The sequence below is a fragment of the Lutjanus erythropterus genome, chromosome 17 (genome assembly GCF_056507025.1).
Source record: "Lutjanus erythropterus isolate fLutEry1 chromosome 17, fLutEry1.hap2, whole genome shotgun sequence".
NCBI classification, from domain to species: Eukaryota; Metazoa; Chordata; class Actinopteri; order Lutjaniformes; family Lutjanidae; genus Lutjanus; species Lutjanus erythropterus.
This window is the reverse complement of record NC_139333.1, coordinates 19046973-19282483: the sequence shown is the minus strand read 5'-3', so window position 1 is coordinate 19282483 and position 235511 is coordinate 19046973. Positions and strand designations below refer to the sequence as shown.

General features: G+C 38.8%; 5 protein-coding genes across 16 annotated transcripts; 4 read left to right on the top strand and 1 right to left on the bottom strand.

Moving 5' to 3' along the window:
- The first annotated feature begins 3837 nt into the window (after positions 1-3837).
- On the top strand, positions 3838-8263 carry ppifb (peptidylprolyl isomerase Fb). Its single transcript, XM_084740830.1, has 6 exons — positions 3838-4098; positions 4301-4331; positions 5426-5514; positions 5608-5704; positions 6536-6611; positions 7695-8263. The coding sequence occupies exons 1-6, from the start codon at positions 3946-3948 to the stop codon at positions 7828-7830; spliced, it is 582 nt and encodes a 193-aa protein (XP_084596956.1). The 5' UTR covers positions 3838-3945; the 3' UTR covers positions 7831-8263.
- Positions 8264-11887: 3624 nt separating this feature from the next.
- Positions 11888-33919, bottom strand: LOC146312108 (zinc finger CCHC domain-containing protein 24-like). Its single transcript, XM_084740882.1, has 4 exons — positions 33006-33919; positions 29601-29801; positions 13627-13791; positions 11888-13064 (listed from the first exon to the last, which is right to left on the bottom strand). Exons 1-4 carry the CDS (start codon positions 33216-33218, stop codon positions 12951-12953), a joined length of 693 nt encoding a protein of 230 aa, XP_084597008.1. The 5' UTR covers positions 33219-33919; the 3' UTR covers positions 11888-12950.
- A 6349-nt stretch (positions 33920-40268) lies between these two features.
- Positions 40269-47400, top strand: anxa11b (annexin A11b). Its single transcript, XM_084740277.1, has 14 exons — positions 40269-40658; positions 41478-41515; positions 41686-41823; positions 41922-42009; positions 42089-42183; positions 42637-42750; positions 42999-43089; positions 44694-44773; positions 44901-44957; positions 45062-45155; positions 45315-45410; positions 46043-46101; positions 46702-46824; positions 46929-47400. The coding sequence occupies exons 1-14, from the start codon at positions 40277-40279 to the stop codon at positions 46986-46988; spliced, it is 1515 nt and encodes a 504-aa protein (XP_084596403.1). The 5' UTR covers positions 40269-40276; the 3' UTR covers positions 46989-47400.
- Positions 47401-54657: 7257 nt separating this feature from the next.
- Positions 54658-102488, top strand: LOC146312106 (disks large homolog 5-like). Of its 2 annotated transcripts, XM_084740255.1 has the most exons (34): positions 54658-55392; positions 64030-64098; positions 66280-66448; positions 66787-66930; positions 70543-70726; positions 73580-73836; positions 74179-74491; positions 76731-76961; positions 79572-79756; positions 79887-80012; positions 80230-80362; positions 81165-81289; positions 81964-82139; positions 82297-82400; positions 82903-82995; positions 83242-84186; positions 84285-84408; positions 84787-84931; positions 85803-85924; positions 88389-88469; positions 88565-88724; positions 88993-89061; positions 90464-90626; positions 90712-90845; positions 91507-91671; positions 91980-92163; positions 92505-92653; positions 92955-93125; positions 93470-93666; positions 94575-94718; positions 94924-95051; positions 96379-96488; positions 99720-99829; positions 101399-102488. In XM_084740255.1, exons 1-34 carry the CDS (start codon positions 55095-55097, stop codon positions 101500-101502), a joined length of 6012 nt encoding a protein of 2003 aa, XP_084596381.1. In that variant the 5' UTR covers positions 54658-55094; the 3' UTR covers positions 101503-102488. The 2 variants fall into 2 exon arrangements, with proteins under 2 accessions (XP_084596381.1, XP_084596383.1); XM_084740257.1 differs by lacking the exon at positions 88993-89061.
- A 1121-nt stretch (positions 102489-103609) lies between these two features.
- LOC146312105 (calcium-activated potassium channel subunit alpha-1a-like) lies at positions 103610-222616 on the top strand. 11 transcript variants are annotated; one of them, XM_084740710.1, is made up of 33 exons: positions 103610-104521; positions 121849-121992; positions 153928-153989; positions 161614-161707; positions 162370-162481; positions 169042-169117; positions 170026-170101; positions 170672-170842; positions 173319-173410; positions 178119-178229; positions 178375-178480; positions 178582-178664; positions 179952-180021; positions 180134-180289; positions 180535-180644; positions 181970-182038; positions 182530-182616; positions 184106-184182; positions 187141-187314; positions 191564-191596; positions 193917-194252; positions 196670-196763; positions 204127-204250; positions 204622-204846; positions 206533-206725; positions 209172-209285; positions 209505-209597; positions 210592-210722; positions 212595-212789; positions 213576-213694; positions 213802-214023; positions 218278-218306; positions 220358-222616. In XM_084740710.1, the coding sequence occupies exons 1-33, from the start codon at positions 104288-104290 to the stop codon at positions 220507-220509; spliced, it is 4164 nt and encodes a 1387-aa protein (XP_084596836.1). In that variant the 5' UTR covers positions 103610-104287; the 3' UTR covers positions 220510-222616. The 11 variants fall into 11 exon arrangements, with proteins under 11 accessions (XP_084596836.1, XP_084596837.1, XP_084596838.1 ...); XM_084740711.1 differs by lacking the exon at positions 193917-194252 and having other exon boundaries at positions 103628-104521; XM_084740712.1 differs by lacking the exons at positions 191564-191596; positions 193917-194252; positions 209505-209597 and having other exon boundaries at positions 103630-104521.
- Positions 222617-235511: the final 12895 nt, after the last annotated feature.

The following is a 235511-nucleotide window of genomic DNA, read 5'->3' as shown; positions in this document are numbered from 1 at the left end:
TTTCTTTTGTTGTATTTTCGCTCCATCATGCACCATAAACTTTCAAGGGGAGACAGGTTTCAATGGCAGCATATGTTGCTCCAAAAATTAATGGAGCCTTCACAGATATAACAGTTAGCTATGCCATGGGCACTACCACACTCCCATACCTTCACAGGTGCAGGCTTGGGGAGTTAGTGCTGATAATATGTTGCAGGTATCAAATTCAGTACAGTTTTATGTATATTTATAAAAATATAGAAAGTCTGAACATTAAATATCTTGTCCGTGTAATGTATTCAATTGAATACAAGTCAAAAAATATTTGCTAATCTTTGCATTCTGTTTTTATTTATGTTTAACACAATGCCTCAACATATTTTGGAACTGGAGTCGTAATTAAAACCAAACCTGCAGCATCAACACTTGAACAAACATCAGCATGATTAAAAACTACCTAAAATGACAGAAACCATCTTTGGAAAAAATGTATTTGATTGTTTTAGTTTGGCCCATGTCCCATCTGCTAACATGGAGGGGGTGGGGTTTATGACTTATACCGCAGCCAGCCACCAGGGGGCGAGCGAGATGATTTGGCTTCACTTTTGGGGAGCTCTCGTGTTTCCATTTCTATATGTGTCAATGGTGCAGACCTTTTGCCACGTTTGTTTTCAATTTCACTTTTTGAGAAGAGTGCTGTTCAGTATGCAAATGTATTATTTTTTAAGAAATGCTATTGTTCTGTAAATATCATTGTGAATATTTTTGTATCATCTTGATAATGTTTGTCCTTTTTGATCATTAGTCGTCCAACCCTAACCAACGTATGCTCCCAGATTCCCATCTAACCACTGACTTTGTTTGTAACCAGCATACAACAGCTGTCTCGCCTCCTCATTTGTGTGGGGAAGCCAGTCCAAATGTCTCATAAGCTATTTTCCTGCAGGTCATCGTGCTTTCTAGTCACTTTTCCTCCCAGAGTGCACTCTGTCTCTGGTGGCCCCCCACCCTTCCCTGCGTCAGCTCGAGGGGATTGTGTAGCATCATGTCGGTTTTCTCAGTCTGACGCGATGTTTTTTTTCTCTCACGCTCCGATGTATCTGATTGAAAATGATCAATGTTGTCTGTTCATGAGTTTATGTTAACATTTTTATCAGTGATACTGAAGAGTAACGGTTTTAAAAAGGTGTGGTATCAGCTGGCTTTCAGTGTAATTAGTGAGCTATGTGAATATCATAATTGTTGTCAATACACAGTGGTATTTTAAAGATATATCACAACCATATTTTAAAGAAATTCATGATATTGTTTATATTTTTGTTATAGAAAATGTGGCTTTTTTAAAAGCACGAGACCATATACATTTTTATCCCCTTTTTGTTTTTGTTTTGTTTTTTTGGTAAATTATTTTGTACTGGTTTTCCTATTAATCTGTAAGGCTAGAAATCCAATTTCTTTCAACTGTAGCATCTTGCTGATTTAACCACCCTGGTTTTATGTATTTTAAACGTCATATTATTTGTTCCAGTTCGGCACACTGACATGTTGTTTCATATTTATGTCACAAAGAGACATACACTGCCACATTTTCATTTTTTTACTATCTGAATTGAAACTTTTCATCACTTCCGTGGAAGTCGTTATCATTTCATATTCGGTGTATAAGGCAGCACCCCAAATCTGTAGTTGCACAATCACAATAAAGGGCCATTTCTGTGGGGGAAGTTGTTTAAAAAAAAGTAAAAAATAATAAAAAAAAAATAAGTAAAAATACAGAGTAAGGGCACGTTCATCATTCTGGCCTGGAGAAGATGTTGAGGGCAAGGCTAGATCAAACGTCCCGAGGATGCCTGTATATATGTAAATGAATATAGAGACATGTGAACAGAAATGTATTCATTTTCCCTGGGAATGTGCATTGTTTCTTCAGAATAATAAAAAGCTTGCAACCCCTCTACTGGAAGTGGCTGAATATGGAAAATGAAACTTGTTAGTTAGTGTCTGTGGGTATCTCTCAGCATTTTGTTCCCCCCGCTGTAATATACTTTCACCTCTTTTTGTTAGGGGAACTGGGACAGCTATGTTTTACATGTAATATTTAGCCTAAGTGTTCTAGTCCGTCACCTGCATACTCTGAGGTGCTAAAGCTAAAAAAAAAAAGGAAAAAAAAAGTCCAAGGTTACAAAGAGAATCGTTTGGAGGGGTGGGAGGAAGGCGGTGGGAGGGGACGGGTCCAGAAGATTGTAACCGAATCCATAGTTTGTACAATTTTTGATATCATGAGCAGTTGGAAAAATGATACAATCTAAGGTGATTCATGCAATGTGGCCATTGTCTCTATTGTGTACATTGTATGTACAATCATTTCATATTCTAAACTGGTCAGAAAATAAAGGAACTAATTGTGATTTTTAGTCTTGCAGAACTGTATGTAGTTAGATGATGTGACAACCTAATATTTATCTAATAAATATGTATTCAGATGATACCTGTATGTCGCTGTGGTCTTGTCTTTTGTGCACTTGACGGTTAGGCCTGTCTAACTCCCACAGGCTGTTTATCCAAGCAGAAACTGTAGATTATGGGTATCAAATTTTGATATATGCATAGCTTAAGGTCAGCTTACATGAAAATGATATGAACTCACAATAATTAACACAACAGAATAAAGGAGACATATTTTTTAAACCTGCTCATAGGAATAAGGACAAATTTCCCAGCGAAATGCAATCTATCAAAAAGATGAAATAAAAGAAGAAATTAAAAAGAAAAGTGGTTTGAAAATACTAGAAAATGCATTTGTTTTGTGTGTCTCAGACTTTTATGGGACTCAGTGGAGAACAACTACTTTAAGTGCTCTAATTACATTTTTCACATAATGCACATACACATAAAGTTCAACAAACTTCTTTAAAGTTATCACCTGTTATCACTGTTATCACCCCAAGTGTCCAAGTCTAAGCTATATACAAGTTATACATTTTTAGATGCAACCAAGTGAGATAAAGACACTAAGACTTAATTTGCATGTTGCACAACACAGAAAAATACTGTATCTTAAATTAACTAACTGCTCAAGTTAGAGTACAATATTGAAAGTCACATTTAATTAAAATATTAAAAGTAAAATTACTCATATTGCAGAGAATCAACCCCTGTGACTGAGGTATCATAATAAATTATATTATTACTAATGCTTCTATGTCTGAGCATTCATTTACACTTCTGGCTTCTTGAGGAGGAGCCAGGAACTACTTTATATACAGTTATGAAGTTCAGGTTGAAAATCACTATTTGGTGGAACTGTTAACACCTCATAGACATCTGAAGCATCATTACAACTACACCATAAAGGTTGGGAAAAATGTTAATTTAAATAATACAGTATGCTGGTATTCTTCAATAATAAGCAAATAAAGATGTCAAACAAATGTAGCTGAGTAACAAGTGCTATATTTTGTGAGACTAAGTTTTAATTATATTGTATTTTATTTTACTTATTTATTCTGTTTTAATTAACAATGTCATAAGGTACTGGTACTGATTTTTTTAACAGATTTTTTTCTTTACTTTATTAAGCACATAATAAATGCAAGCAAACAAGGCATATTTTCAAGTCTTATTCTTCAGTAAGTCAGTACCAGGTTGAGCAACACCAAAACCAAATAAAAATAAAAATGACAAAAATAAATAAATAAATAAAATATAAGCCAATAAAGACAGACTCAAACTAAAATAAAAAAAAAAACTTAAGTACATAAAAACGCTCTTATTTCAAAATATGTAGTCACAGTCGACTTGTTATCACGTTTAATCTCGCGAGATTTAACTGTAACCGCTGCTCAGGATGAATGTACTTCCGGTTGTCTAAGAAAAACTTCCTCGTCTCTCACATGTAAGCGTGACTTTTGCCGACTGCCGCTGCTGACCTGTGGGAGCTGAACTGAGCCACGTTAGTCCGTAAAAATGTTGCTGTTATCAAACAGAATAAAACTGTGTTCTCTCGCGTTCACCGCCGCTCGCATGTACAGCAGCGGACCCGCAGCCGCCAACAACAACCCGGTAGTTTACTTTGACATTGCTGCAGACAACCAGCCGCTCGGCAGGGTTACCTTTGAGGTGAGCGGAGAAAAAACACCTCGCACATGGACTCAACTTTCGATTTGGTCGTGTTTGTTTGTTTTAGAAATAATGAGCAAGCAGCAGCTGCTGTGCACTTTAAATCCTCCCTGTGAGCTGATGGTTTGTTGAGTCTCAGTTTTGCAGAGAACAACTTGTTCACAGTTGACCCTGAGGCATTTTGTTTTTCTTTCTGTTGCAGCTCAACGCAGAAGTTGTGCCAAAAACTGCAGGTAAACCAGGGCCTCTTTATTTCACAGTATTTCATGTGTAGTACTTCTAAGTTAATTTGCAGATTACATTTTTTCATACCCAACCTTTTTAGTAAACCATGCATCTCTAAATTTGGTGATCGAATGGGATTTTTCTGATGAGCTGAAGGATTAAGTTTTCTTTCACTGGTTCAGAATATTATCCTTCTTCTTAAGATTAATAATAAATGTAAAACCCTGCTGGATTTGCTGGCAAATGCATTGTTATGAAACAGAAAACAGGTCTGACTTTAAGTTAGTACAAACATATGATGATCTATTACAGTAGATATGATGCACTGCTGTAGATTAAACTGGCCAGCAGTATATAAAGCTCAACTGTAAACATCTTTAGTAGAAAAATGCAACATACACAATAAAGTAAATTTAGCTGATAACACTTAAATACTTTTACTTTAGTAAGATTTTGAATGCACAAGTATTTTCGCTGTATGGTATTATTACTTTTATTTAAACAATCTGAATACTTCTACCACCGTTGTAAGGACTTTCATATAAATCGTAATATCAGTACCATAAAAGTAACAAACAGATGCAAGTTAGAACCAGAACTTAATCGTATCAGACCTCAGGAAGCGTAAGATGAGATTAAGTAGCTACTTAATACAGGAGCTCAGAGATGATTGTAGCCCGGCTGTGATCAAATAAAGAGCCTCTAAATGGTTTTAGGATTTATTAGACTGATTTGTTGATTTAATTGAAAGGCTGTCACTGTTATTGCTCTGCAGTTATTTAGTTCTGCAGAAAGGGGTCTTAACACAAAAGCTCTTTTGCAAATTCTCTTCCTATACCAGACATGTTAAAAAGACAAGTGCCACATTTCAGTACTCTACAGTCTTCCTCTCTGTGTCAGAGGATGTCCAGCACTATAAGGGTGTAAGAAATGGCTAAGACTCAAGTGTTGATGGTTTTCAAGTCAGTGGGAGTCGATCATACATTTGGGCTTCCTATTTTTGCTGGAATCTCCTCGTGTTCCTGCATAATATTTCAGGAAACAAACCACTGACTTCTATGGATTGTCATAGTGAGAATATGACACGAAATCTTTCTCGTAGAGAACTTCAGAGCGCTGTGCACAGGGGAACACGGCTTTGGTTACAAGGGATCAACTTTCCACAGGGTGATCCCTCAGTTCATGTGCCAGGTACAGTAGGCTTTCTCTCTTTGTTTTGCGTCTCTTTTGTTGTCGAGCGTCTGCTGTTGCAGTCTGAGTACAGTCATGTAAATATGTTTTCAGGGTGGAGATTTCACCAACCACAATGGAACTGGAGGGAAGTCGATCTATGGATGGAAGTTTCCCGATGAGAACTTCAAGCTGAAGCACACTGGACCTGGTAATCATCCCGCTCTGTTTGTACATGACTGTGAATGAAGGAGTGTAGTCTACTTTTTAAATGGTTTCCTTTCCTTTTCATTCTGAGGAATGGCATTTATATTCCAGATGGGGGAAAGTAGATCAAGTCATAGGAATATTTAGAATAAATGTCCAATTTTCTTTCAAATATTCAACTTAACTCTGTTTGTATTCCATCCATTCAAATTGGAAACTCAGATTTTCCTGGGACTTGCAGTTTACTTGCATCACAACAGAGTATAATGAGATTTGACAGCGCAGTGGGACACACAGGACAGTGTGACTCTGCACAGGACAGTGCAAATGCTTCAAACATGACGTTTGGGCTGCAGTATTCATGGCTCACATATTAAGCTGGTGTTCATCAGGCAGTCATCTCTACAGTAAAATATTGGAAACTAGGGCTGCAAATAACAATTAATTTCATTGTCGATTAATCTTTTGATTATGTTCTCAATTAATTGATTAGTGGTTTGGTTCTGATAAACAGAAAATTATCCTCATATAAGGAATAGGAACATATTAAATATCTTTGCACTTAAGTGTTGAGAAACCTATACATGTCCTGGCTACTGTCTGTGCTCTGTTACATCTTTTGCAGTAACTCAACATTTAATTAAAATAAACATAAAACATACTGTTCTTCATCATAGTCTGTCTTACTCATTTTCACCACTTGGTGGCAGCATTGTTCACAGAGTGTGTGTCTGTGTCAGTGTGCATCTTCACAGCAGATATGTTGATTTATCATAGGTGGAAAAGCACAAGTGTTACTAATAACATTAATTCAGTTTTAATTGTTGTCTCATAGGTATCTTGTCTATGGCGAATGCTGGACCCAACACGAACGGATCCCAGTTCTTCATCTGCACCGCTAAAACAGAATGGTATGTGCAAACACTATACATTTCACCACCACTGTTGGCCTTATTTAAAGTCTGAGACTTTAAGACATCTGTACAGAGCTCTGATAATTTTCTGGAAAAGCAAAGACCCTGTTTTTTGACAGATGTAAAGAGCTCACATTTTCAAGGGGGTTAAAAGTTTCCTACAAATGTAAAAGCATCAGTACATTTGCCTTTAAACCCCAGAAGAATTCAAGAATGTTCACTGAAAATGCTCTTTAAAAATATGCTAAGAAACATAGTTACGTTACAAGAACAAACAACGTTAATGTGACAGTTGGTCATGATTTTGGCAACTTATGTGAGAAAAATTGCTGAATTTATTTGTGGAAAAGTCACGACCTGATTGGTCCTCGCCCAAGAATTTAGCCTAAATTCAATGAGAGCTAACTGCAAACTTAAAAACAGTCGGTAAAATGTTAGTTTGATGAGTCCAAAACAAAATGGAAAAAGACAGTAGCTTTTGTAGAGTAGTATATATTTTTGGTTGAGCATTGTCTCCTATTTACATCTTCTAATCACAGTGCAGGATGCCACTTAGAGCAACTTACTCAGGATCCAAACATAAGAGCGCTCAAATTCGGCACCAGAGCTTTTACAGTCCAGGCAAGACGTTGTGGTGGGTCAGAGGCTTCGCTCTTACCTCAGCTGCACAAAAAGTAGCTTTTAATAAATTCACACTCTCTTAAAATTGTAATCTGATCCAGAGATTCCACCCAGCTCAATAACTTCAATCTTAAAATGCTGCTACCTTTGGAAGGCTTTTGTTATTTTCACTTTTTTTTTTTTTGAACAGTGGTGTCCAGTTGTTGTTGAAATGCTGTTGCAGAATTTTTTTTCGCCCTGCAGGGAATAAAATTCTTGGTGAAAGCTGTGGATTCTTGTAATGTTTTGGCACGAACGGCGGGGGGGGGGGGATATGAACAATGGCCTAAAATAGCAGAATCATTGCAGAAATGTTGGTATCACCCAACAAAAACCCTCGAGTTAGACCCAGCCGGGTGCATCATGCATTGCCTCACTGTCCGGGGGCAGAGATAATAAACCTCCTCTTTCTCCATTTAGGCTGGATGGCAGGCATGTTGTCTTTGGCAGCGTGAAGGAGGGACTGGACGTGGTCAAGAAAGTGGAGTCTTTCGGTTCACGGTCTGGGCGAACCTCCAAGAGGATCACTATCACAGACTGTGGAGAGCTCAAGTAGACTCCATGAGAGCGGAGGCCACGGTCGTCGTCGTCTCATCTCCTGCTGTAATTTCAATGTGAGGGTCTGAGTGAAAGAGGCTCTTTATTCAGTCATGGCACAGAGTGCTACCTCTCTTTGCTCACAATTCACTATCTCAAGATTCACACTGAGTTTTTCTGCCTATACTTTAAAGTTGTGTTAGTCTTTCTTCAGGTAGCAACTAATGCACTTAATCATGTCGTGCTTGGGGATGCAACAATTAACCAGTTTCACGGTATACCATGGTATGAAAATTTGCATTTTTCATACCATGTACATTTGCTTATCTGCAATATTGAATTCTAATATATTAGTTACCTAACCCTCTTCCAGGTACTTCCATTAATAATGGTCTCTTATCTGTTAGTACACAATATTTTGTTATAATAAAGCATTTGTTGAATGAAAAAAATCCTTGTTATCATTCCTTTAAGGGTTGTTGTAACTAAAATAGTTGTGTGATACTTTGTACAGTGATACCGTGAAACTGTTATCTGAGATGAATATCGTACCACGAAAATCTCATGTTGCAACCCTAATATAAAATGTGAAGTTGTATTATAGAAGACATCGGGATCACGGGTTCTATTGTATTTGAAAGGGTTATTAATTCATTAATATACATTGAAACTGGTATGGAAAAGGGGCATTTATTTCCAAAAAATAAAAATCATGTATTCATAAATATTTGAGCTCGTTCTTTCCATCTGTTTTTATCCTGCATGAATTTTGATGTCAGTATTACAAAAATCCTTAAAAAGTGCAAAAACTGATTTGGCCACTTGGGGGCAGCACAAAAAAGTCATGAACACTGGACCTACCACTTTTAAAGTTGCAATCTCTTTAAGATCTTCATGAAATTAAATGTGTTAAGTCACTATCACTGGATGAGGTAACATGGCAGTGATTGAGCCCATTACCCACTTTTAAAAGTATTGCATTATTCATGTTTCTGCAGTATTATGAACAGAATTATGATGTGTCTATGGCGACATTTCCCAGAAAAGTTACTGCTAATGTACATAAATGCAATCAGAATGCTAAATCATGCCATTTCCTACTGCTTCACATTAAAATAACTTAACCAGTGAAACACAAGTTGATTTTTATTATGAAGCAGTCACATAAAATTCAGTGTTTGTCAGTGAGCTTAGCTCTTACTGCTAGCAGTCATCAAAAATGCATTTGCAAATCAAGACGGATGAATGAAGGTCCAGTACTGACTCTCTGCTCAGATTTCAGTAGAGCTCCCTGAAAGTCAAAGAGTTCAATCATCAGTCGACAGATTCTTCTAGTTGAGCAGTCATTTTTTTTCCCTTTGTCAGTCAGTGTCCATTACAGTCACATGATAAAACAAAAGCTTCCAAAAATTCACATTTCAACTAAGAATTATGAATAAGGGGAAACATAAATGTTTTTTGTGCTTGTTTTTGCCACCGACAGGCTCAGATTGTTTATCCAAGTGTCTGACAACATCATAGAGCCTTTTATCATCATCATCTTCAATCAAACTGGACAGAAACAAAAATCAAAATTGTCTTGGCTTGTCTTTCCAGTGTTCCAACAATCTCCAGCTCTGGTTGGGTTGAAATAAATCCTCAATAAACAGTGTGAAGGAGTGTGGAAGGTGCAGGGCAGGTGATGGCGGAGACCGAGGAGAGACACTCAGCTGGCCATAGGAGGACACAAACTTTTACTCTCTCTGACTGTGAAAATCTGATATTTTCATGTCAAACATGACAAAGAAAGGCATTAAAACATGAGTCAAACTGGTCTGATATTGGAATTTAGTTTGGCGCACTAAACTGAACAATCAAAGAACAAATCTTTGTAAAAGACAGCCCTAGATTTTGGTCGCTACCAGCTCCTGAGGCGAATATCTGGATCTTTAACTCCAGTATGTTCACCAGCTAGTTGCTAGATGTGTCTGTCTGCTGTTTGGCGCTGAGCTGGTAGAGTACAGTGGGGTTTTAGCTGCCTGCTGTGGCTCAAAATGATGCTATGAGAGGTTGTGATCCAGACCGATAAATAATGAGTTGAAACTCACTATAAAACTGAGAAGAGCTCCAGATTCATGTGATGTAACTTCATCATTACACATAGTATAAAAATATTGATTGTAGCTGCTTGAAGGAAAAGTTTTGCACTTGAGCATGCTGGCTGAAATGTAGCTGTTTTACAGTTGAAGGTGTGTCCATTCATTGGGGGAAGACGGATGTTTTATCACCGGCTGAGGAATGAGATCAGTCTTGTGTCACTCTTCACGCCTCCTTCTGTTTGCCTCATCAGCCTCGGGTGAGTAATGATCTTATTCCGCTAAGTATTTATTCTGCTGAAGTCTGTCCAGGGACGTGTTTCTTTTTCGTGGGTCAGCTTGGACTTGCTTCATGTTACTCAGTTGTACATTGTACTGTGTGTTCTGCCAGCAGTGGTACTGTATATAAGAGAGTGATGGAGCCAAATCTGTTTTCGCTTCGCCATAAGTAAATTTTACCAGATGCTCAGAAAATATTAAGAGGTTGAGATTCTATTGTTTTATGTTGTGGGGAGATGAAAATGTGCAACATCTGGATCACTTAATGTTGAGGAGAGAATGTGGTGTTATGAGTTGTCAACTATACAGCCCTGTGTGGACTTTCCCACATCCATCCATCTGCCTCATGGATGGATTGAAAACATTCATGTTATGCGCTTATAGAGTTAGAGACCAGTAAAGAAACCAGGAACATGCTGAAGGACGTGTTTAAATACATTTTAATACAAAATCATTTTATGAGATAGAGGGATCAATCTCATGGGTCACTCAAACTTAAGGCACGTTAAATGGCGTTGTGCACATCTTTAAACAGTTAAAAGTCAAAGGGCGTTTCTGTCCCGTATTCTTTTATCATCGCAGTTTCATTGAAATACAAAAAGCCTCTGAAGCAACATGCGCATGCAACCGTCATCATCTTTGGTACATTCAGATTTTCGTTCCTTTTTTGTCTCGTGTTACATCGGAGACATTACAACCCATAAGAAAAGCACTTTGGTGAGTTCCTCTTAGCACTGGGTGCCGAAGTACAACTGTGCTGCAATTTATTCTATTTTCAAATAAATGTTTCTACTATATTGCATTGGTTTACAGTTGTTTAAAACTGGAATGAAATACAGGCACATAGCATATAAAGAATAAATGTTAGCTGGGTAATATATTCCTTCACAAAGTGTAATAATCAACAAGTAATGGCTTAAAAATATATTCCAAAATTATGTACCCTCCAGTACTAATAATAATGCAGATACACATTAATACTGCATTACCTTCTTAGCAAAGACTTGTTGCATATTTTATACAGAAAACTTCATTTCATTTAAGTTATTTCTGGAATATACAAACATGTAAAAGAGAATCTTTCATCTGTAAACTTCACTCATGAATTTTGCTTCATCATTAGGGTTGGGCGATGTCTACCGAACTGGCATAAAACGATGTGTGCAGTGACACGTTACAATGAGCGATGATATCTTTGTTGGGTCTTTGCTCTCTGTCTTGGCATTACAAATCCATAACTTAGTTGTGTTGAATAAGAAATTAATACAACCTCATTGCCTAAAAAGTTGAGACATTGTGTGAAACGTAAATAAAAACAGAGCAGAAAAAACAATGCAATGATTCACAAAAACTTTTCAACCTATATTCAATTGAATACAGTACAAAGACAAGATATTTAATGTTCAAACTAATAACCTATATTGACAGGGGCATGTTTGCTACTGTGTTACATCATCTTTTCTTTTAACAACTCTTGAGTATTTGGGAATTATGGACACTAATTGTGGATGTTTTGAAAGTGAAATTTTTCTCATTCTTGCTCGATATAAAATTTAAGGTGCTCAACAGTCCGGGGTCCTTGTTGTTGTATTTTGTGCTTCATAATTCACCACACATTTTCAACAGGAGACAGTCTCTGGACCTGCAGGCAGGTCAGTCTAGTACCTGAACTTTTTTGCTACAAAGCCACACCGTTGTAACACGTGCATGACATAAGCAGGGACACCCCCCCCCCCAAAAAAATGGCAGCATATGTTGCTCCAAAACCTGTGTGCAAGCCAGCATTAATGGGGCCTACACAGATGTGACAGTTACCCATGATGCCACGGGCACTAACACACCCCCTAACTATCACAGACGCTGGCTTTTGAAGAGTAACGAGTAGAGAAAAAGTTCTTAAACTGTTAGACTATTCGCCCACACAAGTTGTGAACTTGAGCCTTGGGATGCCCCTTTAATACCCAGTCATGATACTGTCATGTTACTTCTTAACCTGTTTACCTTTTGAATGTTCCAAACAGGTGTTTTTTTTTCACAGTCCTTTGTTCTCTCTGTCCCAACTTTTCTGAAACATGATGCAGGCATCAAATTCAGAATGAGTACATATTTACAAACATTGAACATCTTGTCTTTGTACTCTTTTCAATTGAATACAAGTCGAAAGTTTTTGCAAATCATTGTCTACTGTTTTTATTTACGTTTTATACAGCGTCCCAACTTTGCCGGAATTGGGGTTGTAAACACAAACATGGAGACGTAATGAACACCAGCAACAGCTTCTTTTCATTTTCTCTCCCACATGTCAAAAACTGACCTGAGCAAACAACTCTGTGGCAGCTGTGAGGGGACACGCTACCTCAAATACAGAAAGCTTTTAAATCACGATGTCACCACGGTAGAAGGCTCAGTGGTCGTTGGCTGTCAAGCATCGCAATCGTCCAACTCTACTGGACATGAGTGAAGACAGACACAGAGCTAAAGTTTCTTAATTCACAGTTGGTAAGATTCTTAAGGTTCATAGTTAAGACTTCAAACGAATATTCACATAATGAAAAACTGAGGAAGCTGCAAGAACCCAGCAAATGCAAAAGTACTCGTCTCCACTGAGATATACTGTAGAAAACAAAGAGTCACAGTGTCAGAGAGAATATATCACGAGAATAAACTGTTAGATGCATTACAGTACAATAAAGTTTATCTTCATGTATTTTTTTTTTAGTATTTAAACTATAAGTCTCCCTTTTTGATAAAACTTTGGAGGAGTATATAAGGCGAACGGAGTGTGTTATTGCACACGGCGGCAGTAGTAGCCGAGGACTTTGCATTTTTCACACAGGTGCTGCGGATGCTCTTTGCTCTGGTCCGACACGTCCAACCCGTCCGGTTTCTCCAGAGGTCGCTGGAACAAAGAATCAGAATTACTGTTACTGTAACGCTGCACAGTTATGTCCTGATGTGACATCACTCAACAATGGCAGCACCCATGGAAGCCTAAAATACACACAATAAAACCTGTTCTGCATGTAAACTAATGTCAAGATATGTCGCCAATGTTAAATCCTGTAAAATAAAATGCATAATGGCGTTTGTTACCTCATGCATCACTTTTCCTCCTGTTTCGTTTATCCAAGGAGGCTGCACTGACGAGGCTTCAACTGTATGTACGTTCGCCAAAGAAACTCATTAATTTTCATGCTCAGGCATGTTTTTTGCATACGTTTGGCCTCGTTCACCTCTTTGGAAACTGGAAATTTCAGTATAAGGAGATGGAATAAACTGCACCACTTGAAAAAACTCTCCCAATTCCAGTGATGTCTACTTCAAGGCTCTATGACAAACAGTTAATGAGTTATTAAAGGGGGTGTGATTCAAGTATACCTAACATTCACCGATGAAAAAGGAACTCTGCTGAGTCCAACAGTGGTTCCAGGTCTCTGTCTGCAGTGCGGCTGTACTGTTACCTGCTTATGAGGGTAAACGTTGATGTGGCACTTGATACATTCTTGTCCCATGTTGGCCCAGGAGTTCCCGCTCATCCACTTCCTCTTGCATTTAGGGCATTTATATTCGCCGAAGCACCTCTTCTTTCCCTGATACGGGGTCAAGCCTTCACCTTTGGGTCGAGCCTGACATAGACAACAGACAAGAATTTGTACATTACTGACTGTGACAAAGTGGCCGTATTTCTATCGCTCATCTATAATTTGCAAATACATACGATTCCAATTTTACCTGGACAATTTTCAAATCTGCTGACTACAACTACCTCACATTGATCTTTGTGTTCAACCCACTTCCAATTTAAATGCTTAAAAATGAGACACTCTTCAGTGTGTAAACCTCAACTGTGCAAACAGTTTGGCTTTCGCCTCTCACCACCTCTAACTGGAAGATACTGACTGACCCATTTGGTTTCTTTGGACAGCAGCCAATTCAAAGCTCTGCATGATTAGAACAGGAAGTGATAGCAGCCCTGCTGGTGGTCAAGAGGGTCGAGTTTATGGACTAGTTTTGTCTCAGGAATAAGATGATTATTTATGGTGTGTCTGTAAATAAAAGTCGAGAAGCTCATTTGCTTTGAAGCTTGATGAATACTTGTGGTCCTGGAAGAGTGAGCTTTACATTTCAAAGGAAGATTTCTTATCTTATCTAAGGCTGGGTTGCACCAACAAGGACTCGTTTTTAAATGCTACTAAAAAATAACTTTTTAGCAAGCTAGCAAACAATGTCAAATTTTGTTAACTTTTTAGCAAACAATTTTTAGTTTGGATTTGCAGCAATAAATTTGAGATTACTAAACATAGATTGGTTTGTAATTATAACTGCATGTAGCACTGCTAATTTTGATTAGAAATAATCTCAGCGTAGGACAGTGTAGAATTTAGAAGATTCCTTGTGCTGTAACAGTAAAGATTTACTGGTTTATTCTAAGGAAGTTAGGATATATTGTAATGGTTAAGTATAATTTATTTGTTGGACAGAAAATAAGGAGTCTCAGCTTTCCCATTAGAAATGAACTCCCTCCCTCCAGCTGTGTTCCCGAGGGACCATAAAGGAGGCCCCGGCCTGTGGGGGGACCAATGGGAGAGGCCTCCCTGCTATAGGACAAATACCTCAGGCTCTCAGTCATCCCTCCCAGCTGGCCCCGACCCACCAATCACGACACAAAGATCTTAGCAGGGAGGAAATAAAACCCAGATGAACTCTGCACTTGTATAACATGACAAAATCCTAAACCCATCACAAAGAAATCATCTCGACAAGACTGGTTTAAATTAGAAGCACCTCGGCTGAAAAGTAGGGCAAGTCAAAATTAAGACTGAATCTGCACCACCAGAGGCGTGCGTGTCAAAACTTGTTTTGATTTCACAGCAGGAACATATGTCAGGTTCAGAATTTCTTACAGATCATTTTATTCATTTACATCTGTTTCACAAAACAGGTTTGAGGTTCCAGCAGCAAAGTCTCTAACTGTGAGGTATTTTTTTAGGCCTGTGTTTGCATCATTCAGCCACCATGAGGCACTGTGGGGGGTCACTTTTGATGGCAGCCCTCTTTTTCAAGCGCCTACAGGGAGAGCAGACAGAGCATCATCTTCCTGAGGGAGGAAACAGCTTTCACGCTGCAGAACAAGCAAAACAAACTCTACCTAAAGTCTGGAGCCCACAGGGCAGCAAAGGGCACGACGCACTCTGGAGTTTCCACCGACCCCATCAAAGATGTGACACTGACAAACGTCAAATGAAAGTCATACCAACAGTGACCTGACAGCGAATGGACACTCAGCAGGAAGGTTTGAGTGAATGCAGAAAAATGCACAAATCCATCATCGAGCCTTCTCTGTGCATGAAACAACCAGTTAATTTAAAATTTAAGAAGAACAGTATTGGGTAGATAATATTTAATCTTTTATAAACAGCTAAAAATGGAAAATATATTCAAACAAGTCAGCAGCCAGGCTAACCAGGCTGTCTCTCTGAGGCTGTTGGACACAGCGTTGCTTTGAGATAAATGTATGTGTAGGACTTTGAATGTTTACCGTGTTCACCGTCTTAGTTAGCATGCTAACATTTGCTAATTAGCATTAAACAAAAAGAACACATGTGGGTGATGGGAGTGTAATTAGCAGATGTGGAACCAAGTCATTGTTTCACAAGCCACAAGTATTTGCACTCAAGTCTCAAGTCCTAATTCAAAAAACTGACAAGTCCCAAGTGCTAGACGTTGAGTTTCAAGTCCTAAACAAGTAATATTGCATTTTGCGTGAAATGTAATGCCCTCTGAAGAAGATTGGTCTTTGTGCAAAGTTGGAAGTTGCTACGTCTCTGTAATTTTTTGACCAGAACATTTGGCATCCTGCATTTTATTGACCACTCCGTAGTTTTTGTACTTGAACGAAATTATTTTCTGTTGTGATTTTCTCCAACTAGAGCCTCTCCTGCAACTCTGGTCCTTAGTTTTTCTAAGTATGTGGTTATAAAATGAAGTATGGTTAACAAAATCTCAGGGTAGCGCCACCTTGTGGAGGAGAAGTCAAGGAATCACCACAGTCATATGCATTCGTTTTCTGGGGACCATGGATGTCTGCAAAACTGCATGCCTAACTGTTGAGATACTGCATTGGATAAGTGAAAACCTTACTCTGCTGGCGATGCTACATGGAAAGTTGGTGAATTAGCAAAATCAGTAGACTTTATCCTTCATCCTCAAGGCACCATGAAGGTCTGCTTCAAATTGTATGTAAATCCATCCGATAGCTGTTAAGCCATTTCAATCTCAGTCATAAATATAAACCTAATGCTAGCATCATCATGACAAGGAAAGGTCAGGGGACCATCAAATGTATTACAACATAGAATACATCCCCAAATTTCATGTCAATCCACTGAACATCCAGGATCTTACTGTCTGACTCAAGTGGTGGACCAACCAAACGATCCAACATAGTAACCACAGAAACAATGCTGCTAACATGGCTAAAAACATTAAGGCATAATGTTTTAGGCTTGGTCACATTCAATTCAATTAAAAAAATTGCCCTATGTACTTTATCACACAGTAAAAAAACAGACACTAAAACCCTCTTTTACACTGGAAAAAAAACCCCACAATCTGGCTTTTGTCATCAGTGGGAAAAGCTACAACTGGCATTCACTCCCAGATCAAATGACTCTGCAGTGGTCACAGGTATTTATCGGCTCCCTCTCTGACAGAGGCAATAAAGGCTTGTCACCACCGTTGGTAACTTCTGCAGCTATTTTGCCCCTTCTTCTTTAAGGCTGGGTATCGGTAATCAATACCTTTAAGGTATCGATTGAAATAACCCCATACTGAGTAGCATCAAAACTGGTACTCCACTGGTATGAGTAATACTTTAAGGGCACTGGTTTTGGTACTGGTATTGTAATTTTTTAAACAATACCCAGCCCTGTTTTTCATGAACATGTGCCGCCTTGGTTTGACGCGATCTGTCAGCCGAGCACAGCAGAGTTTGCACCCACTTGACGGTGTATATTTAACTGATGACCGCTAATCACGTTTTATTTCGTATAAAGTCTTCACAATAAGTGTCCCCTGTTACTTTATTATCCAAAAGCTTTTTGTGTTTTTACTGGGTGTAGCGATGTTTAACAAAACCGCATATATGCACCAATTTTTAGTAAAAAAAAGGCCATTTTCCTGAAATAGATTCTTCATATTTGATTGAAGATCTTTGCAGCCTCTAACCACATGTGAGAAACTGTTGTTTCAAGATAAATAGATATTAAATTAATTTATTATGTGCATTACAACTTGCTCAATCCAAAAGCCATAACTTAAGTTGTGTAACTTAAATCCATCCCAGAGTGCACAGAGCGATGTAAAGCCAGATTTTAAGGCTGCAGCAGATAAGCTTGGCCCAGATCCTTGCAGCCTGGTGAGAGAGGCCCAGGAGGTTGGCTGCCTCCCTCTGCCATCATCTGGAAACCATCAGGATAAACAATGGACTACTCCAAATCCTCACCCCCTCCTCCTCCCTTTCTCTCTCCCCTCATTCACTCTCTCCCCCACTTCCATACCCCCATGATACATTCATCCCGGAGAACATAGCAACACCAAGCCCACTGGATACCATGTGGTCAATTACTCCACACTAACAAACCCACAGCGCTCTCTGTCTCTCTCCCTCGCTGGGTTTAATTTGTATCAGACCCCCACAGCATCAGGGAGAAGCCCAGCTGTTACCACAGCAAAACACAACATTAATGCCTGGACTCAAATCCACTGCAGTTGCTCTCCTCTGGTTTAAAGACTCCTGTGTCAGCTTAAGTGAGACTTTTCATTATCTTGTGAAATCAATTATCTGCAGCAGGGTTTAAAACAACAAACTGGCTACTTTCTGTTTACCATAAACTATTAGATCTTGTAATGGAAGACAATTATTACTCCAACAAGGGGTCAAACAATTAGTGCAGGAACTGGTAACAATAAACAAGCAATTGCTTGTTATTTATGAGGCAGGAATGGCAGACTTTCTCTGGTTTCTGCTTTTACAATGTACGGATTTACGGCTTTTCTCTGTTTTATATAATTGATCCATCCTAAGTCCCGCCCCTTTCGGAACCTCGGCCATCTTTCTCCTTTCCTGTTTGGATATGGTGTGTGCTTGACTTGTCCGTAAAGACGTTTTTAATTTAACTTTAGTCTTAGCCACTTACTGAACATCTCAGTGTGTTTCAGTCACATTTTATTTATTTTGTTTTGTTTTAGTCAGTGGAATAAGTCATAGTTTTAGTCGTACTCTTTTTTTGGTCACTTTAAATTGTTCCTTTTCTTCAAAACTGTTTATTCTTTATCCTCAGATAAAGTTCTTTCATAAAATTGGATAGTGTGGCTCTTAAAACAGCAAATTACCTCTCATTGTTGCATCTATCCCCAGCTCGTGAAGTAGGTTGTAACATACTGCTCCATTTGACATCAACTCACATGATCTGTGATTGTATAGCAGAAGTCCGATAGAGTTTTCTTTGTAATAGAAAAATATGGGTGATGTGTATCAGAGTTTGAGAGATCTAGCACAAACAACTCCTGAGTTACTGATGCTCCAAAAAAAAAAAAGTGTTACTACCATCCCAGGTCTCCCCTATCATGAAAGAATGAATGTAAAAGTCATTACTGGTTATCAGACCTTGTGTCATTATTGGTTATGAGACATTGATAATGTTTATAACGTAGCAACACAGCCTTTTTTATTTATCTTACCGAAGTCTTCTGCTAAATTTGGCGTCATGTTTCACTCAGTTGAGTGTAAAATGCAGACATGTATGAATCCACGCAGAACTTGAGCTAAACTAAAACTGACATACATGTTATCACATCAATGAACTTATGTAACTAATATTTACCTTGACAGACACCCTGGCACGGTGTTTTTTCTGGTGTTTCAGGTGCACGCTCATCTCTAAACTCTCCTGTCTCTTTATTAGGAACGATATCAGTCTTACTTTCGTTTCACAGACAGGTCGTCTCTTCTCTTTCGTTTCTGGTGGCGCTGCTGGTGAAGACGAGGCAAACTTTGTCCAGTTAATTAATGCTTTGAGATGCTGATCACTGTGATCTAATTCGGTTGTCCACCCGAACAGAGCTGGAACTATTTCGTCTCGTCTTTATTTGTCAGAGGAAAAATGAACCGAGACTTTGTGCTTCTTTTTGTTGCCTTTTTTTTTTTTATTTTTTTTTTTTTTTTTTTTTTATTTTACATCTCAGATCACAATTTCGTCAGTATTTCAATATTTTGATTGATGATGCCCTTAGAAAAAAAGAAATGTACATCAATTTACATCATTTTAATGAGTTCAAGTATATTTCCCAAGTATACTCTATATAGTAAGTATACAAATATCAGTGTAGTATGCTTGTAAGTATACTACTTTAATACTTATTGGGACTAATTTGGCCCACTTTTTTAGTTTATAAAAGTATACTTAAAGTATAAGTAGTGCACTTTAAGTACACAGATTGTAGTGCAAATATACTGTCAACTATGCTACAAGTGAAGTGAACTTAAAGGTATACTGTTACATACTTCTAGTTCATTTTTTAGTTTATTGAAGTATAGCACTTCTAAGTATACTGCAAGTAAACTTATATATACTTGTAGTTTACTAGTTATATAATAGTAGTCGACTTTCTTGTTGTGTGAAAGTATACTCTCAAGGCTACTCTCAGTAAACTACTAGTTTAACACTTTTTATGCTTGTAAGTTTTCCGTAGGTGAATTTAACATCATACATATATCATAGTTTACTATTTATATATATTTTTTTTTTTTGCACTTTTCAGTTCAGTATTAGTTCTCTGTCTTTTTACATATTTTCAGCAATTATGTTCTAACATGTTTAATCTAATTAGCAGTGATGGAAAGAGTACTGAAAAAAGTATTGTTACATTACTAAAATATTACTCAATTACAAGTAAAAGTACTGGTGTTACAAAAATGCTTGAGTAAAAGTACAAAGTACTCAAAAACTACGCAGAGTATTAGTTCCCATAATTTCATGGTTAATTATGTGATAATTCGTGAAAAATGTATTTGAAATTTCTCAGAAATTACCCCCAGATTACCCCGAAATTAACCCTAGAATTCATGGTTAATAATGTGATAATCAGCAAGTACTGTTTTCTTTTAGTGGGTTGTAATCACCAAGTAACATATCAAATTTGCAGTTAATTTCAGATAAAGTTCAAGTATGTGAAATGGTAATTACCACCTACTTGCATAAAAATGACACTTGCAAATGATCACATACTTACCATGAAATTTGGGGGTACTTCCTTAGATATGTCACTTGGTAGTTACCACCCATTACATGAAAACAGTACTCACTAATCATCACATAATCAACCATGAAATCTGTGTGTAATTAGCGGTTAATTTCTGAGAAATTTCAAATATATCACTTGGTAATTACCACACATTTACCATGAAATAATGACATCTGACTCAGTACTCAATTATGATTTTGAAAGTAACTAAGTAGATGATATAGTGTAATAAATACTTAAGCACAAGTAAAAGTACAGACTTGAAAATCTACTCATAAAAGTACAAGTACCCAAAAAAATACTTAATTACAGTAAAGTTAGGAGACTCAGGAGGCTGTTTGTCTTGAGGGGGGCAGGTAAAACTATTACACTAGGTTTAGAACAAATGTCCTGATCACAGGGACATGCACAGACATTTTGACGGGCTGTTGCTCTAACCTGAAAAAAATAAATCTCAACCCTGGTGCCTATAGAGTGCTGCAGGAGTAAGTCCTAAAACACAGAGTCAGCCCTCTTGCAGTTGCCTCGTCTCAAAGTCATTTGGGTTTTTTGTTATTTGCCTGAAATTCGGTCTGCAGTTAACAAAGGTTTGAGAGATTTTGTTTTGTTCTATGACATAAAATACGTCAATAAATACCCAACTTGTAAATTTTGAACCTTTTATGTGTCTTCAAAAAGACAGTTGCTCAAAAGTGACTTCACAAGGCCTGATAGTTGAGCAAACTTGGTACCTCACCCAACTTTTTCCTTTTCCTGTCAAAGCAACGAATCAAAATGCTAGCTAACTACTTAGCTAGTGATTAATGTAGATTAGTTACTTGGCTAGCATTTTGCTAAAATTAGTGAATTTATGACATCTTTGGTTTTCTCAGATTAGCCTGGCAGATAGCATATCTAGGTATAGGAAACAAAGGAGAAAGTTAACTGAGAGTGTGTCTATCTGAAGTTTGACAAACACACTGTTGTTGGATTTTGATGACAGTTGAGTCACAGTTGATATATGAAGCTGTAATCCTTCTGCAGCCTTTCTGCAAATCTTGCACGTCTGAAATACTGAGTGGATTAACCTTCCCCCTCTCCACAACAAATAGGATTCAATGAAAACAGCTGGAGGCCAAAGAGCAAATGATTGTTTTTCTATTTCCCTACATGACTCTCCAGATTTTCAGTCACACATCAAGACTATTGTTCGAAGCGTGCAGCATTTAAAGTAGCAGAATGATTTCCTCACACACATTCAGAGACATCTTACTTATCAGCATCTATTTCACACGCAGTGCTGCTTTCATGGAAGGATAAATATCTACCAATACACACTCTGCTCCATCCAGAGTGCGACTGAGCTGTGGTCAAGTTGACGACATATACAGCTGTAAACTGGCGTTATGTTTCACAAAGCGTGAATGACAGGGGCAGGTGGTGGGCTGGCAGACAAACAAGATGAGCAACAGCAAAATATTCCCAACTTCAGTTCACAGCTGAGCGAGAGTCAGGAAGACTTTTCTGTGGAGAGTAAACTTTGTGATGGGATGCAATAATGGGTTTGATTTCATCGTTGTGTCCAATAATCGGTGCAGTTATAGTCTCTAGTCTCTGTAGAGCAATCTCTCACTGATTCTTCAATGAGGAAAACATACAGTTGAAGCGGCAGTATGTGCATCACCTCTATGCAAAATTGAAAGTATAAACTTGTTTTATTTGTATACAGATTGCTAGCAATACATGTGGAAAAGAATCCATTATATGTAATATATATAAAGGCTTTAAAAAACTTTCTGTCATTAATCCTCTCACACGACTGAAGTTACTTGAGTAAGTTTAACTGAAGGGCTGGTCCAAAGCTTTTTGGCACCATAAGCAGGAACTCAAATCCCTAAAGCTGATAATAAAATGTACTTTTTATATTCCCCAAATTTGGTATAGTGTCCCCAATTCTGAAATTTTGCAAAAGCACCCATACAAAAATTGAATGTACTTGAAACTTCCACCAAATCTAGTCTGATTGTTATATCCCACATATTATTTTATTTAATTTAAGTGAAAGCAAAATGTATATTATAACCACCAACTGCTTTAAGAGACAATTGAGCAAACTTTAGCTCCTGATGAAGATCATGTAATATAACTGAAAGCTCCAGAACAGCTACTAAATGGTCCTGATTCTGTCATTTTGTCAACTGCTGTTTCCAAAGTCAAGAATGAACATTAAACCTCAAGAAAATAACTTAACAAGGTACGAAAATGGCGTATAACTAAACACGTGGTATTTGGAGCCACAGACAGGAAAACTTATCGTTTCATGCTCATTTCCTCTTCCCTCCAGTCATGTGTCACTGAAACTGGAAAACTGTCTACAATGACCAAATCCTCCAGGATAACAAAGGTGATGTTATCTTTAAGACATGTAACCAAACATAAACCGAGCCCCTACAACATTCCTGCCCTATATATTCATTAGCTTTGAGCAGATGACAGCCACTGTTTATCAGAGGGAGTCTATCTACCCCACATTCCAGGGTTTCCTCTATCTTGCTCGTCCTCCTCAGCAGATGATCCGGCCAAAAGCAACAGACAGCACACTGAGGACAGATAAGACGTTTATCAGCAGTGAAAACAAAAGGACCAAAGCAACAGGAATCACACAGTGTTGCTTGAGATTCACCAGTTATGCGTTTGGCTATGAACTGTGTCGCTCCACCTGAAGTGCGGTGTCCGGTCCAAAAACAACAGTGATATCATTATCAGTGTTTGAACCGACACATCAGCAGAAAAACGCTCTAAACTGTGATCAAACATAAGTAAAAACACTGATCTAATGCCATCATTAGAGAATAAAACTCCAAAGCATTGGTCCAAAATAGGGTCTGTATCTGTAAGCAGATATGGTATATCGGGTGGATATTAAATGTTTATTTCTGGTCAGTCGGTTTTGCTTCCTACAGTCTGACAAAGAAGCACAGCTACATGGAGGCTGTTTGTAAAAACCTGTCCTAGTATTTTTGCAGCATGCTATTCATTCTCTCAACTGCTTGATAATGTCTTACAAGTAAAAACTGTTTCTTGGTGATGCCTTTCGGAGCTTCCTTGCTGTTGAGACAAGGCTAGTCGCCTAATCTTAAACCTGCAGTGACTACTTTTTTGGGGAAACACAGGAGATGAGGGTTTGAATCCCACGTAAAGCAAACAGTCAGAGCATATTGTTTTAAGGAAGCAGTTATTTGAACCCAAACAATGATCTTTTCTTAAACCTAACCAAGCAGTTTTGTTGTCTAAACCTGACCAAACTGCGACTGAAATGTAATGTTTCTCAGCCAGCTTTATTTTGAAAGTCTTACTGGACGTATGCATATATATATATATTATCACTAACTTGACCACAGAATGAGACCAGCGTCCTTTTCACGCCTTGGCAAGTCAAGAACATGACACTCACAGTGGACTGGCAGTTCTATTAAACACTGACATATTGTCATCTTCTAAGTTGATAGGTTTAACTTGTTAGCAAACAGTTGCTTATTTACACGTCCAGCAGTTATGGAGGAACATTATTTTTGATTTGAAGATGGGTTTTTGCTGACCTGGCAAATGCAATTCCCATGCAGACTCTCTTTTAGCTCTGTTTTTGGTCTCCACCAACTAGGTTCGCCAGCTAGACGTCAACTGTGTCTGTCTGTCGTTTGGTGCTGAGTAGATGACGTACTATTGGTTTTTAAAGATGCAAAGAACACCTTTCACATCGTCACATTTGCTTCACACTGTTTCATTGTTATTATGAAAATAAGAAACACTGTTGCCGCAGAAGAATAGTTCAGCATTTGGGGAAATACCTCTGTTTTTTGCTTCCTTTCCCAGAGTTAGATGAGACGATTGATATCACTCTCATGTCTGTCATATAAAATATGAAGCTGCAGTCAGGAAATGGTCAGCTGAACAAAGGATTTGAAAGTAGGGGAGAGCTGGCCTGGCTCTGTCCAAAGGTAAACAGAATCGGCCTATGAGGAGCCATAGAGTTCATAATTAATTTGTTATTCCTCACCCAGTAAGGTCAAGGTGACAGAGAGGCTGCAGGAAGTGACTGTGCCTGGCCTAGAAATTATCCAGCGCTTATCATTTTCACTCTTTGGTTTTAATATGGTTTAAACAAACGAGATATGCAGTGTTAATTAGCTCTTTAGAGGTGCTGGCACGCAGATTTTGTTACTTTTGGATGGAGTCTGGGTAGCTATTTCCTAATTTCCAGTCGGTATGCCAAGCTAAGTTAACTGTCTCCTGCTGCTTCATATTTAATGGATAGAGTGGTATCAATCTTGTCACATTCACTCTCAGAGAGAATATGAATATCTATACTTCAGGAAAATGTAGAGCTATTTAGAAGAAAAAGAAGAGGAAGAAGAATGTCCTTTAGCAGTCCTCCTTGGGGGAAATTATTTTTTTTAACTAGAAATTCAATCATTTCTTTAAAGGGCTGCTTAAACCACAAAAATATAATTTAATTTGGGGTTTAAAAGGCATGTTGTGGTGGTAAATGGTGGTCTAAATGTAGTCTCAGAGGTTTTTCCTGCCTGATAAAGAATAAATTAATCTGTAGGGGGTACTAAAGTCTGTGGAATCTGTGATTTATGTTAAAGAAAGTGTTCGGTATTTTGGGAAATTCACTTGTGTGCTTTCTTGCCAAGTGTAAGATAAGACGGCTGATGCCACTCTCATGTTGGTCCACTAATTATGAAGCTACTAGCAGCATATAAGATTTATAAGATTTAAATGAAATGGAATATAATATTCTTAAGTTATTCTTAAGTATTTAAGTTGTGTATAATCACCTGTATATAAGAATGGTTGTGTTTTTGGTTAGAATGAGAAGTTTGTTGCATTGCCAACAGCTCAACAAGTAAAATTTCACTACTAGATGCCACCAAATCCTCAATACTGGTCCTTTAAATAGACAAATTACCATTTTACGGGGGTTATGTGTCAGACTACTTCTTGGTAAGATGACAAACTTTTCCTTTAATTATAAGGAACAAAACAGAGTTGAGGATATTGTATCATAGGATGAAATGCTGATTAAAACTTGAACTCAAAAAATCTGTTTCACCCTTCAAAGACCAAATATAAATCAAGGAATTCCTCCTGTCAGCCCTGCAACTATCAAAAGTTCCTCCGTCCAACGTAATTATCAAAGCAGACTTTTCCCCTCCATTCAAACATGATTAAACTGTAACTGCAAAGACATACACCCACTTCCTGTGCTACCCGCTGTTTCCAAAAACACGTTCTGGATGCAGACGTCTCTGGGCAGCTGCTCGCTGGCCCTTTAAACGAGTGTCAGACAGCCGCTCCAGAGAGACAGAGAGAGAAAGACGGAGACGACTGCAGCCAAGCAGAGCTGAGTGAACAATACAGCCTGACTTCCTGACCTTTGGTTCCACAGCCCCTCTGGAGAAACAATGCCCTCCTTATTTAGCCCAGGCTCTTCCCACCGTACACCCATTTACTGTCAGCACACTGTCACTTGTGTATTCTCTTTACAGTAACCGGGTCCAGCTACTTAATTGGCAAAGGGGTCATTAAAATGTTGTGACCCCGGGTTAAAGGGTGAAAGGTGTTAAACTTGCAACACATTTGGTTGAAAATAGAAAGTTTGCAGAGAGGACAGATGAATATCAGCTGAACTTACAGCAAAGTTGGAAATTAAGTAATTTTTCTGCAACCCGACACACAGCAAGACATCAAAAGTGCACCAACAGCGTGTATTTCAGTCATCTAGAGCTAAAAATGCCTCAGATTCCAGCTAACAAGAACAAAAAGCAGTTTGTTCATTAGTTACAGCTTCAACTGAAGAGGCCTTTTGTCATGACAACGGCTCCATAATCATTGCTTTGGATCTGAAATATTAGCAACACATGATAAAATCTGACATCATCTTCCTAAAGCGGAGCGAGCGCGGCACGGAGCCGGCCAGCAGAAATGGTTTCCAGATTTTGCACATTTGAAGGGGTGTGGCCGCGAAGAAGAATCGTAAATATTTCTGAGTAATCCTTTGACGTCTTAACCTTGTAGTGAAGCGAGTAACCCAACTCTCCACTATGCTGTCAACTGGATGTTTACAACGACAGGCAGAGCACAGCCTGGCTAGCATATCTACCACCTTAACTGGCACTTTTTCATTATTTTTCATCACCTAAGGCTTCCACAGAGGCACCATGTGTTTCTTTATCAAAGACTTTCAGAGCTGACATGGGCCCCATTCCACCCAGAGAAAGGCTGTTAAGGGCTCCGCACACCCACTTCCTGCGTGCTTCTTCTCTCATCTTACTGAGCCGTGACATTCTTTGATTCCTGTCCACTGCAGCTCCAAGTACAAACCAGTCAGCTGTGGAAGACTGCAACAAACAGTCCCAAGAAAATGACTGCTGCTAATAAGATGTTTTATATGTTTCTGTGGAAAGAAAAACAGCTTTTCAACAAGTAATGTAACAACGCTTTGATTTACGTTTCTCTGTTCTTCATTTTAAAGAGGGATGCTGGTGATATACAGCAACGTAAAGACTGGCTGCACTCAAAAAATAAGTGACAGTGTGCTGGTTTTATACTTTAAAAGTGACTGAGAGCTTCGTTTAAACATTTGGACAGCAAGGTATGTTTATAAAACTGATGGGCCGATAGTCACACCCACTTTCTGCCCAGGTGTGCACAGATGTGAAAATGTTAAGAGCTATAAGCTCACTGCAAATGATTTTCTCCACATTCCTCGCATTCTTGGCTGCGCCAATCTCATCTGTGTTGGCACTGATGGAGGTGCAAAGCTCCCACAGACATGAGACAAGACGAGAGAGCGATCAAAATGGGGATCTAGTTTTTCAAAATGGCCAGGACAAATCTGAGCTGATAGACTCTTCCTACTTACTTTGTGAGGCAGCTGGATTCAAAAGATCATGTGAGAATCAATTTTGCCAGGCTTCAAGTTATACATTTACCAAAAGGGGTGCAGCCCATCAGCGTCGTAGGAGGGACTACTGGCAGCTATGGGCGTGGTTTAGAACAAACATTAGCGGCCCCTGAAGAGGTTAGCGTAAATACTGTGATAGCATCAGTTATATCAGAAGTGGAGAGTGTTTCTTCGTTGAAAGAAGAGCAGAGAACAGCACTGAAGGCTTTTATCAATGGAAAAGACGTTTTCGCTCTTCTCATGACTGACTTCAGTTTGATTTGATTAGTTGAAGTTAGCCCGTGTGAGATGTACTTGACAGGTGGTCCATCCCATCACCTGCCAAATGTTTTCTGAAAGTGCCTGCCCTTTTCCAAACTTCCCAGATGGTTCTGTGTCGGGTTATCTTGCAACATCTTGCGACATCTCCGCTCCTTGTGTTTAAGTTAAAGCAGCAATTCCCAAACTTAGGGTCGCCAAAACGGCCACAAGTGCTGTCTTTTTATGGGATCACCAATTGGCAGAGTAAAATGCATAACAATGCCATGATATGTGAATTCATTTTCTAAGTTTAAATAGAAAAATAGTGGGGTTTTTTGCTACAGGACATCTTCAAGTGAAGCGTTCTCAGCATCAGGTCAACTCAAAAGAAGAGTGCAGAACAGACTAAAGAAACAGTGTTTTCCTTTGTGTATCATTTGAATTGTTTGTTTCATGTATCTGTTACTGACTATTGTGTTGGTTGCTAGCTAATATTACTACTTATTTTGCTAGCAGCAACTGACATTCCACCATTGCCTGACTTGTGGGTTTGTCCCTAATGTGAAAAGTTTGGGTCCTGAGGAGATACAGACTTAGACTTTAGGGTCTCCAGCTGAAAAGTCTGGGAACTCCTGAGAAAGGAATGGTTTTGGGAAATTTGTTTATTTGTTTGCTTGTAGAGAGTTAGATGAGGAGATTGATACCACTCTCATAAAAGCCTGTTAAACCTCCAGGATAAGGTTTAGGTTAGCATACAAACTGGAAACAGTGGGAAAATACTAGACTGGCTTTGTCCAAAGGTAACAAAATCTGCCTGCCAGCACCTTTAAAGCTCCCTAAATCACGCGTTATATCTCATTTGTTTAATCGGCACAGAAATCAAAGTGTAAAATCATCAATTCGTGGTTTTGGGGGAGTTTATGTGCCTTTGAACAGAGCCAGGCTAGCTGCTTCTCTTTGTTTTTCTAGTCTTTATGCTAAGCTAAGCTAACAGGCTGCGGTAACAGTCACTGTGCAGACGTAAGAGTGGTATCAACCTTCTCATTTAACTCTTGGAAAGAAAGTAAATAAGCGTATTTCCCAAAAATGTCCATCTATGGCTTAAAGCAGCACCAGGAATTTGACTCAGACCAAGAAATGTGGCTGTGTTGGAAATATTAAAATATTTCTTGCATCACAACTACTTATGTTTTAGAGGGCGTCCACCCCGTTGTGGAGTTTGACTAAAAAACTATGCACAGCTTGGCTTTTCTGACATATTCTTAAGACCTCTGACACAAATTGACAAAAACTGGAGCTTACAGATAATGGTGAAATTGCAAGAAGATGTCCCTTATGTGGAATTATCAGAGTGCAGCAGCTTTCGCACTATAGCGAATCCTCTGTTTGCCTCCCAAAAGGAAGCAATTACACTTTACTGACTCCTTCATATAATTGACCAGTAAAACTTTACCAGCCATTTGAAAATCCACTTTTTGCTACCTTGCTCCGTGGACACATCCTGTCTATCAGTCATTCGATTATTTCCATTATGCCTAACAAATGTCAGGCATTTCCTTCTGAACATGATCAATGGGGAACCGCAGCCGCGCATAAAGCAGTGGTAATATTTCTCTTGTGTTTGGAGTAGAGGTTGTGCCTAGTCCCACAGAGGAACCTATCATCTTTCATTAAGGCCAGCTCCGAGATGCAATCTGGCATCTGCTGCTCATTACCAACCTGCGCTGGTACATCTAACTCAAATATGTGCTGAGGAATCTATTTCACACTGAAAAAAAGAATACAAACATAATATTCTAACCTGGAATTTAGACTTCTAATACCATTCATTTAAAAAAGGGGGGCGTTGCATAGTCGACCTACATCTTGGAGGAGGCATGTGGATTTGAACTGCTGACTGATCTGCACCTGACTGATGTACAGCAGCGCAGACCGGCTCACCTGAGGGCAGTCTTTGATGTAGTGTCCTTTGTTGAAGCAAAGGTGGCACAGGTAGTTGGGCGGCGGTCTTTTGCTGGGTTTGCGTGTCTCTGGGGACAGGGAGAGGTCTGAGAAATGGTCCGCCAGAGAGCTCAGGCCGTCCACGATATTGTTGAGAGAACCGTAAGGCGAGGAGCTCTTGTAGAAATTGTTGTTCAAGGCCTGTCGGAGAAAAGACCAAGAGGATAAATCACAGGTATTGGAACCATACAGTAGATAGATTCATACACTGAAGTAGAGCTGCAGCTAACAGTGATTTCATTTCTTACTGATCTGTTGATTAATCTCTTAACTGCTTATCTAAGTATATATGAAGTCATAAATAAATCTTGTCTATCTGTATTTATGGGCCTTTTGAATATCTCAAGAACCATTCCTCCGATCTACTTCACACTTGGAGGGTATATTGCTGAGGACCCAAGGATGTATAGTGTCGAATTCTGTGCAATTTGGCCAGATAGTAGTGCTGTAACAACAATCTTTATGTTGTGGCCTGTAACTTTTGAACCATTTATGTCGAGAAAATGTTTCAACTATTTTGAACTTTGTCCAAATCTTTTATTTTGCAACTCCTCCTACAAATTATGAGCAATTGTCACCATATTTGGTACAGAAAATCTATAGATCAAGTTGGAAAAAGTTACTATCTCAGATTTTTGATTTTGAATTTTTTGATTTTCTGGTTCTCAACACTGAAAGCAGCACTTCCAGGACCCAAGCAAGCACTCAAACACCCAAGCAATCCTAACAGGCACACCCTGCACTTGTGAAAATGTCAGAAACTAGTAAAAAAAAAAAAAAAAAGCTCTGCATGTTACAAAAAAGTACAAAGTGATGTACTCAGATAGTTTGTCCTGTCTACATATTCTCGTACGAAATTTGCAATATTTGACCTTTCTTACTGATGAATGAGTCAAAAGTTTAATTAGTTGTGTTTCATTAATATGCTGTTCTCAGCTCTACACGAAAGTATCTCTTATGTCACAGAAACACAGAAGATTGTTGTTGTAACTCCATGATGAAGGAGCATTTGAGCCCGCATGTCAGTCCATCACCCTGATTGATTCTCCTGTTTGTCTCTGCAACAGTAGCCGACATTATTTTCATTTCTGCAGATGCGCTGCCTTTACTGCATTTACACTGTGGGGCCAATAGTGTCCATTTCCTCGACAGAACAAAATGCCTTTGTCATGCATTCTTCTAACTCGTTCTATTGACACGGCACAATCAGCATCATTGTGCCTCTGGAGGAGACGGGTGCTATGGCACCGCAGGGCGAACATGAAGAAGAGCAGCCTGCAGACACTGGCTGTTTACTCTGAGGGCATCACAGAAAGAGAATTGTGATCAGAGGCATGTGTACGCTGCAGTGGGTGATGTTCAGCATGAGACATTAAACCACTGCATGTCTCTACCATGTGTGCATTTTATAGTATGGCATTTGAATAATTTCATTTTTTAAAAGTTAAAAGTGATTATTTTAAGTTAAAGTAAAAAACACATGATGAGTTGAATGAATGTACTGTACAGAGTTTAAACAATTCATTAAATGAAGTTTTTGAAGAAACATGATCAGCATATAGAGTGCTGCAGTGTTGATGTATTTATGAAGGCCAACCTGGACGTTAGCATCGCTCTGGTTCCCTCCAGAAAAACTTTTGTGCATTGGCTTTTAGTGCAGAAAAACAAGTTCGGCGGCAAACAAAACTTTAATACTTGCACGTTTTGTTTAGCCAAACAATGTTGACAATTGAACAGTACTTTTATGATTTGTTTTAAGTGTAAAAGCAAACACCAGAAGTAAAAAAAAGCTCAGGTTAGGCCATACATGAACCAAACCATGGTCACATGACTCGACATCATCCCCATTAATGTTTGGCATGATGACGTTAAATGTTAAACAGCCTCTGTGGTCTCATTTAACCACTTGTTAGCAACTGCCTTTTTTTAAAAGACATGTAAAGGCTTCAAGTATACAAATAGTGTATCAACTAATGTATTTTATGCTTTAGAACAAAATGTTAACATCTCTTAAACTTGTGTTCACCACAGATCTTATTTCAGGCAAATAATAAAAAAAACACCCATTCAAATCAGCTACTGACTTCCAGACAAGGTAACCGGAAGTGCTAATATGTTAACTCATTTCTGGGTTTCAGGACTCATTCCTGCAGACTTCCCAGCATGCATTGTTTGACACATAACCTCCAGAGACCCTTCTCTTTTTTTGGTTCAATGTTTCTCTAATACACGTTAAGATAAGTCGTGGTTGCTGGTTTACATGAATGAAAACCCCTTGAAAAATGTTGAAGGCTAAAATTGAACTCGGTCACTTCTTCCTCACACTAAAACTTCATAAATTCATCGAGAGCAGTTTCATATGTTGTCTTTGTGCCAATGCTGGAACAAAGTCGCTCCAACAGGAGCAGCTGCAGCTGTAAGTTCTTAGTGTCAAATGAAGAACTAACCTATAAAAATAAGAACATTTTAAAGAAAATCTAATGTTTGTAAAGTTTGTCAGTGTGACTGAATAGTTGTTGGTTCAACTTAATCTTATGCTCATTACATATATTTTTTTTTTCAAGTATAACTGAATTAATATAATGTTTATTTGACTAGAAAAGTTTGTTTTGAATCATTACAAAATTACCCCAACTTGTCTTTTCAAATTCAATCAACTCAAATTTGTTTGTGATTATGACTCAAAAGTTGGTTCAACTTAATATGTCAAATTTTGTGAGTGTTTTGTCCGGTACAGCTGAATTAATATCAAGTTTATTTGACTAGGAAAGTTGTTGTTTTTAATCATTACAAAATTACCTAACTACTAACTTTTTAAAGATGAATGTTGTTTTTACAGTGTTCTGTACAGCAAACAGTGTTTTTTAGGCCAATATTTGTACCCAAACTCACTTTTTTCATGATTTATGTCCATTTTCATTCTTTTCTTGAATGTTTCTGTATTAAATTAAACCCCACTGAGTGAACACTGCATACTAGCCCAGCAGAGGCCTGCCAGGGTGAACTCTAACATTTTTAAAACCTTGTGAGAGCTCTTTCTCAACCTGCCATTCCTCCTCCAGCTGCACAGTGACACCAGAACAGTCTGAACACACTCAGGCACTATACCAGGGTACAAAACACATATTCATATGCTACCCACTCACCACAGTGCGACCCAATGAAGGCATGCAGGTGAGGTTTACTGTATGGGCAACAAAAATAACCTGGAGTCAAATATGTGAGGATAAGATTCATGGACAGTCTGGGAGAGAGATTTCTGACATGCAGTTTAAAGATGAAAGCTGTAAACTGTCGTGCAAAGTGTTAATCACTCCCATGAGTGCATTTTGACATGAATTGTACCTCACTCCTCAGATGGAAGAAGTTGTTGAGATAGTTGGAGCTCAGATCTGCTGCGCTGCGCTTGGAGATGTTCATGTCCTGAGGAGAAGTGTCCGAATCAGTTTTGAACGCATCAAAAGCGCCACTCTGAGTGTCTTGAAGAGACATATAGACCCAGTTGAGCAGCTGTGCAGGTTGGTACACAGGGGTACCAGTCTCTATAGCGGACATCATGTTGCTTTTTGGAGGAGGACTGCGCCTCTTGGAACAGCACCGTCAGAACCGCCGTGTTTTCTGGACCACACGACTTCTTTCAGTCATCCCCCTGCTCCGACTGGATGGGTGTGATCCTTGTGTTCACCTGGGGAGTCCTGGAGGACCCCAGAAACCGGGCTGCAGTCACGGGGGAGAGCGCACTGGAGGCATGAAGCGCAAAAGCCTGAATGCTGAATGCCAGCGGGAAGCCTGAAGCTGCGCTCCGGCTGCGGGACTCTGGGCTGCGTCACAGCGAATAGGAGGTCCAACATACAGTTTGCATCTGCCAGAAACAGAGTTACACCTATTGTGGTGTTGCTCTCTCACCAAGAAGTTCTGGCAAGACCTTTGCAAATTTGTCATAGTTTCAAAGATTAGTATTGTATTATTATGGGAGAATGTAGTAATTGGTTTCGTTAAACCCATTATTTTCATAATAACTCTGATAACAACAGGGAAAGAGGCAAATTTACCAATAAAATATTTTGTTGTTGTTGTTTTATTGAATAAAATCGGACAATATGTAAAACTTCCAAACCAAAACATTTAGACTGTGTTGCACCAGATTAGTTTTAATCAGAGTAAATGCAGTTTTAAAACTAAGCAGAGCTCTGCTGCACAATTAAAAACTAATTTCAGTTTAGTAAATACATAGTTATGTGACCTGAAATTAAGTAGAGTTTAATGATGCCTGTTTTTTTTTCCTTTTTTTTAAGAGGGGGAAAACCCTTAATTTTCAGCTGCTCTTTTTTTCTTTAAGAAAACTAGCTAAAAGTTAGCTAGCTAAAAAGTTGGTTAGTTAGCCTCCTAATGACTGTTCAGTAAATAATTATTGCCCAGTCAATGTAAATGGGCAACTATTTTAAAAGTTAATCCTCCTAAATTGTAAATCAAATTTAAAGGATTATAATTATCAGTTTTAGAGTAAAAAAAACTAAACAGATTTAAAGAGAAGCTTAAATTTAATCGTTCTTAATTTGAAAATAGTCTAAAAGTTTGGTGCACACAGTTTAAAATCGAACATTGATTTAATCTGGTTTAAAAATTTGTCTAATCTTTGTTGGTGCAGCCCAGATGTTTTGTGTGTAATATAAATTATCCCTGGCTCCTATGTTTCGTCTGCTCTTTTTGTATGCTGTCCCCTGCACACTAAATCTGTTTTGTGAAATGATGTTAATAAAGAAATTGAAAAAGAAAACATGAATTTGCATATTTCTGCTTACCTTTTTGTACTTTTAGCTACAGTATTTATGAGAGGAGGGACCCTCATTGTACAGTATTATAATCTAAAACTAGGAGTTATAATGGAAAAGAAAAAGTGAAAATGATAGCTTTATAGACTCGCTAGACCTACATGATTCCTTTTTTGTGAATATTTATCAATAAATATTCACCAAAAACATTGTTTTACTTCCTGATTAAAAGTCAGTAGACTACTTTATATTTGTTGTCTTTGTTGTGTTTGTTTCATTTGTTATGTATTATAGTCATGTTGCCAAAAAGAGGTTAATATATAATAATAATAATAGTACAATGTAATGCTATGAAGGTTTTGTTGTTGTTAATTGCAGTGACTCAGTAAAGGGAGAAATAAACTGATGTTTCCCTCATTAGATTTAAGATCCAACACACCCAGCAATAAAATAAAGGATAAAAATAAGTTTATAAGTCTTTTTGAAGTTTTTCAGTAGACCGACCATAAACTACCCACAGAGGATGCATTCACAAACTGTCAGCTAGTTTTTTTTTAAAGGTAAACTCACAGTAAGGCCAGCTGACTGTCACGCATGCCTTGACCACAAGTAGACTGCTGCCATCTAGTGTTTTTTTGATGATACTGAAACACAATTCTCAAATGTCAGGCGCACTTGCACAGCACATCTGAAATGCCATAAATTGTGGCCTGGATGTTATCGCAAACCATCTGGCAAACAAAACTGTTATTCCAGCACAGAATCTCTAATCAGATTATATCTGATGACATATCATGGTCAATTATGATTTATTACAGATTTCTCCCTTAACTAAACATTTAATTTAAAGCAATTAGTGCATGGATTATTGCCTTTTTTGTTATTTTCGTTCTTTCACAAACTTTTGGGGTTTGATTTTCTGCTTGAGAGTGGACTGAACTATTGTCAAGTTTAAAATCGAACCCTTTATTTGTGGAGCTCTCGCGAGATTTGTGCGCGTCTTCACTTTGTATAACCTTATTTCGTTTTAAATGTGAGGACGCTATGGGTCAATAAATATGATAGGTTTAAGTACAGAAAACGCTGGGTTAGGGTTGTGGTACAACTATGATTTATATTAAAAATGATCACTCTCGCGAGATCTTTCGTGGGTCTGGGGTTCTCTTATTGGATATACTTCCGTGTTTTTACTTTGGTTTGCATTAGCGGGAAATCCCGGAGTGGAGTTTATGTGTTACCTCATGAATTGAACTGAATTACATGGAACTGGACTGACTTAGATTTGAGGCCTTTGTCATATCGTTTGAAATTTAAACTGACGGCATTAGTTTGTTTAAAGATGGTTTAATTCTTGCCTCGCAAATAATTCATGAAATTGTTTATTCTGAAAAATTACCCAGGGGTATTGTGTGTTAAAACCTGTATGAATTCATTAAAATTTCTTCATTTTATATTATGTAATTGTTCAACAGTTTATAGTATTAAAATTAATACAGTAATGTGTTTTACAGTAGCTGAATTAGTGTTGTGATGGACAAAAATACAGCATGCTGGTTGTTACTGTAATAACAATTACAGTTCTGTTGTTAGATTTGCAGTAATCATACTGTGACATGTATTTTCAGCAAATTCGCAGGCTGAGTGCCGGCTTGAATCCATGCTGAATTCACATTCCCAGTGCGATCAGGAAAATCCTGACTTTTAGCAGTGAAACTATCCAAGTTTCCGCCATGGAGTTTTGAAATATTTGACATTTGATCTGGATTATGGGTAGGATTGGATCAACAAATCCGTATCCCAATTTTACAGGATCATTTGAAATGCCCAAATTCTGAGATTCAATCCTACCCGGAAAATTCTGATTAAGATGTTTGAAATAGTGGCTCCTGATGACACTTAGTCCCCTCACAGAACACAAAGACGTGAAGTTTTCACAAAATACTTTATGTTAAGCAAAACTGCGCAATAACAATGCTGTTTTGTTGTATCACCATAGAAATAAATCCAATCACATGTAGACAAATATTCCAGTGTCCCGTGTGAAAATGACACAGCACTGAGTCAACATCAGCCTGTGTCCTCTGACTGTGGATAACAGCCGAGCAAAGGTTATTACTGCAGGACGGAAACAACGCTGAGGACCCACCCACCTCCAGGATATTTTACTGTGTGCAGCCCTCTGCTCGGCTCTTCCTGAATCTGAAACCTACATCAAACAAGTAAGTAGCCCCAATGCTTCTGTTTTAGTCCACAAAAGCAGAAACATGTTAGTGGTGCGCTGTGTTACGGGCGTCAGCGAAGTTGCATCAAAGTAACGTTAGTTTGATGAGCTTGCTGTCCTGACTGAGGAATGTAGGAAATTAGCCTCGCCCAATTAAACGGACGCGGCCCGGTTGGTTAAAGAGCTGCTTAACGGGAACGTGGCCCAACTTTACCCTTGTTAAAACCCTTAAAATGTCCACCTGATCATTTTAACTCGTTTCTTTTTAATGTAGTAATACGTGTGTTCAGACTGGGTGCTAAAATGCTAAACAGTGAGGTTTAACTTCCTCCGAGAGTGTTATGTAACGTTAAGGGACCGCGGGATCATGCAAGCTCGTGGACATTTAAAGATATGGTGGCGTCAAATTAAGCATTAGAAATGCTTGAAATCATATGGTTTTAAATACTGGCATTACGTTTTATTGTTGTTGATCCATATATTAGCGCTGTAAAGTTTTTATCGCTGGTGTAGTTGACGAGAAAATACGGGCCTCTGATGTTTGGGTTTGTCCGATTACGTGAGTTTGCTGCTTTCAAGTGCTCTTCGTAAAAGTGAGCACGGCTGAAAATTGGCACATAGTAATCACCGTAAAAATTATAGACAAAATAATAAGGGCAACTGAAAACGATTGTTATCAGTTCATCTGTCTGTTACTTTCTATTTACAAATGTCAATCAGAGTTTCTCAAAGCTCAAAGTGACTTCCTGAAATTGTCTTGTTTTGCCCGCAAACCAAAGATATTCATTTTACTTTCATAATGAAAGTGGAATCAAAGATTTTTTTTTAAAACTCAAACAGATTAATTGATTATTAAAATAACTGATCAATGATTAATTCAATAATTGATAAATCATTGTAGTTCTACAGGTAGCAATCTGCTGGATAGCAATTTATTTCAGACATCAAGAAGTCTGTGATGGGCATTATATAAAGGTATTTGAATTATTTGTACTTATGTATTTATCTATTTTGCTGCTAGTGCAGCAAACAGAATACTAAACTGTCAGATGCTATGATACCATTTTTCCCCTCCCAATACCGATTCCAATACCTGAACTTTTCAGTACAGATATCAATCAATATTTTAAGAACGCGTTATTACAATTTTTGAACAGCTGCATACTACTAACCCTGTATGGATGTGATACGATTGCTATCATTGTGTGTGTCAGAAAATATCAGCACACTTGGGTATCGCAGTATTCTGTTTTGTCATACTGTATTGATTTTCAAAACACTGTGTCATGATATATGCAACGATTTGTGGCAGTGGTTCATTCTGTATTAAACCCCTGACTGCTAGACAGCGTGTTGACTCTTCTGATTGAATCAGAAAGTAAACTTTATTTAAACTCTGATTTTATGCATCAGGTGGTGTGTTCTTTGCACAATGACAGTTCAAATAAATGGCATTATATCATCATGTGTACAGTATTGCAGTGAAATTAATCGGAACCTCTGTATCGTGATATGTACACAGCCCTGCTATCATTGTTGTATGGCCTGGCGTAAGGTAAACCTTTTGTAAAACATGAGCAAATGCATACAGAGAGTAAACACCACATAACATGACTTTATTGTCCAGAATGATAACAGGGCACTGAAACTGAACTTTCACCAATATCTTTGCCTATAACGCTATGTTCTGTCAACAAACGCCCTTCAAGAAGTCACCTCTAACTCTTACTGACACGGTATGTTTATTTCCGCTTAAAGAACCCAATGGTGCATTTTTGAATTCAGATGAATCAAATCTAAACTTTTGCTAACACTATAGCTTTATATAACTCGAATTCTTATCCAAAAGTGTTTTTGCTTGCCTGTAAATCACACTAAATAAGAGTGAGTTTATAGAGTCAAACAGTGTAACATCCAGGTGCACTATAAGGAAATATTCTTCTCTCCCACTGCAGAGTCTGTATATGACATGTTGTCAAAACAAAAAAAAAATCTCCCAGTAGCTGGTTTCTTGTGTGCACGTAAACGGTGAAATTACAGTGTGCTTAATTATTGCTCGTTACAGCTGAAAGACCTGCAGCTGTAATAAGTATTTTGCTTTCTTATGGGATGACACAGACGCAGAAACAGCTGTGTAAGTCCAAGAACAACTCTTCAAGAGGATGGGACCACACCAAAAGGCTGTTATGAAATGGGGATTCCTAATATGTGACTGAAAAGATTCCCTCGCTAGTTTGCATTACGCAATCATTGCTTTGGAGAAAGGGGAAGGAAAACTCAAAAAACAAAAACAATGAGCAGACTCTTATCTTTAGATTATATGTTGGGGATATATGGAAGTGGTGAGTTCCTCTTATCGTAATGGAGATGTTGTCAAACATCCTGTGATGTGCAGCCAGTGAAAGTCCCAAATGAGGTCCTCGTCTTAAGTTGTAGCTTATTCATTAACTTACAGAAGTTGTGGGTGGCAATACAGAGTGTTTTGTAAGGGCGATACCAAACGGGCGCAGGGTGAGGGGTTGGGTATCAGTCTGTGCTATTTTTAGAGCACTGTTTAAAAATTCCATACTGATGATTGTTATTTTAAATTAATTATTATTGCTATTTTTGCTGAAATTGGATAGTTCCCAGGTTGCATTAACTTTGTTTTATAAATTCATAGAAAGACAACTTAAACTAACTTATTCTGACCAAATAGCAGGTTAATTACTTCAGGAAGTAAAGCAGGTACTTAAAGATGCTATATGTAAGAATTTCACTGTAAAACTGATCAAAAATGATCTAAAATAACAGTTTTGTTTGTTTAGTTATGTTGCAGAGATATCTGCTGAAGTTAAAATGCTAACCACCTAGCTTTGGCCCTTCCTGTCTTGTTATGCTACCACTACCACTCACAATAGTGTCCAGTCTGCCGTCAGTCCAACAACACAGAGGTGGTTTTCATGGCAGGTTTGGCTCCTGACACCCTGGGGCTGACCCCTCCAGAGGAATTCGCTGACTGATGCTTGACCTCCCTAACGCTCCTTTCCGCTTCACACCTAACCTGTTCCTGCCTGAATCCACCATGTTTTTGTCACCCTTGGAGTTCTGTTCAGAGCTGTCGTGAATCACCTTAATACTGTATTTTCTGTCTTCAAACTGGCCTCTGTTGGTCTCGGAGGCTGTTCACTGGGAGTCTGCTTAGCCTGGTTCTGTTGCCTGCTCCCCAGCTGTGACTCTGCTGCCTCCTCACGGCAGTCCAAACCTCTCCCGATATGCACTAAGCTTCCAGTCTGGGCGGAGTCATTTAATAGGTCAGCTAGCTGCATGGCCAACTTAAGTAACTAGCCAACAGCAGCTTAACTTTCTAGCGATATACCCTTTCAGGTAGCTAATTTGTCCATATAGAACCTTTAAAGTCCCTCTTACACATTTCTTGTTTGTGCTAACACATCTGAAGAACTATGGATATTAGACAGACAAATCAGAAAACTGAAGGACACACTCTGTGAGACAAAAACAGTCACTGTTTGTTTACAGTCTGAATGGAAAGGAAAAGGTCCTGTGGTCAAAAAGAGCCATACGATGGTCCGCATACATCACATTAACAAGCCACAACTTCATGTCACCTCCAGGTTCTGAAGATGAGCTACCCAGGATACCCTCCTCAGTCCGGGTCATACCCACCACAGTCAGGGGGCTACCCACCTCAGCCGGGGGCATATCCACCCCAAGCAGGTGGCTACCCTCCAGCGCAAGGTGGCTACCCACCAGCAGCAGGCGGCTACCCTCCTGCGGCAGGAGGCTACCCCCCACAGCAAGGCGGATTCCCACCCCAGGCCGGCGGCTACCCTCCCGCAGCAGGGGGTTACCCTCCTGCGGCGGGCGGTTACCCACCAGCAGCAGGGGGCTTCCCTCCCCAGGCTGGTGGCTACCCTGCTCCAGCTGGAGGCTTCCCTCCACAGTCAGGAGGATACCAACAACCACAGCCTGGAGCAGGAGGTTATCCCTCCATGCCCCCAGCAGGTGAGGCTCTAAGATATACATTTCTCTCCTGAGCACCCCTCTCCCCAAAATATTAATAAATGCAGCCAAATGCTACCATGTACAGCCCCATTTCCAAAAAAGGCACGATGTTGTATAAAATGTAAATTAAAACAGAATGTAATGATTTGCTTTTCAACCTATATTCACCTGAATACAAGACAAAGAAAAAATATATTTAATGTTTGAACTGATAAACTTCATTGTTTTTTCTAAATATTCATTCTGAATTTGATGCGGAAGTTGATACCAGTAGCAGTCTGAATGGTCCTCTTCCTCTTTAGCTTGGAGGGTTCGACTCGATGATTTCCAAAAACGATTGTGGACTCTTTTAATTATATTATACGTTATAGAGGTTGTTAAATTTTTCTTTGTGTTGGGAAACATTGTTTTTAAGATGCCCCTTTACTCCCCTATAATGATGCTATCACCACTCAACCTGTTTACATTTTAATGTTCCAAACAAGTTTTATTTAAACTTAAAGATTTCACAACTTTCTTAGTCTTTTGCTGACCCTGTTCCAACTTTTTCTTGAATGTATTTCAGTATGTTGTTGTATCAAATTCAGAGTAAAGGTATATTTACAAAAATCGATAGTTAATCAGTTTGAACATTAAATATCTTGTCTTTGTACTGTTTTCAGTCGAAGACACATTGAAAAGTATTCACAAATTGTTCTGTTTTTATTTACGTTTATCACAATGTCCCATCTTTTTTTGGAACTGGGGTTGTATTAAAAAAACAATTTTGTGTTTAAAATGTGTTGTGTTTTGAGTGTTATGTCAATATTTTCTTTGCAGCTGGAGGCTGGGGTGCAGCACCAGGCGGCTTTGGAGCGGTACATGAATCCTTTTCTCTGTCCTCACCTCTGCACTTACAACATATGGACTGACTTAAGCTAAATCTCCTGTTTGCTTAAATCACCTTATCTTCACAAGTCCTGCTTGCTCCATATGAAGTTTGTCACCATGGACTTAACACTTATGTACAGCTGTCCTCTGTTTGCAGCCAGGTGGAGCTCAGCAGGGATACCCAGGGGGTCCCGCACCAGGCCAGCAAATGCCAAATTACCCCGGAGCCCCCGCAGCTAACCCCTCAATGCCTGGAAGTGGAGCTCCGTCCCAGCCTCAGGCACCCGCCATTTCTGTAAGACATGCTTGTCATCATGCTAGGACTTGCTAGAAACTACATTCCAATGCACGCACACCTTTGTATTCCTTCTAATGCTTTTTTTTTATTTGTAGAAAGGTTACAGGGGTTCTATTAAAGACTTTCCGGGGGCTGATCCACTGAGGGACGTTGAAGTTCTTCGTAGAGCTATGAAGGGTTTTGGTCAGTATATGGCATTTACTTGAATATGCTGAACCCAAGATGAACAAAACAATAATCAAATAATAAATATTTTGAACAGGCACTGATGAAAAAGCCATTATTGAACTTCTGGGAAGTCGTACCAACAAGCAGAGGGTTCCAATGGTAGCAGCCTATAAAACAACTTACGGGAAGGTACGTTTTTCTAATATTTTGTCACAGATTTTTCATTTTGCGTACAGTTAAAAGTCATTCTGTAATCTGTGGAAACCGATTTCTGCCAGCATGATGAAAACACAGTAATGATTTACCATCTCAAGATATTGAATTAGTAGTATCTCAAAATTTTGGAAAACTTTCTTATATATAACAAGAAGCTTTTTCAAAATATTGAGTTCCTATCTCAGAGTAATGAGAAACATTCTCAAAATAATTAACTAGAATCTGAGTCATTATTTTTGCCACAAGTAAGTCATTACTTTGAGATACTAACTTTCTCATTATAAAGACTGATAAGTTTTTTTTTCCACCACATTTGCAGAAACTGACTTCCACAGTGATTTGTTGCTTCTAATTGACCCTGTATGTATTTAGGCTGACTTTGCACTCATGCCCTCTTTTTGGTTTTGTTTTTTTTTTCTCTCTCAGGATTTAGTTCATGATCTGAAGTCTGAGCTCACTGGAAACTTTGAGAAGCTGGTTCTCTCTATGATGATGAGCCCTTCACACTTTGATGCATCTCAACTCAGAGAGGCTATAAAGGTTGGAAGCTCGAGTTGTTGTCTCAGCAAATGCTTCAATTTTGGTTTTGTGCTCAAAACCACATTGTGTGACTCATCATGTTTAAGGATAATAGAGCAAAAAAAATCCTCTAAGTGCAAGTGAAAGGCAGAGTTGAGACTTGCTTGAGTCATGGCTCATGACCAATGAATGTTGACCTTTTTTCCTCTATGAAGCAGGTGTGTCTTTGAATGTTTTAATAAGGCTTTTCTGTGTTCTCTTTTTTTCAGGGTGCAGGAACTGATGAAGCCTGTCTGATTGAGATTCTTTCCTCACGCTCCAATGCAGAGATTAATGAAATCACCAGAATCTACAAAGCTGGTGAGTTTTGAGCATCTTTTCATGTCATGTCTTTATTTTTTTTGCATAAAATCATGGCAGTAAATTAGAATGTTTTCAATACCAGGGTTCTTACAGGTGCTGGATCCTTAATATAAGTTATATCCTTGATACTAAATAATGGATACTAAATCCTTAGAAATGCTGAAAGTTTTAGTGTTTTCATGGTTTGGATGATGATGATGCTTGAAATTCTAATTGCGTTACTTAATTATCTGACTGATAAGTTTGCTTTTCATATAAAGCAGTGACGTAAGTTGCAGAGCCCAGTTGCTTTTGCCTTTCACGCAAAATGAAGACGACTCCACTCGGGCCTGACTTGCCACTCTGCACATGTGGCTGTGCTTCATGTTGTCTGTCAGTCTTTGTTGACGTGTGTCCCCTGATGGAACCCGCTGTGCCAGTGCATCCTCCCGGCATATTGTCACCTGTTAATCCAAAAGGTGACAGTATGCCGGGAGGTTGCACTGGCTTGAAAAATTAAACAGCTTTAATTGAAACTGAAATCATTTGTCTAGTCATTGTTTGAGTAATACTTTATGTTGGCTCAGCCAGGTTATATGGGATGCCAAGTCTATTGCCAACTTTTTGTCTTTTAAATTGTCCTGTAAAATACTATCACAAAACATTGCTTGTCTATAGCACAAAACATCTGATTTAATATAATGAGGAAGTGAAATAACCCTGTATATTTTTAAAATTATTTTTCATTTCATGAAAATAAACAGAACAGGATTATTTTGTATCATTAAAACTGTCACTACATTTAGATGCACACAGTATTCCAATTTTTGTCCTAATTCCAAAAAAAGACAATCTTCATACTAAGCTGTTTACATGGTTAATGAAATGAATATTCTACTAATATTCCTGTTTACATGCAGCTGTGCTCCAATACTCCAGTTACAGAGAAGGGGAAAAGCTGAAGCCGCTTGAGCCATTTAATTTCTTTGCAAAAAAATAAAAAACTCTTTCATTCATTCAACAGCCTTCTTTAAAAGGTTGATGTGAAATTTGTACATATCCAGAACCTGTTGCTATCCAAGTCTTTTGTGATGTTTAAAAGTAGTAGCAAGAGTTTCTCCTTCTAACCAGAAATGTGGGCTTTTCTTTTGCGCAGGTTTTTCTATCCCAGCCTTGCAGACTGTGGTAGAAACCACAGTTGAGGCTCATATTCTGAATGCGCTGTGTACATGTCCAAAGAATTCTCCTACAACCTGAGTAATAATATCCCACATGGCTTAATCACAAAATGCTAAATGCAGAATATGCTGTTTACATGACCTATATCAAATTCAGAATATTGTTATATTAAAAAATAATTTGGCCATATGAATTTGAGTTTACATTTTATGTATTCCCAGTGTGATTATTCAGTATACAACATAGGGTCTTGCTTCATCAATTTTCAAATTGCAAGTGGTCTAGTATTAGTCACTCTGGTGTTTTTTAGTGTTTTATGTTTTTATTTTGACTACCCTTTCGTTTCTACTTGGACAAGCTATTGTGAAAAAGTGGTGTCTTAACCAGATGCAAATGTTATGCAAATTAAAGTATTTTCCTAAAAACCAACGCCTTCCTTCCAGAGTACGGGAAGAGCCTGGAGGACGCCATCATCAGCGACACCTCTGGTCACTTCCGCAGACTCCTGGTCTCCCTCTCTCAGGTAACTGCTGCATGTTTTACACCTGATTCATACAAGAAATTTCAACTCCTGTCAACTTGAAATATTGCCAGTGTATCCACCCACGTAACGTTTGCGTAATGAGCAAAGCATGTCTTACTCTATGTAGGGAAATCGTGACGAAAGGGAGACTGTTGACATCTCCCTGGCCAAACAGGATGCTCAGGTAACGGCATGAAGTTGGTTTGGTGTGTATAACATTTATGGAAAGTAATTATCAAGCCTGTTTGTGTTGATTTTTTTGTGTGTGTGTGTCTGCATGGGCAACAGAAACTGTACGCTGCTGGAGAAAATAAAGTCGGAACTGATGAGTCTCAGTTCAATGCCATCCTGTGTGCTCGCAGCAAGCCTCACCTTCGTGCAGGTGTGTAAATTCAACAAGTTGTACCTCCACAAGATTATTTTCTTCCTCCATTTCATGAAGTTCACCTTCATTATAACCACACGTGTTGACCTTTTTAGTACACCTACACGTATTTTCAAATATTATGATTATCTCACCTGTGATTCGTGTCTTTATTAGTCTTCCAGGAGTACCAGCAGATGTGTGGGCGAGACATTGAGAAGAGCATCTGCAGGGAAATGTCTGGCAACGTGGAGTCTGGCATGGTGGCTGTGGGTACGTTCTTTGGGTCTCTTTCTTTTATTTTCCGAACCTCAACGTAACTGAAGTGGCTTTCCAAAAACATGTTGAAGCGTTAAGTATATACTGAAGTCATTCGTCAAGATGTTTGTTTCCAGAGGGCTTCCTGGAAGGACTAAAAATATCCCGCAGATGCAAACAGGCTGCTGTTGTTTGACCTAAATACCTTTTTATTACTTGATGATTGATCAGTGATTGCGGGCCTTGTAAAATGAACTGGGTCAGACTGAAACCCACAGAGTAACAGCCACCCCAAGCAGGCCGCCAATCACAGGAAACCAGTGCAGAATATCTTAAAATACATGTTGGGTTTCAACCAAATATGTTACATCTTATATGTAGTGAAGATTGGATGAAAAAGTGTAGTTAGAGTAGTGCAAAATTGTTTTTTGCACAAATTAAAAACGGCAGAAATTACAGAAGAACAAAATGTTTTGACATTGGCAATAAAAAAAACCCAAATGATTTACAGTACAGCCACCTCTCTTTCTCCAGTGTGTTTCTTATTCCGCTGCATTAAATTTGAATGCAAGTTAGTTTCTGAAGTTGTGAGCCTCAAGCAAGACTCATACAAGACTAATCTGTTTACGTCTGCTCCTTCCTCCTAGTGAAATGCATCAAGAACACCCCTGCCTACTTTGCGGAGCGGCTCCACAAGGCCATGCAGGTACGCCGGTTGTTTATTGTCGCATTTTTTATTATACTTTTATGATCAAAAACAAACTGAGGCAGATATTTCACTGCTGCAGACAACAGAGTTCGCACACAGTCTTGAAAGTTTGGAAAATACTTAATTTTGAAGTTTTTATAAGGAATTTTAATTGGCATCAATGAAACACTGATGCCTCTGTATGACCTATATGAGCAAACAAGACCATCTGTGAGAAGATCAACAATTTCTTTATTGTCTCTTTTTTTTTAGTATCTTTGAAATCGTATGATTAATTAGACATTTTCCTGGGCTATTCAGCTACACACGATTGGAAACAAAAAATATTTTAATATTTGAATTGAAATGATCCCTTTGTCATATTTGTCAATCATAGCTAAGTAGGTCCTCTGTTGATCCCTTATTCTTGATATTAACAAGAAAATAATCAAAACCTACAATCAAAGTTGATATGAACATCTGGTGAATAAACAAAGTGACAAGATATTGTAGTAACAATTTAGATGTGATGTTAAAGGCTTCATGTGTCTGGAAATTTTCGGTTTAGGTACCTGAATGAACTCTGAGTCGATGAAGTGTGACATATTGTGTTTACAGGGAGCAGGGACCAAGGACACAACCCTCATCCGGATCATGGTGTCCCGCTCTGAGATCGACATGTTGGACATCAGGCAGGAGTATGTGAGGACTTACGGGAAATCACTCTACACTCACATCTCGGTAAGTCCCACTAACCACCCTGTTAATGGTGTCGGTTTTCCTTTTTATGTGAAACATTTGTGACATAATTAAATATTCATGTCGAATCTTGTTTTGTTTCTCAGGGTGACACCTCCGGAGATTACAAGAAGCTGCTGTTGAAGCTGTGCGGAGGCAGTGACTAAAAGGAAAGGACCTCCATAACCCTCCAGAAGGACAAAATATACGTCCACACTGAAACAGTACTATAGGACCTTATATCACCTCTGATGCATGTAGTGAAAGTTACTTTTCCTATAACAATAGTCAATCATTATTACTTTTGTATTTTTTTGACGTGATTTGTTTTTGCTACTGTATCGTAGTAGATAATTGCCAAATAGTAAATATATAGATTAATATGGATATTTTTAAAGTTGATGGTTTTGTCATTATCTAAAACAAAAAGAGGGTGTCTGAAAACATCATATCCAACTAAGAAATTAACTTCACAATTTAACTACTAAATTAACTATACAGTTCAAATGAGAAATAAACTATACTACTAATATTATAAACTACTGTTTAAATATAAAAAAAACTAACTGCTAAACTTCAGATCCGTTTCAGTTTGTTTCTTAATTGATAAGAAACCTTGATTTGGATTTCACAAAATAAGAAAAACTAAAGATGCACAATAAGTGTAAATGTACAAGGAATCATTAAGCATTTAACTTAAAACATGCATCATTAACTAGGTTACTGAGAAAAATTAGACCTCTCTGCCAAGCATTTCAACCGTGTACAGGGCAATATATACAGATTTGTGTGAGATTGTTATGCAGGTTTTAGCAAATTAAGTATACCTGAATCTCCCACAGAAAACATTTTCAATCATCCCAGTTAAATTCCAGGTAATTTGTGAATGTAAGAAATGAAGATCTGTAAAAGGCATCTCCGTTTATCTTTATATCAGCTAACTAGAGTTTTACTGCTGCTTGCACATCTATGCAAATTAGCCTTTCACTTTATCTCCTTTATACCAGCTTTAAAAGACTGTTCTGTTTTGGTATTGAAATGCAGACTTTTCCGATCATTGTTCGATATTTACAGACAGTAGGGATGCACGATATTGGATTTTTGCTGACGTCCGAAATGCTGATGTTTTCCAAGTTCTTGTGGCTGATTGTCAATGCTGATACCGACATATGCACGTTTTTTTTATCATAAGTGCACAGAACATCAAGTCTCTCTGAGCAATCATTGCAAATAGCAACTTTGCCATCTGTTTTGGCCTTGGGTTGCCAATTTTGTGTGTTTTGAACAATCGACAATAATTAATAAGATACAAAATGCATGTTTTTTTTTTTTCTCTCTGTTTCATTTTCTCTTTGTTCTCTCATTTTTTCCAATTTTAAGTTGTTTGCCAGGGAAAACAATGTCAAATGAGGTGCAATTACTGCCATTTCTAGACTATCAAGTAAGTGAAGTATTGATTATTCTCACATGACCAGACAGACTCACATCACATGGTCTTAATTAAATTGTCATCTTATCAGCCTGTCAATCTTAGCAGAAATGTTCATTTCAGGCTGATATAATATTTAATTTTAAAGCTCTTATCAGCCAATACCGATGTCATGCTGATCATTATCGTGCATTACTACAAGACAGCGTTGCCTTTCTGCTGAAAAGCCAAAGCCTGAAGACAGATCATGTTGTGCCTTTTTGTCAGGGCTGCTGTGCAAACTGTTCAAAGCTAGATGATGGTTCACTGTGGTTTATCTTGCAAACAATCAATAATCATGTCTGTATGGCTGCAGAAATGTAATTCTATATATTGCTTGGTTCTCAATATTTTGTTTACATTTGTGTTCAGTGTCTTTCACTGGGCTGTGTGTTTTGCTGCCAGCAGAGGGCTCTTTGCTCACATGAAGTGTCATGTTGTGTGTGTGATTGTTTTGCCTGCTGACTTAGAGTTTGGCTTTGATCTGAATATCTATTGCACTAACTCCACTTTGCAATCATCCATGTAACATGATGATGGCTGAAATTCAATGAATGCCTTTTTTCGTATTCTAACATTTTGGTATTTGAGTGTCCCAGTCTGCTGAGACTTACAAACAGCCCCTTCTCATTTCAATAAAAAAACCCCCCCAAAACATTTTGGCATATCGGGATTGTCTTTGTGAAATGGGATCATATGTTTTGCATGAAACACTGACTGTGGATTTTCTGCTCTGAGCCGGAGCACAATAAGCAATTTGCATTTCAAAGCCAGTCTCATTTTCACCACCTTGGTCTGGATTACGACGAGTGAGTCAAACCCCCTCCTCAGCATCCTCAGAGCATCACGAGCTGCACGTTTTGTTAAAAGGTGTGAGTAATGTGGCTTACATAAGTGATGTCTCTGTGTTTGCAGCTCGAGTGATATGGCACTGAGAGCTTTTCTCAAGGCTATAAATAGTGTCCATATTGGAGACACGAATGTCCTAAAATCTTCTTTATGTTGTGCTCACTGGGCTCAAAGTGCAGCCACAGAGGGGCCGAGATGGGGAGACAAATGGCTTCAACGAGCCTCACCTCTTCTTCTACACCTTTCTCGCTTCAATATTTCTCTTACACGCTCGAAATGAAAAGCTCCTAGCAGCCCGAGGACAAAAAAAGATGAATATTTGATGTCGGTATTTGTGTATTTTCTCTTTTGAGCCGAGACAGTTTTCCGTGATACCTCCTGAAATATATAGGTCAAAAGGAAATCAGTGGGGGCCTCCCATTAGGCTTTTACTTTTAGAGACAAAACAGAGCACTTCCCTGATCCTGATTTCTAGAAAAAGTGCTTTAATTATTAACATGTGGACGTGATAGCAGGATGCTGCACCCTGTCTGGGATGTCTGGGATCACACACACACACACATGCGGACGATGCACTGTCTTATTGGAGATGTCAGCACATGTGCGTATATGGAAGTCGTGTCGATCGATAGTATCTGTCCACGTCATCAGTACTAGTGGGAGATGGGAGCTGTGAAGGTCAGCCTTTGATTGGCTCTTAGCCCTCACACTTCCCATCACACCCCTGGAGCTTTCTCTTCTTCTCTTAAATGACAATTTAAGGGATTTTTGTTTGAATTTTTTGACAGATTCATCACAAGAAGGTGCAACTAAAATCTGTCATCAGACAATAAAACATTAGTTAGATTTATATTGAGTAAAACTTGGTAACACTTTCTATGACTGATAATTGACTGTATAAGTCATTATTAAATGCTTTATAATGTGTTATGATTATTGTTATAATCAATGCCAATCAGTCTACAAACAATGACCACTTATAGTGACTTATAACCAGCTTGTAATGTATTATATCTAGCTATACCTCAGGAATGTCATTACTTTATTTATGACACCCATTGGCCTCTAAGTACACCTTATGTCACAATGTAATGCATTATAACAGAGATTATAATGCATTATAAAAGGGTTAGAATGTACTCTCAACTATGAGAATCATGATGCACTATGATCCTCGACAAAAATTGTCAGTGAGTGACGAGCAATTATAAAGTATTATTATACATGACTGCATACATCATTGCTTTGATTATTGTAATAAAGCATTATGAATAGTTCAGTGCTTACAACTTTAAAATGCATCGCTCTAAGCACAAAATAAGTATGTCTATAAAGCATTGTAGACATGGGCATCATACAAAGTGTTATCAAAAACTTTGACTGTTATAAAGCATTATGAATGTTTGAGTTCTTATAACTGTAATTATAAATATTAGTAAAATACATATATACATACATATAAGTTTGTTTATAATGCATTATAAACATGGGTGCCATATACTGAAAACGCTGACCATTGTTATATAGCATTATAAATGTCTGAGGGCTTGTAACTACAATCATATGTCACTATAAGCACAACACATATGTATGTTATAATGCATTATAGACATACAAAATGTTATTGGAAACACCTGCTAACACAAAAAATAAAAATGGAAAGATATGTAAATAGAGCATTTTGACAACTGATAAACCAACACTGTGTCTCATTAAAGGTTCGTCTCACGGACAGATTAAAAATAATCTGTTGAAAAATCAAATTCTGTGAGTCTATTGAGATTAGTCCACGTTTTACCTTAATTCACATCCCCTTCACTGGCCTCTAACGTTAATACTGTCTTACAAACAATCAGTAAAAGTAAGTATCGACCAAATTGTTGATTTGCAGTGGATTTTCTCTCAGCTGTCCAATGAGGAATGTGCGGTTAAGTGACATTTGGTTGCCAGGGACATAATCCCGCTTTAAACTTCATGAGTGCATATAAGCAAATTACAAACCCGAGGATTAGATGAACAACACATAATGAGATGTAGCAGCAGATATCACTATCCAGCCTGCAGAGCTGCAGCCTGCACGGCTTGCGGATCACCCTCTGATATTTGACAAAATAGAAAAATAAAACCCGTCCAACCTGTTCCTTTTATTTGTGTATGCAGTCTAAATACGTTCAGCCGGAGAGGATTTGAAGAAGAGCAGCACACTATCTGCCACAAGACAACATATTACTCAATAAAAGGGTTCAGCTTAATGTTTTCGCTGCAAAACGACAGCATGAGTTTGAAGTTTTAAGGGTGTAAGAGCCTAATGTTTCAATCTGGAGTGATGGTTTTATGAATTTACATAATTCCTAAACATTCCAAGTAGTTTTCTTGGATTTTGCCTGAAGGAAAAAGAAATTAGTTGAGTTGTTACATAACCACTTACACTGTTAAAGCCATGCTAAACTTAAGTGGAAAAATGTATAGGCACACTGTGTACCGTATTAAGCTTTAAAGCCAGGCCCTGTGCTCTCCAGCTACCTCCAGATGAGAGTCACAATCCTCATAAAGGCAATACGCCGAGGCCCCTTAATAATACAGAGTACTGTCAGCAATTATGGTAAATGAGCTCAAAGTAGATTTCCACATTTAGCATCTCTACAGTTGAGCTGTCTGTGTTGAAGCCACGGATAAGGACATATAGATAATCCTACACATGATTCTATTGTCTGCTTTTAGATAATTTGTTTCTTAAGGATATCAATCTTACGTGACGTCTGCCTCCTCTGAGGTCTGATGGATTATGTGGAGCAGAAGAAAGCTCACAGAGCGGGACAGATGTGTCAGGGGACAATCCAGATGAGGAACAGGCAACTATATGATCTGGATGTATGCAATCTGCTCTGAAAAGATCAAATCATGAAGTAAAAGATATTGGATTTCCCTTAGCCTGTTTAGAGGTGCATAATCCACGTGCAGTATTGATGACTGGATTCACTGAACAAATGAGGCTTTACGAGGCAAAGCCCAAATCAATGAATGCGTGATTTGTGATGATGTAATATTTAACCAACTGCTTAAATGTAAATACTGATTTCTCCATTTTTCTCCAACTGAAATAAAACAACTGATTCTTGAGGAGTACATGAACAGTTTAACCTGATACCACAGAGCTCCAACCTATAATATAATATGATAACAACCATACCTGTAAAATATAAGAGATAAAAGACATTAAAATATCATTAAGTTGTCATCAATAACCAATATATACTCTGCACACCCCTATAAGTACAATTGCCCAGTTATTTTAGACATACATACCATAACTTCAGCCAATTGCTAAAAATTACTGGAGTAAAGGAAATAATAAGATGTTCATTGCAACCACGAGAAGGACATATGAAGATCAGTAACCAGTGGTGGAAAGTAACTAACATTTACTCAAGTACAATGTTGACATACTTGTACTTTGCTTGCATATTTCCATTTCTGCTGCTTAGTACTTCTACTGTACTACATTTCAGATGAAACTGTTCACTCTGACAGTTACATTTTACATTTAAACATGATATGATCCATTACCACTCTGCAGAATGAGTAGGTCTGCTTTACTTTTTATGATAATACTTCTGGACTTCTACTTAAGTAGCTTGTTGAATTCAGGGTTTCACTTGTATTAGAGAGTATTTTTAGATGAGGTGAGAGTGTTGTAACAGTGGGTCAGTTGTAACACTGTTGGTTTGACCATTTGACCAAGTGCTGCAGTTATGTCATCAATATGGAGAAGTGGCATGTCTCTAAACCTGGAGCTGTGTAATGGCTGCGTGCAGTGGGGATGGTTATTTACCCTGTGAGGCAGCTGGATTCACAAGATCATGCGATCATGTGATCATGTGATTATGTGAGAATCCATCTTGCCAGGCTTTAAGTTATCCATTTGTGTCCACGCCAAAAGCGGAGCAGCCAGTCAGCATCCTGGGACAGACTACTCGCAGCTACAGGTGTGGTTTTAGGTGTGACGACAGCGAGAAGGGTCCATGGAAGCATCTCGAACAAACGGTGGCGGCGCCTGAAGAGGTTAGCGTTGATACTGTGATACTATCAGTTATATCGGAACTGGAGAGTTTTTCTTCATTGAAAGAAGAGAGAACAACAATAAAGGCACCCGACCAGCTTTAGCAAGAATTTCGTCTGATTGGTTGACGTTAGCCCATGTTAGCCTCCTATCTGCATTATAGTCCACTTACTTAAATTGTTGTTTCATTGTTATGTCATAATGAAAAATATTGTGTTATGGATTAATTTGCACATCAAAACTGTTTGGATGTGTTTGTACATCAATATGGGCAAATTTTGAGCATTTGGGGCTGGAAAATACCAAACCATTCTAGGAACAACTGTAGACAGCCACTGAAGTGTTACAACTCACCCCAGTAGTGCGGGAGGTTGTAGCAAGAACTCTTTGTCTTTGAAATTACCATACAAATTCTGTGTCAAAGTTTGAGAGATCCATTTGTGAAAACCCACTTAGTTACTGATGCTCAAACAAAAGTGTTACTACCATCCCGGGTCTCCCCTATAGTATTTCTACTTTTACTGAAGTAAAAGATCTGATCTGTGATCTGTCAGCAATAATGTGGATTTTGTGACCAAAAGCAGATTTTCAGGTAAGAACCTACAATTTTTTAACAAGAAGAAGAAGAAGAAGGGGAATCTAATCGATTCTAATATCCAAATCGCAGAACCAAATTGCAATTTTTTGAAAAAGGAAAAGTGTGTGACAAAACAGCATTATAATGTACTGTGGTGCTACAGAGATGCCTTAGCCTACAGTCTTGTTCTCCAGATGAGAGAACACTTGTTTGGTACAGACCCCCCCCCCCAAATCACTCTGATTTAATAGTTTTTTTTTTTAAGTCAAAATAAAAATTGTACTGCAAAACTGATTATTACCACTAATCGTACTGCATGTCACAATTGCAATTTCAGTCAAATATTCACAATATGACTTTTTTTTAACATATGCGACTCTAATATATATTTAATATAAACTGTTAAAAACATTTTAGTCTTTATTCTTCAACGCAATTCTTTCATAAATTGGATAGTGTGGATCTTAATTCAGCAAATTATTTCTCATCTATTCCTAGCAAGCGTTACAACTCACCCCAGTAGGTTGTAACAGCTTAGCTTTTTAAATTTGACACATAATCTATGATTGTGTAGTAGATATCAAATTGGGTTTTATTTATAGTAGACAAATGAGTACTGTGTATCAAAGTTTGAGAGATCTACCGTGAACACCCACTTAGTTACTGATACACAAACAAGTGTTACCACCATCCCTGGTCTCCCCTATTGTGTTTCTATTATTACCCTGGTAAAAGATGTCAGTACTTCCTCCATCATTGTCGGTATCTATAATATCTTGTAATGTTTTTGTTAATGGGACTTTAGAGCGGCGGGGAGCCAGGTGCGTCCACAAACGAAGCCCCGCCTCCGTTTACCTTAAATGTCCATTGCACGGAAATATGATTGGCACAGAGCTACAGCTGCTTCAACGGTGAGACATGGCGGAGTTTGTAGTCTGACAGAGAGGGCTCTTGAAGAGTTTTTACACTTTTCAACATGTCGAAACAACTTGATTCGGGGACGGTAACGTCTCCGTAACGTACACGGAGCCGAGCTTAAAGAGGCAGACACGTCTTTTCTTTCCTTTTTTTTTTTTTTCTTGTCGGGAAGGACGACGGAGCGGCGGTTGGGAAAATGTGTTGTCATCTTCGTGCAGTCAACAGCCTTGGGCAACAAATATGGCTACTTCTTGTGTATCCTTCAATTCGGGTCGAAAACCGTCCTAACTGGGCCGAGCGGGATAGTTTCGGGGAGTCGCAGTCGCAGTAGGACGAAGGGAAGCCGACCGCACGGAAAGAGTAAGAAAGCTGGATTTGTCCCGGTTTAAAACGCCGAAGAGATGGAGCCCAAGCATAAAGAGTTGTTGGAGAAATGTTACCAGAACTTGGTGGAGTCGATAACAGATGCGGACCGAGTGGTGGATGTTTTGGCTCACTGCGGGACCCTCAGCCAGGCTGAACGCTACGAGCTGGGACACAACTGTTCCTCCAACTCGGAAAAAGTGGACCTTCTCCTGAAGATACTCATAAGTAAGGACAGAGACCATTTCTCCGAGTTTTGTTCAGCCCTGGAGAAGACTCACCCTCACCTGCACTCTGTGCTGCTGAATGGCATCGGACCAGTGGATCATACAACTGGTAAGAAAGCTATGATTAGTTATATAAGATATAAGATATTTTAAACTCAGAGAAAACTCTTTGGCCAGAGATAGCTAAACATTACAGCAACATAAGAATAAAAAATAATACATAATAACTATGGACTAAATACAAATACCAGTTTCTAATAGAGTACATATATAGCAAGATAGGTTCAGTAAGTAAAAAAAGTAGAATATAATATATATTTATAAAATTAGTAGTGGCAATAATGTTGAAAGTTTTACTGGCAGTGATGTTGAAAAGTAACATGTATAATTAATTTGCACCTGGTGTTGCACAAACTACCGGTGTACTGCACATGATATTTAATGTAATCGTGCACATCATATAGAAAAGTAATATTACAACATTGAAAAAGAATTATTGAACACAATGTTGGAATATTGCACATAACATTGGACATAATAGTGCACACAATATTTAAAGCTAATATTGCATGTGATGTTAACAAAAGTAATACTGCACAGAATATTGATGTTATTGTTCTCAGGGACTGATTTTTCAAGAAAGGGCACAAGACTGTGTCTAAAAGAAGCTTGGTATGGCATAGAGCTGTACAATATATATATATATATATATATATATATATATATATATATATATATATATATATATAGATATTGTGAGATGTGACTAGATATTATCTTAGATTTTAGATATTGTGATATGGCATAAGTGAAGTCCTTTCCTGGTTTAAAAGGCTGCATTGCAGTAAAATATATATATATTTTTTTAACTTAACAGGCTCTTCTAGCTGTTACTTTTCTTCATCCACTTAGTCATAACATCCACATTACTGATTATTATTTATCAAAAAATCTCACTGTGTTGATATTTTTGTGAAAGCACCAGTCATTCCTACAATATTGTCGCAGTATAGATCAGTATTGAGTTATTTGGCCAAAATATTGTGATATTTACTTTTGTCCATATCACCCAGCTCTGGTATGGACGCATTTATAACTTTATTTTAGTGATGTATGGTGTGTCTAGAGGACTGCTGTCCTTATCAAACCTGTTTTCGATCCTGCTGTGAGCGTGATCTAACTAACATTAGGCATATTGACCATATGACAGCTTGATGAAGAGCATGACTTTTCCTTTGGGCAAGAATACAGAGAGAGAGAGGGAGAGGACTGCACAATCATGTGACCTGATGCTTATTTACACTCACACTACTGTGCTTGTTTCCTTTGCTGTGTCACTAAAAGCACAGCCTGCCAGCCCTTTGTGAAAGCATTTAATGGACCTAAAAAGACTCAGACAATCAATATAGTGACAGCAGGGCTGCCTGAAGTTGTGTGTGTGTGTGAGAGAGTTTGAATCAATAACCCACTGTCACAGTCAAATAAATGACTGAAGAATTAAATGTGTGTTAATGCACAGTAGAGTGATGTGCAGGAGAAAAGTATATATAGTAGAGAGAATGAAAAAGAGGTCAGTTTCATTTTGTCTTGGTACAAAAGTAACTGCAACTAACAATTGTTTTCATTATCAGTGGATCTGTAAGTGGCTTTTTTATTAATCGAATACGTCTTTGGGTTATAAGATGTAAGAAGATATTGAGGAATGGCCAGCACAAATACCAGAACCGCTGTTTGTGTCTTCAAATTGCTTGTAGGGCTGTGACTAATGAATAATTTTCAAGTAGTCTGCTGATTATTTTCTCTTATCAAAATATCTTACAGCTCAAAGTGACTTTCTCAGTTTGCTTCTTTTGTCAAATCAACAGATGAAAAGTTTTAATATCACATAAGGTAAACATAAGGTAGACTAGGTTTGGCATTATCGACTTAAATATTAAACGTATCAATAAATGATCAGAAGAGTTTCTGATCTTGATTAGTTGACTAATCATTTCAGTTCGAATGTCTTGTTTTTTCCAATCAACAATCCAAAACCCAAAGATATTATCACGTAAGGCAGAGAAATGCAACAAATCCTTATGAGATGCTGGACAAGGGAATATTTTCTGATTAATTTTCACTTGATTAATTTATTGACTAATCTGTTCAGCTCTAATGTCTTGCTTTTTGTGGACAACAATCCAAAATCCTGAGATATTTAGTTCACAACGAAACAGAGAAAAGCATCAAATCTTCACATTTGATAAACTGCAAATCACCAAATGGCTATCATGTAATTAAAATTATTGGCAATTTTTTGTGGATCAACTAATCAATTTGCCATCTGCTTATTTCAGTCTTCTGCAGTACACGTATTTGTAGTAAATTATATTCAAAATATCATTTTTAAATAATCAAAAGCCTTTTTAGGGGTAATCCAAAGATTTTTTGAGTTGCCAGATTTACTTACCTGTCATGGCATTTTACTCGAGAGGGCAAGGAGGCAATCCTTCTTGTTGAGCCCTGCCATCACTTTGTTTTAAACTGAAAAATATCTTTATTACACATTGACATCAGATTTCTTGTTCTAACATAACACAGATTCCGTTTTTGCTAAAAAAAATACATCACTTTTCCCTCTAAATGTGTTTTTCTCCCTCACAGCTAAATCCTACAGCTACAGAAATGCAGTTTTTATGATGCTAATAAATGTCATCAGCGTAAGCCAAGACCATGATGATTTATGTCCCAAAATTTGTCACTTCTTTGGGCACTAAAACCTTCATTCATATGTAACGTAGTAAATATACGTAACAATCAGCAGCAGTAAATGGCACAGGGTCTTTGCTCAGCACCTCCGCTGCACCTTTGCATTTCAAAAGCAACATTTGCATTGCTGCTTACTTTGTTCACTCTCAGCTATCGTGTCGTACTCAGTGAGCTGAATGGTGAGGTGTTAATTATGCATTTATTCTGCTCTCATTATTTATAACTGAGAACTGAAGCTGCCGAGTGAGTCCATTTTTTTCCTAAGCTTTTTCATTTTTGCGGCGCATTTCACAATCGTGCAGCGAGTCTAATGCTGAGCACTGATAGGTTTCCTGCTGCTGAAGTACATGAACATGTTCTGGGCTGGTCTTCGTGTCGTCTGCGGCTCCCTGTCGGCAGTCACACAGGACACGAATGGGCTGAGCTGCTTTTTGCTACTGGGCGGACAGGTTCCTCCACTGCACCGCCAAAAGAAGGGCCTTTCGCCAGCAAGACAGTAGCTTGTTCCAGCCTAAATAATATGCACTGTCAGCAGCCTGATCGAGCTACTCCCCAGTCACCCAGAATCCCCAGAGGGTGAGGGGAGCTGGATCATCTTTGAGATCAAAACAAGGTTAACGAGGGGGAGCTTTGTTAGTTAACCCCAGCAGGCAGTCGAATGTCAACAACAGAGATGCTAAAACTAGGCGACTGAAATGATCACTGAGCTGCAAGAACTCACTGGGATGTGAATATGATGTGTGCCTTCACAGTATTTGAAAAGGTGTTTTTTTCCCAGAGGGCTTGTTTGTTTGTTTTTAATAAACAAAGATACTCTATAGCTTTATATAACCGTAGCTTCAGGGCTTGACAGCAGAGACCTTTTGTTTACAGATTGTTCCAACCTTTTCTTGAAGAACAATAACATGACGGCAGCGTATCATAAGGGTGTGTATCGTGTCTGACGTGTTCGCTTGGCTGCGCCTCGCTGTGCCACCGCAAAAGAAGACAGGATGTTTGGTAGTAGGATAAGTTTTCTTCATCTCGTCTTTCATTCTCGATCTTCTCCTTATTAAGGAGGAAAGAGGTTCAGAGCAGAGGTTGTTTAAAGTGGGAGGCGGGGCTCTCCAGGGGTGCTCCAAACTGTTTCACGGGAGGCTCAGGAAATTGAAGTGAAAAAAAATTACGTTATCAAAAGAAGATCAAATAGAATAGCCTAAATGCGTGTGATTAGGTCAAAGAGATAAAGTTTTGGGGATTTTTTTTTTCTTTTTTTTTCACTTTCCCACAGTCAGAAACTCATAAATACTTATGAACAGACCTTTTTAAAGAGACAGTTCACCCTGAAATCAAAACTACATATTTTACCCTGGCTTGTAGTGCTATTTATCCATCTAGATTTTTTGGTGTGAGCTGCAAAGTGCAGAGATGTCTGCCTTCTCTCCAATATAATGGGACTAGATGCCACTCATTTTATGGTGCGGAAAGCACCAAAAAAAATACTTTTGAAAAATTCAACAGCAGTGTGTTTTTCCAGAAGTCATGACCCGGTTACTCAAGATAATCCACGGCCCTTGTTGTGAGCAGGAACTACTTTGTTTTTGCAGTATAATCAACCAGAACTACTTTCTTTTCTGTAAGAAAGAAAGTGGTTCCTACATGAAACTGCTCACAACAAGGTCTGTGAATTATCTTGAGTAACCAGGTCATGATTCTTGGAAAGAGACACTGGTTTTGAATATTTCAAATGGATTTTTTTTTTGGCACTTTGAGGACCAGATGCCAAGTGCCATTTAGTTCAGTTATATTGGAGAGAAACCAGATGTCTCTATGGGTGATTTCAAATGATGCTTCTTTTTTACATATTTAGATTTTTTTTAAGACTCTACAGCCATACTAGTAACTCTGACGTTGTAATGATCATGTTAAAAAAATCCAAACTATTAAAGTTTTTAACAAAGTGACCTGATCATGAGGTGCCAGTTGAACAGGATCACCAAAGTTCACATAGATAATTAAATTTCATGGTATTTTCATTGTTGAGACATTTCATTCTTCATTTCTAAACCACAAATGTCAACATGCTGGCGGTACTGGATTCATCCTCTGGACACCATGAATGTCAAATTTCGTGGCACTAATTTGTTAGAGGAACTCTACTGATTGATTTTACTCATCAAAGTCTGTTTGATGGTCTTGTGGAGTGCAGCTTCTTATGTGAAAAAAGTTTTCTAAAGCTTTTTCTGGCTCATGAGGGAGCTGCATGAAATCTGATGAAGTGATATTAAATGCTGATGCTCTCTAATAAACCTTTTCGTGGCAGCCATATTGATATGAAATAGCAGAGTAAACACAGGTGTTACCAATGATACTAATTAAGGTGCTGCTCAGTTTAGTGTTGCAGAGCCTCTCTACTGAGCCAACATGCACAATAGCAGCACTCTGACTCCGTTTGGCCTGAATGGAAGCTGAATTAGTATCATTGCTAACACCTGTGTCTACTCTACTATTTCATGTCAAAATGGCTGCCGTTGCCTTTTTCAGTTGCGGCAGGAAAAGCTCAAGTGTGAATAAAATTAACGATGGCTGAATTCTGTGCACTGTAGACTGCACATGCTGTCTCACTGTCTGATGTCTTACGGAGACTCTTCAGTAGAAAGTTAATGTTAAAGAGTGCTGCAGGGATGACGTGTTTTTGTAGGCCAACCCAGAAGTTGGCATCGATCTGGTTCGATCCTCAAAAAGCCAGCGTGATTTTCCAAATGGATTTTGGATTAGTGAACAAAATAAAGTCTGGGGCGAACAAAAGTTTATGATACTTACAGGTTTTAATCTTCACAAATGAATGCTACTTTAAGGATTGTTGATGGTAAATGCAGTCACCAGAAATAAAAAGCTAACATTAGGCTACAAACAAACTACGCCATGGGCATGTGACTCGAGTGTCACCACCACTAAATAAAGTAAACTGAATATCTTTGGGTTGTGGACAAAAAAAGCCATTTAAAGATGTTATCTTGGGCTTTGGGAAACACTGATCAACATTTTACACCATTTTATGGACCAAACAACAGATGATTAATCAAGAAAATAATTGTTAGTTGCAGCTCCACAAGGTTGTAGAGTGAGATAACAATGTACTTCCCTTTTTGCTACACATAAAAAAAACATTTAAAATTCTATACAGTAGATTGATTGAATAAATAAAAATAAAACAAACTTATTTACATGGCAGATTGCTGAGGATTAATTAAGCAGTCTCACAGCCTGAGGGGAGAAGCTGCTCTGTTGTCTGTTGTAGTGTGGTAAGGCAACGGATGAATTTATGAATGCGGTGAATTCAAAGATTGGTTTAATTATCTTACCCACTTAATACTTTATTTTATGACATCCTCCCTGTCAGTACAGACAGACACTTGCTTAACCTGTTGGATCAATGGGTAATAAACATGACTTTATGGACATGTACAGTATAAGAAGTATCTTAGCTTTTACACCCAAATGATATTTAACTTATTGTAGAGCAGTCAGATCTGAGCAGTTCAAGTTGCTGTGACTTTAGAAAAGAGATCAACCCAAATGAGATACTTGAGTGGCGAGGGTCAGACCCGCAGCGAGGTCCGGGTCACATGACTTCCACGGAGCAGAAAAGTGAGCGAGCTATGACACAGTGAACCTTGCCCATTGAGACACTCTCTGCTCAAACAGAGTCATGGGAAACTTAAGCTAGAGCGAGAACAAAGAGAGCTTGATCCATGGGATGCCACGGTTCCTGAGGCACATCAGTCTTTTTTTTTTTTTTTTTTTTTTTCTTTCAGTCCTTTGCTGGGAAAACGAGGGGTGAGCCATGTTAGCTGGGCTCCTTCCAGTCTTAATCAAACTCATAGTCTCCTTTAGCTAGTGGGAACTCAGCCAGCCAGGGATTGATTTAGAGTACTGAGACGTGGGTAAATAGAATCGTTTGTCATGCTCCCGCTCCGAGTCGGGCGCTAGAGACTTTACATCAGGGGTGGAAGTTGCTGATTTAACCGAACCATAAGCTGCTCATCCCACGGCCAAGTTAGATCTCAGGAAATGTGCACTGCTGGCTGTTTGATCAAGACTTTGTGCTCTCTGTTAAACATTTTAAGCACCATTAAAATTCCTTTTATCTTTTTCCTGACACACTTAAAGGAGGAAATGTGTGGAGGTGCTTATTAGATTCGCATTCTGTGAAAAGAGGAATCAGTTTTGCATGGTGTTTAAGCAATTTAACTGACAAAACATTAAAATACAACAAATCTGACATCTATTAAAGGGACAATTTGTCACTTTTCATGTGGATGTCCAGACAGTGTTGATGGTAAATGTAGTCAAATGAAGCTATAAATTTCTCAGCGCACGCTATATTGATCTTGAAAGCTGAGTCCTGCAACAAAATCATTTTTTCCTGCATCCAGTGATGTCACTGGACATGGTTAAATAGAATCGTTTGTCATGCTTCCACTTGTGTGAAGTTTACAGGGATCTGTACCAAACAAAGATGTTTTCTTAAGTCTGTAGAATATGAGACTAGGACATCTCTGCAGCATAACATTATTTGATTTTAAATTGTATTTTGACACACATTTAGCCTTCGATAAATGTTGCACGTCTTGCATTTTAACTGCAGTAAGCCATATTGTGATTTTGATAAAATTTTGTTTAATTGTTCAGCCCCTTAATGCCATGATGTTATGCCCAACAAGGTAATACCTACACGCTAGGATGTTGATGCACTGCAACATGGTCATGGGCGTCAGAAGCTTGTGTGCAATGCATCCTGGTACATGTAGGCACTACTGCCACAGCTCTGTGACAAGGAAAACTCTACTTTTTTGGTCAATATAACACACTGAGGAATGTATTTCTTCAGTTGACCACATTTACCATCCTCACCAAATGCACATCCACATAGAAACAGGCCAAATTTTCCCTTAAATTGTTTAAGTCAATTAATTATTTGGTTGTTTCACTTAGTAAAAGGTGAGGATTTGCCATTTTTCTGGTTGTAGGACTTCAGCTTGGGCTCTGGAAAATTGGGATGGATGAATTTTGTTTTCTGACATTTTTAGTTCAAATGTGTGTATATTTGGAATATTTTGAACTATAGGTTGGTATAAATAAAGACTTACATCAATAGCCATTTTTGAACCCACATAAACACTTTGAAAGTGATCCTTCCTTTATTTAATTATGTATTTTATAGAATTGTGACTGTGAGTGACATATTTTGGTGAGACGTTCTGCAGTTGAAGAATAAACTTCATCTTGCTCACTTTAGTTGGCATTATCACTTTTGAGACAAAATGTTAAATTCAATCATTCAAGTGTAATTTAATTGAAAAAAATTGTTGGCTGCGGCCCTACTCTTTGTCGCGACATCCGGAAATTGACAAGTGACATCAATATTTTCTCAAGAACATATTATGCCATCAGAATGATATGAAATATGCTATATAACACATTAAAATTCTACACACATGGGCTTTAGTTGGTTAATAAAAAAACCTAAAATCAACTGTTCCATCAGACTCTTTTCAAGAATTTCTGTAATGTTTTCTAGTAACTCAATCTTCTCCATAATACTTACAGTGTACTACTAAGGCTTCCTCTCTGTACAGTTAATTATGAATCACTGTAGGCCATAAAAGAAGGGGCTTTCACAGGGGGGGACTGTGTGATGTTGTCAGAGGAGATAAAAGGAGAAGCTCTGAGGCTGCAGCCTCTTTGGGGCCCTGGCTAGTCAGTATTCAAGCTCCCTGCCCAACTGATAATTAGCCACACTCTGCTGTCAGCCCACAGGCCCGTCATCCCAAGTTGGGGAAAGTCCCACTTTATTATGCCTCCAGCTGGCCTTTTTTCAGTAAAGGCCCCTGAATGTAACCTAAGCCACCGAGCCTTGATGTACAACACAATGCCACAGATAATCATCTTACTATAATGCAGACATGGTTGAGTACACTCTCAGCTGACTTTAATGTTTTTGTTCGCCTTGCAGGGTCCACTTACAGCATCTTGTCCACCATGCCGTCGGACTCAGAAAGCAGCAGCTCTCTCAGCAGCTTAGGTGAGTGTGGCGCTCATGATGGTGGTGTCAGGTGTAGAAATGTCAAAAAGAAAGAACAAGAAAAACCCCAGAACACACTCTGCAGATAATATTTGTCAAGTAACAGTCAGTCATCGGTTGCCGCCTGTTTAGACTCTGAGCACATGCAAGTGATTACACAGATGTGAGAAGGATTTAGTAACCCTCTACCCCCAAACACTCTCTCTCTCTCACACATACACACACACACACACACACACACACACATATACAAACACAGACCTGTTTCATTTAGTCACTCTCTGGGGGAGAGTGAGGATTGGACTGGTTCATGCCACTGAAAGGGAAACAACTGTAATTTCTATCAGCAAGGGGATTCCTGTGTGCTATATTCACAAGTGCTGCAGTTAATGAGTACGACAATGAGGCAGATAAACAATGAAGTAGAATATTTAACTGGTTTTTGCCTCACACCTGTGAGCAATGATTAAAAAACAGTTTTCTTGTTATGTGCTTTAAATTAATTTGTAGATTTTTGGCCCAGTAGCTTCAACAAAGAGTTCTGACTTATGATTGGTTAATATTTAGACCCAGTAAATTCAGACTCTCGAGCCCTTGCATGTACATTAGTCTGTTGTCCATGGTTTCACTTTGTCTTTTGAATCTGAAAGTTTTCAGTAAAATGTTGAATCATTTTGAGTTTTTAAAGGGATGTGAATGTCCAATCACTGTTGATAAGCGATTAATTCCTCAGTATACTGACTAAGAAAGCTGCGTTCTCCTGCTCACAGAGCTGTGCCAGCAGTTCCTACATGTACCAGGATGCACAGAATGCCTGTTACCTGTGCCCCACCCATGTTGCAGTGTATCACCACCTTGGCTCAGTGGTTCTCCAACTTTTTTCTTTTTTTTGGCATGCCCCACTTCAGAAGTCAAAAAAGCTTATGACCCACCACCTCACATCTTTTTTAAGCAATCATTACCAATAATAGGGGAAGCTGCAAAGCAAAAAGGATAAAGGTCGAATGTTAGTGAAACGAAAGTCAGCATGATAGCATCAACAAACCTGTTTGCTTATTTGCTCCACATAAATCATAATTATTCAACTTAGTTTCACTCCATATTCTTCACCCTGGACACCCAAACCCGACATGCAGTCGAGCCCCACAGTTTGATAACCACTGCCCTCGCCTATAGCTCTCAACTGACCAGAACATAGAGTAAGGAAAGAATTGTAAAACTACATTTGAGCTTGGAGTAGCCAGGGGACATGCTAGATGAGTATTTTTGTCACCTAACACCAATTACATCACTGTGACATCACTGGATGCAGGAGGAACAGGGGCACGCTCAATCTGAAAATGGTGTGAACTGTTTTTGCTACGGTTTCACGGATGGAAGGACATGCTTCAAAATGTTGTGTAATGTTGCACACCGGGGTTTCAGGTATTTTGTGGGTGTGTCAGAGGTGTCACCCAATCAGCAGCAACGTGTATTTAAAAACAGTACCATATTAAAACATTGCAGTGCATTGCACTTGCATACATAACAGGATGTTCAGTGCACCACAGTTTTTTTTTTTTTATAAATTTTTTGCTATATTTTGCTGGCGCTGAATGTGGCCCAGATTTTGCAGCATTAGAACCCAACGTTTTAAATAAATATAATGCACACACTGAGAAATGTATTGCTTTAATTGACTACGTTTATTATCAACATTGACTGGACATCCAGATGAAGAGTGCTGAATTTTCTCTTTAATTTATTAGATTGAGCGGGTATTTTAAATCAGGGGTTTTCAGAACCAGAAACTGTGAGCCTCCCCTCAGACAAAGCATGGAAAAAGTTACTCCTGTTAGTCTACTGGCTTATACCCCAAATACATAAAAAAGTCTGTCCAAAGGCAGTTATTAGTTACTAACTCTAGGACGAACAGTTCAAGTCCCAAATACTGTATCTCTGAACCACCTCTGTAACCAAATCACACATTTAGACTATTTATATGATCTCCATTTGGTAACTAATGTAGGATTTTTTTCCATTTCCATTCACTAAAACTCATCTGAAACAGTTAGGGGCCCCCCTCGGGAGGCTCGCCTCTTACTTTGAAAACCTCTGTTTTAAATTGGAGCTGCACTAACCCCCCCAGCGTTAGAGCTTTCTGAACGGCACATGCCACCAGTGACATGCTGACTCACGCAGGTACGCCTGGTCAAGCGTCCTCCCCTCCGCCTGCCCACATGGACAGCCACCAGGTGAACGAGAAGATGGAGACGGTTCTGTTCCAGCTCCGACATGTGACCCGCGAGAGGGATGAGCTACGGAAACGCCTGGCCCTGTCTTCGCCCGGAACCACCTTTGATGACTGCAGGTACTGTTCTGATCTCGTTTTCCAAAACATAAAGTAGGGCAGTGATCCCGTGAATATGCCCTCTATGAATAGAGCCATTTTGCCTTGTTTAGGATTTAAAAATAACAACAACAAAAAAACAAGCGAGTGAAGGTCTTTCATGACGCAAAATTGTCTTAAAATACGCTCAACTCTGTAAAACAAGGGGTAAGCATGCAATTTTAATGATGCCTCTCTTCCCTCGTGTTCCCGTAAGCACAAAGTTTGTATGATGTTTATCTCGCTCTTGCTTCTCTCATCCTCCCATGTGGCATCTTAAAACCTCAATTTTGTCTGCCTTCCTCCATTCTGTGAAACAGACCAAACTCAAAAGCAGGTCATGACTACGAGCGTCTGAAGCTGCAGTGCATGAAGGCGATGGCAGACCTGCAATCCCTGCAGAACCAGCACAGCACCACCCTGAAGAGGTGCGAGGAGGCTGTGAAGAAAGCAGACTTCTACCAGTGAGTAGAAAAGCCTACTACAGGGCCTTTGTAAATTTTTTAACAGCCGACGCATTTGTGCTGTATGCATTTGCGCTCCGCCTGCAGGGTTTTAGTTGGCGTTTAGTTCCTCCTCCTTTGACATATTCACAGTAGATTGCTTAGAACAGATTTTATTTTGTGAGAGTAATAGAGATGAAGCATTTATACCAGTCTAAAGCTGATGAAAAAATCCTTCATCAATTTAATTTGATCTTTAAAAAAAAACAAAAAAAAAAATGTTTTTATTGTCTTCTTAGCTGCATAAATCCCGAGTTGTCTTTTTAAACCAAAGGGTGGGAGCACAGGCTGAATTACTTCTCTATAAGTAATGCCCTTGAAGAGTTTCTGCCAAAGCATGGCTCTGTAATCATCATCATCATCTGAAGCCTGTGTGCATGGCACGGCATCTGTGCCATGAGGATAATGCTACAAACAGAGCATTTGTTGTCCCGTGAAATAAGCTGTGCTGAGTTGACATGACGGGGGAGGCTGGTCCATTTGTGTGATTCACTGATGCCATACTGTTTCCAAAGTGTAGGGAACTGACATCTGGCCCCAACGCAAACAGACAGATGAAGGATTATTGCCATGTTTAAGCCTCTCCTTCTGAACCCTGTTTGCACATCGCAGAAAGTCTTCATTTATTATTGCCTCTGCGCTCATCCATTCATGTGAAACACCCATCTCTGAGAATGGGAAATCACATTGTACTAAAATCAGTAAGTCACTTAACACGTAGACGAGCATTATTACTCAGTAATCATGGAGGATTTTATTGATCCTCGTAGCAATTCATGTCTGTGCTGTTTCCAGTTAAGCAGTATTACATAAGAGGCTTTTTGAATCGTTAATATCAACATGAGACTAATTACTGTCTCTGAAGAAGCAAGAAATCCTGGAAAGATGAGCTTTGAGACAATACCCAAAATATTACCTTGTAATTATTTCATTACAGAGTAACTAACTTCATAGCAGAGTGTGTGAGAAAGTACCTTTTGACTGCAAAGAGCCAGAGTAAGCTTGAACTTGTCTACAGTTCTTTATTTTCTTAAATTATTTCTTTATTTTTATTAGAGCTGCAAGGATTAATTGATTTCTTATCACTTATTGAATTAATCACCAATGTCAAAATTCTCTGATTCCATTTTTTTCAATGTGAATACTTACTCCTTTATGGCAGTAAACTGAATATCTTTGGATTGTGGGCAAAACAAGACACATGAGGATGTCATCTTGGGCATTGGGAAACACTGATCATCATATTTCACAATTTTCTGACATTTTGTAGACCCATCAACTGATCAATTCATCAAGAAAATAATCAACAATGAAAATAATTGCACTTGTGTTGGTTTTTATTTAAGATAAAGTCGTAAATGAGCATGTTGGACGAGAAGGACACAGAGCATCACAATAGTCAACATCTAAGAAGGTGTTGACATGGGCTTGAGCAGAACTCGTCTAAAAATAAGCCATATGCACAGAAGTGTTATTTCTGAGTGGTGCTGAAATGATTAGTTGATTGAAATGAATTTACAGTAATCAACAGTAATTTTCATAATCAGTTAATCATTTAAGTAGTTTATCAAGCAGAATGCCAAATTTTATCTGCTTCTAGCTTCTCTAATGCAAGGGCTTGCTGCGTTTTACTGTCACCGCAGGGTTCCTGCACAGTATGGAAAAGTGTAGAATTTGATTGAAATCATTTTCAGGTTTGAATAAGTATGTAAAAAAAAAGAAAAGAAAGTATGGAAAAATATTCCAGACTATTGCCTAATCTGATTCCTGGAATATGAAATTCAGAATTTCTAAAACAGTGTGTTTTTCATGGTGTTTGGAGCAGGCAGCCAGCATGGCCGTAAAATTTACCACTGTGTGAGGGAGCAGGGGTCAGAGTGAACATCACATCATTGAAAGCAAACCTCAGCCTGCAGAACAGCTCTGCCCCAAGTGCCCTGTAGCTGTATGAAATCTGGACATCTGCAACCTAATTAGTTTAAATAAAGTTGCGGCACTCTCTTTGAATTGCATATATACATACATAGACGCCTGAGTGATGGATTAAATGGAGCGGCTGCACACCCACTTATGGACTTGGGGGAGCAAACATGTTTTGGCATCCTCACTTTTTGATTATATAGCTAACTTTGCCATTTTTAAGCATTTGAGCTACTTTGGTAACAGCCAAAAAAAACTTCCTGAATAATGTTACACTTACCTGACAGAAGGTGAATTAACAGTGTTAATTGTAAGTTTTGAAATGATCACTTCTCATTCCCACTATTTTCTTTCATTATTGTGGTCACCATGGACACATTGAATAAAGAAAGCCGCACAGACTGGGTTTGGTGTTAATTGAGCCACAGTGTCTGGCAACAATCTTCTGGCAATTATTTGGCAACATAACTGCATACATAGTCAGAATTTAATGTACATGTTAACAGTTGGAACAAAATGTTGGGACAAAAACTAGCATCAGGGACAAAGACATGGTGTCTGGCATAATTCAGGAACAGTAGAGAAACTTGATTTTTTTTTTACAAAATGCAATTATGTTTATGTGTCATGAAACATATCATTTTAATAGTTAGGTGTCCAAATTAAAAAATAATGTGGCACAAGCATGATTGAATAATTTTCAATCCGTGTATGCCAGTCAGAAACGGGTTTCCATTTGCACTGCAGTTTGCTGTGATGTATTTATTGATCACGGATTTTAAAATAATCAAGAAACAGTAACTCAACCAATCTCTAAAGGAATAATGAAAACTGATTGTGACCAAACACCTAGAGATATTTTATTAGGGCTGCAACTAGTGATTATTTTCCATGTTGATTAATCTGTTGATTATTTCCTTTATTAATTGTAACTTTTGTTGTTAAAAAATCACTCCAACCCATTAACTGGTCATCAAAATTGCTGATGATTAATTTAGTAGTTGACAACTAATCAGTTGATCATTGCAGCTGTTTTTTTATTTATACATAAGTGCAGGGAACCAATAACAGAACTTCAGTGCTGGGCCAGACTGAGTCAATAAAGTTATTAAAGTTTAAGTCATTCAAACAAAGTTTTTAAACTAGATGTATTATCTACAATAATGAAACAAAGGAACTTCGATGTGGAACAATGGTTGTTTAGTCTGGGATAGTTGACCGTAGAATTCAGGACAGTTATGAGACAATGAGGGGAAAAAAGTTCATTCCGAGCCCTGCTCAGAAGTCAAAATGGTTTGAAAGTCTGGAAAGTTAACTCTGGAAAAGTATGAAATTTTAAAATGGAAAATGTGAGGGAACCATGTCACTGTAAATTGAATGTGTTTGGGTTTTGGACTGTCATCAACTTGAAGACATTGCTTTGGGCTCTGGGAACTTATTGCATATTTTTTCTCTAACAAGTCCTTCTTTAGAGTAAACAGTGCATCTAAAAAAAACTATTATATGCAAAATAATCATTACTTGAGCATTTGTTTGTCTGTGAGTCAAAAGACACAGTCATACTTTTCCTTGGCTCCAAGTGCTGTGATGCTGATTTTAAACATGGCTGGCAGCGCCCACGGTCTGATGGTCCTCGCTGTGGTCTCTCCTCAGTACGCTGCACAGCCGTCTGGCGAGCGAGCACGCCCAGCTGAAAGACGAGCTGGAGGTGGTCAGACAGGACAACATCCAGCTGGTCCGGGAGCACAACCACGTGAAGCAGGCCTGCGAGGAGCTGAGGAGGCTGCACGACGACGACCAGAGAGAGGTGGCTGACATGAGGATGCTGCACCAGCAGGTACCTGTGGAATCCCAATCTACATTCATGCTCGCACAGCTACATGCAGGTTCATACTGTCCGCACACACAGCAGCGCTCACCCACTCATCCCCTTCTCTGACTACCCTTGAGATTCAATCATTTGGATCTTGACATTTGAGACAGAAATCAATGTATTTCTCTCTCAGTGACCATTAGCTTCCAGACATCAGAGAAATGGGGTCAGACAAGCTTGTCTCCATCGATCAAAACAATTCTTTTGATTTAGACAAATGACTTAACCTGCGTCTTTTTCTGTTCCTCCGTCTGACATGCAGTCAGAAGGTCAGATCATTAAATGTTTGCGGGAGCTTACGTAACAGCGGTGAATGTCTTACATTGCTCTTTGATAGCACGAATACACGCCTCATTGTCCTCAGAGCTCATGCCATCATTGGGTAAACTGATGTTCAGTCAAATTAGGAATCAAATTAACCCAGTGATATCAGTCTAAAGTCAACCTTTGTTGTGTAGTTGTCAGTTGCCAGTGGCAAACTACATACTGTGTTTTATCTTGATGCTCTGTCCATAACTTGCATTACATGCCATAGTAATTAACTTGAAAAAGAAACAAAAATCTACCTGAAGGATATCTGTTTATGTGTATAATTAGGGTTAGAGATTGACCTACTTATCTGTTCTGGACCAAAAGATGCACTCTTGCTTTTAGGTTTGAGTTAAATGAGGGGTGTGAACATGGTATCATATTGACTGACAGGCATGCACCTCCATCAGCACTTAATAGGAGGAAATAAAATAAAATTTATTGTGTTGACTGACAGCAAATTATGCAACACTTTATGGGTGTGCTTTCCACAAGAAAATGCAAATGGCTTATGAGCCGCATTAGTTAAGACTGTAATTGGACGTCATAAATAAAGACAGACAAAAACAACTTGCGCTGTAATATTAGGAGAGGACAGATGTGTGGTCATTACGTTTCACTTTTTTATTGAGGAAATGTCCAACTATATTGAGTGGGACAGAAACACAAACATATTTCACTTCCTCATGTATCGGGCAAAGTCCTTCAACTATGCACTGACACACTTGTGTGACATGGAAACCAGTCTATCTTGCATGCTTATGTAGATTGCTTCTCATTACTTTGATTATTTTTATTTATTCATGTGGGATTTTTAAATTCTAGAGCCGTCCACACCAAGAACTATAACTATAAAAATAAAAATCTTATTGTAATAATCTGACTCCAGCTTTATAGTTGTGGTTCGGACTCCACTTTCCACTTGAGTCAGAATGATTTTAATGATATTTTTATTGTTATAGTTATTGGTGTGGACTGCCCTTTAGTTGGTGAGTTTAGAGGCAAATGGAAAACAATGGGAGAGTTAGGGAGTTATGAAATGCAATAAAGGTCCTTGTCTGAAATCACACTGGGACACTGGGTTTATTAACTATTATACCAGACTCGCCCCCTAACCTTTCACGTGATAAGCACATGGATTGAGTAAATGAAATATGAGTTTAGCTCGTGTATTAATGCTTATATCACATATAGTGATGGCAATTGATTAGATTTCATTAATACCAATGCTATTATTGTTTTTGCGTATTGGTCCGATTCTTTTATCGATTCCAGGCATCAGCCGGAGCTGATCACAGCTGTTCCACACAATGCCTGTGATTCCACCAGCAGCGCCTCAGCGTGTCCTAGAAGCAGCTCTCCGCTCCGCTTCAAATACGCACCGACTTGTTTTTGACAGATGCCGCGTCAGTCTGCATAGAGCTGATTGAGCGGGCAGAAAAAACAGAGCGAGTCTGGTCAGTTTTCACAATAGAAACCCTGTGCAGACTCAGACAGAAAAGAAACAATTTAACTCTGTAACTGACTTATCCATGGTAGAAGCACAAAAAGCAGGGACAGAAGACCAAATCAATAAAGTCTGAGCAAGTAAACATAATCAGGTGGGCAAAACGCTCTGCTGCTGAAGCGCTTCTGAAACACTGCTGGTGGGACTTGCAGCTGTGTGGAGGACAGATCAAAACCCTGACGCAGACATGCTGTGCCCAGTGGAATCAACAAGTTATTTATTCCTGGTTTGCAGCATCAATGGCATGCTTTTATGAATCTGACCACAGCGTAAACAATAGACAAAAGGCTGTCTCCCATGACTCCTTCGTGTTAAGTTTCCGTGAGTGAGTTTGACGTCATTGTTTTGCAGTAATCTGGTATTCATGTAAGGCATTGATAGGCTAATTGATAGACATTTTGGAATCGGTCCTCAGTTCCCATGCCTAATCACATATCGCAGATTCGGTATGTTACAGAATCCTGTCCGACCATCCTGTCCAGAGTCAAAATGGCTGCTTTGTAATGGACCAAACTAACCGAATGGGCAAATGTACCAAACTGCACCAAAGCACTGTTTGTGTTGTGCAAGATTATACAAACTTGGTCATATTCCACCAACATGGCTCACGTGGTCATTAATAAACGATTGATTGTGAAACTTAACAAGGACACTTTTGTCTTGTTTTTATATTTTTATCCAGAGCACAAAAAGTTGTAGGCGGTCTAACTTTTATGAAAACAAAAGCACCAGCAAAGAACCTAAAACTTAATCTGATTACTTAAGTGATGAAGTTACTTTTTTGTGCCAAGCCACCGTTAACTTGTATATAAGATGTCATTATTTACCTCAAAGCTAACCTGAGTTGTAGATTAAATTTAAATCAAATCTCATTTTATATAATTATACTGAAACACTCAATCCATTACATTATTGGCATTCCCACTGTCCTTATTTAGATACATCACAAATGCACCACAAATACATAAAACAAGCAATCCCTGAATGATGTCCTTTTCCAGGTGATGAGAGAGGGGTCGTCTGACGTCCTCAACAAGCTGTACGACACAGCTGTGGACAAGTTGGAGGCCATGAAGAGCGACTACGAGGCTCTGAGGAAGCGCTACAATGAGAAGACCGCTGGTCACAATGCAGACCTGAGTCGCCTGGACCAAGCTGAGGAGGAGAACCACCGGCTGCAGAAACAGCTGGACATGTTGCTGAAGCAGAGAGACGCCGCCATCCACTACCAGCAGCAGTACTCCTCATCTATAAGAAGGTGAAGCTGGAAATGTCACGGACACACAAAAACAGCACACACACTCTGCAGCTGTAAAAAGTCTAATGATTAACAGCGGCCTCAGCAAACTTTGCTACAATGCCAAGGTCAAATCTGCACAGTGCTTAAAACATTCTTAATCCAAGGCAGATGAAGCTTTGAAGACGAGCAGATGCTTTCCTAATTTAACTTTTCCTTTATGATGCTGAGATTGCAGGCTTGACCGCTTGCTTGTTTTTTCTGCATTTTTATTAGATTTATTTATTCATCTTCCAAGGGTAGGAATTCATAAAGAGCAGAGAAAAAAAAGCAAACCCAAAACATCCCCCCCATGTGTTCCAGGTTTGACAACACGCAGCAAGAACTGTCCAAGGCCGCGGCCCAGAACAAGGAGCTGCAGCGCGAGATGGAGCGGCTACAAACGGAGGCAACGCGGCTGAAGACCCAGCAGCTCAAGGCGGTGAAAGACTGCGAGAAGTACAAGGAGGAGCGGGACTCTGTGATCAACGAGTACCGGCTGATCATGAGCGAACGAGACCAGGTGATCAAAGAGGTGGACCGGCTTCAGACCGGCTTGGAGATGGCGGAGGCCAAGCTGAAGAACACGTCGTCAGAGAGACAGGTGGCCAATGAGGAGCTGGAGGCTCTGCGACAGGTAAGAATTCACCTGGGTTTAACATTAGACCGTCCTGTTTGGATCATGAACTTGTTGAATCGTATCTGTAAAGCATTTAGTGATAATAGAAAATAGTATAAGTAAACCTGTTAATGAAGAACAACTTATTGCATAATATCTGTGTTCCAAATGTATCGACTGTAATCTGGTTTTAGCTGCTGTCATCGTTTATTTTGGCAAAACCCAGAACCTATTGAGGCTGGCCAAAACAGGGCTTTCCACAAGGATATGGAGCAGCCAGCCAGTGGGGAAAAAGTAGCCAGCTATGGGGGCCTGGACGCATTTCCCCCCTGGAGAAATATTTTGACCATAAAAGCCCAAATTTGGTGGCCTCTGTCACATTCCTGTGCCACTATTCCATCATATACACTGACCTTAATTGTTGCATGCAAGATAGATTGCTCGCTTGATACATAAACCAAAAACGTTTCTGGGTTTACTTCCTGGTCATGCAGCCGACTGAATATGTGCAGTAGTGTTTCCCTCCTTGTCCCCATCTTCAAGTTCCTGCTTGGCTCATAGACTCCAAAATGTGATGACATTTTCAAGTTTGTTTTTCTTAGCTTGAGGAAAAGTTTGCAAACATAAAATGGAACAAACATTCATCATAGAAAGAGTCATAATTGACCTTGATTGCAGTTTGACGTGTCCTGACAACAGTTGTACACACGTCTTTTTTTTATAATGGTGGCTTATGGGGGAAAATGCTCTTGGGGCCGCAGGGGATTTTTTCTGCTGCAATACTGCGAGTGGCTACTGGGAATAATTGTAAGTAAGACTGAGCAGCAGAACCCTATCTAGGTTTGTAAGTTACATCTATGATATATACTGGATAATATACATAACATTACATTATCTGTTATTTTTAAAATATAATCTGGGGCATCTGACATTACTTGACATCCTAGATTCTCAAACTGTGGTACCTGTACCATCCTAAAATTTTAAAGATATTGATTTAAATTTAAAGACACATAATCAAATGCTGCAAATGGAAGTAATTAAAATATGAGATCACTTAAATGTAATTTACAGTTAGTTTTGCCTTTCCTGACTTTCTACGCTTATGCATGTAGCTCGTTGATGCGTCATCCATGATGAGTTATGAGCTGAACTGTGATGGCAGTGAGTCACTGCTTTACTGTGAAGGCAGTGTGGCTGTAGCTGACAACAGTCAACAATAAATAATCTTATTAAGAATAAACCTGCCTCATGCGTGAAGTGTTTGTAGCTGCATAAGGTTGGCTCAGGCTACTGTATTTTAACATCAGTCAGAATGGTGAGCTGAGCTGATATGTTGTGTGAAAAGTTTGTGAAACACTATTTTACTTATTTGGCCAATGGCAAAAAATACAAAAGCTTTCCAGGACATTTTAAACGTAAAATTGCTGAGGCATTTCCTACATTTGTTTTACATGACATCAGCTTGTTAATTTGACAGTATTGCCTGTTTTAGTGTACGTTTGCAATGTATTTTAGAGATGGCTCTGCTGTAAAAAAGTGAAATGTAAATAAAGTTAATTTATTCATTTGTTCATTCATTAAGTCCAGAAACATCTGTTTGGCGTATATGGATAATACAGCACATTCAGAGGACTTTTTAATGCCTCCTGCACAATTGTTGCTTCCACTGGTGTTTTCTTTTGCCTCAGGGGCTTTACAGTCTGTATTTTACGTGACTCCATCTGTCTCTAGACCCTCAGTTCTGGCAAGGAAAAACTCCTGAAAAAAAGGTGCAAAATGGCACATTTCTCTGTCCTCATGCTCACATTTTTATGAAGCAGATGCCAATGGTCCTGAGAAGTACACACATAGCAAATCAGAACTATCCGGCTGGACTTAAACGAGTAGTCAGCTGTTTGTGTGGCAGTGTGGTAAGTTCTGCCAAAAAGCACTCATGTGTCATCGTTGGTATTTAAAAGGCTACAGCTTTTTATTTTAATAAAGGGGGGGGGCTTTAAGAAGAAAAAAGTCCTTGCAATTCTCAGTTCTTCACCTATTAGTTTTTCGTAGCAGCACCTTTTGTTCTATGAAATAGGAAAAGATTTCACTGATCCCCAGGCAGTGTCACATGCAGCACATGAAACAGGCCAAAGAAGAGGTACAGATATGGTTTTTACTTTTTAGGAATTGCAGTGACACATAAAAGTCAGGAAGTCATTTTTCTCACTCTTGATCTCTATCATCCACTTGTGACATGTTTTTGTGTGACATGAAGGAGCTGTCCTCGGCATTGGTGGACAGGGACCGGGCCATCTGTGAGAAGAACGAACTGCTGGAGAAATACTGCCACGAGGTGAAGGACAAGGCCGAGGCTCAGAAGGAGCTAAGCCAGGCCTGCAAGGACATAGAGACAGTGCGCGAGGAGAGGGATGTGGCCCGCAAGGAGAGGACGGAGGCCATCATCCAGAGGGACCAGCTGCTGCGAGAGTATTACCAGGCCAGACAGGTAGCCAGACAGACGGGAGATTTATCATTACAAGAGGAGGGATTGATTTATTCCTCTGACAATAATCCCTTCATCCCATCTCATATAGTCGTAGTAAATGTTTTTTTTTTTTTTTTTTTTCAGCAGCTGGTGGGTTCACACACATTGATTTTGTTGAGAAACGTGCATCAGACTACGTTTCGGTGTGATTGTCAGATTAATTGCAATGAAACTGCTGAGATTCCTGCATTAGGAAATAACCAGCAATTACAGAGAAAAGCTTCTCTGACTTTGAAGGAAACTGCACTGCATCAGAAGAAATGGATAATTAAGCCAAAGCACTGTAAAGACTAATGGAATTAATTTAGCTATGGACTTAATTAATGCTCTCGCTACACTTGGCAGTACAATTATTTAGAGCTACAGAGAGAAGGAGAGAGTATGTGCTGCAGATACACCAGAGACATACACTTAATGTACTTATCTGACCCACTTCAAAACACACTACCTAATCCAATCCACGACTGCTATGCCTCAAACTACCTTTACAAGACTGCATGGGTGGAAGCTTTTTAGTGTGCAGCAATTTATTTGAGATGTTTATGGTTAAACATGAGGAAAACTTTCATCTTGAGGTCAGTTGAGTTTAGGGTTTTCTTCCTCCTCTGGAAAATTGATCAACATTCAGCCTTTAAACAACATTTAAAATGTGGATATGTTGCTTTAAACCATCCCCAAAGTCAAGTCCCAGCAATGCATGAATGTGTTTAAAGGTTTAATACACACCAAAGCACTACAGATGTCTGTTGACAGCAACTGCAAGATTAAAAGAAGAAATACACCCTTCATCTTATAACGCAATCCATCAGGAATGTGTTTGCATGTATTTGATTGGCAAATGTGACAAGTAACCGGATGATGGAGCAAAGGTTGAGCCAGGTTCAACTTTTTGCCAGACAACTCTGTGTTTTTTGTGCATCAGAACCCCTGCTGAGTTAATGCCGTGGTCTCATTGATATTGATGAGTACACTGCATTTTTGATACAGCACTAATGTGGGGATGAACACAGCCTCAAGTGTCTCATAAATATTTGTTGCAGTGGAAAAAGTATGAAGTTTCACAAACTGCAAAATGATCAAATCAAGCAAAGTCCTTCAAAATGTTTGTACCATACCACCAAGCGCAATTCACTTTAAAAAGTTTAAAGTTTAAAAACAAAGTTGACCAAAGTACTGAATAATAAAACAACAAAAGCAAAATAATATAACACAGTAACAGCAAAATAACAGTAGAGATAGCATAAAAAGACCATCCCATGTGTATTAATTAGTAAAGGAACAAAGCCTAAGAAAACATTTGGGACCAAAATTTTGCCTTAAAAGTGTCTATGGTGAGGGAACCCTTGATCGAGAGAGGTAGATTGTTCCAAAGCTTGGAGGCGGCTACTGCAATTGCCCAATCATCCCTTCTCCTCCGCCTCAATCGAGGTATAGCCAAGAGCAGCTGGTCCAAAGATCTGGGGTTGGAAAGAGGTGAAAGGAGCTAAGATACTTACAAGGGTGTGTAGGGCTTTAAAAACAAATCAAAGAACTCTAAATTCTTTCTTATAGTTAACCAGTAGCCAATGGAGGGACACCTGTACGGGTGTATTGCTGTTTCACTTCCTGGTAGTAATCTACTAATGGCATACTGCACCCAGCAGCAAACAAAATCCAGCAGAAAGCCAAATAAAGAGAATTGCAGAAATCCAGAGAGGAAATTAAGGCATTTTGTGGAAATGTTCAGGTCGTTCAAAGAGAGGAACTGTTTGAGTTTGGTGATGTTTCTAAGCTGGAAAAAACAGCATTTTATAACAATGTTGATATGCTTCTCAAATGTGAAAGCCAGATCACAAAATACTAAATTAAAGGGTACCTTTCCCTTGTTTTTGTGTCAAAGTGAGTAATGGAGACGGCCATTTTTGATATTAGTCCAGTATTGTGCGGGATTGCCGCAGCCGTTAGATGGGAAAATATTGGGAGATGAGTCAGAGTGAGGTCCAGAGAAGCAACGGGAGACATATTGTGTGTGGCCAGAACATTCTCACATCTAACGCAGTAAATTAGGGGTTTGTTTCGACCAAACCAGAGTTGGGGTTTGTTGGAACAGTGGAAAGACGAGCCAAGACATTTTTGGTGAGTTCTATTTTGTTTCTGGGGAATTTGAATGAAGTATGGTTCACAATGTTAAAATGACTGTTTCTGTGACTGTAGTCTTGTGGCATTTTTTTGTGAGAGCAATAAATTGGTAGTTTTTGTTTAAACAAAAAATATTCTACTGTTGAACAAAAAAGGTCTATCTAACTTTTCTGTAATGTTGTGAAACACTTCATAATCTGAGTCCGTCAGTGGCAAAAACAAGCACTTTTAGTGGACTTACTTTTCACGTAAGGATGACATTTCGGCCCTTGTCACAGCCTGCAGTGGTCTTTCTAAATACTGAGCCAGTTAAAACAAATTCTGTCCCCATTAGTCACTTAGAAACAAAAACACTGAAGCTGAAAATTACTTCTCAAAGCACCTTGCTGGTCACATCCTTTGTACAGCCTTCCATTGACCTTCATCACTTTACATTTCTTTCAACTGCCCCAGAAACAAGACACTGCGACTCTGGACATGGAGCGAGCCAACAAGGAGATCGATATGCTGAGGAAGCAGTATGAGGCCATCTCTCAGGAGCTTAAGGAGGCCCTGCAAGAGGCTGAGGTGGCCAAGTGTCGCCGGGACTGGGCCTTCCAGGAGAGAGACAAGATAGTGGCAGAGAGAGAGAGCATACGGTAGGAAGCGTGTTCAAAAGTCTGCTAGTGTAAATATGTTAAGATTTACTTTGCATGTTAGTGAAGAAAGATGAAAGTCTGTGTTTTTACATTTCGCGTGACGCCATATTAAAATGTGTACATTTGTCAGAACGCTGTGTGACAACCTGAGGCGGGAGAGGGACAGAGCTGTGAGTGATCTGGCAGATGCTCTGAGGAATCTGGATGACACGAGAAAACAGAAGAACGACGCTGCACGGGAACTCAAAGAACTTAAGTGAGTCCTTCCTCCACAACTTTGTGCCAGGCTTATACTATTTTTTATAGTTTTATTCACTTCGTTCCTACTTGTGTCAGAATTTGTGCTCCTTATGTTTTTGGGGGGATCCAGAATGTTTTTAAATATGATCTTTTGTGCCACCCAGTGGAGGAGTTATGTAACTGACTGAACAAATATGACTATTTAAGAGCTACATGTTTCGTGTTTCCTGCAGAGAAAAGATGGAGGACCAGTTAGAAAAAGAAGCAAGGTTTCGTCAGCTGATGGCTCACAGTTCACATGATTCAGCCATCGACACGGACTCAATGGAGTGGGAGACGGAAGTTGTAGAATTTGAGAAGCACAGAGTAAGAAACGCTGCCTTATTTTCTTAGGCTGGATTTACACAATGAAACTTTCACGCAACTTGTTGCAGGTTGCAAATTGCATGAAATGTTATTTCAATGCATTTTGACAGTTGTGCAAAGCAATTCAGAAATGTTACGCAACAGCTTTATTTTATCCGCTTGTTAGATTGGTAGCTGTTCATCTGTTATTTTGTGTTCTCACTAGATTATATAAAGTGGAAAGTGTGATTGTAACTACTTTTGCAACTTTTGTCTTATTTTGCATCATTTTCTCAGAGTATATCAAATGAGACGTGTTGTGTAAAAATAAGTGGGTGTCATATAACCTCTTTTTATATAGATTGTGATAACAGCAGCAGATTTCAGATTGGATAACACAATGAAGAAACAAACAAACGCAAACTGTTCAACCAACCATCATGTTAACATTATGCTAACAATCTTCTGTTTTATGATTTTGTTCATTCTGGTGACAAGCAATTGTCAAGAAATCAGTTGAAATGTTACAGCATTAATAATAGTTTAACATCTTCCTCCTGCACATTATCAGTGTTGGCTGTTGCATGAAACTAGTTTCACAAAACTGAGAGTTTTGCAAATGTTGCTGCTCAGTTTCAGGCAAGTTTCAAGTCTACTGCAGAGGGCTTAACTTCATGCAACTTATGTGGATGAAACTTAGATGCACTTGATTTGCATTAAGTTTTCACAGTGGCAAAGGCAGCCTTAGATGTCTATTCAGTATATTTAGTTTTTGTACTATCAGACTAACAAAATTAATTATGTTTATTATGTTTCTTTTCAGGATATGGATTTGAAAGCGCTGGGGTTTGATATCGCTGAAGGGGTAAATGATCCTTATTTACCAGGAGACTGTGGCATATTTGTCAGTAAGGTGGATAAAGGAAGTATTGCTGAAGGAAGATTAAGGTAAGGGTTTCACTCAGCTAATTTTATTAGTGCTGGGTATCATTTGAATAATATTCAGTACTTGTTTTGGAGATTAGAAAAATGTGTTTTTTTTCCATGTTTATTTATACAGTTTAACACAGAATAAATACCACCACACTGCTATTAATTACTAATGAAGAACAAAATAATGAAAATGTCAAATAAGTTAATAATACTACCATTAATGATAATAATTTTTATATAAAATATTACATCAACAAAGGACAAGGGAAACAAAAGAAAAAATAGTGGAAAAAGAAAAGAAAGAAAAGAATAAGTAAGATTAAAATAAAATAAAACAGATGATGATAATAATACTGATAATAAAGGATCAGTTAGTCAGTCGTCACAGTCTATGTGTAAAAGTTGTAAATACGGAGCAGGCTCTACCGGTAGGTTATATCCACTAATCTTTGTTAGGTTAACCTTGTATAAACATGTTTTAACCCTTTCCTACCAAAACATGCCAAGTCACTCAATACAATGTGTTTACTCAAATAAATTTTGTTAAAGTTTCTCGATTTGGATCATGAAATATCAGATCCAAGAAGAAAAATATTTTTTTTTAAATTCAACATCCACTTTTCCAGTTTCCTTATTTTTTTTTTGAAGAATCTGATTTGTTGACTTGTTGCTCTGTTCTTTCTGCGCAGGGTGAATGATTGGTTGCTGAAAATAAACGATGTGGACCTGACCAATAAGGATAGGAAGCAGGTGATCAAAGCGGTGCTGAGCGGTGAGGGAGTGATCAATATGGTGGTTCGCAGAAGGAAGTCACTGGGAGGACGAATCATCACTCCGATCCAGATCAATCTGGCTGGACACAAAGGTCGGCTTCAGGCTCCAATTAAAAAATAAACATCACCACTTCAATGCTCCACTACCAAATATAGTTGATGTTTTTCTTGTATATTGATGATATATTTTTGTAAGATAGACCGTATGTAATATGATTTCTGATTTATTCACATTTTTTTACCTCTCAGACAGTGGTATCGGACTGGAAAGTGGAGTGTTTGTTGCCACTTTGGCTCCAGGCAGTCCAGCTGCCAGAGACTGCGCTCTGACTGTTGGGGACAGACTGTTAGCTGTGAGTATGCTGCCCAAAAACTTCAACTTAAGAGTTACCAGACAAGAATTGATGCACATTTAATGCCAAGACACACTTGAAGTGGGCCTCTAGTGCCCTCTACTGGCAAAAGGCATGTTGTGCTGAATCAAGGAACACATTGAAGATTTGCCTCAAATCTATATTGTATAAAGTGTACACCATGTCGTTATCTTCATATTAGATCCTGTTGCTAGTTAGAAACTTATGAGTATTAGGTGTTTGCCAACGAATGTCAATAAAACTGTATCATTAAATAGTTTTTGCTAGTTTCAAATTTAGTTAAAGCAAAACGTTTGTGCATCAACAGCACACTTAAAAATCAAGCAGCTTTACTACCCATGTCGCCATCTTTGAGAATTCCTAGTGAAAAAATGGAGAATTTTCACAGACATACTTGATGAACAGTAGTTATAGTTCTCACACAACGTGCCCTGGCAAACGTAATGACGTGTGTGATGTTGTATGTTTTTGTCCACTGCAGATTAATGGAATTGCACTCGATAACAAGTCACTGTCTGAATGTGAGTCTCTGCTGAGGAACTGCCGTGATTCTCTCAGCATCTCCCTCATGAAGGTGAAGTCCTCAAAGAAACCGCTACTGATCTAGTCTCAGGCCTTTTTAGAACGACAAGAAGAAGATTGATTTAACACTCTTGTATTGGGCTGCAGCTAATGTTTATTTTCATTGGATTTTTTGTTTTGCAAAACTGCTAATCACTTTTTTACAAAGAGACCCCTTGTATGCTTTTATTTCTTGTTGCTTAAAAAATAATCATAGTAATATAAGTAAGTAATTTAATAAGTGTCCCTTCCTCAACAGTTTCTCCCACAGAGCTGCTCCGGCCAAAGTTTATTTGAAAGTTTGAGAGATTCGGATAAGACCTCCCGGCTCCAGTCGTGCGAAATCCACGCCAGGAACTGCAGGAACTCCAAGCACAACTGCTCCACACAGACAGATGTTTGCAGCTGTGACCGAGGGGACGAAGCATGTAAGGACACAGGTGACTCTCTGGACAGCAGCGGCAGCAGTGCTCACAAGCCTTTCTCCAACAGCTCCCTGCACTCCCGCTCCCTTTCCTCTTCCCACAGCCCCTCAGAGCCCCACCCGGACTTCTGCTACAGGAGGCAGGAGCTCCAGCATCGCCCCTTCACCTTTGCCCCTGTGCTCTCTGACTGCAGCTCGCCACAGAGCGCCGTGGATCGGGCGCAGAGCTCGCCAGCGAAGCCCGGCGGAGGCACATGGCCTAAAGTCATAGTGGGAGCGTCCCTTCCTGAGTGTGCCCAGCTCTCCATTTATAAAAAAGTGAAACAGAGGAAGTCCATCTTTGATGTGAACGCTTTCAGGAGGCCCGAGGTGCCCCCGAAACTAGACTACATGTCTCTTTCTCAGTTGCCCAAACACTCGCCTCAGAGCTCCCTATCTGAATCCACTCAGCCTCCTCCCACCCCGCCAACCAGGAGTGACTCCTTCAGGTTCAAACACCGCCAGCAGAACAGCTCGGCATCGGACTCCACCATCACCACCGGCACTCCCCCGGCCTCGCCGGCCCAAGCCACAACACCACAGGACGAGGGTGATGCCGGGAACCAGCTCTATTACTCCGACGCTCCTCCAGGAGAGACCAAGAGCAGCTCCAAGAAGCCTGCTGAGGAGGAGGGGAGTCGACACCGGGCAGAGGAGCGGACGAAGAGGAGGTACCGGCCAAAATCTGCACCGGCGCTGAGGCGAAATGTCACTCCATTACACATCCCGGTTCCCATGCAGGTGACTGTCCTGATCTGATCTGGTGCTCTTGGTTCATAGGTGTGTGTTTTGCCAGCTGCAGCCAAACAGCGTTCTAAACTGTTTTATGCTTCTTGCAGGTACAGAGTTTCTCTAACGACGAGCACTCCCCAGAGCCGATGGACCTGTTACGTTTCTCCCCTATGAGAACCAATCGGTACAGCATGCCCTTTGCACCTCCCAGCTACAGCAGCATCGCAGGACGTAAGTCAGCTGAACAACTTTACCTGTTAGATTTTGTTGTCATATGTTCAGTGTTTTGATGAGTACCAGTCCATAATGTTATGTCAACATAATTACAGTTATTATTTTTTTTTTATAAATTACAAAGTAGAACATCATAATAAGAAAAGGCAGAAGATTTGTTCTGGTGAAGAATGGGGATATTTAAATGTTTTCAATTTTCTGTGTTTTTTAATTTATTGTTTGAGGTTTTCATATTCGTGAGTGCAATGTTTATTATTTGCCTGTATTAACTAAATAAACTTAAAAAGATGGAAGAAAAACGGAATGGACAGGATATGAAGTGAATATTCGTACTGTGTCTGTGTCGAGTCTGATCACGTTCTGCTTCTCCGCCAGACCCAGCACAACGAGGTCTCGCCCCCTGCCCTGCTGTGACAGCTGTGATGAGGAACCCCGTCTACACCGCCTGGAGCCACGAGATCCAGACCAACAACTGTCCTCCAGCTCCCAGCTCAGGCGTCCACCCACATTCACACACAAGGTGTTAACATCCGCCGGTGGATTAATTCTCCAGACTCCGTCTTTTTTCTTTGTTCACACTGACGGGGCCTTTTTCACAGCAGACATTTGGAAATGTCATTAGTAACACCTGTGCTGTTTCTACTGTAACGTTAATTATGGCTCTGTTGTATTCAGGCGTCCCAGGAAGTCATGACAGTGATGCACAATGCCAGGACCCTGAAACTGAAGCAGCTAAATGGAATTCAGCCATCATCAATAACATTATTTAGACCTGTGCTTTTCCTACTATAACACGTCAAAATATCTGCAGGAAACGTCTGATACTTGATTTTTGTTGTCCTCAAAAATACAAACCATGCTCTGGTTCCAGCTTCTTAAATGTGAGGTTTTGCTATTGTTCTCTGTTTAACATGATTGTAAATTGAATATCTTGGGATTTTGTTATGTTGGCTGGACATTTGAGGGCAGACAGATCCACATATCAAGTAGCTCTCATTTAAAAGATTTTTATTTGCTGTGACATTTTGACCATAAGGGTCTTTCTGATAAATACAGAGAGATGCAATCATAAATACCCATATCAATATTACAGACATGTGCCACCAGATAAATAGTAGTAAAACATATTTTATTAAACATAGGGATGGATTTTTTTTTGACTAATTAATACTGAAAGTAGTCATTAGTTGTAGCCCCAGTATCGTTTTTTTTTCTTCCACATTCCTCATTGATTTAATAAACCCTGTGATGGTGCATTTATTGTACAAAGCAACAGTGTTTACCCTGCCCCAGATCTCATGAACAGATGGCATGTAGCAAATTATATCTTGCTCTGGGTTGAATAATTGACCGCTGGGGGACTTACTGTGGCCTTTTTTCTCCCTTTTTAGCCCCCAGCATCAAGGTCGCCTCAGTCTGGATCTCAGCCACAAGCGCACTGGAGACCTGACGGAGACGAGCTGCAGCCAACCACCACACAGCACCAACTCTCTGCCCTCCAGTGCCAGACTGGGTACGTATGGAGTCCTAGTTTTAGGCAGATCATAACTGGTGTAACATGTCCTGTAAATGCTGCGTTGTATATTTTCATGTTTAAAGGGTCAGTTCATTCAGATTACAAAAACGTGTTTTCTTTTAGGTAGTTCTAGTTTCAATGCCCATGTTTTGAGATATCAGAAACAATGTCATGGTGTTCTGGATGATCCACAGACTTCACTATGAACCACTTTACTAGGGATGGTACCCGCAACATTGTTTCTGGAATGGCGTTTCTGTAGAAATGTTTAAATATGACTTGTAAACACTGAGCAACACATCTCTACGTGGGTAAGTAAACCCAAAACTATCAAAGCCTTCACTGTCAAATTAAGAAATAATAAGTTATCAATGCATAGAAATGCTTGTTTTGCTATTTCTCTATCTGATTCCATCAATTACTGTATTTAAAATGCACAAAGTAAGCTTTATAAAAAAAGGAATAAAAACAATATATATCAGGGTTTTTGCTCAGTGTATAATAGAGGCAAGCTTATCCATCTTAAATCGGAGTTCCACTGATTTTACACATTAAAGTTTGTTTACAGGTCTTGAAAGTCTGTATATTGCCTGAAGTGAAGTCATAGTTGCAGTTTAAGACTACAAATTTAAAAAATGAAGAAAACCTGGGGGTGTGGAGTTAGAAAGAAGTGAGTTTACCTCTACTCATCTCTGCTCTGCTAACATTGCATATCTGAATGTCAGACTGAATGAAAAGAGCTGCTTTTGTTGGTAGTTTATTTTTTATTTGATTGTTTATTTTTACAGGGACGGCGCACAATTAAAAGTAATTGCACCAGACTTGCTCACAGCTAATTTAAACCTGTTGTCCCTGGGGAGGTAGACAAAAACAACCAGAGAACAGCAAATGCACTGCATAAAACAGCATAATACATAAAGTTCCATTGGTGTGAGATGATGATGATAATAGAATCAACTTGATAACACACTTTTATGCAGACTTTAACCAAAGCTTGAGGCTGATTTTTAAGTGACAGTTCACCCCAAAATTAAAAATGCTAATTTTGTCATTTATCCATCTAGATATTTTTTGGTGTGAGTTACAGAGTTTTGGAGATATCAGCTAGAGAGATGTCTGCCTTCTCTCCAGTATAATGGGACTAAATAACTCAGCTTGTGGCGCTCAAAGCACCAAAAAAAATCATTACAAATTCTAAACCAGTGTCTCTTTCCAAATATCCTGACCTGGGAACGCAAGATAATTCACACACCTTGTTGTGAGCAGTTTCATGTAGGAACTGCTTCCTTTCTAGTAGAAATAAAGTAGTTCCAGTAGATTATACTGCAAAGAGAAAATAGTTCCTAATATGTATCTTTGATTTTGTAGTAAACTGTTTCTTTGAACTTCTTGTTTCTTATGCTTGTGGGTATGGAATTCATCTTCTTTACTACTTTAAAAGCAAAAAGACAGATTAATCAAAGGCTGCCTTTCTGGACTGTGGCACACACTCACCTCTAGTAGATGTCACTGATGACAGAGGCCAGGCAACCTCTAAGAGGAGGGTGTGTGAGTTTAGGAAAATGTTCATGCATGCATTAGAGAAAAATTAGAAATTGTCAGTATATATTTTTCATCACAGTGATGATGATCCCTTGGCTCTTTATCTAGTACTTTGGATTTGTTTATAGACTAAGTACACATGTTAAAGTGTAGTCACACCTGCCTGTGAGCCAGTTTTTATGCAGTAAAACAGATGAGAAAAATCACAGTGTGCACAAAGAGCTTTGCAACAGATGGGGACAACTGGTGCCTGATGCTCTTAAAATTATTTAGATTAAACTTACTATTGCTGATGACCCTACTAACTTGTTTTTTGAAAGAAATTATTGCGTCCGTTACAATGCCTAGATATTTATCATGTGTTACAGAAGTGATGACTTCACGTGGTACCTACATGCATAGAGCTGAATAGATAATATCACTGGTTCTGCTGCATCACTCCTGATCCTTTTTTGGTTCATTATGAATCCATTGTAAGCTAATCAGTGGAGACTATCCTCGCTATTGTTAGAAGAAATGTCACCATAACATTTTTCTGAAATATAACATCAACCATCAGCAAAAAAGGGCAACAGAATTACGGTTTACTGCAGAGCAGAGGCCACATATTTAATAAGTGTTTAGACCTCTTGACATCTAGCAACTAAATTGACCAGGAGATGCATCACTATCTGACTGACTCAGCTGAGGAGATGACAGTGACTGATCACCAACATCATATATTATTATTGTGGTAATTCATCAGAGCAGCTTTTCGCAATATCAGGAAAAACAGTTTACCATCGCCACTAAGCAATATCCTGGGGAAACCCTTTTTATCTGCATGGTCTGATAACAACATAGGCGAGTTAGAAATGTGTTTTTTTTCTTTTTAATTTTCAATGAAATGTCCTCTGTGTTTTTTTTTGTTTTTTTTTAGGCTCCTCCACATTACAGTTCAGGGCAGAGCGCATTAAGATCCCTCCAACTCGTTACCCTCGCTCCACTGGATCCGACAGAGGTACGGTTGTGTTTGGCAGCTACATCATCTGATAACAAGCATCGCCGCAGTAAACGGCAAGTCTGAATTCATACCTCTCCCCTCTGCCACCCCAGGCTCCCTCTCACATTCAGAGTGCAGCAGCCCGACACCTCCGATGTCGCCCGTCAACCTGGAAACATCGTCTTTCACCAGCAGCCAATCGCAGAGCTCCATCTCCACCCAGCCCAGGATATCAGTCAGCCCCGCTCCAGTTGGTGACAGGCGGAAGGATGGGTAGGCTAGCTCGTCGTCCGGGTCGTTATGCCGCCATCATTCAGCAGAACACGACGTGTTTTCCGCCATTTGTCTGTACTTCTGTCTGCTCCATTGTGATTAAGTGGTTGTAAAGCAGTAAACAAAGCTGCGAGCCTCCATGTCATCTCATTAGAACACCGACTCTCCATCTATCATTTTATTCTCATCTCTTCCCTCTCTGCTGCTGCTCTTCATTATAACCTGAAATCTCCGCTCTCTTTCTTCCCTCTCTCCATCTCCTTCTCAGATTTGTCACTTCCTCTGTCAGACTCCCACTGGCAGTAAAGCCCAAGTTCTTCTCTTTAAGAAGCTTGAGGTTTGTCCCTTGCTGCTTTGTAGCACGTACAGTATCTGCACTATCGGCAAGTAGGGATGGGTATCGTTAAGATTTTAATGGTAGTACGTTGTTCTGCTGTTTAGGGCTGAAAAATATGATATGATATTGAAAAACATTAAAATGATTATGATGTGAGTTTTGCAGGGAACTTGATGATTTCATAAGTCTAGTATATAATGTATAGGCAAGGACATGTCTGCAGTGCAACAATATTTAATTTGAAATGGTATTTTGACATAAATATTGCCTTCAACAAAAATTTTGCCCCCTAATTTATTCTGATCATCAGTTCAGATGATGCTTGAATTTATGAACACACCCATATTAATTGAGTTACATACATACATAACTTTACATGCAAAAGGTTTGTCAGCAGTGACTCTAATGAGGTGTAAGCAGACTTTTGAGCGTTTAGTTCTCTCCGCCATTTTCATTATTGATTAATCTGTTGATTATTTTCTCGATTAATTGATTAGTTGTTTGGTCTACAGAATGTCAGAAAATGGTGAAAAATGTGGATCGGTGTTTCCCAAAGCCCAAGAAGACGTCCTCAAATCTCGTTTTGCCCACAACTAAAAGATATTTGGTTGAGTCTACTGTTGTAGAGAAGTAAAGAAACAAGAAAATATTTGCATTTAAGAGTCTGGAATCTGAGAATTTTGACCTTTTTTTTAAATTAAGAAATTACTCAAACCAATAAATTAATTAATCAGAATAGTTAGAGATGAATGCATTAATCAATAAATAATCGATTAATTGCTGCAGCTCAAGTGCACTCTCGGAGAAAGATCTCCCTGATCTTATTACAAATTTGGAGTGGAGTTGGTGAGATAAAAGATGTAATATAAAATATTTAGCCCAAATAAATCGATTTTCTGAATTTCTCCAATACCCAGACTAGATCTGGTGACATTGGAGCTTATCAATACTTTAGTGTAATACTGAGTTTTGGTACCCATCCCTATCTGCAGGACTGCTGGAGCACGGACCTTCTGTGTACTCACTGCAGATAGGAACGCTGTCATCTTCTTTTCTTTGCTTTTTTATTCAGAACATTGATGGATTTTGTGTGATTGCATGACTTTGAGTTGGTCTCTGAAATGCACTCGGCATGTCCCACACAGCTTGCATATCTTATTGTTGAAACTTTTTTTTAACCCAAGGGCAAGCTAGTGCATCTTTGTTTTAAAGAAATCTGAATAAAATCACAGTCCAGAGAGCTACATTAGATTGCAGACAAGAGCTTCTCCTTTTAATTTGATTTGGATTCATATTAAGTTGATTTCATTCAGAGTTGCACGTTGCATCTTGCCAGCAGCCTTCACGGTCTCCCACAAATATCAGAACATTACAGTTCTTGTTCTTCATTTTTCCCCTTAAGGCCATACTTGGAGGAGCCGCGCAATGTGACAGTGCAGAAAGGAGCAGAACCACTGGGGATCTCCATCGTGAGTGGAGAGAACGGGGGAGTATTTGTGTCCAAAGTGACAGCAGGCAGCATCGCGCACCAAGCCCGCTTAGAGTACGGAGACCAACTCCTAGAGGTACGGCAGCCACCGCACTTCAACTAAATATCCACGAGTGGTTTATTGTTTCTTTCTGTTGCTAATGAATCACTTCTGTTTATAGTTCAATGGAATCAACCTTCGCAATGCCAACGAGCAGCAGGCGCGGCTGGTGATCGGACAGCAATGCGACACGGTCACCATTTTGGCTCAGTACAATCCTCACATGTTTCAGCTGGGCAACCACTCTCGCTCGGGGTAAGAAGGAGAGTAGGAAAGAACACCACAACAATAACTTACACAGATTGTTTTCATGAATTTTAGGTCATCGGATGAACCGCTCTGGCAATAAAAGCCTGCCCGCACAGAGCCGGTGAAAGTTTTCATTACAATGTGAGAGAATGAATGGAATGATTGTCCTACTCCAGATATCATCTACGAAACCCACTCATTTTGAAGAATAAATATTCAAAACAACACAGTTTGAAAACCACATCTTCTTTGTCCTCATTTTAATTAGTCTTTTTTTTAACATTGACATTATTTCTGAAACTTAATGAACAGCCTTTTATTTTTTTAAGAAACTTTTTGGCACACTACAGACCACAGAAATGAAATAAATAATAATTAAGCATCCATCTTTAGTACTGTGTGACATTATAACCCTGTACTGTATGAACCTTCATAGTATCTTGTTCTATTATCAAGTTACTCATTACAGTCTGTATTCTCACAGTACTCATTACCAGCCATACCATCAAAGTACTAAGGTTATCTTATTGAAATACTTGTTACAGACTATCAAACTCCTCAATGCAAACCATATTGGCAAAGTAATCATATACCATTTTAGCAAGGTTCTCAAAAGCTTTTTTAGCAAAGAGTTGAAAAGTTTTGACTCTGGTCGTGTCGTCCTCAGTTCTCGCATGGAGTCCATCAGCAACCAGCCAACTCCCCAAGACAGCGGAGCCACCACCCCGGACAATCACTCCACCGTTGATACGCTGAGCGAGCAGGATGAGGGCACCATGACGCCGCCGTCCAAACAGACAACTCCTGCCACCAGCCCTCAAAACTCGTTCAGGTAGGACTGGTAGTGTGCCACATGTGACATTTTTTTACTGTTTCAGGGTGGCCATAGGTTTTAAAAAGTTTTCAAATGTCTTAAAAGTCACCTTTTACTAATAAAATGCTTTAAAAGTATTGAATAGTCTTAAATTGTGCTTGGGAAGGTCTTAAATATTTGTTTATTGAATGCTGTAATGGATTTCTAAAACGGTCTAAGCATTACAGTGGAATTCAAATCCCTCTCTTATACCCTGTTACTGTCTTGTACACTCTTTGTCTATTGTCTTGTGATTGGTGACAGTTTTTACTGTGTGTTTACTTCAGGCTTCCTGGTTTGAGCACACGACGGGCTGCAGAGCCTCGACTGGTGAGGCTGAAGAGGATCCAGGTGGAGCTGGGAGTTCAGATCTGTGGAGGAAACCTTTACGGCATCTTTGTGGAGAGTCTGGATGATGACAGCCCCGCCAAGAGTCCTGACGGCCTGCTGCCTGGAGACTTAATACTGGAGGTGCCTGCAATGTTAATTTAATTAATTTAATTTAATCATGCACTGGTCTAAGAGTTCTCATGTGGCCCCTTGTTGATTTATTTTTGTCTGTGCTACACCAAGCCAATCATTTCCTTTTCCTCGCCTTTCTAGAACATATTGATAACAAAGGAATGATTTAATGATGAGAGCTAAACATTCAAAGTTGACTTCACTGCTTCAGTTTAGCAGATTTTGTCTAGATACTAACTGTAATTTTTTGTTGTTTGTTTGGTTTGTTTTTACTGGAAACGATGAGTCATTCATGTGGCAGCTCAGCTCGGCATCCTTTTGACAGCTGTGTAATTGATGTTTTTTAACAGTACAACGGCATCAGCATGAAGAACAAAACGAAAGAAGAGGCTTACCTGGAAATGATGAAACCAGCTGAAACAATCACATTCAAGGTCCAGAACTGCGTGGACAGCCTGTCTGCTATTAAAGAGTCCCACGGAGATGGATTTTACATAAGGTACCTGAACTATTTATCAAACAATCCAATTTAACTTAAGATACCGGACAGCACATTTGGGTTCTGTGGCATGCAGTGAAGTCAACATGAGCCTGGCAAGTATGCAAATCAAATCTTCAAAACCACAACCTCTGTAGCATGTTTCAAGACCGAATCAGTGGAAGAGTTGAATTTTAAACACAGAATCTGTCTCACAGACTCTTTAATCTTCTGTGAAGTTGTTTCCCAATCTGTTCTGTCCTTGTTCAGAGGTCAGAGGAGCACATTCATCATAACAGCTTCACTGTTCATCTCTTGTCAGAGCACTTTATGAGAGGGTGGCGGAGGTAGAGCAGGAACTGAGCTTTAACAAAGATGACATCCTGTACGTTGAAGATACGCTACCCAACGGCAATTTTGGCTACTGGATGGCCTGGCAACTCGACGAGAACGCACAGAAGCTGGGAAAAGGGCAGATTCCAAGTAAATACATGTAAGTCCAGCCTGTAGTTTGCTTTTATACACTATAGATAATATAATTACTGCTTTCAAGCATGTGCTTTTAAGTTGTCAAGACATTTGTAGTTATCCTCATGAATCTGAATAAGTACTTCCATTTTCATCAAGCACAGATGTGTGAACATAAGTGTGATTACAGTCATAAGATAACTTTATTCATCCCAAGAGGAAATCGCAGCAGTTGCCATACAAAAGTAGGAAAGACTGCAAACATAAAATGGCAATTAAGTACAAATCAAAGCATGCCATACCAAAAAATATAGTAATATGGGAGAGAACAGTGCAGATCATGTGAATGTGCTGATGTGTCTCCATTAGGATGGACCAGGAGCTCTACAGGAGACACAGCATGGCCGACATGAAAGACGATAACGGCACCAACAAGACTCTGTCTGCCGCCGCAAGGAGGTCCTTTTTCCGCCGGAGGCTGAAGCACAAACGCAGCGGATCCAAGGACGGGAAGGATCTCATGGCTCTGGATGCCATCAGCACCGATTCTTTGCCCATCACGGAGGGTGAGACCAGTTTAATGAGTGACGTAATGAGACAACGACATAATAGACAGAATTTTTTTTTTTTTAACATTGCAAACACACCACAAGTACATGAACGTAATCAGAATCCTTCAGCTTTAGTCTGGGATAGCTAGTCGAACTTAACACATTTGTATTTGCAGGAAGTTCCCAAAATAAAGGTACTGATTATAAAGAATAATAAAATGTAGTTTCACTGTTGGTTTACAATCTTGGCCCTAATTGATTAATCACTTTGTGATTTGGGTGATTGACATTTTTCACCATTTTCTGACATTTTATGGACCAAACAGCTAATTGTTTAATCAACAGATGAATCAACAATGAAAATAATCGTTAGTTGCAGCCCTATAAAGACTGAGAGAGTCCAGACTTTTTTAGTTGTTTAGTTAGTTAAAGTTAGTCAAATGTTGACAGATCTCAATATACAAAGTAACAGGTGGTTGTCAGATAAATGTAATGGAGGCAAGTACCAACATTTATCCACAGAGTAAAAAATATAAAATGAAAATATATGACATCTGAATGTCATCATGTAAGATCGCTTTTTTTTACCATATTGTGCAGCCCTAATAGTAAAGTAAATATATAGACTGTCAGTTTAAGTGCATCAACAATACCAGATACCAATACCAGATCGAAATATCAAGATGGGGAATGCAAATGTACTGTATAGTCAGTTAACCGTAAACCTAAAGTTACTGGCGGTCAGATGTGTCAGGCTGCTCCCAGGTATGCAAGTGTGGTTATAAAGCAAATGATGATGCTATAAAAAGCATGCTGGCTCAACAGAGTCCTTTCCCAGGACACACAAGTTCATAACTGTGGTTATTAAAGAGCAGCTGTATCTATGTGTATTTTTGGAATGAATTTCTATATCTCCTGCTCAGATGGCATGAGCCTCATGTACCAGCGGGTTCAGAGGGTGGAGTGCTCTTCACCCAGACCGGTGCTGGTCTTGGGTCCCTTAGTGGAGGCCAGTAAGGACATGCTGGTGAAGGAGACTCCTGCTAAGTTCTGTCGCTGTCTGCCCGGTGAGCTCATACACACTCAGAACCAGTCTGTTATTAGAGGTTATTCATGAAGGACTTGTTCATACCATTGATGCAGAGAGAGCTTTTACAAGAGAGCTACTCAGTTAGAAAATTAAAGCCGAGGTTATGAATTAATGTAACAAGTCGATGAAACTAAACCAGTGTGAACTGAAGTTTTTAAAAAATTAATGCATTTTTCTTTCAGAGATTATGAAGGCATCTCAGCAGGCGATAGAGCGAGGAGTAAAAGACTGTGTGTTCATCGACTACAAACGGAGAAGCGGCCATTTTGATGTGACAACTGTTGCATCAATAAAAGAGATCACAGAGAAGGTAAATTCATCTCACTGTGGACAAGAAGATTGGTAGCAGTTGTGTCCTTATTGAGTTTTCTAGCTGCCAGGTTTTTGCACATTTGTCTTTGTAACCTTGTTGCTAAGTCAATCTAGATGAAAGGTATTTAACAGCACATCTGTGCATCATTATTCACTTGTATTATTTGTCTGTGATTGCAGGTAATAACATTATACAATATGGCTGAATGGCCAGCTAGACCTGAGTTCAGTAGATGTAAAAATGACGCTTTAAAGGATAACTTTGGTATTTTCCTACCTTCACCGTGTTTTCCCATGTTTTTGTGTCTAGTGAGAACAACACTTTTTGAAATTGCTCCAGTATTGAGCGAGACTGTTACAGCCATTGGCTGCACAATGGGGTGCAATTTAATCTAATGTAAATTGTGGCTGTAAAAACAAGTCCACTAATGGCCCGATCAGACAGAGGGTATTTGGCAGGTTACAAAATACAAGGCACACTGCACTGTCTTCTTTGTTGAAGCTGTTATCTTTAAAAAAGAGCTGTGCAGTGCTTTTTTTTTTAATTATTGCTGGGCAACCACCAAATCACCTGTCCTTAGCCTAACTGTGATTTTACTGTGAAGTAAACTCTGATCTGTGTCTTATTTTGGTTAGCCAGACATACATCTAAACATCTGCATAAAAAATAGACAGATGGAGGACACTGGCTCTGACAGTGAGTGAGAGGCTGTTTCCAGATACCACACTAGACACAGGGAGGCAGAGATCTGTGTGAGTACATGAGATCCTCAGACAGAAGAAAGAGAACTAATGGAGTCAGCTTACCCAGGGAGATGCTGAAAGTGAGTTAATGTTAGCTTAACAGCTTAAATGCATGAAAGCAACTTTCCGGAAATCTCAAGTGCCGCACTAATTTGCCTCCAGGCTGCTGTTTTCTTTTCAAATCCCGGTAACTATGGTTGGTAAAATCACATAGCAGGTATCCAGCACAGCCATCACTAATTTGCCCTGCGTGATTCTCATTCCCAAGCAAATGTAAACTTTGTTCTAACCACCACAGAAGGCTTGTCTCTCAAAACATATCTCATTCAAACTCGACTCAACAAAAATGTCGTCATTCATCTTTCCACTGCTCCAACAATTGCAAAGTCTGGAAAAAGGGTCCAAGTTGTAAAATGCCAAAGTTATCCTCTAATGTTAACTTTATGTTGTTTATTATGTGTCCAAAACCAGTGAGAAGTATATGAAACAAATAGAAGTCATTTGGCATATTTTTTGCAACATTCTGCTTTGAATCATCCTCCATTTATCATGCAGTCTTTTGCTCTCATTTTCTCTCTTAGGACTGTCACTGTTTACTTGACATTGCCCCTCACGCCATCGAACGTCTCCACAGCGTTCACATCTACCCAATCGTCATATTCATTCGCTACAAAAATGCCAAGCAGATAAAGTGAGTAATCCCATGCCTTTTTTTTTTTTTTTTTTTTTAAAAGATGTTTGCTTCAGTATTATTTTTTTGGTTTCTTGCCTGAAAACATGTCAAGTGTATGTCAAGCGTGCTTTGTGTTTTGGTGCCACACTGCTGTTTACCCAAATTCAGTTCAAGCTCAGATCCTTCCACGACACACTGAGAAAATCATTCACCCAGGGAGTTTGGTTCTTGAGGCTTTTAATGAAAATATAATGTTTAGAAAATGTGATTTTTACAGCCATTTAGGCCCAAAGAAGTCTCAAAGTATAAAATAGTAATGCACACAAGTCATCAACACACACTGTAGTGTCTGTGGCATCTACAACAGTACAATAATCTGTTCTTATTTTGCAGTTAACCGATTAACTTGATATATTCATATATAATAGATAGTATAAAAGTTTCACACAAATGTAGAAGATTATCTCATATAAATTTAATCTTTACATGCTTTTCCCAGCCAGTTCAATGTTTTGGTCAATAAGATGAAGTTCAGATCCTTCAACGGGAGACTGAGAAAATCATTCAGCCAAGAATTTTTGCTCTCAAGGCTTTTTATGAGAATATAAGTGTGATTTTTTTAAAGAAAGTTAAGCCCAAAGAGGTCTCAAAATATAAAATATTAATGCATACAAGTCATCAGCATACACTGCAGTGTCTCTAGCATCTAATAACGCTACTTATTCTCATATTACAGTTAATGGATTGGACATTAAATTAATATATCATTAAAAATTTAACATTTTTCATTTTTCAGCACAAGTATTGCTTTTGCTTTTCCCAGTCAATTTAATGTTTTGATCAGTAGAATCGAGGTCCGATCTGTCAACGACACGCTGAGAAAATCATTCAAGGATATTGGCTCTGGACACAAATGTAGAAGATAATTTGGTAGAAATTTCATCTTTGCAAGCTTTTCATAGTCAGTACAATGTTTTGATCAATAAGATACATTGAAAAAAATCATTCATCCAAGGATTTTGGTTCTCAAGGCTTGTTCTGAGAACTTAAGTACAGTTTTTACAGAAATTTAGACCCAAAGAAGTCTAATATAAAATATTAATGCACCAAATCATCAACACACACTTTAGTGTCTGTAGCATCTAAAACGGCATAATTACCTGTTCTTATTTTGCAGTCTGCTAATTAATAGTTAAATTCATATATCAGTAGATTGTATAGCAATTACACACAAATGTATACGATTATTTTGTATTAATTGCATTCATACATACTTTTCCCAGTCAGGTCAATGTTTGGGTCAGTAAGATGGATGTTAGCTTGACTCAGCTACACATTTTCCCTGAACAATGAGCTCTCATCTGTGTTGGTGCCAGTTGTCCTTCCAGAAAATATAATTTTTCTCTTGTAATTTTCCTCCTATTGAGTCGGACAGTCAGGAAATTGACGCCTGCAGAGGTCTTGCTGCTTCCATAATCACATTCATCCTGCAGACACAACAAAAACTAATTGATGAACCTGATTTGATCACAGCGTCATTAGTTCAGGAACCACAGCCCGTTCTCTCCCACCACCTGCCAGGGGTTTGATAGGATGATTGTGATATTTCAAAGATCCCTCTGCTTTTTCATTTGTAATCGCATGGGAAGATTAAATCTGCTGAACCCTCAGCATGGGACTTTATGCATGCACACACACACACACACACACACACACACACACACACACACACACACACACACACACACACACACACATACACACACAAATAAAGACACACTCAGGTCTGGCAGAAACAGGCTTTCTCGGCCACACACGTACACACACCCACGCCCACAAATCTATGAAGTGGTGCAGCAGACAAACATGGTGGAGATTGATTCCTGCTAAGCCTCCGCTGTCATCAGCTGAGTGCCAGCTGTCCAGGGAGAGCGCACAGGGGCCTGTGGCTCCGCTTTGTGGCGTGGGTGGCTAAAACACACTTGCTGACCCCACCCGCCGCAGCCACCTACACGTACACACGCAAAAAACTGCACACCTCCCACTGCCTGCCTGCTGCAGCGATTGACAGAAGCCCGAGCTTTTTCACGTGTTCTTTTTTATCCTCTGGGAGGCATCAGCAGACCAACATGTTGACTGCACACTGAGTGCCGGAGAGAGACGATAGTGTGATTCTGGGTTGGGTCAGGGGCCCCCAGTGGAGGGAGACAGGGGAGGGACTAGTCACATGACTTCTTCTTAAGACTGTGTGCAGATATGGAGTGAACCCGTAGGTTGGGAGGGTTTACACTAGAGAGATCTCATTAGACTTGCTGTAGCTTTGATGATAGAATTTAGATTAGATAGAGATTTTGCTGTGCCACATATATTAAAATTCCCCTTTAATACAGTATATATGGTTATTTTTGTCGACTGAGGGTAATGTCTCAACTTAATGAGAAAGCTTTCTTAATGGATTCACAGGATTTTTGATTAAACATGATTATGTTCAGGTATGTAGTTCTCTCGCACTACCATCTGGTTATTCTCAACAGAATTCCCAGAAAATCTACTTTTACTGATTTTACATACTTTGGTCACAACATATGCCAGTGATACTGAACTTGCAGGCCAAAATCCACCCCTGCATAGGGTGCTGTGTGGCCATCTGACCATTTTCACAACCATTCCCAATAAAAATAAATTGATTCAACACTGTGTTTTCCAAGAAGGGGGGTCCAGCTCTCTGTATCCCCTGACTTGCGCTTACGGTGACACAGCATACAGCTGAACTGCACAGGGCTCCTGTGGTCAGTTTTGCAATTCAATATTTACAGTGAGTTTTTCAAAGCACGGTAATCAAACATGGTTAGCACGAATGGTCATACTAATTGAGAACTTTATCAAGGTTTGTCGTGAAACCGATTATCGTTTCGTCCCGTTATTGGATTGGAGACTTGTTGAAATCCATTTTACAAATGTACAAGCACAATGTGAAGAGACTGAAGGGGAGAGTCTGTAGGAGTGAATGAAGTGAAGAGAGGGATACATTAACTGATAAATAGGAATCATAACTTTTAAAGACGCATGGACAGTCTATAATCTCAAAAGTTTGATCTAAAGAACCTGTTTTCAAAAATGATCTGCTGGTTTTGACAAACTCTTGACTCTGTCCACACTGTGGTGTTGCATCATGTTCTGGATCTGTGTGTGTGAAATGTAAACCGAGTCTTTGACGACTGCTGACGGGTGCTGATGTTGTGTCTTCAGAGAGCAGAAGGACCCTTTATACCTGCGGGATAAACTCTCACAGAAACATTCCAAGGAGCAGTTCGAGGCGGCGCAGAAAATAGAGCAGGATTACAGCCGCTTCTTCATAGGTTGGTGGAAATTACTTATTTTCTTCTAATTTTCTTAAGAAATTACAGTAATGATAGAAAATATTTTGAACCTAAAGAGACACCAGAGCTCTGTATATGTACTGAATGGGCTACTAAATGTGGAATATTATAAAGTATGATTGCACAAATTAAAATAAAAGCAAAACTAGCTGCACTGTTAGATATCTGGTATTTATGTGAAGTGGCCCTCTAAGGCTGAGTTATGTAGCTTTTACCAAGAAGACACCGGAATATGCAAAGTAAATCAAGAGGACAGTCTTAGTAACACATTGAACATTTCAATGTGATCTAGTTAAACTAGCGTGTCTCTGTAAGCACTGGAGGTTGCCTGAGGTTTTTGGAGCAGACGGTATCTAGAGTTAAAAGTTTTGGTAAGTGGAGCAGCAGCCAGTCTGAGACACCCAACTGTCCAGCTGATTAATGACTCTATAAAAGGAGGCGATTTATGGGGAAAGGGCTTTTGGAAATGAACTCATACCGCGACTGATCCCTTCTAACAGGGAGAGGTGGCTGACTAACGATGGGAACTGTTAATTATCAGCAGTTATAAATCTGAGTATCTGGTGGTGGTCGGCATGAGGTGGAGCTGATCACACCCCCTCCTCTCTAGTAATCTCTGAAATCCAGGACTGAAATAATTTGGCTGCACAGTCTGTTTGTCCCTGAGACCATTTATAGCTCTGAAATGATCAGATGATTGACAGAAAGCATAATGAAGACATCACATTGGTTTCTGGGAACTTGTGATCTGGATTTTTCTAGAACAGTAACGATCAACGAGTCAAGCTGCAGAAAATGTATCTACTACTACTTTAATGATAATCAGTTAAACATATAGGCTAATGTGTAACATTTCGACTGGACCTATGTCATATATTTTGTTGAGTTGTGTACTTTAATTATCCCAAATGTTTCCAAACGTGTCCAAACCCACTTTCTGTCATTTTGCTAACTTACCGATTAAAAGAAAACTACTGATTTTACACATCACAGTCTGAACAAAAAGTTGTATAAACTCTTTTGTGGCTCCATTGAGAGATGCACAAAGTTTGATAAATTGCCTGAAGTTATGTCACTGGAGTCGGTGTCAGTTGGGTCTTAAAACTAAAAGTTAAAAGAAAAAAAAAAAAAGAGTCTGATGCAGTGGTAAATCTGAAAGTAATCAGAAGAAAATAATCATTAGTTGCAGCCTTACATTTTTCACAGTTTTTATTTCTATTATTTATTATTAAAATGGTTAAAAAATCCATCCAGTATAGGAGACATTTCAGAGACAGTAACAATACTAGACATACGATGTGCTACTAGCACGGGGAAAACAAAACTCGGCCTGGAGGTGCAGGATATTTCTGCGGTACAGGGGGGTCACATTTTTCACAATTTTCTAACCCGTTACAGACAAACAACAAACTGGTTAATAAGAAAAAGATGGATTAATTGATGATAATATACAAGAAGCAAAAGTTTAAGCCAAATCTGACAAAAAATATTTCACCCTCCCCGTGTAAATACTCCACCCCCACCCCTCCCACCCTCACTGTGTTGCAGGCGTTGTCCAGGGAGGCAGCGTCTCCTACATTTGCACTCAGATCATGACCATCGTGGAGCAGGAACAGAGTAAAGTACTGTGGATTCCAGATGGAGCACCGTAGAAATCTCACCTCTCACCACATCGTTACTCGGAAACATTTGCGAGGACGTGATTGTTTTTTTTTGTTTTTTTTATTATGGGACACAGAATCGGTACATCTTAACAGACATCATGGTTAACTCCACTGCTTCCTCACTCATAGCAATATCAGCACTGATGAAGATGATCATGTAATATTCCCACTACAATAGTGATGTACTGTACTACAGATAGATTTGTTTACACTAGTGTTTAATACTTGAATGTTTTATTTTCCCTCATATCTAGTAGCACTCCTTTAATCCCACTTTGTCCCCTGATCATGTTGGACCACAGGAAGTCAAACAGAAGACTTTATTGTTGAAGTGAAGACAGAGTGGACCACTGTGTTCCCGTCTCTATATTTATACGTATTTTCCTGCCATCTAATTTATCTAATCAAATCAAAGATGTCAGTTATGAACCTTTTGTTATACAAATGTAGCTGTCTAGTTAATAGGAAGGATGATATTTTCCAATTAATGTTCTTATTTATAGAGGAGAGATCGGGGCAAATTTGCTTCCTACCTTCACATTATGTTGCAGTCTTGTGTTCCTTTTTTCTCTGTTGACATCATTTCACTCCTCAAAAATAACATCGTGCCAAGCTAAAAAAATATTTGCTAATCACTATCAATTCTTGGATTTATTAACACTACAATTTCCATTATAAATCATGCAGCAGGTATGTTTGTTTCAGCACAGTCTGTCCTGGTTTGTGCGTTCTACTGGTATTGCCAATACTTGTTTGTCTTTTTTCAAGTGGATTTTTAAGAAGGGATATTTTATTTCTGATTAATGGTCGACTGTCGGCTAAACACATTCACACACACCTCTTGGGGGTTTTCAGTAGAACACAACGTTGTTGACATTTCATGTTGAAGTTGGATGAAACACTTTAGGTCAGGTTTTCTCCTAATGAAGGTTAATATTTCTATAAAATATTAAAAACAGAGTACTGTTAATGGACTGCGTTGTTGTCTGTGTTTTTCCATTGAAATGTAGGGTTGCTCAAATGCTTTTTAGATCAATCGATTACCTTTCATTTCTCTGTTTCTGTCAGTGGGGAAGAAAAATAAAGATCCTGCAAGTCATTGTAATTTTTGCAGATTAATGATTTAGTGTCTCAGAATAAAGGTAGTGTCTGAAAATGACTTAATATCACAAAATAATGAGAAACTTTAGAAATAACGAGGTAGTATCTCAAAATTAGGAGAAAGTACCTCAAAATGATGATAGTATCTCAAAATGATGATCCACTGATGAGATACTAACTCATTATTTTGAGATAAGAAAGTCATTTCGAGAAAGTTTCTCAGACATGATCTTTATTTTTTTCATCACATTGGCGGAAATGGACTTCCACGCATTATTTGCAAGATGATTCACACAGCAGGCTGAGAAAAGTGCCACAAGTTGGACCTCAGCGATCAATGCACGTTGTATCCACCAGGGGGAGTAAACAGCCACTGGAGGTGAGAACTACCAAGATTTCCTTTTATCACTTTTCGGACCACATCAGCGGACTTTTCTAGAAAAATTCTCATTTTCATCGACTTGTTTAACAACTTTCCAGGAGATGGCCTAGTTTCAGATTGTTTATATTCCAAACTGATGAACAGGTATGATATTCATCTTCTTTTTGGTCTTTTTTAACTGTAAGAGCTGAAATATGCTGGAGATGCTTCTGTCATGAAGCATTAAGTTCAGGAGGATTTATTTTTTTGAACCCTTACGCAGATATGTTATAGAAATTAAGATGTTAAACAAAATAGTCAATCTACAATTACTTTGAAGATATTTTAGCAGAGTAAACTTATTTTGTAAGTCATATAATTAAACACGAATAAAAATCTCAAACTTTAACCTATATTATAACGCACATGATAATTTTATGACACTCATGCGCAAAAAAAAACTTGGATTTTTGCATGAAATTCGTTCTAAAACTGAAAATAACTGGTTTCAGAGTAAGAAGTGTGTATTCACAAAGTTATAATGATGAAAAATTGATGAAGCGGTCACTATAAATAACCAGACATCCAGATAAGCATCGACGTCTGCTATTGATGGCTCCTCCCCCGCTACCTGTAAATCTGCGATGCCATCTCCCGACAAATGGATGTGACAGGCGGCCGCTGGAGCCCGGAGAGCGAGAATCAAACTAAATCCGCTCTCGGTTGAAAAGAAACCGTCATATTTTTTTCTTTTTCAAACCGCATCCCCTTTAAGGATATCGATAAAGTGCAAGCTTTGAAGGCGAGGAGCGCATTCAACAGTGCGCGCTGCGGAGCTGAAGTAGCGGAGCCGCTGAAAGCTGAAGGTGGAGCACTGAGTGGATCCATCGACTGCTGAGGACTTCTTCTGTATTTTAATAACGCGTATATCGTTTTATCTGTCAGGGAAATCGTGAGTTTTTAAGGAGTTTGCGATGAAATGTGATTTTTACGCACAGATCAAAGGATGACGCGCAATCCCAGCCATGAACGCGCATCGTGAGGCGCACGCCTGATATCTTGATTTCAAAGGAAGTTTTTATTACTGTGCTCGTGTCTGCTGTCGACTCAACTTTATTACGTCCTCGCTTTGGTGAAGCCAGATGATACGGCAGAGGAGCGGGAGGTGGTTGACTTAACATGGCTGAGCCGCTGGGGCATCAGGGGGCGCTGGCTGGAGGAGCTCCCCAAAGCGCCTGAATCCCAGTTGAGTTGATTGTTTTCGGGGCTGTGTGGTGGGAGGGGGGGCTTGCAGGTGACCAGAAGCCGATAATGTCGAAGAACAGGGAGAAATTCAACCCGGACCCGTCCATCCACATCTCCAAGATGAATGTGATCATCCCGTTCTCACCAGATGTGCCCTGTGACAGCAACGGCCAGCGGATGTGGTGGGCTTTCCTCGCCTCCTCCATGGTCACTTTCTTTGGGGGTCTCTTCATCATCCTGCTGTGGAGAACTCTCAAGTACCTGTGGACTGTGTGCTGCCACTGTAACGCCAAAAAGAAGGTGAGTCCGGTGGTTTCTGAAGGCACCACACCTCAGAGGGATGACTTATTTATCACAGAGGGTTTGTGTAACAGCCAGTGCGTGACAACATTGTGTCCAGTCTGATTTATGAAATGGGCTCCTAATTAAATCTGTGTTAAGGCCCCATCCACAGAGAGCACAGTGGATAATTAACTCTGCTAGTCTTGGCTTAATGTCACATACAGTAACAAAGAGATCCATTAGACTGAAACAGCTCCAGTCTTTGAATACATACTGGTGAATCATAGTGTGTTTGGGCAGGTTTTTAGTTCTCAGTGCAGCTGACACTTGTTGGTGGACCATCTTCTGTTTGTTCACTTGAGTTGGTTTGAAAATGTTCCAACATAAAAGCAGGTTGCAGTGACTATAAACTGCTTATTTTGCCTAACTGTTTGATGTTTTATGTTGTATTAACTGTCTTTTTGTTCATTTTAAAACCACCCCTTTTTGCATAACATCCATCATAGCAGATTAAAATTTATAAAAGCAGATTTTTTTTTTATATCACATTTGTGTTATCTCACTTGTACTCTATCCTGTCTTTTTTTTAAACTTTGGAATATGTACAGGGTTGGTTGACCCAAAATGACAAAAGAAGCAAGCAATACCGAGTCATGCAGATCATTTCAGTTTTATTTTGCCCAGGTTTTGTTATATCTCTTGGAGATTTCTGCCTCCAACCAATACAATGAAGCTGAATATCATTTAATTACTGCCGCTGCAATCAGTGGAAACACATTTTTTTGATTCTTTATATTTGTAATTTTGGTTTAGTGCAAAACGAAAGTACAAAAGAATTGAGCAGAGTGGTCACAAGAGGCAATACAACATAGCACATTTGTTTTCAGTAATTAACTTTGTGTTAAGGGTTACATTACTAAAGATCCCGGGAGAAATGAGAGGCACACAAATAAAACATCATCAGGGCAGCACATAAGGATCACCTCAAGCTCATATCCAATGCTGAAATAAAACGATAATAACTATTGTGTTACGACATTTATCCAGCCAATACACATACAAACTATGTATAAACGCATGAAGCAAATAAATCACAGAATAGAAACTGGGGAAAGAATTGTGTGATAATCCCATTAAACCACATGCAGAAAGTTGAGGGAGGGATACAGTAAATATAAATATGATTATTACTGGTGGACCACACTTAAGAGAAAGAAGAAGAAAAAAAAAAGTGGCTACTTCTCTCTTCACAGACCTCCCTGTGAACATTTTCAGAGTAACTTTCTGAAAGAGGTGTTGCTGTTGAAACGCTTAAATGTAATTTCCGTACGCCACCCTTTTATTGCGGTAATTTCGCAATTGCTGATAAGTTAAGACAGAACTTTATTGATCCTGAAACAAATTCTTGTGCCAAAGATTGCTATAAAATTACTGTGGCATAAGAATGAATGCAATAGAGTAATAAATATAAAGTATATGGGGAGTAAATGCAAACAACGGTGCCAAATAGAGGAACAGTAAGATATGATAAAGGTCCCATGTTTTAGATTCACAGGGATTTATAAAATAAAATGGAATATAATATTCATGAGTCTGTATTCATTAGTGTATAATCACCTGAAAATAAGAATTGTTGTGTTTTTGTTACCTTAGAATGAGTCATTTATATCTGTTGAGGGTGTGGGTCCTCTTCCACAGAGGCTGCCATGTTGCACCACCATGTTTCTACAGTAACCCCATTTTGCATTTTTTGGTGAGTTTTGTGGCCACAGTAGGTTCGCCACCCTGCTTGTAAGAGAAGGGTGAAACGAGGCATTTACAAACTTTAAGTTTATTAATTATTAATTATTTTGATTTCAAGACCCACACAGAAGCAGGTATTATCATAAACTTTAGGATTTTAAAAGGCTGCAAAAGTAAGGTTTCCTCTTTAAGAACAGTGTTAAATGTAATTTCAAAAAATATCATCTGCTAGTATAGTTCCCCATGATTTATGTCCTCGTCAACATAGTCTGAGGTCATTCTTATTTGCTGCTTGAAGCCCTCCAGTGAACCATGCACCACCATTCGTTTGATACGTTTCCAAAAGTCACAGGAATAGTTTTGGCCATTCAGGACAGACAGTCAGCAGCTGCCACATGGGTCAAACATTGTTGGATGTCAAACAGACATTCTCTTACCACTGGTGTGTATCTGTAGCGTTGGTGTGGAGGTTAACACTCATGCCACAGTGTAATCCCCAGAAATCATTTTCATAACATTTAAGGCAGACTGCCACTAGATTTTTCTGCTTCGCAATTGTTACGACACCATCTGCCCCGAGGCTGGCCCCACGCCGTCCCGCAGTGTTGTTTTCATCATCATTCTGGCTCTATTGAACTGCTTATTAAAGTTTGTATCCTTCCTCGCACAGTAAAGGACAAAGATGGACTAGCTGATAGAGGTGCCAGAGACGGAGCGGTTTATCTTTCTGCTTAATGTATGTGCATTCATCTCTCAGACAGCCAGGCTGCATGCAGGGTGGTGCTGACCTTTCTGAAAGGAGATGTCTGTATTATTTCCACGCTGTGGTTGAAGCTGGTTACAATTAGAGCTGCATTGAAAAATTACTCTATTCAGTGATTAATCTGCTGATATATACTTTTGTTATTTAGTTAATCCAGAAAAAAACTATTCAAATTTTAACACCATAAAATATTGCATTGACACAAACCAAAAAGAAAAAAAAATAAACAAACTGAAAACAAGAATGCTACTCCTGTTTTATCAAATGGTAATCTATGCAAAATTTAGTGTTTTAATTGGAATAGAAGTATTCAGCAGAAAAAAATTAATTATAAAAGATTGGAGACTTCATTCTCCACACAAATTACTGGATCTTATGTTAAATATAAATCCTAGGGACGGGAACGATTCAATCTAATATTGGTGTCGATGCTCTTTACTGACATAAGACTTTCATCGGGTATTAAAACTGTGCCACCTATCTGAATTTCAATCTGAATTCCATAATGCCACGTGTTTCCAATCTGTTTTCTGTTTCCCAAACACAACACTAACCTGTGCAAATGGACTAAGTAGTGTTTCCACTTTTATTCTGAATATGTGTTTGACACAAGGAAGACTTGTTCCAAGTTAGAAATATATTAACCGCCTCATTCATTGTGTAACAATTAACCAGTGCAAAAATGACAATTACCAACATAAACCACCATAAACCACCATATTCTGAACAAGCACATTCCAAGCTCTTCACAAATGCTGACAAACAGTAACTTTTGCATTTTGGAATATAAAATTGCAAACTTGCGGCCTCAAATGAGGGCCATCTCTCAACCACTCATTTCAGTATTGCAAGCCAGACTCTTACTGTGCCCCACAATGATTTAAGGAAGCCATTACACAAACTACACAAGCTTTCCAGACCAAGGTTACCGTCTCATGTAGTCTTACTACTACTACTAACACTAATAATAATAATAATAATAATAATAATAATAATAATAATAATGATGATGATGATAATGATGATAATGCTAAATAAATAATAATAAGTATCCATCAGTATCCGCAGATAATAATCGGATTGGAACTGAAAACAAGTGGATTGTGCATCTCTAGTAAATCCTTAGCATAATTAATGAAGCGCCTCCATATATTCTCAAACATGCTGTTTAGGCTTTAATAGACAAGTTATCCTTTCTAATGGAAAGCTTGATAACATCTGTCTCATCCACTGGGTAGTGCTTGGTCTGTGAACATTTTCCCATAGCAGTGCAAAATATTTTTTAGTGTAAAGCGAGCTTGATCATTTTTATTATATGTGTCTCTGGATGTAAGCAACAGAAATAGCTTGATCCAATAAAATATGTTTGGATGTATAAGTTGTAATGATATGAAGCAGCAGATCCTCACATTTGAGAGGCAAGAATCAGCAAATGTTTGATAAATGACTTAAATGAAAGCTCTGTCAATTGGCTGAGCGTTACAGCTCTGGTTCCGATATTTAAAAGAATCCGTCAGCTTGCATCTGAGTTTTATTAATAGATGTTCAGAGATGCAACAGAAATACATCTGTGAAAATAAGATCAGGATGAGGTTGTTCCTCTCAGAGTCGAACACTGTTCATGTGTGAATCCAAGAGCGCAGTCAGATTCTGTGTTTTTCTCCGCATTTTTGCCAAGTGAAGCTGGTGAGCTCCACCAACCTGTTGTGCTACTCTGTGGGAGTCAGCCAGAGACGGGTCATCCTTTCACTTTCAATCTTCCCCTCGCTGCCTTTTGCTCTCCTGGCATTCATTTCGTAACTCCTCCTGCTGCCCTGTCTTCTTCTCACCCTCTTTTTCTCATCCAAGAATCAACCTTCCTCCAAAGTGTCAGAATTGCAGTGTCAGGCGCATACGGTATGTGCCATATGAATCAGTGTTTTTGTTGCTAAGCAACTAGCAAGCAAAGGATTTCATTATAAGAGTAAATCTCTCTCTGTTATGCAGTTGTCTCGGCTGTGAGATGTGGCAGGTTGTGTTGGAGGAACACCTCCCCACCCCCTCCCAGTCTGTGCATGTCATTAGCAGCCCAAACATGGAGCTTTCAGGGCATTGTTCATAGATGGGAGTTGATAATCCGTTTCCTCCTCTTCTGATTTTCTGTTTGTTTTCTCCCTCCGCGGGGCGTTCGCTGCCCCCTTCTCCTCTGTTCTGACAAGCTCTCTGAGACTGAGCCTCCATCTCCGTGGCTCTGCCTCCCCGATCTGATGGTAATCGATGAAACTTGTCGTTTTGTGGGGTTCTGATGAATGACGGCTATTATCTGTCTGGGAGGAAGAAAGACATGGTGTTCATCGTAAATGGCACTGCACTCACAATAGGAGGATGACGAGCTGTGGCAGATTCTCAGTCATTTTCCAATCTTACAGTTAGCTTGTTTCATCGAGGGAATGTGTGACTCCTGTGTGACTCCACGTATCCAACAGTGGATGTCTGTTGACAACCAGATGTAGCGTTGGTCATTGTGTTATATACTGAAAAGGACCCTTGTTCACCCCATATTTTTAGCCAGAATAACAACATGGTTCAAGGAATGGTAGTGTTGTTTGGGTGAAACCTTTGATCCCAACTATCAGATGAATTGCCATGAAATGTGGTCATATTTTCCACAGGATATATTATGAACTTTGATGATCCCCTGACTTCTCCCCTTGGACCAAAATAACAACTATTGGATTAATTGCAGTGAAATTTGTTAGATAATCAAGGTCCCTCGCTGATGAACAGTGTCAGGGAGTAGTGAAATACATGTAAAAATATCAACGCAACACTTTTGTTTTTGCTCAGAGGGAGAGAGAGTAAGGTGGGTCATGACTTTGCCCTTCTGTTAAGTGCCTAACAAATGCCTTTTTTTCCGAGATCAAAGTGCACATTTTAGTGTGGCTTTTTATTGTGACCAAACCAAGACGCACCTATGTCATAATCATGCTGTTTAATCAGCATCTCTGTCTGCCACACCCGTCTGGTGGATGGATTATCTTGGCAAAGGAGAAGTGTTCACTAACACAGATTTTAACAAATTTGTGAGCAAAATTGTGAAAAATGGGCGCAAAAACAAAAGTCTTGTGTTGTGGACCATAAAAGGAAAGGATTTTTTTTTTATCATTGCTTCTTAACTGCAGCTGAACTTTCTTTGACCAGCTCCACCCAGTCTTTCTGTCATCCTGACCGCGCCATACGAAGGCAAGGAATTTGTCAGGAAGGCAATACTCACAAGTTTTGATTATTGCCATTCATTAGCAAATGATCAGAGAAGTCACTGAATGCTATTTTAGAACTTACTTAGCGATTGTTAGCTTCCTAGCAGGCTAAAAGCTGCTAGCATGGCTCTTATATTTATTTAATAATAATTTTACATGTTCTCTTTAAAGGGACAGTTTGGTTTGTATGTTTGTGTTGAATCTAAAAAGGCAGGTTATGCCCAGCAGCACAGTCAGACTGTGATGTGCATCTTCTGGCAGTGACTCAATGTCCTTAGATGTGTCAGGTGCATGGGGTGGGTGGGGGTTGGGGGTGATTGGAGGATTCAGATGGAGAGTCACTCTCATGGTGCTTTTAAGGGCCGTCTGAAATATTGTAATTATGAGATGAGTGCTCATGATCGAACAGTGGTAATTACGAGTCAGAAAGTTGGAATAGCTGAGTGGCACTTTGCTGTTGTCCCTCACTCTCGCACACAGACACACACACACACACACACACACACACACACACACACACACACACACACACACACACACAATACCAACAAGTCAAGCAGAGTGAATATTAATGTAGGACAACATCATCAGCCATCATAAATTATTTTTGTCCACTTTTTCTGAAACACAAACTGAAATAATACAAGAGCCTGATTTGGTTAGTGTCCATTTCATTCTATCTGTAGCCAGGAGCACTTGAACACATCACACGTTCTACCTCAGTATGAACTTACTTTGTAGAAGACGAAGCACTTGAAGGCAGCATCATTTATTTAACGTCTAGACTAGTCGGCCCTTTCTCAATAGTCTTGACAGTCTTCTTTGTGAAGAAAGCACATATATTCCTTGTAATGTCTTTTTAATTGGCCGAGTAATTAGTTAGGCAAGTATTAGCTGCTTGCATTGCATAATATAAGCAGCATGCTGCAGCTTGGCCGTCAAGGCACCATCTGGGATCCAACAGGTCTCAGATTAACACGAATGTTAAACATCTCAACTGTGCCAGAGCCTGCTGCTTTTTGTCAGGAACAGAGAGAAAAGATGCACTTGATGATGTTGTAGTATGTTGAAGTATTGTAGAAAATGTTTATATATGTGTACATGTTTATATATGTGTGTCTGTGTGTGTGTGTGTGATTAACAGGGCTGGAGCTATGGTCCACAGCTAATCTCACATTCGACTGGACCTATCAGCCTCATATTTCTTGTGCACATTTCTGACTGCTTAAGGATCTGTTGTGGTTGCAGTGATTCGCAATTTTTGAAACCTTTTGATCAACTCACTTCAGGCACATTTGCACCGAGCCAAAGATATAGTTAAAAGGCCTTTATTAGTGAGGGTGTATCAAGGTTGAAAATCACAAAAGGATGCCCACTGGTTTGGGAAGACCCAGTGTTGGTTGAACTGGTCGGTATTCTAACTAATAAAGGCTTTTTAAATATATTCTTGGTTTGGTACAAGTATGTGTCTGAAGTGTGCCTGTGGCTTCTCCTTTTACTGCGTTGATCAGTTTAACTTCAAGAGTGCCTGATATATCTTTTTGAAACCTATTTAATTGAGGGTTCTGTGCTTCTTATGGGCTAAAAACCAGGCTCACCTGGTCTGTTGCAGTTTCATTTTCACCTTTGTTGTGGCTCAAAAGACATCCAGAGAAAGTTTTGCTTCATCTAATTCCATACCTGACATGTTATAATACTCTAAAGTCTGTCTGCTATGTTTATGCGTAGGACACTTCACTTCAAAATTGATTCCAGCTCACTTAATTGTGAACTGATTTTTAAAACTGATTTGTAATAAACCGGAAAAAATGAACACGATAGTGATTACTTGATAGTGGAATTCAGTTTAGCTACTGGATGCAATCTAATCAGCTCTGTGCCAAAACACTGACCTTCTGAATGCAGGCTTCGACCTTTGAATTGGCTGCATCAATTATGAATTATTTTGAATTTCAGCTTTTGTGAGTTTCTCTAAAAATGTAGATTTCTCTCTCTATTGTTGTAAACCCGCCTGGTCGCTTGTAATATTCTAAATAAATATCAAAATGTTGTAAAGAAATAGCGAATTTTAAATTGACAAGTTTGGACTTATTGTCCCGTTTATTGTTTCCATAGTAAGTTTATACAGTTAGATGAAACCAAGATGCCTAGTTACAGCACTGTTAGACTTCATTTATTTCTTATTTATTTATTTTTTTGTTATATAACCTTTATTTAACCAAGTGATTTCCACTGAAATTAAGAATCTCTTTTTCAAGGGTGACCCGGCTTAGACAGTCAGCAGCAAATACACAGGGAGACAAAATAGAATTAACAAGCATTGAAATTCACATTAAAACGAGAAATATCGAGGAGTCAATTGCAAAACCAGGTAAGCTAAAACATTTGCATTCTCTGGAACCTGTTTCTAATTCTTCCATTTTGGATTTAAAAGCATTTAATGAGATTTCAAGTCATTCTGCAACATATTCCAGGCCAGCGGTGCAGAAGAGAAGCCTATAAAAACACTTTGCCTATATCTGCATAATTAAACTTACACTATAATATACAAAAAAACCTTTTTCAAAATTTTGCAAATCTTCGCTGGCAGTTGTGTCATTGCAGTAGGTCCTTCACCGTCTGTTGCTTGGCAGAGGTCTGCATTCTAGTAAGTGTACGCTTCTGGTTTTATAATGAAAATCCCACCAAATTACTGATAGTAAGAAAGATGAAAAATACTGCACTGGCTTGTGCAGATGGTCCTTAACTATTTTCTGACTTTCAGCCACATTTCAATGTTTTACTTTTGTATAAACATTTAAACTATTTCAAATAGTTGGTGATGATGTTCATCGAGCGATGAGTCATTCATTAAAAAAAAACGCTAACTACTCGTGTCCAATTTTAGCCGCCGATTCCACATAACTTTCATGTCCTCACGTCCGAGCTGGATTTAGCCGCAGACTGGAGCCTCGGTTTCTTTGCTCTTTGATGTTTGATGTTAACCAAAATAAATGTGTTCATTCATTCAGCGATTCATTGATTACAAGGACATGAGGCCAAGTGCCATATGTGATAGTCTTTCTTCACACAGCTGAGGGCACATAGATCAACTCTGAGACGTGGATATTTCAGGAAGTTTTTCCTCTTCTGAAAATGTCTTGATTTATTATTAATGTGATTTATATTAATATATTTTTAAATAATTCATTCACTTTTGCAGAAATTGTGTCATGAGCCACATGTTCTATTCTAGTTTAATGTACTCGCCCTTTGAGAGATGATCATGGTGGATCCTGAGAATAGGCTAGCACTGTTGATCAATGACCTCTGGTGTCGGGAGGATGTAGGCGAGATAGTGAAACCTAAATTTGGAGGCTCAGACTATTGATCAAAGTGACAACGAGGAGATGTGCTGCCTGAGTGGGTGTAATGACTACATGTACTTTTCTGGCGTCTGCTGCTATTAAAAATGTATCCCGTCTATTTTAATTTCATTAAAATAAAGTCTGGCAGAAGATTGTTTAACGCTCTTGATGTGTAGATAACTAAAGCTACAACTTTTACAGTAGAAAACATCACGTCAGCAACACACTCTATAACTAAATCATGAAGAAATTAGAGATTTGAATGTCAAAAACGCAGCTCTTCATCTTCACGTATCCTCATGCAGGTGACCTTAAGATAAAATCACCTGCATGACCCTTTTAAAAAATAATTGGACAGAGACATGTCACGAATCACTAATTATTAATCTTTGAACCCTGCCTTTACAGGCATTAAAAATATCATCATGGCCGATGTGTTTTCAGCGTGGTCTTGGTCATTAAAGTGCTGCGGCATAACAGCGTGGTGCCAATTAAACCTACTTAACGGCTATCACTTCCCTCAACACGGCCTGTGTTGCTTCATTCATTAAAACAGGGAAGTTCAGTCGCATAAAAACAGCGGGTCAAGTATTTCATAGTGTTAAGACACTTCATATGTATAGTGACATCATTGCAAAGTGTTTTGAACATAAATTTCTTGGTTTATTTACAAAGTTTTGGTCCTTAGACTCTTGTCAGGCAAACTAATATAGACAAACAGCATCATATGCAGTATGTAAGCTATAGGCCGGGGGTGAACTACTTTTTTCTAAGGGCCTGGATTTTTCTAAGCAGACGCTGTGGGGGCTTGACTTTCAGACATAATGATTTAATGAGGCATTATTATTCTCTTTCTTACTTTCTTAATGTTATCTTTATTAGACTATAGTCTCTCACATTTAAGAAAAAAAAACACCAATCGCAAGGTGCCAGGAGGACATCCTGGTATGCATACAAATTGAGATCAGTGAGCTCTTTGGGTATGAAAACAGACATGATAATGAGCTTTTTCAATTGTATACATACATGTTGATTTACCACTATTATAGGAAGTAGGTTCATGAATGTGTCAAAGTCCAATAAGCATTGCTAGTTAGTGAACTAGATCAATTGAAGCTTTGTAGTATAACATATTTCTCTTTAGATTGTTTCTTGTATTTGTACTTTTTTAAGAACCTGGGACTTGCAAGAAGTGTACAGATTAAAAAAATAATAATTGTCAATTGTGATTTGACTTTGAGTCATTATGATGGCGCAAGCTCCAAATTACACTTGATCCTACAATTCCCACAATGCAACTGGACACAATCTTTTATTAGAGTACCGCTGGATTTTAAATACTCTTATCTTTCAAACTTTATGCCCCCCAGTTTATGACGCAGGTTTTCTTTCAAATAAGCCTGAATCAAGATAACCCTGATGACCTCGCTATGACATCATTAGGGTTAGTTTCTCAGACTGTAGAGAGCTCAGAGTCTCTTTCTTTTTTAAAAAACTTAAAGAGTTTTCACAATAAAACAAATTACATAAACATTATTATAAAAAAATACACAAACATTATTATATTAAGTAAGTAAAGTAAATATTAAGTAAAAAATAGTGCTACCAGTACAAAGGGCAAGAAAGTCCATGAAGTGTATAAGTGTGAAGTACCTGTTTAACAACTGTGTCACTTTCAATTACAGTTTTTTGAAACAGCATAATACATCTTGTATTCCATATTTTCAAACAACATTTAAACATTTTTGTGGGGTTAGATGGCTGATTTTCACTTATTTCCAGGGTGAGTCAAAGTCTCCATGGCCAGTATACTGACCTTTTGTGTAAAATCAGTGGTCCAGTTTTATTTTATTCTTTTTAAACCAATGATGTGAGTGTAACTATTACTGGAATTTCCCAACAGATGCAGCAGTCATTGTTTTCCAGAGCACCACACTTCATCACATATCATGAATGATTTTTCTGCCTTTCTATATCTGAATGTCTCTGAAGGACTCAACACATCCGATAAGAACTCTGACATCCATCGTCCTCCAGACTGATTAGAAACACTTCCTCCATCAACTGAAAATAATGAAATGCGTCTACTAAGCTGTAAGCATCTCATTTCATTAAGTGGCTTATTTAACCTATTTGAATCCCATGGCCATAAATCTAAACGTTACATTTATTATTGATTATGCCACTTTCTACGGCTCATGAAGGCAGCAGAGGATGCATTATATTATCCAGCAGGACTCCATATAGTACTGACACATTCATTAATAAGAAATAAAAATATTCAGCACGTTGACTTACTTTATCATAGACTCTTGTATGTCATTTTAAACATCAATATAATTATTACAAGTTTACTTTTATTATATCATATGGTGAAACAGATTTTGTTGTACATTATAGGTGTTTGTTGGATATTTGAACAGCCATCTAGTTCCATTATATAGGAGAGACAGCGGATATCTCTACAGCCAGTTCTTCAAAACGAGGCAACTCACACCAAAACAGTACAGCTGGATAAACAGCAGTACAGGCCAAAGAGAAAATGTATTTTTGATTTTGAGGTGAACTGTCCCTTTAACACTCCTTCAGCAGCATGTTTTCCCTTTTAGTCTCAAACCCGCAGTCTGATCCTCTCACCCTGATCTCTCTAAGGAGATTCAAAAGTGAGATTTAACTTAAATTCCCCCAGAGGCTCTGTCTCAACACCAGATGAGACTTTTTTCCCCACAAAAAATAAATGATGTAACCTTTGAAATTCTCTGGTTAAAAAAAAAAAAAGTACCTGTTTTATTGCAGCAAAGCATGCTTCACTCTATCCAAATTAAAACTACTCTGAGTGCAATTCGCAGATAAATACTGGAAAACACTGTATGAAAACAGCTGATACCTGTTGCCTTTCGTCTCACAGTGTTTTCCGTCCCTGTGTCTTGTTGGCTGCATTAGCCGCTAAGTGAAGTGGACATGTTATTATACTGTGTTATCAGGTTAGTGCTGCAGGGCTCTGGACAGGCTGTAGGAAGTGTAACATGGCCTGCTGGTGGTCTGCTTGTCTCTGATTAATGGCTCTGAACATGATTGAATTTCTTAGTGCAGCCAGCTATTTAGTCATAATAATGGAGATGGTTGAAATGCGTGCTGTGTGGGTGGGCACCATTATGGAATAACATGCTGAAACCATTTTTACATTAAAAGGTGTAAAATAAGAAAGTAGTTTTATCAAGCAGTGTTCTGCAGAATTTTGACTATTTCTATTTTCTGTGTCCTGTATGTCTGAGGGAAATGTTAAACCTTTTACTTCATCACATTTATCTGATGGCACAAAACATGTTGAGTTAAGACTGTTCAGCTGATGACATTTTCACTGCTCGCTGACAAGTGTGAAATTGTATTTTTGACACTTTGACATGTTACTGCAGACAATGCTACATGTTGAAGAACAGCTATAAACGCAGGACCTATTATTCTTTCCTTCTCAGCCTCCTGATGTTCTCTATATTTTTTGTCAACAAAATCATAAGATCAAAACCAACACTGAACTGATAACAAATGGTTCCTGTGTAGCCAAAGCCTGATGCCATTAGTCTGACTCACCGGATGTAGACACTGGCTATAATCCCGCCATTGACCGCTTATTTCAGGCAGCATTCTCTTTCCCCTCTGTTATCTGCTTGTTAACATTTTCAATATCTCTGTTGCTATGGGAAACAAAAACGACCTCCGAGCCTCACTACTACACACTGAAAATGGTGACTTACCCTAACCTGGTAGCTAATGGTATAAACAAGCTAGCAGCTGCTATTTTGCCATTTTAATGACAGGGCTTGCCTCCCTGTATTAAATGTTAAATGTTGGTGTTGCATTAGGTCATCAGCCCCAAACCCATTGGTTCGTTACGAAGATGCACATCTTTACAAATTTAATCAAATTATATAACTGAAAGTCGAGATGAAATTAAAAATATATTTTAGATCGCATCATCTACGTAGCAACAAATGGTGTTGGTATGTTCACCATGATTGTTATGAGACGCCCACTTTTTAATGTTGAAATCAAAGTCTTCCCAACATTATGTCACAGATCCCTATCCTGTTTTACTTGTAAAGACATCACAATACAAAAGCTACAGTAGATATTCTCAAAATGCTGTTTCATCTGGATTAATTTCTAAAAAGCCTCTGTAAACCGTTGTAGTTTTGATCAAACATCACACCAAGTAAATAGTGTATTTTGTTTTTTTCAGTTGTGAATTAACACATATTTTATCAAATTTTTACAGCAGCAGGATGGAGTATGTGGGACTGACTCATCATAACGAAGGAACATGTCACAGTGCAACACTGTGGCTCATGAGTGTGTTTTTGGACAACAATGGAGCCTCCTAAGAGGAATAAGTTCTGTCAGGCTTTGGCTACACAGCAAACAATTATTTGCAGGACCAATTCAATGTTGGTTTTGGTTTTGAGTCTTGTGTGTTGTGTCCTGTCAGCCCCGAGCTGCTCAGCCTGTCAAGTGCAACACCTTAATCTGGTCTCTGATTTCGTGTTGCTCAGCCCAGTCCTGTTTTGTCTGTTTAATGTTCCTGAATGTGTCTTAGCCAGGAGCAGCCTTAAATCCAAGCTGTGTTAGCATGGCTTTGGTCCATCTACTTTCGGTAATACACTGACTATGCATAAGTGCTGCATACCTATTTTAAAAATCCAAACTATCCCTTTAAGTTAAGCGTTTCATTTATTTTCTCACCCCTCTTCCTAAACCAGACTGCTGGCACACAGATGCCCTTGCTGTCTAATCACACATGTGCAGCCCCTGGTCGTATGTTCATTTGTTCATGCCATTATTTCAGTAGCGCTGCAGCCGCTCCAGCTTTAGAAAGATTGATGGTGGAGTGGAAGCACAACACATGTTGCATGGTTACATGCCAGGAGTTCTTTGAAGCTGATGTCTTCTCACAGAAACACACAACGGTCCATTCTGCATCTGGAGAATGTGGCATGTTGAGATCTTGGGCATTAACACTGAGACAAAAAAGACTGTCGCAGTGGTGCACGCATGATGGCACACGTGTTAATGGAAACCATATGAACTGTTCTTTCTTGCAACTGCGAGCAGCGGTTATTTTCCCCCTCTAACTATGTAAACTGCATCAGCTAATCCCACATGACGAGCAGAGCTGCAGGAGAAAGGCCTCAGAGAGAGTGATGTGTGACACCATTAAAGGTAGTGGAGGAGTAGGATGTCACGGGGTAAAGAGTCCGAGTCATGTTGGCCTTGAGGCTGTGGGGTGTTTCATCAGGGAGCACGGCTAACCTCTGCATCCTGTCTCGATTTCCTGCTCTGTGAATCATGCCAGTCCCTGCAGACAGACAGACAGACCGACCGACTGACTGACAGACAGGCGGAGAGACAGGCAGGCAGGCAGCCCACTCAGTGGAGCAGAAACACCAGGAGCTCAGCGGCTGCCATGGATACACTCCTGGAGTCTCTTTGCAGCTCTCACTCTGTATGTTTACTGTATGCATGTGAGCACGCATGTGCGTGGGTTTATTTTGGAGGCCTTGAGCCTGGCCACTATAAAAAGAATGATGCATTTATGTTTTTGAAGTGGCATTTTTTTGGTATTAAACAATTGTTTCACATTGTATTTTGTTGCATAGCTGTCACTCTAAAAAACGTAGGTGGCATTTTATTTTAACAAAGTTTAGATTTCTGTAGGTGGTGCTGTACTCCATTGTGTCAACTTAAAGTCGATCCAAGCAACAAGGTTATCACCCAGAGAGTTTTATTGTTTTTCAGCTCATTATTTTGGTTTTATGGTTCACATCTCCACTGTTGTGGTCCCCTTTCACTGAGCTTTAAAACCCAGTAGCACCAAAGAACAGAGTACAATGCCAGATACTTCTTTCAAGAGCTCTTGAAAGACCAACACAAAGAACTAAAAGGAGGGTGAATGTGAGACTTAAATTTGTCAGGTGGACAGAAACATGACTCAAAATGAATGCTAATGTTGCTTCATGTCTGCTAACACATTATCTATAAGGCAATAGGGAATTTTGCCATTGTTAGGCTATATATTGTTAAATATTAATGTGTTTATGAATTCAAAGATTTTTGGTAGTCGTCAAGAACATTTTAACTTCTGTACTGAGATATCTCCACCAAGCAGCTACTTGATACCTGCTAGACAAGGAACTGTGATGGTTAGCTAAAGTTAGAGCTGATCTTTAGCTGAGCTAGATCTTTATTTTGTAGTATTGCAGTTACTAATTTAATTTTTGTGCATTTGGGAAGGGTGACTCAAAACAGGGAGTACCCATTGAAATCCCAGTAGTCTGAAGAATGTCCCATTGGACTGAAAGACCATTTGTCCTATGGTATTATTTGTTCTTGTTATATACCCCTCATGACCCTCTTAGATATCAGTATCCTTATATGTAAATCCTGTTAGTGGAACATTACTGATAAAAGTGTGTAAGAGACGCAGAGTCAAGTTCTTATTCCCATTGTAATTAAAGAAGGTACTGCTCGGCAAGTGTGGCACTGTTGCACTAAATTTTATTAATTAGGGAGATTGATGAAGGGAGTTTGACAGCAAGAAGGTGCTGGCAGTGTGTGCATGAGTGACAAATCATTTGTGCTTAATTAAGCGTCAGATGGTTTGAAAAGGTACACTTTGACGTCGCTGGTGGAGTACGACAGATACTGACAACAGTAAAACAGACGGGCTCATGAACTAAAGCTCATCCTTCTGAAATGAACGAGGGAGGAATCTTGGAAAACTGCAGAAGAGAGAAGCTCATAGGGTATAAAAGAGGACAACCAAGAACTTTGTCTTTGGTGCTCTGCTGTCCGGACCAAACCCCGGTTTATGGTCCTTGCTTGAGTCACAGTCAACTTCTTTTCTCACTGAGTTGGACTTTCTAAAAGTGTTTTTGAACTGTAAGGTATAAATGTTTTGGATGACTTGACAATTTTTGACCTATCTGAAGGTTTTTTCCGCGTTTTATCATGAAAATGCCCATAGCTCCGGCAATACATACCATCCCTTTCGATAAGCCTACATTATGATTCAGGTGAAGGGCGTGTGCACCAGCAGAAGTAAAGCTCTCATGATTTGATTCCAACACTGGACTTAATCTGCAGCGATAAAATCACTTAAGTGTCATTTATGTTAAGGCTGAGGAGATGGACAAACTGTCCACCAATTCAGCACCATGGACAGAGCTGGCAGGCCAAGAAATAACTGCAGGGAGTATTTGGAGCAATGGGCCTTCAGAGCTATGGACATTTGATATTGGCTGTTTCTTTCTATGCAAAATGAAATTTAAAGCTGTTGTCACACACTTGACTCAAACCCTCTTCTCTGGTGGACATCACCGGCAAAATGTGACTCCCCTCAACTGAAGCACTAATAATACCATGTAGGTCTACTTATAGATCTTTATCACAGCAGCTATTTTGACATGAAACAGTAGGTCAAACATTGCTGTTACCAGTGACACTAATTAAATGTTCTGTTACGTTCAGGTCAAACAGAGTCAGGGTGCAGCTGTTGTGCATGTTGACAGGACCTTAATTAGTATCATTGGTAACACCTGTGTGTACCCTACTATGTCATATCAATATGGTTGCCATGGAAAAGGTCTACTGGCTGAACCCCCCCCCCCCCCCCCCGATTTTTAAATCAGCCTGTATGAATGAGGTACTAATAAAATACTTGCTGGTTCTTGCTGCTACTTCATAATTCAATTTTTAAGACCTGTCTAAGGCCTAAAATTTAGCTTATTGTATTTAAGACTTTGTAAGACTCTTTAAGGATCTGCAGAGAACCTGTGTGGGGATGACTACTGTGGGGATGACTTGGTATTTTCACAAAGTGAGATTTTTGATAAATAATCATCAGTAATGTGAATGTAATGACTAAGTGGGGAAAATGCAAATTAAAGAACAGCTAGAACAGTCCAGAAGATTGCATCACTTTGCTGTATTAAAGCTTTTAAAACCAGGAAAAGACAACACTCATGCCATATCACAGTATAACGATATCCAAAATTTGAGACGATAGTAGAAAAAAAAGTGAAGCTGTGTGTTTAATTACTTTATTCATGTGTTAACTACACAATTATTGTTTGCATGTCAATCTGCATGAGAAATAAAGAAAATCATGCAACAAAATTACACCACATGCCTATCATTTTGTGTTAAACCCTGTTCAAGTGTCTGATTTTTACCTTCCTCATCCTTTTCTTCTGCTAGGAGGTCCACCGGATCACCACAGGCGATGGCATCAAGCGTGCCGATAAGGACGATGCGGCGGCCAGCGAGGTGGGCTGGATGACCTCGGTCAAAGACTGGGCTGGAGTCATGATATCGGCTCAGACGCTGACAGGAAGAGTCTTGGTGAGTTCACTCTCAGTCATCATCATACTTCGTTTAATCTGTGACTGACGTCTCGAGATACTTCAGCCTACATGTAGCAGGCTGTCGGTGAAGACGTCAGCGAGATGAAGCGTGACAGGCGATCATGATCACCCCGAAACTTCCTCATGACAGCTCAGCACTCGGGCTGAACTCCCTCATCGTATATTTGTCTGTGAAGAGGCCTCGTGAGAAATATTTGTTATTGTAGGACGGGCCAGCAACCTTGCTGACGAGGAGCTCACGTCTGACAAGCCACAAATCGAGCACGCTTGGATGTTCCTTGAATTTATCTCTGCTTGTCTGACATATAAATATAGTGTTTTGAAGTGCATATCTTGGTAGCTTATCTCCCAGACAGGGAGGCAGATACATCAAAACAAAGCCAGGGCAGCAAAGGGGAGAGATTTAACGAGTGTATTAAGGTCATACACCCCATAATGCCCCGAGACAGCAGAGAGAAACAGATCCAGAAGGAAGCAGGAAGGGACATGTACAGTTTACCAATTGCATTTGGTCAGCTGAAGTGGTTGCCATGGCGCCTGGTGTGTCTGTTGACAGTGTCACGTGGCGAACACATGCCTCTTCGACCACATGTTATCTTGTTGTACAGCGATTTAAATGGAGGATGAGTAACCCGTCTCACCCAGTGTGAGGGCGTTTAGTCAAGGACAGTTTGATGGAGACTCTGCTACACTTTCTTTTTTTTTTTTGTTTTTTATTTTGATGATTGGACTATAAGTGCTTGGCAATGCAAAAGCAGGACCGAGGAGTGATGAAATGAAATGGCATGAGTGGGAGCACCATGCCAAGGCTTGCCGCAGTGCTCGGGGCTGATCCCGCTTTCACCCACCCCCCTAAATGTGATGCAGCATCTCCAGTTGGCTCACTGTGTGTGTGTGGAGGTTGTTAATCATGGATGCTGGGTGGGCAGCAACTCTCGAGCTTTATGATTTGGTGTGGAATATTAACAAACCACTTGGCTCATGTTTGTGGGATAAGAACTGGGTGAAAAAAAGCTTCTGACCATGTTGGAAGTATTTATCATCAAATCTAGATCAGGGATAAAGGGATAGCTTTGATTTCTTGAAGTGGGGTTGGATGTGGTACTTGTCAGCAACAAAACATATTTTAGCTACTTAAATGAAGGCCCAGCTAAAAAAAACCCAATATTTATTTTAATTTAATTTAAGTAAATGCTATATTTAGAATATTTTCACTACTTTACCTTGCCATCAGATAGCTTTTTTTTCCAACGGCAAACCACTGTTATACAAGCCAAATATTGCTCTTTCCAAACCAACCAAACTCCATTGGTAAAAACAGTAATTTTATGTCACAGAACATGAAAGTTGCTGGCCTACCACTCTTGGTCACTTAGTTTGTTTGTGTTATTATGTGATTTTGGCTAGTTCAGAATAGAATATAATTCACACTATAACATTCATAAATCTCCTAGTCAAAATCACAAACATAACAGTTCCACATATGCGTCTCACCCCTCAATCAGTTTCTTCTTGGATTTATAATATTCTCTAAGCTTATCTATATAGTTACATTAGTTGTTCATTAGTCTGTCTGCTAGTTGTGAGCGAAACAAACTGCTGTTAGATATAAACAAATCGCCTTCGGAGTATCTCATACGACCCCATTTCAAAAAAATCAAAACTATCCTTTTAACACGACCTCTGGGGCATAAAGAGTCATTTTTTATGTTAATGTTGCTGCTTTTAGTGGATGTTGTCATTTAAAACCCAGTGAAATGAAACATTTGTTGTTGTTTTGAGATGATGCGTGTAGCCGTAAGCTTCTGCGAGGAGGAGGTGATTAATACCAGGAAAGGAATAACCTCCCCCCTTTTTTTGGTCTGTTTGGGCTAAAAACAGCACATTTTCTTCACCTTCCTCCAAATGTCATCTGAAGCTCTGATGACTCAGGCTGAACTCAGGTTGTCCCCACGGCATCTTCTATTAGTTCGTCCTGAGCACAGACGCCAGCGACGGTGAATGGTGACAGCGACATATTGCTAACAGAGGCGTGACATCACCATCTCCTGCGTTTCCTTGTTTTTCACTTTGAGCCACCAACGCTCCCATCAACTTCTCTGTGTTTGTGTGCCGCTCAGTTGCCCTGTCTCAATGATGGCTTGACACACAACTGTTTAGCGAGTGCTCGTCTGTAACCATGGCAACTGCAGCTTACCTAAACACGGCAGATGTGTGTTTTGTATGTCAGCCTGTTTAGGGGAGGGGGGGGGGGGCACATTAAAGCCTATTTCCAGGCCATCTGAGCAGAGTAAGAGCATGGGATGGCTTAAATGAAAGGGAGTGTGTTTGTGTGTGTGTGTTTTTATTTTATGCATCTATCTCTGTGTGTGTGTGTGTGTGTGATGTTCCCACATCTTCACCCACGTTCTTGTTTTCTTTAAAAACGTACTTCTTTCTTGCAAGCAGCCTGTTAGCACTTGAAATATTCAGAAACGTATTTTTCCTTCAGGATATTAATCTTAACATGTTTGATACTTGCAGTTTTCATTAGAAAAGGCCAGGAGAGACTGAATCGATTGGTTTTTAGCTGCCTCCATGCCCAGGGAGTAGAAAAAAATTCCATGATACACATGAAATCCATGTCCTCTAATTAATTTTACCAATTAAATCTGCTTTAATCATGAAGTGCAGACGTGAATAAAGCTGAGGAGAGAATAAATCTAAACCCTTAAACACCACTGAGACATGGATTATGCTGAAAGAAGGCTCAGCTGCAGGATGCCTGCAGTATTTTGCAATTGTGATGTAGGTCTACAGATCAGTCAAACAGAAATTGATAAATGTCTTTACATACTTATGTAACTTTTTCCAGCTGAAAATAGTAGATGCAAAATGTGTTACAGAAGCGAGAAAATAACAAGCATAAATTAATTACACAAATAAGCAAACAAACATTAAAAAAAGAGACATAAAATGCACAAATCACAAATTCTGCATATGTATTTTTTGTGATCTGTTGTTTATATAAAGAAGGGAAAGCAGCATCAGTAACAGAAGTGACACAACGAAAATCGTTTCAACAGAAGAGTTGTTTTTGCCTTCCATGGTTTTCTTCTCTCCAACCCACTCCACCCTCTCCCTCTAACCCTGACATGAAGAACCAAGGTAGTAAAACTTTAAAATGATTAGTTAATTAATCAGTCAGTCAACAGAAAAAATTCTACCCTACCATTTTGATAATACATCAATTAGTTCAGTCATTTTGCAATCAAAAATGTCAAGCATTTGCCAGTCCCAGCTTCTTAAATGTGGTGATTTGCCGCTTTTCTTCTCCATTATGATGGCAAAGAAAATGAAGAGGTCTTGGATTTTTAGGATGCTGGTTGCACAAAAAGGCCATTTTTTATAGACTAAACGGTTAATCAAGAATATGAAGATAATCAGCAGATCAATTGGTAATCAAAATAATTGCTAGTTGCAGCCCTACACAGCAGTGCGTATAGATAAGAGCTCAAAAACAACAAAATAGACACAAAACAGCAAGCGAACATAAGCAAAACTACAAGCACAGCTTATCCTTTCCTTCCCATCCCCATCCCCATTAGCATAAACCAACAGCATTCAGATACAAAGGATCAATTATTTTTGGCAGTTTCCTCTGTCATCATCATCATCATCATCATTAAGGGAATCTCTTGACAACTCATGATTTGTTTCAATTCCAATTCAGAGGGCTACAATGCAATTATAAAATGATTGCTGATGCATCTTGATGCTTCAAAAATTTAAGCTTTCACGTCTGGGGCAGATTGTATCCCTCTATATTTGCTCATGTTCAAAAACTCAAGAAGTAGCCGAGTTAAGAACATAATTACGACGCATGTTTACACTCGTTATGTTTCCCCATCCAGCTTGTTTCAGCCGAGAGCAATGTACAGTCTGATTTACAAAATTGTTACAAGTGATTACAATGTTGAGAATCGGGTTTTAAATATCTGATTAGATACTTTTCCACACTGATTTACAATCTTTCCCCCACCCCTAATAATTATCATCACAAAACTCAAACAGCCCAAAATTAAAATATAAACTCACAAATCCTACATCTCTGTGGAACATTTCTGCTCAGCTAGCTCTTTAAACACAGGCTACGAGATGCATCAAAGGTTAAGAAGCTGGTTAATGTTTAAAGTACGTGACACAAGCCTGACACAAGACTTTTCTGATCTTTCCATCTCATAGCTTCTTAGTTAAGAGGGTTACACTTTTTCATACTACATGAAATGAATGTTTCTCCCTTCTTTATAATCTGGCTTTTCAAACTGAAATTGGAGGTATTAACATCAACAGTTGCAGCAGCGTGACACTTTTCACCCAAACGTGCCATGTTACACAGTGATCCTCCTCGCTGCAGCTGTTTACCTCTGCCTGTGGATGCTGAGTGATAAACAGGTGCAGGCTGCCCCGTGGACAGCCTGGAGGCCTGATGTTCATTTGCCCGGCTGGCCTCGCATCTCAGCAGATTGTAAAAGATCAAACCTTGCCTTCAGGGCTATTTGATTAGCGGGGAGGACACTTCCTGATGACCTTTCAGTCTGTAAAGGTTTATCTACCGGAGATCAGTGCACCGCCGCTCCTCATGCTGCACTCAGATACACCAGAAAAAGTGAGGCCTTGTGTTTATTCTCTAATTTCAGATCAGCAGCATGTAAGGAGGACACGGTTGCCCCCAGATTGGGGACGCGGAAGGATCCCATCTGTCAGTTTATACATTATTACATTCCCCCTCCCCCCCGAGTCACTTTTGCATCATACAGGACCACCCTCCCTATTCATCAAAAAATGTCATCACGCCGCTGTTTGCTCGCGTCAATACAAACAAAACTCGCTTTGGGGGCTGAACAGGTGGCTGCAGCTTGTACCTGTGCCAAAAAAGCCAGCGGGTCTCCTGTAATGTCATGCATCTATTTCCTGTTCGGTCGCACCTCCCCAGAGAACGTAATTGCCAAGAAATTGTAAGATGGGGAGATTGTGACATAGGGAGTCTGAAGTTAGTGTATTCTGGGGGAAAATGTGATTTTTCTTAAATGATGGGACCCCGCTGAGTGACATTTAGCCCACGTGCTCTTGGTTCTAGAGGTCCACAGGGAGGGCTGGGATGTCGCAAAGCTATTATTCTGGCTGGAGAAAGAGTTTCTATTAATGGAAACACAGAGCTGCCCTCTGGCACCATTCCCTTTGCTGTCTTTGCCCCTTAACCCCAATTGCAGTCACAGGTTGAACAGTCAGGGATGTTAAAGTTAGAGTTGGATGAATTGTCTCCGATTGTTTAGCTGTGTTGGTGAACTCTGGGCTGTTTTTATTTAAAGGACTCTTGACATTACGTGTCTTATCTGGGCATGTCACATACTGTTATTCTCAGGATAAGTTAGGCTACTTAGAAATGTCATCATTCGCCATGTGAGTGATGGCACGTTCAAGGACTGTTTTATGTCATTTAAAATTACTTTTGGTTTTTGTAAGCCTGTCCTGATTACTATGTTTTGGGCTTCAAAGCTCCAGTGAAAATTGTACACAAATATACAAAGCGTGTGTGGGACTGTGGCTCAAAAGTCACCTTGATGAACAAGTGAGTGTTGAGCGGTTGTTTAGGAAGGGACTGAGTTTGCAGGACTGCATTTGTGCTCAAAGAGTAGAAATGCTCCTTTGCAAAGATACGTTTATGCTTGTGGATACTGTTCTGGGTATTTGTGTCATATGCTCAAGCCTGGTTTTTATGTGTGCGGGTTCCTTGCCTTTTGTTAAACTTATGCCAATTTTTCGGTGCAGCCCATGCAAGATCTCCCAAAAATTGTGAAGCATCCAAATACTGATTTAAATGCTGATTAGAATGGCAATGGTAGACGTTTCAAAACATTAGTTTCTTTGCTGTATGTCCAAACGCAGCAAATATCTGTATATGAATGGATAGAAGTTAGTGTCAGTGTTCGGGAAGATAAGAACCATTTTCACTGGATGTTCTAAGATGTCTAAGATGTTGCACAGCCTCGTGCTACCCGCTGGGTCTGGGTGGGCGCCTGGATGTAAAGCAGTGAGGTGGAAAATAGATGTCATTTTCTAAAACCAGTGCGGTTTATTAGTATTTTGATCTAGAAAATTAAAATAAGGTTGTATGTATGGTGTGTCAGAATAAATAATAATAAATATTTTCTTGCATTTAGACTAGTTGACTAGTAATTTTTTTGGACTTTCTGAAACAGATAATCCGTCAAGCACACTCACTTCATACAGGGACTGTCCAGATGTGTGAAACTAAAGAAGTATGCAGGGTTTGAACTTGTCTCTCAAATACTTCTTTCATATTCTGTGTGAACAACTGAGTCCAGTACAATGCATGCCTTTGAGGAGAGACCGTACAAAAGTGCGCTCTTAGAGAAAGATCAGAGATGCAGTGGGACACAGGTCTGCACCAGCTGTCACACAAAAAGTATTGGATATTCAGGATATTCGTCTAGGGTTACCAGGGTCAACATGTAGAGGAAGTCCTATTGGATGACAGGCTGAAGGAGTCGTCTTCTGCCTTGACTGCTGTTGTCTGGATCCGATGTTGCCCGGCTGCGGGCGCTGGTGCAGCGGGAGAAAGGAGCTCTGAACGAAATTATAGGTGGGCCAGAAGGGCATTTTCATCAGGCGAACAAACTCACCTCCTCCTCCTTTGAGAGGCTCGGTGAGCAATTGTACCGCTACATGGAAAAGCTTTTTGTCTGATGAGAGTGGAAAAAAAAAAAAGGAACGAGAGAGACAGAAACAGTAAACACTTTTGCGGGGACTCAAAGGCGACACTGCAGCAGCAGAAATGTCCGTTCGTAAATGAGGGAGGAGCTTATCCTTTACATGTCTGAGAATTCAGCTTAGTGCTGCTTTATTGTCACAGTGTTCAGCTCAGCATCAAAGGACTCATACAGAATTCAGTCTGTGCCCTTTTCTTGACATTCCCGGTTGACTCTTGGCTCCAGATAAGACGTCAGTGTTGTTATATGTAACGGATATTCTCCCAACATGCCCCTGGCCTTGTGGCAGAGACGGGAGGCTGTTTGCCACCTGTGTACTCGGGTGCCAAGGGGATCGTGTGTGACTTTCACCGTGCCCAGTGCGACAGAGTGAACAATGTGGGAGCGTCACTCGGCTCTCTGCCCGCCTCGAAGTCTGACGCTATTTTCGGGTGACAGCAGCTGCCAGGCTTGTTTTTGTCAGGGCCCTCCAGAAGGAAACAATGCCATGTGAGACTAAAGTTATTTTGCTGCTTTTGTGGTTCTTTGTCAAATTTCACAAAAGTCATCTTGCTAAGTCCTTTCTGTCTATGACTGAGTCTTAAAACTTACTTTTCTGGAACCAAGTGAAAAAATCAGCAGTTCAATAAGAATATTGCAACTTCTTTGCAACGGAACAATTTATTTCAAGAATTTTCTAGCAATTAGAGACTATCTTTTTTCTTCTTTTCAGATTTAAAAAGAATAAGAAGAATTTACTTTAGCTAAAATAATTATATTGCACAATAAAGCTCTTATAAGGAACTTTCAAGTTTTGTTGATTTTGGAGGCCGCTGGGGACAAAAGCGATAAAGTTTCCACCACCATAAGCACAAAATATAACATCAAAAATAAAATGATCTAAATAAAAATCTAACTTTGCCTGGGAAAATGTAAGACCCAACACTTCCCACCATGAGCAAGCGCTTGGCGACCGTCGCGAGGAGAAACTCCCTTTTAACAGGCAGAAACCTCGAGCAGAGTCCGGCTCTGGGTGGGCGGCCATCTGCCTCGACTGGTTGGGTTGAGAGAGAAAGAGAAAGACAGAGAAAGAGAGAGAGAGAGAGAGAGAGGGCAGGACAGGAGGAAAAGAACTGTAGCACAATATATTCAAATATTCTTTAGTCTAACCATTTCTTGTTTTAGTCTCGGCTCTAAGGATTCCTTTGTTGGTCTGTCAATCAGTACAATCCTGTACTTTTCCTCTTGTACAATCATGGGGACAAAATGTTTATTTTTTCAATTCTTTGGACCAGGGGTACTCAAAGCTTTTCAGCCCAAGGCCCAAAAGACAAATCCAGTGTCTCCCAAACTTACCAAAATATTTACAGAATTGCCATAATATCTACATTTATAAACGACTGATAAAGAGCACAACAAACCACGACTGTCTTACTTTTCTGCTGTCAAAATATTATCTTTTAAGCAGAACATTAATTTGATTTGCGCAGATGTTAAGAATACTTTGTTTGTAGATGTCTCTCCAAATTGTTAGTTTTAAGCGCACAATATCTGAGCTAAACAGACCACTGTGGCAAAAAGAAATAGTCGTACTTGCCAACCTTGAGACCACAAAAATAGGATTTCAAAAGTAATAGGAGGATTTCAAAACCATAAAAAAAGAGTTTCAGACTTCTAAAGAATGAATAACTACTTTAAAAATAAGAAACTTTACAACAGCATTTTCATGGTGAATTCTTTTAATTTTTCTTTGAATTATTCAGAAAAATACTGAATAATCAGCACGTCAGACCTGAACTTGCATGAATCTCTGGTGGAAACTAATATTTATCAGTTTTGTTTCATTCATTCATTTTCTTTTTGCTCCTGTCCTCTTGAGAAAACTGGCACAGCAGATTTTACAAAATGCATTTCTCCTTCTCTTTCTCTTAAAACGTCAATCATTCTTTCAAGGCTGTCTGAAATTTCCTCGAGCATTTCTTTCTCCTAGCACTCTCCACTTCTCCCTCCATCTCTCACTCACTGTGGTGGATGAGGCAAAGGAAGCTTTTTTTTCTGTGCTACGTTTACGCCTGAAAACGACATTTGGTGTGGCTGTATTGTTGTCCAGGTGGAAACAGCACCCTGTTGGAATTGTAGGGCTTACACATGCTGCACAGTGTCAGGAACCGTTTGTGATAACAAAAATGAAAAAAAAAAAGTGTGAAAACTTGTCATAACTTTGGAGGAATGGGGAAGATATTGACCCCGAGAAAAAAACAGGTGAGAGCAATGAAAAATGGGAGTCTCATGAGAAAATCAGGAGGGCTGACAAGTATGGAAATGGAAAAGTTTCTGGATGTAACTCCAGTTCTGTGAGTACGTGCATAGCCCCTTCTCTTCTGCTTTAATTAGGAAAATGAATTCATATATCACAGCCAGTGTCACATATTATGTCAGTTTGCGACCCAGTAAAAACTGGTTCTGGACCCACACAACCCCAAGTTTGAGAAAAGCCGCTTTGGATCATAAACCAGCAAAACTAATGACAGTGGTACCAATTAGCACATGTTAGCATGCTAACACACCAAACTAAGCTGAGGAACATGGTAAAAATTATGCCTGCTAAACATCTGCATTTTAGAATTGTTATTGTGAGCACGTTAGCTTGCAGACATTAGCATGTAGCTCAAAACACCATTGTGCCCAAAGCAGCTAGCATGGCTGGTAGTATCTTACTTATTTAGATGGAGCCTGATGCATAACAAGCAGCTCATTTGCATTTCTCTTCCCACTTTTCTCCCCACTTATTTTTGAACAGAATCACTTTCCGAGCTGTAAATGTCAAGAGGACCTTGTTTAGCGTAGACTTGCGGTCAGTGTTTTCATGCAGCAGGGAGCTAGCTGTTGCTTTTTAATTAGTTTAAACCAGTCTGAATCCATGTGCTTTTTGTTTGAAGCTGATAAAAAGCAAAAGGATAAGCCTTATACTGTATATACAGTATGCATGCAGTATTTTTTTAAAATTCATACAGGTTTCTTCATTTTTCATGCAAAAGCTAAGACAGCCTGGAGTCAGTCTAGATTCATGACATAATTAATACTTGCCCTCAGCGCAGCACACAGACAAATCTGAGTGTTGCTTTGACACATTTATTTGAGGTTGTCTTGACCTGTGGCCATCTGTGCCTGCACAGTTTACAAATCTGGGAGTTGATCCTTGATCCTTAACTCTCTGCACTCGCGGGGCCAATTCTTGCAGCAATCACACCATTAGTATTGGACACCAGCAAGTATCAGGTGTGATAATTACCATCCCTCCAGGGGCAGAGGAGGGGAGAAGGCTTTCTAATTTGGACCTCCTCTATGTTTGGCAGCCACGTTTTCAGCGGGATCTCATTTGGCACAAACAATCGCCGGAGTATAATTAGTTTTGTGGAGTAGCATCATATTCAGAGCAACTGTGGAGAAGAGGTTTGCGATAACGTTCTTCCCCGCCCCCCCCAAAATCCAATTCATGAGCGGCATTATGATAAGAAATTCTCTACTGTCACGAATTCGGCTCTCCAGATTTCATTAACAATCATTAGCTACACAATGACCCGGCAACCGCTGCCGTACTAGAGCTCACATAGTGTTCAAAACTCATCACAATCTTCCCTTTCCCCTCACAGGAAAGGCAGGCATAAAGGAGGTGTAAATGTGAAAAATGATGACGCAGCTGGCACTTTACATCAAACCGGCTTTCCTTTTGGCAAGTTCAGTTTAATTAATTAACATGGCCACTTAGAGAAAATGAATATTTGAAGGTTAATAGATGTTGTTGCAAACTGGTCACATGACAGGTTATAACTTTGAAAGTTCAATTTAAGTTCAGTCCTTGCTCTTTGTGCTTAAAGGGATAGTTTGCAGTATTTGAAATGGGGTTGTATGAGGTACTTCTGCATAGTCAGTGTATTACCCACAGTAGATGGAGGTTGTCACCTGTCCTGTGCATATGGGGCTGTAGATCTGAAGATTTTTTGTTTAGACCTGAATCATTCTCCCTTCTTTGTAATAACCCTTTTCTAAGTGGCTTGTCACTAAAGATGATGGCGGTGTTGTCAATTTCTATCATCAGTGAACACAACAGAGGCAGGACCAAGACGAGGACTCACAGCAGAGAGAGAGAGACAGATAGCGAGAGATAGTGTGTGAATATGGACAGGAGAAGTGCTGATGTGACGTTGATCATGAAGCCTGACATTACTCTATGATGCTATGGTTTGTAGAGTTAATGAAGTGAACTACAGTGCAGACTGGAGTCTGTTAACAGTGACAGACAGGAAAATCTGCATTATATACCTCCATCTCCTCTATGAAACGACTGTTCTTCACTGCGGTGCGCTTACAAAATATGATGAACTGGTCGTGGGTCACATCTTGTTAGTATTAACACTAACAAATTAGAAAGAAACAACCATTGTAGACTATTTTTCTTGCACCACTTTACTTACTTACCACTTTAGAGGAAACTACCATTATATTAGCCAAATGATGCACTCTGTTACTCAACCAGACTCCATTGGCAAAATCAATAATTTTACATCACAGAACACGGGAGTGGCTGGTCTACCACTGTTTCGATTGATTAGGTTGTTTGTGTGACTTCGGTGTTTTAAAAGGTTAGTTTGGAACCACCAAAGTCTCACAATAACACAAACTAACCAGTCAAGGCAATGCTGGACCAGTAACTCACATGTTGTGTGAGGTAAAATGACTGATTTTGCCTATGGAGTCTGGTTGAGAGAGAGAGAGATTTGGCTTATATGACTGTGGTTTCCCGTCGGAAAAGGCTGTCTGACGGCAAGGTAAAGCTGTGTAAATATGCTAAATATAGCTTACAATTTAATTGACATTGAATTTTTTTGGAGAGGTCTTTTTTTAAGTGGCTAAAATGCGTTTTGCTGCTGACCCTGTCCACAGTCCTGTCCCCGACCACCATCTACTGTGGTTAATAAATTATCAATAAGTACCTCATACAGGCCATTTCAAATAATCCTAAATATCCCTTTTATTGCAACCAAATCGTGTCTGATTGCAGAATGTGAACCCAGTCTTGTGCATTAAATATCTCCAAACTGTTGTCCACCTCTGCCTACTGGAGATGTTCTTGCAGCTGATTTCACACTTCGTGCATCCTGTATCCCGTCCACCTTTTAAAAATACATGCGGCTGCTACAGTTACAGTATGTCCAGCTTCCAAAATACAGAACATGATTTACATTTTAACACATGAGAGGAATTTCCATTTCCATTGTTAGCACAGGGCAGAGTTTCTCTTCTTTCTCTGTCTCTCAGTGAGAGAACCCCCCCCTCTGGAGAGCTGCCAGAGAGGTGAGTCATCGCCTGTACAATAAGCATCAGAGAAGTTGTTTTTTCAGACAACAACATTTATGTTTGATTTTTATGTCCATCTTTCCCTGTTTGTCAGCTTCTCTTTCTTGTTTTCAGTACTCAGGCAAGTGAATTTCAGCCTCATATTTCAGCCGAGACAGACAGCGAGAGGATGGTGGGGGAGACACATGCCTCCCCTCCCATCCTAAGCTCTTTACGCCTCACTGTGAGAGTGGTTGGGCTGCTTCCAGGATGGCTTAAATCATGGCTTAGCCACTGTGGGATTTGGGGTTCTACACTGCATGTGCATGTTTTGATTGTGGGGGAATTTAATAGCTGAATAATGGTGTAAACTGTAGTGGAATAAGTTTAAATCTCTTATTTACAACAGAGCAGAACATGCTGTTTTGGTCTGATGAGTCTGGATCTTGTCACATGAAAGAGATAAAACAAAAAAAACAAAGACATTCCCAAATAGATGTTCCAGCAGGATTGACCCCAAACGTTCAAGGATAGCAGCATTGTTTTCACAGCTCGGACAGGACGCCGTGGATCAGATCGCTCACTATACACTGTGAGAGAAGTCAAACAAACAGAGCATCAGGTTTCAGGCTGCGGGTAGTTACAGTGCAACCTATACAACATGGAACACAAACTGAGCACTTGGGTGTAGCTGCCAAGGGTTTAAGGGAGGATCCAGTTTCTAAGTGCTTTAACCTCCATTATTTTTTAAATATTTGTGCAATATGGCTAATGGTTAGAGGCAAAATATATATATCATCTTGAAGCCACTTGGAAAAATGTCAATTTAAATCTAAATGTGGGAGGGATGTTTTTTGAATAGAAAAAAAGAGTAAAAGCAGTTGATTTAAAGCTTTAAAAAAAGGTAACTATAATCAGCTGAGATTACATTTGAAAAGAAAGTGCAATTAGATTATAGTTACATTGTTAGGGACTGTCAGAATATATTTTTGATTATTTAATGATTATAATAATTTTTATCAAACTTTTTTCCATACTAAACAATGCTCTGTTTACTCATTCAAAATGTGTCTGACATATGGGGTTTCTTAAGTAATTTACTGTATTTACTGTACTAAATCATAAAATGACCATCAAATGTTACAAGAGATTAAGGAAACATGCTAAATTGAAATTCTGGCCTCTGACAACAACGCTGTGAAAAAGAACCCAAAGCAAAAATGCATTTTATTTCCACTGAAAATCTTTGGAGATGTTTAATCAGAAAAAAAAGATAATTCTGGAAATTCTTGTGGCTGCATCCATTGTTTTTGTATAAGGTGCAAAATCTTTTATGTTTAATTTTGAAATAATCCAAATGTATTCAATTTTATTTATAATCCAATAGATTAAGTTACTAATTACAAAAAATCTCAAATAATTTGCACTCAGTAACAAGCTATTTCTTAAAGTAATCTGACTCCATGCTGCGGACACGTCAGTGAGTGAAGAAGGAAGCCATCAAACTAAAAGTAACATGAATAAAACCTTAATATATGACCTTGTGCGTGAACATGATTTGTGCCTGAACCACGTCAGATTTTGCAGATTTTCATCAGCAGAGGTTGACGTAATTGTTTATATTGTAACAGTCAGGACAACAACTCACGTTACAACATCATCAAAGTACTGCTTTGTTATTGTTTTAATCTAAAAGAGAATTTTGCAGAATTTACATTTCACTTATTATTATTATTATTATTATTATTATTATTATTATTATTATTATTATTATTATTATCATTGTTGTTGTTGTTGTTGTTGTTGTTGATATCGTTATTATACAGGAAAAGATTAAAAGTAACACAACACACAGTAAAATCAGTTACAGTTTAAATGGTTCTGACTCAATTAAAACTTGTTTACAGCCGGTTTCTTAACTGCCACACATAAAAGACAAAACAGCTACACAAGAAGACATAAACAGCTACACAGACATTGAAAGAGGGGAGGACTTAAATGAAGTGGGTAGATAGTACGAGCCAAATCAGTGGTATATATTGCGCGTTTAATTTAGTGGCATTGTTTATAAAAGTCAAGTGGACTCAGAGAACTTTTTTGTGCCCTTTCATGTTGCCGGGTTGTAAGTCTTGTCAGTGGGAGGAGGAAGAAATGTTTTAACGTGAGACTTCAAACACACTCGGTGAATGTGCCCTTATTTGTACAATTATTGGCTCTGTCATGAATTTTTCATCAAAACAGAAAAAGGCTGCTCACCACAAATTTAACGATGTTGTATAAATAGTTTAAAGACGAGTGTCTCACTGAAACCCGTTTATCTCCCCGTCATACCTACAACATAACATTCGTCAGGCCTCCTCTGTGACTCACTGCTTTCATGGCCTCACTCCACTTTCCCACCTTTTCCCATGCTGCCGTTGTCATGTGCATTGAAATTTTTAAGAAATAACCACCACATGTTTTATCATCATGCGTTCGCAAACCTCTGAACCTCCTCCTCAGTCTGTCTTTTTCTTCCTACATGTTCGAAATTGATTTTCTGTTTTTTTTTTCTCCTCCTTGATTTTTGGATTCCCAGTAGAAACCTGCAGGAGCCTGTTGTTACTCCACGCTGTGTGTTCTGAAGTTCACTGAGCTGCACAGATTAGAGCTCGGTGTGTTGATGTTGGGTTACCGAGTGAATCAAGACGTGTGAGTGGCTGTAGAGACCCTGCGGGCTCTTCACCAAGCAAACCTCAACTCTCAGGAGTATACTGCTTATTGCTGACAACAACAGCCATTTTCCTCTGAAGCTGTCACTGCACAAGGAAAAGCCTATCGCTGAAGTTCCTTCGACCTTGTGTTTTTTTTTTTTAAATACAGAGAAAAATCTGCTTTTATTTTCCAGTTTTCTCATGGGTGCTGTCATGTTGAACTGATGTCACATTCGAAGCCTGTATTATTTATATAAAGTGATAAATCAAAGTGCATCATGCTGCCACGTACTGTAATTTGGACAGCAGCTGTCGGGGAAAGTTCACCGGTTATTTTTGACCTGCTGTTCAACACCAGAGAGTGTTTGCTAAAACGGTCTTAATAATTACCGTGTCATCAACATACAGTCTCTTTGACGATGCTTGTTAGAGAATATCTTAATGTTCACACATGCACATATTTAAAAACAAAAAATATATAATTTCTTAACTCTATGGCTACGCAATGTACTGCTGTGGACGGGGTCGGCAGCAAAACATATTTTAGCCACCTAAAAAAATCAATATCGGGTCTAAGTGTATGCTATATTTAAAATATTTTTGCTGCTTTACCTTGTCACCAGCCAGCTTTTTATATAAGCCAAAAGTCATTCTCCAAAGCAACCAGACTCCATAGGCAAAATCAGTAATTTTACCTCACAGAACACAGGAGTTGCTGGTCTACTGCTCCCTCGATTGACTAGTTTGTTTGTCTTATTGTTTGACTTCTGTGTTTTAAAAGGTTAGTTCAGATTTACCAAGATTGCACAATAACACACACAAACTGACAGACTGAGGCAGTGGTAGACCGGCATGTTGTGTGTTCTGCAAGGTAAAATCACTGTTTTTGCCAATGAAGTTTGGTTGAGTGAGAGAGAGCAATATTTGGTTCATGTAACATCAGTTTCCCATTAGAAAAGGCTGTCTGACAGCAAGTTAAAGCAGTTTATATTCTAAATATAAACTTAAACTAATATATATATATTTTTAAGTAGACTTTTTTAAAGTGGATCAAATACGTTTTGTAGCAGACTCTGTCCACAGCAGTTCATTGCGTAGCTTCTGTGCTGGTTCTCTGCTTCTCTAAACTGGTTGGTGCTGACCACCATGTACTGTATATAATACACTGACTATAGATAAGTACCTCATACAAGCCCACTTTAAATCATCTAAACAATCCCATTAATATGTCTGTAAAAGCAACAGTAGAATTGGAGAGTATTTAAATTCAAGTTCATCCTCAATGTTCTCAAGGACTCAAATAGACGCCTTATAAATAGTTTGGGATAGTGTGTTTGGAAAAGTGTTTAGAAAAGGAAAAAGTGAGAGACAGAAGCCCAGATGTTGTGCCTCAAAGTAAACACCCTAGACATTTTTATTTTCCATGGTGGCTTTGTCCCTCCTGTGTGACGTTAGTCTCTACCCGCTGACATCAGCGAAGGCGTCTGTTCTCGGTCCCTCTGCAGCTGAATGCAGTAACGTTGCAATATTTGTCAGCAGCTCCAGGCAGGAATGAAGACAACTAATGAGCCACCAGCAACTGCTGTATCAGGAACCTTCCTCTAGTGCCTCCATAATTATCAAAAACAATGTTCAAAGTGCGCGAGGTGTCAAGTATTGTTTATATCATCTGTATAAATCAGCGGTTGTATAATAAGCACACATTAAAAATCAAACTTTTCACCAGTAAAGTTGCATAATTGTCTGAGCTTCAGAACATATGTCAAAAAATCCTGTGTGAGGTGACAGAGAGGTGTACAGGTGTTCTAAAAACAAGTTCACTTTATGAGCCCCTGATTGCTGCAATTTGTGTCAATATTTGTATTCGTCTGGGTCGTATTGCAGCCAAATAAGAACACACAGGCATGATACGCATATGTTTTTCATTGCAACTTATTGCAACTTTTTGAGGAGGTCAGTGTCTCTGAGATCTTAAGTGAATAAATGTCCATAAATCTGCTTGGAAATCAGAGAAAAATAACCTCTTTATAACTCCAGCACTTGCCTGAGAATCATCATGTCTTTAAGTTTTCTTCAGTATCAAAGTAATATGGTAATAGTTACCAGTACATCCATGGTTACACTGCAAACAAGAACTGCTAATAGCCAGTTCTGCATACTTTTCAATGTGCCAATTTGCAAAATTGTAAAGAAAAAACGAAGTTGTAGCTCACAGCTAACTCACAGACTTGATGACATACTTCTAATAATACTAATACTAATTTAGTGACTGTTTTCTGACATCAACATAAGCATTTTGCATCCCATCACCATCACATTTAGCTTGTTTTAGCCAAGACGGTGATATTTCTCTAATGTTAAACAAGTAGTTTGGTATGTTCTTGTCCTACAGAGTCGGTTAGTAAATCAGGGCTCATAAAGTTTCTTTTCGACTGCAATGACAAACAGCCCGTTTTGTTTTATAGCTGTAAGGTCTTGTGAACATTGCAGGGTGAGTGTGTGTAAATATTGCAGCCAGAATCTCTTTTGTTATGCTGGCGCCCTACTGCAGGACAGATTTTTACAGTTTTTGATATCAATTTGACTAAAACCAGGGATGGAGCAAGATGAGCCGTCACTTAGGTGTCAGGTTAGGTGGGTTTTTTTTTAGCATTTTGATGTGGATATTTATTTTTGAGCCCAGGGATACACCAATACCACTTTTTACAGACATAATATGAGTATAAGTACTTACATTTGGGTACTTGCAGAGTACCGAGTACTTAAAAATACAATTACAGTTTCCTTTTCAGAAGAGGAAACCCTGCTTGCATTGCTTCCCATTTAACAGACCAGGGTTAAATAAGAGCAGATCGTGAGACAAAGCAAATATCCTCCATTTTCATCTTTTCTGTCTCTCCATTACCTCAAACGTAAGCACTGTTACAATGATTTGCAAGTCTGAGTTCACCAAAGTGCTTCCATCAGTGATTCCACTGAAATTTGGTTCAAACTTTTGCAAATGCTCGTGTGATCCAGGCCTTACTGTTAGCTGTGTTTGAAACATTTTTAATTCTTTGATTTGATACGTTTTGTCATTTGAAATAGGTGTTCCCACTTTAACATGGCATCCTTTTGCATTCAGTGTGATTTGTTCAGTTGATCCGTTGATAAATCAAATAAGAAGATGGCTGTGGTACGGCTGTAGGTCAGGGTTTTATTAGCAAAGGTCTCGTAAATGTCAGACAAGACATTAATTACCAATTTTAGGCAACGACGACATGGAAACTCATGTTGAAATCAACAGCGTCCACTGAGCAAATTACATGCTATGTACACATTCATTGCCATCGCTGCAGCTGCCTTGTCACTGTGTTAAATTGCCTGTAAATTCTGCTGTTGGCGGCGGATGCATCCAGATTTGGAAATGATGATGTTATTACTGAATAGCAGGTCTATCCCTTTGGAACGGCTGTAATGCTGGTAGTGATTCCTAATGATGTGGAAGCAGCTGCATTCGGCTCCACTGGAAGCCTGGAAGACAAAGGAATAATCTGCTTTATTGACAAGATGAGAGAGAAATCCCTTAAACCCACCGGTTTTACTCTCGAGTGTGAAAGTCGCAGGCACAAAAGTAAAGCCACTGATGAAGCCGGTGCTTATAGGATACTGTACTGTCTGCACAATGTAGTCATCCTGGGGAATATCCTGAATGATGCAGCACAAGCCTCAATATTACATTCATCTGTGAGGGTTTCCAGGGATTCCCAGCAAATCAGGTTTTTAAATTACTGTTCTATTCATACAATATGTTGTACGGTATGAATATCTCCTGTAACTAATGTACAATTCAGTGCTTACATTATACACATTTTTGAGATTCAGTGTCACTTATACTTTCTAATGATATCATTATGTCCTTGTTTCATGTTCATCATGAATAAACATCCATAAATCCACTCAGGAATCGTAGAAAAACAGATGCTAAATACACATATCCGACGTGTCCCCTGTTTTCCTGGTGGTCATAGCAACTAGCAACTTGCTCGGCAAATTCCTGATTTTTCTTTGTTTGAACATGGTTGGAAACGTGGGATAATGTAAGTAAACAACTCAACAAAATATACAACATAGCTCTATCATTTTTAGACGTTTTAATTCAGAAATGTTATTATAGCTTTAACATGCTCCAAAGCCCCAAAATTACAGATCATCCAAAACTTGCATGATTATCCTCTTGATAAAACAAAAAAATAGTAATTATATTAGTATAATATTAATGCTTAAAGATATGCAGAAAAATCTGTTTTGGTAGATATTGCCATTGCTATATAAGTCATTTCCTTTACGTCTAGAGAATGATTGCATTTAGCGCCACAATGCTTCGTTTTTAATGGTAAATATTATAATTGCTAATATTTCAATTAATCTATCAGCCCGAATCAATATGAAACTTTTTCATGTTGCCCTGTAAATATTTACTGAAGCTCATAATGTCTGATTGTGACCCACAGTGTCAGACTTTGTGCAGGATTTTGATTGTCTGATAAACCTTCAGAGGTTTATAATACTATAAAGGAGGATTTTACAACTCTGTGAAAGTTATTGCAGATATAGTTGATTTTATTTTTCCTCACAACAGTTGCCGGGTAAACAGAAGAAAAACAGCTTTCACAGTACAAAGTTAAACTACCGGCGATTTGTGACTGGCCAACACAATTATCTGTTGTTCCTTCCTCCCCTTTTCCCTCATTTTGTTAAAGATAACGTATTGCCAGTCTGAAAAACAGACCTGGTCTTCTTTGTTTAGAAATTTTAAGTCGATTTCACCCCTGACCACAGTCAGCATCACTGATGGGTGTGGTCAGGGGTCAAACAGATGCTGGAGTCCACTTCATTACTGAAGCAAAGTGTGAAGAGGAATTCCAGGGTTTTAAGTTTCTGTTTAACTGATGTTAGACTAGTTGGTCTTAATACAACAGAGAATCGTCCGCTGGGGTTTGTGGTTTCTTTGTGGTTCATTCCTGGAGGAGAAGTCGACCTACAGTAAAATCTCCTGTGTGAATTGTTTATCTTTATTATTTACTATTCTGCAGCAGCATCTGGTTTTAAAAGACATTCATGCTGTGCTAAACATTATCTTCTTTGATTTGTGTTTTTTGAACACTGTGAAAATGGAAATTAAAAATGGCGCATGAGCCATCAAGGACTAAAACCTTGAGGAAAAAAAAAAACACGAAGCAGCTCTGGCACTAATAATGGTACTCGGTGCTAAAAATGAAAGTTACAAAAATAAAACTTAATGTCTTTATGCTTCTGGCTTAACACCATACCTGGAGGTTTTTAGGGCTCTCTATCGTCTTATCACATTCCCACAGTTCAACCTGGTCTTTCAGCGACTGATCAGCCTAATGTCCTTGATAAACCAGTCGAGGGGATGAAGAAACTCTGGCAGGGTCGTTGATCCCACAGCTTGCAGACTGACACATTGAACTTGTCCAGCTCTGTGTCCTTCAGCCTCGCCGCGGCCATGAATCACCGGATTGACAGAACAGCGCGGGCATGATCAGAATGACACACGATGAGCTAATTTCTTACCACACACGTCTGGGGATTGTGTAATATTTATCAACCTTCTGCTGCTGTCGTCAGCGACTGCAGTCATTATGCAATCTGATTGTTATCCGCTCTGATGATGAGTAATGTCAGTCTTACTGCCTGGCTGAGATGTAGGTTTTCAAGCAGATCTTGTGCACTCATATAACTCAATACGTTACTCTGAATGAAGCCTCCTGTACTGATGAATCGAATGAAAGCAGCCCCCTCAAACCTCGTTTTCCTTTCAGTCTAATCTCAAAGTGTAAATTGAATCTACGTAGGTGATATGTATGTATCACAGTATGGATCACAGTTGGATGTCACAAAAAAAGTAATAATAAAACTACAAAAATCATAGTAAATCTTTAATTTTCAGTGCACAACACTTTGCACTTGTAACTGTTAAACTGTAAGCTGCGATGTTTTCACCTTGAATCTGATCCCAGTCACTTTGAGGTGTCTCCTCATTGCTAGAAAACAGGTCACCAGACCTGCCAGCACTCCAGTTTTTCATGGGTTTCTCCTGTATTTCAAGGCCGTCTGCCAGCTCCCTGAAGTTTTGTTGTTTCTCCCAGGAAACATAATACATAATACACATAATTTTCCCTCAGACTTTATCAATAATTATCGTCAGACACATATGCATGAGTTTTGTATGCTTATTTCATGTCTAAGGTGGCCAGATCATCGGTGAAACACAATCTCCTACACACACAATCCACACAATTTCAACCCATCTGTCTCCCGAACCTGGCAACCCACAGCCCAATTCAAGGGGCGTGTGCACAGCTACTGAACTTTGCAAAACACAAAATTTGTTTATTGCTTGCTGCCCTCCCTTGGACAGCAACCTAGTGATGTAATCAGTCACAAATATGAGAAAAAAAATGGCAGTGATTTTATCTGCAGACTCACCACCAGCTGACCCAGACTGGAACAGAACAGGTCCAACTTGGTCTGATCAGTCGTCACCCCTCGAATCATATTCATAATTGGCTCAACAGGCGTAATGTGTGTCTTAGCCTTTAGCAAACAGTTGCCTATTTACTAATCAGTAGCAGCATTAGCATTCATTTGTCCTAGAGGGCTCTGTAAATCTGACGGGAACTGCCAAGTCCTGTAGTAATTCTCTCTGAGTTTATCACATTGACTGATACCTTTCACACTGCACTTAGTCAATGAGATTCATTAATTAGTTAAAACAAAAATACTGATAAATGCAGATTTATGATTGCACTTCCTGTAGTTTAAAACAGCCACACAAAAAGACCATTAAATAATTGTTTACCTTAATTAGCAAAAACTAATAATTCTGAATCAAATGTATCACTGCAATTGTGACTTTCATATATAAAATATTGGTTAGTGCAGCTTTAAATTCTAAGTTTTCCTATTATGTTTTACATGGAAATTGTTTTATTAGTTAATGTCACAGATGTTAAGAAGAAGTTGAGAACAAATATAATTTTGTTTGTTTTTTAGCAAAAATCTGTGAAAAAAGAAAATGATGAGCTATATAGGATACAATACAGTACAATATGACTTTATTGTCAATAAAAACACTGAAATTAATTTTTCATCCTTGTGCAGCTCGGTTTAAAATATTAGACACAGATTAAACACACAGTACACAAATGACACACTCCCTAATGTACAAAATACAACAAACAATCATGACAAATATGCAGCGCATATCAGGTTATATAATCAGGATTTAGATCTCAGTTAGCAGAACACAGATTTTAGTTTAGCAGCTACATAGACTGATATATTAAGGAATATATCACTTTTTAGTGTGTAAATGGATGGACTGTGACCTATTGGAGGGTAGAAGTTTGTATTCTTAAATGCACATGATAACATGATTATGAACAAAATAAATGTGCCTTATATGGTTAACTCTTGGTTTCAAAATGTTCTGTGTTTGACCTTTGAACTGTGAATGTCTGTTCCTCTCTACTGCCTCTGACCTTGTCAAACACCGGAGTGACACAGCTCTCAGATCGCAGTGATTTGCACCGTTTAATCATGCTTTCTTGTTGAGGCAGATGAAGTTGTGGAGTGCTTATGAAGCACATGCTGGTTAGGAAGGTGCCAGGCTTCATGAACCAGCCAATACACCATTAGTATGCATGTTGTGTTTTTGCCTGTCGCCACAAGAATGGTGCACATGCCGACACAGCCAGTGAATACAGGTCTGAGCTGAAAGGGGACACAGCTGTTTCTTAAAGGCCCAATCTGTCATTTTTTAAAAAAACAATACAAAGCTTATTTCCATGCGGGATTAAACGGTTTGAATTATTTATGAAAAATCCACATTTGGTTTTCGTTCACGGATCATAATTGAAAATTTGTTTGTTTTGATGCTGTGTTTGCAAACAGGGCTGCATCAGAAATTATTTATAACTTTGATTTAGTCGGTCCATTATATATTAAAAGGATTTTAAAAGACCTGTCAATCAGTATGCGAGTTGTAGCTGGCTTCTAATGTTGTGTTTTTAACTTTTGATGGTAGCTGACACAGATGTTTACTTTATTTGGACCAACTGTTTTGCCTTTAAGAATTTTTTTTGTTTCTTTGTGACAGACAGACAAACAATCCTCTTTGGGTACAGATTGTGATTAATATATTGTAGCTAAGGCTATATTAAATATATGCAATATGTATAAATGGAAATACAGAATACAGAATAAGAAATAACAAGGGTGAGGACAGTTGTTTTTTGATGTAGTACATGCAGAGGTCCTGGTCACAACTTGTGAGATGATGCTAATACCTAAAGAATATGTCCAGCCCAGAGACTTAAAGTTCAACTCTTTCAGTTGGACACACGTATCTGCAATGTATGATTACATTTTGGGGTAATGTGCTTATTAACTTTCTCGCTGAGAGTTAGAGAAGATACCACTCTCATGTCTGTCTGGTAAATATGTTGCTGGGGCCAGCAGCCAGTTAGCTTAACTTAGTTTAGCATAAAAACTGGGATTTTACGGGGGGTTGCATGCCAGACTATTTCTTGGCTTAGAGCAGTGACATCCTGGAGTCTCTGCTGGTTGCCTAGCAACTGCTCCAGGTCAAGAAATAGTCTGGTAAATATAACCTCCTGTAAAACAGCAAATTGTGTTTTTTACACTCTGCTTTTTTTTTGTGGATTAATTAAATGAGATATAAGTGGATAATTGGTGAGCTTTAGAAGTGTTGGTTGGTGTTTTTACTATCTTTTACTTCCTTGGACAGAGCCAGGCTGACTGTTTCTAGTCTTTATGCTTAACCAAGCCTGGGTCCTCTCAGCCTGTATGCTGTACAGATGTAAAAGTTGTATCAGTTAGTTCCACACTTCCATACCTGCTGGCTTCATGATTTACTTTATTTTGACCCAGCCAACATTAACTCATTTTTGACCACTTAAGGCAGGAGTGTCAAGACCATATATGGGCTAAATGCATCTTCTTCTTTAAATATTACATGCAGTAATTGCCTCTCCAATCAATTATTAGTGGTTTTAATAATAACTTAATAATTATTAACTAGCTCTAAAAGAGGAAGTTTAAGAAGAATAATGCAATTCTGTTGATAATGAATTCTTGGACTTTTTGTTGCTTTTATTGGTAGTCAAGGTTAACATACTTGGCTCTATGTTTGGTGTGAGACTTTGGGTTCGCTGCTGCCACCGCCTTGTTACAAAGAAGACATGCTGGATTGTCTCCATTAAGCACAAATATGTATTTGCTTTCCCCTCTGCATCAACTTTTCTTTTCTTGGATATTTTGCTTGGTTGCTCCTTTTAACCTGACATCAAGCAGCTAAATGCCTTCAGTGTGATGATAACAGGATCAGGATAAATTCTGGGAAATGTAGTTTATGGACACTGTACTTCCATAACGCAGCATCACAAATTCTATTCTTTTCCAGCTCTTACAGGCCACATAAAACGAGGCCTTTTAACAGGCAGAAACCTCGAGCAGAACCAGGCTGTGAATGATCATCCAAGTGCCATGATCAGTTGGATAGTCCAGTGTTACACTCAGTTATGTCTCTGTCAACTCCTGAGTTCATATCATACAAAGTAATTTTATCCACTGATAATATAAAAGTAAAAGTACAGCGTTAAGATTGTGCAGACGTACTTAAAAATAGCCACAAGGTTGATACACAAAAGGGCCATTAAATAATTGTTTACCCTAATCAGCACAGACTAATAATTCTGATTGACAATCACGGACTGAAATCTAGCAATATAATCAGGATTACAGTTTTAGCCATAATTGTGCAGCTCTATTTTGGGCCTGTGTGTACTGGGAAGTGCTCCAAATAGACAGTCGAGAACCTCAAAGTATCAAAAGGTCATAATGAGGTCAGTGGTCATCATCCATCATCCGGCCGCAACAACCAATTCTCTGTCTCTCTCCCAAAATGTCAATATGGAAACAATAACAACAACAGCTTGAGACTGCAGAGCTGAAGTTGCATCATATGTCACACATGTCCTGTCGCATGCCCACTCCGTAATGACACCGTAAATGTTCATTTGGTGTCTGTGTTTGTCAGGGCGGCAGTCCATCACGTTTATGGCTGTTGTCGTAAACATGCTAATTAGCTGTTATCACCCTGGGCGAAGGATAAACTGTGCGGGAGCACTTGTAAACAAAGTCTAGTTAGTGAAGACAGTTATGATGACCAAGGTGTCCCTCACAATTCAAGACCCATCACACATTTACAGCGGCACTAAACCTGATGGAGCCACGCGAGCATCAAAATGTGTAATTAAATGACTTTACAGTAAAGTTAATGAGTGCGATGATTTGTGTGTTTGCAAAGTGATTTTAAGGGAATAAAAAAAAGCTAAATAACATGGAGAATTTATAATTATAGTATTAAAGGGATAGTTTGTTTTTTTTGAAGTGGGGTTATATGAGGTACTTATCCATAGTGTATTATCTACAGTAGCTGGCGGTCAACACATCCCCAGTTCGGAGAAGCAGAGAGGAGTACCAGGAGAGACATGTAGCATAGATAATGACATTTTTGAAGTGGCTAAAATACTCCATACATTTTGCTGCTGACCCTGTCCACAGCAGCACATTGCTTAGATTCTTATTTCTGTTATCAATATTACATTTAATTATTTCTACACATGATGTGTTTTTCTCACTGTGACTACTTGCTAATTTTTAAACCATAGCATATTTTTAATAATCTATTATTAGTTTAGTTAGACACAGCTTGCATACAGTGTGGCTAATGTACGTCCCTTTTCCCTTCAGCTTCATAGAGGCCAAAATTAGCATGTAAGCCAGGCAGTGGCGGTCGAATTGTGTCCATCTGCCGTTGCTCACGCTCAGCATTCCTCACCAAATCTTCAGAAGTCGACTAGTTTAGAATGTAAACATTGTGCGCATGTTTACGTCTGTTACCTTATCAGTTTCTGTGTTTATACCCCTCTCTGCCTCTCCAAACGGGAAAGTGTCGACAGCCATCTAGTGTATGTAATTCACTGACTGTCAATAATTAGCTCATACAACCACACTTCAAATAATCTGAACCAACACTGTAAGTCCTGCGAATTACATTTTTTACAAGGCTGTACTGTGGTTTTTCGTGGAGAGAAATATGCTTTCTGACTAAAGCATTTTCTGCCTAGAATGACCTGAACAAATCAATATTCACGCCAGAGAAAATTCCTCTATTGATTAAAACTGCAGAAATTCTGAGCTGAGTAGCACTCTGCCACTCATCCTTTAAAAAGCTTGTTTTCAAATTCTGAGATATGAATCAGGAGAAGATGTGGTTGCATTTCATATCACAATCTGTAACTTCGCTTTTTAACTTAAGGATGGCACATGGATCCCCCCCCCCCCCTCCTCTATTGTGCAGTTCTGTATTTTTATGTTTGCCATTGTGTCCAAGATGCCTTATTAGTCAAAGTGGCACTTGAGGACAGATGGGCGGGCTGGAATTCACCAGGATAGTCCTTAGGTCATCTTATTTGGAAAGCAGCTCTGTGTTCTTGGGGAAGCTGCCCGCGGGTCAGACAGTCACCCATGAGGAAACAGCAGGTCGGGGATTTGTGCTCTTATGCTCCTGTGAACATTTAAGTTGCACCCAGTTAAAGTGAGAGATGCGTGAACTGGATGTAACGTGGGGCTCCGACTGGACGGGTCTACTTAATGACGGTCAGTCAGCTGCAAACATGAAGCTCTGGCATCCCATCAATGACAGCTTTGATCCCACAGTGACCGCAGGCTTTAAGGGACTAGGGAACAAACTGACCCCTGGTTCTCCTGAATCCTGTTTTTAGATCCCACAGCAGCTCAGAGTAACACCAACTCCCACTGCAGAATTTGTAAAACATGTTTTGATCTACTTCACCTGAATCTCAATGAGCCATTCGGTTAACCACTGGTGACCACTGCTGTACAGTTTCATTAACGTAATGGTCTTAACACATTAATAATCATGTTTAATTTTGAAAACACATCATTTTCCTCAGCCTCTGTCTCTTCACCCAACTACAAACGAAAAAGTTATTTTATTGTGAAATACCAGTGAGGGAAGTTGACACCACCTCAGGCTTTGAGCTGGCTCCCCACAGTAAACGCGATTTTTCTGCCCAAGTTAAGTTCCCATTTCTTTGGCAGGTTATTCACACCGGTTGATGGTGAGTCACACTCCAGGAAGAGTGGAGGAGCATGAGTGGGTTCTCTGATGTTTGCAGGTTGACTTCTGAATGCATGAGACCTGTTGTTGCTCTCTGCAGGGCAGTGATGCACTGTGCACATCATTGACAGGATCACTGGTGATATTATGATCTGTTGTGTGATAGTGGACCAAGGAGAATTCTTGTTTTTGAACATTTATGATTAAAAATGAACTCATTATCTAAAAAAAAATACAGTTTTACCTAACACTTTTCAATACTTTGCAGCTACTTTTTCTTGTTCCAAAGAGCTGTAAACTTAAGACTTAAGTTGAGGACTCGAGACTTGAGATTGACTTGACTGCTGTAAATCATAATTTACTGGACTCCTTGAAGACTTCCTCTATGATTCAACCCTTTAATCAGTCCTAAAGTTTAACCTCAGAAATCCTGCAGCAATAAAAAAAAAATCTACTGACAGGCAGTTCTTTCATAACCTTGAATATAATATAATAAACATAAATATTTCATTTTCAGGCCTATAGTTTGAAAAGAATTTGTTTCAGCTATGTAGAAGACTTGGCTTCAAATTGTCCCCAAGGACTTGAGATTTGACTTGGTCTTGAATGACCAGGGACAACTTGAGACTTGTTTCAAATAACTCTTGACACGAAACTGACTCTTGAGACTTGACATGGACTTAACTTAAACCTGCGACTTGCTCTGACAGCCTTTAGACTTGAGTGGGACAAATGACTTGATACTTGGCTTCAGCTTGCCTTAAATAATTTGTGACTTGAATTTGAAACTCGTTTTGACAGACATTGACTTGTTTCAAATAAGTTGAGGTTTGACCTGACCTCACGTACAAATAACTTGATACAGGAGTCTGACTTGTTAAAAATAACTTCAGACTTGACTTGGACTTGTCTCTCATGACTTGACATTTTACTTGGACTCGTTCGATTAATCTAAGACTTAATTTGGATTTAACTGGACTGATTTATGACTTGACTTGTGAGTTGATGTGACTAACTTGAGACTTCACTTGGACTTTTTCCCCGAATGACTTGGGATTTGATTGACACTTGTTTTAATTAAATTTGAGACTTGAGTCTGGCTGGTTTCAAACAATGTCTGACCTGAGTGAGAATGGTTTCAAGTAACTTCCAAACTGATTTGCATGACTTGAGACATGACATAGACTTGACACAAATGAATTGTGACTTTCTTGGACAGACTCTGATTCTTTGATTTTTTTTTTTTTCTTGAACTCTCACGGTGATTTCCTGAAAGTAATTTTCTTTCCTAACAGTGAAAAATTATTGCAACATTGAAAGAAAATATTTCTCATTTTATTTTAAATATGATTTCCCTCTTATCTTGTAATTGGCTGCAGTAGAACAGAAGTGAAATTGGACTGACTGAGTCTGTCTCGGCAGCTCTGTTGGTCGCTGCTCAGTGGTCGGCCCTCTTTGTGAGTCTGATCTCACTGTGCCCCCTTGTGGGCGGAGCCATATGCCAGCAAATGGCTGAAAGTGTCTGAGGATACAGATGTGATGCATCATTATCCTCTGACTGGGATGGATGATGAATGTTGGCACCGTCTGCCATCATCTCATTGACAAAACCAGTCATGGTTGCCCCCTCTTTGTTCCAGCCTGTGTTTTATTTACTGCCATGGCTGAATCTTTCTCTGCCGGCGGCAGCATTAGCATTTCTAGGGTTGCACCAACATTGTTTCCAGTTTCTAAACTGGGATGGTCAGAGGCACAAAGAGATTTCCTGGCTCTCAAAGAAGAAGGGTCGATTAAAAATGCATGCGGGTGCTTTTTGTCATTAGGGAGCCATCAGTGGTTGCAGGTTGACAATACAATTTCACATCATGGAAATGAATTAGGCTGAGCTCATTCATTATGGATGCCCACTGGCTTCTTGTTCAGCATGGCCATTGTGTCATTTCTAAATAGATGAAAGCCAGGTAGGGTCGAGATAACCTGGTAGTGTATTTCAGGATGTAAAACATTTGTTCTGCTGTCTGGCACAAACCTTTCTGTCCGTGTCTGTGTCTCTCTGGGTCGAGCCCTCGTCTACATAAGCGCTGGCTTTTTAAAAAAAGAAATGAGGACACACATTTTGCAACAGTATGAATGAGCTGCTGTGCTTTTTGACTTTTAAATATCAATTGATGATACCGTACATTAAAGAATTAAAAATGTAGGTCCTTTTTAAGCCAAATGGCCCAAAAATGTGTTTTTTAACAGCTGCATTGCAAAATGTGTAATGTATCATGAAAAGTGTTGTGGTTTCTTTCAGCCTACTTTGTGATAGCACGCTCTAGTTAGGTAACAGAGATTTTGTCCTCTGCCCTCCATCTCTGATAATCTTCCAACTTCTTCTCTGGTTGGACAAACACGACATGACAGCAGTCACTTTTGAATGTTACTGTGTGATTCTCAGTGACAGTAGAGTTGTGTCAGGTGAGAACACCGTCATTTCGATCAGTGTTACCTGTAGGAAAAAAGCCTGAGTGGTCACCTCTGCTTGACCTCTGACTATCTAGATATACTTGTTTATGCTGTGTTTGATTATCATTTAAATGGATACTTCACCCCCAAATCAAAAATACACATTTTTCCTCTTTCAGTGCATTTATTCCTCTGGAATACAAATGCGCTGGATGGCTCTTCAAAAAGCACCAAAAAATCAATTTGAAAAAATCAACAGCAATGTCTCTTTCCAGAAATCATGACGCAGTTGCTCAAAATAATTCACAGACCTTGTTGAGAGAAATTTCATGCAGGAACTATTTTCTCTCTACTGAAATACACCTGCCAACTGTAGCCAAGGGTGGGTATTTCATGTCAGAGTTAGTGGAGACAATAAACATGTCACAGTTGGAGCTACGAGACTTGGTTCACCCAAGGAAAGTTTGTGCATAACCATCCAGTTACTTCTTCTGATCACTACAAAGTCTGTTGCAACTACAGTGCATTTTCCTGCCTGGTTCACGGCACGGGGAGACAAAGAGAGGCTGTGCTGCTGACAGAGGAGTGCTGAATAAGATTACAGCATGCATGGAAATAAATGACAAAATAATAGATTTGTGAGCTGTAATGTTAGCCCCACAGAGCTAGCTTGTGCAGTGATACAGTTGGCAGGTGCAGTTTGGTAGAAAGAAAATAGGTTCACAACAAGGTCTGTGGATTATTTTGAGTAACTCGGTCATGATTTCTGGAAAGAGACATTGCTGTTGAGTTTTTCGAATGTATTTTTTTGGTGCCTTGAGCACCAGAAGTCAAGTGCCATCTAGTTCTATTATATTCAAGAGAAGGGAGAAATCCCTACAGCCAGTATCTCCAAATCCTGGCAACTCACAGCAAAACAATCTAGATGGATAAATAAGGAAAAATATGTACTTTTGATTTTGTGGTGAGCTGTCCGTTTAACTATTTGTATTTACAGTTCAGCCTCATTTCCAAGCCTGACAGTTATTAAGTTTCACCTACGCTCTATCAGTGTCAGAGCTGCCACCTGACAACTCTTTGCTTTGTTCGCTAACACCCCTGGATCTCATGTTTATTACCCTGCAACCTGCCTCCCTGTCTGTTCTGAACATCTATCATCCGACTCCAGGCCTCAGTTTATTCAGCGGCGAGCGTCTCCCCCTGCAGAAAGCCAGAGTGACAGAGCAAAAGCAATACCCTGTTTTTTTTTTATTATCGTGCTGCTCCGCTGTGGCCACCGAAGCTTCGGGCTGTGCTGCTGCTGCTGCTGCATCCTTCCTTGTTTGTGTCTGTGAAAGCTGAAGCCACGTTCTGTCACCTCGCCCACTCTTCCGCTGCCAATTTACATGATGAGCCGAGCTCCTGTGTATTTATTTACACTGTCATATGTACAGTAATTGATGAGTCTGTTTGTGACACTGCTGTTCCAAACTGTGACTCTTTCTTTCTGGTTTATGTAACACAATTATAACAGGCTGCACGAGATGTATCAAGGTCTGTCAGTGCTCATTAATATACATTACACATTTGTTACACACCTTGAAACACATGTCTGTAATCTCACTGCATGGCACTGTCAGTTTTTGCTCCTGAGGAAAAAAGTTACTGTACAAGAGATCTAGCACTGCAACAGTTAGCTTTGTTATTGATTCATTTGCTGATTATTTTGTCAATTAACTGACTGATTGTTCAGTCTGCAAAGTGTCAGGAAATAGTGAATAATATTCGGCACAACTGCTGGAGCTGGAGTTGACATTTTGAAAATGTCCAACAATCAAAAACTCGATATTCCATTAAATAATTATGAATCAGAGAGGAGCAGAAAATTGAAGAGGCTGGAACTAGACAATGTAAAAAAATAAAGATTACTTGATTATCAAATATTTGTAGTCACAGATGATTTTTCATCAATCAGTTAATTGATTAACTGACAAATCATCACAGCTCTAAAAACATAATTTAATATTTAATGTGCTTTTAAAGATATTTTTACACATTTCTTTTTAGTTCATCACATTCTCTCACTCTCTTATTCACAAAAGTGAATAAAATATAATCATTTGTTCTTACACACTCCTTCATATTCCATAAATCATTTTAAATATTAGAAAAAATTAGTGTCCTGAAGACTTCTCGAAGATGGTAGCCTCGACCAGATTTCCCCATTGATCTTTTTATTATTAGACATAATCTCTCTACAGCTCTTTGTAGCTCGAACCAACAGCGTGAGGAAAAACACAACTTGTCCAAGGCAGTGGAGAAAGTTAAATTAAGTTATATAGCATCTGAGGATTTAACATCTACTGTCTAGTCTTCAACGAATTTTGTGTAAAAGTATTTTTGGATGAATCAGGAGTACCGTAACGGCTTAAGTAAAATGTTCCTTTTTTCTTGTTTTTTTTTTCCAGGTGGTGCTTGTATTTGCGCTCAGCATCGGAGCCCTCGTTATATACTTCATAGATTCCTCTGAGTAAGTATTTCATTTTTAACTTGCAAGTTAAATCGTGATGCTGCTCTGGCTTCCAGGTCACAGTTAACCCTGTTTTAACCTGTTCCACTGCAGAATGTTTGCAATGATCGGTGCCCATTTTTAATGCTGCTTTTTACGTTTATCAGAGTTCATTTGACCAAAAGATCAGATGCAGTTGTGTAAATGTTGACACTGTTGTGGCCTTGTACTGACTGAACCGACCAGAGCAGATCAAAGTGGATCAAAAGCAGTGGATCAAAAGGCTGTCAGTATTTATATTTTGATATTTTTCCAATACCGTACGTTTAAAATAATACAGTATAAACATTAGTAGTACTTTTAGTACCAAAGCTATAAAAAATTATCTAAGTGCTCATTCAAGACCATGGTTCAGTACAGTTTTTGTTGTGCCTAAAATTTGGCTTGCAGCATGAGCAAGCAAAACAAATGTTCACTGACTTTTTCTGTGCCAGCACTGTCCATTTATTGTTTAAAGGTTGTTAATTTAAAAGAAAATCCTTTCTTGTGTGTTTAACACTTATTCGTGTTTTTGCTGTGGTATCATAAGAGGTACTGAGTATCATATTGAAGTTTAAATTCTGGTATACTGACAACTCCAGTGGATTATCTTGAGTAACCGGGTCATGATTTCTGGAAAGAGACACTGGTGTTAAGTTTTTGAAATGTATTTTTTGGCACGTTGAGCACCATGAGCTGAAAATCATCCAGTTCCATTATATTGGAGAGGAGACAAACATCTCTACAGCTGATATCTCCAAAATTTGGCAACTTGCACCAAAAAAATCTAGATTAATAAGTAGCACTGAGAAGTGTCCTCAAGATGTTTGATCTCTATTTTCTTAGTTAAAGTTACATATCATCAGTTTTCTCTTAGAGAAAAATACAAATTTACCATTTATACTGTGTGTATTATTGCAGACTAAAACAACGTGGTGGTAAAATGATGTTGCTTCAGTTGGAAAGATTAAAATGGTTTGTTGGAAAATTGCATATATATTTCAGACGTGTGATTTAGATTAGCCTCGGTGACCTCAGCCATTAACTGGTTGGTATATTCTCATAAATCCTCATATATTGCACATACCACCGTACTCGCCTTAATAACATTGAGTGCTTTGTGCTCTGTATACAGTATTTAAGAACACATACTGTACTGGCTGGTTGTTTTTATCCAATCCCCTTCCAGGTAAACTGCTCTGAGCTTACTGGCGATCTCTGACACACAGCCAGTACTCACAGATGAAATTTGCTTAATCTCTGCAGTGAAGGGATCAGACCCTCAAACAGGGGCAGGCAGGAAAGACCAAAGTTCCTGTTCAAAAACAATCACCATCGTTCATCAAACCAGAGGAAGCGGAAGACCCTTTTAGCTCCGTGTGCGACAGACAGTATACTGTTACTGCAGCCTGGTGGTGTTTGGACAGGACGTGCCATTAAGGAGCACAGGATAAAAGCTTTTATCAAGCCCAAAGGGAGTCTCCGCTGGGAGTAATGTTAAAGCAGAGGAGAGAAAATGGGCTGTAAACTCACGTAATCTGGCTCGTGGGTCTGGAGGCAGGTTATTTATTTCATAAGACCGCTGCATACAGCTGCGGGCTTGGCTTGCTCTGATGTGGTCTGCAAGCATGATCTCATTTCATTAACTGGACAGGCTCAGGTAGAGTTACATCCTCACCAGTACCATCTGTGGCCTCCCATTCTCAGAACTTGCTCGCAGCGCCTCCCGATACCTTTTCACCTGATGAAGGACAACCTATGACCTCTGTCTTTAACCTCTTCACGCACAAGGAGTGGTATTGTTAAATACACAATGAGGAAAGATGCTGCAGCACCTGTTCGATGACTTATATTCATATTCGTCTCGCTAGGCTCTTTGTCCCAGTTTTCATTCAGCCTCGTCCAGGTCTTTCTATTATTCACACAGTATTTTTTCACTACCTGTCAGCCCAACAAGCCCAGTACTTAAAGCCAAAGAGCAGCCAGTTAGCTGCTCTCTTGCGTGCTTCTAAGTGGCAGCAGACTGTAATAGATACAGCCTTTCCTGTAATTAGTCCTGCGGGGCTGCTGAGGCTGTTATATGATGGACAGGACAGGCTGACCTGGCTGGAAGCGACACAGAGACAGAGACGTCAAGACCCACTTAGATTTGCAGAAAAGAGCTCGAGCTGTGAGCAGCACAGAGATGGAGAAGCTGGTTAGGTCCCAGAGGGAGATTCCCCTCATAAAGTTGTAGTCTTATTTTACACGCTCTGTACCCATGTAGTCCATGTCTTTTGTAAGTCTACACAAACCTGTTTTCTGTTTCATCAATGTTAAAGTGGAGCTCGGTGTCAAACTTCAACACTGAGTACTGAACAAACTGTGTCTGCAGGGCAGTGTTATTGACAGCTGGTCACATTCATAGTCTTGTTTAAGATATTTCTTGATGTTCAAGTGTCATTCAAGATTTTTTTTTTGGCCCCTGTAGCTCACTTGGTAGAGGGTACACCCCATGTACCGATTCTATCAGTCCTCTGCAGCAGCATTCAGTTTGACTCCCACCTGTGGCTCATTTGCTGTCTATCACCCCCACCGTCCCCCGCCCCATTCCTGTCATATCTTCAGCTGTCCTAGAAATAAAGGCAAAAAATAATAAAAAAGGAAAATATTTCTTTGGCCACTGAGGGGCAGCAAAACTAACAAACTGACAAACCCACAGACTCACACATAATTGACCCATCCTAAGTCCCACCCCTTTTTTGCACTGTGCTCCAATAACAGTTGAGCAAGTTTCGTACGTGGTTGCCCCAACAACATCTTTTAACATCATCTTTTCAATGTAGACAAACCTAGCACATAGCATATCAAAGTACAGGAGACAGGAAAAGCGAATATTGACTGATGTTCCACTGGGTAACAAGCTTATTCAACTGTATTGGAGCACAGAGCAAAAAGAGGCGGGACTAAAGGGGGGAGGGTCAGTTGTCTTCAGTGTTCAAGTTTGTTATTCAGCTGTTGATTTGTGTTGCCTGGCACAAATCTGGGCCAAAATCCTTTATAACTTCATTTAAACCAGCAATAATTGATTTTTTGGCCACTTGGGGGCAGCGCATTGAACTCTAAACACATTGCTGTTATGGCTAACATGTTAGAAGTCCATTAATAACTCACCTTTTCATTCTAGATATTACACCGTTCTCACTAACGAGACAAAGCTACACCGCTCTGCCATTTGGTGATGGGCATTTGAAAACGGTTTGATACAAGTTTGCAGGCTATAAAACCAGAACAATGAGCTAAAAGAGGCCAGAAAATTCAGTAGAACTTCTGACTTAGGTACTGATCATGTCTGGGTTTGACACGGCTATTCAGACCTATATGATTGCTTGTTAATGTAAAAGATATTGATTAGTGAAGCTTTAAATCAAGATTTTAGCTAATTATAGACTTATTTACAGGCAAAATTCTTGCACAGCTGCTTGTGTTAGGTCATTAATGCCAGTGCATTTCAGAAATTTGGTTTATTTTGCCTAATGAAGAAAATAGTTTTGTTGAAAATCTTTTTTATTGTCCTTATAATTTGGTATCTGCACCTAAACTTGTAATCTTGTAAACTTAAATTTTCAAACAATACCCGATTAAAAGTGAACTGCTTGACCTTTTACCCTCATTGGATTCAGCTTTTTGATATAAATCACATTTAGAGCCACCAGAAAACATTTGTCTCTCCTCCATGCAAGCTCCTCTGTCCTGTTTGATCTGAGTCTGAATTGAAAGAGAGAGAGAGACCAGAGCCGCTGTGGGCAGGGCGGGTTTGTGATCCATAACAGGCTCAGTCCTCTTCCAAACCAGGCCTACTGGAACTCAATTATTTAGCACTGCAGGTCTGCCTCTGCTATATGGTCTGTCACCCTGCCATGACAGGGATTTGCCGGGATGACGTGTCATTACAGCGAATGAGGGCAGAACTATCTCAATGTGTTAGGACTATTCTTAGAGGTGCCAGAGATAAGACTGGTTAGGACTTTTTTTTTTCTCCAGAAATGATCTAGATGCAAGAGGACTGAATGTAACAATTAAGTTTAATGTGGGTTGAATAAAGGAGAAGGAAACAAACAAAACTTGCTAAAGAGCTGATGAAACAGAAGAGGGGAAAAACAGCCCAACATGAATTAGAGGACAATCAAAACATCCACCAGTTCTCTTTACATTATCAGATGACCTACAAAAGTTATTAAGTTTTTAACTATTTCAGGTTTTTATAGTATGACACAAATTTTCCAAAAAATTATCAAGCTTGTTTTTGTAAATTAGCTTATCTTTTCAGTGGCAAGACGAGTTATGGAAGCCCATTCTCCCCAAAGTGATGAATTAAAACGAGATCTTGCGAGTCATTACAATGAGGAACTTTCTCAAAATGAAGCCTTTGTATTTTAAAATAATGACTTAGATACTAAATCATTATTTTGAGATGCTAACACATTATTTTGAGGCACTAATTTATCATTTTGAGAAGCTAAATTGCTACTTTGAGATACTCATTCTTTATTTTGAGATATTTAGTCATTATAATGAGACGCCGAGTCATTATTTTGAGATACTCTTAATTTTGAGACCCTCGGTTATTATTTGGAGAATGTCTCTCATTATAATGCTTTATAGAGGATCTTTTTTTCATCACATTGGTGGAAATGAGCTTCCATTTCAGAGATCATCTCTTTTCTCCATGAAGACGGTGTATTATGTGATATTTTTTAATGTGATATTTCATTTTCTTGTGGTTTTATAGGATAAATGGTCAGAATACATAGTGATCACATGGAGACAAGCTTCTTCAGTCATTTTCTTAAATCCAGCACCATTTACAGAAAGTTGATCATCTGTGGATCCACCAAAACGCTGTGGAACAACAAGTCAGGTTTATACTCAGTGGTTATAATAATGCAGTCCAGCTGGACTGATGTACTGTCTGCTGGTCACGATTTCTAGAGGATAGTTTAAATCTTCTTCATTGCATCACAATCTCCTGATTATCAACCAGAAGATCTACTGAGTCTCTCTGCTGTGCATGAGATCGGTTCAAAATAATCCCTGAGCAAGGTACTTTAATGTCACCTCATGAACTCTGCGAGGACAGTGTTTTATCAAGCCGTTTTCTTTTTTTCTTTTTTTCTTTTTTTTTTTTACATAACCAAAGCAATTTGCTTTAATCCGAGTGGTATTAAACAGCACAAGGGAGATTGTTGCTGTTGAGTGATGAGGTGTGTGAAGCTTGTAAATGTGAGGGTAGGGATCCTGCAGGTGGAAAACTAACAATGAGGCATGAAAACAAACAAAATCTGTGAGCACGTCCAGCTTTGCACTGACATGCTGCAGAGGAGAAAGACCGGATGTCAGGAATAACATTGAGCAGGATTCACAATAACTTCTGCTTGCAGTGATTCCCAGACTTTTCATCTTGTTTAAAACAAAGTGATATCTGTTTGAAGTTCCTCAACAGAAGTCACATATGTCCATAAATACTGAGGACTTAACCAAAGGGAAATTTTTACGTCTCAGATTAATTTATTTGTGTTGTTTTTAGCTCCTTTAACTAACATGAAAAAGCAATAATTAGAGGAAAGTCAATATATTCTTTACAGAGGTGGGACCAAGTCACTGTTTTGCAAGTTACAAGTAACCCTAAGACTTTGCACTCAGGTCCAAGTCAAGTCTAAGTGCTAAGGTTTGAGTCCTAAACAAGTCTTAATGAAATTAACTTTGATCTTACTTAGCTGTTAAGCTAATGTTAGCTAACCCTCAGCTTACTAACAATGTTAATATTAGTCTTGACTTACTGTTCTTGCAATTTCTCTGCAACTTCAAAAGTCGAACACAGTTGGAAGTTCCAGCACCTCCATCTGCAAGTTTTTGGATGCATGTTTTAATTACTGCAATTGTTTTATTTATTGTCCACCTTATAGCCTTTTGTTCCATTTGATCTGTTTTTACATCCTTATTGTAAGTGTTTTTAATGAGAGTGCCCCTGAGTTTTTTTTTTTGTAATTTTGGGGAATATATGTATCCTTATCCAGAGAGCACTTCAAACAAACTTAATGTGAGTCCAGGAAGCACTCATTTCCTCATTATTTTTGTTTGAAACAGATTTATCTTTGGTATAATTTTTTTTCCACCTGGCCCTCAGTAATTAATGTTAGTTTTTCATGTTTCTCTCCTGCATCTTGATTGGATACTGTCGGATTGGTTGATCTTGGGAATTAAGTGTTGACTTACTGAGAATGAATACTGTTAATGTGAGTTGATTCAGGAAGTGAAGGGAAATGAATTGATTTGAGGGACATTTTTGAAATAAAAAATGTTTTTAACAAAAACTTGAGCCTGTGGGAAGTCAAATCAAAAGTCCACACACCAAAACAACCCTTTTCTCAGGAAAAACAAACACAAGAACAAAAACATGTTGAGTTGCAGAAATATGCTGAATATGTTTTTTTTTTTTTTTTTTTTTGCATTCCTGTCCTATTAGTCATCCTGGTGAGGGCTACAACTAATGATGATTTTAATTATCAATAAATCAACAGAAAACAACATGAAAAATGAGACAATGTCTTCAAACAGCTTGTTTTGTTCAAAACCCAAAGATATTAATGTTAAAAATATAAAACTTATAGAAAAACTGTAAATCCTCACATCTGAGAAGCTAGAAGCAATAAATGTTTTGGACTTTATCATGAATTAAATATCACAGATGTTGTATTAATATTCCGTCAAGCATGTAATTGATTCATTGGCTAATTGTTTCAGCACTAACACAATTAACCGCTCATTGTTTTCCATCACAGAAATCTTCTGTTCTGTTTTGCGTCACGTCACTCAACTGATCGTTCAGACGATATATTAAACAAACATATGTTTCACATCACAGCGGTTAAGTTTAATTAACTGTTTAACCTTGAATGTAAAATTAACCTGTCTTTTCATTTTAGGTGTGTGAAGATATATACTTTTTTCAATTCCAGGTCATACTTACCCAGTCCTACTAACCTATTCCAGTCACATTCACTTGGTTATTTATTTCTCTTTATTTGAATTCTTTGTGCCAGATACGAGCTTTTTGAGGGTGAGATTTCACTGCATTGCTAGCACTTGCTATGGCTGCCTGATTTCATAAAAGAGGACATGAACCCTGCATGCATTTAACCCTTAAACTACTGCCTTGGCTCTGCATTTTCATCACGTTTGACTTAATATTTACTCTGAAATGTTGTTCATGAGATAAGAAATGCAGGCCTTAAAGGAAAACATCACGTAACGTTGCATCAGACAGACTGTTTTGCAGTTATTTAAGGGTTAATCAGGTATCTCGACAAGTTATTGCTTGTGTGACAATTAATGCATGTCCTTTCTCAACAGAAAACCCATTGGAAAATATCAACTATTGCACTTTTTCCAACACTTAAGTTCCTCTTCTTTTGGAAATCTTAAAAATGCATTTTCAGGAAAAGAAGAATGCAACTTTTATGCTTTTTTTTCCATGATATACGGTTGATATCAATCCAGATCTTTCCTTGATTTACTGCCAATATTTAAGACTCTGACAAACTTTAATTTTCCCTCTGTCTAATAGTCCTATCGAGTCCTGTCAGAACTTCTACAAAGACTTCACGCTGCAGATTGACATGGCGTTCAACGTCTTCTTCTTGCTGTACTTCGGCCTCCGTGTAAGTTAAACTAAAAAAAATGTAGGTGTTTTTAATTTGCATATCGTATCTGTGTGAGTTGTTATAGTTTTATATTTTTCATTCGCTTTTATTTATTTATTTTTGTTGTTTGATTCTGATTATTTTTGTTGCTTTACAAAGTAGGTTTTCTTAAATCAGTTTAGATTTTATTGTTTTTAAAAAAATATATTTTAGCTAACATATATATGCATGCTACATATATATATATATTTTATTCATTTCAGTTGTTTTTTCTTAACATTATACTGATAATTTCAAGGCAACTGCCTTCACTAGATTTTTGAGGTTTTAGTCAAACTCAGAGTCTTAGGTTTTGAATTTTTATTTTATTTTTTCAAGCCCACAGTCTTATTTCAGTTAGTTTTTCCCCTCAAGCCTAGTTTTTATTTTTTATTTCCCATTCCCAGGACGTCAAATACCATTTTTTTTTAGGTTTTAAAGCATCCTGACAACAAAAAATAATGAGTAAATAAGAAAATACCTGCAGAGGGCAGGTCCTCTGCTCTGATTTAGGGAGGTTATGTTTGAATTAGTTTATACATTGTTCTGTTTTTGAGCAAAACATTGCATCATATCTTTAAATATAATAAGCACGATCGGTGTACCTGAAAACTCTCATCCTTAACCTTTAAATTTCACAGTTTATTGCTGCCAATGACAAGCTGTGGTTCTGGTTGGAGGTGAACTCGGTGGTGGATTTCTTCACGGTTCCTCCGGTGTTCGTGTCGGTCTATCTGAACAGGAGCTGGCTCGGTAAGGATGACACCAAGCATTGTACAGCACAGTGGATATGTGGCCTCGTATTTAGGAGTCTCTGGCGCCATCGAGTGGATTTATTGGGCGTAGCAGCTGTCAGTGAACGCACCACATAATCTTATCACCTCACTGAAGCTGCAAAATGGAAACTTCTTACGATTTTGCAGTCATTTGTGTGGGCACACCTGCTATATTAGCCATATAAGTTTGATATTTTTGTCATGAGATAAAGATTTTGCTGCATGACATGCATGAAAAGTCTGAATGATCCTCACTAGTACTGTGGAAATAGTGCATCGAAATTAAAAACTACAGCACAGCATGGAAACTGAAAAGCACGATGACTCAAAAAGCTTTATGAGCTTTACTCTTCAAACTAATGCTTGTTTGCATGACAACACTATCAAACGTTGTATGGCTGTCATCTGGTGTGCCATTTAAACTTGCATTCGAACGGAAATGTAATTTTCTATCAGGTCTTCTTGGGGCCATGTGTTGTGGGCAGCGGGCATTGTGCTGCAGTGGTCATTCACATGCCCTTCACCTGTCCAGCTGAGCTCTCCAGCACACCTGCAATAACACTCCAGTGAAATCATGCTGTGATTGAAAAGTACATGAATGGATAATAAGCTTTGCTGTGCAGCTCGAGCGCGAGAATAGAAGTCAATCTGCTAAATGTGTGAAGCTCATCACTCGGAGAGGTCTGTGAGGAATTACAGGATTAAGGGGGATCATTTTTTTTTTTTTTTTTTGCTGCATTACAGGTTTTTATAGCTGCTTTTTCTTCTCCTGTCAGCTGAGGAACAAACCTGCCGCGTAGCCGACAGCAGCACTTCCCTCAGCAATGAACAGCCTCCACTTTAGAGGCAGTGTGACAGCTTGATAGGTACAGTTGCATAACGTGCCTGTGTATTTTCCCTCGGCTAATGTGCTGTGACTTATGGTGTGAAAACAATAAAAGCAGAATGAGCTAGTGTTGGCTGCTGGTGCCATCTAGTGGACATCAGATAGTATGACTTGCATTTGAGGTGATAATCATTTCTGTCAGTGTTTTTGTAGATTTGGGCAGGAATGTGGAGTGTTGGTTGCAGTATACTGATTGTTATTGGGTTTTTTAGCATCAGTGTGTCTTTATTGGCCATTTGTTGTTGTTTTTGTCCCACACAGTGCTTTTATCCAAGCTTAAAAGAAATGTTGATATTTTTTCAATTTTATCTCCAACTCCACCAAATCTCTGTGTTTTCTTGTGAATATTTTCTGTGCAAAATATCAAACTAGGTGTTTTTTTGTAACTTGTTTTCAGCTTTTTAAAATCAGTCTGCATGTACATTGGCTATCGCTCTGCTTTTGTGCTAATTCTGCTTTTATTTCTTTTTTCTGCTTTTGCTGCTTTCTGTAGTTTTCCACACATTCATCACGCTGTTGTTTGAAAGCATACTGCCAAAAAACAAAAGCCATGCAAACAAACTAATCCATCAGACCCCTCCTCTGCTGCGGTGCATCTGTTTGGTCTTTGTGGATGAAAAGATATGTTAAGACCAAATCACATAATTAACAAAGGGTAATAACCAGCCCGTTTTCATTCCCAGGTCATCAGATTCCAATGTTTTGTCACACCCTTCAGCATGTCATGCATATTTTTTTTTTACCATAAACACATATACGTGGACGCTACACTGACTGCTGCAATACGTCAACATCGCTGCTATTTTGGACCAGGCAAGACTGATCTGTGAATAAATGCATGTAAATGGGGGAGCTGCCATTTTTCTGGGTGTTACTTTTCTGGGAGTAACATTATATTCAAGGGTTTATGATCTACCTAGACAAGGAAAAAACAAGTTTCTTTTTTTCAAACTTACTCCACACAGATCATGAACCCTTGGCTACAAAAACGACTCATTAAAATCACTTGAGAAATGTAAATGTTATAGTGCTTTTTATCCACAAAAAATACAGCTTCCCTGTTTACTTGCATGTGTTTACAGGCCAGTTTTGACTGAACCTGTATGGTAGTGATGCAAGGTACCCTTATGTTACCCTTAGCGTCACCAGGCTTTCAAGTAACTTCAACATAAACCCGTCTGCGTCAGGTATAAAGAGTGAGAGTGAGTCCTCTTAGGAGGTGAGTTGGATGGATCTGTCAAATTTTTGACCCAGAAGGCCAGTATTCATGCCCCGTGTGAAACTAAAAGACACCGTTGTCTAAAGTTTTAAGTTACATAACATTACGTGCATCATGTTACTTCCACTTGTGTCACATGACTTACCTTATGTAACATACTTATTGTAACCCAAACCATGATCTTTTCGTTAACCTAACTGAGTAGTTTGGGTGCCATAACCTAACCAAACTGCAACCGTTTGATAACCTTAACCACATGTTAAAAACGCTGTCTGCAAAAATCTCATGAATCTAAAGGGTATCTTGTGCATCAGTATGAGCGTCACACAGTATGAGTGTGACAAAGCAGCGCTGGTATTTGATGACATGGAATGATGCCAATACTAAACTCCCCCAGAAGAGTACATTAAAATATGTATTTTTTTTGAACAAACAGTTACAAAATGATTTAAAGCAATTAAATTACCATAGTAAGAGAAGTTGTAAATTGAGGGCAGATGTTTGGGGTTTTCTGCTGAAGAAATTGTCACAGATCTGATGAAGGATGGAGTTTACTCAAACCAAGTTAGGTATCATCTAGATATTTGCGCGATATTTCAAGATTTTCTCTATATTATCGATATCACAGATAACAATATGTTTTCTGGAGATTTGATCAAAAGTGGTAACCTGTGAGATATTTTTATTGAGATCTTGGTGTTGGCTTTAAGTGTTGATGATTGTTTTGGCTGCTTTTCCCAGAGTTCCTGAGTCAAACAGTGTGATTCTGCTGTTAGTGTTATCATCCTGTTGTTCTGTTGTTACCGTTTGTGTAGGTGTTGCTCTTTTTGTTGTCTGTCAGCCACACATGGCTCTCACTGCTCATCTTAATGGTGCAGTTATTTACTGTGTTTCACACAAACCAAAAGGCAACACTTCCTGCCAGACTCTGAACTGTAAATATACAAGCATTTATGCACTTTTGTATTTGTATTTGTATCCAAATTGACCTATTCAAACAGATTTTTATGTTTATGAAGCACAAAGAACACAGTGTGCTGACATTTCCTGTGTTTTTTCGAGCTGCTTCCAGAGGAAAAAGACATAATCTCCGTCAATATGGTCAGTGAGAAATTGGTCATGTAGGATTAGCGAGTGATTTACTGTTAAGTTAAACGGAGGTTAGACAGGTGGTGAGGTCACAACCAGCTCAGTGTCGTCTGCTCACAGCTGTCGAACTCCCTCTTCTGATCAAAACTCCATATTTCACCCGGCGCTCAGCCAAAGTGCCAATCTGCCAATCCTCATGTCTGAACATTTTGACACAAATACACACATAGTATGCGCTGATATGCTCTCATACCAACGCGCTCATTGATGCATGACAGGCTGCAGGTGCGAGCATGACACACATTTTGGATGTTGCGCAGAAAATGAAAACATGCAGGGACTAGTGAGCGCGATAACAGTTTTTCCTGCAAAGTCTGAAACTGTGACCTGCTGCAGGTGTGAAATACAAGCAGCACATTTATCTCTGACAGTGAAAATAATCCAGTGCAGCTCCTCCAAATATTACAAGGTAAACAGAACATTACTCTTCCAGATAAGATATTCATGTCTTGGTGGCGGCCACATGTTGCAGCTGTTTCCTGTAAAAGCACAGGAGGAGGCTTTTAGTATTTAACTGTCTGCTGAAACTAAATGTCCTCAGATGAAAATGCTCTAAAGCAGTGGACCCATAAATATGTCACAAGTTAAATATGATGCAGAATGATTAATAGGAAAGAAGAAAAACTGGTAAGAGTGATATAGATTAAGAACTATATAACTGATAATAGGAAAAGTGAGAGACAGTTCTCAGTCATTTGAGTTTAGTTGCGTTGAGTTTAAAGGCAGTTGTTGATCTCCAGAATTTACATGAGCTGCATTTTAATCCATTCAAATATTAATTCATTATTGTTTTATTACTGGAAGCTTTATGCTCCGTGTTGAATTATATGCTTGCCTGCAGACAAATTTAATATTTTTGCATGTTTATCAGAGACCTCGCCGCCTACCGAATGTCTCAGGATTTCTAAATGCAAAATAGATGCTTTAATGGCAGCAACAGCAGTTGCTAACAATCCTACACCGCTTACATTTTTTCAAGGACACACCTTAGCAGACACAATGCTCTCACTGAATGATTCTACAGAGTATCCAAATCAAACAGTCTGTGAGGGACAATTATCTTTTTGGTCCAACTACTTAAAGCTAGGAGACATTTCTGCTGCCAACAGAAGTGACACGCACTTCAAATTTTATTTTCACATTCAGATTAAATGGACTTGGCAGACGTAGATTCCATTCAGCTGCTGTTTTTTCTCTCTTTGCAGTGTTTTTTTTTTTTTTTTTTTTTTGCTGCTGCGCACTTAGTTTTAACCTCAACTACAATAGCAGTTATGACATCAACTGTGATTAATTTAGGGATTATTGCAGAATCACTAAATCCATAGAAAAACACAATTATTGCCAAATCTTTTCATTTTTCCATACACAGCTTTACAGGCTGTCCACATGACTTGTTTTCTGCCATAAGACAAAGAATACATGCTGTACTTGTCCAAGATTAGAGAGTGAAATTTGGTTTGTCAGGAGCAGTCGCCGGGTTATAGGGAGGAGATGTAGGTTACATTGTGAAGCCAGCTGATGGACAGACCCGCTGCCTGGCCTCTTCTTTTCCCTGGATGAATCCTAAAGGAGCTTACACTCTAATATCCTGATGGGAAAAGGGTTTGCTTTAAGCTCGCCGAACACGCCTCCATCACAGCGAGAATACTGTGAAGATCTGAGGTAAATCAGATAAAAAAAAATACTTCTTCAAAAAAGACGGCAACCTGTTGGGTGCTGCTATCATGAAAGCACCTGATTCTCTTTGTTTTTTCTCCTTTTTTGGAGGAGGATCATATTTTTTCCTCTTGATTTGGCAAAGTGGATGCGGGATAGTGAAGACGTGGATGTGAAGCAGATTTTGGACTTTGAAACTTCACCAAAACTAATTTTCAGACATGATTCCAACTAAGATGTTAGTGTACAGGGGGCCTGATGGAGGCACACACTCTCAAACGGTTTCTAATACAAGGAGGCGCAAGAAATCAACCGGGGAGCTCTTCCAGAAGGGCTACAGGGTCAGGATGGGTCACGGCCAAGTCGGCGAGAAAGAGGACCAGGACAGCATCTGGTACAGCCTCGGTGCATGCTTCCACGTAATCTCCTACTGGGGTAAGACCTGCGGGACGTGGGAAAACGAGGGGGAATCTCCGCTAAAGCTGAACGCTGGCGTGTCTGTCCAGAAGTCTTTGGACTGTGTGTGTCAGCTGGAGCAGGTTCAGGTTCAGGATTTGCTCTGTATTATACTCCCCATCTGGCAAACGCTCACTTGAAATGAAAAACGAGCTTTAGCAAGGCACACCATGGTTCACGTCATTTTATAAAAGATTATTTATTTATATTTTTCCAGCTGAATGATTGCCTGTAACGTCTTTGATTTGTGTCATTTGGCATTCAAACAAATCTATTCCAGCGGGGGAGTTTGTCCGCTCGATTTATGAACACAGAGATGGATTTTACTTGATTGCTCACTCTTGGCTTGAGGTGGCTTTTAATTGTTTATGCAGCACCGACACTGCAGTGGATTTTTTTTTTTTGTAAAGCTGAGCTGGATCTATGAATCATATGGCTTTTAAACTCAGGTGGGAGGTTCTTTTTAGCAGGTAGTTTGATGCAATGCACCTAAACGATGAAACATAAACAATAACATGGTGCTATTTTGCTTCGTCGGATTTGTTTTGTAAGAGATTGTGATTTCTGTGAGCTCGCTGGACATAAACATCAATAATGAGGTTGTGCTGCAGCTTAAACAATGGTATGACACAGTGAGGATCTCAGGCTGCTGTTGTCATTGCTGACTTTGCTGGCATTATGCCGTCCTTGAACTCCTAGCAGCAGGCACTACTTTTTCCTTTCTATAAATACCCTCAAGTTTAGGATTTGACGTCACATCTGTTTACTGAATCGATGTTGCGTGACACTGTCCACCTGTCTCTAATCCAGGTTCTCATCTCTTCCACAATCAGAGTTTTACACAGCTGGAGTGAAACATGTATCAGGTAGATGTCAGTGCTTTGCCAGTTGATGAAGAGACAGATATAAGGGATGTTTTGCTTGTTTTTTTTCCCCCACATGCTCCAAAATGTTTCTTTTATGATGCTGTGAGGCTTTATATCGCTTGATCTGTTGGGAGTTTAATTTTTTTTTAATCAAAATGAATCCAATGAAGTTGATAAACATGGATGACAGTATGAAAGGTAATGTACTGTGATTTCGTTAAACCACAGTCGAATGCTGTTGATGTTGTTTCAGTTGTTGTTAATCATATTGAAGTAATTTCTTTATGGTCTTTTTTTTCTCACAGGCTTGAGGTTTTTAAGGGCCTTAAGGTTGATACAGTTCTCAGAAATTTTACAGTTTTTGAATATACTAAAGACAAGGTAAGTGTATCCATATTTTATCTAACTTTTTGTCAGTGTAGCAGTGTGATGTGAAGTGAAAGTGCATTTATTTTGTATATAGTATAAGCATGAATAAGGTTTTATTTTGAAGGGGAAAAGTGGGCTTTTTTTGTGATGTCTTGCCTGAAGCAAAATTAGCATGAGCACTTGTTTTCATTTGATTTATTAAACATTAATATTAGTCAATAACAGGCTGTACTGTGCACGCTGTACTTGTATGATGGAGTCTTGAACGAAACAGCTTTCCGTTTGTCTCCTCGCTGCTTAGAATTAAAGCTGTGCACAGATGTCAGGAAGAGCTTATAGAGCAACAAAATGCTTTAGAATAATCTCCTCACTTGTTCACTCAGATGAAGGTAAAGACAAAACACAAAATAGGAGAGAACAAAGGTCATGCAGGGACTTGTCCCATAATAACGCATATCATGTATTTAAACAATGTTGCATATATAGTGAGGAAGATGTTTCCTCACAAAATGCATGTTTTCATTTATATTGGTCAGATTTTTTGATGGCATGGGATGAAAATATCACCGTCTTTTGGAAATGGAGTGGAAATATGTTGCAAATGTGTTTAAATAATTAATAATATTTAAATAACTAGTAAAACCATATGTTGCTATACCAGAGTAATACCAAGTATACACTGTAATTCCATTCTCATGGTTCAAAAAATATCAACAATTTCTCACTGTAGCTTTTACACCGTGCTAAACTATCTTACATTATTACTGAATGCAATGTAAAAGCTCTGTAATGCATTTTAGAGAATGCATCTTCCAATCTACCAACTTGTTTTGACATCTTGGACTATGTATTTTCCTGATACCAATGTAGTAACTAATACTTAATAACCCATACTTGATGTTTTGGCTCTTTTTGAATAGTAACTCCATAAAGCTGGTGAACCTGTGTTCGATCTTCATAAGCACATGGCTAACTGCAGCAGGATTCATTCATTTGGTAAGTTAGTGGGAGCCGTACAAGTACACACTTTTTATTGCATTCACTACATTCACACTGCAGCCATTTGTCTCTGACGTCATGCTCAGGGTGGGAAGCACAAATCTCACACTGCTGCGTTCAAGCTTGCAAGTCGCAAACGTAGAGAATCTGACAAACTGTTACCATTTCACTGCGTCCGATTGATCACCAACTGAAAAAACAACGGATAGTGACAATCTAAAGGGATATCAGGCCATATTTCAAGCACTAGAACTTTTCTGAAGTCAGGTTTTTCCAAGTGCAGGAAGTGGCTAATCGCTAACGTTAGCTGATAGCTGTCTCACGGTAGCTAAAGGGTTATCGAATATGTTGTTTTGGCTTGAAATATGGGCCAGTGTCCCTCCAGATTTTCAGTATCTATTAGCTTTTCAGTCGCTGATCAAATGGAAAAGATTTCTTAGATTATCTACATTTATGTCAGAGGATAATGGCTACTGTGTGAATATAGTGAATTGTCAAAAGGGATAAAAAAAATATTTTACATATGTGTTTTCATGGTTGTTGTACAAATCTCGACCTTTGTTCCAGGTGGAGAACTCAGGGGATCCTTGGGAAAACTTCCAAAATTCCCAGGCGCTTTCCTACTGGGAATGTGTCTATTTACTCATGGTTACTATGTCCACTGTTGGCTATGGAGACGTGTATGCAAAAACCACACTGGGCCGCCTGTTTATGGTCTTCTTCATCCTTGGTGGTTTGGTAAAAATCCCTCTTATTAATTAATATTCCTGCTTAAAATCCTCCATGCAACCAATCATCACACCCCGCCAGGTGTTAACAAACGCCGGGACGCTCTCAGCTCAGGACGCCCTTCACCTGTTGTTTACACTTCACCACAGTATGTTGCATGTCATGTATTGTATGAGTTGTCTACAGTATAGCAGCATTTATTCAGGTATAATGCTGAAGTTTTGTTGTGTTATTTAGTAATTAGTATATGACGCAGCATATTTGAGAGTTTTGCATTTGTTTTTAACTGTAAAAATACTGCGGTTTCAGGTGGCTCCACCCTCCTCCTCCCCTTCCAACAAACACAATGAGACAGGGATGATTTATTATTGCCTAGCTTGATGGATGCGGCAACATTATCTCAGTTTCTGAGACAAATATTTAACGGCTTATTAGGGAATGAAATGCACGAAGCAGTGATTTTACATAATAATAATATGAATATAAAATAAACCTTCGATCTTAGAGAAAACATTGTGTCTGGGATTTAGTGCAGACCTGAGTTACCTGATAAAGAAAGGAGCGAAAGATCATTTAGAGGACACTATTATCCGATCATAAAGTATTACTCAAGAGTAGATTAAACAGCATTGTGACATAAGGTGATATAAAAGAGGTTTAAAGGGATAGTTTGGATTATTTGAGGTGGGGTTGTATGAGGTACTTAGTGTGGTAGCTACAGTAGATTGTGGTCTGAGAAGCAGCAGGAGTACTGGCATAGGAAGCTAAGCTATGTATGGCTGTGGACAGGGTCAGCAAGAAAATGTGCTGTAATCAATATCAGTTTAAGTGTACGCTAAATTTAGAATATTTTCACTGCTTTACCGTGCTGTCAGACAGCCTTTTCAAACTGAAAACCACCATTATCTAATGTAAATACTGGGCTCTTTCGCTCAACCAGACTCCATTGGAGAAATCAGTAATTTTACTTTGCAGAAAATGTGAGTTGCTGGTGTACCACTGCCTCGATCATTAAGTTCGCTTGTGTGAATGTGGTGTTTTAAATGGTTGGTTTGGATTCAGCATAGTTGCCCAGTGACAAAAACAAGCTAACTGATCAAGGCAGTGGTAGACAAGTGGCTCCTGTGTTCTGTGGGGTAAAATTACTGTTTTTGCCAATGGAGTCTGGTTGGTTTGGAGAGAGCAATAGTTGGCTTATATAACAGCAGTTTCCCATTGGAAAAGGCTGTCTGATGGCAAGGTAAAGTGGTGAAAATATTGTGTAGCATATGCACACTGGTACATTTCTTAGCTTCCTGCACTGATACTCCTGCTGCCTCTTCAAACTGGGGTGGACCAACCACCATCTACTGTAGGTAATACACTGACTATGGATAAGTACCTCACATAATCCCATTTTAATAAATCCGAACTATCCTTTTAAGTGATACTTTATGTCTTTGGAAAGCATAAACTAACTTTTTATGACCATCAAAATACATGAGCAATCAATACAACTTCAGACTCGAACTAATCCTATATTATCTTTGGGACAAGACTGAACTTTTTACTTCAGACAGCAGAGATCCTAAAGTTTCCAAAGATACTAAATGTGTCTGGGAGAGTTTTGGGGAATTGTGTTTTAAATGATGCAAAAGACATCAATATTTCCATCTGATCTGCAGTCTTGGGTTTGAATAGTTCACTGTGCAAACATCACATAGCTTAAAGGGTTTGAAGATCCGTGTTTGTTCATGTTTTATTACAGCTGTAGCAAAGATTCTTTTTATTCTCTTGTTTATTTTCATGATGGGTATTGCAATCTGTCTTTTGCTCATAAACACACAAGCCACAAGCAAACACATGCCAACTGGGTGAAAACAGTAAAAAACAGCAATAATTATCTATGAAAACATGTTAATTTAAGTGTTTGATTTGCTCTTCTGTAAAATCTAATCTAATCAAATACAAACAGACAAACATATTGCGGGATTTTGAATTAAAATCCTCACCCAGACACTTAAATAGGAGCCAGCAGAGTTCAGTGTAGAGTCTCAGAGTTGAGTTAATGTCTGCCGTCCATTTGGCTGCGCTGTTCAAATCAACCCGACATGTGTGTTTGTTGGACGAAACATGGCACATAAGGCTTTTTCTTAATTTTTACAATTTTTATTTTTCTATCACAGATTGACATACCGCTCATCAGCTGTCATTTTTCTCCTTTACTCTTCCAATTTCCGTAAATATTGGCCTTATAATTTCCTTTTTCATTTTCATACTATACTTATTGATATTCTGAATGTAACTGTGATGCAACTTCTGGCTACATTCAGTCAATATTGACTAATTTGAATGAACTTTTTACCTTTATTTTTCCTTTTTCCTGTTAACTAATTAATATTAATACTAAGTCTTTCAGACTTTTCCTTAAAGCACAAATAGAGGACTTGCTCTTCTTTGGCTTTCTTTTTTTAGTCTCTTCTTCTGTCTCCTATCTTCTCCTTAGGCCATGTTTGCAAGCTACGTCCCTGAAATCATAGAGTTAATAGGAAACCGCAAGAAATATGGTGGTTCCTATAGTGCGGTTAATGGGAGAAAGTAAGTATTCAAGGAGGCTCTACTGCCTCCGCCGCAGTAGAACCTTCTCTGCATGCCCTTTTCTTTTTCTTTTTCATGCATGTAGGCCATGTTTGCTCGCTACGTGCCAGAAATTGCTGCTCTCATCCTTAATCGGAAGAAATATGGAGGGAGTTATAACTCGACCAGAGGCAGAAAGTAAGTCAAACAAATGAAAAAACAGCAAACGTTTAATGGTGTGGTTTTGTGTGACTCAAGTGGCCCTCTCATAAAGAGGTGACAGATCCTGATTTCTGCTTAAATAGACGTTACGAAACTGTAATTTGAGATGTAATGATCTCAATTAGCACTAAAGTCACACTGTGACTGAAGAACTTGGCCATGATTAATGTGTAGAGTTGACTGTACTGCTGCTGCTGCTATATATGTGTGCAGGCTGTCATTGCTGCTTGTCGTTAATCATGAATGAATGAATGCTTTTACACTGCAAAAAAATCTCAACAAGTGATTTGTGTCCTGAAAGTCCTTTTTTCTAAAAACACAAAAGTGAAAAATATCAGGTAGTGCTATTGGATTATTTTTCACCCAAATTCTAAATGTCATGTTGTCAGTATGCTGAAGAAAAATGACAGAGATTTAGGGAAATCCTTTTCAAAAAGTAAACTCCTACTGGAGCATTTTGAAGTAAAGTCGCTGCCAGACAGATTTTTTCACTTGTTTTTTTAAAACAGGACTTCAAGAGCTCAAAAAATAGACAAAAAAATTACTTGATAAGACAGATGTTTTTGCAGTGTAGTCATGTACATGTACAGTTGTCACGCTTAAAGGTTGACACATGTAGGATTTTCTCATTGATGTGTTCTCTGTGCTACTCTTTAAAAAAAGAAAATATGATTTCCTTGATTTGCAAAAGGAATAAATCATGGACAGTTTCCCAATAAAAGGGAGTTAGGCTGTATAGACTCCGTTCATTTTAGTCAGTTTAATACATGATTAGGTTAGATTGTTTTACCGTTGACTCAACTCTGGAGTTGTAACTTAAAGTGAACCTATGTACCTCTTACTGAACCACAAGTTACAATTACATTACATTACGTTACAAGACATAATACTTAAACAACCAATGATTTCACAAATGACATATCACACTTCACAGTGAACCTAAACATGCAGTTAATGCTATAAAAGGGTTGCAGTTTGGTTCAGTTTATTCACCAAAAGTATTTGGTTAGTTTAGAAAAACATCATGCTTTGGGTTAAAATAAGTACATTGTCTTAGTCACATGACATAAGTGATGTCATCTAGGTCACTGTGATGTGCTTTTAATGGACAGCGACCAGCCAATCAGATGTTAGTGTTTTACATGTTATCAATCTGGAAGCAACTATAACGTTTAATGTAACTATACATAACTATTATTACAGATTTAAAATAGACAGGTGTGATGACCCCCACCAGCCCAGTTCACAGGTGTATTTCAGGTTGTTATGCCTTTATTCTACTGTGGCACATTGACAGAAAATCCTACATGTTTTGTGGTGTCTTGTAATTAGGCTGCTTATTTTCAGTGTACATTTGTGTCAGATTTGTGTTTGTAAATCAAGTGTTTTCATCCATTCACCCATCTCACCCAAACTCAGATTTATACACAAGACAAATTGCCTAAATAACATAAAATAAAGAAAATATCTAATCAAAGAAACACAATGCTAATAGCTCTCACTCTTCCAGTTACTACAGAGTTAAATCAGTTTGTCTATGTATGTTATCTTCAAGGGTAACAACAATGTATTCATAATAGAGTGGTTAATTTATGACAAAATACAATATATAATATAATTACATTCAAAGACGGCAGCAATTTAAAAAAAATTATGAACTTGACAAACTCACACTTACCTGAGTTCAGTATTGGAAAAAAAAAAATCATACATCCAGTCCTTTATGCCATCGCTTGCTTCATGCTGATTTTTATAATTCTGTTTTTCTGTTCTGGAAAAACTTGTCTTGCTCTGCTTGTCTACGCTTTGCTTCTGAACATTCTTGGCCTTTATCTTCAGTCTGACCTACACCCTCTGGACTAAATAAAAACCTCAGTTTACAGGAAGCGTTTGACATTTTGGGGATTACGCCTATTCACTTTCTTGCAGAAAGTCAGATGAGAAGATCGATTTCACTCTGTACAGTTAATCTGAAGCTAGAGCCTGGAGGCGGTTAGCCTAACTTAGTAAGTAACTCCCCATAAAAATACAACTTCTTGTTTTTAGATTTGGTTTTATGTATGGATTAAAAGCAAATCAAAACAAGATACGATGTGTTGATTACTGAAGCTAATCACTTCCTGGCTCCAGCTCCATACATACAGACACCAGAGTTGTATCAATCTTCTCACCTTGGCAAACCTGGGCCTACCCCAAAATGTCAAACTATTCCTTTAACATTTAACACTTTTGTGTCCCAAGCTCTGCAGCTGTTTCTAAAGATAGTGAGATTCTGCTGGATGCCTCAAAACAAATTATGGCTTCTTGTAGCATGCTAGCATGCTTTGGGTATTTGTGGTCGTTCACTTAGCTTTAAAGAAGTCAGACTTGGTTTGGAATAAAAATCTTAAACCAAATCTTTGCTTCTTTTGTTGTAGAAAACATATAATTAGAACTTTTAAAGTCATTTTTGTATATCTTGTACAATTTTGTATCCTGTATTTATTATTTTGTCAATTTGTTTTTGATTATAGGTGAATTGAACATGTCTCAACAACTTTATTTATTTATCATTATGTAAATAATTGATTACAATTTCTCATACGACATCTGGTCAAAACACTTTAGCAAATTTAACAGTTAGTATAGTAGCTACATTTCACAGCCAACATAGAAATTTGGAAAGTCAACATATACAGTTTTTATCCATGTATGATTTTAGTTTCAGCTCTATACATTTAAGTATTAATGCACATTTTTTAAAGCAACATTATGCAAGAATTGTTTGGGTGTTTTTTTGCAGTGTGGCACCCCTACAGTTCTGAAGTGCAATTCACTTATATTATACTGTTGTACAAGATGTACAAGCTGTACAGATGTACAACAATGTTTGTTATAAACATTACATTAAAGCAACAACACAGGAAATGGCAAGCCAGCTAATATTACCGACCAGTCCTACAACAAGAAGTTCTGCGCAGTGTCCATCTTGCAGCCTCTGGTGGAAAATCTGAAAGACAGACATCATGACCAAATTGTTTTTGTGGTGTTCGCAAAGGATCAGTACGGTCAGGAGAATGTACATCTGTCTTACAGGGTAAAGAGATGAAGGAGGTTGGGTCAGCATGGAGCTGAAGTGTTTATCAGGAGAGTCAGGATGTGACTGCGTACCCAGTTAGTCCCTGACAGAACATGAGAATTAACAATGAAGAACAAAACACAAAGTTCAGCATATAATCTTCCCACTACAAGTCTTTCATTTTGCGAACCTCTTGACAATGGCTAAAAGCAAGTCTGATATCTACTTATGTGTGACCCGGCTCTGGTGTCCATCCAGCGCTGCTCACCACCAGCTTTCCCTGCTGGGTCCTCCTTACCCAGCCTGGGCCTGAAAAACCAACACTCCACCAGTGCTACCCGAGCCCACGCTGGACAGAGGGCCACTAGCTGCACGGCTAACTAAGCTAACTAGCTATTAGCAGCTACAGTTAGCAGCAGTTACTGGTTACTTTAGCAGCAAGAAATCTTTCCGTCAGTAAATTATGTAAATCACTAAGAGCTGAGGCAGTGCAGGCGGAGGACACCAGGAGGAAAAGCAATACAGTATTATCCAGTGTCACCAAAATCAGTGATATATTTGGTGATGTGTAAAATAATGGACTTGTCATGGGAGACTGTAGCCAGTGGACCACCTCAACAAGTGATGCAGTCCAAGAGGAGGCACTTGGGATGTGAAGTGGGAATGAAGTGGCGCCATTTTCTCTATTATTAAGTCAGTGTGCCATCGCAATGATGGTGATGCTGAAGCTGCTATTTTGAGGTAAAATAGTTGCATAATGTTGCTTTAATGTTTACTTTAGCTGGACTGAATTATTAGCATCATTATTTTCCTATTTCACTCTGTCTTCTTCTTTATGTCTACTTACCATCAACTGCTTTCCTTGACATGTTAGTGGAACCTGTGGTGCAATATAACAATAATTCTGATGCATTTATTGTACATTAAAGTCAAAGAGAATCCCTGCAGTATATTAAGATTATCTGAAATGTTTACTTAAATAAATATCTTAAATTATTTTCAAAATGATTTGTAAACATAAATAGAATATAAACATAAAGGAATAAATCTAACCTGGGTTCCTTACATAAAGGATCTGTGATATGTGGTAATCGAAATAGACTCGGAGCTGATTTCATAATCTCCATCTAAGTAAACTCTGATCCTTTATAATCTGACACTGAAATCCACGGTGCTCTCTGACCCGCTCATGCAGTCCTCACTCGGCACAACAGGAACATCGAACATCCCTCCTGTAACATACTTTTTATTATTTCCACACAGACTTTGAATCAATCACCTAAATACAACAGTACTGATTACCTTTCATGTCCATTACATCTCTTCTCATCTAAGATCTACCTTTTGATTCCAGGACAAACATGAAGATGAAACAACAATTTGTTTGTGTGCTTTGTCCTTGACTTTTATTCCGACTACATTTTAGTTCCGTTATTATTCATTTTCCAGGCACATCGTGGTCTGTGGTCATATAACACTTGAGAGTGTGTCCAACTTTCTAAAAGACTTCCTACACAAGGACAGGGATGATGTCAATGTAGAAATTGTTTTTCTCCATAAGTAAGTACTTTTTTCACTTGTGTCCCTAAAAAAAAACAAAAAAAACCCCAGCATATTTCACGACTTAAGAAAAAACAATCATCTCTTCAGGAGATTAGAAATAGTATTCCCAGTCAGATTTAAGATTTGTTTCGTTTTCTCTCAGTATTTCCCCTAATCTTGAGCTGGAAGCCTTGTTCAAGCGGCACTTCACCCAGGTGGAGTTTTACCAAGGTTCTGTCCTCAACCCACACGACCTGGCCCGAGTGAAGGTAAATGACAGATGCTACCTCTTCTTCTGTGGCTCAGAGGGAAACTGTCTGATGTCAGTTAAATAATGTCTGCTGCTTGCTGTGTGTGGTTTCGTTTCTAGATTGAATCAGCTGATGCCTGTTTGATCTTAGCCAACAAGTACTGTGCTGACCCTGATGCTGAGGATGCATCCAACATCATGAGGTACATCTATACGTTTGGAGTGGAAGAACTGAACATGCACTGACATTTTGAAGGGCCATTGCCTTAACCTGAAAAAAATCACCCCAACCCTGCTGTCGATCTGATAGCAGGTTAGCTGGCTAGCTGGTTCATGTGATGGCATAATATATAGTAAGATTGCACAATGTGATGCAAATGTGACAAGATGTGCATTTTCCAGAAGCATATGTGGAGATACTTATGCACAGGGCATCCTATTGGTTATACCATTCGTTATAATAATTTCCACAACTGAAAATCGCCCGTATCCCTCACATGATGGCAACAATACCGAGTTTGGTTTCTGCAGTGTCATGTGACGGGGTACAGGGCATTGCTTTGCATCACTCACCTATCAAAAAGTAATAAAAGTTTAATGTTATGGTGATTTAATTTGGTCTAATTTTAGCAATGACAGGCTACTCGTGTTTATGCAAATTACTATTTATTTTTTTCATCTCCAAATCATTTTCTTCTCCTCCTTACGCATGTACTTGGGTTTCAGTGATTGCCAAGTGCTTTTAATATGTGAGAGTACAAAGCCCTTGTCCCTGGGAATGTTCTGTTTTAGGTGAGGAAATAATCATAAGAACAACAACTTGAGTTCCTGGAAGAGAAGCTTCTTCAAAAGATGTTCTGTTACATAAATGCAACACAAACGCTTAATGGAGAATTACAATGAGTGTTACTTTTTGATTTCAGTGTGCCTAAAAATAAGAAGTTTTAAATGTACTACAGAAATAATTAGAATCTAATCACTATTTCACTACTGACAACCCGGCAGGAAGGTGGCACATGGTTGTATTTTGTGTGAATGCAGCCAAAGTGCACGTTTCATCCTGTCACAATCCACACACAATAAAATGGGATATATGAAATGTTACCAAATGATTATGCATCTGAAAGTGAATGCCAGTGTTTGATTTCAGTTCCCTCTTCTTCCTGGACTTAAATTGTGAGTGTAAGAGAGCATGTCGGAGCTGGCTCTCACTGTAAGCAGACAGACTCTCAGCGTGAACAAGCTCCCGGTGCTCACTTTCCCTTTTGGAGAATTATCAAGAACTCAGGAAGAGAGGAAACATGAATCTGTTACAACACACGGCACTATTTTCTTTGATTAAAAGCTACAACAAAGTGTTTGGTCTTTAGTTTTAGTTAGTTTCTCTGGCGTACTCTGCACACTGCCCAGCTGTGAAAATGATTTCTTCGATCTGTAATGAGTTTTCATGCTTATGAAACTCTGATTTTGTCTTTTTTGTCATCCATCAGGGTAATATCTATCAAGAACTACCATCCAAAGATCAGAATAATCACTCAAATGTTGCAGTACCACAATAAGGTTGGTATAATCTGTTAGTTTTAGTTGTGTGATTGTTTAATCTTTTGTCTCTACCTGCTCAGCTACACTTTGTATCTAAAGCTACCACACAACTTCATTTTTCTCCCTTCAGGCCCACCTTTTGAACATCCCGAGCTGGACCTGGAAGGAGGGAGATGACGCCATTTGTCTTGCCGAGCTGAAGCTTGGCTTCATTGCCCAGAGCTGCCTGGCTCAGGGCCTCTCCACCATGCTGGCCAACCTCTTCTCCATGAGGTCCTTCATCAAGGTAGCCACAGCTAAGATTCATCCATCTGTGCTCACTGGATTAAGTACAAAAGTAAAGTTGGCCATAAACACCGTCTGAATAGATAATAATGATTATCCCAGATGAGGCCCATGTGCAGCATCTGGTGTGTGGGTGAGGATGAAGTGGTAAAAAAGAAAGAAATTCAACTTTCACTGTTTAGTTTTTTGTGTGTTTGACTTATTTTGTAATGAAACGAGCTGTCTGTGATAAATCCTTTGTTGTAGATTGAAGAGGACACGTGGCAGAAGTATTACCTTGAAGGAGTAGCCAATGAGATGTACACTGAGTACCTGTCGAGTGCCTTTGTGGGCCTTTCCTTCCCTGTGATTTGCGAGTAAGTACACTGGAACATTTTTTTAAATGAAAGTTGTGCTTTGTGGCTTTGTCTTTTGTTTTCTTCTCTGGTATTTTGAGTTTCTGTTTCCTGGATGCAACACTTTGTGGCATTTAGCAGTAGTCTTTTTTATAACTTCCGTTTTTTAAAAAGCAAAGTCAGTAGTAAGCGGGTGTCAACATGCAAAGAGTGGTGAAGGAGTACAGGATTATAAAGCAGGTTGCTGTCAATGGCAAACACTTTTTAAGAAGAAAAACTAGGGTCAGCAACAAGATTCATTTTTGAGGGATATGTGAAGAACATGACAGCGGCTCTACTACTGGTGTTTTGTATACCAGGATTTAAAGGTGGACAAGTTAACTGATAACACAACGCATTTAAATTCAGTAACGTATCAGTTAAAACTCAAACTACAATGAAAACTTTTTGATTGGTGTAATAAAGCTTTAAACAGTATTTTATGTCACATTTTCATCATGGAGCTGTTTATGTAGCCTATAACTGCAGAGCATCTTAATTACTCAAAATACAATTTGAATAAAAATGACATCTGTATTTGTAGCTTTGGTAACCAAAAGTTGATGCCTTGTTGCCTGCCTGGTAGCCACATTTAAAAGTTATTGTTGAGCACTATAAAGATTAATAAAGGAAAGGTTAAATCTCTTTATCTTGAGAAGAAAACAAAAGGCTGCAAATAATTCAAATATTATTTTAAAAAAACTACCTCAGATCAAATGATAAGAAGAAGAAATAAGAAAACAAAAGGTTGTTTTCTAAGGTCTTGTAAATTAGTCAGTTATTTAAAAAGTAATAATTGTAATAACTGGTAATTGTGACCTAAATATAAGCAATCATTGCCTCTGTGGCTTCTGTATATTTATGAGCGACTTCTTTACAAAAGCCTTGAATCATCATTTTAAGAATTATAGGATAAGATCATCCTTTATTGATCTCCCAGAGGTGAAATTTGAGTGTTACAGCAGTACAAGGAAAGACTAAGTACAGATAAATAGATAAACTTACAGGGAATAAATAATTAAATGTGTATTAAATAAGAATAGAATAAAATAGAATCTATACAAGAGCAATTAGACCCAAAATGCAAATTTACAAACAGCAGCAGGATGCATACAAATCCCCATAAATAGTGTTGTACTTGAAGGGGCAACAACTTTGCATGACAAAGGAAAAAGTTGTGCTCAGCCTCAACAACATAAATCAGACCTCAAAGTAGAAAAAGATGCCACTCAAAGCAAAGATAATTTTCAGAAAACTAAAAGTATTTAGTGTGCATAAGGTCTAATTATATTGTTACTCTTTTGCAGACTCTGCTATGTGAAGCTGAAGCTGCTGCTGATAGCTATAGAGTACAAATCTGATCAAAGGGAAAGCAGGTAAGTGGATTGTTGAAGTCATTAAAATTCATGGATGCAAAAACTTAAATACGCAGGTGTGTTTGCTGTCACTATTTGCGTTCAGTGATGAAGCTACTTTGAATCAGCTTTTCTGTTTGACTGCAAACACAAGCCGCCCTGCAAAAATGTGCTAAATTGGTGTCTAAATTGGTTTGTTCACTGACATCACAAGCGTCTCTGATAACATCCTGACAAATTAATGGGGGGAGGTGGCAGTCGGTTTCTTTAAGCACAGCTCAGGCTTTGTTTTAATGGTTTCTCCAATGCACTGATGCTCATTTTATACCATTTGAAGTGTCACTGCTATCTGCTTTCACCAACTTAATTTAATAAACACAGGCCATCCTGCCAAATGAGTTGCGAAGACTAATCCTGCCAGCGTGTGCCACTGCCAGTGATTAGTGCAAAGCTTTGCAAATTCTGTGATATAACTTTCTGTTGTGACATCTTTGGTCTATAAATGCTTGCAGCACCCTGATAAACCCTGGAAACCACGTGAAAATGCAGGAGGGGACTTTGGGCTTCTTCATCGCCAGCGATGCCAAAGAAGTAAAGAGGTAATGAATGGGACCTGAGATTAAATGGTGTCTAAAAGTAAAGTCATGCTGCTTTTTCCTGTTCTGTTGCATTAACCATCATGCCATATCTCTATCCACATTCTTTCAGATGAGTTATAAAATGTGGGGAAAAAGGGCAAAGATAACTTACCCAAACTTTATAAGAATGTAAACAATTCATAGGACTGTAGGTGTAAATTTATTCCTGGCGTGTTCTGCCTTCTTGATAATAGTTTTTGCAAATTTAGAATCGATTCCAAATTGTTGGATTTATCAGAATTGCATGCCTCTGAGCTTATTGATTCCTTTTATTGATGCCAGAATGTTGCAATGACATCAGACTTATGTGTCTATGCTACTAGAAACTTAAAAGAAGAAAAAATGGCAGAGAGCCCTTTTCCTACTGTTTCTACACCGTGTTCAGACTCAGAGATGATAAAAGAGTCGTGCAGAATCTGAAAATACACTCTGTAGGCCTACTTTTCTACACACAGAAAACTGATCAGGAATCAATAAGCAGAATCGATAACGGCATTAGTATCAATAAAGTCTTATCAATTCCTATCCCTTGTTAGACCACATGCTGTCTATCTTGCACGTTGCAACGTCCTTGATAGTCTAACATGTTGTTAACTGGTTGTTGTTAGCGAGCAAAGATGATGTTAGATGATGGTGTTAGCTGTTAGCATGGAACTGCAAGGGTACGAAACCCCACTAGTCCAAAAATTTGTCTGTGAGCTCATTATCCTGAAAACACACGCCCATTGCTCCAAAGTTGTGTACATAATTAATGATCTTTTCCTAAATCTAAACAAGTTGTTGCTCAAACCTCACCAAACTGCGACTTTTTCATGCTAACCACATGTTTATTATTGTTACCATGACGATGAAGGTCGCCTGACTGTTGTTATCGTGACAATGAAAGACACCTAACATTTGCATGTAAACAATACTCAAAGATATTAAGGTAAAAAAAACTCCAGGGAGGATCAGAGTGTGCATTTTCAGAAGAAAGGGTTTTCTAAACAGTCAGCTTTTGTTTTGGAGTCAACAGGCTGTCTGAAAAATTTAGTTTTGGTCCAATGGGACATTTTTTTTTAGATTATTTTGGTTTTGGAACAACGGGCAGTTCCCCTGGTGAGAGCGTTCAGCACTGTGTGGCCTAATGGTCAAATGGTCAAAACCTCATTAACATCCATTCTGAATTTCCAAAGGAATGCTCTCAAGTGCATATTTTACCCCATGTACAGTAATGACAAATGCATAAAATGCTGGTCTGATTTGTTTTTGAAAGCCAGGGATTAAATTTGTTTTATCAGCCTGAGTCTTTCTGCTGAAATGCATATATTTAATAAAAACTGAAACTGGACCTCCTTATTGCAGAAATAGTGAAGTTAAAATGTCTGCAAACACTTTATCTTGTTGGACGTTGGTCCCTCAGACATGTAGACGGGTCGTCTTACGTGTGATTCTTGTTTTTCTTTCACAGGGCGCTGTTTTACTGCAAGGCCTGCCATGATGACATCACTGATCCCAAACGGATAAAGAAATGTGGATGCAAGAAATGTAAGTGACTGCATATAAAAAACATTGTCTAAGTTTGTTTGACTTCATTAACATTTCTTCACAGACTAAAGTGAAACAGAGTTAGCGTCAGTGCAGCGGTGCGATGGTGTATTTACATGACCTACATAGCCATGTGTCCAAACCACTTAGTTCCTGCATTAATTATTCATTTTATTGGAACCTTGCATGAAAAAAGGTCATCAGATTTCTTTCTGCAGCCAAAACAAACAGGTGCGCTCCAAGTTTCCCTTGTAAAACTACATGTTTGGTCCTCTGTATGACATAAATACCTGGCCTCATTAAAGGGTCAGTTCATCCAAATTACAGCACATGACTTTCCATTTCTACTATTTTAGCGTGTGATTTGGATGAACTGATTCCTTAAATATTCTTTATTTTTTCAGGTTGACATCACTTCCATTGGACGTGATCAGAGAAGTAGAGAGAATTATTCTGCATTTATAGCATATTGTCTTTGGAGAATCCAGATAGTTATCTCCTCTCAAACTACCTATGAATACTGTCTAAATGTGCATTTTGTCTGTTTGCCTTTGTGAATGTTTTCCATGTTTTCTCTTTTTCGTATAATAGCTGTCTGGGCTGTTACAGTTCATTGATAACTTTGTGATGTTAACAGGCATTCAGAGAGACTGTTAACACCACAGGTACCTGGATGGATCGAGTGTTTCTAGACTTTAAAAAACATCATGTGTCACTTACTTTCTTGCTCTTTCACTTGGATTTAACACACTTTGTTGAACGGCTAATCTTAACATTTGATGTATTCTCTTCCTGCTGCTTGGGAACTTGACACACTTTCCTTAAAAATTCACTTTATAGTGATATATTGTGAGTAATGTGGATTCATTTCCCCTCCGAAAACACGGCCTGCTACTCCCTGATTGAAGCAAACTGTTTGAATGTTACTCTAAATGTTGCATGAACAATGGTTGATGCTGCCTGGATCCCCCACGTTGTCATGTGCACGTTGCTTTCGAATCGAGGAAAATGAGCAACAAACGTGTAAATTATTCTGTCACTGTTATAAAATAATAATTTTGGAACAAGACACAGAGAGACAAGGATACTGAGTTGAGAATGCAATACCTATAACTACATTTATCCTTTTATTTGCTCACAAAAAGGTTATTGCAGCAGTATTATAAACTGAGCATCATGCCAGTTATGCCTCCTTGAGTCAGTAATACTTCAGATCACCACCAGATGTCCCCACAGTCCTTTGACAAACACAACATCCCTGCATGAACAGCACAGCTAGAAACCCACCAGGATGAGAAATGAGGAACATCTTATTTGAACAGTTTCGATAAAAGGAATAAATCAGTTGACACATCCCCCAAAACGATGTAATTCACTGAGCAGACTGCACAGTTTCCCCTCAGAACATCTGATATCAAGAATGTTTTGAGATAAATAGCACAGTTGTTGTGTTACTTGAGAATGTCAAATGAATTTATGGTCTAATACAGTTTCACACAAGTGGAACTTGTCGTTTTTGTTTTTGTCCGTTCTGGATGCTCTTGCAGATCTATCCAAGTCCAGAAAACTGTTTTACGTGAGATATTGTCACATTTACTTTGACCTTTTGTTGGAGGAATTTCTGGCATCTTTCAGTTCTCAGCTGGAATTATTAGGAACCAGTAAAAATATTTAAGAGTTGTACAATTATAACACAAGCTCAGATCTATGGAAGCCAGTTTCTGCAAATATAATGAACAAAAAAAGATTCTGTAGGTTATTATAAATAGTAGCTCAAAATAATGACTTAATGTCTCAAAATAATGAGAAAGTTTGCCATCACTTTGAGATGATGGTTTGCACTAACAATTAAATTAATTTAATCTAAGATCAGTTCTCATTATAGTTAAAAACTAGATTTAAAAATGAGATATCCAGTTATGAAATTAAGCAGAGCTGTTTCAGAGTTAAAAATTGATCTCTGTTTAGTCAGTCCCACTTCGCTGATGTAAACCAGAATAAAATACAGTTGAATGAATGTGAAGAAAATAAAATAATAAATACAAAATAAATCTGACAGCTTGCTAAGTAGTTAACAAAACCTGACATTGTCTGTTAGCTAGTTAAAAACTTAATGTTACATTGTTAGGTAACTAGCTAAAAGCGTAACAATATGTTGCTAGTTAAATAGTTTACAAAATCTTACCATTGTTTGCTTGCTAGCGAAAAACTAAATGTTGCATTGTTTGCTACAATGGCTAGCTAAAAGGACTATAATATGTTATATTGTTTGCTAGTTAGCTAAGAAACTAAACTGAGGTTTAAAGAGAGGATTAATTTAATCTGTCTGACGTTTGCACTGGTTTTAAAGGCTGGGTCAACATCATTTAAAGTTAAGCCATGATTTAATTGAGTTTAAAAATTAATCCTTGTTGGTACAACCCAACCTAAGTGTTTATTTTGAGATAATTTGAGAAAGTTGAGAGATTACAGTGATTTGCAGGATCTTTTTTCATCACATTGGTGGAAGCGGTCTTCCATACAGATCATGTCTCTTCACATAGTGGACATACAGTAAGCTTGTACGGGTCACATAGGGGTGAAGTCAGTAAGTCAAAAGGGATCTGATAGGAATTATTGTTTCTTCTACTGTTGAGAAAGTTCATGACCTGCCCCCAACCCCACCCCCACTTATGTCACATTTTTACCCCCAAACCACATGACTTCAAGACCACGTGATATTTCCCCTTCTCGTCCCAGAAGTGACCCAAACTGGAATAAACCACAAAAAGTGGGAAAAAAAAAAAAATCCCAAATTCCTAATCTGACATTTGCACATTGTCGAGACTGAGTTTATCTTGTGCATCCCAGCAGCAGCCTTCCTCTGTGCCCTGTCTTGCCTTTGTCCACTCTTCCTCCAGAACGACCCTCAACATTAACCTGCTCTTCCTCTCCTCTCGTCTGAACCCGTGACTGTAGCCAAGACGCCCGCCTACAAGAAAATGAGACTGGCATGTTGTTTTGATTGCGGCCGCTCAGAGCGGGACTGCTCTTGCATGCCAGTTAATGTGCGTTGTAACATGGACTCCCCTCAACGCGACATCCCACTCTCTGCTGTCTCTGTTAATGATTGCTCAGCCACTTTACGTGCCTGTAAGTTGTCGCCATGACATGTGCTCTTCAGTGTTTGTAACATGCACTCTGTTAACCGTGCGGTGTGTCTTGTCTAGCTCTAGCAGCTGTGTCGTTACTGTCATGGATATAGATGTTGCTTTGCCTGTGTTGCTACTTTTGAAGGCGACTTTTAACTGTTGTGAAGCATGCCAGTTTACTGTTTTGCTGGTGTTTTTGTCAGAGAATGTGAATTCAAATTGATCTGTAGTTTTAAATTAAGTCAACGCTCACTACACTGTAAAAACAAATAAGATGAGAAAACTTCAAATTTCAAGGCAACTTACTTCAATAGATTTTTGAACTTTGAGTCCAATTCAAACTCTTAACTTTTGAAAAGGTTTTACTAAGTAATAACGTTTTGTTGAGATAATTTACTTTTCTTTCTTAGATCAGTGGTCCTCAACCTGGGGCCGTTCTTGCAAACCCTCCTGATTTTCTTTCCCTTCTCCGTATTTCTAAATTTTCACACCTTTCTTTCTTTTTTATTATCACAACCTGTTACTGACACTGTACAGCTTGAAAAAGACCCGTATGACTGTAAAAGTCTACTGTTTCCACCCGGACAACAATACAGCTACACCAAACCAGGCATCCTAAGAAGTTTCCTGAGGCAAGTTTTTAAAGGAAAGGGGAATGCATTTTGTAAAATCTTCAGCGTCAATTTTCTTTTAGGGGCAGGAGGAAACATAAATGAATGAAATAAAACTGATGAATATTTGTTTATGCCAGAGATTCATGCTAGTCCAAGTAAGAGAGATGAATTATAATATATTCTCTCCTCAAATTTAAAAGTAAATTTAATGTTCTTGCAGTTTCTGTACTTTTTCAGTGTTATTTTGTTATTTTCATTCTCTTTTTGGTACCAAAATCCTCCCTATTTTTGAGGTCTCACTGACGCCCCAAGGGGGTCACAAGAAAATTGTAGAGATTAAAACAGAATTTAAAAAAAAGTAGCATTTGCATTTTGTAGCATAAAATAGCAAACTGCAAGCATGATGGTAAATGAGGGCTGTATTTTAGACGGGGGAATATATATATATATATTTTTACAAGAGATCACCTGTACTAGTGATTAAATTGGCTGAAAAATAGATTTTACTGAGTATGAATGTGAGAGTCAAAGCAATGGTCTTCTTGTGTGAGTTTGGTAGCTTTCAATTTAACTTTCAAGCACACAAATAATCATTCACAGCTCACAGTAGACATTTTATTTCATTTTTTTTTTTTTTTTTTTCCTAAAACTCAAAGATTCAAGTTTATCTAAACAAGAAAAATAAATTATCTCAACAGGAGATTATAGGTCGGTTGAGTTTGATTCTAAAGTCTAGTGAAGGCAGCTGCCTTGAAATTATGGTTTACTCAATTTTTTTTTTTTTTACAGTGTAATGCTAAATTTTTGCAGAGTGTGAAAACTAATTCTCCCCTGAAATACATAGCGTGCGTGCCCCTCCAGTGACCTCGCCAACATATTTTCGAGAAATTAAAGCTGAAGCCATGAAAAATGTACAGCTGTGCATCCCCGCCGCAAATCTCCTGATGCACACAATCCTGGTGGGGAATTCACATGCATTTCTTCAAATTATTTGTTTTGATAGGAGTGTCCAAGTGCTACAATGATGTCACTGGAGAGGGTAACTTCATTTCAAGAATAACCCAAATAGCATAATTTAATAATTAGCGTAATATTTCACTACTTTACCCTCCAGAAATGGGTGAACAGGACAGGATAGGATTTGAGATATTAACGCCACTGACAATTAATTAAAAAAGGGCGGTTTTTAGAGCACCTGAGGGGATTTTCTGAGGGTAGCAGTACATATTGAGGTTAATGTACTGGTTTTATTAAATTAAGATCAAAAGCTTGAACCACCACTGCGGGTAAAATCTCCAAAACACATTCAGTACACAAACCAGTGCCCCACTGATTGCCAGTGGAGAAGCTGTGGGTTTCTAGCCTTGAGTTTTTAGATATTGATTGAATTGTACAATAAGATGAACAAATACAATGGGATAGAAGTGGATTGTATTGGATTTAAAGCTGCATATGAATCCATAATTCAAGTGTGATTCCCCCTTAAAGCCAGAGGGCATGTTAAATTGTACTGATGTATCGCAGGAGGCATGAAGAATGTGTCTTGAGTTTGCAGCGTTGATACAATTTGCTGGAAAACACTGTCGACTGTCACACAGTTTTAGCGAACGTTTCTTGATCAAAGACCATTCTGTGTATAGTTGAACATCTCTGGGCATTTCCACCCCTCAACACGTCTTCCAGGGTTGTGTGCTGTGAGCATCGCCTGGCTATAGCTTAGCTCAAGCAGAGCTCCGGAGTTGCTGTCGACACGGTGCGGGAGACGCGTGGAGCGAGGCCTTATACGGCCTGACATGGAAATTATGTTTGCATTTTCATTTTTGGAGTGCTACCGGTTGTCATGAAACTCAGCCTGACAGTTCCTAACCACCAGGCAGCCGAGTGCCCCCGCCCCTCTCCTCCTCTCTCGTTGTGGGACAGATGCTAGCCTGTTAGTCCTGTGACTCTGCTCGCGCCCTCCGATTGCAGGCGACAGATGCCAGGACCAGCAAGGTCCCTGTTTGAACATCGCTGTCACTGTCCTGCCTTAAGCTCAATGCATGACCTTTATTATAAGCAAGGGGTTGAAATAAGGTACTAATGAGCATGTGTGGGACTCAACGGCTCCAAAAAAGTGACTCAGAAAGTTCCATATATATACGTGCAGGTTGTGTTGGGCAGCGCAGAGGAATGGGAAACAGCTTTTGGGAAAAGGAAGAAAAAATAAACACAATACTACTGATTTAAGAACAAGAACACATACAGTATTGTCACATGCAGGCCTGCATGTAAGCAGTGATTTCCATGTCAAAAGACATTTAGACATTTAAAACTGCTAAAATGATATTTAATGATGATGTTATGATGTTATATATCACCTTAATAGAGCTGAAACTATTAGCTGATTAACTGATTAGTCCAGTGGTTCTCAATTAGGGGTCCATGGCACCCTGCCAGTTTCCAGATTCAATTGTTTAAATTATCATGATATAAAAAATACAATAATTGATTTATTTTACAGAAGACACCATAGTTCAATGAATATTTTAATTTTTAAATCTGAAATGACTCATATATTCTAATCAAACAAATCTGTATCTCTAAATAAATATGTATGTGGAGTCATGTTTGAATGTAAGTCCAATATTCATTCTCGTTTTTGCTGTTTTTGGTCTCCACCAACTCCTGAGGGAAATATTTGGCTCTTTAGATGCTAAATTCTCCATCATGTTCACCAGCTAGTTGCTAACTTCGTCCGTCTGCCGTTTGATAATCTTCCACTTCTTGAGTCAAGCATGTGTAACCCACATATCAACATTTTCTAGTTTCAGCTTCTTAATTATGATGATTTGCCATATTCTTTGACTTACATGAATGTCAATTGATAATTATTGATAATTGTACATCGATAAGTGATTTTTGAATTGTTGATCACACCAAACAGGCTATTTTAATACCTACATACATAATATGAACAGACATTTTCACAATTTTCTTACATTTTATAGACAGTAAGCGGGTCATTATCGTGAATTACCATCTGCCAAAGTGGTGCAGGTCTTGAATCACACTGACGAGGTTTATTTTGCCATAATGACCCACTCATATACACGTTACACAGCTGCTGACTAAAAATAATAATAATCTGGAACAAAATATTAATTTAAAAATATTTTATTGCTCCTCTAGATCAGAACTGTGCCCACAGCGACGGTCTGCTATTCAGAAATAACATACCGTATTAAACAAAGCCATAATAATACTTAGTGATGCAGCCCTAAACCCCTCTAACCAAATTGATTCCAGGTTTAAACTCAACATCTATATGTCTTTTGACTTGCAGATCACCTAATCAATACTATAACACGTCAAACAAGACTGTTGATATTCAGCAGGTGACCGCCTCTAAACACTGACAATGATCTACACTGTTTAAGCTTACTGACCACATGGCTGAAAATCATATTCTAACTGACCCTTGTTTTATTTCTCATTGCTTTGTCCATGTTGTCTTCAAGGCACTACTTCTTTTTTATTAAAGTGCCTTAAAGAGAAACTTCTCAGCCTTCAGTTCCCAGTTGTCATTTATAATTTGCTTTCATTACAACCTGTTTGTTCCTCCCTGTAACTTCTCATCTGTCTCTGCATTTTTCTCAGCTAAAAATAGCTATAATGGATATATCAAATCAAGTAAGTTTTGATTTCCATTCTCTCTCTTGTTTGTCATTTTTTATTAACCCCTCTTCCACCACGTGAACCGTGTCTAACCTGCCGTATTTTCACTGTTTGCTGCTCATCGCTCGGTCCAGTCTATCATCATCCATCATTATACTTTACATGCAAAGCATTGGGCAGAGTGTTTCTGAGTGGTTTGTGTTGGGTAGCTCAGCAGTAGATGGTGCTGCTGCTTCGCTGTGCGTGGGGAGGAAATAATCCAGCTGAAAGTACAACATTAAGGTTTTTAAAGTAAATGTATGCAAGCTTTTATTCGGACAGGAGGCATCAAAAAAGAGTTGTGGGCCGTCCACTTGAACAGGATCTGTGATAGGCAGCAAATCTGCCACATCGTGTTGTCCTGCAGAAGTGCTGTGCATGTTTGACATTGGGCAGATGAATAGTGGAGGTCTGGAGCACAGAGGATAATCTGCTCGACAGCTGACTGTTGAAATAATCATCTCTATTCTCCAGTTTTTGCTCCTGGCCATTTTTTGGAGTAAAGGAAACACTTTTCCTCTGCTTCCTTTTGTCTGTTTTATCATGTTATCTTTACCAGTTTTACCTCTAGTGGAGCTGTAAGCTTTAACATTTCAGATAGTCGAGTGGATACCGAGTCACTCCTCCCTCATCAGGCATAAGCAGCGCACAGCAGCTAGTGGTTGTTAATTCACATTGTCACCTCCTTGTTCTTATGGCATAACAATCGCTGGAACACCTGAAAGCATACTTATTAATTCATGTTATTATAAATATCAAAGTGAATGTCAAATCCAACATTTCATTGGTGGCTATAGCAAGTGGTTAAGTGGTGTTTAATAAAAATGAGGTTTTTTAATTATTCAGCTATTAGCATTCTTGTGCCAGAAAGAATTACCCCCAAAAACCAGTGATTATGCTTTAATTATGATAAGAGTCACAAGATGTTTTATTAACATACACACTGCAGGTCTTATTGAAGTCAGTTCAAATCAGGTCCTATCTTGTGCTTGTGGTGAAGACTTAAAGGGTCAGTTCACCCAAATCACAAAGCAAGCATTTTATAATTCATGCACTCGTGTTTTGAAATATCTGTCTCTCCTGTGTTTGTGGTGCTCACAACATTGAAAAATTGCATCTGGAAAAAAACCCACAGTAGTGTGTCTCACATCCATTTTACTGGGATGGAGGCAGAACTCCTACACTGCATGATAACATACAGTAAGTGAGTGAACCTGAATGGATGGAGCACAAAAAATTGTCCAGATATACTATGAGCGATTTTGCAGCAGCACCACTTGTGATTTTTCCCTCTGCAGATGAGTAAATTCAGCGTATATGTTATTTATTCATAACTAACCTAATTTCCTAAGCCAGCCTTGTTCTCATATAGTTGGGGGACAGAGCTCTTACTCATATCTCCCAACAGCTTCCTGTTTTCCCTCCATGCCTTGTTCTTTTAGAGGATATTACGGGTGTCACAATTTCGAAAATCAATTGAAATTTTCTTCTCCACCCCCACCTACTTGTGGCATCAAGCATGAATAAAAAAAACCCAATTGATTCTTTATAGACTTTTACAAAAGAATATGAAAATGTAAATGACAGGGCATAAAACCAATGATTTGTTGATCCTTACAAATCAGGACTCGATAGTCTAAAAATAGCACAGCTGAAATGCTAAGTACATCAGCATTTTTTTAACTTAAGAAAATAGGTTTGAGATGAGGCACGTGCACAAAATTTTGCAAAAATAGAACCAGAGCAGGTTAGGACGCCTTCATTGAAAAAAAAAAAACTGAAACAATCTGATGTTCGTTCGTTTGCATAACTTACAGTTAGGAAGTGGTGTCAGACTGCTGCCTTAGTACCTAAAAAATCGATTATTATGTGCATTGCAATTCTTTCTTGAAAGATTATAAGCCCATGCAGAGAAGTCTTTTATGTGAGTTCTGTAAGTAATTACAGATCATTACAAATATGCTGTTTTAAAAGTAGCAAGTGGTCACACAGTCAAAAAAAAATAAATCATGTATAGAAAAAAAAACATTTTGATACATGGAGATGCATTGATAATTATTTTATAATCGCATCGTAGCCCTCTGAATCAGAATCCAATCAGATCATGAGGTGCCATGAGATTTCCACCCCTAGTGCAAATTAAATCAAAGCTATCAACACAGCTAGATACCACTAGATAAATAAATACGCACAATATGTTTTTTTTGTGATTTGAGTGAAATGACCCTTTTAAAAAAAGCAAAGAATCCATTAACTTTCATTGTACAGATCCTGATTTTGACTCCTCTTCATTTAGCAGTAAAAGACGGTCCCCTAATCCAGTCATCAACTTATCAATACAAGTCTGCTAAACTGAACCACAGCTCATCCAGCGAGGTCTGTAGGGGGCCCCGCAGCGGAGTTGCTGCTGTGTCGGTCCCACTGGTAAACAACCGCAAGGGAAGCCTTCTGCCCCCCGCTGAGCCCCCCGCTCTGAGACTGAGCTTCATGGGCTCCGGGGACCTTGGCCAGGTGGGCCGACTACCAGGGATGGCAGAAGAGGCCAGCCGGCTCCAGCGGGCACGCAGCCTCCCGGTGAAATACAGATACCACCCCAGTCACTCCAATAACGCCACACTCAGTCACAGGCATTGTAAGGGCCGCCTCCCCCCTCCTCCCCTTGGCGTGTTTGGCAGGCCTGAACTCAACAACAGCACAACCAAAGCATGTGCTTGCCAGGCTGGAGTGGTTGCATGTGTAGCATTCCTTACTAATGACCCAGTGTGTGCAGCTGTCAGCTGTGAAACATTAAATATTGAACAGGCCAAGCAAGATGTGAAGGGCCAGTGTGCTGGAGCATCCCTCTCCGCTGGAAGCCCCCCGTACTTCAACATTTTCCATTATGGTGTCACTCTCAGACATGCTAGCAACACTTGAAATCCTGTGTTCCTCTGCAGAGGAGCGTGATCTTTGAGACTTTATTAAAGGAGAAATATGTTATATATCATGGTCATTTAAACAATTAGAACAGTAAATATGTCATCAGACATTGAGGGAACATGCTAAATTGAAATACTGGCTTGACCAACAACAACAACACTACAGCCACTACGTTCTCCTTTAAAATTTCCATTCCAAGACCGTTTCATGTTTATTAAAGTTCAAATTAATGCCACATTTTGGCCAAATGAGTTAGTGTCTGTTTATGAGTTGTAAGAAACCATTAATAATCTTTTAAAAAGGGTAGATTTTTTATAACTATTAAACTGAGCAATATGTGGCAGGCAGTAAACTCCAGAATGTGTAGTTATGTAACAGTAGTGGTTTTGTTTTCAGGATAACAAGCTTAACTTTACTTCAACAGACTCCTGACAGTTAAACATCTGATCAGTTTACAGCGTATGACTCACTGTCGTTTGTTCTTGTGGAAATATAATGTTACACTTGTCTTGTACTAGGTTCAGTGTCCCTGCAGCCTGCAGACAGCCTGCCTGAGTGTCTAGTCTGGGGTAGAGGGGGTGAAAAGAAAACAACTCACTTCAACCATAGACTGTATATTAAATAGGTATTTGACCTATTTAATATACTGTTTATGCAGTGGTCTCAAACTGCTGGCCCGGGTGCCGTTTCTGTCCCTCCATTCCCCTTCTTCCGGCCTCTGTCATAGTCTCAAAAATATAATATAGCATGCAAATTTTTTTTTTTCTAGTTGTTTTATACAAAGTTTAACTACCCTTTTGAATGAAATTGAAAAGAATAGCTTGTTCAACAATATTTTGAACACAGTGGCAGAGCTGATCAGCAAGTTATCAAATGATATTTATGATAAATGCACAACAAAGCTAGAGTTTTCATTGCATGCTCAGAGAGCCAAATACTGGGTTTTCTTTTAGTGCTTGAATGTTTAAGTGCTCCCTTTTCAGATGACAATTCAATCAGTGGTCCCAAGCCAATTTGAGTTTGAGGCCCTTGTATTTATTGGGCTTGATTTGAATGCTAAGGTTTTACATATTTCTCCTTTAATTTTGACAATAGCTTTTTCAGTTTCTTCACTAAAGAAAAACTTGTTGAGAGCTTGAACCACTGCTGAAGATAAAGAGAGAAAAACATATTCTCTATCACCTGTAACAAGCCATACTCTCTATAAACAATAGCTGTTAAAATGCAATTTGCAAAAACACATTCTTGCTGCTCGTGTTTATTTTACCAGCGACTGCCACAGAGTAGAGTTGTTTTCTTCCACTGCGATATTAGCTCGTGAAAATATTTTCCTGATTACTTTACTCCAGGGTGAAACTTGTAATTCGTTCCCTATGAAGAAGAGCTCTGTGCAGTTTTCGTGTAGTGATAAAGACAGTGTCCAAGGGGCATCTCAGCTGTACATAAATCACTCTGGCACAAGGACCAAGCTAATTATATGAGCCAAGGGCGTCACTTCCAAGATGAAGAAAGACCAGCAATTCAGACTGGATTCACTATTGGCACAAAAGCAGCCTTATTTATATTGTTGGATGCTTGATGTTTATAGGTTATTGCCTTAATTAAATGAGAACGTGAGTGATGGCCAAAATAGAAGCTATCCAAGTCTGAGGAAATTTTTACTGACAAGGGATTAAAAAAATAACATATCTTAATATCCTTTGATGTATTTGTGATATTACATTATCTGAATGATAAACTTGTTGACATGTGGATTACAGCAATTCTCTGGATTAGAGTGTGGTGGATAAAACCTCACAGATTAGACATTAGCAATTGGCATGATGGTTGATGATGGCACTATTGCATGTCTGCATCTTCATACACAATCATGCAAATGTTGTGCTGATGTATCCTGTTGTCATCGTGCAAAACACTGGACTGTTTTCCGTTGCTCACTGGTGAAAGCGTCCTGTCCACTCCATCTTGTTCACCTGACCTCTCTTTCCACTCTGTCTCTTTTAACAGTATTATCTCTTTGAATTCACTGACCTCAAATTGTGCTGTGTTGTTCTCTCGCTGTCACTGATTTTTGGATTTCTGCGCGCCTTCTGATAATTCGCTCCCTCATACCATTGCCTTTTGTTGCAGTTGAAGAGGACCAACAGTCGGCGTTATCGCCTAAAAAAAAGCAACGTAATGGAGGCATGAGAAATTCCCCAAACTCCTCACCCAAGATAATGAGGTAGGACAGCACTGATCACATTTCTGCTTGATCTTACTGTGTACATTTATTTTTTTTCTAATCTTTATAATTGGATTGTTGACAAGTTTGTTATTATTTATTATTAAACTGTACAATGTCCAAATTTATACCTATATTAGTTGATGTTTTGGCAACTCTGGTGCAGCAGAACAAGCTGTAAACACAATACTGATATTACTGAATCGGTTCATGTATAGCCACCACACAGGGAACAACATTAGCATACAGTTTGAACCATCGTTCTGTTTCGGCAACATATGTAAGTCATGTTTTTGCTCCGTTTTTGGTCTCCACCAGTTCCTCAGGGGAATATGTGGCTCTTTAGCTGGTAAAAATTCTGTCATGTTCAATCTGTTTATCAGACTAATTTTTGACGATAACAGCAGCTGTGAAAGTGAACCATAACAGTGACGTTACAGGTAGTAAAACAAAAAAAATGACCTGCTCTGTAAAGCTGAGGGGAACTGCAGATTTTGGTGATGATTCATTCATCACTGCAAGCAATTCATTAGAAAGATTACAATACTTTTTCTTCTGTTTTAGTGGCGTCTTGGCACACTGAATTGCCAACTTTGTCAAATAAAGCGCGCTCGAGTTCACCACCATACAAATATTCATTTTTTAAAGATCTGGATACGAACAGGATGGAATGCAGGTATCCTTAGACAGAAGTTTTGATACCACTTGGTAATTTTGGTCGATCCCTTTAGAATATTTCGTATTGATACCCCGTCAGAACAAGTGATCCCTTTGACATTATACATAGTCATTTGATCTATTGTTAATGCAAAAACATTGATTAGTGTACCTTTAAAGGTACTTCTTAAAAAATGCTTTTAATGGGTTTATATGAGAAAATAAATACCTGCTTATGCTTAACCCTAAAAATCTAGAGTACTGAGTCACCAGTAATTGTTATAGACAATATCTGAGAGGGCAACTTAATCTGGGTAATTTTCCAGGTTTTTCCAATAAAAACTCCCTCTCATCCATTTGTGAAAAAGTGCTAAAGTAGGTTAGAGCACTGATGTCCTTCCCTCCTTGCCCACAACCTTGGGGTTTTATATGCAGCAACGTAATCATGCAGAAACCTTCCTCAGATCACATGAAAATGTTTTTAGGTTTTGGAGGTTTGAGAAAATCACATTTTGATACTAAAATATACATAATTCAACCAACTTTGAATGTTTGCATGTTTATACATAAAGAACATTACTGTGAAGCTGTAAAATGATATAAAAACCTAAAAAAACAAAAACAGAACAACATATGATGGCCATTAAAGAAAATGTTTGCGCTCCTGTTTTCATGGCGAACATGTCAGACTTGCAGAGCAGCTCTTTGCCACAAGGTTTCAAGTGACATCCACAGACTCCAGCTCTTAAACAGGCCTGGCACTAATGACAGCACCAGCTAGTCAGAGAGGCTCTAAAGGATAGATAGCCCAAGGCTATTCATCTATTGTCGGATCCCTCTGAGCTCTTTTCAGCACGTAAGGCCACAGATGATATGTATCATCGCAATGAAAGGTGAATTCAAATGCTACCTTGCTTTTATCTTGTCCCGTGAAATTAAATCGGCGCTTATTGATTTTGACTGGAGATAACACTGTTATTCAACACGGGGCCATTACAGGGATGATAATAGTAATAGTCATTGTCATTAAGTGCCATGTTATAAGGAAGCAAGGCAACAGGGAAGTCCTACAGCCTGACGTCGACAAAGTGGAATTGTACGGCTGAAATTGAATTAAAACTGACAGATGATTTTATGTTCCCATTGCTAATATGGCTGCTATTCATTTGACATTTAGAAATTAAATCCACAAATGTCCGTATTGTTTAATACAATGACATACAATAGCGTGGTAGTCATGAAAAACGACTGGGTATTATATCTAAAAAGGAGTGTTTATACGCATAATTTAGCATTTTCCTTTGATCTATGGCCTGTGTGTTTTCAGGTGGGCGTTTGCCCTTGTTTGATTGTTTGATTTGGTTCAAAGTGGTGCCAAAGTTGAATCGCTCCAGGTGATTTCAGGACTCCTGGGTAACCAAACCCGGCTTTTCTAATGCTATAGCCATCAGCTAAATATCAGCCCACCAAACCAATCCATCTACTTGTCATGCTAATATACTCCACAATACAGGTGGATGTGTTATTTCATCCAGCGTGTAGGCAGCAGACACGCTGGTAGAGGGATTCACTGCGGTAGCCTAAGGGATACTTCATTGCAACAAGCGGAGAAAAAAACATCTTGGTGTATACTATATCAAATGTGTTTTTACAGGACCTGCGGCCTCAAGGCCTTTGTAAATAAGTAATGATCAACAGATTGGCTGTGGGTTTTGAAGAGCAAGCCTTTGTCAGTTTGCATGATGGGAAGGATTTTCAAAGACTTTGCCTGTCCTCACTGCTTGTGCACTGTTACAGTCAGCTAGTGCAGTGATGCTGAAATAGAAAATTTACATAATATGCATGTTTAGCTTCTACTTTACGTCTCTCTCAGCTGTCAGCACGCTCCTCCAGAAGACACCTGGCTTTATGTGTTGCGGTCATGACGTGTGAAGTCTTGTCAAACGTGTCATCTTACCACTAAAGTAGTGAATTATGCCGCTGATCATTTTGAATGTTCAGAAGTGTGCTTACAGAGATGACACTCGCAGACGCCTCTGCTCCGCGCAATGAAACGAACCGCACAAAAAGAAGAAAAGCAATCAGCTGTGGAAGCACAACTGTCTCCTGTTTCCAGATGTATCAGCAAACTAACACATCCTGTCTGGAACTTAGCAAAGACGACCTCGCTGAAATTAACACCATTTCCACGGGCTCCTTGATGGGTCATAAGACACATCTAATTGTGGGATGTCACAACGCGTTCGGTCACATCGGGCCGCGCCGTGACATACACGTCATGTCTGCTACAGCGCTGCTGAGGCAATTGGCAGTGCAGGGTAGTGACAGGCCGTCATGGCTGACAGTGAGCGATAGCTATCCTGGCAGAGCTCTGCCTCACCAGTCATCTCCACAAGGACAAACTGAAGTGACAGCAGCTCCACTGAGTGAGTGGTGAAACATTCGACTTCTGATGAAATATTTAGCCGAGGTGTAAAACCACTAAATGCTTTCACTCTTATTAGAACCTGAATTTAAGACTCAAGAAGAAACCAGTGATGTAGAGGGCAATGAGAGTTATTGAAGATGATTGTCATTGATAAATGGTGGCGAATTTATGGATTTGTTGTGCTTTAAAGGAGATTTATTAACATCATTTATCAGGCAAAAATGTGAAACATTTACTGGCTCCAGCTTCTGAAACATGAGGATTGACTGCTTTAATCTGTTTTCATATCATTTTAAATTCTGTATGGTGGGTTTTGGCCTGTTGGTCGGACAAAACAAGCTATTTGAATATGCCGTATTGAGCTCTGAGAAATTTTAAAGGGTTATTTTAACCATTTCAAAGGGATATAATGATACAAAAAACTCACGGTACGACAAAACCATGATAAAAAGTCCACAATACAATATTTTTCACCATATTAAAAAACAACAACGATGTGTAAAGCATTTTTATTTACAAAAAAATAGTGCTTCTTCTTTTCCTCTTTAAAGCTGATACGTGGCAAAGGCAAAGTTACAGTGACTAGTACATTAGCCAGGTAAAATGAAGCAGGACATTTTTATTTAGATCAATTTATTTTTGGTGTTATATTTATATTTTGTAGTATGATGGAGGAAAAACTACTGCTTTTGTCCACAGGGGGCTCCAAAGTCAACACAACATGAATATTCCTGTACCTTAAATAAAATAAAACAAAATAAAAGCATCCTGCCATGACCTATGCATGTGCAAAAACATGACGTGACTTGTCTTTGGCAAAGACCGTTTGACTTATGTATGTGCAATTGCAAAACAAAAACAAAGCCGCAGTAGCAGTCCTTTTATAAAATAAAATAAAAATAATAAAATAAAATAGTTAACCACGTAATTCCACGGTAGATATCACCCTAGTTGCTGCGGTATTGGTATTTTTTATTTTGATATTCAATATATTGTTAAATCCCCACAATATCAAAACTATTAATAATAATAATAATAATAATAATTGTAAAGAAAAAAATCAACAAATTAATCAATAATTGCAGTAACTGTCAGAACTGAAGGTTTCATCGTCTTTTTACAGCAATATTCCTGGAAAAAAAGGTGTCATTTTCTTCAGCTCCAGCATTTACCCTTACATTTTTACATTTTGTAGTTTTATAATGATATTTTACGTTCTTTCATCCTCAGCATATAATCTGCACACATTGTGTCCTTTCACATTGCAGTTGCTTTGACAGATGAGATTCTGAGCAGTAGAAAGTGGCAGAAAAGACGTTTTCTCCTCCAACTACTTCCATTCTTGAAAGGACATCCAGGTCTTGCCTAGGGGTATATAAGCCCAGGGCGGGCTTTTTTGGCTTCGGTCTCCAGGAGCCTGAGGGACGGTAGTTTCAGCTGACACTTTCATGCATACTTAACATGTTACTCAAAGTAGCATTCTTTTAAAGTACCCACATGGATTAAAGAGGTGCTCTTCTTACGGCGAGATGACGTGAAGCGTTTTAAAGGTTCTGGACAGAGACAGAAGTCTTCTGTCTGAGTTTCAGGAGACAACATCTTCAGCTCCGATCTGAATCAGACAAAGACCTTTAGGTGTGAATAGAATTGTGTTGGGCAGGACACGGCCTCCACAGAGAGCACTGCTGCCTCTGTAGCTGATGGTGTTTGACCACATGAGCTGGCTACGGGTTTTCTTCATCCAGTTCCTGTTTTTTCTTCCGTCTTTGTGGGGTTCCTCCAACCAAAGATATGCAGGGCAGCTTATATCGAGTTTCAGTGGAATCATCGTGATGGTGCGATCATATTGTGTTATTATTTTATAAAATATATTGTCCAAATGAATGATTCCAAGCAAATTGCAATCAAAAACTGCAAACAAGAACTATCACAAATATTATTTATTATAAAAGTTTGGATGGTCATTTCAAGAGTATTTAGCTTCCATACAGTGACATATTTCAGAGTGAAACAGGACAGACAGGCGAGACAGATTGATTTGAACACTGAAAAGTGTCTTGAGTCTTAGCTCTGTGCCAGTTAAAGCTGATGGGTGGACGTCATGATATTACTGGTTGAAATTAGTTCAAGCCTACGTAAGCACACATCATGTTTTGTTTTAGAGGCAGAAAAAATAATTTGATTTTAATCTAAGTATACAAAGATTTTTATAAATGGAAAAAATGGATGAAAAAATAAAAAGTAAAAGTACCAACCAGTCAAATAAAACAACAGAGACAGAAAATAAAATAAAAACAAAATCTCACTATTTTGTGTGATTTTTGCATATATACAGAGAAAGAAAGTGATTTCAGCTACAATATAATTCATAATCCTAACTGCCCGTAGGTGTAAATGTGTTTTTTCTTTCTCTTGTACCGTATGTGTGCATGTTAACACTGTGATAGATTGGGGACCTGCTCTGTCTGTCTCATAATGCATGCTGGGATAGTCTACAGACCCTGAACAGTGATAGACAGATTAGAAAATGGATGGATGCATAATGACTTAAATTGGTTACAATAGAGCTGCAGGAACTGTACTTTACTTAAAGACAGAACAGAACTACATTTTGGACAAAAAGCAAAAATGTAAAGTATTGCTCAAGACAATAGTCTTGTATACAGCATGTAGAAACAGTGGAATCTCAAAAGTAATTGTCTCTTTTTACGAGCACTGGAGTCTGATTTTTGGTAGGAACATACATTAATTAATACATTTTTTTTTTACATGTTCCTGTTTTTTGCTTTTTTTTGCAAATTAATCTACTTTTTTAATAGCATGTCTTCATTTTTTTCTCTTTTGTTTGCTGTTTTTGGTAACCCAAGTGTCTTATATTTTAATATAACTCTATAATTCTAGGAGATCATATCACTCTGACCAGAACAGGCGTGTTACAACTGCAGGTACTCATGTCGGGAGACATCTTCAGTGGTCAGTGTTGGGGAGGATGAAGCTCACCACTGCGCTCAGTGAAATTAGTTTATGTAGTTCTGATGCTCTGTTTAAACATTAATACCCTTCACTTTGAAAAGCAAATATGATTGGGCAAATTGCTGAAATATTTAAAGTCTGGTCTGTTAAAGCTTTTACCACGCAGCGCACTACGTCAAAAGCTGTATGCAGTAAGGGGGCGTAATTGCATCTCCGTGCTCATGCCAGTCAACGCAGTGTGTTGCTGCCATCTCCTTCCGCCTGGCTGCCGCTGCTGATGTCACTCTGCTTGATGACATGGCAGTTTTGTTGGCATTTCTGCAGATGGCCTCTGACAGGAATGAGCAAAGGAGGAAAAAAGGGAAGAGAGCAACTTTTTTTTTGGAGTACAGCGGATTTGTTTGGAGATCCATAAATATTCTGATGGTCTATTGATGAATGTCATCGAAACAGTTAAATTTTCTTGTAGTGTTTTTATTTATTAGTCATTATTATTTCTTATTCCTCAAGATTCAAGATGTTTATTGTCAACCTGGTTAAAAAAGTACAATCAGGTGAAAAACTTTTACATCATGATAATAAATTAAGACAGAAGAAGAAGAAGAAAAATTTAAAGAATAAAATGTGCCTTCATAAAATATAATATACACTAATAAAATAAAATGTTGTGTAAGAGGACAGATAAATATAGAGCAAATGAATGGAAAAAGCAGTGGAAAATTTTATTTTAATTGATTGAATTTATGTTTTAATCTCAATTTACCCATATGAAGCACCATAATTTTGTTTTGAAAAACCTTCCTCAGTTTTGTTATTGTCCACCTCTGAATTAATTTCTTTTTAAATTTGTTATAACCTTTATTTCACCACGAGTCCTGGCCAAGACAGGCAGCAGTACAAAATAAAACAAGAGATGTAAACAATATTAAATTATATGTAACATCTTTACATCTTTCATTTAAAAATAGTCAATTTCTCTATTTTCTCCTATTGTTTTTATAATATTTTTGTCTCATTTTCTTCTCAATTTCCTGTTTTTCTATGTATGGTTCTCGCTTCTTTATTTGCAACTTTATTTCTATTATTCTCATCTCAAAAAACAAAGTGCAGCACAAGCCATGCATCCAGAAATATCAGTTTAAGTACCAACATCCCAACGATTTAAATGAATTCTAATCTGAGTTTTTATAATAAAATTTGCTTTGTCAGTCAAAAGCCAATAACTAGTTCATCTAATCCACATTCACAGTGTGTGATGGTATTCTCTCATTCCCTCCCCTTCCTGCCGTCTCTTTGTTTGATTAGACATGACCCGCTCCTCATCCCCGGGAACGAGCAGATTGAGAGCATGGACGAGAACGTAAAGAAATACGACTCCACAGGGATGTTTCACTGGTGCCCGTCCAAAGACATCGAGAAGGTCATCTTGGTGGGTTCTGCTCCTTTACTCGGCACACGTCATTTGTCCCTGACACTCTTCTCCCCGGTGACAGATGTGTCATGTCACAGAGCACCATCAGAGGTTGACAGGGCACTTAAACACTCTGTAATGAGGTGTTTGACATGTCATTTGCTATACGGGGGCCCTGTACATAGAACATTTCTTGTACTAATACATATGCCATTTTTCAAATTACTTTCATAGTCTATTGCAGTCATGAACCGCGTGATATATTTTACCGGGTGAGCAGGTGACTAAAAGAGGAGAAAGCACTAACATTTGCCAGAAAAGGCAGTTTATGACACATTTCTGTCATAAACATCATTTTTTTAATCTCTTCTTCTGTCTTTCCCTCTCAGACCCGGAGTGAGGCGGCCATGACTGTTCTGAGCGGTCACGTGGTCGTGTGCATATTTGGAGATGTGAAGTCGGCGTTGATCGGTCTCCGAAACTTTGTCATGCCTCTGAGGGCGAGCAACTTCCACTACCACGAACTGAAGCACATCGTGTTTGTCGGCTCCCTCGAGTATCTGAAGCGGGAGTGGGAGACTCTTCACAATTTTCCAAAGGTCTCCATTTTACCTGTGAGTACAACAACATCACCCATTTCAAGCATTAGGATCTACTTTGATCTTAAGTATGACTTATGCAAAAAACAATATATAAGCAGTTTATATAAAGCCTTACTTTGACATGGAAATTATCTCCAAAAAAGTCGAGACTGAAGTGATTTTCTTGCTGGTTATGCAGGGGCTATTGCAGTTAAAATTATCATTAAAGTTGTGAGTAATTCATTGCAACTCACTCCCAAGCTACTGTTACATGTTTGTTTTGTTTGTCAATTTATACTGCTGAATACTACGTGTTGTCTGGCTTCAATCTCTTCTACTATCATACTAAGATCATGTCATCTTCCAAAAAGTTTATTTTCTCTTTTGGTCCATGGCTGTTCATGGTGTGAACCCTCATTTGTGCTGCATCATATGAGGGGAAATTACTGATCGTGAGGCAGGTGGCGTCAGTTTTTTTTAGTTAATTTGAGATTTATAGATCACAGGTGCGCAAGTTACAACTGTAAATCTGAAAACATTTTTATAAATGAGGCCCACTGTTTCCTAAAAATGACACTCATGCAGCAAACTTAAGTGTTGCAGGAAACATTATGTCAGTTCACCACTTTGGTCTGGACTGAAATATCTCAACAACTATTTGATAGATTGCCATCAAATTATATTTACAGACATTCATGGCACTCAAACAAGGTATCCTAATTAACATTTTGGGTTTTGAAAATATCTCAACAACTATTGGATAGATTGTGGTAACTTGACTGATCCCTCAACTTTTTTCTCCAGAGTCATCATCAGGTCAAAATTTCAAAAGCAAAATGTTTACACTAAATGTATCTTGAAAATATTCATTGTCAACTTATTTATATTATACGTGTTTTACCTAAAATATCTACTCCTGGAAAGTAAAGCAAGACTAATATATTCACAGTTATGTTTAAGCAATTAAAAGCCACAGGGAGACTCAATGATGAGAACTGCAACTTAAACGTTGCTCTGTCAGAGTTTATGCCAGTTTTAACTTGACCATTAAGAGGGCAATTTAAGAACTATTTTATGTTCATACTGACCAAAAAATATGAAGGCTTTAGTGATGTGGCTTTTTATGGTAGCTTTGTGTTTTCTTGACCTCCTGTAAGATGTCTTTATACCCAAAGTTCTTCATTTGAGGTGCAGCTGGCTTCAAATTCTTTGTTTTCAACAGGCTTCAACTAAGCATTAAATGCTCTTCTGGAGCCAGAACTGAACTTGCACTTCCCCCTATTAGATGGAAATAATATAATATAAAAAAGGAATAATTTTCCCTTTAACTTGAACTCAAAGTAGCTCTTTTTTTTTGCAACACACGAGCTGGGTGTGCTCATGAATTCTGAGCAGGCTGCACAGTTTGCATTGCAGGTTATTGGTTCCATGTTGGTTTTGTTTTGAAGTTGTTTTGGCCTGATGAATACATTTTTTTCCCAAAAACACATTTAAAAGTGAGACTGAAGCTAATGCAACTTTATAAAAGTAATCTTAACTTCATAATCCAATCAAATTCAAAGGCGTTTCCCAAATTGTATTTAAGCCTTTCTCAGTCTTAAAATTCAGAATGTTGGATTTTAAACTTTTTAAGGAGCTGTGGAAACCCTGTACATTTTCATCTACCTCTTGTATCATGCAGGTGAGATAACAAATTCTCTCCTTCACTTCTTCTCAAAGGGCACACCGTTGAGTCGGGCAGATCTGAGGGCTGTCAACATCAACCTCTGCGACATGTGTGTCATCCTGTCAGCCAATCAGAACAATATTGACGATGCATCACTGCAGGACAAAGAATGCATCTTGGCGTCACTCAACATCAAATCCATGCAGTTTGACGACAGCATCGGGGTCTTGCAGGCTAATTCCCAAGGTAAGGAGCGCCCTATCATAGTTCACTGCACCGCCTGGAAGGGACAGGGCCCTGGCACAGAGAATATCCCTCACTGGGTGCTGCCTTGCTGACCTGGTGTCACTGCGTTTGACAGTAAACCCTACTGACTATTCCTCAGGTTACTGTAACAACTGGTTTCTTCACAAACCTAATTGGTGGCAACAAGCACAGCATTGGCACAAACCAACCTTACCTGGCTTACAAATATTTTACTGATCGCACTTAATTTTACAACAGACAAATAAGATAAAATAAGTAAAATAACTGTGAGAAGTAATACACATTAGTTTACAGTACAGTTCTGTTATAATGTGTCCCTAATTACCTTCCCATACAGTCTAATAATGGTCTGATACCATCTAATAGACATATTATTCACAGTTTTCATCTATTTTGACTAGTATGGCTTGTTACGTCTTATTAGCGTCCTGTAAAATAAAGTCCAACCTTTTTATTTTTGAGGGTACGGGACTAAATTGTTAAAAAATATATAAAATATGTGTATAATTGATGAATATTGCATGTCACAGCTTTCAAAACAGCGACCGAAGCACTGAGTTAGCTGGAGATGGCCGTCAATAATGGTCATTCTTTGGCATTGAGAGAAATGCTTTTAGAAACCTTTTGACCTGAGGAGAGCAAGAAAAAAGAACCCTGCCAATTTCATTATTTCTCTAATACATGTATGACCTCGCATTTGCCTGAGTCAGCAGTGTGTGATGGATGTCAAAACATGGCCTATGTATAATACATACAGCATCACTGATTTAATGTGCTTACTTGTCAGTCTGAGGAAAGCAAGGAATGTCAAGTCAATTTGAATTCAATCTTGCGTCACTTATTTTCTATTTCATGGCTCCATACTGTACATGCTGTTTTTATGTGTGTGTGTGTTTGTGTGTGTGTGTAAAAGGTTTCCGTCTCCATGCACACACAATCTAAGGGAAACAAAATGAGCAGCATGTTACATCTATTATATATAGACTAATATTGGACCTTGTCAAGAATACAGTAACATCGCACTCAGCAACTTTATGCGTTAGCAGTGGCCGGGAATGGATGAAATAGCCCCAACGTATTAGTTCTGCTGATATGCCTGTTTGTAGCCTCTGATGAAGTATTGAATATTGCATTAACTGATGTGCTTTATGTGAGGAAGCACCGACTCCCTCGCTATCTGTTTGTTTGTTAAGAAAGGTGGACGTTCACTCACACACAGTTTTCTTTATTTATTTTATAGTTCCATTATCGATTGGGGAATACAAAGGATTGTACTCAGCATTACAAGTAATTTTTTTTAAGGCTGGCTTTACACAGTGAAACTTTCACACAACTAGTTTCAGGCTGCAAGTCTCACGCAACAAAATTTACCACTGTATTTCACTAACATTAACTGGCTAGATGTTCATCTGTCATATTGTTTTCTTGATTGAATTTGCTCTTTGATTAAAGGAAAATAAATACATAAATCGCTCTTTGTTGCCACCTTTTGATATTAGTATGAAATTGTAGCTTGAAATATGATAGTATTTTAAGTAACAGCTCTGATTATCATTAAAACTTAATATGAAAGTATAGATATAACTAAGCTAGAGATAACAATAGTCACCTTTTAACTGCAATGTAATCAAACTATGACAAGCTAACGTTTCTTTAGTTGACAGCGTTATAAACCTTAATCTTCTTGTGAAGCATCCAAAAGACAATCTTCTGTTTTATTAATTTGTTAATTTTGATGAAAAGCTATTGTCAAATTGAAATCAGTTGGCTGTTTCATTGGTTGAGTTTTGCAACTGTTGCGGCTGAGTTTCAGACATGTTTCAAGTGTGTTGCAGAGAGCTTCACGCCATGCAAATCAATTTTATCTGAGTTTCAAAGTTGCACAGAAGTTTCTACATGTAAAGCCAGCCATAAAAATATATTAAAGACATGCTGTAATCAGAGCCATAACCTGTCAGAGATTGAGTCCTTTGAAGAGGCCGCCTTGTGGTGATGATGTACAATTATTTTGTTCAATTCGAATGTACAGTATTTATGTTAATATAATGAGGAATGAATTGAGGCTTTGCTGGTGTGTGCAAGTTAAGAAAAACAAAGTATATTTGCTGTTAACTTGTCAACTCTCCATGCATGAGTACAAACCTGATAGGCCAGTTTGAAATGGAAAGGCGGCCTCTTATGTGATACATGTCAGTGAAATGAGCGAGAGAATTGACCGGTTTATGAAAAGCAGCAGCAGAACTGTTTTGAACTGTGTAAAGAGTACAAAGTTTTCCTTCCATGTTTTATTTATTTTGTTTGCTGTTTGTTTTTGGAGACTGAAAATAAAAGTCTGCTTATTTTGCCTGTATGTCCTCCTCAAGTCTCACCATGCTACCCCGCTTCTCACCTTCTAACACGTATTGTCATGTGTGTGTCCATCTAGGCTTCACACCACCAGGGATGGACAGGTCCTCTCCTGAAAACAGCCCGGTCCACGGATTAGTAAGGCAGACTTCTGTCACCACTGGAGCAAATATTCCCATCATAACAGAACTCGGTACGCTTTCTGCTGTATGTTTGTGCCAGTTGACTGATATGCTAGCTCTAGTGTTGCATGTTTTGTCAGTTGAGTAGTTGTTAACAGATCTGAAAACACAATTTCTGCAATTAGAAGCTGTCAACACTTGATTAACCATACTAAAAGTGGAGTTTTCATGTTTTTTTTGTCCCTTGTTGACATGCTCCAGTAACTGTTTTTCCCTCAACACTTGTCTAGCACCATTAGCAAAGCCAGGCAAAAAACTGCCTGTGATTTCATTCAGTCAGGATAAAAGCAGTGGGACCAGCATACAAATGATAACTGAGCTGGGTAAGAAGAAGTGCCTCTGTCCTGTACTGCAGTGTTGTAACTGCTGCTGCCTCCATATCAGCTTCCTTTTGATTTCTCTTGCTGCACAAGCGGCTCAGTCCATTCCCATGGCATCACTTTGAGCACATTTTACCCTTGGTTCTGGTTGAAATTGCCTGTCTTGTTTTGGCCCCTTATCTCAAAGCAAAATTTTTCCCTTTTATTTTTCTAAGAATTACAAGGCCTTTGATCCCTCAGAAGTCCTTGTGGCTGTTTTCATAGCATCTTCTGTCGGATCACATTCTCTGGCCCGTGCCCTTCTTTCATCTCAGCCCCGTCGATATGACTGACATTTATTTCTGTCCTCACAGAAGTAGCAGTTCTTCCAACTAAATTTTACATCATTACTTTCTTCCCGCTACTGCATGTGTTTTTGTGCTCAAAGACATCTTCAAAGAAGGTTCTGGGGCAATGAGATACTTTCATTTGTTTTGACATGCAAGTACAAGTAATTGGAAGTTCTGTCTTGGATTTACAAGACAAACAATGGCATATTGGTGTTACTGATATTGACTTCAGGAGGACTTTGAATCAAGGCCTGGAGCTTTGACAATATGCATGGTGTCATGATGAGTGTGCATGAATGGCCTGGATATGGAATGTGGCAGAGGCGGGTCGGCCTCAAGGCCGAACGCAAATACCAGACACAGTTTCATTTCAGTCACTTATAAAGAAACTACATTTTTGTCAAAATTCAAAAAGACAACATTAAAAATAAATTGGCAAACCATACACAGATTTCTACTACAGTCCATATCTGCAGCTATTGACTGTTGTGCACAACCACTTTTGTGTCCTCTTCTTCACGTGAATCAATTGTGAATTGCCTGATCTATGCTTAAGCACACAATCCATGCTTTTTCAAATCACAAAATAATTCCCTAAGATCTGGATTGTAGTGGAAGATGATAATGTATGAAAATATATAATGAAAATGACATGTTTACCCCCACAGTGAATGACTCGAACGTTCAGTTCCTGGACCAAGATGACGATGACGACCCAGACACAGAGTTATACCTCACTCAGCCTTTCGCCTGTGGGACGGCCTTCGCAGTCAGCGTGCTGGATTCCTTAATGAGCGCTGTAAGTCAGAATCAATTCAGCTTACCAACAGTAACTGCTTATAATACAGGTTTTTGGGTAACACTTTGTCATCATCATAAAAATTTGTATGTTGATAGTTAATTCAATTTTAGTTAATAGTTATTTTACGTGAAACAAACATTCAAATAATGTTTTATAAACCATTTATTAAGCTATTGTTAAGTTTTATAAGCATCAACTGCAGTTTATAGATACACTACACAGTATTAATTAACCCTTTACAAAGTATTATAAACATCAGTGTATAAACATCATTAAGTGTCCATTGGCCACCTTATGTATGTAAGTACATGAGGTATTATAATCATCAGTTGTAACTCTATAATAATAATGCTAGACAGTTTACAGACTGAGTATTAAATTTTATCCAAGTGTTGTAAATGTCTGGCCTTCTGATTATTGAAGGTTTAAAAATTGGTTTGGTCATCATTAACAAACACTTGCTATAATATATAAAAAAGATAAGAGATACGGCCTCCTGCAGAATCAATTCTTTAGGTTCCTTCAAGTCAGAAATTATGTAAGAGCACATCTTTCACGGTTTGAGAATGCAGGGCCAGACAGGTTGGATGAATCCTTAAAGGGGTTGGCAGGATCGGATCATATAATATCCCTGTTTATATGATATATTGCTTGACCTAAATCGCCCAACTACAACCATCATAAAAGCAGAGTGGGAAAAAGAATCTGGTACTTGGATACAAAACGTCTTCTGGGATGAGAGTCTAGGTTGCATACACGCATGTTCCATGAACACGTGTCTCTCTTTAATACAGTTTAAATTATACACAGACTACACTATTCCAGAGAAAAGTCACATTAAATATTTCCAGAGGTCTCTCTCATTTGTGAAAAATGCAATTCAGAGGAAGGTCGTTTACTTCACAACTTCGCTCTCTGTTCCAAAATACAAGCTTACTAGGTTAATATCTTCTCTTTTTGTCTAAAGTACTTGATATTTTATATTACACAAAATAATATACTAAATATATATTAAATACCACGGAAGATCTCTTGTCTTTTACTGCATATATTCAAATAACATATTAATAAATAAAAAATTATAGCACTACTAATAATTAGTAAACATAATTATCATTCCGTTGTTTGTTAACAGTGAAGTAAGCATTAACTAAAATTTAATTAGCTGTCAATTTAGCATTTATTTATGATGGTTATTATAAAGTGTTACCAGGTTTTGTGCAGTGACATATAGTATCTGTCAGTAATCTTAAAAATGCGTAGAAATCTTGTGTTTTGATATGAGGACAGGTAGCAGAATACCTCAAGCCTGCTACAAAAATGTAGTCACCCCCTGCTCACGTTAAAACAACACATGACAAGACTGGAACTTGTACTCGGTATGATGGCTTCACTTGTCTGCCTTTCAGTTTGAGTGAGGTTAGAACAAAGCTGCCTTCAAGTGCGCTCCACTGTAGACAAAGGTAATGCTACCTAATGGACAGCCCTCATCCATCATTTTAGTCAATAGTGCTGTCAGCAGCCAAGGGAGATGTCACTATGCTGTACAAGCTGAGGGAGACAAGAGACTGGTGCAGAGAGAAGGGTAGATATTTGGCCTTTTTAGAATCAACAAAGCAGTAACATGCTGGGATTAAAAAGATAACAGCTTGACTGGGTAAAGTGCGTCTTCAGCCTTAATGTGCAATTTGTAAAAACACAAGGAGGAAATGCCTGGACAGCCTGAATTTACACTCCTACTGTCTTTTTAGGCTACAGAGCAGGGTTAGATGGCACCATTCAGCCTGGCTGGCACTTTGAGAAGCTTCACTTGTGACTTTGTTGGCGTTTGCTTAAGGATTTACCCCCTCTCTACCTTCATTCCTTCAGACATACTTCAATGATAATATCCTCACCCTGATCCGGACACTAGTAACAGGCGGGGCGACGCCGGAGCTGGAGGGGCTGCTGGCAGAGGAGAATGCGTTACGGGGCGGCTACAGCACGCCACAGACCCTGGCGAACAGGGACAGGTGTCGCGTGGCACAGCTGGCCTTGTACGACGGGCCTTTTGCCGACCTTGGGGTAAGTGACTGATCTTGTCACCCAAAGGCTGAGCACATCTTTGCCTGCTTGTGTTGTGGGAGCTGACTTTAGTGAAAGGATTGAAACTAACAAGGACCACTGTGATTCAGAGTTGAGATAAATAACAGGGAGCGTATGTCCAAAAATAGGTGAGTTCTGTGACAATGAAATTCAGAGTTTTAATCCAATCCTGTCATCCATTTTTAGAGCAAAACTCACAGCAATATTACACTGTCATACATTATGAGATGGCAGCCATGTTTATGGACTGCAAAGAGTTTCAGTTGCATGTGAAAGTAGCCTGTAATAAGGTCTAAAAATGTGTTTTATGGATCAAATACAGATTTAGCTTTAATGTAGTTCATTCAAGACCACCAACATCTGTTTTGAGGATTAAGTAAAAGTGAACGGTGTAACACAGCTAAGACAGTGTCCTACATTTTGGACCAGTTCTCCATTATTCCCTCAGAGTTCAGCGCCGTCACGATGCCTTGCTATTTATCAGTGAGGGGAGTTTATGTATGTGATTCCACTGAAATTGATTGCATGGTGAAATTGTGCCATTTTGTATGCTGATGTGGCCCGAGCGTCCCTGATTTTCTGAATAATTAGCAGTACTGTCTGTATCAGATAATCAGTTCAGGTCTCATTTTTATGCTGGAGGAATATTCAGTCCATGTAAATGATTATGATGATGATGTATTCTTTTATATATATTTATCTTTAGTGTTCATTTTGTGAAAATATGGACAACTACACTTTTTTTTTTTTGTCCCTGTCTTGCAGGATGGTGGTTGTTATGGTGACCTGTTTTGTAAAGCCCTGAAAACATACAACATGCTGTGCTTTGGCATCTATCGGTTACGAGATGCTCATCTCAATACTCAAAGCCAGTGTACCAAACGGTGAGTATAGACCTTATGTTCTTGCACTGAGATGCACAAAACAGGCACAAAAAAATGCTTGAAAAAAAAAAAAATCACTCCTACCATCTGTTCGCTCTCTCCTCCAGGTATGTCATAACCAATCCACCGTATGCGTTTGAGCTGGTGCCCTCAGACCTGATATTCTGCTTGATGCAGTTTGACCACAACGCCGGCCAGTCTCGAACCAGCCTCTCCCACTCCTCACATTCGTCCCATTCCTCCAGCAAAAAGAGCTCCTCCGTCCACTCTATCCCAACCACCAACCGCACCAACCGCAACAAAAGCAGGGACTCACGAGACAAACAAAAGTATGTGCCCCTCTAAAGCTCTCTGACTGTCTTTGTCCGTGACCAGTGCCTGCCAACCGTTGCTGTCCTGTGTGTCCTTTTGCAGGGTCCAAACAGACTGTAACATGTCTGAGTGTCAATGTGTGTATGTTTGTCTGAATGTGTCTGTATGTTACATGTTACTTGTATGCCTAAGTTTGCATTCAACAGAGTACAGAGTACACAGCAGTGTGGTTTGTCCCTTGACTAGGGTCACCCCACTGTATCGGGAAAAGCAGGCTTATGTCTTTTCTGGGAATTGCCATACGTTGAGCATTTTTTCCTTTTGGAGTTTATTTCCATCCATTGATTCTGAATTTTTCCATCTTTTCATTAAAGAGCTACAGTAAACTTTTATCAGGGTTGTAAGTAGTTCTGTCATTCTTGAGTAGCAGGACGATTGATTAATTTCAAAAGACATTTTTTGTGATGTAACATTCTTTCTTGACTTTCACCATCCCCAAAAGGACATTTTTTGGAATTTCTGAAACTCATATTAGTTAAAAGCAAGATATCTGAATCAACAGACAACCTTTTGTGGTAACACTTTATTTGAAGGGGTGTGCATAAGATTGACATAACACTGTCATAACATTCACCTGTCATGAATATGAAGGAATATCTACAAATGTTTATCACTGTTGTCATTAAGTGTCTATCGGCCAATTATGTCATTTTTAATGCAAAGTTATGATTAGGGTTCCCAAACAACTTTGCATTCAAAATAACACAATTGACAACAGTCATAGACATTCATAAAGACTCTTTTGGGTTCATTACAGGTATCGTTGTCATGGTTATGACAGGGTCATGTCAGTCTTAGGCACACCTCTTCAAACAAAGTGCCACCCATTTTGCACATCAAAATCTTTGACACACAAACACATATAGGAGAGGTATTTGTCGCTACAACTTGTGTGTCCGATTCACTATTGACTTTGTTCTGATTCAAGTTTTTGAGTTACTCTTACCTGTACACACAGGTGACACATGACTGACACTTTTCCTGGTTGAGATGATGCCATCTTGATTAAAATGTGAAGGACGGGCCCTAAAAGCAAAAGAAAGTATGTTTTTTATAGGTGTGTTATCGGCCAACATAATACACGGTACAACAGAATACACCCCTCTCAGAGAAGGAGCTGTCAAACGACCATGACTTTGTTAACCCTCACCTCTGTGATGAGGGTCACTGGGTCTCTTCTACTCCAAATTGTTTCTCTTTTGAAACTTGAGTTTCTTTTGTATAAGTTCAAGTTGAATCTTCTTGTACTTGAATTGCACTTTAAATTACATGTCTTAAAAGTTCATATTATGTCATGTACATACGAAATGTTGACCATCACGTCCTCTTAATGCCTTTTGATTTCCATTAACATTTCAATGCTATATTTAACTGTAATTTGCCACCATGAAGTATTAATTATGTCAAGATATTTAGAAGCGCAATATGCTACAGTTATTAATAAAGTTGCACCACCATTATAATCACACTGTCTTCACATCTGAATATCACATTTCAGTGTTACTGTATATTTGTTAAACTTTTTTTTTCCAGTCATTTTAGTGAATGTGAATTCACTATTAGTGAGTAGTGAATGCTACCTAACTACATGGTTATTCTTATATTTCTACCAGAGACTGGATAATAAGCAGCTGCACACATGTTACATCCACTGACTTTTCTCTGGCCTCACAATTTATAGCTGTGACAAAAACAACAAAGCGGCGAGCTCTTCAAACCCGCAAGCTTGCTACCTAGTCAAGGTGCTCAAATCCAAAACTCCAGGCTACTGAAGCAGTTATCTTGTCAAAAGCACAACTAAACAAGCATCAACAACCACGAATAATCTAACAGCTGAGATAACCACTACACCCCTGGACGAGCTCTCATTTGTCACTAGTAAGAGTCGGGGTTAACCAGACACTCAGAGAGGGGTGTGGCAGACATGAAACACAAAGAGAGACAGCTCTCTTTCAAAAAAGAGACCAGAGGAAAGTCAGTGGACATAACATGTTTTCACATTCTGTACAAAGTGTCCCAGTGTTTGCTGAAGGTCATTGCTCAAAGACACAAATAGAACTGCATCATCAGCAAAAAGGCAGAGCTCTAGTCCTGAAGCCACCAAACCGATAATCTCCACTCCTCAGCTGCACCTGTACATTTTCCATGAAAACCGCAAACAAAATGGATAGAGACGCACATCCTTGGTGGAGCCCAGAGCAGAACACGGTCGACTTATTGCCAAATATACAGACACAGCTGTCACTCTTGTCATACAGAGACAGAGTGACTCACAGCAAGAGCTCCAGCACCTTGGTAAACTCACAAGACACCCAGAGGGAAACATAAATTCCACAAATAAATGCAAACTGGATGAGAAAGCTCCTCTGAACCCTCCAATAATCATTCAAGAAGAAAGTTTTCCTTGTGATACCCCGATAATTGGAGTACACCTTCAAGTCACCTTATTCAAAAAATGGAACCACCACTGTAGACACAGTCCCAGACTGCCTTATGACACTGAGGAGGTGAATTCAGAATATTCTGCAAAAAGATGAATAAGGCTTCCTTGCTGCCTCCTCACCAGAGGGTGGTTCATTTGGGTTTGTGAGTTTCTTAAAGTTTACTTTCTTGCTGAGGTAAGCAGTTCTCCTCCCCTGCTGAGAACAGTCTGTTACTGAGTAGTCTGAAAATGAAAAACCTTCTCCATTGTGTCCTCAGATTCCTTCCACATCATTTTTTTGTACCTGAATCGCAGAAGCTAGAGCTCTCTTAGCCTCTCAATGCTTGTGGAATCTCTGAGCCAACCCAGCATGAAAAGCCTCCTTTACCACCGGTTCACAACCTAAAGGAAGCCATCTCTGCAGTGGAGGCTTTGGACATGTCCTCCAGTCTAGCTCCAGCTCATTACACTCATTACCAGGTGCTGACCAGTTGACAGCTCCGCTCCTCTCCTCGCCTGAGCATCGGCAGCTGACTCAATAATACGACTTTAAAGTCAACGATCAATCTTTGGTTTTAGGTGTCTGGAACTCAAACAAGTTTTGCTATGGACAGTTTATGACTAGCGTAGAAGTCCAATAACAAGGCGCTATTCAGGTTTCACACCTCAGCTGAAGTCTGACTCTTCAATTGGTACCATATATAGAATCTGAACCAAAGACCAAATTATTGTCTGCTGCACAAATACAAACACAGAGAGAACAGCTTGAGCCTTCGTCTTTGCATTCGACAGTCAAATAGATGTAAAAGTGCTCGGCTGGAGGTTCATGAGTATCACCAAACCTACATGGCATCTCTAACCCTGGACAGCTCCAGAAAAGGAGAGAATCCAACCTTTATCCAGGAGTAGCACGGCATTTCGACTCTGGTTGGCAGTACAGCAACATGACAAATTTAAACAGTCTCATTACAAGGATGTGCAAAAATAGAGATTTTCACCAAAAACCCTGACTGCTATGAGTAAAGGTCCTTAATCGTGTGTATTTTGATGACAAATATCTAAACATTTTTTATTGTTGACACATTGAGAGGATTTTGAAGAATCGGCGCAGGTATGAGTCCTCCAAACACTTTCAAATACAATATTGTTGCTATGGGAAAATATTCAAATATTCTTTTATTGTTCATTCAAAAAAAATGAATGAGCACATGTCACATCTTCACAGCTGCCAAATGAATACTACAAGCATTCTATGGTTAGTAATCTGTGCCCATTTGAGATGAAATAAAAACACGTTCAGCTGCACAAATTCATTGACATCGCACATTTTAGAGATATTATTTTATTTCTGCATTAAGTTGCTGAACCCTCTTGTTTTGTGCTGATTAAAGCACATTATGTAACACATTTGGTACGTTAACTGCATGCTGCTCATTGGGTTCTGAATTACATCTGAAACGTGGACAACATCATCTTTCCAAGTGCTTTGGCAGCGGGCATGAATACAATATGGCTGCTTCATACATGCTACAGTGGCTAGATGCACAGTAATGGCACTTAAAAGATTTTCTGACATGATACATGTTCTATTTTTCTTTCTTTCTTTTATTTTTTTGTTCGAGTTGTTGGTCACACCCAACTGTTTAACCTACTCTACATCCATGTGTAATGAGAGCATCTGCTGTTTTTATACCTCTGATCATCATGCTGTGCAGTTTCTGTTAATTAATGGTCATATTAGCATTTCCCATTTAGCTTACATTTAGTGTACTACTTTCTTTTTCCAAAGTGCAACAAGGATGAATAGAGTGGGCCAAGGTATGGAAGTGAATGATTATGCATGATGTTAAATAATGCATTGAACACGGTCATGTCCTTGCTGACATTTTGCCCTTTGAATGAAAGCCAAGTAGTATAGTGTTTCCGAACGACTGCATCAGGACCGCATGGTTATGACCTATGCAGTACATCCTCATTGTAGGTTTGACTGAAGAAAGTGTGATTGCAACTGACTGGTTTGATGCTACTTCACTTTTTTTTATCAAATGTTTGATGTTTTATTATTGGCAACATGTATCTACTGGCATATGTGTTAATGTACTGTAGCACCACAGCCTTAAGTCATGCTGATGAAAATGCATGACCGTGGACATTGCCAAGTGGATGAATCACCAGCAGTTTATTATGCCAGACTATTTATTTCCTTCTATAAGAAAAGAAAGTTGCATCAAGCCAAACGCCTGAAGCCCTTCAAAAAGATTTTTAAAACTTTGACAGTATTTGTGAAGTTAAAAAGTATTAACTTCTACTTTGATACAGTGAATGAAAACAGATTTTAGAAGCACTTTACATTACAGCTCAGTAATAGTGGAGTAATAGTTTGATAATAAAGAAGTAATATATAATAGCATGCAATTACCAAAGTATTAACCAGGTAATAACTACCTATAAACAATTGGTAGACTGATATTTAGGATTGAAATTTTTCTGCCACGAATCCAGCGACCTTGTTTCCAGGTAATGGACGTGCCTCATGATGTTTGGTTTAATTTAATGTTTAAAAATAAATAGAAACAGGTAGTTTAGTATTTTGCAGCCATGATTCATTGTCATTACACAAAAACTACCACGTTTTTTTCCAGGTAACCAGTCACAGCATTTAACATACAATTTGAACAGTATTAGCATGAAACTAAAGTTAATATTTGGAACATAAAAAGTATAAATTTGAGCATTATGATGTGGTAATTATCACTTTTGATTCCAGAAAATATCTTGTGATTTTGAAGGTTCTGTGCTGAATATAGCCTATAATAATGAGCCAAGGTGTATTGGCTCATTATTCATTAATTTATCAGATTATTACCCCATTAATGTCACCATATTACCATTTATTAACTCCAGTATGTCACTGATATTAGCATTGTATTGTTAGCAGGTCACCATATTATTTGTATTATACTATACAAACTATTATCTTTGAGTTTTAGAAACGCCAAACATTTTCTGTTTCAAAAGTTGGTCAGAGTGAGCTGGGAACAGGATTTTTCAGTATTTGGGTGCTTGAAAATATCAAACTATTAACAATTATTCATTTCAACATTTCACATGAATGAATTTACTAAAGTTTGTGAAATACATTTTTAAATCTCTAAAAACAAAAAAAGAAAAGAAGTCAAGGAAAGACTGTAGGTTGGGAAACTGTTGTTGCTGTTGTTTATTAATAATTTAAGTTTGATTTAAAACTAAAAAAATTATTATTATTTATTTATTTTTTTTTTTACAGTGTATTAGTATGGCCTCATTGCCTCGTCGTGTTTCTTCATTATTTCCGTTTGTTTTTGTCTCCTTATTAGCCTATTAATTAGATTTCAGTCCAATATATTTATGTTGTTTACCAAGATATTATCTGGTTATTACTTTGGTAATTACATGGTATTACTTAATGACCCTTTAATATCAAGCTATTACCCCTCTATTATGATGTCATTATCCAGCTGTAATGTAAAGTGCCCCTCAGATTTTGTTTAACTGGTGATCTGCATGTCTGCTGACTCAACAAAACAGCATGTTTCAATGGCAGTGTGGTATATATGGAAAACCTGAGATGAGTGACAATACAGAGGTGAAAACTGTAAAACAATGGGACACTAAGTGATACTTACCTGCCATTAAAAAATCTCTATCATGGAGCACATTTTTTATCATGTCAGAATTTCTTTCGACCAAATGAATTCAAAGGATTGTTTCTTTCATATTGTCCTCCCAATGCTTTGTGTGCACTTGAAACACAACCGACACTGAAGCTGTAGCATTAACTGTCTCATGTCCCTCCTCTTTGTCTCTATATGATTTTGGCTCTTTCTCAGAAAAGACATGGTTTACAGATGAGCCAGAGAATACGCACCTGAGGACCATACAGATCAAGCCTGTGAATACTCTCGCCGTCAACCAAGTCAGTCAGTATAAATCCACAAGCAGCTTGATTCCACCCATCAGAGAAGCAGAGGACGAGTGCTGAGCTCCAGACCCGCACCGACATCTCGGACTCCCAGAGGACTTATCGTGTAGGTGTCTGGGACTGGGACTCGGGATACCTCCTCATCTGCAAACACAAAATCATCACATACTGCTTTCCTCATTCACCTCTGCGGCAAGCTTATTGTACGAGCAGGATTAGAATCATACATGAAGACAATCATATGTTGCACCCATTCAGATATTAGTGTGCACAGCTAATCGTTAGTGGTGACCAGACTCCATGACATTTTTGTTCCATTTTGGGGAATGAGGGTCACTTGAAGGAGAGCGGCAATCTAAAAACGACTGCTAATGGAGAGGATTATTATGACTGGATCAAATTTTGCAATTGTAAAAGTTGCCTTTTTAGCTGTCGATGAACAACTACTTCTGCTACTGCATTTACTTCACCCAGTGTTGCAGAGTTATTCTGTACAGTCTGTTTAAAAACACGTATTTTACATCCAGCTGCAATCCCACCACAATGGCATTGTCAGTGACTGACTCTCAGTGATTCCTTTGCCATTTGGAGCTAATTCACAACATTTGTGACAGTTACGACGGCCAGTGTCCATGTGTAAATGGCATTTGGCTCCAGCCTTATCTCTATCCAATTATATTTGTCTTATCTTTGCCTTTTTCGAGTCGTTTGTTATAAATGTTTTCATGTTGCTGTTTGGTTGCAATGTCCAAAAACCCCAGAAATTTTATTAAGTAAAGCTTTTAAGTATCTGCAAAGTTTCTCCAGGGGGTAAAAACATTAGGAATATTCTGTTTTCTTTTCTTTTTTTTGTCAACAGCCAAACATGATAGAGCTGTTTTGTAGACAACATAATAATAAAACCAAAAATCTCACGCAGCAACAGAGCTATAGACATTATATACAGCAAAGCCACTGCCATATGATAAATCTGTAGGAAAGCTGAATGTAAAAGCCACATATCGCATGAAGTGGGCATCTTTAAGTCCTCCTTTGGCTGTAAGCACTGCCTGACACAGGATTGTCTTGGAGGCCATTAAGCACTTTTTTGTACTCCATGACCAATCTTAATGCCATAATCAGACATGTTCATGCTTCTTTTGTAGAAACTTGAAAACAGCTCTATCATAAAAAAAATGTTTGTTGGCTATTTATGTTTTATTCTGCTGGTAAACCATGTTGGTGATCGATATCATATCTGATATATTCATAAAACAAATCATTTCCACACATCTGATAAAGCACATGTCATTTGTTTCTGTTTGTAAGATGGTTCAGAGCTAAGAAGTCATTAATCTTGTCTTATTTACGTCATACAACATAGCTATATTGGCACTGTTGTCACTTTACATCAGAATCAATGAAGGGGAAAGAAACGTGAAAAAAAGAACAAAAGCAATCCATCAAATCCTCGATCCACAGAGTATGTGTTAGTCTGGCCTGCGATTCATGTTGGGTATGAAAAGTGAGAGGTTGTGACATTTTTACTGGCACAGAGACCATCCGATCCGTCCGTCCCTCAGTGCCAGTAATGTGCCAGGCAGTGCTGAAGCCAACGGAGGACTCCACAAGACCCACCGCTGCGAGAAGAGGCTTCGAGTTGAACTTGAGTTTGAGACTGAGAAATGTACTTTCCTCTTTGCTTTCCATCTGAGACCGTTCTTTCACAGCACCCGTCTTTGGATTTCTCTGTTATTCCCTGGAGAGAACTAGAAATGTAGTAAATAATTTGTCTTAAGTCTTAAAACTATTTTTAAAGAACCCATTGTCAATAGCAGAGCCTGATAGCAATTCATTTTTATGTACTCTTCAAAGAAATCTGTAAAGCTTAATGTAAAATATTTCTTTCTAGTGTGTTCTTGTTTGACAGATATTCTTGTTTTACAGTACCTGTGGGGTTGAGAGACATTCAGCATTGCAGTCTAGTTTGTATTATTTTGTGATTTTTTTTTTCTTTTAGCACATTGACTTGTGGATACAATGAATGTGCTAAGTTGATATTTCTGACTATGTCATAATACCCAATAATAAATACAGTTTATTGTCTTGTACAAATAGGCTTGTACATAAATTGTACATGATTTCATTTTGTATTTTCACAAATTAAAAGCTGATGTATTGTGTTCTACAGTGTGTCATGTCATTTTTTTTTTTATCAGACTTTTCTAAGCCAATGTTTGGACATGAGATTCAGCAGAGGCACCATTGCTAAACATTTTCTGTAAGCCACATTTTACACATTAATCTATCATAAAAAAAAGACTATATATAAAGCTTTCTCCTGTGATGATGACATAAGGCACTTTCTGACTGCCAGACTGATCATGTGACTCTCTGCTTTCTCACCTTGGGGATGGAGAGAGCCCATCATGTTGCTCGTTAATGATTTTACACACCACGGCACTGTGGGAGACTGTCAGCATGCCAATAATATTTACAGACTAACACCTCGTAGAGAAGCCGCTGATTTCACTGAACCTGCCAGCGGCAGTGTCACCTTCTGAGTAAACAAACACATGTAGCCATCGCACCAAAAACACTCTGATTACTATAAACCATAAGAAAATATGTACTCATTTAATAGATTTTAAATGAAAGCTCTATGCAGTGATGTATTTAACGTATTTCCAAATGTTCTTTGTCAAATTACGATGGATATTGTCTCAATAATTAAGTTAAATTATCAACCAATATTGCGTGAAAGCTCATGAGAGGAACACAGAGTGAGATACTGCTTTGGTTGGCGAAGACCGAAGTGTTGGTTGGACAAACAGAAATAATCTAATTGCTTGAGTTAAATCACAGTGATTAGCACAGTACTATTAAACTGCAACCCAGAAGAAAAACAAAGGAGGGACCTGATGTAAAATCTGTCATCTAACCATGCTGAATTATGGTTTTGACAGTCTAACTCAGTCATTCCCAAACAAGGGGGCTCAAACCCCAGGGGTTACCTCGGCCTGGGAACCAGTTTCACAGAGATAATTTAGACTAGTCTGCAGCGTTAGACTAGTCTTAATTTTGCTCATATATTAGTCTATTGCAAGCTAGACAATGTCACAAAAATAAAGACTGACTAACTGCAAGCTAAAAAAAGAGACCTTACCCACAGGCTAACTCAGGTGTAAGACCCCTGTTACCATGGTAACAATCAGTGCCACCAACTAATCAGCAGCACTGAACAACAAATAAGAAGACAATATGCCTCATAATTTGTGGCTTGCTAACAATGTTATGGAGACAGCAGTGATTTCTTTGCATCTTGAATCATGTTTTTATATCTTTTTTGAAAATCTTTGATGCTCCTCTCAACGGTGGGATTAACACTGTTTACTGTATTTCTTTTTCCATAACAATTTTTTTTTTACTACACTCTTTGCTAAACATTCCAAGTAAAATATTCTTGTTACTGTTGAATTCCTCCAAAAGACTATTTTAGATGGTCAAGAAGTAAATTGCTTTAAAAACTGATATGATAATCTAGGACAGAGAGATGTAGCATCAGGTTCACCTTGGAAAGGGTAAGATCATAGAACTTTATATTTAAGAAAACAGACTCCTCTGCCTGTAATGTATGACTTACAGCTTTCATGTCCCTCACCAGTGAAACATCAACATTAAACTCCACATGAAGCACAAAACAATAATTCATGTAGAAACACACACAAAGGTCACAATTAAAAGAATAAAGAGTGAAATGTGTTGTAGCTACATGTTACATGTTTTGTATCAGCAACACATCAGCCTCAGACATATATAATGGCTCGCTCAGCAATAAAGTAATAGCAAAAAAAACTAAATAAATCAATCAAAAATCTCAAAACAACACACAGAGATCACAGACATCCAGACCAACAGATATTGCTTGCTGCGTTTGTTTCTACAGTGATGTAGAAACTCACTATTTGGACCGCTGTACTTATATATTGCTTCTTTAAGTTGAATAATATGTATTATCATAAGAGTTTCAGAATGTCTGTTCTTAAAAACTGTAATGTTATGCCTCAGAGAAATAATCAAAACTTCAAACTGCAGTTACTACATGTAGCTACCAGCTACACTGGGCTGTGCATGTATATATACACACACACACACACAGACACACATATTCACAAAAATCCCTGGACCCTTCAGTCTGAACACAGCTCTTGTCCAGCTGCACAGGCTTGGCTGGTGATAATAGTTTCCATGACAATGCAGCACTCCAAGTGCATCAATGCCAGCCTGGATAAACAGTGATCCTTTACCAAAACAAGGGGGTCATTACGGCAGCTTGTCAAATCAATGTTGAGAGTGTCCTCGCTGATTAAGGCGTCCCCTCTCAGTCCTGACACAGTGTCAATACTGGCTGGCCTGTGGCGGCACACTCCCATGATTGGACTGAAATGCCTATCAGTCAGGCAGCTGAGCTGGACTAATGATTCCCTGTGCTGCCTATTAGAGTGACATGACAATTTAATCCTGTGGGCCAGGCAAGGAAAAAGTGACCTTGGTGCTTTATATTGAGGCTGAGGTAAATTGACAAGAGCAGATAAATCTTTACCTTGGGCTATTAACAGAATTAAAGAACAACAACAAAGACAGAAAGACCTCTCTTTTTCTGTTTTGTTTTCCTGTTTGCTTCTGCCTTTCCAAACATTGTTATATAGAAAATCCTTTAAATTTGAAAATTATACGGCAAGAAAACAACCGTAATATACCACTGCATCATTAAAACTTCTGGATTTTTTATCATTTCCAAAACATTTCCACTCTGCGCTGGAGCCATCGATCCAATTCTTAGAACAACAAAGAGTCAAACAAAAGCCACGGGTTGAATTCTTCTACGCTTTGCTGTCAAGCTGGAATATTGAAAGTGGATATTGCTTGAAGCTCAAGGTTTTTCAGATGTTCAAAGCCATTCCAGCATGGCCCCGGGGCAAGGTATATTGCCTTGGACATCTATCTTAAGGCTATGAGAACATTGTCTACATGGTTGGAAAAAGGCCATGTGTTTACACAGATGTTTCGAGCTTTTAGCACACAGATCTTCCTGTAGCGAGCCGCACCACCATCTTTTGTGCCAAGGGCCATATACATTTTGCATTAGTTTACCCTTTGATACAGAAATGAAGGAGGGCAGGAGCGCTTGTAGACTTGCACGCAGTGTCTGAAACAAAGTAAAGATTCTCAGCGTTGCTACTTGAATTTTTTTTCTCTGAATCTGATTTAAATCGAGGAGAACATTGCTGTTATGGTTTCATTTGTTCCTGTTTTTTTAATGGTTATAGAGAGAATGATCGAGCCTCTCCACGTTTCTACAGAAGGAACAAAAAACAAATGGCAAAAGATAAGAATTTCATCCCTGTTGTAAGGACAGATCGCCAGCACTGGGAGGCAATTTGCCTGTAAGGCACAGTTGCCGCACTGACCCTTTATGTTCCCTGTAAAGGTCAACATTTCCCTTTCTTTTGTTTCACTCCATGCATGCATAAATCAAAGCTCGTGGCTATTTTCATCTTTGAAGTGGGAAATACCAGTCATCAAAAAGAAAATATAACCTGCATAATAATCAAATATTTCTACTTAAAGGTGACAGAAAATGAAATACCATCTATGGCTGATGTTAGGAGGAAATGTTTTGATAAAAACAAAATGTTGAATACACTTTTATGGGTTGGTTTAAGAAATAAATACCTGCAGGAAAGGTAATTTGGTTCAACAATGTTTTACCCAGAGAAGGGATTTTTCTTTTTACTTTAATTCCCCACATTTTAAAACAAATATTGCTACTTTCTACTCCTTACTTTTTCAAAACAGGCTTTTTTTTAATGCATTCGACAACATTAATATAAAAGACAATTTCTTGGAGTATCCATTAGTGTATATCAAGCATGACTGATAACAAGACAAAAAGATGTAACAAAGTGAAAAGGGCACAACAAGACAAAAGAAAAGTAAAATATGTAACAAGACAAAAAAAACAACATAAAAGATGTAACAAGAAGACGAATGATAGAAAAGACGTTACAAGACAAAAAAACAAAACAAAACATAAAAGACCTAACAAGATGAAACACAACATAAGTAAAAAAAAAAAAGTAAGAAAAGACAAAAAACAGTATAAGAGTATAACAGTATAATATAAAAAATAAAAAATAAAAAGACAAAACCGACAGAGAGGAAGACTTGACTGCAGAGTAAAGGTTCAGTCAGCTTTGGACAGAAACAGCTGGTACAAATGTCTTTCAGAGGACTACTTTTTACTGTATACAGTACATTTGAGTACATTTCAGAGCTTTACATGAGTAAATGAGTTGGATCAGTACTTTTACTTTTTTTATTTATACATACCTGTGCTTCTACTTGAATGCATAATGTGTGTACTTTTGCCAGCTCTGGTATTCCCATATCGGTTATGCTAAATTGTAATTTTGCACATTAAAAACAGCCTCTCTCTCTGTTGCTTCTGTGCAAAGAAATTAGCAGTAACAAACAGCAAACAGATGGCACCATCCCATAACATCACTTCTCAGCCCAAGTTGTAAACATGATTTACAATTTGCACGATATTATTTACTGTGATTCATGTTTCTGTCAGTTCCACACTGGAGGTTAATAGAAATGCCAGCATGCTCGCTGATTTACTTAGTAAAATTTTCATCCCAAGGTTCAGGTTCAGAAGATTGGAGTCAGAGAGAGTTACAGGATTCATGCATTATGCAGAAGAAGCTGACACGACCTTCAGCCATCACAGTCTTCTCTATATATCACACTGGGCTTGACCCTCCCAAGGCCAGAAGGAGCATTTGATATATTTAACCACTACTGCCATTAAATTACTCACATTCTTTAAGAGCTGAGGACATTTTATGTAGCTAGCAACATGGAGGCAATATAATTTTGATTAAAAGTGGCTTTACACTCTGTATTTGCCTTTTACCGCAGGTGATGCTTCAGCAATAAGGAAGACATTCATAAGTCAAAAGCAAACTAAATCAACAAATAAATCTCCTGCATGGCCTCTCTGATTTTTATGCCTCACATTATGGCCTCGCCATATGTCGGCCATATGTAGAAATAAAGCAGAAATCTGCTCCTGCTGTTTGATACTGAACACGTCATAAAATGATAGGAAATAAAGTGCTGTTTTAGAGGGTGAGGTCCATTTTAATATAATTGGCTTTAGAATTATTTATGACATTAATTGCCACATTATCGACTGGCTGTCAGCTCCTTGGGCTTGCAGTCCATTCTTCTTCACAAAGAGCGCCAGCTCAGCCTAAAGTAGACTGACAAGCTAATTATACCATCTTCCCTCTCAATGATAAATGTCACTAATGTGAATCTGGCCCAGAAATAAGACTCCTTAGTCACCTCAACCGCAAAAGTCTCCCACTCCAGCCAGGATCTTTAGATAGGGACACTTCACTCCGCTTCATTTCCTCCTGGATCAAGTTATCTTAAAGAATTCAAGCACCAAATTGTGAAATGGCTCTTGTTAGGTCATGTGTATTATCTATTAAACATTCAGACACATTTGAATCTACATTTTTTTTTACAGATTTAAGGCACCAGAATGCTTCATCAGACCAGCTCGTCCAGCCCGTTCCCACCAGAAAAGCAGGTGTATATTATTATGACCCATATGTACATTTTTTGTCAGGTGGCGACCTCTCGTGGCAATAGTAGCAAATGGAAGTATGTATAATGAGTCCGCAAAAGAAGGTGGTTTGAATGAATGTTTCAAACAAACACAGGACGATCACCAACAAGACTGGGGTTTAGGTCCTTTATTAAAACCAAAGGTCAGCATTGACTTATTTAAAGCTTTAAGTTGTGTTATGTTGCATTACATTACATTACTTATGTGACTTCCATCACATGACTGTGATATACTTATTTAAACCCAAACTACACTCTTTTCCTAAATCCTAGCCAAACTGCTACCATTTCAATGTCAAAAACATGTTTAGCATCACATAATTTACATAACGGAAATAAGGTCTGGTAATCTCCACTGGTCATTAATGTTGTTCTGGGAGACATTAGCAACCAACCTATACTGTCTTTTAGTATGAGCACATGTTTGACTTGTTGGATGATCAAATGACTTTGCAAAGCACCCCAACACAACTTTTCGATACTGGATCTGGAAGGATCGTTTCCGAAAATTTTGGTAATTTTCCGAAACCAACATTCTGACATTCAGACCTACTTCAGGCAGTGACTGTCCAGCTGTGTAAGGTAAGAAGTAAGGATATGAGATTCTGTCTTTAGCTTTTTTTCAGTCTTTACACATCTATTTGTGGCACTTTTTGTGCGTAGAACCCAAGTGTAGTGTGGAGTATCGTGGAGTTTGGCATTATAGGCATCAGCATCATGATTTTTGCAATCAGAGCATATATAGTGCCAACAAGAGCATGGAGCTGGTGGGTGATGTGCTGTAAGTTGGGTGGTCCTTAATTTTGGCTCATCCGTTCAACAGGAAAAATGTGGCCCTGCCTGGCCACAAAGTCTCTCGTATTACAGCTAAACAGTACACAAGCGAGAAATAGGCAATCTTGTAACATAATCTTGATCCATATTTGATCAACACTTCCTAGTTTGATAGTTTGATCTGAGGTTTGGGAGCCTCTGTTGGAAAGCGGGCACAAAATGGCGGCCACTTGGTCACGCTCTTTCTCATATTACAGCTAAACAGCGCACTCATATGTTTCTGAAAACATCTGAGAGACAAAGTAGGCAATTTAGTTATGTAGTTATCTGAGTTTTGGAGACTGGTATGTTGCTCTGGATGGACACACTGAGAATGACTTGTCAATCAAAAGACCCTAAACGCCCTCAAGCATACCCTGCTTTATCATCTATCTTTTTCTAAATTGGACCATCATTTAGAAAATAACCATCATTCCATGTTGAAGAAGACTTAAAACTAGAGACTGAGACCAAAAACTAATTAGGAAACAGTTTACTGGGGTAGTAAATCAAGTAATAAGCTGTGCATTAGCTTAACTTTTCAGACCCGGAAGCTCCATCTATTTAATACGCAGTCTGTGGTAGAACTGAGTGCAAAACTGTGAATGGCTTCCAGGAGAGATTGCCAAAAAAAATGGGTGCTGTTATCTCCATATTTAAATATCATGGCTTCAGAAAGTCCCCTAACTACAGCTTTCCAACATCCGATTAGACCAGACCTCTAGCTCCGTCACTCAAATATACAAGGAGTAAATACACTCTAAATGGCTAATGCACAGTGGATAATATGTTTCACTCTGTAAATGGTTCATACTGTAGTATCTGGATAATTTCACCCTCCTATAAGTGTTCTGAGGGGAGCCAGGGCAAACATCAAAAACATTTTCCCGTCACCCCACTCCAAAATCTTTCACATGATTCCCCTTTTTAATGATGCTGTTTACATATTCCGACTTCACTTAGGATGTATCCTGACAACAATGAGAGCTGACACATACCAAACTTGGTATGTCCCAGAGCCATCTTCAATGGCTGGGACGCTGTCAGCTCCACCTACATCAGTGGCAGTGTCTCAATGGTAGTGCGACACATGTCAGAAACTTTTAAATGTCTGCTCTTTTCAGCAGAGTGCTTCTGCAGCCCAAAGATGTCATTTTATGTGTATTAATGTGTGTATGAATACTGGTCAAAGAGTAAGCTGTACTTGCTGCAATATTGGCACAGTGTCAAGTATGAAACTTGTACTTTATTATGATTCTGAGGCTCAGTTGAACCCCCTAGATCGATAAACTCAAATATTCTTGACATATAAGCTTTTTATCTTTTTTATTATCTGATAAATCCCCAATAATTAATGACATAATTATTCTGCAGCTCAGCTATAAAAGGGGAAATAAAAATTCAGCCTTATGCTCGGATGTTTGAGGAAAAGCCATCTCTGGTGATTGCACATGCCTGGTGCAGCCAGACACACATCCGAACTTTGACCTTCTTTGATCAGCAGTTTTGGCAAGGCAATCCATCATGGTGCTCTTACTGTCAGAAGAGGTGCCTGGCTGCAGCTGTGTGTCACTGGCTAAGAGGGGCTGCTTAAAGGCAATCATGTCAACCTCCACGCGACTGCTCAGACTCCCAGATTGAAGGAGGACTTGACAGGGCCAGAAGAGTCAGCTGAAGACACTGGAGGGCTGTGTCTGATTGCTCTGTGGCCATAAAGTGATGGCTGATTTTATTCCCTGTGAACAACTGACTGAATAAACTCAAAAACGGAAGACATTTCAACAAATGAAAACCCAACCACTGTGCAGCAAAACCTGTTTCGCTTTAGACATACACTGTATGAGCAGGGATTAGGGCTAAGTATCGTTCTAAAATCTTTGATACCAATACTTTCACAATATTCATAAAAGGCAAAATGTGCATCAAAATACCATTTTTAACTTAAATTTAAAGCCTACAAATCACATTCTACAGATTTAAAGCTCTGATGTGCAACATTTCTGCATTATATTTTGTTGAGCTGAATCAAATTAGATATGTTTTAGTAAGGATGAACTAAAGTTATATTCTGTTTTTAATTGAAAATCACTTTGTACTACATAAATCATAATGCTATGGCAGAAATCCATTACCAGTGATCTAAAGCGGCTCTGTTTAACATTACGAATAGACAGGATATGAACAATTTTTTAGTCTGACCTTCAAAATATGTTTCAGCCTCAGGACAATGTCTAGACAGACAGATTGAATACTCTTTAAAGGGATCACTGGCTGAACAGAGAGTGCTGCTGAGCCACGACTTTAACATAAACTTTGCAATTAGAAGAAAAGTAGAATTATTTTTAGGCTTCCTTGCAGCGAAGTTGCAGGGTGAGCTGACCTGACACAAACGCACCAAAAACAACAAACCCAGGGGGAATAAAATATATTTACATGCTCAGGAAAAATTGGTGGATGAGTGCATTTTGCTCAGGGCAGGAAAATTATATGGGTGCATTGCGCTGATGTATACATTATAGATATTTGAGTGGAAAAGCCCAGATTCTTGCACATAAAGAGACCTCCAGAGCAGCAGGTTAGGATGTTGTCTGCAAACTAAATGTCACATGTCAGGTAGCGGAGGATGTAGAAACATCCTGGTGTAAATAAGGTGAGCGGTGAGTGATATTCCACTTCCACTGCCAATGATTTCCTGATGGGAAAGCAGACAGTGTATTCCCCGTCACTTTTGTACAGGCAGCGAGTGCATTAACGGCAAAAACGGGCCTGACTTTCAGACAAAGAAGCTGAGTGACGGCTTGCTGACTGCAGCTCCGAGTGTGCAATAACATGATGTGAAAGGACATTGTCAGGAGCCGAGGAGACGAGCCCAGATTGTACATAGTGACAGAAAACAGAGATGAGGACAGAGATACTGGTGCCATATTAGTGGCCAGCATATTCAAACACCATCCTTGAGTCTAAGCAAACTTGACATCACCTCCAATGGCTTCAAAGTGTTCACTCCCCTACACCACCACCACCTGCCCCCCCTCCCCTCGTCTGTCTGCAGCCAGCTTTCCCCTCTGATGTGTCTCCAGACTCCGCTCTCTCTTATGTAGAGAGTTACCAGCAGGCCTGTTCTGTCAGGACAGGAGGATAGGGGCGCCGCGGCCTGCGGATACCCTCAGTCAATCTACATTTGGTCACCGCGGTGGGAAGTGTGCTCATTTTTTCCGATATCTGAGCTACTTGAGGTGATCCGAACACTGAAGTGTGAGGAGCTGTCACCTTGCATAAAGCTCTGCACCAGCGGAAGATGTACGGCTGCTGATATGCTAAGAGGGGGGAGGGGGTGGAGATCTCTGCATCCTGATAGGCTGTGGGGGACATCGGGGACCCTATAAGAGGAGAAGGGGGAATGTATTCCACTCTGTCCGCCTGGGGACTAGAGGTCGGCGGGAAAGGAGGCAGCTCATCACCAGGCCCCCTGCAGTCTCAGGACAAATTTATGCAGTTACAGGGCCAAACATGGGGGAGATATTTTAATGCCGTATCAAAATATCAACAAGGGGCCAGCAGAAAGAAGCACCAACAATCGACACTTCATTGCTTTCGCAGAAAGTTGGAAGACAAAAATAGCACTGGTGAACTCTGGGTCGCACTTTATCTTACAGTACACTAATACAACATAACGACACACTTTATATCAAATTAGACAAAAACTAGAAACAATACGTTCTTTATTAAACAGTATTAGAACCTTATTAGACCATTATTAGACTCAATTAGAGCGTAATCAGGGACATTCAACAACAGAACTGCACTGTAAACTAATTGTTATCCTTATTAGACTTAATTAGAGGGTAACAAGGGAGAAACAAAACTGCGCTGTAAACTGAAGTGCATTGTTTCCCACTGTTAGTAGCAGATATGTGATTTCACTTTAGTTTACAGTACAGTTCTGTTGTAATGTGTCTTTAATGAGCTTCTAATAAAGTTAAATATGAGTCTGAGGGAAATTATAAACTTTAGTTTACAGTACAGTCCTTAATTAGAGGGTAATCAGGGACACATTACAACAGAACTGGACTGTAAACTAAACTGCATTGTGATCCCTCCTGTTAGACACTCTTACAGGAGGGATCACTCTTACTCTTAGTAGCATATATATATATATATATATATATATATATATATATATATATATATATATATATGTATATATATGATTCTACTTTAGTTTACAGTACAGCTTTGTTGTACTGCAAGAAAGTTTAATATGGGTCTAACAGTGTGAAAGTATATACTTTGAGTTGTAGTACAGTTCTATTAATTAGAGGGTAATCAGAGATGCATTACAACGGAACTGTACTTTAAACTAAAGTGTATTATTTCCCACTGTTAGTAGCATATGTGTGATTCCACTTTAGTTTACGGTAGGGTTCTGATGTAATGTGTCCCTAATTATCCTCTAAGAAAGTCTAATAAGGATCTGAAAGTGGGAAATAAAACACTTTAGTTTACAGTACAGTTCTGTTGTAATCTAATTACCCTTGGAGAAAGGGTCCAATTAGTGTAATATGTACTGTCAAATAAAGAATATATTATTTGCAGGTTTTGTCTAATCTGATGTAAAGTATGGCTTGTTATATTTTATTAGTGTACTGTTGGGTGTGTGGTGGATAATTAGGGCACAGCTGTGTTTGTTTATTGAGTGTTTAATTTAATACCAGGTACATCTTGTTATATCTTATTAGTTTACTGTAAAATGAAGTGCAAAAGGATATTTTAATACCGTATCAAAATATCAGCAGAAAGAAGCACCAACAGTGATACATCATTGCTTTTGCAGAAAGCTGGAAGACCAAAAGAGCGCTGTTTGACGCAGTATAAAAGAATTATTTACCTGGTAAGACTATGAATGGAGCTGTTTGTTTTAGTTTGGTGTTTTTACTGGAAGGTGTGCTGTAAGCCTGCCCAGTGGCAGTGGTGGGCACCGCTGTTTGCGCTCTACAGGCCATTAACAGTTCACCCCACCTTCTCCAGCAGGGCAGCAGCTGGGGAGAAAAGAAGCATGCAGCAGCGGTGCAGGATTGCACCGGCGCAAAAAAACATGGCCACAGGCAGGGAGGCTGGAGTACGCTCCGAGTAGAGTTGGCAGCTGTGCGGCCGTGTGTGATAAAGTGCAGCTCGCCGTAAATACACTCTGGGGCTCCCTGCACAGCTGGCGACCGTAGGTTACAGTTCTGAAAGATGGAGTGCAGGAAAGGGATAGTGGGAGGAAGAGACGGATGAGAGAAACGCAGAGCTTGCATCTACACATCATCTGTCTGAGGTGGAGAGGAGGATCAGGGCCAAATTTATAAGAACAAGGAAGATGAGAAGGAGGAGGGTAGGAAAATGTTGTGTCAGTGTAAGAGAAGAAAAGAGCACATTTATCTGACATTCATAAACATCTGTCGACAATTAAACAGGCATTAGCATGGAAGCAATTTGGGCTCTGTATACAGTATACTAAGATAATTATAGTTGGCTAAAAGTAAAGACTAAAACTAGGTGTGAAAAAACATTTTCGTTTGCTGAAATAAAAATAAAAAACTAGACTTTAGAAAAAAAACAAAAACTAACTAACTGAGGAGGCACTGGTGCAAATGTTTATGGAGACTTGATTGTGTGTTGTTTGTTGTGTTTGTATTGTTAATACCTATTCTAAACTTCTTAAAACCTCCCTGGCAAATACCCCATGTTTTATAATAATAAAAAGCACATAATACCAAAACTAATGAAAACTAAACTAAAACTAAACATTTTTAAACAATAAGAATCTGAAACCAGCAAACACACTCTGGAAACCAACTGAAACCAAACTGAATTGAATACAAAAATTAAAAAACAAATCCAAATCCAAAAATCCAAAACTATAAAACCTCATATATATACAGTATGTTGACGCACTATAGCAAATAAAAATGCTGTTCATCTTTTGTGCATGATGCAACTGTTTTATCCTAATGGAAGAAACAACAAAGATACTCAAATGTGTCACGAAGACAAAATCACAGTGAATTAAAGTTTTTATATTGCAATCAGCTTTTAGCCTCTCAGAGCCATTGTTGTGTCAAGGGGGAAAAAGCCAAGGGATGTGATACTTGTTCCATTTTTACACCAAAATTTTCGCTTATATGTAGGTTTTAAATGTTGATCAACCTCCTAAAACAAGGTGATTGACTCATTTTGCATTGCCAGTAGACGGGTTTGCCTTTCTGCCCTTATTTTCCTCTGATGTGTCATGTTTGACGTCATGAATGCTACAGAAAACAGGGTTAGAAAACAGTACAAATGCAGCATAGATACCAGTGACAATGTTACAGTTGCTTTTTTCTATCTTTTATTTCAGTCTCTTTTTCAAACTCAACGCAAATGCCAGGAGTTGGTTTACCGAAAATGATGACAAACATTTCATTTTGTTTATAATATTTTATCCTCTACAATGATAAATATCAGTATTGAGCCTTCGGTTAAACAAAATATATATTAAGTAAATAAAGTACAATAATTTATGATCTGTTGAAATATGTTATTTA

Excerpts from the sequence above, each read along its gene's own strand:
- ppifb (XM_084740830.1), top strand. The coding sequence starts at position 3,946 with ATGTTGCTGTTATCAAACAGAATAAAACTGTGTTCTCTCGCGTTCACC. Across the intron at positions 4,099-4,300 it reads TCGGCAGGGTTACCTTTGAG|CTCAACGCAGAAGTTGTGCC; the intron begins GTGAGCGGAGAA and ends TTTCTGTTGCAG. Across the intron at positions 6,612-7,694 it reads TGCACCGCTAAAACAGAATG|GCTGGATGGCAGGCATGTTG; the intron begins GTATGTGCAAAC and ends TTCTCCATTTAG.
- LOC146312108 (XM_084740882.1), bottom strand. The coding sequence starts at position 33,218 with ATGATGTCCGCTATAGAGACTGGTACCCCTGTGTACCAACCTGCACAG. Across the intron at positions 13,792-29,600 it reads ACATCAAAGACTGCCCTCAG|GCTCGACCCAAAGGTGAAGG; the intron begins GTGAGCCGGTCT and ends TGTCTATGTCAG. Across the intron at positions 13,065-13,626 it reads ACGTTTACCCTCATAAGCAG|CGACCTCTGGAGAAACCGGA; the intron begins GTAACAGTACAG and ends TCTTTGTTCCAG.
- anxa11b (XM_084740277.1), top strand. The coding sequence starts at position 40,277 with ATGAGCTACCCAGGATACCCTCCTCAGTCCGGGTCATACCCACCACAG. Across the intron at positions 44,774-44,900 it reads TCCTGGTCTCCCTCTCTCAG|GGAAATCGTGACGAAAGGGA; the intron begins GTAACTGCTGCA and ends TACTCTATGTAG. Across the intron at positions 44,958-45,061 it reads TGGCCAAACAGGATGCTCAG|AAACTGTACGCTGCTGGAGA; the intron begins GTAACGGCATGA and ends CATGGGCAACAG.
- LOC146312106 (XM_084740255.1), top strand. The coding sequence starts at position 55,095 with ATGGAGCCCAAGCATAAAGAGTTGTTGGAGAAATGTTACCAGAACTTG. Across the intron at positions 76,962-79,571 it reads AGTATTACCAGGCCAGACAG|AAACAAGACACTGCGACTCT; the intron begins GTAGCCAGACAG and ends CAACTGCCCCAG. Across the intron at positions 90,846-91,506 it reads GGCAACCACTCTCGCTCGGG|TTCTCGCATGGAGTCCATCA; the intron begins GTAAGAAGGAGA and ends TGTCGTCCTCAG.
- LOC146312105 (XM_084740710.1), top strand. The coding sequence starts at position 104,288 with ATGTCGAAGAACAGGGAGAAATTCAACCCGGACCCGTCCATCCACATC. Across the intron at positions 191,597-193,916 it reads TAATGGATATATCAAATCAA|CAGTAAAAGACGGTCCCCTA; the intron begins GTAAGTTTTGAT and ends CTCTTCATTTAG. Across the intron at positions 214,024-218,277 it reads GACTCACGAGACAAACAAAA|TGCAACAAGGATGAATAGAG; the intron begins GTATGTGCCCCT and ends CTTTTTCCAAAG.